The sequence below is a fragment of the Astyanax mexicanus genome, chromosome 5, assembly GCF_023375975.1.
Source record: "Astyanax mexicanus isolate ESR-SI-001 chromosome 5, AstMex3_surface, whole genome shotgun sequence".
NCBI classification, from domain to species: domain Eukaryota; kingdom Metazoa; phylum Chordata; class Actinopteri; order Characiformes; family Acestrorhamphidae; genus Astyanax; species Astyanax mexicanus.
The window spans coordinates 9937136-10224037 of NC_064412.1; the positions used below are offsets into that span (position 1 = coordinate 9937136).

Below are 286902 nucleotides of genomic sequence, written 5' to 3' on the forward strand. Positions count from 1 at the left end.
ATTCTTAGAGACTAATGGCGTAGCTGTCAGTGAGGTAGAGGTAGTTAGTTAGCTAGCTGCTGGTGGCATGGTGATATTATTGACTCGTTAGCAAACGAACTCCTGCATAAGCTCTCTTTATACACTGTTTTTTTAAACAGCACGATAGGAAACATCAGCATCTAACGCTGTCTGTTAGCCTGTAGTGTGTGCACCCTGCTCCAGTCCAGCATGCTCCAAACAGGACGAGCTACAGCTAACCAGGTTTATCTGCATAGAACTTGCTACAGATTCCATTGACCTGCCATGTCTGACACCAGGGCAGGGAGGTTAATCGAATTAGTACGATTAATCGAATTAACTACTGTTTTAATGCGATTTTTAAAATTAGGTTATTTTAGAGATTGTACATCTTTACATATAGAAACTAGTTACCAGAGGGAATCTCAGTAGATAGATATTTGCTTCTGTCAGAAAACTGCAAATAACTTTTCTTATGTGGCAGTGGTTTTCATATTTTACACTTTTTCTTTGCTGAAATACAAGGAGGTTATGTTTGGACTGTGCTTAACTCTCTATGGCATAGTGTTTCCCTCAACAACCCACATTTTTGATTGCACATTTCAATGCCATACCCTTTTTTATGTGTGTTTGATTGATTGATTTATTTATAATATATCGTATTTTCCAGACTATAAAGCACACTTTAAATCCCTTAATTTTCCCAAAAATCAACAGTGTGTCAACAGTGTGTTTTATGATCTGATGTGCCTTATGTATGATTCTACTGGTTATGTATTTAAGGAGCAGTAAAGCTACTCCGCTGAAGTACAGCGTTATACGGGTGAGTTTTCAGTGAAGTTTCTCCAGCACTAAGGCTGGGTGCAGCAGCATTAGCATTAACCGCTAACCGCAGCGCTAGCTCTTTTACCTTTCACAGGCGAGTATATTTTAGACTGTAGGCTGCGTGTTTACCGTTTAAAAACAAAAAAAACATAGGATAAACCGCTATCTGATATCGCCCTGGGTTACTGGAACACTTTGGGTTTCTCAATCTAGCGCTACCGGACAGCTTTTACTAGCGCTAACTGCGGCTGCTAACCGTTGGTGGTTAGCACTGCTAACTATTGGTGGTTAGTGCAGCTAACCCCGGCTGGCTAGCATTGCTCTCCGCGGCTGATTAGTGGTGCTAACCGTGGCTGGCTAGCGCTGCTAACCGTGGCTGGCTAGCGCTGCTAACCGTGGCTGGCTAGTGCTGCTAACCGTGGCTGGCTAGCGCTGCTCTCCATGGCTGGCTAGTGCTGCCAACCATTGCTGGGTAACGCTGCTAATCGTGGCTGGGTAAGCGCTCACTCCTGGGCAAGATACTGAATTTAAGTTTACTATAACCACAGGGATTCCTAAAAATATAATTAATGACATAGAAGGTTAATATTAAAGCTGCATGTGAAGTTAAAGGAGCTGCTTGCTATTTGAAAAAAATAAAAAAAGTTATGTAAAAACAAAAAATTACAGTTGTAATCGAGAATAGTTAATCTATACTCTATCACTTACAGGCTCTGTTCGGCCTTGTTGCAGCCTTAAGCTATCGTTTAGTCATGGCCTTCCCCTTTCTACAACCGGCCTCGTCATGTTCTGTTGATTTGGCTATCCTTTAAATCTGATGTGTCGACCTATTTGTTACACTCTCTTGCGAAAAATTAAGTCTTAACTGTTAAGCCTTTCATGAGCTGGTGTTCAGGCTATGTTTCAGTGTATTATTCATTTATCATGCTCTACTTTCCTTAGGAGCTGTGCAGCTTCTGCTCACCTTCAGCAGATACAGTGAAAGAGATTTACAAATGCTCAGCATTTTTGGACTATTTGTGTTTTGCAACAAGTGTGGTGCCTGATACCAGGTTGCACCTCTAGTGAACAAAGGGTAAAAGAGTGCCTGCAGCGTTTGTAAGGTCTGGATGAATGAAAGTAATGTTTTTGCGTACTTTGTGTTAATTGAGTCCACTGAGTCTGTTGTGTGTGTATATCTGCAAGTATATATATGCAAGTATATCCATATATGGATATTTGCGTACTTGGATTTCATTGAGACTCTGGTGGTTTTTGTATACTTCTTTTCACTTTGGTATAGGATACAGTACCAGTCAAAAGTTTGAATACACCTTTTCTCATTCCGGATTTCTTTCTTTTTACTTTTTTTTTATATTGTAAATGTAATATTAAAGACATTAAAACTATACACGTGCAGTCATCATTAGATAGAGTCACCTGGAATAGTTTTCTCAGCATCTTGAAGGAGTTCCTGGAGGTGCTGAACAATAGTTGGGTGCTAAAAAGAATTTAGGCCTTGACTTCTCATTTTTACAGATGTAGTTTGTTAGCCACATTTGCTGTACTTACTTTAAAAAATGGTAAATAATGCACTGCATGCATAATCGCAAATGCTCTAACTTGCAGTAAATCACGCCTCCTGCCACTGACACTGTTTGTTAAGGTAAATGTACCTATGTTTGAAACGATCTCCTCCTTCCCAGAAACAGGATGATCATTTCCAGTGAGGTACTGTTGCTGGGAAGTAGAGATAAAAAGATATACTCATTGTTGGTTCTGCATATATTTGACTGTCGATTGTGGTATTGATGCAACTGTTAAGGTTTTAATATTGTGACTTAATATACAGTTCTGGGAAAAAATGAGAAACCACTTACAAATTATGAGTTTCTTTGATTTTACCAAATTAAAAACATCTGGAATATAATCAAGAGTAAGATTGTTGATCACAAGCCATCAAACCAAGCTGACCTGTCTTGGATTTTTGCACCAGGAGTGGCATAAAGTTATCCAAAAGCAGTGTGCAAGACTGGTGGAGGAGAACATGCCACGATGCATGAAAACTTTGATTAAAACCAGGGTTATTCCACCAAATATTGATTTCTGGACTCTTAAAACTTTATGAATATGTTCTTTTCTTTGGAATTTGGGAGAAATGTTGTCCGTAGTTTATAAATTAAAACAACAATGTTGTTTTTGCTCAAACATATACCTATAAATAGAAAAATCTGAGAAACTCTATTCAGAAACTGAAGTGGTCTCTTAATTTTTTCCAGAGCTGTACTGAACATCCAAAGATTAGTCAAACCAATTTTGTCTACTCAATTGCAAGAATTGCATGTTTCTGTGAACAACACATTTTTACTTAACTGTATCAAAATTAAATTAAAATCAGATTTATATGTAGAGCATCACTGCTGTGGAATTTATTTATTTTTAGTGGGGTTGTATAGGATGTGAGAATAGGCTATATAACAGTTGTTTAAAGATAATTTTGACCTTATTTAAACTTTGCTGTTATGGAACTGCTTCCAGTAACTGTATATATTACATTATTTTACCGTAACTGACAGTTTCTCTTATGTTTCACTTGTTTACTTAAACATGTTTGTTCTGGCTTACCCTCACAGGGGAATGTTTATCATTAACCTGGTGTTGCTCTTCATCTTTGGCCTACAAGAAACTGATAATAAAATCCTGATTACCTATTTGGATGACTATATAAAGTGAACCATTAGGATAGAGTTCAATGGGTGACCAAATCGTCTCACTGAGATGCTTAAGCTACTATGAAATTAAATTAAATGAAACTAAATTAAATGAAAAACAGAATTTAGTATATTGTTGCTCATTTCTTTTTGTCTGTTTATATAACCCATGGATTTCAAACACAGTGGAAAGAACTGCCAAATGCAAAGAAAAGTAAAAAGAAAAAGAAAACATAAAGAAGTGTGGGATTAAAAGTTAATGGTTGATAATTGTTTGCCTTACAGGTTCTTCTCTTGTAAAGCTGCCATTATTTGACCAAAATTTAAGCTGCCCTTTTGATCACATAACAATAGTTTTTAAATACATTTTATTTAGTCCTCTTAAATATGCAGTTAAATTTTGGTCTTTTTGCACAGACAGTCCTGTGTGCCTGCCTGTGTTTTAAACAATGCTAAGGGCTAGTTAGATTGAAAGGATTAGCCCAATAGTGCAGCATTTGTTTGTGTAAGGTGTTAGTCATTAATGAGTTGTCAGCTTAAACAGATCCTACTTTCACCCAGTAAGCTAACAATGCTCACTGTGTTCATGATCTGTGGTTCTATTGTGTTCAATCAGTCTATTATATGCTCTCATTCATTTCATTTAATAAGGGAAATTACTATAGTATAAGATGGACTAGTATTCATAATAAGATTATTTTAATTTTAGCTTTTTAATATTGATTTATCTGCACGGAAACTTTCTCAAAAGAATTGTACTGTCAGCTCCGGTTGAGTTGACAACTATTTGTGTTGACCTCAAGTTTCCTGTTTCCTGTATCAGATGTGATAAACAGTTCATTACTAAAATAAGTCAGAATGTATCTTTACTCTTAAAGATATAGGTGCTTTAAAATGCTTATTTGAGCAATGCCATTAAATGACCAATCTTGGTTCCTTAAAGGCATGTTTATGTCAGTGTGAGAACGGTAACTTTTTATGTAAAGGGTCTTTACCAATTGAATTTTTTTAATGGTCTGTTCTATTGCATCATACACAACACTCTTGTTGGAATCTCATAATTATAGCTATATTCTGTCTTTAAAGCGTTCTGTTTTATATTTGTTTTTCTGTTTTCTGTAAATCTTAAATGTTACTTTATTTTAATATTGTTTGCAGTTTATATACATGCACTAAATATTCTGCACTTCACTATTGCGGTTGTACGAAGCCCCTGAAGGAAATAGTATCTGCTGCACACCACTTAATATGTGGTGCTTGCCACTTAGTATGTAGTACTCACCAATATGTAAGAAAAAAATACACCATGTCCTTTCGGGAGGTCCGTACGTAGTTTTTTGTTACAGTGGCTCATTTTAATATTACAATATTTATTTTGTTACATTATTATTTAGGACTGTATCACCCAGCTCCAGGTTTCTTACATGCGAACACCTTAAATACTAGAATGCTTTATTATGTAACCAGAAGTGCTTATTTCATGGCACCACCAAGTATTAATATATGTATATATATATATATATATATACTACCAAATAAAAATATTTTGTAGAATCCCATTTTAAGCGTATATTTGTGTCACATGGTGTTTTATATTTTGTAAGGCATGCTCAATTCTGTCACATTGGCTTTATGTAAATGTATATGCATGGCTTCTGCTGTTATGCATACTTCTAAACATAATAAATACACACAATACTCGGATGTACCTCAAAAAGTATAATTTTAGGTAAAATCTTCTCATTTTAATGAAAGATGGGTCTAGTAACTGTAATAATGGTAATAAATGTAAAAAAAAAAATGACCTGACTTCAACTTTTAATTTACTCTTTTAAAGACTCTAATGATTCTACCCCTTTTCTTTTTCTCAACACACAGGCTAGCAGTTTGCTTTCAGAATGTGGAGGGTAACATGGTTGCTGTTACTGGCCACCACTGTTTGGCAGAGAGGCCACACCACAGAGGACGAGAATGCCCAAAGCCCTAGGCACGTGTCAGTGGTTATTGTGGGCAGCACAGGGGATCTGGCCAGAAAGTACCTTTGGCAAGGATTTTTCCGTCTTTATTCCAGTCAGGTTGGTAAGGGCTACACCTTCTCTTTCTACGGAGGAGGACTTTCTCCATCAGAAAAGGGAACCCCTCTGCTTTTTGAAATCCTGAAGGAACTTAAGTGCCCACCTGAGCTCGCCGCTGAGCGCTGTGCTCTGGTTAAAGAGCAGTTCTTACGACTTTCTCAGTACATCCAGCTCAAGACTGTGGAGGATTATGAGAAGCTCAGTCAGCAGATCGAGCAGCAGCTGAAGCAGGAGGATATGGTGGAGGCTGGTCGGCTCTTTTACCTGTCTGTCCCTGCCTTCGCCTATGCTGACGTCTCATCAAAGATCAACAGCACCTGCCGGCCCCCAGCTGAGGCTTGGTTCAGGGTTGTGCTAGAAAAGCCATTTGGTCATGATTTTGAAAGCGCCCAGCTTCTCGCAGCACAGCTGGCTGGATTTCTTAAGGAGGAGGAGATGTACAGGATTGACCACTACTTGGGGAAAGAGGTAAAGTTTTATTATTTTTTTTTTTTTCAATTTGAAAATCCCTCCTTCCCTGTCCGTCAGCATGCAAGCACAACTGTCTAACCTTTAAGATAACCATATAAACATACAGACCTTGAGTCTGGTACACCAAGACTTGACTGTCCTCGGTTCTCCAAGGATGTCTCTTACATGCAGTTGAGCAAAATGGCTGAATAGTGAGACACAGGCAGTGCAGATGAGGACTTTATTTTACCTAAGCACACATTAATATCATATAAACCCATTACGCAGGTAAAATACTAAAGAGTGATCTGTATATTCTTAATCTAAACTAAACTAAAGACGTATTACATGTCATATCAAACAGCAGAACTTACACAGTGCCATTAACCAGTTATTAGCTATATTCATGTAATCTTTGAAAATCTCAGAAAAACACCAGTCCTTTGGTAAGTAAGAGTCCTCAGCCCAAATAATATTAATGAAAAAAAATATCTACTAGCATATAATAAAAGTGATCATTTTTTTTGTCATTTTATTTTATATATAGATTTTTTTAATATTTGCATATTTGAGTAGCCTTAGACCTTTAATAAGAACATCTGGTAAGTGTGACTGTACTGGATTCAAGCTGTGCAGAAACAGCAGGATGCATCAGTCCATGATGACAAACACAGGCAGTGGCTTTTATACTGTTTTATCAATATCAGAATTATATTGTATGGACTTTAATAAAACATACATTGTGATATAAATTTGGGCATGTTGTCCAGCACTACCTGTAGGAAAATATATAGGAGAAACAACAGTCAATATAAGTTTTTATAATGATAAGTGTTTGTTTGTTTTAAAGGTTGTCGCCCAGATTTTGTCCTTTAGAAAGAAGAATAGTAATTTTCTAGAGCCAATTTGGAACAGACATCACATTGAGAGAATAGAGATTGTGCTGAAGGAAACACTGGTCTGCAAAGGTAAAGTCATGAGTCATGAACACATACTAAATTAGTTTAATAACCTATAGATTTTGTATTAATATTTGTTATTAAAATAGAGCTACAATGATTTCCAACCATGGACAGAGTGGATAATGTGCATGTTTGCTCTGGTTTTCACAGGACGGATTCAGTTCTACGACCAGTATGGAGTTATTAGAGATGTTCTTCAGAACCACCTTACAGAAGTCCTGACCCTTTTAATGATGAAAATACCTGCTAACCTTTCCAACAGTGAAGAGGTCCTAAAGAACAAGTTAAATGTATTTAGTTTTCTTGCACCTCTTGGGAGGAACAGCGTGGTTGTAGGTCAGTACCAGAAATATACTGAAGAGGTTCAGGAGGAACTTAATAAAACCAAGGATTATTTCAGCAGAACTCCAACTTTTGCTGGTGAGTTTGTGGCTTTTCTTTACTGCATTCAGGTTTTCTCTTAATTAAATAATTGTATAAATAGTGCTTTTGTTTTTTTATGATTGGTACTTTCTAAAGATGACTGCTACACTCTTGTGTTTACAGGTGTAGGCATTTTTACTGACAGTCCTCAGTATGATGGCATTCCTATATTTATGACCTCGGGTAAGATGCTTGATGAACGGGTTGGGTATGCTCGGATTCTTTTTAAAAATGACATATTTTGCGTTCAGGACTACAGTCATGTCAGCTGCAAACCCAAACAGATTGTGTTCCACCTGGGTCATGGAGCGCTGGACTATCCAGCAATTCTTGTCAGCAAAAATTTGTTCAAGCCTTCTCTGGTGAGCAGTGTTTGGAGAGAAGTTACAGAGCATAAAGATATCAGTGTGTTGGGATTACCACTCTCAGACTATTACATCCAGACCCCGGTTGCACCTAAAGAAGCTTATTATGTGCTGATTAATAAAGTCTTACATGGACGCAAAGACAGTTTTATCAGTGCTGACAACCTCTTGGCCTCCTGGGCTTTCTGGACGCCGCTATTGGACAGTCTGGTTCAGGCCTTCCCTAGGCCATACCCGGGGGGTGCCGCCAATGGAGACCTATTGAACTTCCAGCTGCGGGGTCGGGAGCTTGCTTACGTCAACGAGGCGGTGGTGAATGTGATCCAACAAGGCCAAGACGAGAACTTCCAGGTCATGCAAGGGAAGTTCCGCGGTGCTGAAATGGTGTCAGCCTGGGCAAAGGAACTGGTGGAGCGCTTGGCCTCCGACCTGCAAAGCATAGCAGAAGAGGTCATACAGGATGAGGGTCAGTTCCATCTGGTGTTGTCTGGTGGCTCCAGTCCTATTGCACTGTTTCTTCAGCTGGCTCTGCACCACTATACCTTTCCATGGCACCAGACTCACGTGTGGCTGGCTGATGAGCGCTGTGTACCGACAAGTGATGCGGGATCCAACTTCCGCACTATTTATGAGCAGCTGCTTCAGCACGTACGCATTCCATACTTCAACATCCATCCAATGCCAGTGCAGCTCAATCAGCGCTTGTGTGTTGAGGAAGATGGAGGAGCTCTCCTCTATGAGAAGGAAATCAACCAGCACGTCAATGCCTCCAGCTTCCACTACGTACTGCTAGGTGTAGGGCAGGACGGCCACACCGCCTCACTGTTCCAGGACAGCAAGCTGGATGAGACTGGGGAAAGACTGGTAACCCTCACCGAAAGTCCAGTCAAACCCCACCAGCGCATGAGCCTCACTTTCACTGCCATCAACAAAGCCCGCAGGGTGGGGGTTCTAGTGATGGGGAAGAGAAAGCACGAGCTCGTCACTCAGCTGAGCCGAATTAAAGGTGAATCAGCCAAGTATCCAATCACAAAGGTACGGCCAACAGATGGCAGTCTAATGTGGTATATAGACTATGATGCACTTTTAGGGTAAGAGTTACCGTATTTAAAAAAAGAAAATTGTTCAAGGATCTTGAGTTTTACTCAAAACACATGCTGTATAAATCTAACTACGGGATTGTTTGATTATTTGCTGGAATCAGTTGGATACTTAAATCAGAAATTGATTGCTGAATTGTGACTATGTTTGTATGGGAAAGAGTTTGCTTCTGCAAATCAGTTGATTGGATAATTGCATATCGTCGCTTTCCAATGGAAAACAAGTATCTCCATTTTTTTACATAACTTGAACACACCAACTGTGTCTTAAACTGTGCTTCTTGATACATGGACCAACAGATATTTTCCAAAATGACCTAAACTTTTTTACATTGACTTCCATTAAAAGTTTGGGTAGTTTTCTCTCTTTTCTGTAAAGTTGCTTTTTTTGGAGACACATGTTTATCATTGGACAGCGACAGTATGGTCTTACTGCATTTGAAGAATTGTACAGTATTTAATGTATTGGGATAATATGGGACGGATCGTATGACTTATGAAAGAAAACCTACTGAGCCACACAGTTTGTAAACTCAAACTAAACTATGTGACATGAAGAAAATTAGATAGTTTATATTATTTTCAGGGATGATGTGAAGTATCATAATTAGCTGTGCTAATTGTATAGATAAAAATATGATGTATATGAAAAATATCTGGGCACAGATCTTGGTGCTCACTTTTAAAAGTACCTGGCCAATCAAAAACACAATTACTGTACATGATTAGGTTAAATTATGGTGATATTAATATGGATAGAACAATACCACATTAGACGTTTAATTGAGTTTCAGGTTAATTCAGAGTTTTTTTATATTAATGCCAGTGAGAGAGGTCAGATGTGATTTTTAGTTTACAGTTGTTTTAGGTTTCAGATGCAGGGAAACATTGATTTAACACTGTGAATATAATTTTGCTAAATTAATACTGTAATGTACTAAAAAAATACAGTATTTTGATCATGTAAAAGCTCTTAATACTTTATGGAGGGAAGGAAATATTTTTTTTAAAATACACAGGTATTATCAACAGAAGTAAAAAATGTCTTAAATAATATTAATCAATCATCTGATCTACTGGAATCCAGATGATTTATTCTTTAATGTGTGCCTGTAATCATTTTTAGGTTGGGTGGTCTGAATATGTACATAAAGGTACATTCTGCTCATATAATGTTACAGTATATACAGGTTCATCTCTGGATTTAAGAGAGGCGATATATAAAAGCATTGTGCCACTGCCACAGTTGTTAATCCAGTATCATAATCAGCATTATAATTATGTGGTACTTATGTGCTAGTTATACCTGTCACAAAGTAAACATACAGGTATGGTTCTTGGTAAAGTAATTTTGTACCGTTTCTGCTGGTGCATTTGTCATTAAAAATTCACATACACAGTAAATGCAAGAGAAAAAAGTCAAAAACATAAAAAAAATCACGCTTTTCTTCTGATAATGATAATTTAAACATGCTTAGTTCTGTGTAAAATGTTCTAAAAAGGAATTTAAGTAATATTGACTAAATTGATTTGTTTATAAATTTGTTCACCTGTGCATAATGTGTTTTAAAGGTCACCTTCCGTCGTTTTTTCTTTCATTTTAAAATGTCTAGTTGTGGTCTCTAGTATGAATGAATGACATGTGAGCCGTTTTTGTAAAAAAAAAGTGCTCAGGTGTCTCTGTATAGCTCTTTTTTAATGGACTGTTTTAGGGGTGTGTCCAAAATGACCGGATTCCAGCTTTGCTCATGAATATTCATACATGCAAACAGCATGCAAATATCTCTCCTCTGATTGGCTAGGAGCACTGCGACGCCCCTCCACCGCTCTGCCGCTCACTGCCTCCCACCTCCTAACTGATGAGCGGTGATGTTGCGTCGCTTCAGCTCCGCCTCTGGGAGTTTCTCGAGCCAAGGTGGGCTGGTCTGTCAGTTTCTGCCTACGTAGGCAGAAAGATAATTCAAAATTCACCCGTTTTTCAGAGGGGGGAGGGGGGATTTCTTTGCTTAGCTCCTGCAGACAATGGGGGCTGCAAAACAGTTTAATGTGCAGGTGTACACATTCAACTCGGAGAGACCTACTGTATTCCACAAAAAACAAGAAAAATCGGATTTTCGCGGAAGGTGACCTTTAACAGCACTTACATTACGGTAAAGTAAATATTAATAAACTACTGGTAATTAACCATTTAAAAAGCTGTCATTAGGGAAGCCCAGTATTTCCAGTTGTCATCAGACACTAGAAGTTATTCTAGTCAATCTAGTAAGTCAGGTTGTTTGCTGGTGGAACTGAAGAAATCTGTACAAAACAATCAGGAACAAAACCAAAATATAAAGAATGAGAAACACTTATTTTACACTGTATATGTAACATTTAATTAGCAAAAACACAGGTAGGTTTACAAATTGATTTGCTTAAATACACACACACTTACACAAAGGGGTGTATACATGGTATTCAAAATAAGGTTATCTGTAGCTAAAAAATCAACTAAAAAACTTAATTTACTTAAATTATTAGCACCATGCCCAATACCAGGTGAATGCTAGACGGGTAAAAAAAACCAGCATTGAGCTGTAGAGAAATGTAACTGTGGGATGATGGTGCTCCATCTACTGAGGATGAGGTGGGTGATGATCATCCCGTATTTAAACCTCACTGCCACTCTTTACAGTAAATGCAATCCTCTCCTTACAGACATTTAATCAATGTAATCCAACAAGAGCAGCATACAGTCATTTTAATTTCCATAATTTCATCCAGACATTCCAAAACTGAGCCAGTGTAAACAACTCATACCTCAAAAAAAGTGTCTTACTGTTATCTGTGACTGAATCATGGACTGAATAACAGCACATATACCTTGCAATACTATGCATTCATATAAATTACATCAGTTCATTCCATAGTACAAATTTATGCAAATGTGCATACTGTAGTGGCTATAAAATAAATACATTTGTGGCTATACCTAAAAGTTTTTTGGTTTGTTTGTTTCAAATCTACAACAAAATGTTTTTGGTTCATAAGACATTTTGCTTAAAGTGTACTTATTATAATTATTATCCATTATGACAGAATGACTGTTGCACAGTCCAGTCAGAATATAATAAACACCTAGTTGTTTCTATACTCGGTGTCCATGTCTTCAGCTTTACTAAGCATATAGGATCATTTTGCAGTTATTTTATTACAGACTGTAGACATGTATATGTTTCTCAGCATACATTATTATCTCTCTTTTATCCTGTACTTCAATGCTCAGGATCCCACAGGAGAGAAAAACACCACAGAGCAGCTATTATTTTTTGGTTGTTGGGTCATTATTCTCAGCACTGCAGTGACACTGACTTGATAGTGGTGTGTTAGTGTGATACAAGTGAATCTGATTTTTTAAACACCTCAGTAACACTGCTGGACTGAGAATAGCTCCCCAACTAGAAATATCCAGCCAACAGTGTAAACTCTGCAGCAACAGATTCAGAGCTTCTGTCTCTGATTTTAATTTATCTACAAGGTGGAGCAGCTGTAGGTAGAAGTGTCTAATAGAGTGTAGGACAGTGAGTGATTAAACACAGTGTTTAAAAACTCCAGCAGCACTGCTGCAACTGATATGAGATGTTAAATAAAGACAGTAAGTGCCAAAACAAGGAAGTGGTCATAATATTCTGACTGGATTGTGTATATAATTTTACTTATACTGTTCCATGCAATAAGATATGTTCAAATTTTTGTCAGTTATCTGTCTTTCTGTTCTGTACAATATGGTTACGTTCACATAACATGCCAAAAATAAAATCGGATTTTTTGACGGTTCACATTCACAAATGTAAGTGACCTGTATCTGTGTGAAATGCGAACGAATCTGTCCCTGAAACGCCTCACATGCGCACATTGATATGTGTATAGACATCTTCACCAACAACAAAAAAAACGTCATATCTGAGAGATGACTTGACGCTTTATAAAGGGAAATGGATGAGTTAGCAGCTCATATGCGGAGCATCTTTTTCTAAAATGGGGTCTAAAGTTCATGCTCAGGTTGAGGAGAAAAAAGGCCAGGGAGTTTGCTTTTAATGTTTTTGCAGCTTTAGCTGCACAGCTGCACCAAGAGATGTGTGGATATAAGCTATAGAAGCACGTAGCGCATGCATAAAAGCAAAAAGACACATGAATTCCAATTTGACCGTTCACATTAATGTCGCATGTCCATGGATTGGATACGTATTCAATTTAGGACTACATGTAAAAATGACTCAAATTGAAAAAAATCTAATTTGGAACATTCACACAGCCTTAAAAAATCAGATTTGAGTCACTTCAGCCTGGTAATGTGAACGTAGCCTATGTAAACTGGTAGTATGCAGAGATCAGTAAAATCTTAAAACAAGTCTTAAATAGAGTTTGACAACCTGCATATTTGGCTTGTATGATTTTTGAATGGCTGTCTGATTTCATGCAGTCACTTTGTTTTTATTTCATCTAAATGTCCAATACATTCCTTTATTGTATGTGAGCATCACGGTTCAGATATTTCACAGATTTATCATGGAAATAAAATGTTCATAAGAGTGAGTGATGCCTTGTTTCACTGTAATTTAATACCTTTACCTTACACACAGGAGCATTGTGTGTTCACCCTCGCTGTGCTATTTTAGTATATGAAACTTTAAAGCTGCTTTTGTGTCTGCACCTATACAGCACAGGCCTCAGGCTCATGTCTCTGCTTTCCATATGGTATTGTGAAGTGCAGTCCTCTGGTCAGTCCAGTTGTTCCAGGATTGAATGGATTAACTGGGGCTGCGTGTCTGTGAATGGCATTTCACTCTCACTTCTATTTGTAAAGCCTGGACTGTAAGGAAATACCCACAGTAATAGGATCTCACTGGGCTCAACTGACAGGAAGTCAGGGGCTCGGGCATCGGCACAGGGAGGGTCTGAATAATAGATGGGCTTTCACACAGCAGAGAACTAAAGAGTGGCTCACGCAGCAGCCGAGAGGTGTGCATCTCTAAACCAGCTCGGAAACGTCTTGTGGATCATCCAAAGACATCCTCTTATCACAAAGAACACTGGGTAAAAGACAAAAATTAAAAAAATGTTAATCACAGTGGCTAAATATAAATGAGAAAAAACATATGCTAATTAATCTAAAAACATTAGTATATAATTGAAAAGTTACCTCATTAACGTAATTAATTTCAAAATGTGAAATTCATATATAAATGTATTACACAGAGTGATCTATTTTAAGCATTTATTTATTTTATTGTTGTTGAAAACACAAAAATCAGTGTCTCAGAAAATTTGAATATTATACAGAATAAGACCAATTGGTGCTTTTGGCAGTGTGGGCAGTGTGCCAAATCCTGCTGGAAAATGAAATCCACATCTCCATAAAAGTTGTCAGCAGAGGGAAGCATGAAGTGCTGTAAGATTTTGTGGGAAAACAAAACTGCACTGACTTTAGACTTGATATAAATAATACAGTGGACCAACACCAGCAGATGACATGTCTTTCACTGATTGTGAGACTCAAACAGAAATAGATTTATATACCACAACAGTTAACAGGGATTTAATGAAAGCTGATTTAATTGATTTAAAAAAAAAGATGTTTACCTGTAGAGAGGATACAAGCCCATGAAAATACCAGAGAAAAGAGATACAGCTCTGGTGTGGTGTTTGCCTGTAAATAAATTACAATAATGTCATTAATTACACTAAAAAGTAATGCTAAGTTACCTGCCTCTAATGAAAAAAGAAAATCAAAACTCCAATTCTATTATGTCTAGAATTAGATGAGTTGCTGTAGAAGTCAGAGATTTATTTATTTAAATCTTTTAATTTTCAGTTCCAGTTAAATTTCCAAATGGCCAATAAGTTCAAAACACATATTTGACCAAACATTTAGTTGAATTAGCCTGAAATTGGACACTTTGCTTTGGGCCTGCTTTGAGTTAAAAGATCATAAGAAAAAGAAAAGTGTAATAAAAGTGCCTCAAAATGAAATGTAACAGTTTTATATTTGTAATAATACTTCCAAATAATGTTTTAAAGTTTGTCGTTTGTTGAACTTTAAGACAACTGTGCTGCAGATTCAAAAGAAATACTCACACACTGGGGAGCGCTGTAGGTCAGAATGATGGTACAAAGTCCCTGTGTGAATGAAAGCACACCGAATGTGTGGTAAGCTGCTTTAATACTCTTGGGCACTGGGTCAGTGAGAGTAAGCGTCACCACTAAGCCTTCAGTAGATTGAGAAAGAGAGCTATTTAGTGTTATTACATAAGACAAGACATGGGTTATGAATATGTCTTCTATTGTGTATACTTCACCACCTGTAGCCATGAAGGAGAAGACAATGACGGCTATGAGATTATCCAGAAGTGGCTTTTCACAGTATCGGGTGGATTTGGGCCTGGGAATATAAAATCAGTTATAAAATTCAGCTATAAAATAATCTGCAAGAGTGATGGGTGTGAAATCACTGCTGCTGTGATATTGTAAAATATAAAATAAAATTTTAGAGTGATTCTCAATTACAGTTTAGATTTTTTGTTCTTACATAACTATAAAAAGGTAGTTTTATCAATTTCCTCCTATCTACTGAAATTCCCTTTGGCAGCTTCTATGTGTAAAGATGGACAATTTCCATTATACCATGAAAATCGATTGCAATGGACAACACGTGTTTTTATTATTTATTACGTATACCTACACTTAACACAGATTGATACCTATATTTAATCAGAATAGACATTTATCAGCCAATCAAACAGCAGCTACACACTGAAGTTAATCTGCACATTGAAGTAAAGCATGGCAGCATTCCAGCTAATGAGGCAGAGTAAACCCCCTTTTTACTGCTTATAAATGATTTTATAAGATATATGTTTAAGTAAAATAAACATTGTAGTTTTATTCTATAAACTACTGACAACATTTCAATAAATTGAAATGAGAAATGGCTGAAATTACAAAAAAGATGCAGAGCTTTCAGACCTCAAATAAGTTCATATTCATAAAGTTTTAAGAGTTCAGAAATCAATATATATTTTGGTGGAATAACCCTGGTTGTTAATCACAGTTTTTCATGCATTGTGGCATGTTCTTCTCCACCAGTCTTACACACTGCTTTTGGATAACTTTATGCTTCTTTACTCCAGGTGCAAATATTCAAGCAGTTCAGCTTGGTCTGATGGCTTGTGATCATCCATCTTCCTCTTGATTATATTCCAGAGGTTTTAAATTTGGTAAAATCAAAGATATTTGTCATTTTTAAGTGGTCACTTATATTGCATGCACTTGGAATGCAATATATATATATATATATATATATATATATATATATATATATATATATATATATATATATATATATATATATATATATTGCATTCCAAGTGCATTTTAGAAACAAAAGAGCATTCTTATATTTTATATATATATAAATATATATTGCTGGAACATAATTTAGATCTTAACTTATTTACTGTCCCAGATAATAACTGAGGTCTTTAATCATATATAGTTCAAAATGATAGATGCTTTCACACTTGCCTTGTCAGAATGTAGAACTGTGGTGTGAGGCAAAGCACCACGAAGATGAACAGAACAATCTGACTGTAAGACAAGACAAAGAAGATCAAAGGGGTTTCATAATGTCTGTAAGACTACATGAAAAAAACTGTCATCTTCTGAATACATTACAGTTGGAAAGCAAAAGCTTGCTCCTCCTGCTCGGCCTAGGTCAGGAACTTACAACTTCATCCTCTGGTCTCTGGGAAGCCATCTGCTGGACTGAAAACCAGCATGAACCAAGAAGTGATGAAACATTGTCTTCTCTAGGTCACTGGAGCAGAAGGCTGTGGAGAGACAGAGCATGCAGTATGTTTCAGTTTTTTACTTTTTTAACAAAATAAATGAGTTATTTGAAATTAAATATGTGTTCAGTTGCAGTACTATGCTTATATTTGTTGCATGTGTATTACTAAGAAAGCTGAACGATAAAAGAACAGTAATTAAACTCACCAGAAGCTGCTGGTCTGCTGTTGAGCTGGGCTTCAGGTACAATAAGAGGGGCTAAGGAGCCTAAATAAGAGCCTTTTCTAAAGTAATGCAGATTGTGCCCCCATGTGGATGGATTGAGCACCTCTGGGATTTTAGGAAGAAACGCTAATACAAAATGTCCAATGAAAGCAGCTTTACAACTTTACAGCAGAGATAAACCTTCTTAACTTTCAATGGAAGCCAATGTAAAATAGTTGGAGAATTTCTATTGGCCCATTAAAAAAAAAATGACAGTGTTTGTAAGGGACAGTGTTTGTGTGTTCACACTATGTAGTAAACTAAAAGTGGCCAAAAATAGAGATACTAGGTTTTTTTTTATTGGACAGCAACGATATCCTCAATATGATTTGTAATTTATTATTTTTATTATTATTTAACTTTATTTAAGGGTGATTTTCAGACTTCTATAGTTATAGGAAATCACACACATTTTTTTTTACTAATTGTTATTTCATCTTTATAATATATATATATATATATATATATATATATATATATATATATATATATATATATATATATATATATATATATATATATATATACTATAGTCATGCATGTAAAAAATAAGATACCACTAAATGATGTTTCTTTGATTTTACCAAATTACAAAAACTCTGGAATGTAATGAAGAGGAAGATGGATGATCACAAGCCATCAAATTAAGCTGAACTGCTTGAGTTTTTGCACCAGGAGTGGCATACATTAATCCAAAAGCAGTGTATAAGACTGTTGGAGGAGTACATGCCAAGATGCATGAAACTGTGAAAAAAATCAGGGTTATTACAACAAATATTGATTTCTGAACTCTTAAAACTTTATGAATATGAACTTGTTTTCTTTGCATTATTTGAGGTCTGAAAGCTCTGTATCGTTTTTGTTATTTCAGCCATTTCTCATTTTCTGTAAATAAATGCTCTAAATGAAAATATTTTTATTTGGAATTTGGGAGAAATGTTGTCTGTAGTTTATAGAATAAAACAACAATGTTAATTTTACTCAAACATAAACCTATAAATAGCAAAATCAGAGAAACTGATTCAGAAAATGAAGTGGTCTCCTAATTTTTCCCAGAGCTTTATCTAAAAATAATAGTCCACTTAATCACACAGTTTTTTTTCTGGCATTTGATGCAAACAGTAAAAAAAGGTTAATATAGAGTTGCAAGTATGTTGGATTGTTTATGGTGATGGTTCTCGTTGTTTTACAGATATTTGAATTTTTGATTTCCTAAACTGATTATAATACCGTAATATTTTACTGCGACAGGGTGGACAGCTTATGAGAGAAATATTAGGGGAAATAAATAATAATCATTTAATAATTCAACATGCAGCAGCAAGTGTTTTTAGTCCCCTGAAAATAAAATAGTGTGAAGGTTGTAATGTCCCTGATATCAAATGTTGTTTTCTTAAAAGGGCAGGGTTATCCCAGGATGACAGGTTAAACAGGGAGTTCCTGAACCTGTTGAAATTGCTTTATATTTTAAAAACAAATGACTGAATTATGTGTAAATTATCAGACAAAGATTTCTGAACTCTTAAAACTTTATGAATATGAACTTGTTTTCTTTGCATTATTTGAGGTCTTAAAGCTCTGCATCTTTTTTGTTATTTCAGCCATTTCTCATTTTCTGCAAATAAATGCTCTAAATGACAATATTTTTATTTGGAATTTGGGAGAAATGTTGTCTGTAGTTTATAGAATAAAACAGCAATGTTCATTTTACTCAAACATAAACCTATAAATAGCAAAATTAGAGAAACTGATTCAGAAACTGAAGTGGTCTCCTAATTTTTCCCAGAGCTTTATCTAAATATCTTTGTCCACACTATCGCACTGTTTGCTTTTTTTTGGCATTTGTTTACTAAATTAATTATTGAAATGTCTGAATTATCAGACAAATCTTCATCTTCAGCAAAGTGAAAAAATATGTTGGTTTGAAATATTTTAAAAAGCAAATTTCTTAAAAATGAAGCACAAAAATACACAAAAATTGCTCAATGCTTAGTTGCAGCACCTTTTAACAGCAATTACAACCTTTTATGAGTCTTTATGAATATGATGCTACAAGCTTCGCACACCTAATTTTGGGCAGTTTTTCTTTCTGCTTTGCTGGATTGTTTAGGGCTCTACAGAGATTAAAGGGTTCAGTCGGGTCAAAGTCTGGGCTCTGACTGAGTAACGTAAGGACATTCACTGTGTTTTCTTTACTCACTCCTTTATTATCTTGGCTTTGTGCTTAGAGTCTTTTTCCTGTTGGAAGATGAACCTTCATCCCCAATCTGAGGTCCAGAGCTGTCAGGAGCAGGTTACTAACAACGTTGTGTCAAGTAGAGTACCTTAACTGGGCAGTTGAAACATTTACTCATACAAAAGTTGCAGAACCTCTTTTTTAACACCCTTGATTTTGGAAGAAACAATGCATGAACAGGTGTTCCAATACTTCTGTCTGACCATATATCTTATATGTGATTCAGCATTTTAGAAATTAAAGAGAAAGAGACACATGTCACTGGATTAAGTACACTTTATTAAAACACCTTTTAAAGCTGGACTAATCTGAAGTGTCTGCTGGTAATGCTTCTAATGCACTGTGATTTAAGTCTTTGTTTAGAGATACACCCTGGACCTGGAAAGCATTGTGTCCAATAGAGGGTGGTGTTTTGGCCTGTTACCGGGATTAAACAGTACATGAATATACCTGTATAGGTTTATAATATATTTTTAACACACCTTTTCTAAAATAACAAAAAAAATAAGTTTTTGTTTTACCTTTATTTTACCAGGTAAAATGTTTACAAGTTAAAATTACATAAAAAATATTTTTAAAACCATGAAAAATGTAAAAAAGTTTGCAAAGTCAAACACATTTTCATCAAATGTCAGTTGCTGGAAATTGGCATGCAAGCAAAAATATGAAAATATGATTTCTGTGTAGTCTGAATTATTAAAAATATGATGAAATAAAAAAATCTAATGAAGTCATATATAGCCCTATCTGGACAGGATTAGATTCTCAGGGGAACCTGGGGTCATTTTCCTTATTTGGGGGGGGGGGGGTTCTCTATGATTTTATTCCTGTCCGGAACGACCATGTATGTGTTTTTCTCAGATGTCCCGTTCGGATCCTGAGTTTTGTCACCTCGCTTTTACAAAAATAGTTATTTGTCCACTGCCATGCACCGTAATTACACTGTGGGCGTCTGTTTTCACAGAGATCCACGTAAAAACACACCAGCAAGAGGAAATAGAGGAGCTACTGAACACGATGTTATGTGACAGAGAAAGCCAAAAAACTCACTGATCCTCCTGTTTTTTCAACTGCAGTCTGCATGCAAGAGTTCACCGAGTAAAAGTGTGAAATATTTTTCACAGACGTCCCCTTGAGAAACAAATCCTGTCTGGATAGAGATGTTTTAAGGGCCAAAAGGCACAGTACTTTGACAATGCCAGCTAAATTCTTGTAACAGTACTGTACTGCTATTGTAAACTATAATTAAGATTTGCCCTAGATAATAAACCTTGAACCTTGAATCAGGAATATAAAAAAAACACAGCATACCTGAACCAGCTACAACCTGCCCACAGCATAAACTCTCTATCCTCGACCCATGGCCCAAACATGTGCTTAATGAGACACATTGTTCTCATGCAGCTCCCCCGAGACATATCCTTCCCAAGTATGCAAAACGTTAGAATCAGACCCAGAGAACTGCCCTTCCGAGCCGGCCTTTAAAATAGCCATTGTGTCAGAGGGATCACCCCTGCCCCATATTACTACACACAGGACACTCAGCGAACTGAAATCCGACACATCACATCTGTGACTCTTTTACACGCCTTAATGCGCTTAAATTCCAACTGCCCAGGCCAAGACAGTCCAGAAGTTGCAGAAGGTGTCTGACTCTCCTCAGAGTGAATCTCAAACATGCCAGCCAACTACAGCGGGACGTGGGACATCGTGGAAAATGAAAACTTTGAGGCGTACATGGTTGCCCTTGGTGAGTAGAAGCTTTTAATCTGTATGATACAGGTTTTGGAACTCATTCATTTTAACTGAAGAATTGAGCTCTTCCAATTAATAAAGATATGTTCATAATTTCACCCTTTTGGGTTGCTGTCCAATAAGATACATGTATCTATATTTTTCTTAAATTTCTTTTTAGTTTACTACATATTTTGAAAACACAAACTATCCTTTACACTGTCTCAAACTGTCCTGATGAATGGACCAATAGAAATGATTTGAAATGAACTCTTTTTGCATTGACTTTCATTAAAAGTTGAAGGTTTTATCTATTTCCTGTTCTGTTACTGTTTTGGATATTCTTACATTTTTACATATGATTAATAATTGGAAGTTCTCCCTTCCAATTTGCTCTACTATTGCAATTTATAAATATCATAATTTACTTCATAAATAAAGTATAGAACTATAGAACTAAAAAGCTAAATTTTTATGTAATTTTTTTTGTCTTTTAAAGACATGCATGACTGATTTCTCCCCCTTCACATCATGATAATCAGTTCATGGTCATTCAGCAGAAGGGCTCAATTGGGACTACTGTAAACTATTATACACTTAATAAGCTGAAATAAGCTGGATTGTAGAAGAAAAACATAACATTTTTATTCAACTTTTATTTTTAATTAAGCCTGATAAAATAGAAGTTGAGAAAATATTAAAGTTATGTCAATGCTTCCTTAATATCTTGTGGTATCATTTTACACACTTTCAGAGGACACTAATATACTACTAATATAATACTACTATATTTAATAAGCACTTTCTTGTTTTTAGTGGTTAACTGTCTGCTTTTGGTGAGCTTGTTCTCCAGCTGTACAAGGTGTCTAACTGAGTTACTGTAGCCTTTCCGTCAGCTCCAATAATGTTTTTCAACTTTTTTACTTTACTTTAGTAAAATACATGATCCCCATTGCTCCATTTCCATGTGTTCTACAGAATTAAATACAAAATGGTCCACCGTGATGCCAAATTTGTAATTAGAGCCTGGGCAGTGCAGATATTTTTTTAGGGCCATGCTTTAGTTTACTATACTCTGTTTGGCCAAATCATGTACTTTTTGAACAGTAAATGTGCAATTAATTCATTTAAGTTAAACTAAATTAGATGCTCCAGATAATAAACTTAATGATTTAGGTCTTGTAAAGTGATCTGTTATAGCCAAGGCCATCAATCACTTCATTATTAAGTGTAACCCCACCTTCTTACAAATGACCGAAATGTTTTATGTAAATCATTTTTGCACGAAAAAAAAAATGTGGCACAGTTTAGAGGAGAATAATGAGATGGAAAATTTGCTGTCTTGTCATTAAAACATATGGGAGCGAGAGGAGCTATACAACATACTGCAACCAACCTGCAGAGCTGCTGGTTGCTTGTGGTTGCTTCACTTTTAAGGGACATTGCACTGAAAATGCTTTTATACAAGCATTGATTGCACCAATCTGAGAAAACTCCTGTAAGCCCCAGGGGATCTGCATCTGTATAAATACTCAATACTTAAACCAGCCCATCTTGCACCAACAATCATGACACACTCAAAATCACTGAAATCATCTTATAGATTATGTGTACATAATTTCTATGTACTGTCCTACAGCTGCATAATATATTGCTTTGAATTGTTGCCATATGATTGGCCAGTTAGATATTTGTAAGAATGAGTAGCTGTGTTTATCGGTAATTTGATTTAATGTTAGATAACAGTTATAAGAAGTGTTTGAAGAATCATTAAAGACACTTCTCTCATTACAGGAATTGATTTTGCGACGCGGAAGATAGCGGGCATGCTGAAGCCTCAGAAAGTGATTGAGCAAGATGGAGATTCTTTCGACATCAAAACTCTGACCTCCTTCAGAAACTACTCATGCACTTTCAAAGTCGGCGAGGAGTTTGAGGAGGTGACCAAAGGCCTGGACAACAGAAAATGCAAGGTAAACATATTATAATTTAACTTAATGCTAACCAACACATCTCACAAGCTGAGTGTTGGATGTTTTTAGAAACGTTTACTGAATGTTTCATTATAAAGTAAGCAGTGCTGTAATTTTGTATTAAGTAATTAATTGTTGTGCAGTTCAACCAAGTACATTACCAGTCAAAGGTTTGGACACAGCTTTAATAAGCACATATGAAATTACATAGGAAACAGTAAAAACAAAAAGGTGTTTGTCCCCCACTATAATCCCCTGATCTAAACATGATGAAATGAGATGATGATTTGAGGTGATTTAATTGGGATGAGCTGGAGCTTCACAGTATGAAGGAAAAGCAGCAACTATTGTTCAGCACCTCCAGGAACTTCTTCAAGATGCTAAAAAACTATTCCAGGTGAATCTGTGCAGATCTGTCCTCAAAGATAAATGCGCTACTTAGAAGTACTTAGAAGAATCTAAAGCATAAAACATATTCTGGTTTGTTTAACACTTTTTGTTCGCAAAATAATTCCTGTACAGCTTTAAAGTATTCAATATTAAATTTACAATGTAGAAAATCATAAAGAAAGAAAACACATTCAAGGAGAAGAGGTGTGTCCAAGCTTTTGCCTGCTACTGTATGTGACATTCTGTTGACAAACCATTTACTTTTCTTATTGTCTGTATAAAAAACATTCATATGTATGCAACTGCCTGTTCACAGACGCTGGTCAACTGGGATGGTGACAAGCTGGTGTGTGTGCAGAAAGGAGAGATCAAAGACAGAGGATGGACTCACTGGATAGAGGGAGATGTTCTCTATCTTGTATGTGCACATTTATTATTAGTTAAAAAAAAAAAAAGTAATTATACTGCTGCAGTGAAACTCATTTGGGTGAATTACAATCTCATTTCTGTTTCTTTCTCTCTCTTTTTTCCAGGAACTCAGATGTGGAGACAAAACCTGCAAACAAACCTATAAGAAAACTGCTTGATTTCAAGTTAACTGGAATAAATGTCTTTTTTAGATACTTTAGAAGTGAACTGTTTTACTACTACAATCTGTTGGTTTTATTCTTTTGGTTGAAACAAATAAACATCTATTCAAATAACTACATGATGTCTGTATGAAGTGAAATAAACCACATTTTAATAACTAGTGTAAGACTGTGCAATTTCTTTCCCAATAACTGAATGAAATATGCTGTATTATCATGTTTAACGTGTTTAACATTAAAAGTAAAATCAACCGAAAACCTATAGGAAAAATGCTTGATTTGAAATTAACTAGTATAAATGTCTTTTTTTAGATACTTTAGAAGTGAACTGTTTTCCTACTACAATTTTTTGTTTTGATTTGTTTGGTGGAACCAATTAAACATCTATGCAAATAAGTACATGATGTCTGTATGAAGTGAATTAAACCACATTTAAATACTAGTGTAAGACTGTGCAATTTCTTTTCCAATAAATGAATGAAATATGCTATATTATCATATTTACTGTATTTAACATTAAAAGTAAATTCAACCGAAAACCTATAGGAAAAATGCTTGATTTGAAGTTGTATAACTGGTATAAATGTCTTTTTTAGATACTTTAGAAGTGAACTGTTTTCCTACTACAATTTTTTGTTTTTTTATTTTTTTGTTTGAACCAATTAAACATCTATGCAAATAAGTACATGATGTCTGTATGAAATAAGTGAAATAAACCACATTTTAAATACTAGTGTAAGACTTTGCAACTTCTAACCCAAGACATTAATGAAATATGCTGTATTATTGTGTTTAATGTATTTAAAATTAAAAGTAAAATCAACCCAAAAAATTGCAGGAGAACTACATCTAAAAATACTTTATTACAAGTCAATCTGGAGCATTTCAATTCATCTATTATTAATGAAACTAAAAAATACAGAGGGATATTTTGTGTGTGTGACAGTTACAATATGTTAATGTGACAAGGTAATTGATTTTTTTATTTTAAGCAGTAGTTCAGCATCTCATTACCACAGTTCATATAAAAAAACGTAGATCTGTCCAAGAAGGGGAGTGGTCACCAAACTTCCTGTTGGAGAGCTACTGTATCTTCCTGCAGTTTTCACCTTTGATTCACATCTAAAGTTCATCAAGCCAAAGGTCTGTGCTGACTGTATGCAGGATTAAGTCATGTGAGCAGATCAGTGTTATAAGCTCTGGGTTATTGATCGCATGGCTGAAGGTTTGGGGGCTGCTAAGCTGTCACAGTGGTGCTCACTGCTCCAGAGGTAGTGCAGCATGGCTGACCCTTTGCTCTGACCCTGTTTTTTAAAGCTGGTATATGACAGGATAAGAATTTGATTGTACTGTACAAGTGAATAAATATATGGACTCTGGCTGCATGGACGGCAGGGGTGAAATAATTAAAAGCTCACCTACAGTGCTAACAGTTACAGTAGCAGTCAACATTTGGTACAATTTTAAAATAAGACTACATTTATAAAGGGGTTATGAATGGTTTATAAAGGATATTATTAATGGTTATTAATTAGGCCGCAAATGCTTTCAAACTCATTAATAAGCAGTTAATTAATAAATTACGACATAGACAGAAATGACAACAGTGAGTAAAAAACAAATGGCGAAGTAGTGATTCCACACTCATTTCTACTGTCAAACCTCAGATCTCTCCAGATACTGATCTTACTGTGTGTTTTCCATCAATCAGCATTAAACTTGTCTATGTTTGTAAGTATGTTTAACTATTTACTATAAATTAAATGACTAAGCAAACAACGGATCACTATTGTCTTTTTAATGAATGTGTTGTAACTGCTTATCAATGGTTTTAAGGCATTTACAACCTAATCAACAATACTTAATAAACTCATTTATAAACCATTTATAAACCCTTTATAAAGTGATACATGTACACACCTTAAATTCAGTGAAGACTTTTCTCCACCAAAGGGGCTTCCAATAGAGGAGCACCTGCCTAGTTATGTCATCTAACCTTTGTATAATTGCATTTTAACTAGGGCTGTCGATGTTAAAGCATTAAAGCCTGTGATTAACAAATTAATTACGCCACTAAGTTTGACCTGTCATGCATTATTTATTCCATTGGCCCACGTTGGCTTTATCTCCCCTCAAACATACAAGTATATACTAGTGTTTTAATTGACACCACTAATATAAAAATAACTGCATTTTACATTTAAATATCCACTATAAAAACTTGCGTCTTAAGAAGAACAAGTAATCGCTGTAATATTATACAGAGCCCTTAAAGGTGACATCCTGTAAAAAAAAAAAAATAATAATAATGCTAACCACGATTTATTAAGGGAATGAGAACCTAATGTGTGGGATAATTAAGGTGTGGCCACAACTTATTAAGGCGTGGGAACAAGTTAATTACATCATAGCCAATAAGATCCTTTTGTGGCCACAAGGTCCAGCTAATTAATCAAGCAGCTCTCAAGGGGTTGTGCACAATATGACTGTTTAAGGAAGGCAAACGGGTCTGCATACTGTCTGTGTCTGAGCCTATCAGCTTTTAGTATAAAAATTAAGTGTCTTTTACTTATCATTCTGCCATGTCTCACTGCAAGAGACTCCAAAATATCACCATAATTCACTCAGAGATGAAAAATAAAAAGAAACGAATTCACTCTCCATTTTCCTATTAAATATTTTCCTTGGATTAAAGGAGCTATGGTGTAATATTCAGTTTCTTCATGAGCATTCATTTACAGAAAAGCAAGCTTTATTATTCTCTGTACAAGACTTAAATATCTCATTCACATGCTTTAATTATCTCGTTCCCACTCATGAAGATCTCAATACCATGTGGCAATAATTCATGGCAACGCCTTAGGAGCTCATTCCCAAGCCTTTATAATAAGTCGTGGCCAGGCTTTATTTTTTTTTTACATGATGTCATGTATATATTGTAGATTAAAAAAGTCATTTCCATACAGTGATTTACATCTCAGGATTGATTCATTATTCCATAACTTTTATTTGAGAGGGGAGAAATTGTGTACAACGCAAAGCTTACATGCTAAGAGAGCCTGCTCATGAAACTTTGAAAGTTTTACAGGAATTTTGGTAGGAGAGAAATTGCAAGAAAGAAGGAAATCTCTATCTATCTATCTATCTATCTATCTATCTATCTATCTATCTATCTATCTATCTATCTATCTATCTATCTATCTATCTATCTATCTATCTATCTATCTATCTATCTATCTATCTATCTATCTATCTATCTATCTATCTATCTATCTATCTATCTATCTATCTATCTATCTATCTATCTATCTTTCTATTGTTATTGCCACTCCAAACCAATAGAGGGCGCCACTAACCTGCACTTTGTGAGGAAGCGTGTGTTGTTTAGTTACAAAGCGGGGAGTTAGTTTGGCGCAATTTTTAACATGTTAATGTCTTTAAACTCGTTTCTTTATAGAGTGGAGACTGTTTAATATTACAGACAGCTTTCTAACCATTAAATAAAGCTACAGCAGCTGTTAAAGACCCGCTGAGAGGACATGGATGAGAGTGAGGCGCACTCGCAGGTTGTAACTCCTATATTATTTACTTTATATTATAGTTATACATCACTTTGTGTAACCTAAATAACGCTAACTGGCTGAAAAATCAATGTCTGGAAGCTTGTTTGGGAACTTTTAAAGCCAGTTAGCTTAGTTCCAAACGTCGCATGGACGTTTGTTATGATGTTGATACCAGTAGTGTGCAATACCACCACTAGTTTACTGTTTATTTGCTTTTATATTTATTTACTGTCAGCCTGTGTGCAATAATAACATTGGTCACTACTTTCATGTAAAAACACTGGGGAACCATACTTCCTTTAATATATATATATATATATATATAAATACTCTATATATATATACCCTGGAAAAAAATAAGAGACCACTTAAAAATGATGAGTTTCTTTGATTTTACCTAATTAAACAACCTCTGGAATATAATCAAGAGGAAGATGAACGATCACAAGCCATCAAACCAAACTAAACTGATTGGATTTTTGCTCCAGGAGTAAAGGCATAAAGATATCCAAAAGCAGTGTGTAAGAGAACATGCCAAGATGCATGTATTACACCACATATTGATTTCTGAACTCTTAAAACTTTATGAATATGAGCTTGTTTTCTTTGCATTATTTGAGGTCTGAAAATAAATGCAATATACTTTTCTGCAAATTTGGGAGAAACGTTGTCTGTATTTTATATAACAAAACATATGTTAATTTTACTCAAACATATACCTATAAATAGCAAAATCAGAGGAACTGATTCAGAAGCTGAAGTGGTCTCCCACTTTTTCTACAGAGATGTATACATACTAGTGCATCTAAAAAAAAGTTACTTAATTTCAGTAATTCATTTTAAAATGTGAAACTCACATATTATATAGATGTATTACACACAGAGTGATCTATTTTAAGCATTCATTTCTTTTACCGTTGATGATCATGGCTTACAGCCAATGAAAACCCAAAAATCAGTGTCTCAGAAAATTTGAATAATATATAAGACTAATTGGTACTATTGGCAGTGTGCCAAGTCCTGCTGGAAAATGAAATCCACATCTCTATAAAAGTTGTCAGCATGAAGACTTTGGACTTGATATAACTCAGTGGTCCAACACCAGCAGATGACATGTCTCTCCAAACCATCACTGACCATCAGTAAATTTAGCATTTCATTGGTAAATCAAGGGACCAGAGTCTGGAGGAAGAGTGGAGAGACACACAGTCCAAACTTAATGGGGGCATACCATCTGCTGGTGTTGGTCCACTGTGTTTATATCAAGTCCGAAGTCCAAATGATAATCTAATTGTTTAAGATGCACTAGTATAGATTTTTATTTTTATCTTATATTGTTGTATATTTCCTGTGACTTCTGTCCTGTCCTTGGCACTGCTGTAACATTGCAAATTTCCCTGCTGTGGGATTATTCCAAAGGCTTATATAGAGATGTAAGTACTGTACTTAAGTACTAGAATGTTGTATCTGGATCGACTGGAGTATTCTTTTTTTTTTCTCCTCCTTCTACTTTTACTTCACTACATATTTTGGATGAGATTAGTATATGTATTAGTATAGTACTCGTTACAATTATTAAAATGTTAGGAATCATTCTAAACCCACATTATCACTAAAGCCAGAGCAGTAGTTGTTCTGCACTGTCTCACTGGGTTTGATGAAGCTCCTCATCATTGAGTGAATCAAGAGATCAAGCTGATCTTATAAGAAGACCTCGCTGCTCCTGTTCTATCTTTAGCACTGCTAACTTTCCAATGCTTACTGTAATAACTATACTAATAACAAAGTACTGTACTTTTACTTTTAGTACTTCAGTACTACATTTTACAATAAACTATTGGCAATACATAAGTACAGAAAAATGTTAAATACTTCAAGTATGAAGCTTAAAGAACACTTCAACTTCTACTCTTCTAAGTCATGTTTTTGATAGAGCTCATGTACTTTTACTCAAGTTTGGGTCTTTAATATTCATGTTCTGTCTGGGCTTATCTTATCCCATAATTCTGCCTTTTTCAGAGACTGAAAGCAGCTGTTCACTACACAGTTGGAAAAATTTGCAAGAACCTAACCTCGGAGTATGAGCGAGAATTCAGCCGACAGGCAGTTGCAGCTATGGCTGAAATCACATTCAGGCAGTGTGGTAAGTTTAAAGATCACACAGATGGCAAAAAGACATTGAATCAACCTTTATTCATCCAATTTTTATTTCATATTCAATGCATCACTAAGCATTAAAACAACCTTGATCTCCCACATCAGAATCATTTTATTTGCGCCCATTGACTTTACATAAACTCAATGTTATGGTTTTATATGCAGTACCAGTCAAACCAGTGTGTTTGGACACACCTCTTTTCATTTAATGTTCTTTATCTTTTCTATAATTATATTATTTTTTTTACATTGTAGATTAATATTTAAGATGTCAAAACTATAAAGATAGCATAGGCATTTAACAAAGTAAACAAAAAAAGTTTTAAACCATAAAATCTCAGACTTATTTCTGAAGATAGATGCCAAATTCAAAACTGAATCAGAATAATTCAGTGAGCAGCTCAATTATATTTTTAATATTTTTAAGGTTAAAATCCTGATGTAACAGCCACTTTTATTTATCATATTGTTCTAGAAGTCGTGAGTTAGAACTAATTATATGGAATGTAAAACATTTAATTAAATTGTTTGAAATGTTGTATGGCTAGAACAGACCTGTAGAAATAAAAAATACACTTTTAAAAATAGATTTATCTTAAAGACTAACCCAGTACAGCTACATTCATGTAAACATACATATAAATAAGGTTGAATGAACACTCGCACATTTCCACACTGTACTATAGTGATGCTCTCAGTATGTTTATTATGTCTCATAGGGGCTTTACTAGTCAAAGTGAAGGATGGAGGGCTGTAAGGAATCTTTTCCAGTTTTTAAAGGTTTTTTGATAAATCTGTTACTAGGGGGTTCTTGTGTTTTTTTGTTGCCCACATTTAGTATTCTCTCAGTTGGCTTCATTATGGTAGAACCTGAAAAGATTCTCCAACTGTCTTAAATGAGTTGTAGGTGCTGAGCACTTGTTTACCTCTTTTTCTTCACTCTGTGCTTTAACTCGTCTCAATCCACCTGGGCTAGACTTAACCCTTTTTTATATACTACCTTATTAAGTTCATGTTAATTCCTAGTTTTATGTATTTAATATTAATCTACAATGTAGTTAATAATAAACATAAAGAATAAGTAATTGAGAATTTGTGCAAACTTTGGACTGGTACTGTACAGTTTGTACTTAACTCTACTTATATTAAATATGTATATCTTGTTTGTATGTTATTAATTTGTAAGTACTTTGTCAGTACTAATATTTGTGGGAAGCTACTTTCACCTTAAAGCACTGAATGTAGATTTAAAGCCCCAACCATTCAGACCCGTTAAAAGAACATCGATTCAGTGTCAGAATTCCAACACTAACCAATGATGCCTATGAGGCTATTTAAAACAATAGCCTAGTTGTTTTCCATAATCAGTCTTTAAAAAAAGATGTAATACAAAAAAAGTAAAGTTTATTCAATGTTCTTTCCTAGCATGGAGTGTTTTGTATGATAAAAAGACTTCCTTTATTATAAATTGCTTATCACACACCACTCACTGTTTGTTTTGTATTGTAGATACATTTGCCAAGGACCTGGAAGCCTTTGCCAGGTAATTTCAGTTTTACTGGATACACTGGAAAGTAAAGTGTGAAAATAATTAAATTTAAGAATAAGTTTAAGAATAACTGGTCTTTCTGAATGTTTTCTTTCCAGGCATGCAAAACGACAGAACATTAACATGGACGATGTAAAACTTCTCGCAAGACGAAGCACAGCACTGGTATGAATAATCATAATAATTAAAATAACAGAACTAATCTGTTAACTAAACACCTTAACCAAGTATAAGAAACATCATTTGAAAATACAGCATTAGACAGAAACCTACAGAATTAGAATAACTGCTTGCAGCGATTATTTAAAACATATTGAAGCTTTTTGGCACATAATATTTTTAAGAGGCTAGAATATATAGCTGCATAGCTTAATCCATTTATGGCAGAGTGATGCATCAAGGTACATTAAAGACAGGGGGTGGAAAATCAGGATGTTTGTACTCTTAAGTTAATGTAAGATTATGTACTGCTCCCTTGAATTGAGGTGATTCCAGTAATGTAAAGAAACACTTATACGTAATTTTTGTTTTTGAATGTGTTTTTAGTATAACTACATCCAACAGAAGAGCGAAGAAGTTGCACAAACAAATCAAGAACTGAAGGAGAAGCGAAAGAAGAATGCTGCCAGGAGGAAGACCAAAAGTGTAGAAGATAATGAGGCAAATGAGGATGCAATGGACACTGAAGTGACAACCTAATTGCATGGCCAGTGGAAGATAATTGAGTATAACTAGGAAGATATGTATAATAAAATGTGCATACATTTGTTAATTTTTCCCCTTGAAGAACATTTATTCTAATGGGAGAAATGAGGAACTTTGAATAATTCACTCACAAACATGCATCCAGGTTGTTATTTTATTGTAATACAGAGTGTGCAAAACAGTTTTCCACTGCCTGTGAATGTAAGAAATTGTAACCGTATAAAACACTGTTCAATTTTGATATAAAACTGTTGAATGCCAAGACATTTGGTAAATAGATTTGTGACCTACATCCTTTCACATCCACAGATGCCACATTTTCTAGACTGCTTTGACCAAAAAATGAAAATGGAGACACTAAAATCACAAAAGCACCAATTATTGCATTTCAGTGTACAAAATCAGTCCCTGGTCATATTTTGCATCTAAATGATTAGATTACTGTTTTGGGTCCAGATTAAGCCTATTTTAAATCGTGCATTTAAAGCATCTAACAAATGTGTCATTCAAACAAACCACAGCCAAGCTTAATCTGGCTCCAAAAAAGCCCAATGCAAGGTGCCTGTAGATCAGCTAAATTATACGGTGTCCATTTCTGTTACCAGAGACGCTAATGGTGTAATGGGCAACCAGACACTCCTCCATCTTCTGCTGTCCCCAAACAGACTTTCCACTTGGGGTTCAGGCACAACCCGCAGCCAGCCATATCCCAGGCCCCTAAATGTGTGAATTGAGTTAGTTTTCTGTTTTTTTCCATATATCATTTAAGGTCAATCCAGTATGAGATCTAGTCAAATATTTTTTTTTATTGAAGCACTCCCTTCATTTGACAAGCCATATAAAATGCCTTTGAAAACATTTAGCAAATGTTATCTATAAGGAATTCAATCCACAGACATTCACAGCACTCAACATACAGGTCACACTTACACCATCACTCGTTCTCACCCCCCTCAGCGTCCACTGACGAGGTCATCCACATCAAAGTTCACACTTACAGGTCAAGTTACAAGGAAATAAAGCACACACACCATACAGCATTCATATCAGATTATATAAGCAAGACAAAAAAAATATTTCATCACAACATTCCACTAGCTACTTAAACACATTGTCAGTCTACTGTAGGAGAAAAGGAAAATGGGAGGCCTAAAGGGGAGGGGGGGAATATCCTTTAGGGTACAGGTAAACTAATTGTCCATGTATTGGGGGTTGTATATAGGTAAAGCTGGGAATTGTCAAGCTCTCAATCACACGCTCACAAAAGCCACCCACTGCAGTCACATTTGAGCTCTTTCATTGCACTCGCATCAGTCTTTTTCGCTCGCTCGCTTCCACGCTTTCCTCTCTCCGTTCGCTCACTCGCAGCCTTCTCACTCTTCTCCACCACCAATCGCACTCAAGAGTTGTTAAAATTGTTCATTTTCAGCGTAGTTCTTGTCAATCAGAAAAAAGGAAGTTGATTAAAACAAAGGAGACACCCACCGTGTCAGCGAGCCGTGCGATGAGAGCTTTTAGACATGGGGAAGAAGGTGGGATTATGATCTCAGCCACACAGTGCTGCCACAGAGGGCCTTCTTCCCAGGCAAAACCCGCAGCTGGTAACTGCAGAAGAGATTTCGATGGAGGCTTTTAAATGTATTTTTACCAAACAGTTTTGCAAACAATGCTGAACTCAAAAGATTGCAGGTTTCAACCAGATTCTTTCCAATGCAAGCTTTTAAAAAAGATCAGTGGATATTTTGGTCTTTTCGCATGCATGTTCAATGACCACTGTTTAAATCGCATGCATTCTAAGAATCCAGTTGAACTGTAATTTCTCCCTACTCCCATGCAATCAATACAACAATGTAAAGAAAATAAAAAAAAAGTTACACCAAAGATGATGCATTTCTGTGTAACACTCTGATTAACATAGCTCACTTTAAACACTAAATTTAATCTCTTGTTTAAATGTACAAAACAATCTGCTTTCCCTCCCCCACCCCCAAGTTTTCCCCCATCTCTCCTGCTCCCCCTCTCAAACACACACCTGACAAGAGTTAAGTCTCTCAAAAAAAATACTTACCAAACACACACACTAGAAATACCAACACTTCAAAAACAAACACCATCCGCTTCCACAACTTACATACCCCACCCTGAAGACTTTGACTCCATACTGGAGCCGAAGCTTGTGTTAAACCCAGTGCCACCTGCACTGGTATTTGACCCGGCACCCCACCCAAGAGCAGCTGAACTGCTGTTGTAGTTACTGCTGCCTGAGCCATATGGCGTCTGGTCTCGAGAGGAGCCTGTGCTTGTGCTCGAGCCAGATGTGGTGGACTGACCCTGTTGAGCCAACATGCCCATCATTCCCCAGCTGCTCTGCAGAGCAGCCTGGGCAGCAGCCATCATGGCTGGGTTGAGGTTGAAGTTACCAAAGTTGCTCAGGCTACTAGAGCTGCTGCGACTGCTGCCAAAGCCCTGACCCCCAAACCCGTTCCCAAAGCGGCCTGCCCGATCCATCATGTGCCTACTGTTGTTATGTTTAGGCTCTGCATTAGAAATGTGCACGCTCACTCCTTTGACGATCAGGTCTTCTCCACAAAGGGAGGAGGCAACCTGTTGGAGAAGAGAGGGAAAAAAAAAGAACATTTTGCATGTTTTAGTAAAACATCAATACTACTAGTGTATGCACTTAGATATGATCAATTATTAAATTACAATACTGCTGTCTGACAATCATTTGATTGATCTGATACATACCTGATCATCAGCAAAAGTAACAAAAGCAAAAGCTCGGAAAGGCTTTGGGATGAAGACGTCTGTGACCTCGCCGTACTGCATGAAGAACTGCCGCAGGTCATCGGCGGTCATGTCCTCTGTGCAGCGCCCCACAAATACCTTTCTGCTCCTCATTGGCTCATCAGGACCTTGCTGTTACAGAAGAGAGACAATTTGTTGGTTCTGCCTAAAAGCAGTTTTGCTGTTGAGGGGCTTTCCTACCACGTCATTTGACTTCCCAAATGTAACATTACTGGCATTTGGCACATGCTCTGATCCAGAGCAGCTAACGATTTTAAATCATGTTATAGAAGTAGGCGAATGTAGCTTTAAGTTTCTCACCCAATGACTCTTATTGGTATAGCAAGGTGTTGTCCAGTTGGAGTACGGAACCTCAGTCTGCCATAGGGGTTGACAACATGATAATTTATTGTTATCGTGGCTTTTTTTTTTTCCGTGATACATTGTATGTAATGAAGTCTGCTTTTTTCTGTCCACACTGAATATAGCCAGTTCTTACAGGATATTGACCAACTGCACTATTCGTTAAAAGGAGAGCATAATTAAACCTAGATCTTGATTTAATGCAGTGCAGAGCATGACATTTTGAAAAACAAGTTGATTTAATGAATTTAACCTTGTAAAAACTTACTGATATTTATATTAAGCAGCAAGTAAACAACTTGACTATAGTAATAATACACCACATTTCATATTGCTCACCATTTGTAGTGTACTGTGGCAGTGAAAAACTTCTTACCTTAGAGTTCGGCAATTTGCAGTCGCACCATCTCCCGTCGATCATATGCCGCTGAGCAATGACTTTACTTTGCGTTTCCCATTCACCAAATCTCACAAATCCGAACCCCTTTGAATTTCCAGTCTTAACATCACGCTTTACCTGGGAGAGGCAGGGAGAGATCAGAACACAGTGAGCTAAACTTTCACATCAATACAAATATTGCAGTTGCCTACACATTGTGCAATTTGAATAGTGGACATTGGTTGTTTACCTGCACCATAATGACTTCACCAAAGGTACTGAAGTAGTCTTTTAAATCTTGTTCTGAAGTTTTCCAAGGCAAACCCAACACAATCAGATCTGAAGTTTTATGGTCTCCTCTTTTCATCTTTGCAGATGAAGCCTCGATCTCGTCCATCTTCCTTTTGTTGTCTGGGAGGGCCGGTTCTAAAATTAAAAACATCACAATTATTAGCAACCAATTGATTTAAATGTACTTTGTATAGCCATTTAACTATATTTGCAGTTTGTATGTATAGTATTGTGGTACATTAAAAGAGAAATCCAGAGCGAAATGGACTTGGGGATTAGAAAATACCAAGGACAAACTTTTGTTGAATAGTCCACCTTCATTCGTCCCTAGCATTCCGAAATACAGCATTTTTAACCTATGCTTGCAACAGGCTTACAATTTTACACCATTAATAAGACTCAAAGTGGCCTTGAGTAACTCTAAAAAAAGTCGACTGATGAGCATGAATGAATACGTAGGATAGGTGATCAGTTTACAAAATTAATTCATGCGTTTCCACAAAATTAATATTGCCGTCTGTTCCTCTACCTCAAGGTACTGTGTGTATAAACACAGTTTTTTTATAAACTACATGTGCACTTTCAAAGCTCTCAGGGCCATATGTTTAAATGTCTATAAAATAATGCAGCGTGAAGCAACTGAGCATTGTAAGCCGGCTAATAGTGCAAACAGATTTTGTTTTTGTTCCTGTGGAATGTTTATAAAGCTTTAATATTAATTTTTTATATATTTATTTATTTAACAAATTGATATCGGAAACATTACCCGATATATCGTGATATTTAGGGTTTTATCGCCTACCATTATCCCATTATAGTCCAAGGATCATTATTTCTAGTACTTCTGTAACATGCTTGTTAGTTAACCTAGCTAGTGAGCCCCCAAGCTCAGCCCAAATGCTTCCTATTGCTAACATCACATTAATTCTATTTAGTTACGTTAGTTAAGGTCATTATTTACAGTACTTCTGTCGTTAACTAGTTTTTAAGCCCCTGAGAGAAAATTAATTCTATATATATATTTTAGCTATGGTTCTTTTCTAGGTGCATAGAAAGATAACGGCTTAACTAGTTACTAACCTTTAGGGTAATTCACGACGTTTTTGTTGTAGAAGTGTATTCTTGGAATGGATCAATAATTTATGGGGTTTTCTTTTCTCGAATCGATATTAGAAACACTGCCTGAAATATCGTGATATTTAGAGCCAAATTGCTCCCCTTTATCTACAGTCAAAGGGTAATTGTTTTCAGTACTTCGGTAGCTATGTAGTGGGCCCCAGAAAATAAGTTAATTTTGTTTACACTATCTAGCTATTGTTATTTTCTACGTGTGTAGAAAGATAAATCTATTTAATTAACTAGTTAACGTTACTAACCTTTAGGGTAATTCACGACGTAGACGAGGTTTCCCCAGCCGTTTTCAGGAGCATGCAGGACCCCCTCCACCAGGCGCACCCCCCGCATGCACTGCGATATGGGGCTCCGGTAGCGCAGGCCGCAGGCGCCCGGGAACTGCGCCGACACCGTGGAGAGCAGCACGGTTCCGTCGTCTTCTGACGGAATCTCCATTGGCTCCTCGTTCTCCTCCTCGGCCACGCGAATGTACATTTCAGCCATCTCGGCTCAGACAGCGGGCAGAGCTTATTTTTTAGCTAGAAAGCAGCTGGAAAAACGACGCTACAATAGCTAGCCTAGCTTAGCTTACGCTAACTATTAGCCTAGGAGCTAACAGCGGTCTCCCAACACTGGAAAAAAAAAGAAAGAAAACTGAACAAAAATAAGCCTCTTTCTTAGCTATAAACGTATGTAATTTAACAAAAATAATAGTATTAGTACACCACAATGTTTATGTTGTGCTCCCAACCTCAAATAATAGCTAAATCTCTCACAAAGCCAAACAACACGCCCGCTGCCCGGACACCTCCTCCGTTTCCTTTGTTAGCTAGGTAGGTAGTTAGCTTAGCGGTTAGCTAAACTAGCGTTAGCAAAACTAGCAAGCTAGCTAAGCGACCTCACTCCTGAATGAATGAGCGAAGCTAACGCTGCGTCTCTACAGCCTAAACCTTCTCAAACTAGCTATATAAAACACTCACACCGCCTATAAACTCCTCACAGTCTCACTACAGCCGCTCACACACCGAGAAACACCGCTATAACGCTGTAATCCTCACACTGCTACCTCGCTCCTGCTGCTGCTGAACTCGTGCTCCGCTTGTGTTTCTGGCCGAATGGCATCACCTAAGTCATGGAGGAAACACGTCACCGCCAGAGCAGCGCGTTGTTCTGGTGGGAGGAGATTTGGAGGTTTTTTGAATGGCCACAGATTATAGTAAACATATAAATTGCAATACATACGTTTAAAATAAAGATATATAAAAGATTCCTTACAATGTCTACTCTGTAGACATGAATACGTAGTCATGTGGTGACACATATATATGGTATATTCCGCCAAATCGCCCTGATGAAAAAAATATATACTTAAATTATTCTTAAACATATTAAGAAATGTGTAAGTATGCTGTAAATATACAAACAGATTATGTACTTACTTAAAACATATGAAAAGTACATTAATATTATGCTTTCATTAAATGTTTGAAAGTAAACGTAAAAAGTACAATAGAGTGTACTACGAAGTACACTTTTAATTTAATGTAATTCAATATACTTTTAAAATACTTTTTTCCAAATATATTTTTGTACATTTTTAGCAAAGTGTGTTAAAACAGCTGTTACCGAAAATCACTTAAAGTGCAATGTATCATGTAACTTTTTAGAAAGTCATTAAATTACTACATTTATATAATGTAAAGTAAATTTGTAACACGCTAAATACTATAGTACAGTATATTAAAATATATTTTTATACCCAACGAAGCATACTAGAAGTGTGCTACTTACAAAAGAAAGGGAAAAAAACATATTTGTACTCTACTGTAAATATATTTAGTATTAATTCTTAGTACATTTCTAATATGCCCGGTGTTTAATAGTGATACAGTTGTAATACAAATTAAATGTATTATAATTTTACTGTAAGCATACTCAAAATATGGGGTTTCATACATGAAGTAGTATGTTTAAATGTTACTTAAGTATATTTTAAATAGTTTAATTTTAGTACAATTAAGTACACTTAGCACAATTTAAGTAAGACTCCTATACAATTTTTAAGTTGTTCCATTTTAGCACTCTTTAAATATACTGAATAACAATGTGGCTACAAGTACACTTTAGTACACTATAGCATAATAATGCTTAGTATACTTTAATCTACTTTTTTTTTTTTACCCAGGGACACAACTAAAATGTAAAAAGTTAAACCATAAATGGGATTTGGAGTCACACAACAATGCAGAAAATTATAATTAATAATTATATTTCATGGTAAAGTTTATAGTTAGAGAGTGGGGACAGGTAACAAATGTTTTTTTTTTTTTTTTTTTTTTTTTTTACAGTATTTTCAGTAGTTTTTATTAATGTTTTTAATGACATATCTTACTTTTGCAATTAGGTCAATGTACAAGACACTATGCTTAATAATAATAAAATGTATTTTAAAGTTACTTTGTACATGGCACAGATTCGGCTGTACAATTTTTACAGTTTTAAATGTAGGATATTTTTTGTCATTATAGTGTTTATGCACTAAAATTTAAACATGTTTCAGACCTAGCGCACAGCTTATGCCTCGTCGTCTGAGAAATACAAACCCTACTCAAAATATTTTTTTTATATAAGTAAGCATAATACCGCAGTAGCTCTATGGAACTGAATGACACGTGGAAGAAGCACCATCTAGCGATCATTACCAGTAACACCCTCCCTGTATGAAGAGGCAGCGGTGTTCAGACCGGAGTCAGGAGGAGTCAGGGAGTTCGGGGAGTTTTGCGTACGAAAGTACAAAAGTCTTACTTAGATTGTCCTTATATTTTAAATATACTTGAGTAACATTTAAACATGCTACTTCATGTATGTAAACCCATATTTTAAATATGCTAACAGTAATATTGTATTACAACTATATTACTATTATACACCAGGTATATTAGAAATGTACTAAGAATTAAAGTGCTACCTTAAGTGGCCACAAGTTCAGTCGTGTTGTCCTGCTGCGGGATATACTGTTAAACCAGTAGTATCATTTTTAATATCAATTTTAATATTCAATCATCGTAATTATTTATATATTAAAAATTTTATTTAATATAAAATATATAAACCGACTTATTAAAAAAATAAGTCTTGTAACATGTAAGATATATATATCTGTACATGATAAAGTTGGTTTGAAATAAATACTTCTAACGATGATTGAGTTTAATGCATTTATTTGATAATTAATTTAATATAAAATAAATAAACAGACTAATTAAAAAAATAAGCCTCGTAACATGTAAGGAATATATATCTGTACATGATAAAGTTGGTTTGAAATGATTACTTCTTACGATGATTGAATTTTAATATTCACTCATCGTAATTATTTATATATTTAAAAATTAATTTAATATAAAATATATAAACCGACTTATTAAAAAATAAGCTTTGTAACATGTAAGGAATATATATCTGTACATGATAAAGTTGGTTTGAAATAAATACTTCTAACGATGATTGAGTTTAATGCATTTATTTGATAATTAATTTAATATAAGATAAATAAACCGACTAATTAAAAAAATAAGCCTTGTAACATGTAAGGAATATATATCTGTACATGATAAAGTTGGTTTGAAATGATTACTTCTTACGATGATTGAATTTTAATATTCACTCATCGTAATTATTTATATATTTAAAAATTAATTTAATATAAAATATATAAACCGACTTATTAAAAAATAAGCTTTGTAACATGTAAGGAATATATATCTGTACATGATAAAGTTGGTTTGAAATAAATACTTCTAACGATGATTGAGTTTAATGCATTTATTTGATAATTAATTTAATATAAGATAAATAAACCGACTAATTAAAAAAATAAGCCTTGTAACATGTAAGGAATATATATCTGTACATGATAAAGTTGGTTTGAAATGATTACTTCTTACGATGATTGAATTTTAATATTCACTCATCGTAATTATTTATATATTTAAAAATTAATTTAATATAAAATATATAAACCGACTTATTAAAAAATAAGCTTTGTAACATGTAAGGAATATATATCTGTACATGATAAAGTTGGTTTGAAATAAATACTTCTAACGATGATTGAGTTTAATGCATTTATTTGATAATTAATTTAATATAAGATAAATAAACCGACTAATTAAAAAAATAAGCCTTGTAACATGTAAGGAATATATATCTGTACATGATAAAGTTGGTTTGAAATAAATACTTCTAACGGTGTTTGAGTTTAATGCATTTATTTGATAATTAATTTAATATAAAATATATTAACCGACTAATTAAAAAAATAAGCTTTGTAACATGTAAGGAATATATATCTGTGCATGATAAAGTTGGTTTGAAATAAATACTTCTAACGGTGTTTGAGGGTAATGCATTAATTTGATCATTAATTTAATATAAAATATATAAACCGACTAATTAAAAAAAAAAAGTCTTGTAACATGTAAGGAATATATAGGTGTACATGATAAAGTTGAATTTAAATTATTACTTCTTACGATGATTGAGTTTAATGCATTTATTAGATAATTAATTTAATATAAAATATATAAACTGACTAATTAAAAAAATAAGCTTTGTAACATGTAAGAAATATATATCTGTACAACTGTCACGGAATGACCCAGGCAGGGAGACGAGGAGGCGGACACAAGTGCAGGTAAGAGCGATATAAATAATTTATTAAATAAATAACAAATAAACAATGAAACAAGAAACAAGTAAACACTTAACAAAGATAAACGAATAACCAAAAACCAAAACAACCCAGTGAAACTAGAGAACATAAACTAAGCCAACAAGAGATAATAATAATAACAAAAATAAACAAGGAATATATATACAAGAAAATTAACGAGGAACAGAATAAGTACTAAACTAAATAAGGCAGGGATATATTAACACAGCAAAAACAACAAGAAGCAAAACACTAAGCAGGGAACTAGGGAGCGACGAATGAAACAATGGATAAAAAAAACAGGAAACTAGAAATAAACAGAAAAACACAGAATAGGGAGCAAGGGAAACAAACTATGAATAAACACTGAACTAGGGCTATAGCAACACAGAAACGGAGAGACAGACAACAGAGGAAGGTGCAAAGACCGATGGAGGACAAGGTGGCAGAGGAGGGCTATAGTAACATAAAACACACTAGAATTGGAAACACCTGGGGAAGGGGCGGAGCCCTGTCTCATGTATATATAAACCGACTAATTAAAAAAATAAGCCTTGTAACATGTAAGGAATATATAGGTGTACATGATTAAGTTGGTTTGAAATAAATACTTCTACCGATGATTGAGTTTAATGCATTTATTTGATAATTAATTTAATATAAAGAATATAAACCGACTAATTATAAAAATAAGCCTGTAACATGTAAGGAATATATATCTGTACATGATAAAGTTGGTTTCAAATAAATACTTCTAACGATGATTGAGTTTAATGCATTTATTTGATAATTAATTTAAAATAAAATAAATAAACCGACTAATTAAAAAAATAAGCCTTGTAACATGTAAGGAATATATATCTGTACATGATAAAGTTGATTTGAAATGATTACTTCTAACGATGATTGAGTTTAATGCATTTATTTGATAATTAATTTAAAATAAAATAAATAAACCGACTAATTAAAAAAATAAGCCTTGTAACATGTAAGGAATATATATCTGTACATGATAAAGTTGGTTTCAAATAAATACTTCTAACGATGATTGAGTTTAATGCATTTATTTGATAATTAATTTAATATAAAATAAATGAACTAAGTAATTTAAAAAATACGCTTTGTAACATGAAAGGAATATATACGTGTACATGATAAAGTTGAATTGAAATTATTACTTCTAACGATGATTGAGTTTAATGCATTTATTCGATAATTAATTAAATATAAAATAAATAAACCAATTAGTTAAAAAAATAAGCCTTGTAACATGTAAGGAATATATATCTGTACATGATAAAGTTGATTTGAAATTATTACTTCTAACGATGATTGAGTTTAATGCATTTATTTGATAATTAATTTAATATAAAATATATACACAGACTAATTTAAAAAATAAGCTTTGTAACATGTAAGGAATATATAGGTGTACATGATACAGTGGATTTGAAATGATTACTTCTGACGATGATTGAGTTTAATGCATTTATTTGATCATTCATTTAACGTAAAATAAGTGAATTGACTAAATGAAAAAGTAAGCCTTAACATGTAACATGTAAGGAAATTCTATTTTAAAATAAATTAACAGACTCATTAAAAATAAGCTTTGTAATATAAGGATGATGTATATGTACATGACAAAGTTGATTTGAGACTATTACATTCATTGATAACTGAGTTTAATGCATTTATTTGACTAATAAAGTTGTAAAAAGTAATAAATTAACTATTTATATTTAAGGCTTGTAATATGTAGGCAATATATGTTTGTATAACTTACTGTTAGTTTTGCCATCAAGGAATCACATTTAAGAGAGTTTAATAGTGTTTTTCGTTTTTTGCTGTGGTCCGTAATTGTGCCACGGTCCCTAAGAGAGCGCTATCGTTGCGGCAGTATTTTTGTTAAATTTGATGTAAAATATACAATCTTCAGTAAAAACTGTGGTTGTAGTTTGTTGTGTTCCCTCATTATAGCAAGAAACAATTACACAATTACAGTGATGAATGTCCGTTTTGATTAAGGGGGAGGAAGTCCGAAATTCCGAATCTCTCACGAATGTCAAACATAAAACTAACTTTACCGCAGCCGAGTAAAGTTAGTTTGATATTCGATATTCAGCGGAGATTCGCCTTTCCCGTTCTCTTGCTCACAGGCAATGTCCTAAACTCTCCCAAATTACATTTTCCAAACCACAGAAGAACAGAGAACAAACTACAAACGTCAGATTTTCTGAAAACACCCAACCTTTCTGTTTCTCCGAGAATATTTACTGAAAATGGCAGGAATCGCTGCAGCGGGCGCAGAAGCTCTTAAGGGACCGTCTGCAAAGTACGGACCCTGATTAAAAACGTAAACATTCACAGCGCCGTTTAATGCATTTCTACTGTAACACGCCCATATGAAATATAGATAAAAAAAATCATACGTAGTCTTTAGAGACACACCTGAAAAATAACTACAACTTTTACTTTTGAAAACTATGATTTGGTTGATTTTATATTAATTTTTTAATAATAAAAATTGCTACTGTACTGCACTAATATGAAATATAGAAATAAAATCACTTGTACTCTTTAGAGACACACCTGATAAACATACTACAACTTTTAGTTTTTAAAAATATGTCTCGGTTGATTTTATATTATTTTTTTAATTATAAGAATTGCTACTGTACTGTACTAATATGAAATATTGATAAAAAAAATCACTTGTAGTCTTTAGAGACACACCTGATAAACATACTACAACCTTTAGTTTTGAAAAATATGATTCGATTGATTTTTTATTAATTTTTTATACAAAAAATTGCTACTGTACTGTACTAATATGAAATATAGAAATAAAATCACTTGTAGTCATCAAAGACACACCTGATAAACATACTACAACCTTTAGTTTTGAAAAATATTATTTGGTTGATTTTTTATAAATATTTTAATAATAAAAATTGCTACTGTACTGTACTAATATGAAATATAGAAATAAAACCACTTGTAGTCTTTAGAGACACACCTGATAAACATACTACAACTTTTAGTTTTGAAAAATATGATTCGGTTGATTTTTTATTATTTTTTTAATACTAAAAATTGCAACTGTACTGTACTAATATGAAATATTGATAAAAAATCACTTGTAGTCTTTAGAGACACACCTGATAAACATACTACAACTTTTAATTTTAAAAAATATGATTCGATTGATTTTTTATTAATTTTTTAATAATAAAAATTGCTACTGTACTGTACTAATATGAAATATTTATAAAAAATCACTTGTAGTCTTTAGAGACACACCTGATAAACATACTACAACTTTTAGTTTTGAAAAATATGACTCGGTTGATTTTATATTAATTTTTTAATAATAAAAATTGCTACTGTACTGTACTAATATGAAATATTGATAAAAAATCGAAATAACATCACTTGTAGTCTTTAGAGACACACCTGATAAACATACTACAACTTTTAGTTTTGAAAAATATGACTCGGCTGATTTTATATTAATTTTTAATACTAAAAATTGCTACTTTACTGTACTAATATGAAATATAGAAATAAAACCACTTGTAGTCTTTAGAGACACACCTGGTAAACGTACTACAACTTTTATTTTTGAAAAATATGACTCGGTTGATTTTATATTAACTTTTTAATAATAAAAATTGCTACTGTACTGTACTAATATGAAATATAGAAATAAAATTACTTGTAGTCTTTAGAGACACACCTGATAAACATACTACAAATTTTGGTTTTGAAAAATATGATTCGGTTAATTTTATGTTAATTTTTTAATAATGAAAATTGCTACTGTACTGTACTAATATGAAATATAAAAATAAAATCACTTGTAGTCTTTAGAGGCGTGTCTCTAAAGACTACAAGTGATTTTATTTTTTTATAGAAATGCATTAAACGGCGCTGTGAATGTTTACGTTTTTAATCAGGGTCCGTACTTTGCAGACGGTCCCTTAACAGCTTCAGCTCCCGCTGCAGCGATTCCTGCCATTTTCAGTAAATATTCTCGGAGAAACAGAAAGGTTGGGTGTTTTCAGAAAATCTGACGTTTGTAGTTTGTTCTCTGTTCTTCTGTGGTTTGGAAAATGTAATTTGGGAGAGTTTAGGACATTGCCTGTGAGCAAGAGAACGGCCGAAAGGCGAATCTCCGCTGAATATCGAATATGGTGGCTTGGTACATGCCAAGACATGCCGAGGTTTGCTTGCTAGGTCTAAGCTATGATTCAGTGTTGTAAATTCGTTTGTAGAGCGCGTGTGAGCTTTTAATTTTATGAGTTTAGGTGTAGAGGTGGGTAATGTAGGTTCAAAAAGTAAAAATCCATCCCAGGATTTCGCTCCCGTTGCCTGGCTGGCTCTGGAGCTAACTTAATTCAACCTAATCCATGGCATGGATTTTTAATTTCTGGACCTGGATTGCCCACCTTTAGCTGCGTGTGAGTTTGGCTCATTCTTTAACAACCATTCTAGATTTCAAACTGGCTAAAAGAGCGTTGAGAGTAGGCAACACTGGCATAAAAGCAAAATCTTCTACTTTATCGTCTTAACGCGCCCTGGCCCACCCGCGGGCCAGAAAAATGTCATAATAACATAATAACTGGCTGTGTTTATGAATAATTATAGGCTCAACACACAATATATTCAAGCTTAGGATCTCTGCTTTTCCGTTATCTAGCCCATTTAGGTGTATTTCCTTTTAGAAAATAAACATTTAGGGCGAAATATGCCTATTTATTAAATTATTACTTATAATTTGCATATTTGCTTTTTAAGTACATCCATATTTGATTCAATGTGGACATGTTACACATCATTCGAACCGCCTGACTCTCAGGATTATGGAACAGCCAATCATTTCTCACTGTACAGTTCCTGAATTAGAGCCTAAAGAGTGCCTTAGACTGTTTTATACAGTTTTACAGCAGCTTGTGTAATTAATCCCCCTGGGTAACTAGAGGTCACTCAGTCACACACACACAGCCCCCACCAGCGCTTACCGCTCCTGCTGCTTCAAAAATCGCTCCAAATAAGTAAATCCATCAATCCGCTCGCCAGTAATCCTCATTCTTGTCAAAGCAGTGCTTATAATATAGATTTTAACGCCTTAGGTTTGGCTGGGTTTTTAGTTTACTAATGCGCACATGCGCAGAATCAACAAAGTCTTCTCTGCAGAAAGACGTGAATCAGCTCTGTCGGCCAATCAGGTGCCCCGTTAGGCAGAGACAGAGCTGGGGCGGGGTTTGTAACCCGACACTGTCACTGAGCAGATATATAGAATACAGAAACACATTCTTTACTGCAAAATAAGTTATAAAATTAGTAGTTTTTGTTCTTATAAAGTTTCCAGTCCATTGGAGAAAGAAAGGAATATCCCAGGAGCAGATCACTATAATATCTAACCAGTGAAAGACAGCAGTTTATAATTTTACATGGTGAATGTAAACACCTTGTAGCTAAATAAAGAACTGAAAAAACACTTATATAAACACACGTATAAATATTTCATTTTAAAATTAGCAAATCTGTAAAGCACCTGTATTTTTTTCTTGTTTTTACCATATTTTGAATATTACATGTTCAATTGTATATTTTAGGTGTTTTCAATAAATTTTGTAATATTAATTGATACAATTAAAATTCTCTGAATAACGTAATATTAGTGTAAAAAGCTTTAAAATCTCTTTTAGACATTAAACAACACTGAACTAAACTGGAGACTTATCAAACTGCCTAGGTTAGCTAACAAGTTAGCTGAGCTGCGCTACATTACGTGCTTAACCTGCGTCTGTTCGCTGTGTTTATTTTCCGCTGCTTTTATCACACATAGTTTGCTCTGAGTTTTGTTCTCCATGGCAGCGCAGCTAAACTTTTCCCAGCAGTGTTTATTACGGTTAGCGGGAGAGGCGATGTGTAAATCAGCTGTGTAGCCTGGGGTCTGTGTGTTCGGGGGGGACCAGTGTTCTGTCAAGTTATGCTACCCATCGATATGTGCTTCTTTTCGGCACTGCGCATGCGCCGACCAACATTCTTTTTTGTATGATTGCATGTTTTTAATTATAATTCCTTAAGTTTTTATTGGGAACATTAAACAATCTGCTTGAATGTTAATAAAAAAACATGTAAATAGCAGATAAAGCATAGCAATGGCAAGTTAAAAAAAATTGTGAACTGTAAAACTATAAAAATACAGTTTATAGTCACCTATATGAATTAAAAGTAACTATGTAACTTTTACTCAAAGTACATTTTAAATTGAGTACTTTTTTACTTTTACTCGAGTAGATTTTTGGATGGGTACTTTTACTTTTACTTGAGTAGAATTTTAGCAAAGTAAAGGTACTTTTACTCAATTACAATTTTTCAGTCCTTTTTCCACCTCTGCATACAACCAGGGCACATTTAAAAGGCTTATAACTGGAGTTTTAAGCTTTAACATGAAACACACTGAAACATTTAATGTTATTATGTGTGGAGAAATTTACCTTTAGTATAAAAATTCTATATCAATAACTAACTAATCGAGGACTTTTACATACAGTCATTGCGCCATATGAACTCATTCATTTCGACATAGGAGCGCCTCTAGTGTCTAACAAGCCTGGAACATATTTACAAGTGGTTATTCTCCTCTCCAGACGTTCTTTGATAGTTGCTTCCTGATGCCTACAAATACCTTTTTTTTTTTTTTTTTTTTTCATTTTCATGAGACAAAATGGAAACCTATTTAGTGGTCAGATATATCAGAATATCTAATATGTTTAAGATGAGTTGTGGACTTGATGATGAACAGGCTGTCCTCACAGGAATGTTCCAAAACCTATCCTGGGAAACAGAGAGGGTTACTGCAACAAAAGCAAGATTTTTCTTTACACCCTTGATTTCAAAAGAAACAAGGAATGAGAAGTGTCCCAATACTTTTATCTATATATTGGGTGTGTATGCTTGGAGTCAATGGATAATGTTAAAAAGAAACTTAAATATACAGCTTTCTTGTAGAATCATAAATATACAAGTCAAACTTGTAAACTTAGTAACTTTTTTTTTATTTAAATTAACAAACTTTTCATGCTACTTTTATGATATTAACTGTTTTTGCTCGACTAAACTAAGTTTGGGGCTTTAAAGTGCCTTTCTTGTGTGTGTGTGTGTGTGTGTGTAAATATTACACCTTTCCAATTGGCTCTATTTGCATAATGTTTTCCCACCCTTACTTTACCACCAATGTGTAGTTTTTCCCCCCGGCTACCTTCACCTATCTGGTTACAGTGAATTAACATTAAACTGTGCTTGCCTGGCCTCAATGTTGCAGGCTGTAAAAACAAGTTGTAGCTTTCTCTGTTGCCGTATGTGACTGACATTATTTGTGCAGACAGTAATTGTCAAAATGTAAAATGTAAGTAGATTTTTCTCACAAGCAGCTGGGGGAAAAACAACAGCCTTACTGAGTAACTGGGGCAAGATCGAACCCACACTACAGCAGAGGCCATCCCTAGATATTTATTTTTAATTAATATTCAATTTAAACAACTGTGTAAACAAGTTTACCAGTCAGGGATGCTCCAACAAAGATGTTTTATATTTGTTTTCCTTTAGAAGCCTAAATAGTCAAGACAACACATAATCTCAGTGTTCCCAGTCCCATCTACAGTTAGGTTCCTGAAAAGGTAAGCATTATCCCTAAAAAACAAGAACATAGAATGGTTCAGGGTTCACAAGTTCTGTATTCTGTTCTGTCCTGGTTATCTAACTAGTCACAGTTAGAACGACAAAAAAGACAAACACATTGTTATGATCAATATATTCATATATTTTACAAAACAATAGAAATGCTACCAATAACAATATATGTTCACAGTTGCTGTTATGATACCACATTGAAATCATGTATATAAGTTAGACTTAAAATGATATATCTCAATAACATATAAACAAAAATAACATTAATCCAACATTCCCTGTCACAAAGGTTGCGTCATGACGGGCATTAAGTTGTACATGAGGAGCTTTACTGAGTACAGCTTGCGTGTGTATGAGGCAGATATCTATGTGCTAATGGTATTAATGTGCTGTTGACTGGCTGTTGATTTCTGTAGAGGAGCATTGCTGAATATCCTCCCAATAAAGCAAAGAGCCGGTGGACTGGAGCTCGATGGTCGGAGAGGGTGGGACTCAGCTAGGCATCAGGCAGTAACACTGACAGTATAGTGCAAAGTAGTCAGCTGCATTTTGTCATGTGTGTGTTTTTGAAGAGTAAGGTGTGACACTCAGCAGGATAACAAAAAGCAGCAAAAATAAATATCAAAAAGAATTTTTTTATCAGTATACAAAAAGTCTTTAGTTTTTTTTTTTTTTTTACCAATGAGTCTGGCAAAAATAAAGGCCTCAAGGAAAGTCTGCCAAATGAACTTGGGTGTCCTCCTCTTGTTTTGACCAACAATTCACACCAGAGACTCCATGCTCTCAGCCGGGTGGGATTCACCTGTGCTCACTATCCTCCCATTTCTGTCCATGTATGGATAGTGAAGGCCAATGTCCTTACTGTTCACCAGGCTGAGAGCTGCTTTGTAGAGATACTGATAATGCTCCTGAAAAAACAGAGACAGGGGAAGATTGAAAAATTATATATAAATTACATATTCCCATGCTATTACTGAACTAGCATATAGTCACAGTCACTGTATAAAATGCCAATTTTACAGGACAAGGAAAAATATTTATGTTTTTATCAAAAGACAATGTAAAAAGATTTCGGTGACACTTTAACATACGAGTACATTATTTGACAGTACTTACAACAGAATGTCTCAACTAATTATTAATTGCCATTAGTTAATAATAGACTTTAAAATTCATTACAAAATGAATCACTAAAATATCAATTCATTAATAGTTAAGAGTATTCTCAATCAGAATGCATCATTTAGCAATGTCCTAAATAATGTGAAGTAATAATTAGTTAAGACATTACTTAACCATTTAACAATGTTTATTACTGGCATAAGTACTGGTGTTCATTGATGTACACTTATAGTAAATTGTTTCCAAGATTTAGCATTTTATTTTGAAGTCATTTTATAGCATTTTTATTTGTCCATTCGTCATTAATAAAATACACAAATAAAATATAAAACAGTGTTTGGATTTATACAGTTATATATATATAAAAAAAACTAAACAGTCAACATAGAGATAAGTGCTCTTAACGCATGCTTCTTGCATTTGAATTTTGTTCTCCAAGGTAAACATTTGATAATGACAGTCAAATATCTCTCTTTGTGCCTTAGAATTAAACAGGCTGTTTTTGTTTCTTTGCCTTTATTAATGTAAATTGCTGTAAATTAATGTAAATCTGTTAACTGTAAACTGTATTGTGTCTTATTAAAATATCAGTCCAGGCTGGAATATTTCTTATGACTTCATAAGGAATGGCATCAATGTATGTTGCTAAACAGGTGTAGGCTGTGTAGGTGGATATACTTTTAGCAAAAACATCCAGTTTATAATTTTTGTGTTTATGATTTAAAAAATAAGTACATTCTTACAGTAGTTTTCATGCATTAACTTTTACTCTGTTTTACATACGGCCCCAAACTTCTATTTAGTGAGGAACATTGCATGCCATTCCGTAATGTGTTTCTTTTAACCTATATATTGTACAATCATACAGTATTTTATTGTTGCTCCAAGCAGCCTTTAAAATCTTACAATGTCTGTGAAGACGCCTGGCCGCATGAGGTTGATCATCTTGGCCACCTGGTACACATCCACAGCGCTCTCGTTCTCCAGCTGCTGGGACAGTGTGGTCAGAGCACACAGCATACCTGCAGACACACCTCCGAACCTGGGAAAAAGAAAAGCAGATCAGTCATATAATGTCTTATAACACAGTCAGCATGTATTGCACAATAGTCATTAGTAGTAGTAACACTTAGTAACACTTTTTCTGGGAACATTTAGAAGATGCTAATCGCTTTCTAAAATGTAGAAATTATATGCCTCCCTTTTCTATGCATCATTATGTATCATTATATGCCTCCCTTTTTTACACTCTGGGTTCATTTAATCAGATCCACTGACCATATGTTCTAAAATAACCACAAAGACTGTATTCCTGTATCTGTTTCTCTGCATTCTTTATTATCCTACTTTCACCCTGTTCTTCAATGGTCAGGACCCCTACAGGACAGACCACCACAGGGTGAAAGGAGGATAACAAAAGCCTTATCTGGACAGGATTAATTTCTCAGGGGGGTGTCTGTGAAAAATATCATTTACACTTCTAATCAGTGATAAAACTCTTGCATCCAGATTGCAATTGAAAAAACAGGAGGACCAGTGAGTTTTTAGGCTTTCTCCATCACATGGCATTGCAGTCAGTAGCTCCTCCATTTCCACTTACTGTTGTGTTTACGTGGATCTCCGTGGAAAGATGTGCCTAAAGTGTAATTACGGTGCGTAGCAGTGGACAAATATCTATTTTATTAAATGCGAGGAGATGAAACTCAGAGATGTGGATCCGGACGGGACTAAAATTACCAGAGGACCACGGAGTTCAGCGAAAAACAGTAGGTAATTCAGCCTGTAATTTTCTCAGAGGATGTCTGAGAAAAATAAAACACATACATGGTCGTTCCGGATGGGAATAAAATCACAGAGGACCCCCCATAATAGAAGCAACTAATCCTGTCTGGATAGAGATAAGGCTAAAGTTTGCAGAGAATTACTAAATGACAGTATTCTGTAATTATAGAAGATAATAAAAGATAGACAGGGAGTGTAGAAACAGGAAGGTGGTAATATTGTGACGTGTGTTACTGTGCGTTTGCATGTCACTCACTCATCATGTACGATTGTGGGCCCGTCTCTGGTCATTGCCTCCTCTTTGATGATGTTGATTAACTCAAATGTGCTGCTGATGGGAGCATTGAGTTCAGGCCAATTTGGACACTGGAAATGTCGAACCTCCAACACATAATCATCCTGAAATAAACACACACACATAAAGTGAAACACAGCTTTGGAATTGGATAAATGAACAGAGGACATTCACATGGTACATTCATATGTTCTAGCTCAAACTGGGAGAGTTAGTGTTAAAGAGTTAATAAATATTCAGATTTTTTTTTCTTATGACCATGTCAGTCTAGACAAGTGGTACATATTAAACTGTTGTATTTGTAGGTGGTACACCAGATAACCTCAGAAAATCAACCCATTAGAGTATTTGTGTAAGCTCACACTTTCATACTACGGTACTATAATTATTAACATTAGTTTTACAGGCATTACACTGGAACCCTGTGGAACACCACAAAGTAAACCAAACAATTACAAAAAATTCAGATTTGCCTTCCCATTAGAGTTTAGATTCTCTGGTCAGACCAGATTTTCTGGGCCCTAATCATCATATATTGTAACAATGGCTGTGGATATGCTAAAATCTGTCTGGTATCGTATCTGAGTATAAGTATTAGCTTGTATTAGTACTGTATTAGTAGCATATTAATTACCCTTATTAAAGATTAAGTGTTATATGTTGCCAACCAGGGATTTATCTTGGAACCCAGAAACCCATATTGATTATTGGTTCTTACAAAGATTTTTCTCTTGCTTAAAGACAGATTTCCTGTGCCAACATCTTCCTCATTAGTTCATTGTTTCCAGATGTGTATAAGGCTGCTTTGTGAGAGTGCTTTTTTTTAGAGTAGATCAGGTTCTATGTGTGTATTGGTGAGAGTGTGTAGTGATGAGTACCTGTGTGGCCTCCAGGATAAAGTCATGAATGATGAGTTGTTCCTCATTAGACAGACAAAGCTTGTCTGTGTTGATGAGTGTGACTGTAAAAGCCACGCAGTTCATAGCTTCTTCTCTGCTGGGCCAGTATACAAACTCATCTTCTGTCTGTGAGGGTACAGAGCATAAATTATGTTAATCAAAACATTGCACATCAAAGAAATAAATATAATACCCAATATAATACCCCCCCCCCCCCAAAAAAAAAAAAAAAAAAAATTAATATATATATATATACGTTCCCATTTTATTATATGTCCTTAAATGCTGAAACGTCTATGTACAATTTAGGCTACTATAATATTTGCTTTACCAAGAACAGCATAGGAATAATATAGGTTAAACTTGGACAGGGTGCCCCTTATATATTTATTATTAATATTTCTGTTTAAGATGTCTTTAACCCCCTTTTAATATGTTCTCTCCAGAACAGCATATTGTTTGCAGATCTACACCGCACTAATGCTTACATTATAAACAAATTTGTGGCTTTTTGATGTTAAATGAATTGAAAACGAGCTTGTCTGGACTAACATGCAGTTTATCTAGACTAGATTATATTTTATCTAGATGTTTATACTGGTCAACAAATGTATATATAACTAAATATCTGAAGCGTACAGATCAAGGAATGGTCTGTCTTTTGAAAACTCCTAAACATCTAACAATAATTACTATTATACTGAACGTCAGTGTTTCTGATGTTAAAGTTTATGTTTATGTAATTACACAAATATACTTACTATCCCTAGATTGTCAGGCAGCATGACAATCACTTGAGCATTGTGATCCCAGATCATCCTCCAGAAGTCTGTGGTTGTGTGGGGCATGGGATGCTGTGTAACGATAAACTCGTTGCTCCTGTAGTAGCCCTGTTGTGAAAAAAACACACACAGTTCAGTTATTATCACCCAATGATTAAAAGAGAGTTATGATGTTAGTGAAATGTAGTGATAAACAACCAAAATGGCTAGATCATTGCCAGGGATCAAAATCAAACATTCAAGTAATTAATTATGGGTAAATGTTTGAGCAACTGTACAATTAGAAGGTTTTCCAGGATTTAATGTAATTTGTGACTTTCACTATTAAAAAAAAAATATTTTTGGAGAGATGCCATTGTAGAACCACTACTGATTCCATAAAGACACCATGCTGGTAATTGACATGTGCGGTGATGAAGAACCTTTTAACAGTCTAAAGATCTTTTACCTGAACTAACTTGACTGAAAGGTTATTTCACAGTACAGTGGTGTTTCACAGTTACTCTAAAGCATTAACAGAATAATACCAATGTAACAATTCTGTAATAATAAGGATTAAAAACTGGAGTGGGTGTTTACAGCCTTCAATCAAACATAATAATATCAATTGTTAATGTATTCTGTTACAAGTAAAGCTTCACCATTGAAAATGTAAGTGAATAAATTATTAAAGGTATAATTACTGAATAAGTACTGAGTTTATGTTTTATTCATAATATAGAACTTAGTTATTATTATTAATGTGGTAGCAGGATTTTCATGTTATGGGTGAGTTGTTGTGGAGTATCTTGTAACCTATTTTGTGTTCAATTTCATTATGGATTTAAACTGCTGATTATTAACACAAATTAAAGATACATTTAGATTTTTTTTTTTAATTGAGGAGCTGTTTTATTGAATGAATACTGAATGCTTTCCATTTTTTTAACTTGCAGTAAAATTGATGTGAACAAGGCAAATTACTGGAAAAAGGAAAACGTAAATTGTATTTGTATTGGATTACAATGTACTACATAAAATACATTTTAAAAAAGAGTGTAAAAAAATGGAAAAAATAATAAATACTAATAATTCAGCTACAAATGCGTCTTAAGTCCAACACGCTTCAGCACGGACTTCTCATTCACTGTCCCCTTAACACAAATGAAAGTTTCTAAAAATAGAAATCCATTTAGGACTGAGAACAATGATCAGTGTAGTAAAGTGTATGATGGTACCATAATGTAAGAAGCGTTGATGTAGTCGGTGCCCTTCATTCCAGGGAGAGGAGCGAGTGTGACCCGAGCTCGCTCCGCTGTGAAAAAAAAAAAAATCATATATTACACCACTGGTATTAAATATATATTATATATAAACACCACAAACTAGTAAAGGCCACATGAAGACAAATGAACCCCCCTGTTGAAAGATACATTTCTGCTGTTAACTTTATATCAGCAAGACGAAGATGAAATTTTGTACCGTCATAAACAAAGTTCACAAAATGATTAGAAGATTTATAAAGCATGGCATGGTTTATTAAATGTAGTTTATAATGATAAAGATATTGAAGGTTGACACTTACATGGCACCACTGAGGAGTTGCGGTTCTTCTCTTTGTTGCAGTCTTTCTGGGCACTGAAGCATTCCATGTAATGAGCATTGCACTGCATCACCAGCTGGGGACACATACCACAACTAGTCACAAGGTGGAGCAGGTTAGCAGCAGAAACAGCTGCACAGAGGAGTCACCATCATACAGCTCTAAGAAATTAATACTGAGTTTATAAAACAGATCTCCTCTCTGGACCAATTTGTTTTTTAAGTTGTCAGTATTCTAACAAACAAAGTACATTTATCAGCTAACTGAATAAATGATGAGATGAATCAAAGCTCAGGGCAATATACAGATCTAGAAAATAAATAAATAAATAAGAGATCACTTAAAATGATGAGTTTCTTTCATTTGACCAAATTAAAAACCTCTCAAATATAATCAGGAGGAAGATGTATGATCAAATGCCATCAAATCAAGCTGAACTGCTTGATTTTTTGCACCAGGAGTAAAGGCATAAAGTTATCCAAAAGCAGTGTGTAAGACTGGTGGAGGAGAACATGCCAAGATGCACGAAAACTGTGATTAAAAACCAGGGTTATTCCACCAAATATTGATTTCTGAACTCTTAAAACTTAATGAATATGAACTTGTTTTCTTTGCATTATTTGAGGTCTGAAAGCTCTGCATCTTTTTTGTTACTTCAGCCATTTCTCATTTTCTACAAAAAAATGCTCTAAATGACAATATTTTTATTTGTAATTTGGGAGAAACTACTGTTTCTGTAGTTTATGGAATAAACAATGTTAATTTTACTCAAATATATACCTAAAAATAGCAGAATCAGAGAAACTGATTCAGAAACTGAAGTTGTCTCTTATTTTTTTCCAGAGCTGTATAACAAATATATATTCTTAGTATTAATTACAAGGAATTTTGACTTTTTTTTACAGTGCCAGTTAATGTTTAAGAAACAATGGCTTCACAAAACCATGTGTAGAAAAACATGTATCATGAATTAAAAAATTATAACAAGAACTAAAGCCAACAACAAGGATCTTAGGTAGGACTTAAAGTAGGCCATGTTTTCTAAAGTTTTAGTTAATAAATTATAAGTAGCAATTATAGTTAAGTAAACTGAAAATATATTCATGTGAAGTCCTTAAATACTCATTTTTTTATCTCTAAAATGTCTATTTTACAAGCAAAGGAAGAAAAATGTCTTAACTTTTAGTGAATGCCAATCTAAAAAAATTATAATAATAATTCCTTGTCATATTTGGAACATTTCTGTTAACTCATCATTCATAATTAACTTTTGACACACAATTTAAAAAACAACTGCCAAACAGACATTATGTCAAAAAAGGATACTTATCAAATCACCCAAAATAGAGTCCCAGAGTATTTAAGAAATTACTTTCTATGATTAGAGATGCTTATGCTCCCTATACACAAATAAGCTCACCAACTTCTACAGAATGTTTTTTCAGGCTTCCTATGGAGATTAAATGCATCAAATGGGTTTTAAAGAGGTGGTTATCTAGCAATAGGTAAAGAAAGTGGAGCATGGAGTGATGATTGCTTTCCTGCAATCCACCAGATATCCACCAGTTTATGTCTGAGCAGTCAGTATGTGGTGTTTCTGTTTAACAGCCTGCAGCAGTGTGGCTTCGTTTATAAGGTTTTTCATGTTGCGTAGCAGCTTTAGGAACACTGAAAATCTTCTAGTCTGCTGCAGAGTTTGTAATCCTCGGTTTATCTTCTTAGTACGATCATATCATAAAATCAGTCATTACAGAGGTGACCAGTTTTGGCCGTGGGGCGACTCAGTGCAGCACAGTTTGGTGACTTTCCTGCTCATATACATCCTGTGCACATCCAGAACTCTTAAACTACATTTAGTAGGATTGGGCTCCACATTGCATTTCTTTCTGATGTGATATAGTAGTGCATTTCCTGTTATTTCCTCTCATATTGTCTGCCACAGTGCCTTGCCATTAACAGTTCCATTAGCAAACAATTTCTTCTTTTTCAGAAGCAATAAAAGCCATATTCCCTCTGTGCTTCCTGCTGTGTACTGCAATTTGTCAGATTGCTGGTGCTTCTGTGTAGTGTATTGTAATAAGGGTAATAAGCTCTGTTGAATTTCTGCTGCAGTCCTGTGCAACAATTCTACATACACTGACATGCAAAAATGGGAAAACACACTTGTGTAAGTTGCAAGGTGTTATCTTGTGAGTAAGGTAGAACATTGGCCAGTGTGTTCATAGAAAGACGAAGCAAATAACTGAATTTAATTAGGCCTGACAGTGAGTAGTAGATGGATGGGACATTCAATTCTATAGTATCTGGTGCTCACTGCATAGTATCTCTTCCTTACCACATAGTATATAGTGCTGACCAAACAGTATCTGGTTCTCACCATATAGTATCTAGTGCTCAGCACATAGCATCTGGTCCTCACCACACAGTATCTGGTCCTCACCACACAGTATCTGGTACTCCCCACATGGTATGTAGTGCTTACTACATAGTTTTTGGTTCACTCCACACAGTATCTAGTGCTCACCATATAGTATCTGGACCTCACCACACAGTATCTGGTCCTCCCCACACAGTATCTGGTGCTTACCACAGTTTTTGGTATCTGATTCTCACTACAGTGTTTGGCGCTCACTACATAGTATCTGGTTCTCACTACATAGTATCTGGTTCTCACTACATAGTATCTGGTGCTCACCATAAAATATATGGTCCTCAGCACACAGTATCTGTTCTTTACCACCTAGTATTTGATTTTTACTACATAATGTTTGGCACCACCCCATATAGTATCTGGTTCCCATCAAACAGTATTTGGTCTTCACCACATAGTATCTGGTGCTTACTAAATAGTTTTTGGTTTGCACCACATATTATCTGGTTCTCAGCAGATGTTTTTTAGGTTTCAATTTTATATATATATATATATATATATATATATATATATATATATATATATATATATATATATATATATATATATATATATATATATATATATATTGTGACAAAATTACCAGAGTTAGATAATAGACAAATTAAGTATTTAGACATTATATTTTAGACATTATATTTAACACCTACCCCATAGAGATGCTTCACTCTGTTTCTGTCTAAATCAAACTGTTTTTCACTGCTAATTCTAATTATCCAGTTACATGGGATGGCCTCCAGTGTGGCCAGTCAGAGCTTAGAGGCAGCTAATGACAACAGAGCCTGGCTTTGCCTTTGTGCAGTAGAAATGTTAAAGCAGTGTATCTTTCCTGGGATAGTCACTAATAGTCACTTATGTTCTACACAATACAGGAAAATAGTCACCTTAAACTGTTTCTCCATGCGAGTGGTGCCAGTCTGGCTGGGGGTGAGGATGCTGTTGACGTAGCTGTGCAGCTGCCAGGCAGGAACCTCTGAGTCTTTACCAAGCACTTGCTCCATTAGAGCATCATGAATAAACACATACTGCTCCTGTAGGATACACACACACACACACACACACATACGTACACACTGTTTCAGATTACACAGGCAGCTGTATTGACTGACTTTTATTGACTTTCTAATAGGATACCACTCAAGCGATGTAATGCATTAAAGCAGTTCCTTCTGATTTCAAATTGTGGAACTGCTTTAACACTTTATTCTCAATTACATTTCAATGGCGTACCATTAAACACGTTTATCTGCAAACACATATACTCACACACACACACACTCCATCACTACGTACTAACCTCCGTCTGGACCAGGTAATTGCGCTGGGTGCGGATGTGTTTGAGAAAGCCCAGGACGTTCACCGTGCCTTTGTCCTTTATCTGCTGCAGCATGCTGTCAATCACGATATACGTGCCCGTCCTCCCCACACCAGCACTATTCAAAAAGAGAGAGAGAGAGCGTGTGAAACTAATGAATCCAGACTCACAGAAGTAAACTTACCTCCAGCTGGACTAGTTTTATCTGCTTTTAAAAATATATAAAATTATACTGTAAAGGGTTGAAATGATGACACATACAGTAAGAACTGCTTTGGGTTGCATCCAGATTGCTACACATACAAAAGTCAACAACAGGCTTTGCTACAGTGTTTTTTTTTTTTTTTTTTTCGTATTAGTATCTAATTCTCACCTGATAGCATTTGATGCTCACCACATAGAGTATCTGGTGAATGCCACTTTGTACCTGGTGTTTACTGCTTTGTATCTGATGTTTACCAAATACTGGCTGGTGTTCACTGTTCAGCAGCTAATGCTTACCAAATAGTGGCTGGTGCTCACCACCTAGTGGCTAGTGCACACCACATAGTGTCTGGTGCTCACCATTTAGTATCTAGTGCTCACCACTAAGTAACTGGTACTCAGTAATTAGTAGCTAGTGTTTACCACATAGTGTCTGGTGCTCACTGTTCAGTAGCTAGTTCTCAGCACTTAATATCTAGTGCTCACTATAAATTGTCTGGTGCTCATCTTTTAGTAGCTAGTGCTCACAACATAGCATCTGGTGCTCACCACTTTTTAGCTAGTACTCACTACTTTGCATCTGGTGCTCACTACTTTTTAGCTAGTGGTCACCACATAATGTCTGGTTCTCACCACGTAGTAGCTAGTGCTCACCACATAGTGTCTGGTGCTCACAACAAAGTGTCTGTTGCTCATCTTTTAGTAGCTAGTGTTCACCACTTAGTATCTAGTGCTCACTGCTTTGCTCAGTACTTAGTAGGTAATGCTCACCACATAGTGTGTGGTGCTCACCACTTAGCATCTGGTGCTCACCACATAGTGCCTAGTGCCCATCACATAGTAGCTGGTGCTCACCACTTAGCATTTGGTGCTCAACACTTTTTAGCTAGTGCTTACCAATTAATAGCTAGTGTCTGGTGCTTACCACTTAGTAGCTTGTGCTCACCATGTAGTGTCTGGTGCCTATCACTTAAGAGCTAGTGCTCACCACATAGTGTCTGGTGCTCACCACTTAGAAGCTAGTGCTCACCACTAAGTATCTGATGCTCAGTACTTAGTAGTTAGTGCTTACCACTTAGTAGCTAGTGCTCAATACATAGCATTTGGTGCTCACCACATAGTAGCTAGTTCTCAGCACTTAGTGTCTCGTGCTCACCACTTAGTATCTAGTGCTCACCACTTAGTATCTAGTGCTCAACACTTAGTAGCTAATGCTCACCACATAGTGTCTGGTGCTCACCACTTTGTATCTGGTGCTTACCACTTAGTAGATAGTGCTCACCACATAGTGTCTGGTGCTCACCACGTAGTAGCTATTGCTCACAACTTAGTATCTGGTGTTAACCACTTAGTTGCTAATGCTCACCACTTAGTAGATAGTGCTCACCACATAGTATCTGATGCTGTCTGGTGCTCACCACTTAGTAGCTATTGCTCACCACATAGTGTCTGGTCCTCACCACTTAGTATCTGGTACGCAGTACTTAGTAGCTAGTGCTCACCACATAGTAACTGAAGCTCACTACTTAGTAGCTAGTGCTCACTACTTAGTAACTGAAGCTCACCACTCTTTTTACCTAATAATGTCCCTTTTACCTGAAAAATTCACCATGTCTCTTCAGGGCGTTTTCTATAAGCGTATATAAGCTATGTGTTCACTATGCACTCTACCTGCAGTGCACTACGATGGGGCCAGAATTAGGCGTGCGAGCTGAGGAGGATCTGGAGATGAAGGTGAGAACTGGAAGTGTGTACTCAGGTACACCCATATCCGGCCACTGAGTGTAATGATACTGGACCACTATTCTGCTGTTGTGTCTTCCTTTCTGACCCTATAACAGACCAAAGCAGAGAGAGAGAGAGAGAGAGAGAGAGAGAGAGAAATACAATAATACATTTTACATTCCACTATAAAATACAGCATTTCAGTAAATAAAAAAAAAACAAACAAACAAAACAAATTCCATGTACTGCCGTGGGGCTGACTGACCTTTTTGACTCTGGTGTTGCGTATGAGGAAGTGCCGCAGTGTGTACCAAGCGTGCACTTTCGTGCTCTTCAGTGTCACTAGTATACTCCCATACTCCTCGCTGTTCTCTGAGGGCCAATACTGATCACATTTCCTCTGCACATAAAAAAAACACAGGCCTATGTTTTTATGGGTGTATTTTGATAAGACAGAATGTGAAAATGTGAACTTTTCATCTGTACCACTTTTACATGTGTAAGGTATTAGATATAAACACATGTTATTATACTTTGAATGTAATTAAGTAACTGATTGTGTGTCTTGTATTTGTTTTTTTATTGTATTAGGTATAAAATAGTTTTAGCTTAATTTTAACAGTTTTTTTTTCTTTTTTGTATTAATCTTATCTTCTTTGGATCTTAATTTCTTATTAATTAAACAATTAAAAGTTTTTATTATTATTATTATAATTATATATATATTTTTTTATCAAATTTTATCTTTTATTTACTGATATTTTAAAATGATTAAATTTAGCTATTACTTTCTTTGTCATGTCAATCCCTGTTTTTGTAAATGCTCGGCTACACTCAAAATAACAGTTGCCCTCAATGTACTTCTTGAGTCAAAATAAAGGTTGATTGATTGATTGATTTGTCATTCCCTGAAAGGAATTAATGGAAAAACTCTTCCTACAAAAATAACCTTACATATGAATTATATAGTGGTGTCAGTCGATTAAAAAATTTAATCAGATTGATCAAACAGCATTCTGTGATTACCTGCGATTAATCACACTTGATCTTCTTAAGACACAGGTTTTTATAGTGGATATTTAAATGTAAATAAAATAATGGATGTAAGTGTAGGACCCTTTTTTATCAGTTTCCTTTTGTTGTTGTTCCTGTTAATTGTAATAGAACTCAATTTCCCAGAATCCTTTTTCTGTTTTTGCGCCATTTATCTGTTTTTTTTTTTTAGCCTTTCTCCACTCTAAAGCTAAGTTTGGAGATATAATATATTTTATATTGGCACAAACAGCAGTATTTCCCTCTGTTTTTTTAGAGACTAAAACTACAGCAGTGGCTGAGATGCCACTTAAACTGTTCAGTGTATAGAGTGACAGCAGGAGACTGTCTGAATGAGCTCCTGTCTGAACTTCGTACACTGTGTAAACTGCTCTGTTCCCCTGATGGCAGCGCCAAGACTGTTTCAGACAGATGCGTTAAATGCATTACTGATTCCAAATTAATCGCATGCGTTAATGCTTTAACGTTGACAGCCCTAATATATAACAACTTATATATAAGTACAATTTTTTGGCAGCTTAAAAGTTCACATTTCCAGGCTGTTGGTTGATGCTATGTGAACAATATGCTGCACCTGTTTTTGCTTTTGGAGCTGCAAATTGTTGATGGGTGTTGCGATGGAGTTTCTAGGAGGTTGCTTTTTTTTATCTTAAATGCCTGTTTAATGGTTTGTTAAGTAAGTAAGAGTTCTACAGTATTCCTAAGATTTTGCTAGACAATATATATTTTTTTTCATTTCAGGTTTAATAAGATAGATCAGAAAATAAATAACCAGCAGTGCCAACTTTGAAAAATAACTAATATAATGGTTATAATTTACCATTGAAAATTGCACTCATCGTGCTGATATAAATGTAATCAGCACTTTAATTAACCAAGACTAATTATGGTCTTTTTGTAATTATATAAGTAGTTCATCATGTACTGAGAAAATCAACCACCTGCTTAGAATAATAATAATGAAACAATACACATAATCTTATGTATAGCTAACAGAAAATAATACCTATAGGCTTCTAAGCATTAAAATCAGAAAAACTGCAAGATGACTTACTCTGCCTTTCTCCACCAGATTTGTGATCATGACAATGACACTGGTGTTCTGTTCCCAGATCATTCTCCAAAAATCTTCAAAGGTGGACTTCAGAGGGCCCTGAGCAGCAATGTACGCCCTGGGTCTGTTATAACCCTGAGAAAGAGGAGAACTAGTTAAACACATAAAACGACACACTTTATTGATATAAACTCATGTGTATGCATAATCATATTAATTGTGGTATATATACTAAATAGCATCTTCAAAGCAGCAGGAAAAATCCTTCTTGACTAGGCCTTTCCTAATAATTACATTATCGACTTAAATATATGGACTTAAAGCTCTGGAACAAATTAAGAGACCACTTCAGTTTCTGAATCAGTTTATCTGATTTTGCTATTTATAGGTTTATGTTTGAGTAAAATAAACATTGTTGTTTTATTCTATAAACTACAAACAAAATTTCTCCCAAATTCCAAATAAAAATATTGTCATTTAGGGCATTTATTTTCAGACCTCAAATAATGCAAAGAAAACAAGTTCATATTCCTAAAGTTTTTAAGTTCAGAAATCAATATTTGGTGGAATAACCCTGGTTTTTAATCACAGTTTACATGCATCTTGGCATGTTCTCCTCCACCAGTCTTACACACTGATTTTGGATAACTTTATGCCACTCCTGGTGCAAAAATTCAAGCAGTTCAGCTTGGTTTGATGGCTTTTGATCATCCAGCTTCCTCTTGATTATATTCCAGATGTCTTCAATTTTGTAAAATCAAAGAAACTCATCATTTTTAAGTGGTCTCTTATTTTTTCCAGAGGTATATATAAACATTATCTCAATAATTTTTCTGACCTTAATATCTCCTGTTGTAAAGAGAACCTATGACTTTTTACAAATAATGCTTTTATTTAATTTAAGTTTTAATCATTGAGTTTAGGATATTTTAGCATTTTTACAATGTCTGAATATTCTAAATAATATTTTAAAAGTGGACTGCTCTTTAAAAGACTGAAAATGTTATTAAATGCTATTATATTATTATCATACCATTCATGTAAAATCCTTTTAATGGAAGACGTTTTTCTTCAAAAGCTAATTTTAACGATTTTTCTTGTTCCATTTACCATTACATTTCGATTCCAACTATATCTTAAAGTAAAAAAAATCAGTGAAAATAAAAATACAATGTTTTTGCATGAAGGCAGTGATTATATATATATATACTTACATCGACATAGTTAGCGTTGATGTAGTCTGTGTGTTTGGAATCTTTTCCAGGCAATGGCAGCAATTTGACTCTGCTGTGATCATCTGAAGTGGAGTACGACACGTAAAACGCAACATTTGAAATCGCAGTGAAACCAACACAGCGGAACTTGTTAAGCAAAATTTTCCAAAATGTCAATCAAAACGTTCATGTATTGTGTGAAATAAGACCGTCTCTGCTGGACACTCACAGGCCACGATGTTGATGTATCTGTTCTTGTGTTTGTTCTCTGGGTGATTTGTGTGCTCCGCTGTAATCTTCACATCAGCCGCGCTGCGCTGAACCTCCTGCAGGAAAAGTAAAACAACAACATAGAATCACTGCTGACTGCTGTAAACCATTTATTCTAGTTCTTACTGCTGCCCAGAACTCAGAATCCTACTCAACTACCTAGGAGTGTTTCCTGAAACATCACTTGTCCGGCTTTAATTAAGATTATTAAAAAGAGTTTATCCCATTTTTGTTGGAGTAACTGTCTCTACTGTCCATAGAATAATTTTATACTAGAGTTTTTTACTCACTGCCAGAGTTCCAACAAATTCACATAGTGTACATAATAAATTACATTCTGGAATCACATAACATTATTTTATTATTATATTACATACTCTAATATTAATATTAATTAATTAAGTTCTAGTGATCAGTTATCTATTAATAATAATAATAATAATAACAATATAAATTATTTACTGTTATTATTCTCTGCTTACTGCATAGCATATACTTATTCTTCATTCCATTGCATATTTATATAATATATACAAATGTATAAATATGTATAAATATAACAATTATGTATAAATATAATATATTTCTATATATTTCTAAAAATATTTTTATTTATGCATAGCTTTACCATCAGGCAAAACTCTTGTACTGTATATACAACTGTGTCATTTTTTTTAATTTTTGACATAAATTTGAAAGTTGTTCTTAACATTGTTTCCATTCCATTCCAAATGGACCAAAATAAATGCTTAAACATGACGTGGAATAAACTCTTTTTTTTTACATTGATTTTCATAAGAAATAAGAAGTTTATTACTTTTTCATGTATTATATTATCAAAAGTAGCTCACTTAAAGATATAAGGTTTTTTATGCTTTTAACTTATATATATTCTATTTCCTATGTGACCAATAAATATGATTTGATTTGAACTAATTCTGTAAACAAAATTCATTTTTACTGACCAAACTGATATATAAAAAAAACTAGTCTGTTCAAAATTAATTCTGTAATTATTCCGCTAATTAGGCACACTCCTCATTGTAATTTCCATAAATTACTCCCATTTGTCCAAATCATTTAATTCTTATCACATCACTACTATTGTGACTGCACTTTATTCACCGTTGCTGTAATTAGCACCCTGGTGTGCAGTGACAGTGTTGACATTCATCCACCCAACTATCTAATAGTGTTTTATCTTAACTGGCATGTTACAGCAGATTCCTGTTATACAAACAGATCCGTCCTGCACAAGCATGTTTTGGAAATTTGGCAAGTGATGGACGCTGCTTGTTTGTGTGTGTATTTATGTGTGTGTGTGTGTATTTGTGTGTGTCTGTGAGAGAGAGGGACTGAGTGCTTATCTTTGGACGTGGCCACAGAAGGTTGTGTTGAGTAAATGTTTGCTATAGGCAGGAAGCAGACTACAGTGCTGCATGCGTTCCTGCAGCTAGAGCACATCTTTAATGAGCCTCTTGTCTTTAATTAGCCCTTTCCCATAGCCATCTGTGCTACCCGTAACACACACACACACACACACACACACACACAAAAAGAGCTCATACTCACATCAAATTCTTGAGAAAAGCCATGATTGTTGTTGGAGTAGAGTTCCATTACATGTTTGATGAACTGTCTGACTGTGACTGATTCCAGATCATCTGAAAATGAGACACACACAGACAGTCTGTATTATTTTGTTTCTAAACCACAAACAGAAGCATTTCTGAGTGAAGAATAAAATAAAATATTGTGTTTAATGGTACCATTGTGCTAAAAAGACCTTCCCTGCTAAGCCTAATATATTAATTCTAAAAACTGGGCTAATAGGTCGCTTTTTGCAGGAGTTATTTTGGCCATGACACGCTTCTTTACATACTTACATCACACGTACAGTCTCTAAAAGAGGATCCGGCTCAGGTTTACTGAACGTGAGCGGCTGGTGGAGCAATGGAGACTTCAGAAGGAGTAACTCAGACCTCAGTAGCACATTCATTTACACTGACAAAACCGAAAGCCATATATAGACCGCATCACATCCGCCCAGTTTAAAATGATTCTTCCGCATGCTCACTGCAATTACCCATTCTCACCAGAGAGGGCCCTAAATCCCTCAAATCCCAAAACTTATGGACATCAGCTTTAAGGAAAAGTGTAAAATATGCAAATCACTGCCAGATAAAATAGTGTAGTTCTTTACAGGTTTCTGACAGAAGCTTAAACCTATCTACTAAGATTTTCTCTGACAGCCTCTATATGTAAAGGTGTACAATGTCAATTATTCTATTTAAAAAACTGCATTAAAATAGTAATGCAATTAATCAAATAAACATAATCAACCTCCTAACACTAACCCTGAAAAAATATCATGGACATATAGGGGTGGGAATATGGTTAAGACAAATGCCATGTGTAAAAGAAATACCATACTGTTAAATGCGTTTTCATTTATATACAAAAAATAGAATACCATTTCACTCAGAACACTTTTAAAACAGACACCGTGTAGCAACTCCTGAAAACTGTCAGTAAACTCCAATAATTTGATAAGGAGCAGCAAATTAACACATAATATAACAAAAGTATATATAATTCTGTCATTTTAAATAGTACCAAGTATTGTAAGGCTCATTGCTGGTATAGAGTGGGTAAATGAATGGCTTGTCTAAGTAGCCATGTGAGAAGAAAATCCACATAAGTGCAGGGCTCGTCTCTTTGCTTTGAGAAGACTGCTGTGTAAAATGAGGGACGTTTTAAATCAGCAGCATCTCTAGTCTAAAAATATAGGCCTTTAAAAAGCCATTTTTGCTATCACAGCGGTATATAAACACTGCTTTTTTACATCAACATCAAACAGTATCTACTATCCTGTGTCATAAATTAAACCAGAAAAACTGGGTGCTTTCTACTAATTTCTATGTTTGCTTTTACACAACCTGGCATTAAAAAAGAAATTAATAGAACATAACTATGTGCTCCCAAATGCCTGGATGCAGATATCAAAATGATTATAATTTATGTTAACAAATTATTGTTAATATTTGAAAATATCTCCCTCCTTTCTGGTCTTGGTTTTGACTTCAACTGAGGTATTTGTAATTCAGCCTGCAAATCTGCCTCATTAATTATTTAATTATTTCTTAAATGTCTGTGGAACTGTCTGACAAGAACTATATTTTTTCCCAGTAATGCAGAAAAGTGATAATAAAAGTAATAGAAGTGAGCGCCATCAATTATTGTTTTGCTTCAGTATTAGACATGTGCATAAAATAAACATAAAACAAGAACAGCTTTGGAGAGACATTCTCTCTTAAATCATTTTATATCATATTATATGTATTATTTTAAAATGCCTCATCCTATGAGCTGTAACAGATTGATTATTGTTTTAAATTTTCACTTTAGTCACTTTTCAATTTACAATTTACTCACAAATTCAACAACTGCCCATCAGTCACCATTATATAAAAGAGGTTTAATTAATCAAACTTTTGAGTACCATAGGTGTGACAAAATCCTCGACGGTATGAGGCGGATGCAGCGTATACAGTACAGTTTAAAATGACGCAAAATTCCTGGAAAGCAACTGTGCATGTATTTATAAACTGCGCTTCACTCATTAGCCCGAGGCTGTGAATTCGCAGCAGCGCGGCATTGTTTGGATGTGTGTTTCGCATTCATTGGGAAGGTGCGGCGGAAAGAATGCTATGATTCCTGCGGAGAACACTTCACTATGAAATCATTTGCATGTGCAAATGCCTGGGAAACAAACAACAGCTCTAAATAAAGGCGTAATTGCACAATAGAGTGGGGTGTTTGCACAACCTTTCCAGGTTCAACAAAAGGGGATAAATGGGTTGATTATTGCAGTTTGAAGAAGGTGGTTAATACATTGCATTCAAGGTTCAATTTTTTTTTTTTCTTTTTTTTTTTATTATCAGGGGCTGAATATCAGTTATACACCGGCTGGTATTTAGTTAATTTATTATTATTTTTTTTTTATAGCTTTCTCCCTGCTGAATAGCAGGACTCCTGAGTGATGGTGATGTTTAGATGGTAGCATCTGTGTGTGGTGAACCTCATCAGTTACTCCTGAAAGGGGGGGTCGGTGGGCTGGTACAATGGCCTTTGTTTGTATATAATCACCCATATAAAGACATGGCTCATTGCTGGCTGGGGAGCTGCACAGCTGAGGCCTTTATTTGATCAGAATGAACAAAGACTGAGAGGTTTGAAGGCATTTGACTTTTTGCCTGGGCCGTGGATATTTATTAAACCTCTGGTGTCTGCAGTAGCCCCTGGAAGGACCTGCCTTGATGGAATCAGAAGCATGCAGGCCCCATCTCCTAGTTTAATAGGGCTGCTTGATGGATTCTCTATAACGGAGACGTTAAACTATCACCTAAAAACGGTGTACTCGTAAACATTAATGCTTGATTTCACTCCCTGAGCGCACAGCTATATAGACATGTCAGACAAGATAGCGGAGAAAAAAGAGGGAGGTGGGAGTGGGGGGATTGGTGGGGGGCAGGTTGTTGAAAGCTGGATAGATGGCAGGTCCATACCAGCAGCAGCTGTGCAATTTAACAAAACTATCAAATGCTTGAACGGCGCTATTAAAAGCCCCCCGCGCTCTCAGGAACGAGGAAAGAGGCTAATATAGAAACGCACTCAAGAAAAAAACACGTAGAACATTATAATCAGCGCATGAATGCACATGAAGTTCACCCATGTTTCTAGCGGTTCTACCAGTGTATGTTGCCTGCAAAGGAGCATGTGCGTGGACGTAATTGACTCACCAGGTATGCAGAGGGCAGGTAAGCTCTCATTGCGGATGACTCTGGGGGAGTTCCTGTCCTCTATGTAGATATGAGCAGCCTGGAAAAACCTCCTAAGAATACAGAGAGATCCAGGTTAGTGGAACACCTTGCAAATAAAACCAATTCCCAGCGTCTGGGTCTGCGAGAACTAATATAGCTGTATGGCACTTCAGTGTCAGCACCTCTTTTGATGCAGGACTTTTAAACCAGCGCTTTTAAACCTGACTGTGGGTAAACATGGTGTATAAAGAGGAGTTGAGGGCAACATTACTAAAAAACTCTGGTTCTTGAGTTACAAAGCCTGACATATTTCTACACAGCGTTTTTTCACATTTTTACAACATGTTTTGACATGTTAACCCCTAGGAGTATTGTGTAGAAGTTTTAGGCAGCCAAGCACAATATTTAAAACCATGTATCGTGCAATAAAAAAAAAACTTTTGCAATCACATAACAACAGAAGCAGGTACACATAAACACATAAATACTTAAATACATAAGTTTGACAGATCTTGTGGGCTTTAAAAAGGGTTATTGTATGTTCACAGCTCAGATAAGGGGCTATTTTAATTCTGCATGTAAATCTACTGTATATCCTGTTTGCTGTTTAACTCATGATGAACTGGGCAACATAAATGTTCCAAAAAAAAAAAAGAAAAATATTTTTTACATACATTTACTTAAAGTTAAACAAGGGATATACAGTACCAGTCAAAAGTTTGGACACCTCTTCTCATCCCAAATCACCCACCTCAGTTGGGTTTATGTCAGGCGATTGTGGAGGACAAACACTTTTGTTCATATAATGTTTTCGTGGCTTTTTAATGTTAATCTACAATGTAGAAAATAAATTAAATTAAGAAGTTAAGACAAACATTGAGAAAGAGAAGGTGTGTCCAAACTTTTGACTGGAAACAGGAGCACAGAAACACTGTTCTCATTTTCTAGTGTACCAAAGGCAGATTATATATGTCCAATATCATTTATGACATTGAGCACATTTTTAATATGACATGTCAGATCAACATAGACTTTAATCAAAAATTACTGTATTTTTTATATTGCAATATATATTACAGAACAAAAATACAACATCTGTTTATTTTACAAGTAATATGACTGCAATTTATTATATAAGTCACAGTAACAATCAGACTCTTAAGGGTTAAAAGCTTTCACAAGTTCAGTAAGCAGTCTGTTCTCTTACATTCATGCAACTTATCATCTTTTCAGCTCATTTTTGTACAGTTATGACTATTGGAAATGATAAATGCCATCTTTTCTATTCTCTTTCTGTCCCACACATCTCTAATATCATGTAAATATCACAGCGTAAGAGCACCCTACCTGTACTTAATGCAGAGCAAAGAGCAGATGCTATTCATCCTTCAGAGCGAGCCGAAAAGAGAATAGAGAAGAAGAGATGGGATGAAAGAAAATGAGGGATGGGGAGTGTACGTGTGTGTTGGGGGGGTGTGTGTAGAGAAATGGAATGACCCTGGGGACTACCCCTCTACACCTCATCTGTCCTAATGACCCTCCCTCTGGAAGGCTGTACTCTTTTGTCTCTGTGAGCTCAGCACCTCTAGAGCCACACTGCTAAAAAAAAGATGCTGCAGATCTCTGGGAGCAGCTTGAGGGTTTCAGGACAGAGTGTGGATGTGGTAAAAATAATACAGGGCAGCAGGGTAGATGGAAGTGGATGTAAAGTTTTTTTTTAAGACTTTTTAATCTTCCGGACCACCAAATGTCTCTAATTGTAAGTGAGAATCTAGCACACGGGCGAGTGGTGCATCTCTCTGCTCTGTTCTGGGCATCTGTGAGTTTTAGTAGAACTCAGAAAAGCCTTTGAGCCATCCAGATGGATCGCAGCCTACATAAGAACCTCATTAGCCTATTACCTTGGCAACATCAGAACTTCATTTTGGCCAATAATAGCATGCTTTCTGGTAGGCATTCCCTATGTGTGCATTTTTATTTTCTGAAAAGGAAGCTGAAAAGTACACAACATAGTCTAAATATTACTGGTTATGGTTATGCATATTGTTTAGCACTATATAAGACCTAGAAAAGTTGTATTTTTATTTTTAATTCTTATTTCTATTTCTTATAGAATCAATGTGTGAGAGAAACCAGTTTAAGTTTGCGTTATATGATTTGGTCAAATAAAACTCTAGTTTTCAAGCCATTTTTCATTTTTGACGTTTTCTTTAAAATTTTATTTTTAAATCTCGTCTTCTAGTTCTGGTGAACCCAGTAACGTGTCTCGTCTTGTCTCGTTCTGGTGAACCCAGTAACGTGTCTCGTCTTGTCTCGTTCTGGTGAACCCAGTATCGTGTCTCGTCTTGTCTCGTGATATTAGTGTCTCGTCACACCCCTAATATATATATATACCACTTAAAAATTATGAGTTTCTTTGATTTTACCAAATTGAAGAACAGTCAAGAGGAAGATGGATGATCACAAGCCAAAAGCAGTGTGTAAGACTGGTGGAGGAGAACATGCCAAGATGCATGAAAACTGTGATTAAAAACCAGGGTTATTACAACAAATATTAATTTCTGAACTTCTAAAACTTTTCTGCAAATAAATGCTCTAAATGACAATACTTTTATTTTATATTTGGGAGAAATGTTGTCCGTAGAATAAAACAACAATGTTCATTTGAATCAAACATGTACCTATAAATAGCAAAATCAGAGAAACTGATTCAGAAACTGAAGTGGTCTCTTATTTTTTCCAGAGCTGTATATCTAAATATATAACTTTTCATTTTTAAACTTTTCTGCAAGAGCTGCAAGATAGATCCTGCAGGAGATTTCAGAGGAACAAATAAATCCCAAACAACAATGAACAATACAACTAATGAGAATAGGCATTTTTCGCAAGTTCGCTGTAGGCCTGCTGATCTCACACAAAACACTTCAGTACAGTACGCTCGTGACATCTTAATGACAAACCAAACGGATTCCACACTCTCTGGGGAGCTGTCAAATCTCCATCTGCTTCTCTTCCGCTCACTCATCAGATAATCGTTCATTAAATGTCTGACAAGCCTATTCAACTCAATCACCATTTCATTCACTTCGTCATTAACTCCCTTCCTTCCTCTGAAGCCTGGCTGCCTATTACAGAGATGAGGTGCACCAAAATAATGATAAAATTAGCACTTTTTGTCTCATCTCCTATTGTTCACAGCCAGGTTTTGAGTGACAGCATTAGGAAAAAAGGGGTGGAATGGGCTTTGGCTGATTATCGTGGCACAAACGATCTTAAGCACCCGTCTAAACGGTTTTCCAGCCAGTTTGACTCTTGTCTTGTCTTGTCTTGATCACACCATCTAAGGGAGGTTATTGATTAATCAGTGTAAGCTTTTATGAAATAACTATAACAATTAAACCTCACAAATGAAGATGCATCCAGTGGATATCAACAAAAAAGTGATATAATAATGAAGTAATTATAGAGTAAGTTAACACCACTTTTTAATCATCTAAAAACATTAGTGTATGAGCTGCAGCTTACATAGTTTTACCTTTTTATTTATTTATTTATTTATTTTACCTTTTAGCCCTTTTATTTTATTTATTTTATTCATTCCATCCTTTTATGTATTTATTTTATTACATTTTTATTTCATTTACTTTGTCCTTTTATTTTTTATACATTTTAACTTATTATTATTATTATTATTATTATTATTATTATTATTATTATTATTTATTTTAGTTCATTTAATACATTTTAGTCATCTATTTATTTAATTGTGTTCAGATTTTAATATTCCAATTATTTATCTCTTGGTTTTATTGCTACATTTTAGCCTGTCTGCATATCCTTTTATTCAGAATTATTTTATTTCTTCTTAGTTAGACGTTTATTGTTTGCTTGTTTTTATCATTTAAAACTTATTTTTCATTTTGTAAATGCATTGGAAATTAGGGTTACCCTCAATGTATTACTGAGTGGAAATAAAGGTTTATTGATTGATTAATTTGCAAAATATATTCATGTATTTAGTCTGCTCCTGCTAGAAACTTGTTCACTGTGTTTTTTTTCATCTGGCTTTTTTTTATGTGGCTTTGAGTAGAGTTGAAACTAGCATGCAGTTAGACAGTTGCCCCACCCTAGATCTGTAAAACAAATTAGTGTATGTACAGATCTGTGTTCACATGTAGTGTAATTTCACAGTTCTGGGGTCGCATAACAGTCTAACTGCGGCTCATACAGTGTGGGGAGATCATTAGTTCAAATCCCAGATGGGAATAAAAAAAATATAAAACAAACTCAAAGGGATACTAATATGACTAAATATGAATAATGTGAGTTAGGGAAGCTTTGAGTTTAAGCTGAGTTCACTTAAATTACATATTTTTATTGTAAAGATTTTTGTCTTTGTCATTCCTTAAACGTTCAGTACATTGCACATTTCTGTACACTTTAATTCCATGCCTTATAACAGCCGGTGAGCCTCACAGATTGGAGAACAGCTGGGTTCCTCCTCCTAAGGCATGTGAGTCCTTGGAGCTCTGTGTTCTTGTGTGCATGGAGGAGCACAGTCTGGAAAGGTGCTGCTTCATGATATCAGATAAGGTTGGGGAAAGGTCATGAAGATGGAGCATGGAGTGAGAGTTACCTCGACTCCAGAGAGAATAAATTAAATGGAATTGGGTAAAAAAAAAGCAGACAAGATAAGAAAGGCTAAAGAACATGTACAGTACAGGCCAAAAGTTTGGACACACCCTCTCATTCAATGCGTTTTCTTTATTTTCATGACTATTTACATTGTAGATTCTCACTGAAGCATCAAAACTATGAATGAACACATGTGGAGTTTTATGTACTTAACAAAAAATGAGCTGGCCTCCACAGTCACCGGACCTGAACCCAATCCAGATGGTTTGGGGTGAGCTGGAGCACAGAGTGAAGAAGGCAAAGGAGCAACAAGTGCTAAACACCTCTGGGAACTCCTTCCTTCAAGACTGTTGAAAAACCATTTCAGGTGACCACCTCTTTAAGCTGATTGAGAGAATGATGCCAAGAGTGTGCAAAGCAGTAATCAGAGCAAAGGGTGGCTATTTTAAAGAAACTAGAATATACATTGTTTTTAGTTATTTCACCTTTTTTTTATTAAGTACATAAAACTCCACATGTGTTCATTCATAGTTTTGATGCCTTCAGTGAGAATCTACAATGTAAATAGTCATGAAAAAGAGGTGTGTCCCAACTTTTGGCCTGTACTGTATCTGTTCATCAATATCTAGATCATCAATGAAGCTAAATATAAAATCTGAATGCTCTATCAGTCTTCAGTTGATAAAATCATGGGAGGATCTCTCTAGGTCATCTTTCCAAAGCAGACCCTTAAAAATGCCAAAAACAGGCAATAACTTGTTCAAGGTCTAAAGCTAAGCCAGTAAAGATCTTACCTCCAGTAGACCAGAACAGCCAGCAGCATGATGAGGCAGAGCAGAGTGAGAGCTGACACCACCATCAAAGGGATGATCCACTCCATTCCGCTTCCTGAGGATGGTCGATCTTTGGGTACAGTTGATATGCTGTTCCGCTCTGAGTGGTAGACATTCACAGAAGATAGAGTACAATGATATGGCATGCTCTAAAACTGTATATCCATTTATGATCTGATAGAAAAGGAAATACACAGTACCAGTCAAACATTCAATGTGTTTTTAAAGCTCAAAAAAAATCTCAGTTTTGCAAGTTGAGAGAACACAATGAATATAAATTATTAGAGGCTATAAAGCTATGAATATGTTCTGTAATTGTGTTCAAGGTTCAAATAGCTTAGGTTTAGTTAAATGTCATTTAATCTTGAATCAGTACCAATTAATGTCTGGTAACAGTTTTTTAAAATAGAAAATTAGAGAACAAATGTTGAAAATTATTTTTTTAATTTCATAACACCATGTTGAAAACCTCTGGAATATAATCAAGAGGAAGATGGATGATCAGAAGCCGCAAACCAAGCTGAACTGCTTGAACCATTGCACCAGGAGTAAAGGCATGAAGTTGACCAAAAGCAGTGTGTAAGACTGGTGGAGGAGAACATGATGTCAAGATGCATAAAAACTGTGAATAAAAACCAGGGTTATTTCACCAAATATTGATTTTTGAACTCTGAATTAGAAAACTTTATGAATATGAACTTGTTTTCTTTGCATTATTTGAGGTCTGAAAGCTCTGAATCTTTTTAGTTGTTTCAGCCATTTCTCATGTTCTGCAAATAAATGCTCTAAATGACAATATTTTTATTTGGAATTTGGGAGAAATGTTGTCCGTAGTTTATAGAATAAAAATACAATGTTCATTTTACTCAAACATAAACCTAAATATAAATAATAAATATCAGAGCAAAATCAGAGAAACTGATTCAGAAACTGAAGTAGTCTCTTATTTATTTTCCAGAACTGTACAACAATAATGTGGGAAGAGGCTATGAATTTGCTTTGTAATTATGTAACCACAACCACAGTTCAAAACTACAGCTATAAACTACATTACCACAACCTTTCGTAACTCTCTCTCTATCTGAGTTCAGCATCATGAACGTCTGTGTGAGATAATTTAGGCACACTGTATAAATCTTGTTTACTGTAGGGTTCACCTACCGGTGTGAATGTAAAAAGGCCACTGGTTCCTCTCCTCATCCTCCAGCTCTGTGGTTTGCGTGGGGATGTTGGGAAGCTGCATGTCTGTTGTATCACTTTCTTCTTGCAATGTTGGCTGCGTTACATCTCCCACTGAAGGTATCTGAGTAACAGTAGTGATCTGCTCCTCCGTAGCTCTAGGGGGCGCTGTGGAATTCTCTGCATCCCCTCCTTCTCGGCCTCTCTCTCTAGGTGTAGAGGTTGGTACGGGGACAGTATGTTTCTGATAAGTGTCCTGTTCTGTCTTTTTCTCCGTCGCAGTCTTTCCTTTTTTCTTTCTTTCCTCTTCCTCCTGTTTCTCTTGATCTTCCTCGTCCTCCTCATCCTTCTCCTCACCCTCTCGTTCTCTCTCTTCCTCCTCTGGTTCTTTAGATGCCACCCCTTCCTCGGAGGGGAGGTGCTTGGTTTCTGAAGGGGCCGTCTCTGGAGTGGGAGGAGCTTGTTGATATGTGTGGGTGGGGCCTGAGCTAGGCACTTGGGTGGGCCAGAGGGATCCAGGAAGAGAGGAAATGACGCCGCCGCTGAAGCCCAGGCCAGCCAGAAGGGTGCTGGTCACCACAGAGGCTACCGTGGCCTGCCCACCACTGGAAGGAGGACCCATGCCCGTTGCAATGGAGACAAAGGAGAACGGGAGCCCAGAGGAGGTCCAGGTAGAGGAACCTGAGCTGATGGGGGCCATGTCTGCAGAGGAGGGTGGAGATACTGTGGGCTGGAAATTGAGAAGAGGTTAATTACAGTATTAGATCATGTGTTTGTTCATCATACTGCCCATCACAATCACTTTCACCTAATTATCAGGGTCATTATCAGGATAATGTGCAATTTGGCATATGATAATTTCAAAATACTTTTAGATTTTAAACTCTTTGTTTGACTATATATCATATTTAGAAGACTTTAATCTACACAGAAGTCATATTTTCATAATTGGCTCTTGACAACAACATGGTTGACCTACACTTGGAAACCTTTCTTGAAATGTTCATGGTGATATTTTACAATAACAGAGTGGAGTATAGAGACAATAAAAATATTAATTAGATGTGTAATTATTTGGCTTTACACATAATTATTACAAAACTATGAGCCTTGTTTTAGCAGTCTTTAGGCAAATTGCAGATTGCTGTGCAGCTTCATTTAGTATGTGTTAGTGTGTCTTTGCTATCGTAACGACAGGAAAAGTACACCTTGCATAGCTCGAAATTAGCAAAAGACATGTATTAATTTTCTTAATTAATTATTGGTGTGTTTTGGGCATAACATGCAATGAAACATTCAGTGTGTCACTTACTCATCATTTATCAATCATTCCCTTTAAGAGCCAGGTGCGCTCTGGTTTTAGGGGATTGCTATATCAATATTGGAGCTACCTGGACGTGTTGAAGGCTTCTGTAAAATGCGGGTGCCAGGATAGCAATGAATGTCTAACTGTTGATGTCTGTCTAGGTTGTTTTCAGTCAGTGTCACGTGTGTTTTCTGTTGCCAAGATAGCAATGAGCCTCATTTCGAGACCACCACACTCATCGGCTTAAGTATATTCACAAACACTACTACATGAAAATGTCATGCAAAAAAGGGGAAACCCTTCCTAGTTTTCATTGGATGTGAATGCAAAAAAAATGTGTGATTTCTATTGGTCAATTCATCATGCAATTCATTTGCAATGTAAAAAACAACTGCCACAATTTTTTGCCTCACAGCTGTTACATAAATGATTGCACCCATCATTTTTTCCAAATAACCTATAAATTATAATGGAATATAAATCTGAATCAAATTGTTTTCAATGTTTAATCAAGCTTACCCGAATTATATTGAGAGTTATAACATAAAACCATCCATGCACTCAATCTTTCAAGACTGATTCAAATACTGTAACTTTCCACCACCCTCTAAATACTCACCATTCCAGTTTTCACTAGTCTCGTTCCTTCAAATATCCGGGTGGTGTTTGCTGAAAAAGCACAAAGTGAAATTAGATTATCTAAATGGCAGTGTAGTAACACGGGCCACATGTGGATTATTAATGTGGATTATTAATCACCTGTGAATATAAATGTCTGGCTGAAGTCGCTGCGCTGGTCTCTCTGACACACAGCCTGCACTCTGAAGAGGTACGGAACATCTGGAGACATGCGAGTGATCACTGCCCTCTGCAGGACAGACACACAGACACTTCAGTCAGTTAGGTATATAAGGGATGAGACTGAGACTTGTGCGAGAACATCAGTGTGTGGGGTCTAAGAGGGTCAACTTCCTAAAAAAAGATAATCAAGTTAATAAAGTAACTAGAAGAGGAGCACACACCCACACTGAAATGATCTTTTCGGGATTCTGTTGGTGCTCTAAATTGAATCAGTTTGTCTCAAACTTCCCAAAACTCCAACCGCCCTTTCTAAATTCACTTTTATTACCGGTGAGTAATATGACACAGGCTGACAAGACGGAAAGGACAGAATCTAATTTTCCTGGACGAAATGTAAATGTAAATTCAGATTTATCTCAACATTATGCAGACCGGAATTACATTTATTCCTTGAAATTTCCCGGTCATTCAAATATAATCCTGGCTCCAAAAACTGGAGGGCTTTATGTGACAGTTTCATATGACAAAAATTGGTCTTGACTCCCTTATGCAACCTATGCCCGGGCTCCAAATTGAAATAAAAATGTAAATGTGGCGCTGAAACGATTAGGGAGGCGGAATATGTTGGAGAGAAGAAGAGTAATTGGGCTTTGGCCGTGGCGGGTGGATTTCTACAATTGAATCTAAATCTAATTCGGCCCGAGCCAGAAAAAGATTGGCAGGTTTCATCTGAGAAGTTTCCTCATTTTGCTGGGCCCTCCCCTGTTGTCATGGATACTACATGTAGACGGCTGATCTGGCAAGGTGAATGACGGTGGGGTGGGGTGGTGGGATGCTGTGTGTGTGTGTTGGGGGGACTGACTCACTTATTTAACAGACACCCAGAGGAGACAGACAGCATGCTGTCTAAATCTATCAATCCCACTATCAAGTCCATCAGGGTTACAAGGAGTCCAGGGGTCCAAACAATGGTCTCGAGGGGCCACTTTCTGGTTACTAGTGTCCTTCTACTATCTTGGTCTTCAGGTCTACTTCTTGGAACTTCAGGGGCATGACGGCTATGTAGTGACTGACTGCAAAGGCAGAGTCTTTAATAGGTGTTTACTCTACTCTACCCCTTAATAACAGGATGCCTATTTTGATATACACCGGACCAACCACATCCAACAGGACTAACTGTGGATGCAAGAGGAAGCTGTCGAATCACGGCAGAATTCACCTCAACTCTCCTGTTTCCACCAGAACTGTTCGTCGGGACAATAAATTATTGTGGTCTAAAACCAGGTGTTTTAGTTTTAATTGTCCAACCCCTGTATATCGGTAGCTCTATAATTACAGACCGTAGTTATTGAGTATCTGATTCTCTGCATATATTATTATTATTATTATTCTACTTTCACCCTATTCTTTAATGCTCAGGACCCCACAGGATGATCACAGTGCAGCTAATACAGTATTTAGGTGGTGGGGCAATGACACTGTTGTGGGATGGTAGTGGTGTGTTAGTGTGTGTTCACTCTTCATGATCTCAGGGTATCTGGAATACTCACAGTGTGCTGCTCGCTCGCCTGAGTGAAGGTTTTCTCAAAAGCTACTTCCTCTTTAATCCAGCTGTAGGACACTAAGAAGCCCAAGATGGGCGGGTGGTAGACGATGGAGGGCCGTTCCCAGGTCAGCTCCAGCGCTGTGCGGTTTAGGGGCTGGGCCTTCATGTTTCTGGGGATGCTGCTGCAGACTGGAGAGAGAAATACACAGAGAGAGAAAGAGAACAGTGAGTAAGTGAGAAAGAAAAAGATAGAAAGAGAGATTGGCAGAGCAAGAATGTGAGAGAGATGAACAACAGAAAAATGTGTTGTTGAGTGTTACAGAGAATGGAAGATGGTGAATGAGAGCAAGCTGAAGGAACAGAGAAAGAGAGAATATAGGGAAAAAAGGAGGGAGAGGGTAAGCAGCAGGAGATAATGTGGGAAAGAGAGAAAGAAATTAAAGCAGGGTGGGCAAACAAGAGTAAAAGACTCTTGTTTGGGAAACAGATTCAGAGAAAGAAGAGGTTAGAGGTGAGGTGAAGAGAAAGTGATACGGGGTAAGAGAGGGAGAGCCACAGAAGTAACAGAAGACACATTAAAGGGTGGTCAAAAAAGAAAAATGAAAGAATGAAAGAGAAAACAGAGAGAAACAGAGACACAGAGAGAGAACAGGAGACAGGGAAAATGTAAGAGAGATTACGTCAGGGTGAGCAAAAAAGAGAGAAAGGCAATTGTAAAAAAGAAAGAAAAGAGATACAAAGGTTGAGAGAAAGAGAGAGAGAGAGAAATTAAGTCAAACAAAAGCGAAAGACCAAGTAAGAAACAGATTAAGAGAAAGAAATGAAGAGAAATTGATACGGGGTGAGAGAGGGAGAACCAGAGAAATAGCAGACAACACAATAAAGGGTGATAAAAAAATAAAAAAATAAGAAAGAAAGAGAAAACAGAGAGAAACTGAGACACAGAGAGTGAAAAGGAGATTGGGAAAGCGTAAAAAAGATTAAGTCAGGGTGAGCAAAAAAAGAGAGAAAGGCAATTAAAAAAGAAAAGAGATACAGAGGTTGAGAGAGTGAGAGACTGAGAAAAAAGAGAGAGAATGAGTGATAGAGAAAAAGAGAGAGGGAGATAGATAGAGTGAGAGAGAGAGAAAGTAAGAGCCACAGAAATAACACAAGACAAAATAAAAGGTGGTCAAAAAAGAAAAGAAAGAAAGAAAGATTAAACAGAGAGAAACACAAACATAGAGAGCGAAGAGGAGACAGAGAAGAGACAGCGTAATAGAGATTAGGTCAGGGTGAGACAAAAAGAGAGAGGCAATTGAAAAAAAAGAAAGAAAAGAGAGGTTGAGAGAAAGTGAGACACTGAGAGACAGAGAAAGAGGGAGAATAAGTGATAGAGAGAGAAAGAGAGATAAAGAGAGAGAGAAGAGATATGAGGTGAGAACTTAAGAGCCACAGACAAAATAAATGGTGGTCAAAAAAGAAAAGAAAGAAAAATGAAAGAAAGAAAGAGAAAAACGAGAGAAACAGAGACAGAGTAAAAAAGGGCAAAATCAGAAAGAGAAACAGATTCAGAAAAGGAAAGAATGTGAGATGGGGTGAGAGAGAGAAAGAGACAGAGAAATAACAAGACAATTTAAAGGGTGGTCAAAAAAGAAAAATGAAAGAAAAGATTAAACAGAGAGAAACAGACACAGAAAAAGAAAGCGTAAAAGAGATTAAGTCAGGGTGAGCAAAAAAGAGAGAAAGGCAATTGACAATAAGAAAGTAAAGATATATAGAGGTTGCGAGAGTGAGAGATTTAAATACAAAGAAAAAGAGAGAATGCATGATAGAAAGAGAAAGAGAGAAAGAGATAGTAAGATAGAAAAAGAGAGAGAGAGAAAAAAGAGGAATTAGACCATAGCAAGGGAAAGCAGGAGAGTGAGACAGAGAGAGAGAGAGAGAAAGTAAGTGAGAGAGGAAAAAAAACAATCAGCTTGGATCCTGCTCTCTCAGTACGAGGAAAAAGAGAGGAGTGGAGAGTTCTTCTCATTTGATTAGAGATGGTGTGATTGGAGACAAATGAGGTAAATTATAGTGGGCGCGCAGCCAGGATCTCAGACTCACAGGCCCCTGACTGCAGCCTGGAGGTGAAGCTAAATCTTTTATTGCTGTCTGACTCGCCAAAGTGTTCCCACCAGAAACTGCTTCAAAAAAGGCAAATAATACATGAGTTCATCTCAATCTGCCTCCAGGCTTTAAAGCAGCCTCTGCATGAGTGTGTGTGTGTGTATGCGTGTCTGTGTTCACCACTGCTACAGATGTGGGATTAGTGAATGATTCTTGGCAGGCTGTTAGAGATACAAAGCCATGTAAAACCAGTCCTTTAAACAAGGCAAGGTCACCCCCATGGGACAGAGAAAAAAAAGCAGCCAAGAGGAAATGTCGCAGCAGAATCATGCTTCATGTGATACAGCAGAGTGCGGTTTCAGACACCAGCAGTGTGAGTTTAACAAGAAAAGACTAAGAAATGTTCCAGAAGGTGTAAAGATCACAAACAAACCTACAGTAAAACAAACCTACAGTGCAAATGCAGAGCACCAAAATCCAATGATTCATCTACCAACCAAACGTTAGTTAAGTACACGCTTATCTTCTTAAAAAATGTATTTCAAATTTGTATCACATTTTCTTCAATTTACAAGGCCAATTACCCAACCACTCATTAGTACTCCCCCATCACTAGTGATGCCCCAACACCAGGAGGGTAAAGACTAGCACATGCCTCCTCTGATGCAGCATTGCCGAGTAGCATCACAGCGCACTCGGAGGAAAGCGCAGCGACTCGTTTCTGATACATCAGCTCACAGATGCCTTGTGCTGAGCGACATCACCCTTTGGAGTAATGAGAGGAAAGAGCACCATCTACCCGCCCAGAGAGAGCAAGGTCAGTTGTGTTCTTTCAGAGCTCCGGCAGCTGATGGCAAGCTACATAAACAGGATTCAAACCAGCGATCTCCCGATCACAGTGGTAGCTCCTTAGTCCGCTGACCCCTCGGACCCCCAGGCTTATCATTTTTATGAGATAGTTCTACTCCATTTCTTATACATTTAAGATTGTCTACTTGCGTAACAAAAAATAGAAAGTAAAATAAAGAACTTCCAAAACTGGATCTGATTCAGTGATTTAAAAAAGTGTATTTCTCACCTGGTTGTTCACCAAAACTGCCTCATTATATAAACAACACTTAAAAAAAAATCAAGGCCCATTGTCATTCAGATCTAAAAACATCCACAGGTGTTTATATCTTTCCTTCCAGTATGTGGAGCCATCTGAGATGTCCTTACTGAAAAAAACTAAACAATACTATGACAATGAAGAAGAACATCTGATTTAATCAAACAAACAAAGAAGCTGCTAATGTTCTCAGAACAAAATGTTCTCACATAGAAACAACTATATAAATTGGCCTATTTGGTTGTCTTTTTTCTGTCCACTGGTAGCCCTGTTGAATGTCATTTACTTAAAGAAGAATTCATAAAACAGTACTGGGAGATAATAAAAATGCTGCTAATAAAAAAATCTAAATAAATAAATAAATAAATAAATAAATGAATGAACCAAATTGAATAGAGAAATAAAAAAAGTATTTTTAATTTCAGTATTTTAGGTTTAGGTTAAGCTGTAGGTAAGGTTAGGAATACATGTAGATTATAGTGTAGATTAGGGCATTCAATTTGCATTCTGATTTTTTTAGTTTTTGCCTGGATACAATTAAGTCCTCTTAAATACTTTTAAGACAAGTCATTTCTAGTAATTTATTTGGCTCTAGAGTTTGCAATTCCTTTGAACATAACAGTGAGTCGTTCTACCTGACGGTTTTCAGTTCCTTAAGGAAACTATGTGAAAAAAGAGACGCAATAGTTCTCCTATTGCATCTCTCAAATAACCCAATGTAGCATCTTTATTTTTAAGAGTGTCACTAAATACTGAAAAAAGAGAAAACAAGGTCAGCTTCCTAATATCATATAGCTAGTAAAACATACTTCATGTAAAATAGATAGAGAAACCTTTGAACCAGCCTGGAACTGAAACCATACCAGAGAAACCGATATTCCCATTGTAATGACGACGAGACATAATCTTTCAAATCTTATTATTGGATTCAGTGTCCTTCAGCCAGTAGTAATAAACAACATACTGAGCAGTCAGATATCACCCACAGAAAATAAGCTGACTAAGCTGGTAACAACGGCCTTTCCTAACCTTAAGGCAGAGGCCATCGATTCTGGTTCACAAAGACTGATGATTAGCACAGTCTACTGTTTACTGTTTAGCACAGTTTCCTGATTTCCCAGATTCAGTTCATCACTTAAATGCTAGGTGTATCTGATGAGTTAGAGTAGGAAAATTACCAAACTGTGCTGAACCTCTAGACTAGAAATATACAGTTTACATTGCTCGGGTGGATCACAGGTTGATTTATGTTCTCAAATATACAGCTCTGGAAAAATATTAAGAGACCACTTCAGTTTCTAAATCAGTTTCTCTGATTTTGCTATTTATAGGTTTATGTTTGAGTAAAAATAAACATTGTTGTTTTATTCTATAAACTACAGACAACATTTCTCCCAAATTCCACACAAAAATATTGTCATTTAGAGCATTTATTTGCAGAAAATGAGAAATGACTTACATATCTAAAAAGATGCAGAGCTTTCAGACCTCAAATAATGCAAAGAAAACAAGTTTATGTTCATAAAGTTTTAAAAGTTCAGAAACCAATATAATAACTCTGGTTTTTAATCACAGTTTTCATGCATCTTTGCATGTTCTCCACCACCAGTCTTACACACTGCTTTTAGATAAATTTATGCCACTCCTGAAGCAAAAATTCAAGCAGGTCAGCTTGGTTTGATGGCTTGTGATCATCCATCTTCCTCTTGATTATATTCCAGAGGTTTTGGTAAAATCCAAAAAATTCATAATTTTTAAGTGGTCTCATTTTTTTTTCCAGACCTGTATATCAAATAAGCACATAAAATGTTCACTCGGCTGGATATGAGTCAAAACATCAGTGTTAGAAAGGCCTGATCCAGTTCTTACATCACTCCCTGTGTGAAACCCTTTTACCCGTCCTTATAAAACATTTAAAAGTTTCTTGAAAAAACAAACAGATTTGCTCTTTAAACAAAACTGCAAAGTGAGAATAAAAAACAAAAAAAATGGTACAGTGACGACCATGCCTCAAGATGTATATAAACCTTATGACAGCAAAAATAATAATGAATAATGAACATGACCAGTTAGCACATACACCTACGTTTTTCAGTTGCAGATGTGCTTTCTAAAAGGATAAAGTTATAAAAATATTCCCATAGGATCAACTTTCTTTGTCTTGGGGGAAATAAAACATATCTTAGTATTACATTAATGAATAGATCACAGATTTTGAAACTCCTCCTCCTAAATCTTCCTTAGGGGCAGCTTAACATGAGCCTTACAATGTGAGAAGTTCTGGAGATAAATAAGAAAGGCCTAAGGTCTCTTTCTACACTGATAGACTGCTGAAAGATTGTAGAGATGTAAAAGAAAGTTACGTAATATACGCTGATCACCCATAAAATTAAAACTATCTGCCTATTGATGGTTAAGTCCTTTTTGCCAACAAAACAGCTCTAAACCAGTGGAGGCGTGAAGTTCTCTAAAGGTGTTTTGTAGTATCTGGTTCCAATATGTTCAGAGGAGATGAGGTTTTAATTGGGGCATCAATTAGACTTGAAGCATTTTTAACACGTTTAGTTAGTTAATTCTGGTCTGATTGAGTGTTTCCCCCTTGGTTTGGTTCGTTTTCACTCAGGGAAAATCCACCAAAGTGCATCAAGTGCAACATAACGTGTCGCAATAAGAAACACGTAAGCACTTTCTCTTTACTTGTTGGTCAGGGCTGTCTGTGGCTTGAGCAAGAATATAAATACAGGAAAAATGTATTTGGTTCCAGACTAGCACGTATTTCAGTGCAATTTAATAAAAGAAATGACATTTGTTCATAGGTTTAGTAATTATGACCATGTTCTCACCACAAACTAATCGCTCCTGAATTTCTAATCAAACCAGAACAAGACCACTTCTTTTGAGGGGTCTCTGTGCTGTTGTTTTGGTCCAGAAACAAGTGTGATTGCTGCATTCACACCTGCCCCAATGATTCACTCCAAAGGGAGAAAACAAAACAGAGTCTGTTTAAACTAGACAAAGGAAGTGCAGGTGTGAACACACCCCCTTAGGTGTTAATGGCCATTCAGTGGATTCACTGGTTGTCCTTTATTGGACCACTTGTTGGTACACTCTAGGAGTGTGTATTGGCAAGAATGTAGCATAATGACGCATATAAGGAGAAAGGGGTTAAAATTCAATACACATCAATAAACAAGTTGATATTACTGTAATTACATTATGTTTTTTTTTGTAAAATCTAATTTTAAGAAACAAATATTTATTTTTACTGAAAAACTACAACACTGATATCTAGTGGGCAGGGTTTTAACACAACACTAAATGAACAACTGTCTGCCAGCAACCATTACATGTAAAATAATAATTAAAAAGCAACACGTTGTGTATGTATATTTTTTTAATGGATACAGTATTGCAAAAAAAATAAAAATAAAGATACATCCATACATTTATGTATTTTTTACAACCCTAATAACCCCATTTTGGAGATGTTGTGACCTTGGTCATAGATGCTCAGGATTTTAAGCTTGCTCATTGTTCCTGCTACCATCACATTTTCACAGTTTCAACAACTGTTTAATCGCTGCCCAATATACAGTGTACTACTCTCTGAAAGGTGGATTTGGAACAAGATAATCGATGCTATTCATTTAACTTGTCGGTGGTTTTAATGTTATGGCTGCCACAAACTAGTTCCTTCTTCTAGGCTCATTGCTACTCCTGAACCTGCCATGAATCCTAAGTGAGCTGAGAGATTTAAGCAATCCCAAACAACCTGGGGAAGAAAATCCCCAGTGTAGAAAAACCCAACAGATCATGACAGAGCCTGAGCAGCAGAAACCTAGAACTGGTGCAGCTCATCCAGCACAACAAGTGTACTCAAATGCACTTTCCGTTACACTTGCAATGACTTACAGACTTAGTCATGGAAATATATGACTAACACTCAAGATGACGTCAGACCCACCAGCCAATTCCAGCTGTCTAAGTGAACCTGAAAAGTGTGAGATGTTGAGAAAATTCATTCTTCAAATCACTTGAGGTCATAGGGTGCACTAAGACACTGTATTTCGATGAAGGGTAATAGACAGTAACTAAGGGCATTTTCACATCAGCATGATTTGGTTGGGTTTTAACAGACTCTGGTTTGTTTGTACCCTTAATGTGGTTTGATTGAGCAGGTGTGAAAACAGTAATCAGCACCCGGGTGCGGAGTCGTTCGCTAGTGGTAAGAATGCAATCTGGCCTCGATCAGACCCAGCTATCAAATATACCCCATTTATTTGAGCTAAACTGATAAGGCACAGTTTGATCTGATATATTAGCCAGATAATGCTAATTGCTAATGGCGTAATTGCTAGTTATAAAGGATTAAATAATTTAGAAACTGAAAAAACTAAAAAATCTTATGAGCTCTAATCTAACAGAAAATATAAAAGACACTGCCTGGTTAATAGCAAATGAAAGACTACCTGTTAAAAGACTACTAAAATGGAACTACAATGTAGACAGCCCGACCTGTCCTATACCAGATTGCCATGCAGAAGAAACAATAGACCATTTAATTCTTGAATGCTATAGATCAAAACTAATCTGGGATTTCTCAGAAAAGATTTTGAATTTTAAAATAACTTACTCGACTTAAAAACCATAAAGTACAGAATTTGTAAAGAAAACCTCTCGAGATCCCAAATAGATTTCGTATGGTTATGGGTATGTATTGTTAAAAATAAAATGTGGAAAACTCGCTGTAAAATTGCTATGGATAACTGTGTAATTCTAGGTCTCTGTGTTTCAAAACAAGCTCTGGTTGATATTAAAAAAAGAAGAAAAGATTCTGAAAAATATTTGAATGATGTTAGAAATATATCTGTTTTATTTTAAAATGTTTTGAATTTTGTAAAAGAAAAGAGTATGAAAATGTAATATGTTTATTTTACTTTCACTTTTATTATTGAATGTAACAAAGACGTGATGATGAAACATGACTGAAATATTTTGTGTGCTGTTTTTTGTAAAATGACTTGTAAAAAAGTTGTCTCTGTCTCTGCTCTATGCTGTTTACACACATGGTATGTGCAGCGTTCACTACTTGCAGCCACACAACTTCGTTTACTACCTGTACATCTGTGCTCCACATCCCACGGAAAACACTGTGTTTAAAAGCATAGAGGCAAATTTTCTTCTGTGTTAAAGACAGTGTTAAAGCAACTTCACACTGCACAGATTTATGCGCTGGAACACAGAATCTTCTCACTATATTTACTTTCTTGCTTATGCACCAGACAGATCAGAGGAGACAATGTGCTCGTGTGGTTTATTGGTGCACATTTTGGTGCATTAATGTTTATGCCTGTGTGAAACCAAACCAAACAGAGGAAGAAAACGCTTAAAGTAAACGAACTCATCAACTCATCAAACTACAGGTGTGAAAATGTTTTGCCAGTTTGGTGCAGTCATGAATGTAAGGATGTATCCATTCTCCAAAGGAATACAAACCTGTGCTTCACTAAAGGAAAACAAAGAGGATGTATTCTCCTTGTCTCTAACTGGTCCACAATTCATAGACTTCTATTCACGCTAAACTAAATGAAATCATACCATATACTAGTCAACAGCAAGGTCAATTTGCTAACCCACCTTAACCAGTGTATATTATTATGTATTTGTTATCACATGAATGAAAATTAATGTGTAATATTAAAAAAGACTGGTTTAAAATTACTTTTAAGCTATCTTAAGCTTAAATTTGCCTGTCTGGGTATCACAAACGTACCTGCATGGGCTTCCATAGTTACTAGGTTGGCATCAGTAAGTAACTTTTGTTTTTCTTTTTTCATGCGCTTCCAACATGCTGAATTTAATAAGGTCATTGTTTGTCATGTCATGAGTGATTCAAAAGATACCCAATTTGAGCATCCAGAACATCCATACACGAATGTGGATATTTTTAAAATGGAGGTTTTGCCCATTTTGTCCACCCGAAAACAGCGTTTTCAGTCACCAAAAATGAAGCTTTCCAAAAACGCCTTTCAAGGTGGCGATTTTTTAAAAAATGAATGGGGAAAGCGGAGCTTTCTGAAAATGCTGACGTCACACAGCAAGTCTGTGCATGTCTGCTTTTTGTTTACATTAGCTTAATAACATTAATAACATACTTACAGCTTAATTTCAACCCAGATCCAAATCAGATTTACAGAAATTGGATAAAATGCAGTTTTTACTGTTCAGACTATCAATAATAATTCTGGATAAATCTAAGCATGCCAAAAATCAGACTGGGCTGGCAGTCTGAACAAAGCCTTAGTGAACTTTCCCATGAAGAAACAATCTGCTCTCTCTCTTTCTCTCTCTCTCTCTCTCTCTTTCTCTCTCTCTCTCTCTCTCTCTCTCTCTCTCTCTCTCTCTCTCTCTCTCTCTCTCTATCTCTGAAGTTTATGAATAAGACACTCTGGAGTTGATCAGTAACGTCTTCAGAGATTCCAAAGGAGATGCTCTTGTCACTTTGCCCTGTTCTGATTTTACACTTCTGCTGAGAAAGAGCATAGTGTCAAGAGGCTTTATTTATATTTTCCCACTTGCAGGTTGAAAGCTATGCTGAGCATTTGGAATGGCCTTATTAACACCTTGAACATATGCATCTGCAGGGTTTAAACAGTTGATTGAACATAAGTTGTACTAGCATGAAAACAGCATGATGCATCTGCTTAATGTTTGTCTGTAGCATTTGTTTTTCTGAAAAATTGTTCATGGAATATTGCTGTTCTATTACTGAACTGAGTAAAACAGTAGAAAATGTGGTGTGGTGTAGTAGATAACAATGCTGCTTTTCATTGTGGCAGACTGGGGTTCAATTCCCTGCTTGGGCAAGCACACCACACTATACCAATAAGAATCCCTGGGCTGAACACCTAACTCTACATACAAAACATTTTTTAGGACAGGTTGTTGTTTAGCACAACAAAAATGTGACCCAATTTCATACAAAATTGAAGAGGTTTAAAGGTTTTTAACTAAAATTAATAATGTCTTTCTATTTTATTACCCACTGATATCTGATAACCATATCTCATAATCAGATATTTCTATACTTTTTGCATTATGCTGATTATTGTATTGATTTATTGTACGTGTGAAAATTTAGAAAACATGATAAAATGTTCAGCTTGATAGGTTTAATATAAAAGTAAAAATGCTTTAATTTCAAATGGGACTGAGGGACACCAGAATAGTCTGCTATATTTATAAATATAAACATTATGCTAGATAAAAGTCTATCAGTTTATCTGCCAACCATATATATATATATATATATATATATATATTTTTTTTTTTTGCTACCATGCTAAAGCAAAGTATTACTTAATGCATGTCAGATGGATTTTTTAATGTCATTTTAATTATATTAGCTATGTCTAAGGGACTTAAAGGGCACTAAATTCCAAGAATCACCCAGATAAGAGTGTCAGCTTTGTCAAAAATACATGCAAAAGTATCATAAATGTACATAAGAGCAGTGAATATATAATATAAATTCCTCTTGGATTTAATTTAGTGTTTAAAGTTGAATTATATCTCTGAATGATCCAATCCTTTAAAAGAAAAGCACTAGCACTATTAAAAACTGAAAATGAACTAAAATGAAATTGCATTTATAACATAATATCTAGTACTCTCTTGCAGAAAATCAGGAGGGATGATTGCACCAATGATATTAGGTTGTCACTGCAAACTAAAACAAATGGTGGCCATGTGCGCCGCATTGCACAGTACTTCAGGCCAAAAAGAGCTTCTGTGAGTGTGTAGCAGCATGTTATTAGTGTAGCAGTAACTGCTTTTATATTCTGTTAGAACAGCAAAAAGAAAAGAAGCATGTCCTGTACCTTCATTTTCTCTGTGTATATTTCTATATTCCTTTAATTTGTTTTAATGACATATAAAGTAATATTTATAGCAGCATATAAATCATATTTTTTATTTGTGAAACGAGAGAAAGAAAAACACATTTGCTGCCAAAATAAGAAATCAAGCTGAATCTCTGCACTGTATCTGTTACTAGGGAATACATCATTATTCCTGTTTGAAATACTGACAGTATATAAATACACTACTGTCATGACAATAAGAATATTTTAACGATAGGTATATTTGATTCACACAGTTTGGTGTATATAACACTACTGCTTTATTCATGCTATTTAGTGGGTATACATGTGAATATATACAAGTGTTGTGCATGTGTGTGTGTGTTTGTGTGTGTGTGTTAATAGAGCAAAGTGTTGTGGCCCCTGGCCTCTAGATGGTGGTACAGACTTAACACTGAAGTCTATTCAAATTCTCCAGCATCAGTCATCTCCAGTCATCAGAGCTAATATAATGATATGATAATAGAATAGTCGTACCCAGCAAGACTGATCTAAGAAATATACAAATAAAAGTCTTTTTTTCCAAAGTGCTTTTTGTGCTACAATTGTTTTTTTTGCCGTTCAGTAAGGATGGGTGATACAGCCCTAAAATAATATTTAATACAATATTTCAAGGCATTTTTCCAATAACGATATACTTCGCAATATGAAAAAACAAACAAACAAATATTTAAATTAATTTTAAGAATATATGACATGCAAAAAATAAATATTTACAACATATTTAGCTGACGCTCTTATCCGGACTGACTTACACGGTTATACCTATTACAAGAGGAAGTCCCAACATAGTGTAAGGAGTCTTTCCCAATGACTCTTATTGGAGCAGCACAGCATAGTGACCCAGACCAGGAACTGAACCCAAGCCTCCCACGTGAGGGGATAGCTCACTAGCAGGTAGTGGTGTTATCCACTGCGCCACACCAACCAAATAACACTTTAAACCTGGCAGAAAAACACTAAGTTACTGTTTGTAAACCAAGACTCGGCTTTTGTATAAAACAATAACAAACCAACAAAAGAAATAGCAGAAAAATCTACCAACACGTGGAACATTTGGTGCATGCATATAGATTGCAAACAATTATACACTGTAAGCCCGGATAAGTTGCCTTACAAAAGGGTAAGTAATGTGGAATGAAAACTTTAGTTAACAATAATTAAAACATCAAATTATTACAACTAAATGGGAAGTTGATTTATTTCTAAGGTAGCCCAGGGGGAATCACTACACACTGATGGTGAGTGTTAGTCAGAAACTGTTGGACACACCCAGTATGCAAATAGATTGTGACAGAAGCCAATGGAATAGAAGCTGTTAATGACAACAGACTAAACTCAGTTATTATAAGTTGGTTCAACTCAAGGATCTAGGTTAGAATGTTTATATGTGCTCACAAATGTTCAACTAACTCAAAATAGTTGAGTATTGTTTAGAAATATTCAATTTTATATAAAAAAACTAATTTGAGTTCAAACAACAAAAAATACTCCTATCACTACTATCACAATATAAGATTTTTTGTCACTGTATATTGACCATATATGAACTTATATGGTCTTATAACTACTTATATATGGTCTTATAACCTATATATATAGTAAAGTAATTGTAAATTTAGGAGATATCTAACATGTATTTTAACAGCGATAATCTAGTTTCTTCACTAATATATATATAAAAAACATTTTTTGCTTTCAAAATCAAAAAAGAAAAGCAAGGCTAAAAATTATGATGGTTATAATGATAGTTCCAAAAACACTGGTGGAAAGTAATTTCGCCATTAACGTCTCTATCACGCAATCGATTTCTAAAGATGTTTTCGGCACACGGTGCTTTCATTAGGCAGGGTGGACCACATACGTGATGCTTGATAAGGTCATTATGGCAAGAGCCCCTTGATGGGTGTATCAGCACCAGCAACCTTTCAACAAGCCCATGATAAACAAGTCTGCGGGTGGACGGAGAGGGGAAAGCAGACAGAGAGACGAGAAGAAAGAGTGAATGGAGGACAGGGGGTGATTAGGGAAAGGGCATCAACTGTGGAAGTCGGCCTCAATAGCCCCATCAGCCTGAGTGACTCAGCAAGAGGCCATTATCTTCATCAGTTCAATCATCAGCATGCTAATCATTGCTGCCATCACTGTCCCAGCGTAATAAGCCTGGCACGGCCGATGTGAACACACTCTCCGCATGTCTACTCCCATGACAAAGCTTTACCTTCTGGAATAAACAAGGCAGGATGCCAGGACATCGGGGCAAAGCCGCAACTGTGTGACAGTTTAGCAGATTAGCTTAGAGTAAGTAAAAAACACACAGAGAAAACATGAGTAAGAGAAAGCTATAGACTGAGACTGGGTCAGACAGAGACAGACAGGACTCCACACAGGATTTACGCAGCCTTTTCTGCTAATTTCCAGCCTTTTTTTGCTACACACTATTCGTTTGCACAAGTTTATTTTTAGAATGAATATTAATGATGATTACTCTGCCTCTCGGCTGTGTTACATTGCTTACTTCATCACAGCCAAGAGCAATCAATTCCCTCTGCCAGAGATGGAAACAACAATCATCATTTATAGACAGAGCATACCCACCCCTGCCCATTCGCTCTGCTCGGCCTGGAAAGGGACTGGCATTGGCACTGGCAGTCACTTAGTAATCCACGGCACCATATATTATACAGCGTCTTTCTGTAAGCAGCTGATGTCATAAATGAACCAAAATTAACCTTGTAATGCGCCAACATTTGAGAAAAAAAAACCCACTATGAATAAGAATGAATAAGAAGTTATTTCAGTTTTTACCATTACTGTAAATCTGCCTCCAATCTGGTGTCTAGAGGTTCTCCCGACACTTTTGCATTACCTTAACATTAAGCCAGACATGTATAAAGTAATTTGCTCTATCAAAAAAGTGTCTTGAGTAGAAGTTGAAGTGTTCTTTAAGTAGAAGTACTAAAGTATTCAACACTTTTTGTGCTTAAGTATTGCAAGTTGTTTATTCTAAAATACTCAATATACTCAAGTACTGAAAGTACAAGTACAGTACTGTGTTATGAGTGAAAGCACAGTGTTCTTATTAGACAGCTTAATCTCTTGATTCATTCAATGATGAGAAGCTTCATCAAACCCGAAGACAGTGCAGAGCATCTACCGCTCTGATATAATGTGGGTTTGAAATGATTCCTAACATTTTTATAATTGTGAGATCCTACATATTTTAGGTACTGAAATAGTTTTACCTACTTTAGCTATATATAGCTACTTGAATAATGTTTGTATTCAGCAATCTTATGTAGACAGATACATTACAGCAACATCATTATATTGCAGTATGTTGAGTCTAGCTGCATGTCTTTTGCTCCCAAAATGATGGCGCATACAACAGTGACAGTACGAATTTCAACAAAATTTGAGGATTTTGCAGGAGTGTGTGTATAACTAATTTAAACTGACAACTTTTTTCATTTTAATATGCTTATTTCAAATGGAATTCATGGAAAATGATAGGAAAATAATTCTGTAAAATACCTGGTTGAAAGAGGAAAAACCCTGAAACAGGGGGGCCAGATATTTCCCAAGCCATTACGTGGCGGGCCACAAAAAATAAAAACTGTTTTGGAAAATAAAGTGTGGGGTGAATGGGATTTAGTGCTACAGACTAGTAGCTCTCCAGCCCAGAGGGTTGTTAAACCCAATTGCAAAACAGGTAAATTCAAAGCAGGTTATCCCAAGAAAAAAGGAAAAAAATGAATAAATAAACACACCACTCCTCACGCAGGATTGAACCCAAGTCGTCAGGGCCGCGGCCCAATACACTACAGTTGCCCCGGCTAGTGAATTGGGACACGGCCCAATAGGGAGTCCAAGAATGGGCGGAAAAATGAGAGAAACTGGAAACTAAAGTCATGCCAAGCGCGACAGAGACACAAGGGAGGAATGAATATAAGCTCGTCAGAGAAGCATTTTATTTTTTTATTTTTCATTATCGTTCATTATCGCCGCCATCATTAACATCTTCTTTTACAACTACTTACACTAGATTAATACTACTTATTAAACATTACACCAAAAAATAAATAGTGTTTAAATAGATTAACCATGTTTACTTCAGTATATATATTTGTTGAGGCCATATGTAAAAAGAAATGCATCATGTTCTTTGCTTGAGGCTTGTGTAGACTTTGTGTAGCTTTGATGATTAATGCAATAATGGAAGCTTTCTGATTTGGTCGTTGACGCTTGCTTGCATCATTTGCTGCTAAGACAAGGTGTAATTGTCCAGTAGATATGTTGCACACCCTCCAAACACACACACACACACACGCACACATTGTGGAACTGCTCTGCAGGAGATGTGCAGACTGGGTATAGCTATAAGGCAAAATGAGAAACTTCCCTTTTAAGTGGATCAATAACAGACAATGGTTTAGCCACTCACCTTTAGAGGCCTCTGTATCTGCAGGGCTGGCCTGTCCTTCAGAGGGATCAGGAAACCAGGCATCCTTCACAGCTGACTTGTACAGCAAGCGGTTATCCAGATTTTGAGTGGGCCGATGATTGTTCCTGAGGTACTCCACTGACTTCACGTGGTCCTGCTGCTCGGTGGTGAAGATCGAGTAGAACGCGTCCAGCTGAAGAGAATACGGGATAAAAGGAGGGTCAAAACACTGATAGTTTAGTAATCTACCCAACCATACTGTTAGCATATACCTCAGAATATTCCTTTATATAACATCTCAAGCTTGTTCACACTTGACAAACTGCGCACATACAATCCTCTACTTAAATTGCCACGCTGTGAGGGCAGCTTGTGAGGGCAGCTTGTGTGTTGACATGTGTGTTAGCATCTGACAGCTGAGAGTGTTCCAGCTATTAAGATAGCAGCACTTGTCAAGGAAAATATCACAGGTTGTCTGTGTGAGCGTTTTAATCTGACAGCTTTGTATAAAGTGATACCTAATGTGAAAGACAACTCCAGCGGTCTATTGAAGAGTGCGACTGGCTTACAATGCTGCATGCTATAGCGAAGTAAAAATTATGAGGGCATATGAGAGCTGCTAAATAATGGATGAAAGCCTAGGGGTTCACATACTTTTTTACACCCTTACTGTCAATGTTTACATGTTGTGTTAAATAAACCCATGCAAACACGTAATTTTTTTGTGTGGTATTAATTTAAGCAGACTGTGTTTGTCTATTGTTGTGACCTAGATGAAGATTAGAACACATTTAATGACCAATTTATGCAGAAAGTAATTCGGTAACACTTTCTATGAATGTCCTCTCTATTAGACTCTATAAACATATTCATAACACATTATAATGCATTCATAAGGCATTATAAACATGGCTATACATATTTATAAAACTCTATAATTCATCATAGCCATGTTTATTATGCATCATGAACCGTGATTATAATGCATTAATAGCTGTGTTTATAACGTTATACATCAATACCAAGAAACTCAGTCCCAGCTTGTAGACTTGTATCATGACTAAAACAGCTTCCAACTTATGAACACACCCTCAATAATCCTATAAATATAATTGTAACCACTGAATTGTACTTGTCTTGAATATAGTATTAGTTATAGTCAATTATAATGTATTATAACAGGTCTTTGTGCGCTCTAAGTAAAGTGACAGACTTTCATTGTGGGACTAGATTTTTTACGATATATATATATATTATTTTTACTTTTATATCATAAGAATAGCTTATAATGTATTATTATCACAAGTCATATTGCTTAATAAACATGGCTATAGTGGGTTATGCATTTTTATAAACATTTATAGCCATGTTTGTAATGCCATATGAATGCATTATAATATGTTATGAATGTAGTTATAGAGACTAATAAAGATGACATTCATAGAAAGTGTTACCAGTAATTCTTGCAACTGTGTAGCCAGGAGTCCAAAACAGCACAATAGCCTCTGCTTTCTAGATGAGAAAGTCTACTTAGCTCATAGTTTTATTGATTTATAGCAGTCAGACACTTTGACACAATGAAATGTAGTCAGTGTACAGGTTTTTAACAGTGTAAATTTGCTGTGCTCTCAAAATAACTCATTTTAAGTCTAATCCTGTACCCTATAGTGCCAATACCCCATTTAAACCAGTACCCCAGAGGGCTAGAGCCCTCCTTAAACAGTACCCCATAGAGCCATACCCCCTTGACACTGGCCTCATAGCCCTTAAGCAGGGCGAATGGGTAATGTCTGGGTGGCACAGTGGAAGGGCTAAGGCTAACGCTAAGGCAAAGGCCACAGCCAGCCCAATGGAACACCTGCTCTGGTGAAGCAACCGCTGAGGAGCCTGTTAAAAGGACTCCGGTAAAAAGATCTACTCCTTTAGGGGCACCAGCGGCAATAATTACTTGTTTACCGGGAGCCAGAGCACCGGACATTAGTAGCAACCTTAGGCTGTTAGGGAATAGGAGATATATTTAAGGGTAGTCATACATGTAGGGGTCAATGATATTCATCTGTGGCAGTTTGAAATTGCTTAGGCTAATATTAAAGATGTGATTAAACAAGCCCAGATTCTGTCCGAGAAGGTAATCTGCTCTGGACCCATTCTAATGAGGTGTGGTGATGAAGCTTACAGCAGACTTTCTTCGCTGAACCGCTGGAAGTTTAGAGTATGAATGAGTGTACAGAACTGATATGTTTTTGAGAATTAAAAGAGACATTTTCTACATTTTGCTTACATTTTATTTTATTCACTTTGAGCTTTCATGATGATGTCCCAAAAACTGTTAATTAACCATTTCAAACCATTTCCATGGCCATTTCTACACATTTTCAGTTCGAAAAAAAAAATAGTTAATGCAATGTTCCTCCAAAAATCACATTAATAACACATTCAAAATTGCCAACATTCATCATAGTTCACATATCTGGAACTTTTAGCAGTATTTCAATTCAAATTTTAGGAAATTAAGGTGCTTTACAGGATTAATTGAGAAATGCCAGGTTTGGTGTTCTAAAGAATCATGTGTGCAACACAGTTGTGAAAGTGTTAAGAACCTTTAGAATGGTAGACAGCATTTTTATTGAGTAATGTTTCTGTAAACCTAGAAACCTTTTATAAATGTTTAATTGAGAGATGCCATAGAAGATCATTTGTTTTGTTCTCTTACCTTTTTGCAATAGAGATATACTGTAAGAGTGGACATTTTCATCAAAGAATCCCACATAACATTCCTACATCTCTATTGCAAAAATAATTGGTTTCTCTATGTACGGGTTTCTTTTATGGAGTTTGTTCAAAGAAGCTTCGAAAGACCTTTATTTTTGAGAGTGTACATCAAACTCTTTTATTTATAAAATTCATATATATTTTTTCATTAAAATGTTCCCCTATTGGATATGGAATGATCCTGCTGCCTATAGTGGCTCGCTGGATACAGGGTATATTTACTACATTCTACATCATGTCATCTGTGAGATTAATCTATCACATATGCAGCCTGAGGCAGATGAATATGTAAACCTGCTTAGAAGATGTTGTCTGCAGTAAACAGGAAAGTTTCGGCTAGAGTAATGGAGCTGGGGAGCTCGGGCCCAGTGGGAGAACGGGGATTTTCAGCATGGAAAAATCCTCCTGTGCATGCTGAGGCCCTGGCCGGCACTCAGGGACGTTTATAATACAAACAACACCAGCGCTGAAGACCACATACTGCATGTGCCTGCATCGCAGTGAATATCTGCAGGAAGGGAGTAGGGCTCACGTCGGTTTTAAGTAGGAGGTAATATTTATACACAATTGCGTGCGTCGCATTCGTCTCTCGCCCTCCACAGTCCTCTTCCTTTTACACCAGGACTGTTTATATCCCACATTGTAGCCCACCACGACCTTACTGCAGCAGCTTTCCATACAGGCGCCTAATCTGACTGGGAGATATTACACTCACGAAAAGCTGTCATAAGTAATGGAGAGCAAAATCCCAAGGTTTTTATAGTATCCTTAAAAAGTTTAGTTAGCAGATATGCACTGAAATTAAAATTTCTTCTAAAATCAAAACCGCACAAAATAAATGTGCCACTTTTAAAAAACATGTACAGCCTAAATTTATTTTTGTCAATTGCATTATATTATATCACAGTTAGCTCCGACCCTGCAATGCGATTGGCTGAGAGACTTTCTGTGAGTGCCATTATCAGCCGGTAATGTACTGTAACAAAGCTCTTCATGTATTACTCCGCCACATACAGGTAACCTAGCAACGATGCAGCGCTTACAAGCCAAACAGCACAGCTACAAACAGAGCAGCAATGGAACTATTTTAAACAGATCATAATTTCTCCTCCTTTTTAACTCAAAATCTTTTAATAAACAGTGATAATGGAACTGTGGTATCATCTCAATAATACACTCGAGGTTCATGCTGTAACGTGTAATATTGGCACTGCTTTGCTAATCTACGACCACAGCACTGCAATGACGATATCACACGTTATAGCACTCCCTCTCGTGTATTATTGCTTAATTATAGTATATAATATTATATAATAGTAATTATGTGGGATTTTCACTCATCCAGCCAAACACAAAAAGTGCCTTTTTGCCATTTTTCATTTTTGCATAGAGACATTTTTCTTGTTAATGATTTCTACATTTTACATTTATGACATCATTGGCATGCAGAGGTGTTATCTACTGCACCACACCAACCGTTTATATAAAATAAATATATATAAATTTATTTTTTTAGATTGTATACAGTATTAGTGTTCACTGTGAGCCCAGTATGCTTTATATGTATGTTTTATTTACTATACTAAGTGTCTTTTCTGAGAAAGATTACTCATCATGATTATTTCCTTATTCATAAATGTGTTTAATGTACAAATTTAATAATAAATATATCATTTAAATAATTATGGGTGTTTCAGTTGTTTTATTGTAATCTAATTTATTTATTGAATGATTCGAAGTTTTTGAACTGCTGCTAAAATTGTGCATCAATTGTGCCTGAATGGAGAATATGGTGTTTGTGGTGTATGATGATTGTGAGTGACTCTCTGAGTGATGTGTGCACAGTGCTTACCTGGAGGTAGGACAGATAAACAGGACGATTAAAGACGATCCACTCCACTACTTTACTGCACGGGGGTGTGGTGAGGGAGCCGGTGTAACGGTAGTAGCTTCCCAAAGAGGATGGCAACAGGTCCCTCAGGATAAAAGGCATGAGACTCGTCTCTTTCTCTGGTGAATAGAAGACACACAACAAATATACCACAAACCGACACACTGTTTTTCCACTCTCTGCAGCCTGCTGCTGCTGCTTCTGCTCTTAGTTTGTTAGTTGTGTGCGTTTGATGGATTCATATTAATCTGGCCTTTGAGTCTCTGCAGTCGTAATATCCAACACTGCGGCCTGAGGGAGGCTTAAAACTCACCGTGATGAACAACCCGTTTGAGACCCGTGATGATAGGCTCGGCTGCCACGTTGTACTTCTTCCCCACCTGCGAATATCCAATTAGAAAAGGCTGTTCAGAGAGCAGACCATACTGTTGTGTTTGTACTGTTTGTACGGAACACATCCTTCACCGCTTCCATAAATTATTCCACAAGAGAATAAGAAATGCTTTAATGTAAGAAAGTTTCGATATGCTGATGTAAGCACTTTTTATTTACGCTGCCGAAGAGTCTTATTCAGGTCATTAGATGGTGCGCATTCACTCTTATTCTCTAATGTACGGCGGCTTCGTTTGGTTGGAGAGGCAGAAAGGCAGAGCCCATGGGAACTTCCAGCACGGGAGCTCCACATTGATTAGCTATATAAAACTCCCAGCCTGGCCACATCCCGCTTTAAACGACACCATTCGTCTGGGCACTAATAGCGGTAAGCCATAACGCTGTCAGAACTGGCTGTGAGTGTTTAGGTCCCCGCACACGCGCAGTCTTTCACCGCCTGACAACGGACCTACATAGAACACACCTGTGCTCCACTTTCCGCCTGAGGAATAGACCTGTTGCCTGAGGGACAGCGTGTGCGAAAGGGGTCTTTGTTTTTGTGCCGATGAGCAAGTGAAAAATGAACATATGCTTTATGCCTCGGTACAAGAACAGCTAAATGATAAATAGACTGTACAGCACAGTGCCGGCTTCTGCACTCTGAACACCACTACTTTTCAGCCCACTAGCTGCAACTTCAGCATACAGTCAATTATCAGACACATTCATTTAATATAAGCATCTGCTACATATAAAAGAACAGATGCCTTGTTGAATCAAAACATATTTCCAATAGAAGCAGAAACTATAAATATAAGCTGGTATAAAGGGACTAGGAAAGCTAAGACCTCCTTTAATTTCAAAGAAAAAAGGCACCAACATCAGTGTCTATAATCTATAATCTGATTATGATGTGCTTACTCTGAGCCAAGAACAATGAACCAGCAAAAGGTCAGAAAAAAAAAAATAGTCTGTGATTTAGTTTTCAGAGCGCTGTGGTTTACAACGGTTGCAAAAGAATAAGTAATCCTTTGGAATGACCTGGATTCCTGCATTCATTACTAATAAAGTGTGCAATCACAAATAAAACATGAACCACAATTACAGACATAAACAATTAATTACAAACTAAACTAATAACACACATGCACATGCACTGTTCATTTCAATGTATAGAGCACATTAAGTAAATCTCTACAGTGCAGGCTAGAAAAAGTAAGTGCACTCTTTGCAATTTTAATAACATGTAGATTCCCTTTTAAAAGTAAACCAGCAAATATTTCTTGTAGTTGCAACCTTCACAACGTTACACTTGAAAGTTGATTTACATCTTCTCTTAAGTTTGAGGTCAAGGAGTGTTGCCTTGGCATTTTCCTGTAAAATGCTTTAATGCACTTTGAATTAATAATTTCCTCAAAAATTAATGATTGCAACGCACCCATTGATTTCATTTTCTGTCATTTTCTATTTATACTAGGACTAATCTCAGTATATTCTTTTTCTCAGCAGATGACTTTCTGTTCTTGGAAATCAACCATATGTTACAGATGTTGCAGATCGATATCAGTTCCTATCAAGTGTAAGAGATGTTAAACTGCTATGTGCTTGTACTAATTTGTACTATTTTAGTTAAATGAAGTACTAAAATAAAAATAAATAAATAATAATTAAAATAAATATATACAGGCACTGTATGGAAAAAGAAAACGCTTTCTACATTTAATCTACGATTTAAACTATATAAGTATAAGTATAATAACCTGTGACACATTAATGCCATATTGCTAATTCTAAGCCTGATAGAATTGCTTTATAAAGCCTTGGAGGTGCCGCAAAGTGTTATTATCTCAGCATTAAGAGGTAGACCTCCTGACATTGACCTTTAAACCTTTAACTGCCTTTTATTTGAATAAATAGCAAGAAAATTGGCAATAGTAGTAGTATTTGGACAATATTATACAGCCATAGTTACAGTACTGATTCTAAAATTATTCAGAGAACTGTCCATTTAACTCCAGTTGCTCTTACAGGAGATAAAACCAGGAATAGTGGTGACACATAGTGCTTGAGGGGCTGACAGCTAGAGCAAACTGCCTCATTTCTTCTCTACATGTCTTATCCACCAACAAACGATAGACTTGTGTACCTTCTCTCTCTCACTCTCTATCTTTCTCTCTGAAGAGGACAGCATTAGCTTGTACTGTACACTGTAACACCGGCAGTTTCTTATCACAGCCACGGTCGTTTTGGGTTTTGGTCGAGACTCTTTTCGAACCATTTTGAAGTGAACATTTTTTTTTTTTTTTTTGCATGAGCAATTTTTTTTAGTGTAGTGCTCGGTGCCTGGAGTAGGCCTGTGTCAAAAGCACAAGCCAATCATCTGCTCTCTCTCTCTGCTCTATCTATAAATGCCCGTTTATTTGCCTGTGGAGAGGTGCAGAGGTGGATCCTTACCTGAAAAAAGACAGCCATGGCAGCGATGATTCTCCTCTCCTTTATCGCCATGCTGAGGCTGTCAAAGTCGTCTGAATTATAGAAGTAAATCTGCATCTGTGGGCACAGACAGGCGAACGTGATGAAAAGGCTTTTCATCGACCCTTTCAAGCCACCAAACAGCTCGCACCTAGGCGCTGCTGTGAAATGACTGCTGGCGATGAATAAATAAATAAATAAATATTACGGTAAGTTGCCATGATCTGTGAAACGGTCTCTTTGATTGATTTACGGCTCTTCTTTTTTTTTGTGCAGAAAGAAAACCCTATTCTTATCCTCGCAGACAAACCTGAGCGAAACAAACTCTGTATCTCACTGGCATCCTCGTTCACGAGCCAATGCGCCTACGCATTCTGACATTTGTGACAATTAAGGATTATTCGTTCTCTCAGTGGAAAGGATTTAAGGGGGAAATGCAAAGCTCCGCATCAAATCTGCTCAATACAGCGCTATAAACATTGTGTCCATGTGGCCGTAAACATTGTCTCAGCGCAGTTGCGACAAATGAGTTTAAAATAAATGCTAAATCCACCGTTTGTGATTTGACAGAAGAGGTGGGGGGAGGCAAACAACAAGGGAAAAGAGAAAAAGAGGAAGAGAGGGAGAGAGAGAGATTGTTCAGATGATGGGAATGGGATTAAGGCTCTCTATGACGATCACGTCCCCACTGAACTAATTCTCTGCCAACCTCTCGTCTTTCAGCATCTCTCCCTCCGCATCTTTGTGTTCTCCCACCATGTCAAATTAAGAATATTTGTTTGCCGCTCTCTCTCTCACACTCCTGAATCGAAGCGCACTGCACACAGCCTGCCCGCTTTCAGGCACAATAGAACAGAAAAAAGGATACGAATTTCACAGAACTTCTTAAGACCCCTATTATACGGGCCGTAACACACAATGTTTACACAACCGTCTGCGAACCTCGCACTGACGTCCCTCTGTTGGCAATTCAGTTTAATCTGATAAGTGGGTGCGGAGCCAGTGGTCAGCTGAAGCCATCCATGAATAATTGGATGAGGCTTGCTCTTGCTTCTTTTCCGTGATTTTTTTTTTTTGCATTGTGTGTGCAGATGATGTTCACTGGTGTGTTAATAGTGATACATGTCAATAATGCCAGCTATGCTCCGCGAATGCTGTGAAGCTGATCCTTCTAATGAGCAAGGCTTGCCAAAAAGAGATGTACTCTATGGAAACCCCAAACCAGGAGTAGAAACCTTTGTGAAAACTCTGTCAGGCGGTTCAGGGGAAAATATTAAGCCTAGTCCTAGGCTCCAAGCAATTTTCCATGTAGAGTCCCCAGTGACGGAAATCTAGTTATGATAAGGCCTAATCCTATATCCAGAAAACTGGCTCTCTGCCATGCTATAAACGCAGTTTCCACTGCATTAATCAGTGCTGTGAATTATTGACTCTTAGGGAAAACAGTGTAGCATATTACGAAAAAGAAAAATGTCTGTTTGATGCAAGTTAGTGTTATACATTTATGAAAAAGCAAGATAAGCTTAAAAATAAATTGCTGATCAGACTTATTTAAAAACTTTCTGGGTCATAATATTCATAATATTATAGTATAAGAGTTAATATATGCCAGTTTGCTAAACCACTGAACTAAAGACAGCAGAGCATATATAGAGGAGCATATAGAGGGTGGAGAAATCTGTCTCTTTCTTCATGCAGGTGGTGTTTTGAAACCTGCTGTGTTTGTTCATCAAAAAAATTTTACAAATCTTTTTTATGTGGAGAAGATAAGATCAGGTAAGATTTGTGCTTCATCTGCTGGTATGTCTGGCTGATGACTGAACAGACAGAAGGATTAGCTAGCTTGCTATCTGTTGGTTATGGGTAATGGGGAGCTGAAATTATAGACTATTAGTGTAGACAAAAGAAGGTGGTCATAATATTCTGACTGGGCTGTGTAAACTATGATGGCTTTTCTATCTATTTCTCTCTTGTGCAGGTAACACTGCACAGTAGAGTAGTGCACCACCATTGTGAAGGCCTAATGGAGGTTTTCTGCAGTGAAACAGAGGGTTATATATGCATTTTTAGCAAAAACACTTTGCGATTTTCTCCTGCTTTGTAGGCAACAATTATTTTTAATTTCAGAATGCTAAGCAGCTGCTTAGAGGAGCGCAGGGCTGCTGATTGTTTGTTAGATTATGTGAGAGATTTAAAATGTGCATTACCTGGTCTTCCTTTAAGATGACTGTAAACAAGCCATAGCCCAAACTAGCTAATTAAAGGGGTAATGTAATGTATGGGTTTAGAGGCGGGACAGGAGGGAAAGCTGTAGGTATATTCATTTTTTAATGTTTTCCATGAACTAGCCAATAAAAAGTTTTCAAGCCATTGAAACAGTAGCTTAGCCCCACCTATTGCACTGGTAAAAACAGCAACTCAGACCTGAAGGCATGGCAGCACTAAAGCCAACATGGCAAAGTAAGGGCTACGTTTTACTTAGTTTATATGATTTAGAACAAAAATTAAATATTTAAGTTTATTGGATTTTGATTTTTTCAAAGATATTATATTAGAACATTAGAATCTGTTTTGAGTGCATTACAGACAGCAAACAGCATTTTTATATTTTTCAATCACTGGAACATACAGCTCTGGAAAAAAATAAGAGACCACTAAAAATGATAAGTTTCTTTGATTTTACCAAATTAAAAACCTCTGAATATAATCAAGAGAAGAAGCCATCAAACCAAGCTGCTTGTATTTTTGCACCAGGAGTGGCATAAAGTTATCCAAAAGCAGTGTGTAAGACTGGCGGAGGAGAACATCACAAGATGCCTTAAACCTAAAGTGAAAAAACAGGGTTATTCCACCACATATTGATTTCTGAACTTTATTTGAGGTCTGAAAGCTCTGCATCTTTTTTGTTATTTCAGTGTTACGACCCTATAGGTCATACTTGCTGATTATTGTTTTTTTTTCTTTCTGTTTGAGTGTGTCTTCCTACTGCAGGTTACTGCGTGATGCAATTTAACCAAACTGGTTGGTCACCACCAGGGGGAACCAACCATAAAAGGGAACAAGAACAGGAAGTGCGAGGGTGGTGCTTGGCTTCCAACATGGCTCCTGTGTGTTCCTGGTTCCCTGCCGCATGGTCTACCCAAAGTTTGTAGCCTGTTAAAGTGTTAGAACTAAGCTGATGGTAAAATCATGTTCTTTGGTGTGAACACTGTTGTTTCTGGTCTCTCAGTGGGGAGAATATAAGCTTATTCTTACAAGTTCTCTCAGTGGGAGAAAGAGTTTATTTTTTTTCTATGTTTTCTCTTGGTTTGTTTAATTAGGGAGTTAGGTTAGTGATTTGTATTTCATTTTCTTTTCTTTGTTAGTTGTTAGTTTTCTTAATCTTGAAGTTAGATTTGTTTTGTATTCCCTAACTGTTATCTCCCCTTTGATTTAAGCCTATCCTTTACAATTTGTTAAATAAACTAAACTTTTTGACTAACAGGAGTATGTGTGGTTGGGGAACCAGGAGGGCATGGGGGCCTCTTTTTTTTATGTTACGGGCTGACCTAGACCAGGTCGTAACATAATTTGGGGGCTCGTCCGGGATATGAACCCGGGACCTCTCGCATGGCAGGCGAGAATTCTACCACTGAACCACATTTACAGGCTTAGCTACAGCCTCAGCTACAGCAGCACCAAATCCAGCACTGTTTAGCTCAGCCTGTTTCTGCATCTCCTCCTTGAGATCATCAAAGTACGTAGCATCAGCATCATCATATTCTGCATCAAATCTCTCCTTCAGTCTCTTCTTCCTCTCCAGACGCTTGTTCTTTTTAGCTTCGTCATCATCAAATTTCACTACGACGGCCTCTTCTTCCTCCTTTTCTTCATCTTCATCATCGTCATCCTCCTCAGCTTCATCTCCCATCGCTTTGTGGACCTCTCCAGTTTCCAAGTCTTCAAAGTCTCCATAAAGCTCATCATCCTCTTTAAGTAGAGTAGCAGCATCTTTGTCTCCCTCCCATTTCCCGGTGACAAAGCAGTCCCTTATAGAGGCCAGCATCTCCTCGTCTTCCCAGTCATGCCCGGCGTCTGGCTGGAAGCGTGAGCAGTCTACAGCATCTGCTCTGACTTTCTTATTCTTCTCAGGTCGGGTAACTCGGAACAGACCACCCAGCTCCTCCTCCTCCTTGTTCTGTGCATCCTCTTCCTCCTCCACCACTGTGCCATACACCAGCTTGCGGAGGTTAGGGGCACTACGCTGACGCTTCAGAAAGGACCATTTCTCACTTTCTGCAAATAAATGCTGGAATGGAATTCGGGAGAAATATTGTCCGTAGTTTTTAGAATAAAACAATGTTCATTTTACTCAAACATAAACCTATAAATAGCAAAATCAGAGAAACTGATTCAGAAAATGAAGTGGTCTCTTAATAAATGTTTTCAGAGCTGTAATTCAGGTCTGAAAGGATACAAATGTTGAGGAGAGTGTTTCATGTATAACTTTGCACTTTTTGGAGATGATTCTATCTTCTCCTCACTTACTATAACTATTCACTGTAGCAGAGTTTATGTCCAGGTGTACTCAGGCCAATTTCCCTATAAACTGATTTGCCCACAAGAGCAGGAAGGACCTAATTAAAAACAAAACATGGATTCAAGTTCTCCAAGTTTAGAACTTGTGGGATTTTGTTGGGAAACATGTAGCAAAAAAAACCTAACCACTACAAGAGGCGTTTAACCGCCAGAGAAGCTGCAGGTTCTGAAGCAATGCTATGGACTCGTGGTTATTTTTTCGCTCTAAGTGCGTTTTGTCCTTGAACAAAAGTTGAGCTGAAATAATGGTCTGCCTCTGAAATCGAAAGAAGATGCCCCTGGCAACAGAACTCTACGCAAGACCCCCGGGGCATCCAGGCAAGAACAGCTGAGCACCAAGCTGAACTCCCAGTCCAGAGTAAGAGAGTAATTAGGAGCAGAGAGCAGAGGGAAGATTTGAGGAGGAATTAAAGCTCTAATACAGAAGAAAGAAGTACAGTCAAAGTCTCACTAATGAAAACCAGTCTCCCTCAGATTTCTTTCAAACCCCAGCCTTTAATGGTGTCCATTTGTTGCCGGTGTTAGCGTTCACAGACAGAAACGTATTAGCCAGCTTTTTCCCCAACAAGCTTTAAAGCACATTAGCCAATTCGCTCAGTCTCAGAAGCTTATATACTTCTGAAGACTGACCCAGGGTCTGCTGCGCAACTGCACCTACATATTCCCAGCGAAAATAAATCTGATTTCAGTCGGATAGCGAGTGAGGAAACACATAATAACTCATCACAGCATATGTTTAAGATCATAGTCAGCTTGGGTGTGAATGCTTGGGCACACGTGCAATGCTGTAACCGTGTGGGCTGCATGCTGCAATTATAATTATGCAGAAGTGGTAAGTGCAGTTGTACTTTTAGACTTGGGTTTTAGATAATTGGCCATGCAGTGTTGGACTGATTTGCTCTAGCGCTGCCGAGTCTCTTACGTATAAAATTAATTAAATGATTCCTTTGACCTTTCTTCTCACCAGACTTGCCTCCTACAGGCCTTTCATACAAAAATACAAAACATAAATACAAGGTCTTCTTCAAGGCAGAACTGAAAAAAATAAAAATAAAAAAATCATTTCAAGCCTAATGGCATATTTCATAACAGCCATTTCATAATGAATTCATATGTTCCAAAACAGGTACAAAATGATAACCAGGACCAGCAACAGTAATTTAACAACACAGAAAATTGCCGGATTTAAAAGCTAAAAGATGAACACAGAACACAGCACACAGATAACAGATGTTGAAATGACAGAGTGTTCTGAAAGGAAGGCTTGTATGAAATGGTAGTAATTAAGACATCATTCAAATGATGCACATAATTTATTTTGGTGTTAATTGCTTTTATCACTTTAATCACCTTTGTTTTATTTGCTCAAATTTGACAGTAACATTTTTTTTCTAAAAGCAGTGAATTTTGTCATAACAAAAAAACAGGAACAAGTACAAAATAATTCTCTCATAATGATCGGATGTTTGTATATTTTCTATACAGCTCTGGAAAAAATAAGAGAGCACTTAAAAATGATGAGTTTCTTTGGTTTTACCAAATTGAAAACCTCTGGAATATAATCAAGAGGAAGATGGATGATCACAAGCCATCAAACCAAACTGAACTGCTTGAAGTTTTGCACCAGGAGTAAAGGCATAAAGTTATCCAAAAGCAGTGTGTAAGACTGGTGGAGGAGAACATGATGCCAAGATGCATGAAAACTGTGATTAAAAAAACAGGGTTATTCCACCAAATATTGATTTCTGAACTCTTAAAACTTTAGGAATATAAACTTGTTTTCTTTGCATTATTTGAGGTCTGAAAGCTCTGCATCTTTTTGTCATTCCAACCATTTCTCATTTTCTGCAAATAAATGCTCTAAATGACAATATTTTTATTTGGAATTTGGGAGAAATGTTGTCTGTAGTTTATAGAGTTAAACAGCTATTTTCATTTTACTCAAACCTAAACCTATAAATAGCAAAATTAGAAAAACTGATTCAGAAACTGAAGTGGTCTCTTAATCTTTCCAGAGCTGTATATGTGTCTATATATGTGTGTATGTGTGTGTGTGTGTCCTCTCACTCTCAGCTTACAGTGTACACAATATGTACTGTTAATGTCACTGATATTAATGGTACTGCTGGTGTGCTTTTCTTATAGGTGTGAAACTACAGATCTTTCTACTGTTCTAAGGCTACTGTCAAGATCTGAGTTTTATAAGGTTGCCTAGTCCTTCATATATTGCATCAGAAAACACATGGAATCAAATGGGTTTTACATTGAAACAGTGATCTGAATGCTAAACAGTGAGTTTTGTGACCTGTGTCTGAATATAAATGGCTTTCTATAGGGTATAAAACACTCTGCTGTGGTGTAGAGTAAAGAACCGTTTGAGATTCAGCCGCAGATGCTCTCAGATCACAGCGTGTGAATAGCTGACGTTTAGCTGCGTGGAACTAAAGATGTACCAAAGAGTTAAACTGGGGAACTACAGTAACAGCATGAAAAATGGTGGCATCAATAATTCATGATGTTAACATCACTGCCAAGCAAAAACCTTGAGCTTCTTGCAGGAGATGTTTCAGGGTGTCTGCAGGTATGGGGAAATTCAATTTTAGTCTTTTTAATACCAGTTGGAAGAAATAGTCAGAGCACCAATATTGAATTTACAGATTTCTGTTAAATCAGTAAGCTACATTGTAAACCATTTTTTCAAAGCCAATACTGTTTGTACTGTTTTTGGGAGATGAATTTAGGTCATTTTAATGATGTTTAATTGTTTTTTTCCTGCTTTTGTAAAGTTACCCTTTAACATGTTTAACATTTATAATATATATTATAATATATACAGTACAGGCAAAAAGTTTGGACACACCTTCTCATTAAATGTATTTTCTTTATTTTTTCATGACTATTTATATTGTAGATTCTCACTGAAGGCATCAAAACTGTGAATGAACAGTTTTATGTACTTAATAAAAAATGAGCTGTCCTCCACAGCCACCGGACCTGAACCCAATCCAGATGGTTTGGGGTGAGCTGGACCACAGAGTGAAGAAGGTAAAGGGGCAACAAATGCTAATAAACACCTCTGGGAACTCCTTCCTTCAAGACTGTTGAAAAACCGTTTCAGGTGACCACCTCTTGAAGCTGATTGAGAGAATGATGCCAAGAGTGTGCAAAGCAGTAATCAGAGCAAAGGAGCTATTTTGAAGAAAGCTTGAATATAATATATATATATATATATATATATATATATTTAGTTATTTCACCTTTTTTTGTTAAGTACATAAAACTCCACATGTTTTGATGCCTTCAGTGACAGTGTAAACGCATTGACAAATATATATATTGACCTCTCTCAACGATGTGATTTGCCATCTGCAGAACTGCTGCTCTCCGTATGTTTTTATTTAATTGCATCATTCTAATACACTCTAAAAAATGCTGTGCTGAAAACATTAAAAGCCAACCTGTCTGTCACTGATTTCTGAACTTTTAAAACTTTATATATATATATGAATATGAACTTGTCATTAACAATCATGTCATTTAAAATCACTAAAATCACATATTTCTCACATTCATTTATTAGCAAGTAAAAAAACAATAAAGAAAAACTAAACTCAAAACAAGATACATGAATACACTGAATAAAATAGAAAGCAGAAAACAAAGAAACAGCAACCAGACAACCTAAGGCTGAAACACAGGGGCTTTAAATACACAAATGGGGAATAGAAAACACCTGGGATTGCTGATGAGGGGGCGGGGCTACAAATGAACACAGGTGGGAGCACTGAAGACATGGGTGGAGACAAAGAGAGACATGTGCTATGAGGGGGATGGAGGGGAAAAACATGGAGGCTGACGAGAGACAGGACCAGGATGTGACAACATAAAAATTTTATAAATGTATAAATATTTTTCTAGTTCTATTTCTATACTCTACAAATGTTGTTATGAAAGAAATAAAAAATCTAAATCGTAATAGAGGATCAATTATACATCAGAAATATATTGATTATTTTTTTTTTATACAAAATCACCCAGCCCTACTATACTGCTAAATAAAGAACTGCATACATAAATGAAGGAATGAGTGGGTGTACAGGTTTTCCAGTACAGATACATTTATATATATTTAAGCCTCTTCGATGTGAAATGAGGAATAGTAAATGGGACTCTTGACCCTTAGCGCAAAGGTTTTTCTATATTTTCTAATCAGCAATCTAACAGGATCCATCAGGATTTAATAGATCAATAAAAGACAACCTTGTTCTGAAGCTCTAAAGTCATCATTGTTTAATGACCTCCCTCACACATCAGATGAGCTATTTCTGAGCATAGCTGGCTGGTATGAACTCGGTGGGAGTTCATTTAAGACTGACGGAGTTAATTTAACACTGGTGGTTTTACTATGAGAGCACATGCTTGAGCACAGTGTCAGCTATTTTCTCTAATGAACAGAGCTGGGCTGGAGAGAAGGAAAGAGAGAATGGAATAAGGCTTTTTACAGGGGGGAGAAAGATTGACACCTCTTTGCTCATGAACAAAACACAGTCGGCATCATGACAGTCGATACATCACAGTGATCTGAATTTGATAGAGTTCAGATTGCTTTAGATTGCTGCTGCACTGTGTAAAACTCAGCAAAACAAAACAGATTGGCTTGAGCAGATTGGCTTGGCTTGGTTTCCATAAATGACTGGATTAAAATAAGCAACATTTTATGATTTACCTCCACTGGAAACTTCCTTCCATTAATGCTGTGCTCGGAGCCGGTTGATCCGTTGGTGTGACCCCAGTGAAACTCCACCTTCTCTGCCTTGAACCGCCCAGGGAGCGCCGCCCCTCTGACAAAATAGTCGTTCTTCAATAAGATGGAGACTAGAGAAGAAAAAAGAGAGACGGGTGAGGAAGAGGGAGGGGTGAAGAGGAAGGAAATAAGGGAAGGCATTCAAATCATTACTGCAGCTAAGTTAGGAATGGACTGCTTCCCTCGTTTGCGGAGATCTCCTCACAGATCTACAGAATGGGTGGAGATATGGCAACTAGAACAATGCCATCTTCTTCCTGCATTGTTTCCACCCTTTTACTCCGTTCACATCTGAGAAAAGTGCCTTACACAAAGTGCTACAGGCAAAAATAAGACAGCAGCAAACGAAGCTGAAAAAAAACCATTTGCACACAGCCAACAGAAACTCTGTCCACACACACCATCCTTTAATTGGTCACATTTAATTATTCTAGAAAACGAAGAGAATATCACAGAGAGGACCGAGTCCGGACCCTGTATTCAGAGGGCACAGACAAAAAGCAGCACATCACAGCCAGTCCCACTCTGTGTCCAGCGGCTTCATCAGCTCGGATGTTAAAGCCTGTCACATGCAGCTACATTAGGAATGGCCTTGCTCCTCATTAAGGCCTGAAAAGACATATTCATTTAGATGTGTCATTTTTTTTTCTTTCACATGCCCCGTACCAATCCTACTAGAGTGAGTTCAGTTAAAATAACAAGCCATTTAAACACTAACCCTAGCTTCCAGCGATGCCACACAGCCTGGGCCTGAGTCAAAATTTTAATTACTTGTTATATTTTACAGTAATTTATCATTTTAAAGTAATCTTCAGTTTGTTATGTGCTTCTGAAAACAATGAAATGTTAGTAAACATTAATAATGTTAATAATATACAATATAGTAAATAGTAATGTGTGATACAGTAATATTTATAATAATACTATTATAGAATTTCTAGCTATTTTGTTAATTTATATAGATTTAATTAATTAATTGAGTTATTAAGAAGTGGGTAATTCCACCAGTGTAGTGACAAATGGTGTCACATATATTTTGCAATTAATCTAAACTTAAATATAACCAAGCATTTTTTTATAACCAAATTATAACATTATATCATGTTTTTGTTTTGATGCTTGTTTATCAGTTTAAACTGTAAAAGTGTGTACAATTATTTTAATTATTTCTAAAAAAATATTTCTGGAAATTTTCAGAAAAAAAAAACAAAACAAACGAAATCTCTGAAAAACTGATTTATGTTTTACATAAATAAAATGTGTTTCACGGTGCTTTGCTGATAAAACCTGATTTTAAAATTAAAATATACTATCATCGAGGCAATACTAGTTGTGTTTTTTGTGTACTTGCAATGTGACTTCTTAACTAAACTAGTGGTGGACCACATCTTAGAAAGGCTCTAATTTTAGTAATGATTTCAGTTGTGCTACTGACATTTGTGTTACATCTACTAATATTATTTTATATAAACAATAATATAACTACATTTACCATTGTGTTGTAGAATGTGGCACTTCTTGTTGAATGGTAAATAATGTCTTTTAAATAAAGTATTTAAAAGGTTAATTGTATAAAATATTTAAATGTTAAATAGTATAAACCAAACTGCTTGGCCCAAAAAAAGGTCAAACACTCTAATATTTGGTTGGATCGCCTTTAGCTTTGATTGCAGCACACATTTACTGTGGTATTGTTTCAATCAGATCCTGCAATGTTACAAGATTTATTTCAATCTAGTGTTGCATTAATTTTCACCAAGATCTTGCAGCAGCATTGATGATGGTAGAGTCTGACCTCTGCACAAAGCAGCTCTTCTCCATCCAGCACATCCCAAAGATTCTCAATGAGGTTAAGGTCTGGACTCTGTGGTGAACTCTCTCAATCCATGTGTGAAAATGATGATCTCATGCTTTTTAAATCACTCTTTCACAATTCCAGCCTGATAAATCCAGGTCTTCTTGGAAAGGGAAGTCTATTGATGGAATAACCTGGTCTATATTCAGTATATTCAGGTAGTCAGCTGACCTCATTCTTTCAGCACATACTGTTGCTGAACCTAGACCTGCAGACCAACTGCAGCATCAACCCCTCATTATTTACTTACTTAAATCCAGGAGGAGACTTTATTTTTTGACCAGGCAGTGTATATTGAAGAGCACCACAATATTATAATGTAAATTCTTCCTGATATTGTGCAGCCCTGATTTACAGGGGTTGGACAATGAAACTGAAACACCTGTCATTTTAGTGTGGGAGGTTTCATGGCTAAATTGGAGCAGCCTGATGGCCAATCTTCATTAATTGCACATTGCACCAGTAAGAGCAGAGTGTGAAGGTTCAATTAGCAGGGTAAGAGCACAGTTTTGCTCAAAATATTGCAATGCACACAACATTATGGGTGACATACCAGAGTTTAAAAGAGGACAAATTGTTGGTGCACGTCTTGCTGGCGCATCTGTGACAAAGACAGCAAGTCTTTGTGATGTATTAAGTGCCATGGTATCCAGGGTAATGTCAGCATACCACCAAGAAGAACCAACCACATCCAACAGGATTAACTGTGGACGCTGTAAGAGGAAGTTGTCTGAAAGGGATGTTCGGGTGCTAACCCGTATTGTATCCAAAAAACATAAAACCACGGCTGATTAAATCACGGCAGAATTCAATGTGCACCTCAACTCTCCTGTTTCCACCAGAACTGTCCGTCAGGACAATAAATTATTGTGGTCTAAAAACAGGTGATTCAGTTTCATTGTCCACCCCCTGTATATTGATCATGATTCCAGTTATAAAATCATTAAATGGCAAAATAACCAAGGGGGTGATTACCTTTTTTATGCACTGTTTACAGTCATAAGCTAATACGTTACTGGAACACAGAACAACATAATTACTGCCAAAGTTGTTTTCTGTAGTGTTTCCATTAGTGTCATGTTACACCTAGTCAAGAGCTTTAAGTCCTACTAATGCATACTAAGCAATGATAGGCTTCATCCAGCATGGCTTTTAAACCTACTGTTACATCCCCCACTCTCTCTCCACACACATACACACACACACACACACACACACACACCTGATAACACATCTCCTTCAGCCTGCCAGGTTGTCTTTGCAGGCTTGGGCAACAGGCCTATAACGTTTCCTCAGCATGCAGCATCACAGAGATTAGGATGAATGGCGAGGAACCACTCGAGTGAGCCTGAGGGTACACAAGCTTTAGCGGCAGATCCAGCGTTTAATCCTGAGGCGAGCGAAAAGGCATGGAGCGCGCATAAACAAACAGGGAGTCGGGAGGGATGAAGAGAGTGGCGTTTGAAGTGAGACAGAGGGGAGAAAGCGAGGCGGGAATGAAACAAGGGCCTGTGGTGACTTTATATCCACACACAGGCACGGGCTGCGCACAGAAGGAGGATCAAGACGCCGTGTACACAGGAGAAGCCGCGGAAGCGACGGCTTTATGGCATCTAATACAGTGATCTGTAAACTGAAACAGAGACTCCTATTGCTTCCCTGAGTACTGCTGGCACATTGTGCTGATGGGTTTGCCACGAGGGTTCTTTAATACTCTGTGTGCTAAAAGTGAAGACAGTGTGATAGACACAGTGGGTGCACGCTGAAACGCTACTTCGTAATGTAACAACATAAATCCTCATTCAGTTACCCAGAACTAGGTTTTCACACAAAATATGATGCTACAGAAACAAGTCACGGAAGATAATCCTAGAGCCTTCACTACAAAACTGTGCGAGTAAAATCTTTATTTTTAAAAAAGTTTTTGTTTTATTTTTCAAAGTGTGAACACTTTTTAAAAATGTTACTATTTAAATAGAGTATGATTGTTGATTTCTAATTTAGGCATTTTGTGTTATATTTGGCATTTGACAGCAGTTGTAGTCTGTGCCAGTAATACAATTTAAAGCTCTGGAAAAAATAAGAAATGAGGAAATTATGAGTTTCTTTGATTTTACCAAATTGAAATCCTCTGGAATATAATCAAGAGGAAGATGGATGATCACAAGCCATCAAACCGAGTGCTTGATTTTTTGCACCAGGAGTGGCATAAAGTTATCCAAAAGCAGTGTGTAAGAGGAGAGCATTCCAAGATACATTAAAACTGTGATTAAAAAAACAGGGTTATTCCACCAAATACTGATTTCTGAACTTTTAAAACAGGAACTTGTATTTCTTGCATTATTTAAGGTCTGAAAGCTCTCAAATAATTATATTTTTTGTTATTTCAGCCATTTCTCATTTTCTGCAAATAAATGCTCTAAATGACAATATTTTTTTTTGGAATTCGGTTGAAATGTTGTCCATAGTTTATAGAATAAAACAAAAATGTTAATTTTACTCAAACATATACCTATAAACAGCAAAATCAGAGAAACTGATTCAGAAACTGAAGTGGTCTCTTATTTTTTTCCAGAGCTGTATATAGTAATTTCTCAAATCTGAGCTTCTAACTTCTATAGTCCACTGAAAGCACACACATCGTTTTTTAAGTTAAATAATATTGAGTCTAGTTAACAGAGAAATATTCATCATTTTTATCTAAAAATATTATGAGAATATCCATGATTCTATTGGTATTATAAGAATAATTATTTTACATGCTTATTTATTTTTCACTTCATTTGGGTAATTTGGGTACTGCATTAAGTATACTTCTTTGATGACATTAATGCAGAAATACCTTTAAAACAACATCTGTTCAGAGACGTCACTGCATTTTTCAACAAGCCAATGCAAAACCACACGCAGCACCGCATCACCAAGACATGGGTGCAGATGAAGAAGGTAAAGGTACTGGATTGGGCTGCCTGCAGTCCTCAGCTGTCACCAGTATTGACTGTTTGGAGGATTTTGAAGCACAAAATGTGATAATGACAAGCCCATGCTGTTACACACCTTAAGATGTGTAAAAGCTGCAGGAAAAATGGGACAAAATAACACCCGAAACACTTTTTTGCTTGGCGTCCTGGTTTCCAAATCATTTTTAAGTGTTGTGAGAAGGACAGGCAACAGTGTGTCTTGGAATTTTCTATAAATTGCTGTACAAAAATTCAGTTTTCTGTAACACTCTACAATAGGGGTTGGCAATTAAGTTTGGCTGCGGGTCAGATATTTTCCAAGCCATTACATGGAGGGTCACAAAAAAAAAATCTGTTTTGGAAAATGAAGTGTAATGGGATGTAGTGCTACAGACTAGCAGCTCCCCAGCCCAGAGGGTTGTTGAACCCAATTGCAGAACAGTTGATTTTAAAGCAGGTAAACCCAAGAAAAAAGGAAAAAAATGAATAAATCAACACACTGCTCCTCACGCGGGATCAAACCCGTGTCATCAGGGTCATGGTCCAATACACTACCGCTGCCCCGGCTAGTGAATTGGGACACGGTCGAGAAAGCTACCCTTATAAGGAGATAGGGAGCCCAAGGATGGGTGGAAAAATGAGAACAGGCGGAAATGAGAACGCCGAGCACAACAGAAAGACAGGGGAGCTTTTTATTTATTTATTTATTTTATAAACAACCTTACAGGCCAGATGTTTCATTTGTCTATTGCCGACCCCTGATCTACAATAATTGAAGTTATGAATATAACTTAATTTTGGGAGATATATCCACGCTATTTACTCCTTCCACTCAACCCTATAAAAACCCTCACTTCCTCTCTACCTGTGTGTTCAACAACTTCGCACCCATCTCCTCCCCATCTTCCTCCTTTTTTCCTGTATCTCTTGTCATGGGGGGGCTTCAGCTTCACGCTTCCCTGCGAAACTGCCCCGATCTCCAGCCCAAAACCTCTGAGTTAACCCCCCCTTTCCATTCCAGTTCAACAGCATGGGAAATACTAACAAAGAGAACCTTAAATATCTTCTTTTTTTTTTGCTAATTTGCTAATTAATGTCTGAGTTCATTATTATTTACAACATTACTAAGCAATAACATTTAGCCATGATTAATAATATCATAACTCTGTTAATAATTAAATCGCTATCTTTAAGAGACTCCTGAAGACAGAGCTCTTCAAAGAGCACTTACTCTCCTAACACCTCTAACACACTAACTACTTCTAACCTCACTTCCTTCTTCCCCTCCTTCACTTCTCTATCCCTTTATTTCCCTTTGACCTCCTTTAAGCCCTATCTAAAAATGGGTTATCTTAATTCCTATTACTTTTGTACTTCATTATTGTAAGTCGCTTTGGACAAAAGCGTCTGCCACATGTAATGTAATGTAATGTAATGTAATGTAATTAATAATCAGTTAAGACGTTACTTAACCATTTAAAAATGTTTATAACTGTTGGAAATACTGTTAATTGTGACCCTTATTGTAAAGTGTTACCAAGTTTTCTGATTTTGGATTGCACGTCAATGTTTTAAATGTCTGATCTTTCTCCTGCAGAGTCTTCCTTCCATGAGAATCCTAAGATATAAAGTTCTGTAACAGCAGCAACAACACAGAGACCCTGTTTTTTTGCCCACGCTTTGTCCGAGGCCACGCTGGAGCCCAGTTGTGGAGCTTTATCATAAATGCCGTCCAGATTTCCAGCAGCAGAACATTAAAACGGGATACAGAGAGATCTTCACTCCGTGTTTGCTATAAAAAGCCGATAGGCCAAGATCAATGGGGATGTGTCAGACTTTGCAAAAGGCGTGTTTGATATTTGTTTGGGCTCGTTCTTTAGTTGAGGCAGGGGGGAGTGGTGGTTAGCCAACTTACTTCAAACAAAGACCTGATGCAATCATGTGTCATGATGAAATATCGCAGTGGGAAAAAGTGTCCGGCGGAGCAATTATTTAGATTTTTTGGATAATTTAAGAAAACAGTTTTGAATGAAAGATCATAAAACTCTTTTAAGTATTATTCGTTTCCTCGCTGTCTTAATCAGCAGTGTGATCAGCGCAACTCAAAGACAACCAAGTCTGCTGGTTTGTGAAGTAAACACCAAAGGAACGTTCTTTTTTTTAACTGAGGACAGTAGTTTTATGTGACTGCTTCAAAACCAGGGATGACAGTTTTATATGACATGAAAGTCAGAAGCTAGCTTCTGCAATCGAACCTGTTTTTCCTGTGTTCTTCATGAAGGTCTTGTTAGATGATTTGACTTCAAATCCCTCCAGTGTCAGCTCCTGGCACTCCTGAGAGACTTGAGCATCTTCATCTGTAATGTCCACAGGCGACTGATTCCTCTCTCCACACTCGGGGTATATGGACGCCCACCTCCCTGGACCATGATTGCCTGGGAACAGATACAGAACCATAGGATATGTAATTGTTGCTGTGATTTTCTTACTTCTTAATATGTCTGTAAGACTAATGATATATTTACATGTTACCTGTTACTATATTAAAGAATTAAAGAAAGGTTTTCATCATTATCTTGAATTTTAAGGGCAAAAAAGTCACAAATATATTTTTTCTACCTTCTCATAACTATAAGTAACACATTGGTCTTCAGTACCCGTTAATTTATATATGTGTATATAAACAACACATTTAATTAAATAGAACAATATATTTTTACTCTCACAAAAAAAAACTTCAAATGTCCAAATTAGTAACTTTACAGAACAAGGGAAAAAAACTTTTATAAAAATGAATTTTATTTAATAAATGAAAATGTCAATTTATAACAGTAAATAAATGCCATTTTCAGGCACGCACAAGAAGGCTTAAAACAAATAGTGAGTCCAGGCTCATACAAGAAATCATAAATAATGGGATTTATTATATTGAAGCAGAGAGCAATGCTGATTTTCATTATAATGTATATCACCTAAAACTGAAAAAAAAAATATATATATATATATATAAAAGGAAGGGTGAAAATGTGTTAGATTTAGGTGCTTATTAGTAGTCTTTCCCCAATATTAAACATTAGATAAGTTAAAATATTGCTCCGCATTAGTAAACCTGGCCATGAAACTCACACCTACCCCCCAAAAAATGTAAAAAATGTAAACAAGTTCATATTCATATATTTTTAAGAGTTTAGAAATAACCCTGGTTTTTAATCACAGTTTTCATGCATCTTGTCATGTTCTCCTCCACCAGTCTTACATACTGCTTTTGGATCACTTTATGCCACTCCTGGTACAAAACTTTAAACAGTTCAGCTTGGTTTTATGGCTTGTGATCATCCATCTTCCTCTTGATCATATTCCAGAGATTTCTAATTTCTCACTGGAATCTGAAAAATGCCAAGTTTGTATAAGAATGTAACAAAAATCTGAAATATAAAAAAACACTAAAAATAACACCAGTCTTATTTACTATAAAAGCACTACAGAAAACCTACTTTAAACTAATCATTTTGAAAATATATTTGACCATTTTCTATAGAGCCTTCTTATAGTGAATCAGATCATCAGCTCTCTAAATGTGAATTAACAAAATGTAAAGTCAACAGAAGCTGAATCCTCCTCCCTGCGATGCGGTCGAGCTAACATTTGATATTCATCTGCATCCCAGGCTGCCTGAGACAGAGAAATATGAGCACAGCCGCTCAGCAAACACAAGGAGCCGAGCTGATTAATGGTTTCATTAACAGTGGCAGCAGACATATCACAGCCCGTGTTGAAATTAAATATGTACATGCTTGCGAATGCTTAAGGTGCTTAAACATCAGATTACATTCCTGAGATTCTGGAACGGAAACAATAGAGGGAGAAAGAGAACACTTGGGTAAAAGGTAGTGAAATGCATAAATTATGCAACTAAATAGGGAAGATGCAATGTATACTTATTTATTTGCTCTGCAGCTTGTCAGTAAATGAAGCTTTTAAGGGCATTCTGTCTGTTGGTACTATGGGTTTAATGTTATTAGCATAATGGCCCATATACTTTAGCTCATTGCACCCGTATAGACTATACGCCCAGAGGTTTGTAGAAACCATCTAGTGTTTCTTCTGAAACCAAGGGTAATAATAGAGAGGTTGTCCTCTCATTTGCAGCAGTAATAGCCTCGGCTCTTCTGGGAAAACCTTGCACTAGATGTTGGAACACTGCTATAAGGATTTGATTGCATTTAGCCAGAGGTTATGGTGTAAGATGAGTAGCTTTAGAACATAAACACCACTCTAACTCATTCAAGAGCTACTGGATGAAGCTCCATCACCTCAGAGCCATTGAGAACACAGTTCTCTGCTCCATAGTCCAGGACTGGGACTCCAGGCATTTCTCGGCACTGGGCAGGCTGCTCGGCAATCCATTGTATTAGCAAATTTTTCTTTTATATGTGTCAATTTCCCAGTTTAATGGCCACTGAACACCAGTCTAAACCATGGGCTCACCCTAATCTTCCTGTTATCTTTAAATTTACTATCACCCTTTATCCTTGGGCTCAGTTTGACCCCAGTAAATTAATTTAACTGTAAATCATTAGAATTAAACATGTAAGGAATGTTTATACATGGGGTATTTTTATTTTGCTTTGTTTCCTTGTTAAAATATCAGTGTTTCTCTTGTTTTATATGTAATTGTGTTTAAGTAAAGATGTTGTTAGATTAGGACCTAAAGCTGAGAGAAGTTTCTGAAGTGTTTGATGATTAGAAAATTTAATTTCAGGTTAAAAAATAATATTACTCAACACAAATGTCATTACACAGAAGAAAAATCATAAAAGTGAAGCACAGAAGTCAATATGGTTTTATATACAATACATTTTGTATATTGTGTGTCAACAATTAGACATACCAGAAAAACAAGTTACTATATGAGTTATTCAAACAAATAACCTTACATCATATTTTTCTGACTATAAGGCGCACTTAAAATCCTTAAATTTTTCTCCAAAATTCAACAGTGCGCCTTATAATCCGATGAGCCTTATATATAAATTCTACCAGTCAGGTATTAAGGAGCAGTAAAGTGAAAGTGTGGTTATCTCCAATCACACCGGTGTGATTGGAGATAACCACACTTTCAAAAGCCACTCCGCTGAAGTACAGCGTTATAAGTGTGGGTGAGTTTTCAGTGAAGTTTCTCCAGTATTAAGGCTGGGTGCAGCAGCATTAGCATTAGTCGCTAACCGCAGCCCTAGCTCTTTCGCCGTTCAGAGGCGAGTATATAAATACAAGAGCTTTACTCACCCAAATACACGGTTTTCAGGAGAGACATCTTGTGTAGATTAACCTCCAGTGCTTGTTTGACTTTGAAAGAAAATGCTTTTTTTTAACTACAGTTTTGTTTAATTAGCATTAGAAGGGAAACATGGCGAAACTTCAATATATGCATCCTTACTAGTGTCTCTTAATGTGCCTTATAATCCAGTGCGACTTATGTACGAAAATAGACCACAAAATAGACCAGAAAATAGACGTTCATGAATAGTGCGCCTTATAATCTGGTGCACCTTATTTCTGTCCTTACCTTTCGGGAGGAAACAATAAAAAAAAAAAAAAAGTAATTGGTTATGTAGTTGGTCAGTGTCATAGAAGTACTGACAATTTCCAAAATTACCTAAAATATCATTTTTGCAATATAATTCAGCACAATAACAACAATACATGGTGATTCAAAAATCGCAGAATACCATTTTATTTTAGAAATAAAAAGGGAAAATTACATAGCAAGCATGTAGCAATTCCCCAGCAAGTAATGGTTGAGGGGCCTATCTTTTAGACTATGTCCAGAACATGGCAAAGCTGCCATATTTTTTTTTTTCTAAAATACTAATAATGGTAATAATAATAATAATTGCAATAATTACATTATTGAGTACCACACAATGCAGCATATGAACATGATCTTAATTGTGTTTGCTTACCTCATTACTGACTATTAAGTACTTTAGCAAAGTGAGCATACTAGCATGGATGAGGGGCAGGTCACTATGTTTAAACCAGGTTAAATAGTTTTTTTTATGATATTTAGATTTTTTTCTAATTACAAAGTATGAATATGCTTAATTATCAAATGTTTATTGCATTCGTTACAGGGTATACATTTTTTCAATAAACAACCTTCATTTAGACTAATATTTCTTCATTTATGAAGGCAATAAAAAACAGATTAAAGAAAATATAGAGTCAATACAGGGTTATTATTTGGACGGGCTCATACATTAAAAATCAATACTGGACTCAGCTTTTAAGCACTAGTTGCAAACTTTTTGGGTAAGAAGTTATAGGGAAAACTGTCGAATCATTCTTATTATTAATATGACTTAAAAAATGCAGAGCTTTTCAGTCTTCAGGGCACAAGGCTAATGTGAATGCAGAGGTAATCTATGGAAAGCTATGCTGAGTAATGCGTTTGCTGTTTGCTTTTCTATTCCCCAACTCCACGCTGGCTGAGGTTAATGTATACGGCGCTGAACACTATTGTAAAGTTGCAAACGGCAGAAATGGGCAACTGAAGTTAATCACTCCTATTTTAGGACCTGCTTTCCCCTACTATCAGCTTAATGTGCAGGCTTTACCATAGCAACTGCACACTCTCAGCAAAACAAGCAGCAACCAAATCTAACTATCCACTCTAATTTCATCATTATTACCGCACACTATGAGCCGCTCTGCAGGGCCTGATAGCGGGAGAGAACACAGGAGTGGGGAATGGTCCCCCTGGATTAGCCCCAAATAAGCTCTGAGGGTTGCCATTACAACACTATCACAGGAACAGGGGATGCGCTATACGGTCACATCGATACTTGTATGTACAGCCAACTCCACTTAGACTGTCATAAATATTGCATGGGATAAATTCTATGCAATCAAGACTCACTTCTGTAATTGCAATTAGTGGGTTAATGTCGTTGCACCGCCGACTCTAATGATGTATATCACGTTTATGGCGTCTTGCGGGAACGTCCTGTACAGTAGGTCTTCAGACTGAAGCTAATACGCATTGATTCCACTGCTCAGTTAACTCTGCTGCCCCCCCTCACCCCCCCAACACCCCCCCCACCTTAAACACTAATGCCATTAAAACTCCTCACAGTGTTCAGTTTAGGGCTGAACGATTAATTGCATTTGCGATAATCTCGCGATATTTTAAAACGCGATTCTCTAACCGCACTGGCTGCGATTTGACTGGTCACGTGACTTGGGAGCGAGCCAAACCGAGGACGAGCGGAGCATACCCGAGCAGAAGGCAGGGAGGTGGAGAAGTGAAGCCAACACAGCGCACTTTAGGGCGTTTTCACACCAGCACTATTTGGTCCGGTTAAAATGAACTCTGGTCCGTTTGTAACTTTAGTGCGGTTCGATTGAGCAGGTGTAAAAACAGTAATCGCACTGGGGTGCGGATCAAAAGAACCGGACCGAGACCAGCTAGAGGAGGTGGTCTCGGTCCATTACCAAACGAACTCTGGAGCGGTTCGCTTGTGGTGAGAACGTGATCCGGTCTCGATCGGATCCAGCTATTAAATGTAAGCCATTTATTTGAGCTAAACTGCTAAAAAAGCAAGCATAGTTTAAACTAATATATTAGCTAGATAACGTTAATTACCACAGCTGTGAACAAACACTGTGTCCATGCACGCGCTGCATTCACTGCTCTGTTTATTATGTATAAATCTGCGCTGCATTCACTGCTCACAGCCGCGTAACTCTGTTTATTATGTATAAAACACTGTGTTTGAAAGTGCAGCGTTTCAGTGTTCAGTGTTAAAGCACAGATATTTGCGCTGGAACACAAAATCTTCTCGCTGTATTTACTTTTTTCGTATATTTATATTTAATGTACTCCCGTGTCAGACAGCTCTGACCAATCAGAGGACACAGGCTGCTCGCGTGGTTTATTGATGCGCATTCTGGAGCGTTTACATTTATGCCTGTGGGAAACCAGACCGAACAGAGCGAGAAAACGCTCCAAGTAAACGAACTCATTAGAAACGAACTACAGGTGTGAACACGCCCTTGTTGCACAATGGCTTCAGGCTCGAAGGAACACATCAGTTGTGTAGAATTACTTTGGCTTTAAAAAAGAAGATGCTGCTCAACGTCAGGTAGTGTGCTAAACGTGCCTTGCTACTGTTGCTACGAGGCGAGGTAACACTACAAACCTTTTTCAGCATTTAAAAAAACACCACAAAGCCTTGTGTGGTATTTGCAAGGCTAAAATGCCAACGACCAGTGCTGCATCTTCAAATACAGAAAATAACGAGTTGGTTAAAGCAGATTCTCTTTATGTTTTTTGCACTTTTTTCATGATGTTACTAGCTGGAGAGCAGTAAGTTAAATTTTGTATATCTATTGTTTTTCCTAATTTAAAAAAAATGGTGAAAAGGAAAAGCTATTTATCTATTTATTTTTCTATAAAAAAAACAAATGATGAAAAGGAAAAGCATAGATTTTTTTGCTTTATTGTTATCTGTGCTTTAAATAAATCTGACATTGTTTATTATTAAACAGATTGATTTATTGCTTCTGTTGTTGAAAAATACTTGAGAAGACAAAAAAAAAATCGCATTTTAAATCGCAATCGCAATTTATAGATAAAAAATTGCAATTAGATTATTTTCCAAAATCGTTCAGCCCTAGTTCAGTTCCACCTAATTAGCTTGATGATAATGTATGACATGCGGCCGATCTTTTAAGATGCCCTGACCGATTAAAATCCAATACCTACATCTCCAGGCCAGGAACATGATGCCCCTGGGAGAGCAAGGGAGCTCTCTTTTCCTTCTGACAGATTAAGGTCAGATCACTTTCCAATGGGAGAGAATAAAGTCATGCTTCTCTTTTGTAAAGGAAAGGTTACTCCTCTTACCCAATTAATGAGAGGACAAGTAGGTCGTTTCAAAGTTCTGAACCCACAGCCGCGCTGGGGAAGTCTCCTCAGAGCTGTACTAATTGACATCAACTTCCCACAGACCTGCAGGTGCTCTGCTAGTCTTATACACTACACCTCTGAAACAAATGTATATAACTGTATATAAAACCTACTTGAAGAAATATTAAAGAAAGACTTTAAAATAGGAAAATCATATTGCTTATCTACATGATGGGAAAAACTACAATGTAGTTCTTCTTTTTAAAATTAGTTAGTAGTTTTATTCAGAATGGTGGTAGAGGAGTGAGTGATCTGGCAAAAAATCAGTAACATGATACTACTAATACTAATTCTAAATTCACAATACATGTAAATCTGATCCAAATCTGATCCTGTATGCCATATTTGTCACATAGGTATGTAATTTGTGTGACAGTGTGAACAACAAAAATTTAGTGGTGGCAATCGATTAAAAATGTAATCTGATTAATGACTACAAAATTCTGTCATTAAATGCAATTTATCGCACTTGTTCTTCTTAAGACACCCTCGAAGGGTTTTAAGAGGGCTCGGTTGTGCTCGAGGCTGATCCCCACCACGGTGAGCAGCTGCGCACCACAGCTCACTCGTCTAGAGAAGTAGACGAGTTGGGGTCAAACTTGGTGGCATAATTTATTTGCCATTTAAAAAACTGATGAATCGCATGCGTTAACGCTTTAACATTGACAGCCCCACAAAAAACACATTAAATCTGACATTTTCAACTGCAATTTAGGACACTCCAATATGTAGTATTGAAATTCAATGTATAAATGCAAACATATCCGATTCATGTTACTTTTATATAAAGAAAAAGGGAAAAAAGGCTGTGAGGAGACAGGACAATGGACAGCAGCAGCGAGTTTCGGATTAACTAGGTAACAGAGATCTAAAACATATATAGATGTCTCTTTCTTCCTAAAATATTAGAAGGCTTGTGTTGCAGCACTGCAGCGTCTCTAATGAATTGTTTAAACACAGCCACAGATAGCGGATGCAGCTTTAAAGTGGCAGTCCATATTATTTTGTTCCTAAACTAAAAGCAGAAGCATTTCTGAGTGGAGAAGGGACAGAATATTGGGTTTAATGGTACCAGTGTGCTGCAAACACCATTCATGCTAATCCTAATATATTAATTCGAAAAACTGGGGTGTCGGGTCACTTTTCGCGGGAGTTTTTCTGTTCACGTCACACGTCTTTACGTACTTATGTCACACGTACAGCCTCTGAAAGAGGATCTGGCTCAGTTTTACTGAACGTGAGCGGCTGGTGGAGCAATGGAGACTTCAGAAGTGGAAACTAAGAGCTCAGTAGCGCATTCATTCATACTCTCTGTCTGACTGAACATAACCTGGAATCGGATTAATCCGCTCTGAAAGGAAACTGCACGCTCCCAGTTTAAAATGATTATTCCACATGCTCAGTGCAATTACTCATTCTCACCAAAGAGTGCCCTACTTCCCAAAACTTACAGACATCAGCTTTTAAGTAAAAAAAAATCCTGACCTTGTCTAATTAACGTGTGCTTTTTACAGTGAACTCAAACGAGTTCTCTGTGATAACCCCTGCTTCTGGCATCTTTATTGTGTACACAAACCAGTAGGTGATGTACAAGCCATAAAAAAAAGAAATGAATTATGCCATCCATCATGAATTTGCACTTTTTTGCATAAAACTTTCTGTTCAAGAACAAAAAAAATATACTGTACTGCAATGTTTGTGGATGCAATTTATGTTCACTTGTATTCAGGTTTAGTTTTTCTATGACATCTTAATTTCTCAGGGAGTTCATTCCACCCCTCAATCCCCAGCAGGCTCGGTCTCAAACTGACTGAGCTACCAGCTCAGGTAAACTCATTAGGGTAATTGCTGTTCATTGCCGTATAAAAACATCAGGAATGAAAAATTACCTTCACAGTGTTGAACATATGCCTCACCAGAGCAGAGGCTCTGCAGGGGGCTGTGTGTTCCTGCACTAAGTCCACTTGTTCAAACCACAGTCAGGCTCTCAGCCTTTTCTGCAGAGTCTCAGGGCCTTACCACTAATGGGAATCTTGGATGGATGTTGGATTACACTCAGCCGCCTCCCATCGATTTCTTCCCAGGCCACGCTCCTCCATTCTGATTTGTAAAGTGCTGGCAGAGTCTGCCCGAGCTGGCCGCCTGCTTCAGGTCCAGCCGGGGGTTTAGTTCTCCACACACAGACACTTGTCCTCATATCACTGGTTTCCTTCCAATTCAGTTCCCGGCCCAGTCCCCTGGGGGCACGCGGGGCTATTGCACTACAGCAGGAAACCTGAGTGAAATGGTGTCGAGCTCACAGTGTGAGACCGTCGCTCTGACTTCAGTCGCTGACGCTGTATAAGAAATTTACTCCTTATTTAGTAATGTGTTATTTTTGTCATGCCTGAGGGTGACAACATACACATGCATTATTCACCTACAAAGCCAAGCTCTTGACACTTTTCATGAAAAATAAATCCCACCTTACGCTGAGAGACAGATGAGTACCTCTTGTTGGCCTCTAGATATGAAGCAGAAGTTTGAGAAGATCTAAATAAAGGACCTCATCAGTATGAACCCGTGCCCAGTTTAACTGAAACTTTACTGAATCCTTTACTCAAGTGTCACCACACAGCTAATTCATCATCAGCTCTTCACTACTGGAACCACCAGAAAGGACAAAGTCATGAAGTGCTTTTAATTAACACATCAGGCTGTGGTGATGTCAAAGTGCTCTTCAAATACCGTTCGCCAGGAATGGATGATCAAGTGTCGCTCAACCTGCTGAGACGATTTCGCCGTTATCACAATGGTGTACAGCCACAGGTGACGCACTCAATCACCTTAATGGCATCGTTGGAAAACAGAAAGCTGTTCACTTGAAGGCATTTTCCTCATAGCAGGCAACTTTCACAACCACAACTGCGAGAACGTCCTTCAGCTCATCTCATCTCGTACAAGAACTGATAATGCAGTGTTCTTCAGCCGTCAGAAGTGCATCGTGAATATGTCCTACAGCGGAATGAGCATCATTTCCCATCATTCTTCATCTCTCTTTCTGCTACTTCGAATGCAATGGTAAAGAAACATGAATAAGAATATTAATGTTCTGTTTAAAAGTGTCTCCTTCTATTTACAAATGGCTAACACTACTGTTATATCTACACTGGATCTGGATGATATGACTTAAAATCTCTCTCTCTCTCAACAGGCACAGAGCACAATTGGGAACCTGTATCATGTTGGACTGTTGAACTGAATGAAACCTGTTTAGATAAAGTTTACTGCGTCATTTAATAGTATGCTGCAGGGCTGCACGATATTGGAAACAAATTACATTGCAAATGTTTTTTTTTTCCGGTGATATATATTGTGATTTTAAACAATGCAGGGCCCATGATATCACCAGCCCCGCCCCCACCAAGCTGTCTGGTGTCGGGACTGATCAAGAGCTGGGCCAGCACCGAGCTCTCAAAACCCGAGGAAAACAGCAAAACAACAGTAATCGGCCCTTTAATCAGGCATTTAAATGGCTTTTTAAAAGGTAAATAAGAGCGCTTTTCTGGGATTAAATGCTTGAATTTCAGTAACTTGAAATATCTGCACAAAACTGTGCTGGACTGAGGTGTAGCGTTTACAAGTCCTGCGATGTGGCTATAGTGCATGTGCACATCGCGATGACGATGCTTAAATGATATATTATGCAGTAGTATGCCGTTGCAGTTCTCATCAGTAAATCACTCCACATATGTTGATATGTTGTGTTTTTGGTGGATTTTTTTTATATATATATATAAAATATATATATATATAAATGTCACCATATTAGAGCTTGATGAATGGAATTATATGTAACTTGTCTACAATATACATTTTGTGTCTTGGTTTGTGTCTTTGCTATCACAAAGATGGGAAAAGTATACCTTGCACGGATTGACGCTGTGAAGGTGCGCAAGCAGGTGATTTACAGGAACAGCAATGTTATTATTTTATTGTGTATTCTGTTTATTTTTTATGTTAAAGTTGTGGGGGGTTGTGCACTGATGTTGTAATGGGTAAAAACACGTGTGGTGGAGGAGCTAGCAGAAAAAAAACACTTAATCCTGGCTTTCCTTGAGGCACGCACACAGGACACACTCCTTGCGGGGTAGAAGACGGGTTTAATAGTACATAAGCACCAATGCATCTCCCCAATGCTGTCCAGAAAGCTTAGGGTAGGTACATCAGACCAGAGGCCATGCTACAGCTAGCTCACCATCTTCCTAGAGAAGCACAACTCTGGCCCACATGCGCAGTAGTACAATACACGTAAAAAACACCGTTACAATGTGCACCGGCATTTTTAAGATAGCAATAAATGTCTGACATATGAGTGTTGTCTAGGTTTTTTTCAGTCACTGGAGCACCTGTGTTTTCTGTTGCCAAAATAGCAATACGGCAGAAATGTATCTGAACACACGTCATTTCCACAACATTGCGCAAATTAGCGTAGATGTATTTTTGAAGCTCTGTCGCTATTCGAACAACACAGGTGGAAGATGTAGATTGTTCGCAGGGTGTAAGATAGCAATGAGCATCATGAGGCACCTTGCTTAGGGTGTAAGATTTGTATTATTAATTATTGTTTATTATTATTGTTATTGTATTTTTGTGCTCATTTAAGATAAGCATCTGAAACTAGGCTATCATGCTCATGCTACTCAATCACTCAGCTCCACCACAGGAAGAAACACACAGCTAGCAAAGCAACATCACCTCACACAGTGAGAGAGAGTGTGTGCTGTATCAGGCTAGATTTCTTACAGAATTGGATCACATTCATTCTTTTTTTCCCTTTGAAATCTGATCTAGTATTTCCTACTGATATCAGCCCAATACCGATAAGCCATCTCCCCCTGAATGCTACTTAGCTGTCTTTCTATTGTGGCTATTCTTATTTTGTACTGCACAGCAGAGGCACCATAGCAGCAGATGGTATTGATTTTTAAAGTAATTGCAATTATCTGTAATCTAAATCTATTTATCTAAGAAAGCATATTTTTTTTAAATATAGACTACTGTCCCTAAGACTGATTATAGTGGCATATATATAATGGTGAAAAATCCAATGTATATGTTTTTTTCAGATGTTTTTGGTGTTATTGGAAAATTGAGGCAACATATGACATTTTTTATTCATTATTCAATACAATATGAATTTGTCGAGTTGCAATGTTAATGTCCATATAATTCATAGTAAGTAAAGATTCCAGCATTTTGTGACAAAAAAATAAAAAATAAAAAAGGAATTCAAACAACATTTAAAGAAACAAACAAAAAGTCGTAGTCCACAGAGAAAAAGCTCTCTATTTTCAGCACCACAATGACCAGACACACTTCTCCTCTCTTCTGCTGATAGAAAGACATAGCAGGCATTCCTCCCATTGTATCTGGCTGCCTCTCCACAAATCTTTATTGGTCTGTTTAATCTTCTTCTGTCTGGGACTAAGCGATTGGCTCTCCGCTGTGTCTCCGGCAGTGACAGTGGCACTGCATCCGTTCTGCCAGCCTGACAGATCCTCCTTCCCCTTTATATGACAGTGTGATTGGCTTCCCTCTTGCTCCGGCTGTGGTCTGCACTTTTTAAACGTCTGCACGCTCTCGAGCACTGTGGCGCTGTGTTATTTTGAGACAAGAAACGAACATGTCACAACATGTGGTCTGCTGCTGTCACAGCGGCTCCTATGCTCCAGTTCTGTGACAATTTGGAATTGCATACAGTAGCGTGGAGAATGAAAAAAGAGAAAAACATGGACCACAATGGACTTACATTGTCCATGATTGGATAAACCATCCAACAATTCTGAATATATTTTTTTTTTCTCATTTTACTCTGTTTTCTTGTTTTGAAAGGTCAATTATCTCCAATTCATATACTCAACACTTAATCAATCAATAGTAATGGTCCTAACGCTAGGAGGGGGAAAACTAGTCTCTCGGACTCCAGCTGCTGATAGAGAGCAGAATGTCCCAGGATTCAACGCAGTTATCTTTAGATCACAATGACAGCAACTTTGTCCTCTGGACCATTCGGAGCCCCATGAGTAGGCCTATTACGATAATTTTTTGTGGACGATATATGGTCCCAGAAAATATAGAAATAATTGATAATATTGTTATTTTAATTATATAATCATATAATTACAACAGAACACCATAACAAAGCAATTATACTATTTAAAACAACTAGTTTGTAATTAATCATAGTTTTGGAAATATATACCCTTTGCTTTACCTACTGCAGTCCACACTGTATATATGGAGTCACAGTCACTGATGCACTAATTTATAATTGCATGACTGGCTAAAATACCGTTCATTCTTACAATTCTACAAACATCTACATCTGATGCCCAAATTTGGAAACATATTTTAGTGTTGTTCTCTGACCAGAATTTGGAGAGCTTAAAGCTCAAGTGTGCCCAAACCCTAGAGGACTCATCTGGCCCCTGGCACGGCTGTTGTTATTACCGATGTGATTAAACATACAAATAAACACAAAGCACGATATCAAGATTGTCAATCACTATTAAGGTTATGTTTACTTATTGTCTAAACATGCCTACCTATGAGGGTTAAAAATGTAATTTCTAATACTGTGCATATCGTCGCTGTCCAATGAAAACACTTATCTCCAAAACAGCAACTTTAGAGGAGAGAGAAAAAAATCTAAAAAGAGTTTATTTCAGGTGATTTTAAAGAGTCTCTATTGGTCCAGTTATCAAGACATTTTGGCACAGTGTAAAGGACAGTTTGTCTATTTAACTCTTGTGTGGTGTTCGGGTCTGTGGGACCCGTTTTCATTTTTCATCAAATGATACAATTTTTTTTTTTCTAACTCAAACTCATTGCCATTGGCTCATTTTTTGAGAAAAACATATATCAAAACACATTTTTGATAAACACACACTGTGCACCCCCCCCCTACACACACACACACACATTTATATTACATACAGTATGTTTGGCCAAGGGCTAATAAACATTGCTTCATTTGTAAATTTGAAACTAAACAAATTTTCTACTCATATCTTGAGTTTAATTCATTTTCTTTTACATTTTATTAAAAAAACTAATAAAAAAAGAGTAGCACTTTTTAAAAGAAATGTAACATAAGAAAGGAAAAGGGCAAATATTAACCATGTAAGCTGGTTATATTGCTTGCAATTTAGGTAAAGCAAGCATATGTAAAGCATTTTAATGTAAAATTGCTTAATTTTGCTGAATTAAATACAAGTAACAAAGTAAACGAGTAACAAAAATATGAACACCACACAAGGGTTAAATTATGTAGTAAACTTAAAATCCACAAAAACTGAGATTAGTGTTTTTCATTGGACAGCGACGATATACACCTTTCTAAACTAAAACTGCGTGCATACATCACAAGACCAACTGTTACTTTTCTATGATAAATTTGTTTCCATACTTTCTGAAAATGGTAGATAAGCTTAATGTTATATGACTGATGACTAATATTGATTATATTGTTGCTGTACTGTGATGCAATGGTGGCTTTGTGACTAGAGCACTGCACCATTAACAACAAGGTTGGGTTTGCAATATCTGTGTTTGGTGAGCAATCATTGTTGGGCCCTTGATCAAGGTCCTTAAACCCTCACTGCTCTCCAGGGGTCTTAGCAGTGGCTGCCCACCGCTCTGGCCATGTGTCTTCTGAGTGTGCTCACTGGTGTGTATGTGTGTGTTCACTGCACAGATGAGTTAAAAGCAGAAGCTAAACTAAACTAACTAATTTTGTGTCTTCTTTAATCTCAGTTTCCTCATAACCTTCAAAGGCATCTGTCTTAAATAAGAAACGTCTCCACTTTCTCAGAATTATATACCAATGTCACATATAAAAGCTAATGGTGGGCGTTTCCCCTTAAAATAGAGGGAAATCCACCCAGACACACACAGACAGAGGGCCTTCCGTAACTGCAGCACTCGCAGGATAATCTGATCGTGAACTGCAATCTAATTTTCGAGACAGAACACACTTTCCGTGCCTGACAATCCTTTCACAGTTCTGCCTAAAACAAGATCTTTTCACCCCGGCTCTATAAATTATAGAACTGGAGGATAACACTTCTGTCACATTCAAGGTACTCTCAGCCTGAATGAATTCATTAAGGCCTGAACTGTTCTAACCCCAACTTTCCTCTTTCCCAGGCCCTTCCGGCTTCAGCTCCACTAGAAATTGTTTAAATGTATTAAGGCACATTACCTTGAATGTAATTGGGATATTAGATGCCTCAAAAGCCTTTAGGATCTTTCATTGACAACCTTCACGCTAGCCTGGATGGTCTAAGGCTACAGGCGTTTATTTTACGTACTCTTTCATGTGAAGAAGAAACAAAGCCCACCTCGACAAACCTTTTCTTCCACTGACAGTACCTCAGAGTGGCCTTGTAGATTCTGTTTAATCTTACGTATTAATATTATGCAAAGCAGCATTGAAGGGTTGTATACTGTATGAAAGACACTGGAGGTCAAAATAAACATGACAGTGATGTTCTGTATTCAGTTGCACCAGCTGAATATACGTAAGTTGCAACGTACTGTAGGTTAGGATGTAAAGTCTACACCAGGGGTCTCAAAGTAGCGGCCCGCGGGCCACATGCGGCCCGCGACGCGGTTTCATACGGCCCCTCACGGGTTAACAAAATAAACATACATCTGGCCCGCAATTCAATTTAATTATTTATGCTTTATTATGATGGTTTTCATATTTTATCTTAACTTGTATTTTGGTGTGTGTGTGTGGTTTTTTTTTTTTTTGCTTACGCTGCGTTGCCTGCTTTAGTAGTCTTCAGTAGCCTTCAACAGTCTAACCTTGCAGCCGTGGTGTGTCCACTAAACTCCGTAGTTATAAACATCCTGAGGTTAGCAGCGCGCTAACTGACCTGTTTATAATGTAATTCCAGCAGTGCCTCCGTGACGCTGCTCTAAACTGCTGCTGTTAGCTGCTTGGGCTGAAAGATGAACTGTAGAGAGCTGTATTATCCGGTTAGTGGGGTTATTTTATTTCATACACAGAAGAACTTACAAATTTTTAAAAACGCTCCAGACTGGCTCAGCTGAGTCCTGTAGCCCGTGGCTGGGCTGCAGCTCTGACTAAGCAAAGACTGCGGGCTTGTGGTGCTGCAGCTGCAGCTCCGACTAGTGGTTGGATGAGGAACTGCTAAATCTGAGGAAATGCTAAATCTGTCACAGCTCACAATTTTTGATTTTATATTTATTAAGCCTTATTTCAGTATCAAACGTTTTGATCAAAGTTAATATAACTTATAAATTAAAAGGATTTATGTTAATAGAGCAACAAGCAAACATTTTTCCATGCAACTGTAATATTTGATTGAATAAATAGTATATTGAGAGTTATTTAACATTAAGGAGTAATTACATTCATTTTGTATTACATCTGGTTACATTTTCTTATATTTATAAGTTACATCTGGCCCTCAGAGGACAGCCAATATGCCAATGTGGCCCTCGGCAAAAATGAGTTTGAGACCCCTGGTCTACACTAAACCATAAGCTGAATGTATTTAGTATAAAACTACATTGCCAAACATATTCGCTCACCCATCCAAATTAGTGAACTCAGGTTCCATTCACTTTCAAGGTCACAGATGTATAATAAAAGCAGAATTTAGTAAGGGTGTGACGAGATCTCGTGGCACGGCGAGATTAAAGCGGACGATATTTCTCGTCAGGCTTAAACCTGTCTCGTGGGGCAAAACATTTGTTTCATAGGCAGTTGTGCTAATCCCTTAGCTCTGTACTGTATTAAAAAAAAATTCTGTCTCTGTTTGCACACAAGCATAGTCTTAATATGACTGGTTATGGTTATGCATAATTAAATTACAAGAGATTTAGGATAAAAAAAAACACAAACCATAGTCTTAATATGACTGGTTGTGGTTTGCACTTATTGTTTGCACTATATAAGACCTAGAAAAGTTTTATTTTTATTTTTTATTTCTTATTTCTATTTCTTATAGAATCAATGTGTGAGAGAAATCAGTCTGTTAAGTGTGCGTTATATGATTTTGTCAAATAAAACTTTTTTAATAAAGTTTTTTAGCCATTTTTCATTTTTGACGTTTTCTTTAAAATTTCATTTTTAAATCTCGTCTCGTCTCGTTCTCATGAACCCAATATCGTGTCTCGTCTCGTGATATCAGTGTCTCGTCACACCCCTAGAATTTAGTCATGCTGGGACTGCTTCTTCAATCATTAGTGAAAGAATGGGTCTCAGGCTCTCAGGAGCTCAGTGAACTCCAGCACTGTGGTACCGTGATAGGATGCAGCACCTGTGCAACAACAAGTCCAGTCGTGAAATTTCACTACTCACTAGGGGTGGGCGATATGGCTCTAAAATAATATCACGATATTTCAGGGTATTTTTGCGATAACGATATACTTGCCGATATAGGAAAACTAAAATAATTAATTAATTTCAGGAATATAGTATAATAGTATAACAGTATAATCATAATGTGGCAAAATAAATAATATAGCATAAAATAATATAACTGTTAATGCAGCAAATAATATTGCAGAATATTTAGTGCATGCATACAAACTGCAAACTAAAACAATTATACAATAAATACACCTAAAGCTTCACAGTAAATAATAGACTACTTTTAAGACAGAACATCCCTATTATCACGATATGGATTTTTAATATCATGATATTTCTGTGTCACGATATATTGTATACGATATAATATTGCCCACCCCTACTACTCACTACTAAATATTCCACAGCCAACTGTCAGTGATATTATAACACAATGGAAGAGACTGGGAACGACAGCGACTCTGTGCTCTGTCAGTGTAAAATAACATAATTCAGGGTCACATGATCATGTTCTCATACTGTCTTCTATACAGGACTAACCAATACAGACAAGGTCTTCACAGAGATGAACTCAATCTTATCTCTTGTTAGCTATCACTCCTCTTCCTCCTCCCGCATCCGCCGTGCAGAAAAAATCACTTCCAATCAATTCCTCCAATGCTAACATCCTACCTACGTACAGCAGGATGTCAATAAAGCTATAGAACACAAGGTCCTCTGCACATGATTTAATCAAATGGGTGACTTGTGATACCCATAGCCATCTATCTATCTATCCCAAGAGTATTCTGATGTATTTGTAATACATATTGACATCTCGCATTTTGCCCAGCAAGCATTTCTTTCTTGAGCAGAAAATGAAACACACACGCCACATTGCATAGGAATTAGTCTTTCCTTCCATGCATATTTTTTTTTCCTCCACTCTCCTTTCACCAGGCCGCAAAACACTCATATTTGTCACGTCCTGCCAAGTCATATCATTCTCACTGCATTTTAATTAGTGTTCAGAACAATCTCACCAAACAATTTGAAAGCACTGAAAAAATATCACGCTCTTAGAATAGCAGGCTAATTAACAGAGACACTAATTGGATTAATTCTGCATGATCTGATTCCCAGACACGCGCAGGAGCAGCTAGACAATGATAATGAGAATGTGAAAAACTTTCAGAATAAGTGTCCTTGTTTTCTGCCACTCTCGTGATATTGACAGATACCATCAGCTGCTGAGGTTTTTGAAGAAATGGAAATTATACACTCGTTAACTTTACTTTCAAGAAGATTCAGTGGAGTCATGGTAGAGCAGAACCAGGTTTGATAGACTTACAGTGTATCACAAACGTGAGTACACCCCCTCACATTTCTGCAGATATTTAGGTATATTTTTTCATGGGATAACACTGACAAAATGACACTTTGACACAACGAGAAGTAGTCTGTGTGCAGCTTATATAACAGTGTAAATTTATTCTTCCCTCAGTAATAACTCAATATACAGCCATTAATGTCCAAACCACAGGCAACAACAGTGAGTACACCCTTAAGAGACTAACTACACCCCTGAATGTCCACATTGAGCACTGCTTGTCATTTCCCTCCAAAATGTCATGTGACTCTATAGTGTTACTAGGTCTCAGGTGTGCAGAGGGAGCAGGTGTGTTCAATTCAATTTTGTAGTACAGCTCTCACACTCTCTAATACTGGTCAATGAAAGTGACCAGTGGCACCTCATGGCAAAGAACTCTCTGAGGATCTTAAATACATGAAGATGGCTAGAAGAAGGCTACAAGAAGATGCCAACACCCTTTGATATGGCAAAAACCCTGAATAATAATAATATTAAAAAATACAAGAATTTGATCAGATTTGTAACAGAAGTCAATGATCCAGAATGTCATGATACTAATAAAGCACTCCAAATATATCCATATATCCAGGATTAAAGTAAAATAAATGATACTGGACAGATATTATCTCTAGTCTCTAGTAGATATACTGTATAATGGGAAATGAGAAAAGTTTGAATTTTTCTTTTGCTAAAAACACCAAAAAAGTAGTAATATGGCATGATATTTCAGGGTATATTACTGTTCACGATATAAAAAAATGTTGGCAATATTATTGCACATGTCTAATAGGCTCTGTTTAGATTAAGAGCCTTTTTTAGGAGTGTGTACGAAAAGTTTAACATTATTGACCAGAAATACAAAATGGTAACTTTACAGGAGAAAGAAAAAAAAATAATGTAACTTTCAATAAAAGTCAATATAATGTTTTTTCTTTTTTGCATTTGTTTTGATTAATTATTATCAATAAATTTTGACACAATGTAAAGAACAACTTCCAGATTCATATTCCATCACAAAGTGTAAAAGAAGAACTATAAATAAAAATGATATAACCTTTTCATTTCACAGCCGCTATGCTCACAAACCCCTAAATACAAGGCTTCAAAAGCATTGTATAAATGTATTATGCAAAATAACTGTTCAATAAACTGAAGGTAATAGCTTTGACCATGAGTAAACATGTGCACAATATCCTTCATGTACACATAGTCCTTCAAGTGTCCTCTGAATTCATTTAGCTTTGGCTCATTTATTCATCATAATTATAGTCAATCAAACAGTAAACAGTGTTTATATGTACAAACATGAAAGGGAACGTGGAAGTCCTTTACTATGCAGTGAGAGCATTTCTCAGTCATTTCTGAATCACTGCATCTAATTTAAATACAAACATGTTCTGGAGCTACGCTGATACATGTTAGCAAAAAAAAAAAAAACTAAAATAACAGTCAAATGTTTTGACACACTTTATTCCTTTATTTAATTTATTTTCTACATTGTGGATTAATATTAAATACATGAAAACAATTAAGGAATACATTAAGGAAATTAAAGTGTAAACTGTGAAAAAACTGTTAGTCCTCCACATTAATCCCCAGATCTAAACCTGATGAACTGAGGTGGTGATTTGAGGTGATTTAATTGGAATGAGCTGGAGCTTCACAGCATGAAGGAAAAGCAGCAGCTATTGTTCAGCACCTCCAGGAACTCCTTCCTTCAAGACGCTGAGAAAACTATTCCAGGTGACTCTCCCTCATGAAGACACTGAGATTAAAATACCAAGAGTGTGCAGATCTGTCCTCAAAAATAAATGTGCTACTTAAAGTATAAAACTATAATATTTTGGTTTGTTTAACACTTTGTGTTTACAGAATAATTCTATATCTGTGTTCCTGTATACCTTTAATATAAACTTAAATATTAAATGTACAATTTAAAAATCATAAGAAGAAATAAAACATATTAAATGAGAAGAGGTGTGTCCAAACTTTTGACTGATATTGTACATATCAAAGTTGTAAGCAACCTTAAAATGTCAACCTTGAAATAAACATGTCTTTTTAGCTTATAGAACTGCAGCAAAATGTATTACTGCATTAAGCAGCAAAGGAACTGAACTTTGCTCAGGTGTAGTATATTGTTTTTTGAAGCCTTTTTATCTGAATTAAAATATTAAAGCTCTAAAGTCAGCTGGGTCAAGCATTACATTAGGCATCACTAGCATAATATAACTTGAAATTAAACACAAAAAGAAACAAGTACTGTAAGTAAATGTTATATTGACACTTGAGCAAAAAAAGTAGAAATATCTTAATTTAAAAATCATCTTGAATCTTGGGTCATGCTGCTTGCATCAGCAGCCGGAGTCAGAGAGAGCACACTTGGCTGTTTTCGCATGTGTCATAGGAGGCACATGTGTGCCTAGGAGTCTTCAACCTCCTAGTGTTGGGAGGATAATTAGTAATAGGCTGAGTCACAATGCATGGGTTGGGTAATTGGCCTCCAAATTGGGAAGAAAATTGGATAAATTAAGAAAAATTCATCAAGAACTAAGTTAAGATAAACTAGTTATTACGCTTCTCTGAACACTGGCCATTATATCATCATCTACTTTTTTAATGCCTGTGTTTTTTGCTTTAGGCATTGTGGATTGTGGCCAATCCCGTCGTTTAGTTTGACAGGAAGCACTCTCTGTCACATTCCCTTAAGTCCAGCGGCCACATGTTTGTCTCAATCCACCACCTTTGTTACCGTGCTGCAATCCCATTAACCTTGGGGATAAATAAGCCAACCGCCGTTGCCAGGGGGAGGCTGACAGTGTGGAGATTGCCTTGTCATGTCCGTTTTGTCCCTTGAGGAAAGGGGACACATAGCACAGTCTTTGGCAGGCCTCACACATTTTGGCAGCACACCGTTCACCAGTCGTGTTCAATCTAACCCTCAGCGGCCCGCAGACTGGGCACGGACGACAGGAAACAAACATGCCACGCTGACGTGATTGATGGTGACAGTGGAGCGGATCAGGGCTTGGATTGGTTATTGCCACTTTTCCTGGGTCATTGATAGCCTTGAGGAGACCGAGACCAGACTCTATGCAGCTGAATGCAAGTGAGACTCATGTAAAGTGTACAGTATACTGTAGTTTTCACAATAGGGGTATACCATAATGCACCAAACACGAAATATCGTGACACAGTAAACCTGTGATTTTAAAAAATCATATGGTGATGACAGCAGTATCCTACAGCAGTATTGTCATGATTAAGTTGGTTCATTTGAATGACATTTTAATTTGAATTTTTTAAATGGAGTTATCACGATTTTACACACAGACATTTTACCTTTTTAATCTAAAATATCTGAAAGTGCTACTCATTTCAGAAGTGTTCCATCACTGTTCTAGCATTTTTAACACAAACACCCGGTGGGATAAAGCATATATTTAACTAAAAATAAATTCTACTGTTTCTAAAAACTGCTGCGTCATCGCTCTCCGATGAGGATCTGTGATTAATTGTGGAAAACAAAAATAATCTCTCCTTCAAAGTTTCTTTTGTGACTCGTTTCAGTCATAAACCCGTGTTCTGAAGTATAATCCAGCGTTCGTCAGTGTGAGTAACTCCCCAGCTGTGTGTACATGAGATCAGCGTGTGATATGAATGCATGGTCTTACAGGTAAACCTTGTTTTTAAGCATATCTTTGTCATCTGTTTGATTTTTAGTAGGGGAAAAAAACTTCCGAAAATCAGTTTGTTTTGTGAAAAATATTTTTTTTAATTGGAACTAGTCTGTTATTTACAGGTAAGTTTTATGGCTAGCTTTTAAATAGTTGCTTATATGTATTAGGGCTGCTTATATGTATTAGGACTAAATCAACAAAGTCAAATTATTGGCTCCAAATGTCAGTGTCGACTAATCGTTCATTTGGTACTTACTCTTGCTTGGTCAACAAAAATGCCCAAACACAACATACTTCATCTGTTTTTTTATTTTTATTTTGAAGGGATAAAAAACACTACAAACAAAAGCCGTACCCACAGGAAGAAGTAGGGCTGCAACTAACGATTATTTTGGTAGTCGACTAATCTGATCATTATTTTTTCAATTAGTTGATTAGTAAGCGATATGAAGAGATATAAAAGGCATTTAAATGTCTATACGTTGTTTAAATGTGGAAATTACTGATCTTTAGAGATTAAATATGTAATCTGTTGTGTTTGGGCACTTTTGGAGACACAGATTAAGTTGATTAAGTTAACTGTGTGAGTGAGCCATTTACCCATCACCCATTGCGCTTCTGTCTCCAACACTTTGTGTACTGCAGTACTGTTACAAATGAACGATTAGTCGACAGTGAAATTAGTAGTCGACAAATCGATTTGTTCATTATATCGATTAATCGTTGCAGCGCTAAAGCAGAGATCGAGGAAAAGGTAGAAATATTCATTCACTAATTAACTAATAACTATTAGTTGCAGCCTTAATATGTATTCACTAAATATTCTCCACTTTTTTTTCACAGTATTTATTTTGTTACATTCATTTTTTTAATGGTAAGTTACTGTTGCTTACAAAATGCTGAAAAAAATATTTTTATTTCCGGCTAAAAGTTTCAAGCTGTATTATTTCCATGAAATAAAATCTTGTTTTATTGCTAAGAACATTGCCATTGAAAAAATACCCTGAAATATTGTGATGTTATTACATCACCCACCCCTGTTTCACAATAAAGCAGTCAACAGCAGAAGCACAAATGTGTTTGAGAAAGTGCACAAAAACGATTTCACATTATAAAACACATTTACAGTCGTCAGCTTCTGTAGATTCTGGCAATCGAACAAAATTTAAGCTGGAAGACAACATTCCTGAGCGCTTCCAGGAAATCACGCCAGCTACAGCAGTGTAGTGTTTCATTACCCGCTCCCATTCAGCCAAGCCATTAGCTCCTAGTGGGCTTAATGATGTAGCAGTAAAACATCCCAGGGAAGCAGTCAAAACACAGAGCTGATCAAATGCTCTTTTATGGCGAATGAATAGATGAATGACAAGTTTAAGATTTACACCCCGCTGCACATTTCACAAAGCCTGCTGCTTATAAGGATATTCACGGCCACAAAGAGTTTTAAAGTGCCTTTGTCAGGAGATTATAGATTTACATATTTCTATTTTACCGCGAGAAAATTCCAACTTAAATATTCATGAACAAATATGCTAAAAGTGCTCCATTCAAGAAGACGGGAGATCAGGGAGTTAAATGTGATTAGACAGAAGCTTTATTAATAGAGTGCTTTCTGACTACCTGAATGAAGAGCTTATCACCAATTCAATACACCGGCAATAAGTGTACACTAAATCTGCATTCAGGCAGATTTATATGTACACCACAGGTGGGTATAGCTACAGTACTTACATTTACTCAGTTAGCTTCATTTACTCAAATAAACCTTTGTAGGATTTGTATTTTCAAGTAAAGATGAGTAATTAACTTTTCTTCTGCTCTACTATATTAGGAAAATAATCATTAAAAACATCACTAAAACTGACCTATTCCTGCAGTTGTGTTGAGGGTAGGCCTGTCACGATAAGAATTTTTTGTGTACGATATATTGTCCCAGAAATTATTGCGATACAAGATATTTTTGTAATTTTAAGACTATTAATTGCCACTGACATAATGATAACAGAAAAAAAAACAAGTAATTACACAAATTTTAAAGACAGCAAAAATCTTAATCTGAATTAATCATTTATTATAATTAGTTTGGGAATTATATACTTATTTCTTCACCTACGTTAGTGCACACTGTGTGTATGTAGTCACAGTTATTGAAACATGAACGGCTAAAATACTTTTCACTGTTATACAGAGACGTTACACAAGAGACGATATCACGATTATCAAAAATTATTGAGGTCATGTTCATTTATTGTACGATAAATCAATATTGCAGTTATTGTGACAGCCCTAGTTGAGGGTAATGTTATGTTATGTGTTTTATGTTGATGTGACAGCATGAGTTATGAGTTGTAGAATTATCAGTGCATGTATGATTTAATCATTTCAGAATTATATTTGGATAAATACAGTCTTTTTCATATCAACCCTCTCTGAGAAAGTTAATCTGAGATCTACAGTTAGAGTCTTGGTTGCTCCCAGGGGCTCATCCTCTCAGTGTGAGGGAGTTTTTCCTGCCATTGTTGGCAATGTCACTGTAGTGCTTACTCATCACAGGTTTGGGCCTGTACCTCTATAAAGCTGCTGTGTGACAACATTTATTAGCACTATATGAATACATTTGACTTGTTTGAATTAAATTGAAATAAGACCTGGGGTCTGATAATGTACAGCAAGATATTAACAAATATATATATATATATATATATATATATATTTTTTTTTTTTTTTTTTTTTTTTTTTTACACAGAAGTTCAGTTCATGGCTAGGTTTCTTTTATTATTTATTTTTCATCATGTTGTATTTCACTCTGAGAACTTTACACTGTTTTCTGTAATAACTAACTAACTATGTAACAGAATACTGTACTTTTACTTTCAGTACTTTAGTACTACATTTTACAATAAACTACTGCAATATTTAAATATAATAAAATGTTAAATACTTCAGTACTTTAGAACTTCTACTCAAGTCACTTTTTTGATAAAGTACTTATTAGATTTGTACTCCAGCACTTCACTGATTTTAAACTTTAAACAAATATTTTATTTAAAAAATATTATTTAAGCATTATTTATTTTGTATTGTGATTTTAAAACAAACACATTAAACACTCTCTCTGGCATTTAAAATGAAATTAATGCTAGACAGTTTTTTGGGAACTGAACTGTTCTCTGTGTTGATTCCCTTTACTATAGGCCTTTGGTTCAGTGGTGTGTTACTGGGAAATAACCAGTCACTGCAGACAAAAGGGATTATATTTGTAATGACTGTTATGGGAAAGAGCTCCCAGCAAGAGGCAAAACTGAACTTTCACACAGTCATGCAATATTTCCTGAGCACAACATCTGTTAGTCCCTTCAGTTGTTGCCTGCATGACTGTTCTTGCTGCAGAGGAGACTGAGAATTAGGGCTGGGGCGACGCATCGACATAATCGACGTCATCGATTACAAAAATACATCGATTTGCATAACGTGCGTCGGCGCGTCGTAAACATGGCGGCGCCTGTGGAGAGCATTAGAGGTTAGATCGGGCCCAAAAATTCCAACTGGCTGTTTTCGGGCTGTTTTAATGAGCGAAATATGATCAGAATTATGTTAATTAACACGGTAACATAGAAGCATAGAACTATTATTTAATTAAAATGATTTTTAAGAACAGCTAAACACAGTTCTGCAAGTCAAACGCAGAGGAGTTCACGTGCGAGAGAGAGAGAGAGAGAGAGAGAGAGAGACACACACACACAGAGAGAGAGAGAGAGAGAGAGAGAGAGAGAGAGAGAGAGAGAGAGAGATTTGCTTGTTCTACTCACAGGTGAAGGTTCTCTTTGATCTCCTCGTGCTCATATTCTAGTCCCATTCATAATTCTGCAGCTCCCTCAGTGTTTTCTGCCGTATTTTGCGGCTAGCGCGAGCGCTTACAACTGACACCGCGGACCGCGAGGTGCCGCCGCGTTTGTGCCGAATCCGACTCTCTGCTGAATCTGACTCCCGCTTCGCGGACAGAATCGGCACAACACCCCCGCTGTAGAACTGCGGTAGTGAAAACAGCGCTTATAAATAAATTAGTTTAGTTTCACTTTCAGTTTTCGTTATTTTTTTTAAAATAAAAATATAATTAAAAAACAGACGCCTACATCTCGGACTATTTTCTGGAGCCCGGGTCGGATTTACGGGCGGGCCTCGGGTCATGTCGGGTTCGGGCAGAGAATCTAAGCTCTAGAGAGCTTGGACTCCGGAGAGCAATCTCCAGCTACAAAAAAACGCCAGCGGGCATCTAAAGTTTGGGAGCATTTCACGCAAAAGGGCAACAATGTGGTCCTCTGCCATACGTGCAAAAGGAGCACTTGAAGCGCAAACATCCAGGAGCACTATGTCAACAGGGTCACACAGTAAGTTACCGTTTACATCAGGGTCTCCGCGGGTGTCCTTAAAAAGACTTAAGGCTGTCTACCAAAGGTTTTAAACCTGCCACAGGCAGAAATTATACATTTTTGGTTTATATTTGTGCATGGCATTTCGCAGTTTCCAGAAACAGTAGCATTATTCATAAGTTCAGGTGTTTAGCTAAGCTAGCTGCCTTAAGTTATTTTAGCTAGCGCCGTCGGCGCTGCGGTGTCACACCGTTTTCTGTCACCGTCGGAATTTTGTGACCAGTGCTCACGGTTATGAGCGTTCATTGGCAAAACGGAAGCTTTCTATACCTACACCTTACCCTCAGCCCTAAACTGAACCGTTTTGGCCAGTCGGGGTAAACATTAGAAACGAACACGTTTCGAATCGGCCAGTGCACCGGTCTGCTGAGAACTACTTGCCAGTGGTCACAAAATCTAGCGGTCACAGAAAACAGTGCAACACACGGTTGTGGTGTATGGGAGCTTATCCATTTTTAGCGTTATAGATCTAAACAACGTGCTGTACATGTAAGTGATTATAAGTGTGGGGTTTGGTTTAGTAGGCTTGTGTTGTTGTTGTTGTTGTTATTATATATAAATATAGTAATTTATCGTTTGCTTTAAAACGTAAAATAATTATTTAAATATGTTTCTCAATGAATAGATTAGTCGACTAATCGAAAAAAATAATCGTTAGATTAATCGTTTAAAAAATAATCGTTAGGGACAGCCCTACTGAGAATAGGAGGTAAAATGCTCTTTTGGTGGAAGGTGAACTTGTGATACTTGGTTCTGCATGATATTTATAGGCTAAATGTGCGATTTTCAGTATTGATAGCTGATTAACACTTAATTTCAAAAATAATTTCCAAACATTAATGTTAACAAGCAATAGACAAACATTTACACTGCTAAAAGTTGTCAAAACTTCTCATGACTACTGCTGTATAAAACGACAGCATCTGTGGGACACTATGGATGTATTGGACTTGAATTTCCAGCATTTGCCTTTGTTTCATTTTAGTTTTCATGTGTGATTCCAACAAAAACAAATATTGTAGTACTATTTTTTTCTGTTTTAAGCAAAAGAAAAATTCACACTGTTCTCATTTTACATTATATATCTATTAGAGACAGGTTATATCTGTCCAGTACCCTTTTTTTACTTTAATCCTAGATATATAGAGATATTTGAAGTGTATTATTAGTATCATGACATTTTGGATCATTGACTTCTGTTACAAATCTGATAAAATTCTTGTAGTTTTTAATATCTCAGTTAGGGGAGTGCCATATCATATTGTTTGCAAGAATTACAATTTAATTTTCATTTTATTGCAGTAGTGTATTCTTGAAATATATATATATATATATATATATATATATATATATATATATATATATATATATATATATATATATATATATATATATATTATTTTTTTTATATTGCCCACCGCTATATATAATAGTTCTACAGTACATATACATGTGTCTGAGTAATACATAAAGAGCTTCGGTCAGAGTGCCATTACTGGGCAATACTAGAACTCCTTGAAACATTTATAAGCCAATTACATTGTAAGGTTGTGATTAACTAACTGTATTAATTAAATATTAATGAATTATAGTGTAACAATACTATAACCATACAATACTGTTCATCAGTCTGGAAATCTGTGAAAAGCCTGTAGAAAAATTCCACAATAAACTGAAAGGTTGTTCTTGTTTGAAGTAACCTGCAGAAAAACACTCACTGAGCTCTAGTTTAAAATATAAACACTGCGTTTGCCTTCCTCTGTAAAAAATAACATGACCTTAAAGGTTCTGACATTCTCCATTCCACAGATCACTCTGTTATTAATCGATCTTAGACATGCTGTATGATCTCACATTTAGAAAGCCGTGCACTTTCAAAGGTATCCAATATGAGAATTACTTATTGGTTTGGCCGCATTAAAAAAAGAGCAGTTTAGGAGCACAGACAGCACTTCCGTGAGCTTCAAAGAGAGGAATCTGTGAGCAGGTCTGGGAGTTGACCACTGACTTCTCTTCAGCTTTTACAATGGATCCTTAGAATAACCATGACCTGAAGATTTACTATATCTACTATATCTGAAAGACCATATATATACACCATGCAGCTCTTTTCAGTAGCAATCATCTCAACTTACAAAACTATGCCCACTTTATACACCAATTAAACAATATTTTATGGCCTCTTCCTACACCCATTATCCATTTTTCATTTTTAAACACATTAGTGCTTCTGCTGGACTAAGAATAGTCCGCCAGTGTCCTGTAGACAGCATAGTGTGGGCAGTGTCACTACTGACAAAGAACTAGAGCTTCTGTTTCTGCCTTTACTTTATATCTACAAGGTGGAGCAGCTGTAGGTAGAAGTGTCTAATAGAGTGTAGGACAGTGAGTGATTAAAAACAGTGTTTAAAAACTCCAGCAGCACTGCTGCATCTGATCCATTTGAACCAGTACAACAAACACTAAAACTAGTGCTTAGCGATTTTACTTAATGATTAATTTAGTTAATTTGAATTAAATATGGAAAAATCATGATTTTACCTCTTAACATACAGACATTTCATCTTTTTAATCTAAAACATCCAAAAACGCTTCTCATTTCTGAAGTGTTTATCCATCTTACTTTGGTTACCGGTGCCTCCCACAGACTAACACGTGCATATTTTCTAAACATTCAGTCTGAGGACTACTGAGCTCATACAGAAAAAAGTTAGAGCACTGTTCCAATACTTTCAACAAAAACACCAGGTGGGATAAAGCATATATTTAGTAATTAATTAATTGGAAAACAATAATAATCTTTCTTTCAAGGTTTCTGTTTCTCATTTAGTGTGTTATTTCTTAAATTTCCTAAAGTATAATCTAGTGGGCGTCAGTGTATACGTTTCGCCACAGCTGTGTAGACGCGAGGTTAGCACGTGATATGGCATATATATATATATATATATATATATATATATATATATATATATATATATATATATATATATATATATATATATAAAACAATGCATTGGCTCAATTTTTTAAATGTTTTTTTTTACAGGTAAACCTAGTTTGAACCCCCACTCCTACACTGCCCCCCCCAATAATAGTTACTCTGTGGTGGTCTATCCTGTGGGGTCCTGAGCATTTAAGAACAGGCTGAAAGGAAGCTAATAATAAAGTATGCATAGAAACAGATATAGGACTTCTAGTCTGTTATCATAGAAGTACAAAAATACAATGTTATGGACTTGTCAGAATGTTATGCTTGGTCAGTGTAGCAACATCAGCGATCTTTAACCTTCATTAGATCCTAAGCGATTTTTAGGGACATTACATAATGTTATCAAAAGGTTACATAATGCTCAAAATTTGAGGTTGGCACCCCGCCGTATATATGAGCCGTATATAAGAGGTTCATTAATTGACTCTGACCTTTAAGATTGATTTTAAGCCCTTTCCCCTGCATCCACCCACTTCCTCTGGAATGTTCAGCTGAAATTCACCAGAAAGCTAATCAGCGCCAAATGGAAAAGAGAAAGAATACAGAACACACCCTACTACTTCACCTAAAGGTTACAAACCCTTTCTGAGAAATAAGAAACTTAACAGTATTAAATCTGCAGCAAATCTTCACCAACAGTTACACTGTTATAATATGGCTTGTTAATGTTTAACTCCACAGTTATCAGACCTGCCAATCAAAGAACCCAAACCCGCCACCTGTTCCGCCCACAACAGGCATGACAATGTTTTTTTAAGATAATAAACGATATTAGTCATTATTCAAATATGTGTTTGTAAATAGTTCACGTATGTGTAAACCATGTGACCTACCAGATTTTCTTATGATCTTAATAATCTGTATTTACTTTACTTTTATAACAGTGTGGTTAGTCCTGGCAGATCATTTTACTGTATTAAACATAATTTTAAATATAATATAAATATAAATATAATTTTACTGTATTAAATATTATCTCAGGTTAGTTTTGACCTTTAAACAAAACAAACAAAAAAAAAAACACTCAAAACATTAAATTTGGGACAACATGGCAAAATGTGAGATCAACCGATATTCATCAACCGGTACTAGGAGGTAAAAATGCTAGCCCTGTTACGCAAAATATGTGCATGTTAAGTTATTAGTGTGATGGGCAGTGCTGCACCACGGAGGAGGAGTGGTAGACAAAGGGGAGGAAATGGTAGAGTTTGATCCCAAAACTCCAACTCCCAGAATCCCTGGCAGTGATCATTGTCAACCAGCTGCACCTGTGCACTACCCTATATCTTAGTAAAACCAGACCTCACTGTTGCACCTTTGCAGAGCGGTGATCGGTAACAGAGGGTATAAGTAAAGAAAAAAAAAGAGATCACAAAAAAGGAACGAGATCTAAAAAGAAAGCATAAAGAGAAGACTAAGCTGTACTCATTGTTGAGTTTGGTTGTGTTATAGTTTGCTTTATTTGCAGTTGAAAGCTGTCTTTCGTTGGTACATGCCCTTATTGGTACATACCTTTGTTCTGTTTCCCGCCTTTTTTCCACACCTCTTGTGAGTTTTTTGTTCCCACCCATTCTCCAGCCTCCTTGGAGAAACAGTAGCTTAAGCACATTACCTATAACATTATTTCAAACCATTAACAGAACTGACTAATAAATAATAGAACTATATCCATATGATTATATATAGATATATTTATTATCTAATTCTCCCTATTTGCTCTGCATTTGGACCCAACACCTACCCAAACAATTTTTTTTACCTGAAAGAATGAATACCTGCTATTCGCTATGCCTGTTATGTAAAAAGAGCATAATTTTCTCTTACTTGATAATATCTACAACCAAAGCTGAAAAACAAACACCTGCCATGGTCATGGTTCTATTTACACTGTGTTTATCTACTTACTCAACGTTCCATTTACTCTGTTCCTCTGTGCACTCAAACACACCTAGTACGGAAACGATAAATCAAATGGCTATTTACGACTAATCAGCCGTCTCAAATCAACTCCAGACAAAACAAGTTTCTCCTCCTGGTCTATCTGCGTCCATCTCGTGCCACTCGGCTGTGCGGGACGTGGTTTCCTGTTCTGAGGACGGTGCTGAGAGTTCTAACAGCCCTGCTTATCTCCTTCCACTTCCTGTACGCAAACCTCACTCTGAGATAAAACCAGCAGAAATGAAAAGCTTTGAGAACCTGTAGGATTCACGATCAGTTACTGTGTAAAGATCACTCTGGAAAGTTGAAATATGAACTGACTGCAGTGAAACTGTGGACGCTTAATACAGAATCATCACTGCTGCCAGTATTCAAACTCCTCTCCGTTGATTTTAAGGCAGAATGTCCCTTGCAATCAAAAACGCAATCAAAAACAATTGCAATGTCTCAAGAGCTCAAGCCAATAACCATGATTCTGTTGTTCCACCTTTATTATTTTTACATTATTATGTAAGCAATGCTAATGCTATTCTTTATAAATAATGATCGGGTAAACAAAACCCTTAGAGCTATTGAGCTTCAAGAGAGGTTTCTACGAGTTACTGATTATCTGTTTTATCTTTTACCAGAAGCTGTGTTTTTAATTCTGAGCAGGAAAACAAACCTACAGCACATTTTAGAAAATTAACTGCTTTTTTTTTCATACACTCCCATTTAAATTTTTACCCCAAAAGAGCTTATAGTGACATATGTGTGAAAAGAAACTTTACAAATATGGAAAGTTCCTCGCAGCACTTTGTCCTTCACTCATGGTCACTCATGAAGGCCTTAACTCAGAGGAGGGCAATTAATTTAGCCAAGGTGCCACATGATACACTGGGACTATTTTGGATTAAATGTTAATTTTACATCTTTAAAAAAATCTCGTAATGTGTGGTTGAGATAAATTGTTACTGGTAGGACTAGATCTTACACTTACACGCTGGCATAGTAAAAAAATATCAATATTACATCACTATTTAATCAACATTGACATAAAAAATTGTGTCTTAAATGTCCATTGGGTTTACATATATATATACATATATATTTTATTTTTGAATCATTGACCTTAATTGACCTGAGATCTGCACATGAGATCTGCAGTTCTTTAAATGTTGTTCTGGGTTCTTTTGTGACCTCCTGGATGAGTTGTCCATGCCCTTTTAGAGTCATTTCAGTAGGCAGTGTTTTCTCTATTTGAGAATAATAGCTCTAACTGTGGTCTGCTCGAGTCTAAAAAGCTTTAGATATGACTTTGTAACCTTTTCCAGACTGAAAGATGACCAAGACCTTTAGTTTTATAATCTGTTTTTTGAGTTTCTTCAGATTGGGGCATAATGTGTTGCTTTTTGAGATCTTTTATCTGCTTCATGTTGTCAGACAGGTTCTATTTAAGTGATTTCTTGATCCTACAGGTCTGGCAGTAATCAGGCCTGGTTGTGGTTAGTAGTGAAATTGAACTCAGCTTTCCAAAAAGTGTGATTAATCACAGTTGATTTATAGGGGGACAAAAACTTTTTTACAAAGGGATGGTTTAGATTTTTCCTAATAAATAAATAAATTAAATCATCATATAAAAAGTGCTTTTTATATTTACTTAGGTTATGCTTTTCTGATATTAAAGTTGTTTGCTAATCTGAAAAATGTAAGTATGACAAACACAAAAAGCAACCTAATCTGTAAGGAAAATATAAAATACCCTTTTACATCACTATATATATATATTTCTAATTCATATTGATTAAAACAATAATAAGGTAGCAAAAATAATATTAAGAGGTCTAGATCTGACAGTGTCACTGCATAGCTCTGTCTGCTCAACTTTCACTACCTGAATGAGACTGACCCCTAATAGAGTCTTTCAGTCAGTAATTCCACCTTCTGCTGAAGTAAACAGAATTATGCTAAATCACCAGTGGGAGTATGATGGAATTATTTGCTTGTATCACAGTGCGTATGCAGAATGACAGCAGCATGCAAATGTGATGCACTGACTACAGATGAAGCTCTGACTTTAACTCCAAAAACACTTCACTGAAAAACTACAACTTTAAAAAATATATATTATTAAGATAAAAATATGTAACAAACGTTAATCTATATTACTAACATGACTTAACTGCTATTCTTAACTCAATGTGTAAAGACGTTAAGGCATGTCGTTAAGAGGTTTTCATATCAGACTGGTTCTGGATAAAGGTAAAATACAGAGCTGTGTTTCTCAGCCCAACCCACCATTAGCCTCACATCCGCTTCCTCCCAGACACAGAGATACCATCTCATACGCTGTGTTCAGACTGTGGAATGGGTGGGGCTGGAAAGTTCTAGCAAGCACACCCTCTCCTCACCAAAGACCATGTTTATGGTATAAAGCACGCAAGTGCTGCTCAGCGGCTTGTGTGAAACCTACACTATTAGGTTTCTTATTAAACCTTCAGAATGAAAAAAAAAAAAATGTTAATGTTAAGATAAAATTTACATGTCTTAAAGCTGCACCTGAATGACTTAAAAAGTATTACACAGGGGATTTTTTATATTATGGCTGACTGGTGTATAATGCCAATACACACATTAAAATAGAAGAGGGAGTATCTATTTTCTTGCCCTTTAAGAACAAAGTATTGCACACTGTCTTTACAAATTTAGTATTAAAGACACTCATCAGTTGGAATATACAAATCATTTTTTTTAATGTTCAGCACTACAGTATAGACCGATCAAGCAGCTTCTAGTTTCTATTCCCAAAGTCCATCTTAGCAGCTTCATTGATCATTTAAAGGCACTAAAAGAAAAAACTCAAAGTAATTCCAAATGTTTCCCATTAGTATTTTGTTTGCACTTGTTGTTTTCTTTAAACACAGTAAATTTGTTGGTGTTACGTCACTTCTACACTGTGAAAGTTAAATTATAACACATGCAGCACTAATAACTGGCCAATATACTGTCTAGACTTCTCTACTGATGCCTTACAGCTAGTATTTTTCAGACTGTAAGGCCGCAGGATTATAAGATGCACTATCAATGAACATATATTTTCTGGTCTATTTTCATACATAAGGTGCACCAGATTATAAGACACATTACGCAACACTAGTAAGGAACAAAAGTGTCGCCATGATTTCCTTCTAATGTGGAAGTTGGGGGAAGTGCTGGACTGTAAAACAAAACTGTAATTCCTAAAAGTCAAACGAGTGATGGATATTAATCTACACAGATTTCTCTTCGTTTATTTGGGTGAGTAAAGCAACTCCATTTATTTACAGTAAGCTAGGATTTCCAATATTTTTGTCTAAGGGTGAGTTTTCAGTGAAGTTTCTCCAGCACTAAGGCTGGGTGCAGCAGCTTTAGCATTATCCGCTAACCGCAGCATTTCGGTAAGCCAGGGCGCTGTCAGCTAGGGGTTCGTCCCACATGGCTTGTTTTAACACAGCAAACACGCAGACTACAGTCAAATATACTCAGTGTTGGGAAGTAACGGATTACATGTAACGGCGTTACGTAATCAGATTACAAATTATAAGTAACTGTAATCCGTTACAGTTACTGCTTCAGTAAATGGTAATCAGATTACAGTTACTCTGCTAAAATAAAAGGATTACATTGCGGTACTTTCCTATTTTTGCTCTTCCAACACTGACAAAACGCAAATAACATTTTGGTGTGAAATCGCTCTGATATGACAGGGAACTGTCTGCCCCTCCTCCCGTCTCGCTGCACACACACACACACACACACACACACACAGGGAGGAGGGACAGACAGCGGCTCCGCACACACAACGAGACGAAATTAACTGACATTTTGGTCAACGAATAAAAACGAGACGAAAATGTTTGGCAGGGACGAAATCCAATCAGAACTGATTTAGTTCTGTGAAAGGTAGGGACCAGTTAGGAAGAGATCCAATCACCGGTACTTTAGCGAAGGTGGAGTAGCGCCGCGCGCTCAGTTACAAACCCGGGAATTAACCTGTCGATACGGAGCTCGACTGGAAGTTAACTCGACAGTGTTCAGCAGGGAGAGAGAGAGAGAGATAGAGAGAGAGATAGAGAGGGGAGAGGGGAGAGGCGATATATTTCTCCTTTGACGTCGCGAAAAACAAGATAACGTGTAAACCGCGTGGAGCGACTCCATCTCCGGTAAAAACACCACTAATCTTTCAGCTTCTGCAGACCAGAGTCACACAGATCTCCATGCAGAGAGCAGCGTTTTAATGCTGATGTTATTTCATGAGCTGATGGTGTGTTTAACTCAGCAGTGCACTAAAACACAGAACTGATGCAGAACTCACTCATTAAGATCAGATCATCTGTTTAGTCTCACAGTGGGAAAGATATAGCTAAAAAGCAGGAACAGGTCAGAAAGAAACTCAATAATATAACGAAAATAAAATAAGTGAATTTCTGAACCCAAAAGTCTGTGTAAAGTTCCTTACAGCACTTTTTTCATTAGTTTCTCACTTTAACTCATGAAGTCTCTCAGTACATCCTGAGAGCATCTCTACAGGACAGTGTGTGAAGGTGTGTTTTTGATCTCATTTATAGACTGTAGCTCCAGTAGGTGTGCTGGGTTACTGCTGGAGATAAAACTAGATCATTTAAAAGCTGTTTTTTGCATCTACAGCTCTGTTCAAACTATAATTAACTATTCAGTTGTTTTATGACCTGATTTCTAGAGCAAAATTTTAAATGTAAAATATATATAGTCACACACCTATAATAATAATAATAATAATATACATTAAATCATATATAAATATATTTCACATTCAAACATTAACAATATTACTCAAGTGGTTATTAAACGTTTCATTTCGTATAAGTGTATAGTTAATAATTCAAGGGAACTGATGAAAAAGCATTTACATTTACACCCTTTACATTTTAGTCGACTAAATTTACTGTAATTTTAGTCGACTATATTCTTATGACATTAAGTCGACTAAAACTAAGTCGACTAAATTACTGAATTGTGACTAAAACTAAATGCTATTTTCGTCACAAAACTATGACTAAGACTAAATCAAAATTTGTTGTCAAAATTAACACTGGTGGCAAACCTGCAAATAGATAGCTTACAGTTGTTGTTACATTGTTTGGTTTTAAATTGTTTCATCATCAATTTATAGAAGTGTTTCATAAAATTGTTTGATGAAATGGTTTCATAAGTATTTTTATAGAGTGATTGAAAAGGCTGTTTTATTTGTTTATCTATTTGTTAACTGGAAAGAAAAATAAAAGGATAATATGCAATATGTGGTTGCTACATTCATTCAGGCTTAAAAAAAATGACAATATTGTAAGTAATCCAAAGTAATCAGATTACGTTACTCACTTGAAGTAATGTAACTGATTACGTTACAAATTACATTTTGAGTGATGTAATCAGTAATCTGTAAGGGATTACATTTTAAAAGTAACCTTCCCAACACTGAATATACTCACCTCTGAACAGCGAAAGTGCTAGTGTTGCGGTTAGCGGCTAATGCTAATGCTGCTGCACCCAGCCTTAGTGCTGGAGAAACTTCACTGAAAACTCACAGTTATAACACTGTATTTTACTGCTCCTTAATACCTGACTGGTAGAATTCATACATAAGGCACAGAATTCATACATAAGGTGCACTGCAGATATTTGGGAAAATTAAAGGATTTTAAGTGTGATTTATGGTCCGAAAAATACGTTAAAATAGATATTGATAGTAAAACTACAAACATGTCAAAATCAATACAATCAGCTTTGTGCTGGTAATAATGTGTCAACAGTATAAACGGTTATAGTATAGTATAAAAGGTTACAACAAATCTGCAAAAAACCTAAGCTGTTTTGGTAATGACTGTAATGTCTATGCAAAAGTACATTCTCTGTACTTTAAAATGATTATAAAAACTCACACTGTACAATTTTATTGAATTAATATTTTTATAATATTTTTGTTATTAAAAGAGAAGTTTGAAAGTCAGGATTGGGTTAAAGGCCAAGGTGGCAAACTATTAACGATTAAAACATTAAAACATGGTTTTGGTTTTGCAATGCGTGACAGATTTAATACTAAGCTATTTAAATTGTAATAATAGATTTCTAACATGCATTCACATAAACTGGGGACAAAGACATTCTCCTAACTGCAGCATCACCTCTACACTTCATTTTTTTATAAATGCTATTTCTTCAGAGCCGTACAGATACAGTACATCTATACATCAGCTTCATCACGGGCTAAAGGTTAGTAAATGTTGTGCTAAATATTTTACACAGCCGTGTTTATGCTGCTTATGTTGGATTGATATTCTGGCAGCTTTGATAGAGTGCTGCTAAGTTTGACACATGGAGTGGGTGGAGTAGAGAGGAAATAGAGGAGCGGGAATGCATTTTGGTTGTCCCTAATGAGGCTCTAAATAACATCACAAGCACACAAACATTAGCGCGGCTCAGATTTCAATATATGTTTTCTCATTCCGCCCACTGAAAATCCTCCCAAAACAGCTCGTAGCGGCTCGCAGTGCGGATCTGGAGCTGGAGACTAGATGTGCAGATCCTTCAGATTATACCAGTAAAAACAGCTTGTTCTATCCAACCATATATCATCTGATAACACATAAAGTCATATATCTGATAGATATGGTAGATCTAAACATATAAATAGATATGACCAGTCAAAAACAGGTAAAACCAAGCTTGGCAACATGGTAAAAATTGTGTATCAGAATATTTAAAGACATTTTTACATGTTTGAGAAGTACAGCACAGTGATTTATATTCAGTTCTATTTGCCCATCATCCAAATAAACTAGACTCTTTGCAATAAAATGTAGAGTAATGATAATATCCTCAAACTGATTTTAACCCTTGTGTGGTGTTCGGGTCTGTGGGACCCGTTTTAATTTTTCCTCAAATGACACTAAAAAAATATTTTTTCTAACTCAAACTCATTGGCATTGGCTCATTTTTTGTGAAAAACATATATCAAAACACATTTTCGATAAACACACACACATTTATATTACATACAGTATGTTTGGCCAAGGGCTAATAAACATTGCTTCATTTGTAAATTTGAAACTAAACAAATTTTCTACTCATATCTTGAGTTAAATTCATTTTCTTTTACATTTTATTACAAAACTAATAAAAAAAAGAGTAGCACGTTTTTGAAAGAAATGTAACATAAGAAAGGTAAAGGGCAAATATTAACCATGTAAGCTGTTTATATTGCTTGCAATTTAGGTGAAGCAAGCATGTGTAAAGCATTTTAATGTAAAATTTCTTAATTTTGCTGAATTAAATACAAGTTACAAAGTAAACGAGTAACAAAAATATGAACACCACACAAGGGTTAAAGACATTTTTGAGAAATGGCAGATACTTTCTCTTACACAGCACAGTGATTTATATTCAGTTCTTTTTGCCCATCATCCAAATTAACTAGACTCTTTGCGATGAAATGTAGAGTAATGATAATATCCTCAATCTGATTTTAAAGGCATATTGTCAGTACAATTAAAACAGATCACTATACTTATACTTTAAATATCTTCATATTGCCCACCTCTATTCAGTGCTAATATAGCCTTTATAGATCTTACTAAACTGCCTCTTTAATAAGATAACTGTCCTTTTGAAGGATACACATCCTTCTTAAAGCTATGAAACACTTCAATCTCCCAGCAACACCATTCCCCAATTCAATAACCTCAAAGCTCAATCCATAAGTGACTAATTCATTTGAATTCTTATTAAATCTGTGTTTCCAGGAAGGGTAGGCATTTTGTCACAAAGAGCACGGAGATGATGTAGGGTCCTGATTCCTCACACAAATTGGTTCCTGTCTGAGTCATTTATCATAGCAAATTATGAGGGGGATCTCCTTGCATAACCAACCTGGCTGGCCGTTTTGACCAATCGATCAAAAGGTTCCCAGGGACACTGAGAAATTGGCCAATTTGGAAGAACAATGCTGATCTGATCTAAATATATGACAAACAAGCTGTTCCAGCTCAGGAATACAGGCTTCAAATCAATGACAACTCTACAAAAAACACAAACCAGATGCACTGAGGAAAAGAGTAGAGTATATTTTATTAGAGATGCATAAATACAGATACTGAAAGAGGGTATCTGTTTAATACCATGCTCATTTACTTGTACTCATAATCATCAACAAATTCATCAGTCAAGTCCGAATTACAAATACAGCTCTGGAAAAAAGAATAAGAGACCACTTTAAAATGATGAGTTGATTTTACCAAATTGAAAACCTCTGGAATATAATCAAGAGGAAGATGGATGATCACAAACCACAAACTAAGCTGAATTGCTTAAATTTTTGCACCAGGAGTAAAGGCATAAACTTATTTAAAAGCAGTGTGTAAGACTGGTGGAGGAGAACATGCCAAGATGCATGAAAACTGTCATTAAAAACCAGGGTTATTCCACCAAATATTAATTCCTGAACTCTTAAAGCTTCATGAATATGAACTTGTTTTATTTGCATTATTTGAGGTCTGAAGGTTCTGCATCATTTTTACCGCATTTAAACCCAGCAGCTCAGCAAACTGTCCATATTGTGACAAAACTCACAAAGCACTCGTCTGCCCACTGTTAGTCTACAAAAGAGCTCATACGTCCAATGTGAAGTATTTACAGTACAAAGTTGAGGCTATAACATGGCTTATGTAGTCCTGATGTCAAATAATCATATGTGTTCTATATTTTTAATCTAAGCATGATTTTATAATTTTGATTCAAAATATGATTATTTGCTTTAAACTGTTGCACTGCACTTCTTCACTCTAACAACTACACTATATCATAATTCTCCTGATTGCTTAATTTTAAATAGGTATCAGTATTGGTGTCAGCAGGTACAAAAATACACATACTCAAATGTGTTAGAAAAAAATAGTATCTATGCATCCCTACACATTTTCAAGTCAAGTCAAGTCAAGTAGTTTTATTGTCAATACTGCATATCGTCGCTGTCCTATGAAAAACACTTATCTCCGTTTTTGTCGATTTTTAGTTTACTACATAATTTAAACAGACAAACTGTGCCTTACACTGTGCCAAAATCTCTCGATGAATGGACCAATAGAAACTCTCCAAAATGACCTGAAATAAACTCTTTTTACATTGACTTCCATTGAAAGTTTACACGGTTATTTCTCTCTCCTGTAAAGTTGCCGTTTTGGAGATAAGTGTTTTTCATTGGACAGCGACGATATGTACAGGACATACAGAGAATTGAAATTACGTTACTCTCCTTCCCAAATTTTACAGCAAGTACAGATAATAGATATAATAAAAGAGAGAATGGGAGACACTATGTGTACAATACAGCAGGGACACAAATAAACATACATGAGAAAAAAACAAGGTGCAGTAGTGTGGGGGAGAAATAGATATATAAATATAAGTATAAAAAAAAAAGAAATAGATAAATAATATAAAAGAGTGGGAGACACTATATGTACAAAACAACAAGACACAATAAACATATGTAAGACAATAGTGCAATATTGATGGTGATTGAGATGGAATGACAGTATAAATAGTATATATCAGTAGTGCAAATATGGTATATGGTATATAGCTTAAGGCTGGTAAAGTGAATGGGTTCGTAAAGTTCTTAAAGTTCACAGTTTTTGGGGAATTAAAGTGCGAATTGACAGTGCAAGTATATCAGTAGTGCAGATACTGGGTGTGTAGTGCAAGTCCGTTTGGAAGGGACCAGTACTTTGTGCATTGTAGTGCAGAGTTTCAGTACTGTATTAGTGGGGGGCTCAGGATGCTGAGTGAGTGTGTGCTGGGGGCAGGATTGGGATGGGGGGTAGAGCAGGAAGAGAGTTCAGCATCCTCACAGCCTGATGGATGGTGACCAATGGATCAAAATCTTGATTGATTGGTTAGTTAGATTGGTTATCTCGTCCAAACGATCAAAAAGATGCCAGGGACGCTGAAAAAATAGCGTATTTAAAAGAATAATGCTGATTTGATCTAAACGTGTGCCAATCAAGCTGTTTTATCTCAGGAATACAGATATCAAATCAATAAAGACACATAAAACTCCATCGAGATGAACTGAGGCAAAGAGTAAAATACATTTCAAGGTGGTTTTGATCTGCGATCCTGTGAAACATGTGAGCATGACCTGAGATTTACCTGGAGAAATGTTTGCTGTATATCTCTGCAAACAACAACGGAGTAGAGGCTCTGTAATAATGTTGTGCGGCAGCAACCGAGTGCTGTCAAACAGCAGTGCTCTCTTTTTAGCTCAAAGTGAATATTTGCCAAAGTACAGAGGGAAGAAGAGAGGCAGCGAGAGGGAGAGAGAGAGAGAGAGAGAGAGAGAGAGAGAGAGAGAGAGAGAGAGCAAAACTGGTGGAATATGAGAAAAAATATGTGTAATGATGCATAAATATACCCCCCGGGGAACACCCTGCAGTGTGCAATATTATCTGTCCCTTATGAGAAATACCTCTGTGTATGCATACACACACACACACATTAACAAACACACACACACACACACTACACACTTTAAATAAACCACAGTCAGATCTTGACTGGCTGGCTAACTCAATTGTCAGTTTATGACTAGGCTCAGTAGCAGTTTCAGGCCAAAGTCAAAATTACTTCTTCCATATCATTAAAATGTAGCACTGCTATGCCCCATACGCATCTTCTCATATATCTGCTCATCATATAAATACCCCGTAAACAATTGTTTACAGAAAACAACAGACAGCAGAGGCTCTTAGATGGATAGAGAGTGGATAGGCCTCCAGCGGAGCGGAGACCATCTCAATTTGCAGTTAAAATCAAGGCACAAATTAGAGGCACAGAATGAATGGAGCCACAAAATAAAGAACAGAGGATGTTGAGAACCATGGGGGGTGAGGATGCGTGTCAGAGTGTGTGTGTATGTGTGGGGGGGGGGGGGGGGGCTATGCAGAGCGGGAGCTGAGAAATAACAGGAATTTAGAGAATGACCCTCCCTCCTGGAGATGGTATCAATCTCAGCCATGGCCTAAATACTCAAAGACAAGCACCTCACAGCCGCTGGAGTGTATTCTTAAAGCCACCACAGCATCTCCATACACTGTACACTGAAACCTCCTGGTGCATTATGGTACTTTATTTCATACAATACCAGTCACATGTTTTAGAACAAGGCACATGTGATATATTGTATTGTACATAATAATATTGTTATAATTTAAGAAACAATGTGATAATTGTGATAATATTAATATTCCCTCTGGAAAGCAGCATATTTTGTATTTGTTTTGCTATTTACTTTGCTTTTTAACCATTTAACTGCTTTCACTACTCATGGTGCTACATGCATGGATATATTAGATCTGTGTGAATGCATAATGACATAATATTTACTTAAAAGCCATTTGAGCAGTGGTAGGATGATCCCCCTTATATGTGAATTTTGGTCCTCCCAAGGTTTCTTCCTCCTCCAGCTCTGAGGAAGTTTTTCCTTGCCTCTGTGCTCACTGGGGGTTAGGCCTGTCACAATAATTGCAATAACGATTTATCATACAATAATTGAACATGACTTCAATACTTTTTGATAATCGTAATATCGGCTAATGTGTTTATTTTTATGTTTGTTTACATATATAACAGTGAACAGTATTTTAGCCAGTCATGCCATGCTTCAATAACTGTGACTCCACACTGTATAAATTTCGAACTAATTATAATAAATGATAAATTCGAGACTTCTTGTCTTTAAAAAGTGTATAATTGTTTTGTTATGCTATTCTTTTATCATTATGTCAGTGGCATTTAACATTCTTAAAATTACAAAAATATTGCCTGCTGGGGGTTTGTTATTATATATTCAGTGTTTTTTTCTGATTCTTTGTTCTGTAAAGCTGCTTTGTGACAATATCAGTTATTAAAAGCGCTATATTAATGAATTGCAGACTGTGCTCACGTGACAGAGCTAGGCTGGATGTAGAGTGAGGTAAAGCGATGTAGAGATTCACAGTAAAACACTAAGCTGCTGTCCTCATACTTGAACTGTGCATTTTATTACATAATGTGATGTGGGTGACACTAGTCTACCTCCACACATCATACCTCAGCAATGAACTACTACGCGTCTGTTTTTAAAATCTGTTTTATCTTATGTAAAGCTATGGCGTGATAATCACAGTTTAGCAAAGTAACAAAACAAACCGTTTAAAATAAAAAATGCTTCTTCAGTGTTGCATTTAACATCATTCTGAACAGATTTCGCTCATTCAAACAGCCCAAAAAATAAAAAAGCTCAGTTTTAACGGTCTACTGACTTGACAAACAAATGTCAGGTTTAAATCATGCTCGGGCTCATAACGACAGTTCATTGGGCGGGGCAGGTCAGGCTCGGGCAGAAGGTGCATGAGTACGGGTTGGATCTGGCTGGAATTTTTGGGCCTGATCTACTGATCTAAGATCTACTGAACTGAATTATATTAAACACATTAAACTACCTTTTATCCTGGGAAAATGAATGCAGCCAAGCCAGCTCAGTGTTTAAAAAGAGTTTGAAGAGTTAAACTGATTTAGGATGTTTATTTATCATGTTTCACCACCACCACGTGTCAGTTTTTACTTCAAATGATAGCAAAAACCTCATTGCTAACACTACAAAACAAGTAAATGAAAGTACTGTATTTCTAAAAATTGATGCCTTTCACATGAGAACATTTTTTAAAAATACTTTAAAGTTTTTATTAGTAATTATCAGAGATAATTAAGATCTAACTGTTCGTTGGCGTAGATTTATATGAAATGTGCAATTCATGAGAAAGCTATGTGTCACAACTGTTCATAACACATAGAAGTCATTCTCTAGAGCCAGAATCATCAGTTGCAAGTGAACAATACCCCCTGGACAGTAAACCAGACCATTATAGAACACCACACATAACCATTCATTCACACCTAAACTGAGAGAGCACAGTGTCAGGTGGTGATCTCCTGAGATGAACTCAGAGGAACAGGAGCTCTAATGGCTTGGCTTTCTCATGTGTGAAATCTGCTTTCTCAGTGTATCATATAGAAAATTTCACAGTAAACATGCCAACACTCTCAGCCCACCTCCCACGGCCTGACTCCAAACACAGAACTAGTCTAAAGCCTGTGATTATGGAATTGTATAAGTGTAGTTTGTGGTTGGAGGAAGCCGTGGCCTAAAGGTTACAGCAGTGGGCTTGAGACAGGAAGAAGACCGGTTTGATCTTCTGGACTGACAGGAAGTGGGGGCAGTGGGGGCAGGGACAGGAAAGGAACAGTGCTATTTACTGCATCCAGTGAAGAGCGTGAGTGTGGACAGGATGTTGGATGATCACCACACCACCTCATCCCCAGCTCTCCAACTCATCCCAGAAGTTCTGGATGGAGCACCATTATTCCAGAGAACACTGAGTCAATGCTCACTGCCTAGCATTAAGAATGGTGACAACTGGTTTAAATGGGTTTATATATATGCCCAGAAAGTTATATTATATTTTAAATACCTTTCTACCAGGGTTAGTCAGGCCATGCATATTAATACATCTGTGTCAGCAAAGGGTGCAACTTAAAGTATTTCAATGCTTTTTATATTTGAATTAAAAATACTTAGACATATATTGTACATTAAACACACTCATGTGGACGCATCATCACTGTCACGCAACAGCATCAAATCTGTAAAATACTAAGTGTACAAAGAAAGAGAAAAAATGGCTTAACTTAAGTTTTTATTCCAGACCATTTAAAATGTACACTAAATTAAAAAATAACACTTGCCAGATTAATTAATTGTTCATTTATCCTCTAACTTTAACATGCATTAATGTAAATAGCTTTTTTTTTTTTTTTTACATAATTTGGGCTATTTCTATTGGTCCATTCAATTTTGAAAAATGTAAAGAAGACGTGCATCCAATATCTTTTCATTTACATTTTGTTCACATACAAACAGTTCATGATGGATGGGTTGATATAAATGGTCTTAAATTATTTATCTTAAAAGCATTGTTTTAGTGACATTAAAACACATTAAACATAGCTAGTCACTATGTGTCTTTTTTATAGTTAGAAAGGTAGCATTAAATTACCATTGAAGACTAGATTTTAAATATTTTTTACTGATAACAGTATCTACATTGAAAATTTAAAACAATTCAATATAAAATATGCATTGCTGTGTCTAAAGAACATATGAATTATATGGACAAAATCATTACAAAACTGCTCATTCATTGTATCTTCTGAAATCAAGGGAATTAAAATGAGTTTATCCTGCTTTCTTTTAAAGTAACTGTCTTTAACTTTCTACTAGACTGTGGAGTTGTGGTGTTGATGATTTAAAGCAATTTGGGTCACTTCCATAGATCTATTCAAATATTCATAAAATGTGTGTAGCTTGTAAAAATGTGAAGATGTGCATCTAATAGTAACTATGAACTGAACATGAAGGGTTCATAGAAATGTAAAGACTTTAAATGTATTTTGGATGTATTAATAAATATTAGGGGTGTCACGATTTCGATATTTTATTGAAATCGATCGAAATTATGTCATGGTCTCGAGCCTTGAAGTCAAAAAGAGGATCGTCGATCCCTCCCTCTAAGCTATGCAAGCATGTGCACGCTACGCAAATGGCGCAGCACACTGTAGCCGACATTGTCCTTTCTCCAGAGAATGTGGACGTTCTCATCTTCTTAAAGAAAAACTTCAAAATATAAAAATAACAGTTGTTTTGTCTAGCCTCAAATATGTTAATAGTTTTGATACCTTAAGGAGCATCTTTCTCTCAGATAAAGTTAATTATATATCTTTGTTAAAGAAAAAAACTTGTCAAAAAACTTGTTCTCAGGGACTGAAAAAGTCTTAAAGTCTTATTTGTCATGTTTAACTGTTATAGTAGGATAGAGTTCAGTTTGTTAAGGCTCTAATTGTTCTTTTATTTTGTACATGACTGATCCTGTATTTTTTTATTATTTATTTTGTTATGTTGCACATTGCTGTTTTAATAGTGCACACTGCTGCTACCCAAAAAAAGCCACTAGATGGCATTACATATATATCTTTTTATTTGACCATTAGTGTCTAATGTGGTGTATTACAGATCACTTGTATCACTTTGCATCACTTATATCAAGCCCACCTTTTAAAATAAGATATTATAAATTTGATGAACCAAACCAATGACTGACCATAGACTAATCTAAAACTGGCATAGGCCTCTCTGCTGTAAAAAAAAAAAAAAAGAATATTGAAAATCGAATCGAATCGTGACCCTAAAATCGGAACTAAAATCGAATCGAAGATTTAGAGAATCGTGACACCCCTAATAAATATTAAATGAAGCTTAAGTATTTTTTTCCCTTTTTTGTATAGATTTACTGTTTTATAGATAATGTAAAATGTACAGTAAAGTACAATTACCTTAATTTCAGGCTTCTGACTGATGTTGCATACCTCTTGATCATTGGTATTTGATGGCTTGAATGTGTGTGTGTGTGTGTGTTTTTTGCTCCAGTGGTTCAGTATTTGATAATTTCTCTCTTATGTTCTCTTTGCTGTAGCGAGGCCAGAGGAATGGGTTAGGAGCACAAAGCATGAAGAGAGAGGAGCCCACAGAATCCCTCTGGCATAGAAATGATTGCATGAGCACCAAAGGTACAAGCACCTTCTGGCTTCTTTTAGCACACGTACACACACACACACACACACACACACACACACACACACAAAAACACACAAATACAGACTTGCCAATTAAGATGCTCGAAATTCTCAATGGAATTGCGAGGTGCATTAAGGCCTTAACTAGGAGAGCTATTGAACAGCTTTATCAAATCTGTGTTGGGTAGAGTCTGTTCTGCTGCCTGCTGGTCTGAGCAGGGACATCTGTTACAGGGCAAATGTGCAGAATATGTGACCTAGAACATGAATTTTCACTTCTTTAACACCAGTCAGATCACAGGAAATCAAACCAATCTCCTAACTACAGTCCTCTCATTATGTTTCATTGAGCGACACTGCGCTGGAAAGGTGCTACAGCACACGACTGGTAACATATGGGAACATTTCATCATCGCTGTCATGCAAAATAGTAACATTACAGGAGGAAGAAACCACCTTCATAACTCCTTAACTAAAGTCAAAGTACAACCCCAGTGAAGATACATGCAAATAAAAGCACAGTGCACTGATTTCTGAATCTCCTAGATGTGTACTTTCACAGACTTTTACAGTGATTTCTGAAAGTGTTCCTGAGATCATGCAGTGATTTCCAGTGCAGAACCACTGCAGCCTGTTTTGTATTAATGCAGTGCTGCCTGAGGGCCCAAAGATCACCAGCATCCACTACTAACAGTCAGGCTAGTCTGTTACACTCAGGGATTACTCTAGACTCTCTGAATCTCTGAATATAATCATTTGATGTATTTTAGATGATGGGAAATCAAAGTTTCTGCAATTTTATATAACAAACATTTTTTCTGAAATCGTTCCACAATTTTTAGACTCAAGATATCAAGTTGTAAATGAGTTAATGTTTTTTGTTTAAGTGTAAAAACTGTAAAATGGTAAAAGGTCTAATTTTCAATATCTGATATGCAAATAAATACATAAAGGTATATAATTAAAAATGTCTATGAGGTATATGAGACCTGCCACTTTTTTTTTTTTTTTTTACATTTCTTTAAATTTTACATGTCTACAGTGTTGCAACATTTTTTTTAGTTGAAATTTGAGTTGTAAAAAGATTTTTATTTCAAGTCATTTTGGAATATATTATATCTATTGGTCCATTCATTATGAAACTCTGACGCAATGTAGAGAACAAATGGATTTTTTAACAGCACATACAAATAAACAAGTATTATTTTAATTTCTTCCTCATTTGAAATTATGCTTTATGCTTCTTTTAAAGATGATAAATTTAAACTCTTTTCCAGAAAAACAAATTATAAAATATGTTTTCTGATCAATACTACAGAACTTTCTATGTTTTGAGGCCAATTATCTTTAAACTCCACTTTTCTCAGACACAACCTTATAATCCCAGAGTCTCTCAGGACTGCTTGGAACTCATTACATAGGAGCGGCTTGGGGAAAAACACTTAACTTGGAAGAAGAAGAAAAAAACACAACATACAGTGACACAGATCATTGCATTGTTAGAAGTGACATTTCAAAAGAGGCTTATTGCCATTCTAAAGTTGGCAGACTCTGGGAGGAGGCCTCTCGGGACTTATAGAGCTATTCTACATGGTAAACACACTTATGAGACTGCCAAGGAACGCAAAGGCAAGGAAGTACAGCACTTAAAGATCGTTCACTGCTGGAAGCCTGCTGGGACTGCAGGCTAAAAAATGCTGGCTGTTTGCTGGAAGTCCCTCAGAGGGACAACTGCAGCCAGTAGCCCAGGAAAAGAGCGAACCCTGCACTGTCACGGGCAATAAGACCAGCCATCCAGCTGTACACTGACACAGCCAGAAGCCTGGAGAAAGATGAGAAGTAGCATGAAGGAATGAAGGAGTGAATTTGTCAAGGGAGTGAATATTAGTGGTTTGTAGAAAATACTGTATGTATAGCTCTGAAAAACCTATTTATAGGTGTATGTTTGAGTAAAATGAACATTGTTATTTTATTCTATAAACTACGGACAACATTGCTCCCAAATTCCAAATAAATATTCAAATATTGTCATTTAGAGCATTTATTTGCAGAAAATGAGAAAAAGATGCAGAGCTTTCAGACATAGAGTTAAGAAATCAATATTTGGTGGAATAACCCTGGTTTTTATCACAGTTTTTTTCATGCATCGTGGCATCATGTTCTCCTCCACCAGTCTTACACGCTGCTTTTGGATAACTTTATGAGAACCACTCCTGGTGCACAAACTCAAGCAGTTCAGCTTGGTTTGATGGCTTGTGATCATCCATCTTCTTCTTGATTATATTCCAGAGGATTTTAATTTGGTAAAATCAAAGGAACTCATCATTTTTAAGTGGTCTCTTATTTTTTCCAGATCTGTATATTTCTTCTCATTCTCATAATGCACTCAAGTGATTCTTTGATATAGCCCTTTAAATCTCTATGGTGAGAAATGGAGAAATCTCATATCTTACATCTTATTTACAGGCAGAGATGTTGTGTTATAGGGTTGTGGCCTTTCAAGTTGGTTTGTGGTCACTGTGGACGAGGCACATTGACCAGTAAATGAGTATACTATTTAGATATTCAAAAATGTGCATAAGAAAAGATTCAAAATATAAACTAAATATTGGGTTGATACATTTTTTCAAAATCTTTACTCATGTTTTGTTTTATGTTCCTGTGAGATTCACTTTAATTGTTGCATGATCCTTTTTTAACTTCTCTTCATTCCTTAGAAATTACACATTTAAATGACTTGTTTAAATTATCTTTTCTGATTTGCTACCCTATACCGAGCTTTATTTGGAAAGAAATCCAGGCTAAAAACTTCTTTCAACCTTTGCAACTTTAATGTCAGTTAATGGGGCAAACCAGCTGTAGATAAGATACTTTGGTAAATATGGAAAAGAAATGACCATGTAAAAATGTTTTGCTCATCCTGCAGTGTACAATTTGAATCTGGCAGTTGTTGTTTTTTTAATCAAATTTCATGATGAATGGATGAATTGAAATGTTTAAAATGAGTTGAAACCAAATCATTTTAGTTTTTTATTAATATTATTTTTCTTTCCTTTTTTACCCATAAAGTTTGCATTTTGGAGACACATGGTATTTGCATTATGGTGACAATATGCATATAAATCATGTGTACTCCAAAGAAGAGAGAGCACCACTCATAACGGTAAAGGAACAACACCATATATAATGACAATTATCTGCTGCAATCTTTTGCATGGGAAAAAAAAAAAAATAATTATTACATTAGAATATACACTTTAATGATATATATATATTTTTTTTTTAGATAACTGTAGGGCTATTTCTATGTACTCTGGTGCTTGAAGACCCTAAGAACCTTTTTTATATCTTTTTTTAACTGAAAGCTCTGGTTAAAAAGCACAGGAAAAGACCAGATAAACAATGTTTTGCTCATCTTGCAATTTACTGCATGCAACTGCATCTTAAATCCTACATCTAAATGACTCTCTACATCTTCACTCACTCTGCTTCACGTCTGCAGCTTTTTTACTTGACAGACAAATGTATCTGGAATGATAAATTGAAGGTACCTTGTTCAAATATAACTAAAAAGGAAACTGTGAAAACACTGTCTGGCAGAAATAAAACGTCTAATGACTAATCACTTCTAAAAGCAGGAAATTGCTTTTCCAGAGCGAAACAGAGGATAAAAAGCATAAGTGCACTTCATCAGACAAAGGCTGAGTATTAGGACACCAAAAAGAGAGGCAAGCAATCAGCACCTCACTGCCCTTCCACAACAGAAACCTTTTTATAAGAGATGGAAGGAGAAGACGACTCACCTGAATACGCCCAGTATGGCTCCCCAGCTGCCCTCCTCTCCCTCTGATGGTGCTTGACTCTGGTAGGGGCAGCTGCTACACAGAAAAACACACAGACAGAAGGTGGTGTTAGAGGATAGATTCCAATCTATTCCATGAAAAAGCTTCAACAAGCTCCAGTTCCTTGAAGGAATTGCCATGGCAGGGAGAGATTCAGATGTATTGATTTGTATTAAAAGAGGTGTACAGTCTTCTTTATAATGTTTGTGTATGGTTTATTACAGCAACATTCAGTGGTTAAACAGTTGCACACAGTAGTTGTGCTCGAGCCACAGCATTAGATAGATAGATAGATAGATAGATAGATAGATAGATAGATAGATAGATAGATAGATAGATAGATAGATAGATAGATAGATAGATAGATAGATAGATAGATAGATAGATAGATAGATAGATAGATAGATAGATAGATAGATAGATAGACATACAGATAGATAGATAGACAGACAGACATACAGACAGACAGACAGACAGACAGACAGACAGACAGACAGACAGACAGACAGACAGACAGATAGATAGATAGATAGATAGATAGATAGATAGATAGATAGATAGATGCACAGTAAAAAATATAAGGCTATAGAAAATTCTAAACTGATGTCTAAAATATTAACTATACCTTATAATATATAAATAAAATTCAATAAAAAATGCTGAAAGACAAATATATACATGAATATATAAATAAAAAAAACTATACAAAGTGTGGAATTAAGTATAAATTAAGTATCAGAGATAGCTGGTATCAGCAGATATGACAAATACTGATCATAAACCTGTGCAAGTATTGTATTTAAGTTAAGTGAGGAATATGAGTAAAAGTCATATGAAAAATTATTATTACAGTAAAGTATAGATAACCAATATTTCTATCATTCAAATAAAAAAGGAAAACAGCACCATGAAAGTTAAGAAAAGATTGTGAAAAATCAAGTTAATCAAGTTTTGAAAGAAATTGGAAAATATTAAATTGGAAAATGTACTTTTCTTCCCACTGGTTTAACTTAGATACAACTCAGCCAATTTCTATTAAATGCAATTACTGACTTATAATTTTTAAGGTTTAATAAGAATCACAGCGCATAAGGGGTTACAAATTAATCTGGAAGAGCACCATATTTAGTATAAGTATAAAATTGGAAGAGAAAAGCACAGACTGAGAAATCTAATTTCCTCTTTGGAGGACACAAATATACAATATAATTTAACTGGAAATGTTATTTAATTTTCAAAAGTAGTTTTATAGAAGATTCTCAATAATGTTGTATGCTGAGGAAAAAGATCCCAGCTATGGTAATATATGTTTAATATAGTATATAATTCAAGATTTGCAGATGTTTGTAAGCCTACAGACCTAAAGAAGAAATAGTGAGAGAATACTCAAGAATTCATTGTTTTTCAGTGTAGCTCCTTTCAGCAGACTCTTAGTGGTTTATGTTTACTGGTGTAAATCTGCAGACAGTGCAGGGCAGTGCAGTAAAATATATGAGTGTCTAGAATGAGCACTTTCTGTGTGCTACCATGTTTTACTGCTGTGTAAAAGACGAGTAAAGCTTCCTGCCGGAGGGTATTTGTGTTTTGCAGCGTGAAAGTACATGTTCATTCAGAGTGCAGAGAAACTGACACATTTAATCCTATTTAAAAACCATTAATTCAATTTAACACTGTTCTATAAGATTAATATATAACAGTATTCAAACATAATATATGTATGTCTGACAACAAGAGGATTTTAGATGCTTCTTCTAATCTGCAGCATCCTGTGTGATCATAAGATTCACTTCTCTGTTCCAAATACATTCGTTGCTAGTTTAATTTCCTCTTTGCAGGGAAAGAAGACGACAAACCCTGAAAAGCCTAGAATAGAAGTAAAGGGATATAAAGATGGTTGTAAGGGAGATTAAAGCCAGAGCACACTTATCATTCTATCCTCTATATGTGTCTTTTAAACTGTTTATGAGTTTTCTTGCTCTAAATGCTTGCAAAACTTAAAAATATAAAAAATAAAAAGGTTAATCCTAGTTAATAACATATCAAGTACATGCATCAATAAAATTTTAATAGAGAAGAGTGGCTTGAACTACAGAAACAGCAGTCAGGATTGTGAGGAAAGGTGCTAGAATATTACACTACCACACTGAAAATATAAGGATGTAATCAAAAGTACTACAGGAGAAAACAATGTAAAATATTCTGCAATACTAACAATTAACTGTGGATTGTTTTTACCAGCATTCATGTATCAGAAACTCCAGTTCCAACATTGGATTACTGTATTTACTGTATTTTAGCATCTGTTTGCTTTGTTGTCCATGTGATTACTGAAACTAGTCTTTAGAAATATTAATAAAATAGTTTAAGAAGCTAAAGCTGATTCAATGATAAACAGCTGCTACAAATGAACACAGAGAAGGATGTTAATGGCAGTACCAATACTATTTGGCTCTCTTGGTGGACCGCCATTCTGGAATTGATGAAGATGCGGTTTGTTGTAAGTGATTAAAGTGAGATACTTTGATATCTTTGATTGACTAGTTCATTCATCTACTGTTTACGTATCTTTTGCACTGCTAAATTTAAATTATTATATAACTGTGTATTTGCACTTTCTGTATGGCTGACATCAGTTATCCTCACTTTATGCACATCAACTGGTGTTCATTATCTATTGTGTTCAACTGCACAACCTCCATTCTCCATTACACACACACTAAAGACTGTACTTTTATACTTTCCATTTTTTTTATTTTATTGTATTTATATGTATCTTTATATTTTATCTTTTTGTAACTTTGTTTACTATAAATACCTGCTGCTGGATGTCTAGAATTTCCCCTCGGGGATCAATAAAGCATCCATCCATCCATCCATCCATCCATCCAACCATCCAACCATCCATCCAACCATCCAACCATCCAACCAACCAACCAACCAACCATCTGATTTGAGCTTCTGAACAGAGCTTTATTTGTACAAATCTGACTATAATCACATTTTAGAAATGTATCAAACATCGAATTAAATGTTTAATCACAGCATTGAATTTGGTTTAAAATGCTATCACAATTGTATATGTACTGATTTGACTCGTGTCAAACAATAACCTCAACTGCAAGATGAGCAGCAATGGTTAGTTACTGGCACGACTTCATTACCATAGCAACCCATGCAGACATATTTCTGATGTTCAGACTATGGGTTGGTGCGATATGGCCCTAAATTAATATCAAAATATTTAATGGTATTTTCACAATACACTATTGCAAAATACACTACTGCAACAGAGTGAAAATGTAATTTTATTATTGCAAATGATATAATATGGCACACCCATAACTGAGATATTAAAAAATACAAGAATTTTATCAGATTTGTAACAGAAGTCAATGATTCAGAATGTCATGATACTAATAATAATGCACTCCATATATCTCCATATATCCAGGATTACAGTAAAATAAATGATACTGAACAGATATAATCTGTCTCTAGTAGATATATAATAAGAAATGAGAGCAGTGAGAATTGTGTGATAATTAGGGGTGGATAATATGGCTCGATATTCCAGGGTATAATATCGTTCCCTTTATTCAAAAATGTAGGCGATATTATTGCGTACGATTCGATATGGAACACCCCTAGTTCAGACATGCAAATCCAATCTAATCACTTGCAAATAACAGTATGGGCAGTCATCTCAACAGATCTGATTTGAGAAACAAATCGTGTTTGCAGTCTAAACAGTCCAAACTGCAAAATCAGTCCAGCATTTTACAGTCAAATCTTTAAGATAAACCTTAACAGAGAGGAGAAGAGAGGAGAGAAAAGGAGAGAAGAAAGAACTAATCCAAACTAGTGAAGTGTGCCCACCTCTCTCCGGTGCATAAGAGCGTTCCATGCTGGGCACTGCAGGATCAGCGCTCTCCTCCAGTCATATTAATATTTAAACAGCGGCCCACTCTTCTCCAAAACTACACTTTATAACACACGAGGTGTAATCTGGCCTCCAACACCCCCCCTGCCCCCCAGCTGCATAATTGTTCTGTTTATCCTCCTCAGTGTGTTTCAAAGCCCCTTCGAACCTGAGGGTGACCCCCTGCATGTATGAAAGACATCTTCAGAATCTGGAGGAGACTTAACATGCCTGTGTGTGCTCTGCTTTGTAGTCACTTAAAGAGCTTCTGTTTTCCCTGCCGAGTGGCAGAGGCACTGCCGAGTGGCAGAACTGCAGCTGACATCTCACTACCTGCTAATCAAATATTAATCTACCTGCTGAAACTGCTGATTAAACTGCAGCTATAATTTTATATAATATTAAATAATATTAAAAATTGATCTGAACTCAATTGTACTCATGTATGTATACATGTTTATAGACAAAACAGGTCACTTTACATTATATCCAATGTCATATTAATCTGGCTCTATTGCTCTTTAGATTATTTATTGAATGACTGTATTCTCTCATGCAATGTTCTATCAAAGATTTTACACCATTTGCATATATATCTATTATTACTGTGTATTGTCTAAGTCAAGCTACTGGATGCCTACATTTCCTTTAATGTCAATAAAGTATCTGTCTGTCTGTCTGTCTGTCTATCTATCAGATCAAACGCTATTTAGATTAGACTGGATTAAATTCAGATTTATTGACAGTAAGAAAAGTACAAGCCAATAAAATGTAGTTATCATCCAACCAAAAGTAGCGAGTATATCAGAGTTTAGATTCTCTGCCTGAGCCCGAACCCAACCCGATGCCCGGCCAAGATTTTCCACCATTTTATTTGGGCCTAGTTGGGTCAGGGTCAAGAAGTCAAGTCTGTTTTTAACGCTATTTTTATTTTATTTAAAATATATTTTATTTAAAGCTGTGTTTGAAAAAAAAAGGTAAAAAGTTGTTATAAAAAATGTTATAAACACGGAGCTCTGGCTTGCGCAGTGCGTGTTTTCTCGCTTGAGCTATATGCTTAAAAAAATTGATTGTTCAAAAAGTATTTTATATTCTTAAACCATGTTAAACTATATAAGAGTAAAGGAAAGTCATTCAGACATCATTCTTGTAGCCTAATTTATTGATGTTTAGGGCTGTGGATTATTGTTTGCATTGTTTGTGTTTTAATCTTTCAGAGATCTGTTCTTAATAAACATTTTTATTCTATGTCTATGCTTCTTTAGTGTTGCAATGTTAAATCACATCACTCTGAACAGATTTCGCTCATTTAAACATCCCAAAAATGTTTTTAAAAAGCTCAGTTTTAACGCTCTACTGCCTAAAAAAATGCTGGGTTTAAATCAGGCTCAGGCCCATAATGACAGTGTATGGGGTGGGGCCGGGGTGGATTATTTGAGCCTGATCTAGGCTCTAGAGCATATAAATAATTGCAAACACAATTGCACAATGAACATGATACGTTCAAATTAGTGCTGCACAACATATTGTTTCAGCATCATCACTGCAATGTACACATGCACCCCACTCCTGAAACTTTACCCTCCTAAAGACTCAAGCTCTAACCTTTACCCACACCACCTAAACGAGTACTCATCACCCTTAGAAGACCCCTGGTTACACATGAGGTGTGCAGGTGAAAGACACAGGAAGGCTTATTTCCAGTAGAGCTGATGACAGCTGCAATAGGGGTTCTCACAAGAGTTCCTGTAATGGAAATGTCACTAGCTTTTACACTAAATTAAAATGTAAATGAAGATTCTTTTGTTAAATAATTGTTTACCATTCAGTTATTATCAAATGGAAAAGATAAGAGCTGTCTTATTAAAAATGCTTCCGGAGGTTGTTGGGTTTATATTACCTTCATGCAGAAAACAGAAATCTAATGTAGTGATGGTAATTATTTTCCCCCTTTTCATTCTCCCCATTGCAGTGAACCAATGTTATTTTTTTCTAGACCGTTGTTTTAACAAGCCTTTTCTGTGGGGCTGAGGACTGTGTTCCAGCTGGCTGATGGGACTGGCTGCACAGGCTGATGTTATTGCCTCAGGACACAGTGGAGTCCTGACAATATGACAAAATGTGTATTTGTGTGATTGAACCTAAATGTTGTATGAACAAAAATAACCAAACCAAACCAAATGCAAAATGCACATTCAATTTGCAAGTATTAGATTAAAAATTATAGTGTTAAATTAACTCTGTGTGTGTCTTAAAATGTAAAATATTGATATTGTTGATTTTAACACTAGCAAATGTATTGTGTGGTATAGCGTCCAGATTTCAATAAATGTTGTATGAACAAAAATAACCAAACCAAACGAAATGCAAAATGTACAGTCAATTCGCGATTGTTAGATTAATAATGATAGTATTAAATTTAAGTGTCTTAAAATGTAAAATATTAGCGCCGAGTGGTCCAGCGGTCTAAAGAACCCCCGCTCATGCAGCTTTGCCATCAAGCTGCCGGCGCTCAGAGGGAGCACAATTGGCCCTGCTCCCTCCGGGTGGGTAGATGGTGCTCCCTCCCCACATCACTCCTAGGATGATGTCCACAGCACAAGTCTCTGAGCTGATGTATCAGAACCGAGCTGCTGCGCTTTCCTCCGAGCACGCTGGCTGCTCTGCAATGCTGCATCAGCAGGAGCTTGAAAAGAGGCAGTTGCTGACTTCATGTATCGGAGGAAGCATGTGCTAGTCTTCACCTTCCTTGTGTGTTGGGGCATTACTAGTTATGGGGAGTCCTAATGAGTGGGTTAGGTTCTTGGCCGTGTAAATTGGGGAGAAAATGGGAAAAATTAAAAATAAAATTATATAAAAAAAAAGTAAAATATTGATACCTTTAATTTAACACTAGCAAATGTATTGAGTGGTATAGCATTCAGATTTCATGATTTATAGAATTGCTTCCTTAAAAAAAACATAAGAAATTATTGAATTAAATCATTAATAATGAGTTCAGAGAGGTTGAAGATGCATAAATGGACCAAGTACTAAATGGACTGACTTCCGAGCTAACATGAACGAACCGTAAACTGTGGAGAAGAAGCCAGTCCTGTAGGATCTTATAACCGCATATATAATTTCGGTGGTCGCACCGTCACAGTTCCTACATGACAGCTCCCTCCCCTTGGGATGAACTTGGATCTTCTTCTCCGAGCCAGAAGGGGATTCCTGTATTTATATCTCACTTCAAAGGGCCCTCCTCCACCTTACCAGTGACTCATTCTCTGGGGAAGATGCTCCGCTCGCACAAACACATTTCGCTACCCTCTGCTCTGTTCTTACCCCGGCTTGCATCATTACATTGGAGATTAATTAGAAGCTGAGCTAAGTCAATTCGCTCTCTCCCAGCAATTAAAGACGCCCTTATTGGTTAGCCGGCAATTAGGCACGTTCTTATTGGCTAGTGAGCCGGCCTGCTTAGTCCACTGTTTAATTCCCTCGGCGGACGGCGCGGGCAACTGGACTGGAACGGTAAACAATTACTCGTTCCTATTAATGCTTTCATAAACTATTCAAAAGGCTATGCATACTAAAAGGCGTGCACTTATTGTTTTCTCATGACTTATTATGGAGGGTAAACAGCCTGGTTTGACCTCAAACCGAATAGAAGCTATATAATGTTCTGCTGATGCGGCTGAGGCTGTTTGAAGTGCTCCTTGTCCCCCAGGCCTCACAGCAGCAGCAGCAGCAGCTACAAGTCAGCAGCGCTCCACGTGCATGTGTGTGTGTGTGTGTGTGTGTCTGTGTGTACAGTATAACCTTTATATAAAATTTGGACACTCCTTCTCATTTAATGCGTTTTCTTTATTTTCATGACTATTTACATAGTAGATTCTCACTGAAGGCATCAAAACTATGAATGAACACATGTTTCTTTCCACACGCCATCAGACTTTACAACACACCACGCTATCAGTAGACTTGTTTACTATTTTAGCACTTCATGCAAAACTTACATACTTACTCAGTACAGCTGTAACACGTACCATGTGCAATATTCATCTCACTACATGTACTGTGATCTCCTTATCAACATTTGTGCAATATGTTTAACGTGCAATATTTTTCTCACCTTTTTATCTACTATTTATTTGATATTTATTCACTGTTACTCTTTGTGCAATAATACTGGCCAGACTCTACCATAATCATATCTCCTCTGACCTTATCTTAACGGCACTAGATGTATATACTTTTTAAGTATCTTAATATATTTCCTGTAATTGTTTTGTATACATAGTTTTATTATTATTTGTTTATATATTTTCCTAATCTTTATATAGTTTGTCTGTTCTTTCATATGTACTGCTGTAACATTGAAAATTCCCCATTGTGGGATTAATAAATGATTGTCTTGTCTTGTCTTGTCTTGAGTTCTGTACTTAACAAAAAATGACCTGGCCTCCACAGTCACTGGACCTGAACCCAATCCAGATGGTTTGGGGTGAGCTGGAGCACAGAGTGAAGAAGGCAAAGAGCCAACAAGTGCTAATAAACACCTCTGGGAACTCCTTCCTTCAAGACTGTTGGAAAACCATTTTAGGTGACTCTACCTCTTGAAGCTCATTGAGAAAATGATGCCAAGAGTGTGCAAAGCAGTAATCAGAGCAAAGGAGCTATTTTGAAGAAACTAGATTATTATGTTATTTCACCATATATTTATATAAGTACATAACACTCCACATGTGTTCATTCATAGTTTTGATGCCTTCAGTGAGAATCTACAATGTAAATAGTCATGAAAATAAAGAAAACGCGTTGAAAAAGAGAAGGTGTGTCCAAACTTTTGGCCTGTACTGTATCTGTGTGTGTGTGTGTGTTTGTGTATGCGCACGGGTTGTAGGTCTGAGAGCGACAGGCGGGGTAGGAGGGCACAGCAGTAAGTGAGAAAGATGTACAACAGTGTACGCCAGGCTTCGGAATGAGTGACAGCAGCACGGTGCCGCTGTACTGTACAAACCCCACCCATGTCAGACTTACTCACCCAGCTGGACACAAGATTAAAGGAGTCCCGTTGTCACTGACATCACAGCCCTCACCGCGCAGGGTTTCGACCCAGGCACAAAGGCAGAATACCTGCACGCGTCTAGAACCACCTGTACAGTGCTCTGACACCTCACGTCTTACAGACACAAGAGGTCCTAAAGCAGTGGAACAGAACACCGCAGGGCATAACTGCCAGTTAGCCGAGTGAAGCGCCGGGTGATATGAATAATAATTTTAAAAAATCATATCATATCAATATGTTTCAGAGAAATGGTGATATAGGATATGAAACGATATGACCACATCCAATCTTAACTTAACAAAAAGTATAGCTTGTAATTTCATAGACAAAACGTATGTCCTACAGTTATACAGTGTAGGGCTATGCCATATTGTATCGTACGCAATAATATCGCCAACATTTTTGAATATTGTAAATGATATTCAAATGATATACTGTGCCATATCACCCACCCTTAATTATCACACCAGGCTAATTTCAGCAAAAGGAAGATTTACACTGTTCTCATTTCCCATTATACAGCTCCACTAAATCGGTTTCTAAATCAGTTTATTTAAGTTTGAGTAAAATTAATATGTTGTTTAATTATATAAACTACAAACAACCTTTTTTCCCAAATATAGCATTTATAGCAGACCTCAAATAATGCAAACAAAAAATAAGTTCATATTTATAAAGTTGTAGGAGTTCAGAAATCAATATTTGGTGGAATAATTTCATGCATCTTGGCATGTTCACCTCCACCAGTCTTACACACTGCTTTTGGATAACTTTATGCCTGCACTCCTGGTGTAAAAATTCAAGAAGTTCAGCTTTGTTTGATGGCTTGTGATCGTCCATCTTCCTCTTTGTTAAACCAATAAACTCACCATTTTTAAGCAGTCTCTAATTTTTTTCAGAGCTGTATGTCAACTAGAGACAGATTATATCTGTCCAGTATCATTAATTTTACTTTAATCCTGGATATATTGTGATATTTGGAGTGCATTAGTATCATGACATTCTAGATCATTCTGGTGAAAATTTGTATTTTTTTAAATATCTTAGTTAGGGGTGTTCCATATCATTTTGTATGCAATAATAGAAAAAAATATGTTGTTGCAGTAGTGTATTTTTTAAATATTTTTAATGTATTTGTTGAAGAGAATTTACATCATATTCAATGTTTTGTCATAAGTATTTTACTGGCTCAGTAAACTTCAATGCTAAAAATTGAGACATCACTTATTAACATAAGTAAATGCAGTAAGGCTGGCTGGCCTTGGAGCAGCATAAATCTGCATGTATACTTAATCAGTCTAAACAGCTGTTTTCTCGTTAGTATGGGCTGCAAACTGCAATTAAATAAGTTGTTTATAGTGGTTAAATTAAGTAATCATGCTGCTTATTTAACTGGGATATATTTCTATGACAATTTGCACATAAATGTACATTAGTGTACCCTGCACTCTTCAGAAACTAAACCATTTCCACACACACCACCAATAAAGTGCATGAGTGCATGTATGCATTTTTACATAAAATGCTTTAAAGGTCAGTTATGACCAGTTATGACTTAGATAATTAGCTAATTTTAATCATCTGTAACATGTTACATGTTTTTCATTATACCTCACTAAGTGAACATAATAATGACAGCAAGCTCAGTAACCCAGACCAAGGTTAGCTGCCCTTAGAGCAGCATAAATCTGCACATTAAAACCACTGCTCAGTTACCTAGTCTAAATATTCATTGTCTAGATGCAAACTGCAATGAAATAAGTGATTTGAGTCGTCATGCTACTCTCCCTTAGTTGCTTTTGCATAAGACTAAACCCTGTTAATTTTCCACAAACACCACCCATGTACAATATTTTGTAAATAAATTGCATTGAGATGTCAATCTTATGATATGGTGATTTTTTAGTTCTTGTATGTGATTTATATGAATATATATGAATATATCAATATTGCTCTGTGTATATACAGCCTAAAGCTGTCAAATGACACTCAGAGCGATGAGTTCAGACTATGCCTTAGATTGCTTAACCTGGGGGTGTTAATCTCTGTCCTTATATAATGATTTAACTTGATTTCTATTGTCTAGCAAATAATTTAATGTTCATCATTCAGTATAATATGTAACCATAATTCAGTAGTTTTCACCGTTCACTTACATTCACTCCCTTGTATCTGACCATCAGGCACAGTTCAGTCTGTGCAATTTTATACAGGTTTTAGTTGCTGAGTGCCATAAAAGAATGACTTCAGTGGGAAAAAGAAAACATGGTGTACAACTTTATACTGTATATCAGAACTGTTTCTCAGACCGCAACAAAACCAGATTAGAGAGCTGAGCTGAACTGGCTTCTTGGATTCCATTCTGTGTGCAGAGTAAAGAACATTATTCTTTATCCCAGTCTTCTGACTCAATCTCATTTTGGCAAAGGAAAGATTTTCACCAATTTGTTGCTGTGAACCAGATGGAAGATCTAGCTCTGCTTCTGAACCAGAGTAATCAATTCATACAGTAATAGAATAAATCTATACAAAAAAAACTTAAATTAGATTCAGCTGACTATTTACAAATGTCCTGCTTCCCTTAGTTCCTGTTGCTATCCATCAACATATAATATAACATAACATAATATAATATAATATAATATAATATAATATAATATAATATAATATAATATACAGAAATGGGTAGGGTTTAATTTTATACATTAATCTGGGTCCTTATAGGACAACATACATATACTACTAATAAAAGAACACAGGCCAAATGAAATATTCTATTATATTAAATGTATTATATATTAATCTTTATATAAACTTATGTTGGAGCTAGCCAGCTAGTCTTAACAACTGAAGAGATGTCAAGGAGTATTCACTGTGTTGTAGCTGACTTTCACAAAACAGAATAAAATAAAAACTGCTTCACAGTAAAATTAATTCTGGTTAGTACAATCGGGTTAGATTGAAATAATCACTAAGTAACTACTTTTATTCAACAATATTTGTGATCAGTCCCCAAGTCAGAGGTTTGGGGAGTTCTGAATGGAGGAAATGTCATAATATGTTTAAGTCCTAAAATAATCATGATGTTAAATGTTTATCCATCTCTCTTATATAAGGGCATTTATTTTGTATCTACACAAATCTTTACATGTTTGAGAGGTCAGTTAGGGCAAGATCACTTAGGGCAAGATAATTAGCCGATCTTAAAAATCTGTAAAATTGCTTTTCATTAGACCTCGCATGTACTTTGCTAAATAAGTGATAGCAAATATAGTAGCCTATATAAAGATTAGCTGCCCTTACAGCAGCATAAATGTGCTTGATAGCACCTCTAATTAGCTAATTGTATAGTAGGGCTGCACGATATTGAAAAAAAAAGTACATTGCGAATGTTCTTTTTTGATGATATATATCGCCATATTAAACCATGCAGGGTGCATGAAGTCACCAGCCCCGCCCCCACCCGTGCTCTGTCTTGCGTCCGAGCTCTCAAAACCCGAGCAAAACAGCAAAACAACAGTAATCAGCCTTTTAATCAGGCATTTAAATGGCTTTTTAAAAAGTAAATAAGAGCCTTTTTCTGGGATTAAAAGTGTGAATTCTGCTGTAACTGGAAATATCTGTGCAAAACTGTGCTGGACTGAGGTGCACAGCTTTCCACACGTGCTCACATTTACAAGCACGTGCCCAACCATGTGGACGGAGGCCATGCAGTTGCATTTGTTCAGGACTGCGATCAAAATCTTATCAGGATATAATCCATATACTAATCACATGAAGTAATCAGGTGTAAACAGCATCAATGTGTCAACAATTACACCAGTTTGTCGAAACACACGCATACACATTTAAAAAAAAATCCTCTCTGGTCTCAATATGAGCTCTAAAAATAGTTTACACTCTAACATGGGATTTCACAGGCTTAATTAGGCATAAACACTCTGATGGACAAATTAACATCTAACGTTTAACAGAGAGGCTTAAAAACAATAATGCTTGAGCCTTATAGCAAGGTTGCGTCAGATATTTTACAACTGAAAATACTCTACTCTACACTAAAGATCGCAAAAAAAGTGCTTTCTGTGTTTGACCAAATACACGAAGAGGCAGACTAATTAATACCAAACAATGACTTAACGACTTGTTTTAGGTCATATTTCAGTGTTTTGTCTTAACAGAGAAACAGAAGCTTTTTTAAGCGACAGACATACACTGGAAATCTAAGTTTACTGGAAATAATCAAAAGCACTTTACTCACTCAAATTAAGTTTTCTGGAGAGGAATCTGTATACATTAGCATCCAGCACTCGTTTGATTTTGAAAGATTTTTTTTTAGGAATCAGTTTGGTTTACATACACTTCCCCCAGCTTCCCCAATCAGAAGGGAAACATGGCGATACCATTGTTCCTTATTATTGTTTTTAAAGTATTTAAAGCTTAATTTATAACCATTACTAAACACTTTTATAAACTATATAAAAGTCCTTTTATATAGTTGTACCTGTTGTACCGGTAAGTGTTTATCTCTCTCACCCTCTCTCTCTCTCTCTCTCTCTCTCACACTCACTCTCTCTTTATCTCATGTGTCTCAAGTCAGCTTCTTAAAAAAATCCTCTTCTCTCTGTTTTTTCATGTTTATTTAAATCTCACAAGCAGCAGAACAAACACCCTGGAGAACGCCACGGCAGCAGACATTTACACTGCAATCCAGAGTGAGTTCTCAAAGGCCAGGAGCAGCACACACACAGACCCCCGAGAGGAAAAGGTCAGGAGGACCACGGCTACAGTACTCAAGGCTGTTCCTGCCCATCATCAACACCAGACAGGGATTTATTTGGGAGTCCTGCCGTGCACACGGGTCTCAACCTTGAGAATAAGCCACTGGGTCAGTGGCTCAGCCGAGGTGTTGACAATCCTTTAACAAACCATCTGACATCCCAACGACTTCTCTCCGCGTGTGTGTGTGTCAACAATGGAGAGTAATCTGCTTTAGTTACAGTGGCTTTACACAGCGGCGAAAGGGAGAGCGCAGCGGCGTGCTTATATTTAGCCGGCCTTCCGCTCCCCTCATCGACTGTTTAATCTCTTTTTGTGGTCAGTGTTTACATCTGTAAGATGACCTGGAGGGACACTTTCCCAAACAAAGGCAACGGGCTTCAGAACGGAGCTGATGAAGACGTGTTTGTGTAAAACCCTGCTTAAAATAGGATGTTTAAGAAGCGAGCCGTCTCAATTAGTGTCTGCTCAAACTGGGTAAACAGCCGAGGCTGCATTTTCCATTTTCACCGACTGTGTGGCTGTTTTTTTACTGTGCCCATATTTTTACCCAGTCTATAAGAGAATCTGCCTACAGAGAGGAGCATATGGTGTTCAAAATGGAAGCAATAAATAGAGGAGAGGCAAAGTAACACTGGCTGACAGAGCGCAAAAGAAGAACAAAAGTGGGAGACATGAGCTCATCTGCCCATTAGCATTTGATTGGCACCATTTGCATTGTGTGACTGTCTATACAGAAACTAACAAAAAAAAAAAACATATACAGATAACCTTCAAACTAGTTTGGAGAAATCAGAAAGCAGCAGCAGCAGCAGACAACTGTCGCAATCAATGCGTTAGTCATCAAAACTGTGTTTAGAATCATCATAAACCTCAAGTATGTTTCTTAACTTCAATATAGGAGATATGTCACACAGGCCAGACTCAGGACAGACACTCACCGATACAAACCACTGAGTTTCTTAGATAAATGGACAGGCTTACAAGAGTGGTGAGGGGCAGGCAGGGTCAGTAACAGAAAAGCAGCAAATATAAACAAGCTACTAGAGAGAGTAGTCAGCCAAAAGAAAAGGCAAAAAGGGAGTCCAAAAATACAAAAATAAGGTTGGCAACAAGGTAAGAAAAAAGCTAGACAACCTAGGTTCATTACTCAGTGAGGAGTAAGACAAATTGAGGGGTATAAATATACAGTGGAGAATAGGTGAGAACAATCAATAGCTCGGAGAGCAGGAACGCCTAAGCATCACGTAATCAGTGGGGTAAGGAAAGTCCAGTGTGGGTGTATGCTGGGAAATTAGTGAGTTATGAGTTACATGTTCACATTGACTGCATGTTAAAGAGCATGGAAATTCCTGCTTGTAAAATTAAGACAGAAATTCAAGGTTTCAGATGCTGATGATTTTGGATTTTACTGTCAGTTTCTGTTCTTTTGCTGAAATCTTCTGTATGTTTACTGTATGTAACACACCTGTCTGCCCTCCTCTACACCTATAACTACACTGCCACTTCTAAACAGAAGAGTCTAGTTTGAACAAGAACCAATATTTTAAGGTTTAATATCAGCACTGTAAAAGAATACTTGTATCTATAAAGGTGACCTTTTAGACAGTACAAGCAGTGCTTTTATCTTTTAATGTGAGTCAATAGAAAAAGATTCTATTTCAATGTATTTTGAACAATTCTGAACCCAGTCAACTCATCATAAAGTGGACTTTTTTTTCACAAAATGTAAAAGGAAGCGTTTATTTTTTTTTAATGGCATTAAAAAAGGAAACATAAAGACGTTTCAACCGAAACAATACTCTGATCTTGTTGGGTTTACTATTAATGATAATAGTATAGCATAGCAAAGCATTTATACCCTTTTAAATACAACATTTTTTTAAATAATCATAGTTTTCTTTACCTAGTGCAGTTCAACACTGTGTGTATGCAGTTTTTGAAGATTTTTTTTAAAGCATGACTGGCTAAAATACTGTTTTCTGTTTATATATGTCAACAAACATTCGAATAAACACAATAGACAATATCATGATTATCAAATATTATTGAGGTAGTGTTCATTTATTGTTCGATAAGTTGATAATCTAATTATTGTGACAGGCCTAATCTTATCAATAGCATTAAAGCCAAAGGCAGGGAACAAGGTGTATCCCTCACCTTACGAAAGTCGGCAGAATGGAGTCAAAGCAACGAGGCCCACATTGTGTGCATAAACCACCAACATCCTGGCTTTATCCTGTATTTATGGAACGAGTGATGGCCTATTGTCTCATTGTTTGGTAAGAAGTCTGGCCTATTTTAAACGACAATACAGTAGCACTTCCTGAGAGAGAAAGTCATTAACGAACGGGGCACTGCATAGGCTACTATATGAACACTTCCTGCACCGCACAGCAGGTTCAGCACTGCATTCTTTTTGTGTGATCATTTGTGGGGGGGGGGGTCCTATCCGATCCTAACACTATGGCCACCTGCTTGTTTTTACACACATTATCCATATTTCAGCTCCACTGAGCATATAGGAGCAGCACTGTGTGTAGTTCTATAGCTTATTAGTACAGACTGTAGTTCTGTATCTGTTTCTATGATACTTTATTATCCTCCTTTTTCACCCTGTTCTTTAATGGTCAGGACCCACAGGAGAGAAAACCACCACAGAGCAGCTATGATTTGAATGGTCTTTCTCAGTACTAGTTAGTGTTACTGTATGTTGTGCTGATACAGTTCGAGCGGATCAGATACAGCAGTGCTGCTGGAGTTTTTAAACAGCTGGTTTGAGAACAGCCCACTAACATCGTCCTGTGGGCAGCGAATCTGAGAATCTGATTCTCTGAGAATGGTCCACCATCCAAATAATAGCTGTATAATATCTGTGGTGGTCCTGTGGGGTCCCATTGAAAAACAGAGTGGATAATAAGGTTGCAACTAGTTCTTATTTTATTAATCAACTAATATGCCGATAATTTCTCTGATTAGTCCCTTTTAATGGTATTTTCTGCCATACTTTCCATCTCTGCTTGCTGTGGGTACAGCGCCTGTTTCTAGCTTTTTCTATCAGTTCAAAACGACTGAACATGAGATTTAATTGCTGTAGAAATGTCCAGAACATCGCACTTTAAATGTGAAAAGTGCTGTTACTTAGTGAGGAAACATGTATTCCGTTGAAATTCCGTTGATGGAAACAGGATCCCTTTCAAACAGCTTTCACTTGCGTCCACAGTTAATCCTGTTGGATGTGGTTGGTCCTTCTTGGTGGTATGCTGACATTACCCTGGATACCGTGGCTCTTGATACATCACAAAGACTTGCTGTCTTGGCCACAGATGCGCCAGCAAGAAGTGCACCAACAATTTGTCCTCTTTAGAACTCTGGTATGTCACCCATAATGTTGTGTGCATTGCAATATTTTGAGCAAAACTGTGCTCGTACCCTGCTAATTGAACCTTCACACTCTGCTCTTACTGATGAAATGTGCAATTAATGAAGATTGAACACCAGGCTGCTCCAATTTAGCCATGAAACCTCCCACACTAAAATAAGACAGGTGTTTCAGTTTCATTGTCCAACCCCTGTAAGTGTAAACTGTATGAGTAAGCCCATTCCCCTTCTCCCATTGTGTTTCTGTCCCAAGTCATTTGTGTAGTGCAACTAATTAATGATTAGTCACCAATGAACATTTGGAGTCGACAATTTTTTATAATCGACATTGTTGATTATATCGACTAATTGTTGCAGCCCTAGTGGATAATAAAGGAGGATAATAATAAAGTATGCTGAGAATCAGATACAGGAGTCTGTAATAATACATTTTATACGACAGTTAGTTCCGACCTCACAATCTGATTGGTTTAGAAGTGATCTAGCCGTGATGATATTCGTGATAACATCACGGCCTTCTCACACTAAACCGGTATCACTCCGCCGACGCGTTACCGAGTAACGGCTTATATACACAGGAGACCCGCAGCAGCGTTAGCTTAGCACAGGCTAGCGCTAAGCCGCGGCACGCTCGCCCGCAGCCCGCAGCGCTGGCTCGTGTTTCGTGGAAAAAAGGGAAAGAAAATCGCTCGGTTACTGCTGTCTGACAGCCAGAACGGTAACCAGCCAGGCTAGGCTCAACAAAGTTGATGCTGAGCTAAAGCAAGCTACGCTAACCTAACCACAGTCCAGCCGGCTAGCTAAAACCAACACGACCCAGCAAAACAGGCAGAAATGCTTAAAAAATGCGCAGCCTTCACCTGAAGACGACTCCACAGAGCAGGAGAGGAGAGTATCTGCGTCATTTCACGCTCCTAATGTTACCATCTTCTATTATTCCCAATTTTGATTTCAAGCGAACTTTTGTGGTGTTAGTCTGTATGAACCATACACCGTTTTGTAGTTAAGTTTCAGTTCTGTTACAGTGGTGGAACTACTTTTTGGCGGAAGGCACAGTCCATATTAAAGCATATTCAAACTGATTTTCTTAAAGTTCTTTGATTTATTTTCTCTATTCATTTTGTAAAAAGAAACTGTTGTATGAAAGCAATAGAACACTCGAGGTCGTGTGTTATCACGAATAACATCACGGCTGTGATGATCTACAGCACTCGCCTTCGGCTCGTGCCTACGACCGTATCACAGACGTGATGTTATTCGTGATAACACACTCCCTCTCGTGTTCTATTGCTTAAACAAACTATAAAGTGATCCTCTAATTTTATGTTTCGTCTGTATGTATCACATAACTGAGGAACTGCCACCTAGGCTGTTGAGAATAGCTTGCTTCTGTGCAGAGTGTAAATGATAACCTGGCCATTAGAGCCCCTATGGACTGAGGCTCTTGCATCCGAAGCCGCCAAGGCTAACATCCCAAACATTAAATAGCTAAACGGTTCACTGCTTGAGTCTATCAAGGGCTTAGGTAAATCCATTAGCAGGATTAATCATATGTTATAGGTCTGAGGAAAGGGCAAACACATTTTCCCATTTAATTACCAAGCATCTCTACAAGCATGCAACAACCTTTAAAAGAGCACACACATATAATCACGCTATCAAACGCTCTATAAAAAAGACTATCGACTTTTCCAAAGAGGATGCTAATCGAACAGTGCTGGTAGAACACTGATTTCGAGTATATGTTAATTTAAAGATGCAGCTAAGCACTCTTCACTCAAGAGTTTGGTGTTTATATGCTTATTTATGTATATCAGTGGTGTCCAAACTACGGCCCGCGGGCCATTTGAGGCCCGTTTCCTTTTTTGGAGCGGCCCACAAGGTATTTTAGGAATAGAATGAAAGTTGGCCCGCTGTTAAGCAGGTTTTTATACTGTGAGGTTCAAAGTTTGAACGCTAGGTGTCAGAAACGGGTCAAAGAGTTTAAAAGCGGAGAGGGTGCGCATTTCTAGCGCAAAAAAAACGGGCCAAAGAATCTAAAAGCGGAGAGAGTGCGCATTTCTAGCGCAGAAAAACAGGCCAACGAGTCTAAAAACGGAGAGAGTGTGCATTTCTAGCGCAGAAAAACGGGCCAAATAGTCTAAAAGCGGAGAGGGTGCGCATTTCTAATGCAGAAAACAGGTCTAAAAAAGAGTCTAAAATTTGCCGTAATTAAGGAGTTTAATATTAAGAGACATCATGAAATTAAACATCAATTTGAAAAATCTTAGTTTACACAACACTGTCAAAGATAAAGATAGCAATTCAAGTAAAATGGTGCGTAAATGAAATAATCAGGAAAAAAGTATTATTTAAAGTGGTATATTTCATTATTTGTTTTATTATAGAGTCTGGCCCCCAACAAAAATGTTTGGACACCCCTGATGTTTCCAAAGGTTCTAACTAAAGTTTGACCTTGTTCTTCTGGCCAGAGGAACAATTAGTAGCACTCTTTATTATGCAGCAGTGCATACTGGGCTGTGTTCAAGCTACAGCTGGGTCATTACCAAGACTGGCTGAGCATCAGTCATTGTACTATAATAAATTAATAAGTGTAACGATATAAACTGCACGTTCAACAGAACAGCATAACTACGCATGCCTTTGTTTAGTGTTTATGTTGCTGCTCCAGAAACAAACGAAGCAGTTATTTCTTATTTAAACCCCTGCAGTGATCAAATGCATTAACATTGATATTGTTTTAGATAAAACAGAATTCTTTCTCCACAGATCCATTTTAAACTGATTGAGTGCTGAGCAGGGACACCAGCGCTGAATGAAACAGTACAGGTCTGTTTGAAAGCTTTAATTATACAGCTCCATACTAAGCCCACCAAACAGTTATTTTGTGTGATTTCTGTGATTTCTGTGATTACAAAAGTCTGTACGGACTGCAACTTTACCTGATCCGAGAAGCAGAGTCTGAGATTAAAACAGTTCAGTCAACAAAAGATTTATACGTGTCTTACTGAAACAGTCAAGCCAATCTTCAGTAGAATACATGAATATGAAAATATCTTAGGGCCGCACCCTGCAGCTCACGGCCCTATTTAAAACAAAGAACGCAGACAAGAGAAAAAGAGAGAGAGAGAAAGAGAGAGAGAGCGACAGAAAAAGAGAAAAAAGAGAGATTGTACAGCATGATATAGTGGTTATAGACATGTGTGCATGTCCATTAGATGCTTTGTAGATATTCAGCCTGAATTAACATTCCAACTATACATTGTATGTAGGGTGAACTAGGGGTCAAATAGAGGACATTTTAGCTTTTATAATGTTAATTAAAGGAACAAAAAAGCTGGGAAACAACACAATGAAAATTAACATCTTCAGTATCATAGAGAATTGAATTATCTTCTTGCTATTTTGTTCCATTAATGGCAAGAAAGCTCAAAAACTCTTAATTCACACTATCAAAAGAGCAATAGAATGTCTATAGATAGAACTGCACTGTCCTTGACATAGCTGAATGAGGGTTCTGAAGTTAAATACGCCCACTAGCAAAAGCCTTAAGCAAAAGATGAGGAGATTATAACAAACTATGGCAGTGACTTTGCTTTGAGAGAATATGGTGTCGTTGATACTGGAGAGCAGCTCATCTCCTCCAGAATACATTGCTACAGATGCAAGGAAAGCAAACAGTGATCTGCAACATGCCAAAAAAACGCAAAAAAACACAAAACTTCTTTGGAGGTGGTCTGTGGATTGTCCTTGACTGTTCTCACCATTATTCTTCTCTGCCTTTCTGATATTTTTCTTGGCCTGCCACTTCTGGGCTTAACAAGAACTGTCCCTGTGGTCTTCAATTTCCTTACTATGTTCCTCACAGTGGAAACTGACAGGTTAAATCTCTGTGACAACTTTTTGTATCCTTCCCCTGAACAACTATGTTGAACAATCTTTGTTTTTAGATCATTTGAGAGTTGTTTTGATGAGCCCATGATGCCACTCTTCAGAGGAGATTCAAATAGGAGAACAATTCGCAATTGGCCACCTTAAATACCTTTTCTCATGATTGGATACACCTGGCTATGAAGTTCAAAGCTCAATGAGGTTACCAAACCAATTCTGTGCTTCAGTAAGTCAGTAAAAAGTAGTTAGGAGTATTCAAATCAATAAAATGATAAGGGTGCCCATACTTTTGCACCGGTCAAATTTTGGTTTAATGCATATTGCACATTTTCTGTTAGTACAATAACCCTCATTTAAATCCTGAAATATTACTGTGTCCATCAGGTATTAGATATATCAAACTGAAATGGCTGTTGCAAACATCTAAATATTTAGAACTAAAAATGATTAAGATTAATAGGGGTGCCCAAACTTTTTCATATGACTGTAGATCTATGTAAGGACTACTTTACCTGAACCAATCCTGAGCTGAACACAAATCAGGAAGGAAACACCAGCCTGATCTGATTGACTGATAGAAAGATCTTTAAATATTTACATCTTTAGATTGATAGTTACACTAGATACTTCATCGATTCCAAATTTAAGAAATGTAAGAACATGTAAATGTAAAAGCATAAAATAATAACATATTTAAAAAAGAAGGCAAGATAACAGGGTTGTAAATAGGCTTGTTAAATAGTCAAATAAATAGTTAAAATAAAGCATCAGAGGATGAAGAAGTCAGCAGATGACTCTGCAAATGACTCAAATAAACTGCGCCCAGCAAACTAAGCCTACACTAGCCTTAAACAGGCATGAACACTCTGTGATAAATGTACTACATACTGTAATCCCTGGTGGATGGTGTACAGTGTAGTGGAAAACAATGCTGCTGCTGCTGCTGCTGCCCTCCATGTAGCAGAATGATGTTTCATTTTCCACCCAGCAATCTCCCTATCACCCTACACCAATAAAAGTCCTTCAGTAAGACTTTTTAAGATACAGCAGTCTATCTCTGTAACAATATAATTAGCCTGTAAATTGCTCTGGATAAAAATGGCTGACAAATGCCATAAATATGAACAGGGGTTGGACAATGAAACTGAAACACCTGTCATTTTAGTGAGGGAGGTTTCATGGTTAAATTGGAGCAGCCTGGTGCACCAGTAAGAGCAGAGTGAGAAGGTTCAATTAGCAGGGTAAGAGCACAGTTTTACTCAAAATATTGCAATGCACACAACATTATGGGTGACATACCTTCTGTCTTTGTGATGTATCCAGGATAATGTCAGCATATCACCAAGAAGGACCAACCACATCCAACAGGATTAACTGTGGACACTGTAAGAGGAAGCTGTCTGAAAGGGATGTTCGGGTGCTAAGCCGGATTGTATCCAAAAAAACATAAAACCACGGCTGATCAAATCACGGCAGAATTCAATGTGCACCTCAACTCTCCTGTTTCCACCAGAACTGTCCGTCAGGACAATAAATTATTGTGCTCTAAACCAGGTGTTTCAGTTTCATTGTCCACCCCCTGTAGTTCAATAGTGCAATTTATTTAAAAAAAGTATGAATCATATTTGTGACATATTTATTTTTATAGATTGTTAATATTACCTTAAACTGTAATGTATCTGTATAATATTCTATTTATATCTATATTGTCAAGATAATTACATCACATTGTCACAGGCTTGACTGGTCAATTGGCTCATTTGCTGCTGTAATATATATACAGGTACTAAAAAAAAGGCCAATACTGCAATAATGGTTAAAAATGATGTATTGTGTAGACCTAATGATAGGTATGAGTCACCCAGATACAAGTTTATACTACCAGCTGGAAAATAGAAACCTCTAAAACCTCTCTAACACTATGTTTCAGTGAGCACACCACAGGTCTTTCACACCCTGGTAATAACTGTCCTAGTAATCCTAGTAATTCTGAAGCAACACGCTACAGTGGCTAATTACTAAAATCTTATCTTATCAAGCTAGCAATTAAGTTCCAAACCCATTTTTCGGATCTCACACCTTGGGACCTAGCCCAGTCTCTGATTCCTTTCTCGTGATTGTCCTCAGGTGAATGTTCAGTTTAATATCCTGTTTTATTTAATGACACAGAAGCACTCTAATTTTACACTGTACTAGAGATTCACTCACAAAGGTACATTTAACACAAGTGCTTTTTATTTGTACAAATAAAAATATTGTTTGATATTTAAAAGAACCTTGAGGAAACCTAACTCTCTTAAAATGTATTATCAACAATTTGAAGTACTATACTTTTTTTTTTTTTTACAATATGTTTAACTCAGAAAACAATTTGTCAGTGTCTGTAGATGATTTATTGACTTTATTTAATGTTTTAAAAAATGGTGGTGTCAATCAATCATTTTTTTTATCAGATTAATCACAACAATATTCTATGATTAACTGCAATTAATTACATTTGTTCTTTTTAAGACAAAGTTTTTATTATAGTGGATGTTTAAAGGTAATTAAAAGAATGAATGTTATAAAATAAAATAAAAATAAAATGCAATTATATTTATATTAGTGGTGTCATTTAAAATACTAGTATATACTTGTATGCTTGAGGTCAGACAAAGTCAACGTGGAGCGCTGAAATAAAGAATACATGATAAATTGGATAGAAGAAGCTTTTTTTATTGTAAACTTCTCAGCTTGGTTGTATGGATTTAACACAAAATGCTGAAAATTTGCAGTTGTTTTCAAATACAGTGTTTTCAATGGGAAGTGCAGCACAGTTTGAGCAGTGAACGCTGCACAGACTGTGCATGTAAACAGCATGAAGCAGCAGAAACAGCACTTGTTCCTAGCAGCATAAAATCGTAAGCAGTTTAGCTCAATTAAAATAAGTATATTCGATAGCTGGGTGGGAATGAGACCAGATCATGTTCTCACCACAAGCAAACAAGAGACAGCTCTAATAAAAAAACTGACAATATGTGTCCTTTGACCAGTGGTGCCCAAACCATTGCATACTAATGTACAAATGCAAATTATACAATTAGTTATATAGGCAAGCTAAGCATTAATTCAAATTTATTCTGTACCTAAGAATACTGAATGAAATCTGAGGGTAACTACTACGACTGTCTGGCATTTATAATATACTGATTTAGTGAAACACACTTGTGTTTTATCGTACATTTCCAACAGCTTTTGCTGCTAGCTGGTGTCATATGGAGTAAGTTTGTCTGTAAAAGTCAAGGTGAATAAAAACCTTGGTCATCTAATAAAAAAAAAATACTGAATGTTGGTAAATAGGGCTGTATGTTAACCTGAATCTGGCAACCAGTATTGAAATATACTATCACATGCATCAAATCCAGTATATATCCATAAAACAGTTCATACAATCAAAAACCTGCCATAAATGTGACCCTTTAATCTAGGGTTTGGGATTTAAACACAACACAAAATAATCTTTTTGAGAGCATATTTTGAGTGATGTTCTGATAGTCTGTCATACATTTATTTACCAACAAATAACAAAGTATTTATAAGTAAGAGTCACAGATGTGAAATGTCATTTTCAGAAAACCATACACTACTCAAATGCGCTAATTTAAGATGCAACTATTAATATAATAGATTAGATATTTGGATGGATTTTACATTTTATGTATACAATTGTTGGATCTGCTAACCCACTGAGTTTAAAAAGTGTCCATTTGAAATGAATACTGTGTTTTTGAGAATTGATACAATAAAGCAAAACATAACATTGAGTTAAAAATGTCATCAATCAAGAGTTTTACAGAATTTTTGGTCTAACAGCATATCAGATATCAGCTTCCTCATGTGAGACAACCAGTTTGGTCAAATTGGTCAACAAAGTTAAAAAATTATACTTAAAACTTTCTTGCAGGATTAAAGCTTTGGAATTCAATGTTGAGATGCTGAGCTTCAGATTTTTGTTAATGTATTTATAAAATCATAATTGAAGACCTTTATTAATTTATTAATAAGATATCACAAGATATCTAGCTGGTTATGGTTGGTCAATATATCGTTCAGCATCGCCATCACAATATGTGCATACACTATAGTCACGATGCAAAGTGCAATGTCACTTAAGGCAAAAAACACTATATACATCATGCTACAACTTGATTAATACAAAAGGAATATTAATACTGTAAAACTATGTTCCATGGCAGATTTTATATGCACAATGTCTCTTTTTCTTACCCCAATCTTCAATACATTAGCATTGTTTATATCATGACCAGACCATTGACTTCTGGATAAATCTAATAAAATTCCTGTATTTCTTTGATATTGCAAAATACATAATTCCATAAAACAGACACGTAGCTACATTCTGGAAATGAAAGGTGATGCAAGATGATGCAAGTGTAAGATGGTGCTAGTAACCCTTAGTAACCCTTAGAACCCCTTAGGGTTTATTGAATATTCTCAGGGTTTTGTGTACCTACACATGTACATACAGCATCTCACAAAACTGTGTACATCCCTGACATATTAAATATTTTAATTTATCTTTTAATGAGACAACATTGTGCGAGAATGGGTAATTGAGCATGCGGACAAATCACTTTAAACTGGGTGGGTGTGATGTGGTCTCCTTTCGGAGCTGATTAATCCGATTCCAGGTTATGTTCAGTCAGAGAGAGAGAGAGAGTGTGCTCGTTTAGAAACTTTACTTCAACTACACACTTTGGTTTTACTATGAGTGAATGAACTAATGAAGTCTGAGTTTCCCCTTCTGAAGTCTCCATTGCTCCACCAGCCTCTCGCATTAGGTAAAACTGAGCCGGATCCTCTTTCAGAGGCTGTACATGTGATTTAAGTACGTAAAGACGCATGACGTGGACAGAAGAACTCCCGCGAAAAGCGACCCAACACCCCAGCTTTTAGAATGAATATACTATATTAGGCTTAGCAGGGATGGTCATTTCAGCACACTGGTACCATTAAACACAATATTTTATCACTTGTCCACTCAGAAATGCTTCTGTTTTCAGTTTAGAAACAAGAAACAAAAAATACGGACTGCCACTTTAAATTAACACTGTTATACAAGCTGTACACTGACTACTTTATTAAATACATTGTGTCAATGTGTCATATCTTCAGTATTGTCTCATAAAAAGATACAATAAAATATGTACAAAAATGTGAGGGGTGTACTCACTTTTGTGAGAATATATATATATATGTTTATATATACTATAAATGTACACAACGCAGTTTAATACTATGACAGAGAGGTATCTTATTTAAATATTTCATTACTTTATTACACCACACACCAGTGAGTCAGAGTACTGTTCATCCTACTGTTCACTTATGTTCAGCTAAATGACAATAAACCAATACACACATTAAAAATGTGGTTCTACACAGGGACTTGTTCAGGTTTTACAGTGTTGATTCTGTCCATCTCTGACTGGATAAATTATTCATCTAAACTGTAATCAAACTGTAATTTGTTCGCTAGACAGAAAGGCCTGAGTCATTTAAGACTGGAATTAGTTAAATTAGCTGAGTAAAGCATCAGCCGACTAAACAAGCTCCACTTCTAACACTGAGGCGGCCAATACACTTCAACGCTCTATAAATTCTAACCCACTTAAAAAAAAATGTAGGAAGCCAGGCTAAAGTGAGCCAGTGACATGTGTAAAAGTCACACCCGTCTTGAGGATATGAAATATGGATCTGGATCACTGCATTCCATTACTTTTAATGCTTCCTTCGTATTGATTTTTCACTCTCTGCTTTCAATTAAACGATTTACAGGCTCTTTGTATGCGCGTCAGGCTACGGAAGACAGACAGATTAGAAAAGGAGAGAGGCAGAAAGGATTCCTTTCTGATTTCATTACATAGACGACCATTCAATCACACAGCAGAGGAGTCCTCATTAGGGCAGAGTGAGAGTGCGGCTGGGAGAGTGAAGGGCAAGGTAAAGCATTAAAAACCTCGCGGCTTCTGACAAGAGGCCCTTGATGGATTCTGGTGTCAGGCTGGAGCTTCCAGCAGAGCACCAGGCCTGTTTGACTGAGGGGCTGAGAGTGGAGCTCTACAGGGCACTGGGACGTCTGACTTGCCATTCACACGTTCGCACACACGCACTTATCACCCCCATTCACACACATATTCACACATAGAGACAAGAACAGACCAGACCCAGATTGTTACTGGCACACTGTTCACAAATATACACACACATGCACGCATGCAAGTAAGCTACACACGCACTTGAAAACAAGATATACACACAGCCACAGAAATACAGCTCTGGAAAAAAAATAAGAGACCACCTAAAATTATGAGTTTCTTTGATTTTACCAAGTTGAGGACGATGCATGATCACAAGCCATCAAACCAAGCTGAACTGCTTGAATTTTTGCACCAGGAGTAAAGGCAAAAAGTTATCCAAAAGCAGTGTGTAAGACTGGTGGAGGAGAAAATGCCAAAATGCATGAAAACTGGGATTAAAACCCAGGGTTATTCCACTTAATATTGATTTCTGAAATATTAATAAATGAACAGATAAACCCTTTTAAACAGATTTTTATTTTAACGCAGATACTAGATATACTATTTGCTCTTTATTTAACTGCATGGGTTTAAGCAAGTTGATTGGCAAAACTTAATGCTGGCTTAACCTAAACACGAAACACTGCCTTACTGAGCAATTTATATTAAAATTAATCTTTTTTTTATATATTAACTGACCCCAATACACAAAATAATCCCTAAAAATATGCATTTAATCACACATTTACTGACAGAAATAGGATTTAGGTCTAACATACGATTTAAAAACATCCCTCTCTGTCACTTCACAGCTGAGCTCTTCATTTATAAAGCCCACTGACTATACTGTGAACACAGCACATGTCAAAGGGAGGGGCATATTAAGCAGAAACTGATCCTCAGTCTGTTCTTGAAGATCTTGATATGTTGAAACCAGGAAAAATGTGTAAGAGTAAGAATCGAAGGCTATGTTCACTTTACAAGCCACATTGCTCATATCCGATTTTTTGCTCAGATCGGTTATCAGATTTGGCTATTTTTGACGATTCACATTTACAAATGTAAGTGATCTGTATCTGTGTGTAATGTGAACAAATCTGTTCCTAAAACGCCTCACACACGCACACTGATACATGTATTAACGTCTCTATCTTCACCAACAACAAAAAATGTCGTATTTAAGAAACGACTTGTAGCTTTATAAAGGAATGGGATGAGTTAGCAGCTCATATGTGGAGCATCTTTTGCTGGAGTGTAGAGAAAACAGCTGGTCTGAAGTTCATGCTCAGGTCCTGGAGGTGAAAAAAGGCCAGGTGGTTTGCTTTTGCTGTTTTTGCAGTTATAGCTGCACAGCTGCACCAATAGATGTGCAGGTAAAAGCAAAAAACACATGAATTCTGATTTGACCGTTTACATTCATGTTGCATGTCCATGATTCGGATACGTATCCGATTTAGGACCACATATGAAAGTGACTCAAATCTGATTTGAAAAAATCGGATTTGGCACGTTTATACCATCATGAAAAAAATCTAATCTGAGCCAGATCAGAGTGAATTCACCCTGGTAATGTGAACGTAGCCTAAAACAATGTGACAAGACCCAAAATTGTGATAGCTAGATAACTGGGCAAGAGCATCTTCAAACTGTCCGGTCTCTTGGGATGTTCCCAGTATGCAGTGATCAGTAGTACCAAACAAAAGTGGTCAAAGAAAGGACAATCAATGAACCCAAGGCTTACTGATGCAATTCATTAAAGCTCTACCTTACACTTTACAGAATTAAACGTATTTAACTTTTGCTGTCAGATACCACAGGACACCTTCAGAGGTCTTATGTAGTCAAAGCAGTAAGTGGTAACTTGTTCTTACAGCCTTCAACACTAACACACTTCAAACACAATGTAATGTAAATTAAACATAATCAGATGGGGGAAGATATCCTGGGGGAAAGATTATATACTAATGGTAAGCGAGGGGGGTAGAGACACACCTAGTGTGCACATACAGTAGATGGTGCCATAAGCCAATGGAAAAGGTGTGAGATTTTGCTCAATAACTTTTCACTGCCCAAACATAAGGCTTGTAAATTCATCACCAAGCCCTGGAAATGCACTCTTCTTAAGCCTCAAACTGCCAAGAGCTAATGACATGATAGTTGTGGGCCTGACCATACCAGAACATACATATGTGTTTGTAAGTTTGAATGCAAATGAATTAGATTTTGTCTACAAGAAATAATGTAGCAATGCTCAAAGCTCATTTTTTAAACTGAAAAAGCACTATGGTTTCATGTTTTATTACACATGGAAAACGTAACTGATCTGTGTCAAACTAGTTTTAGTTTTTATGCAAAATCAACAGCCACTCCATAGCCTGTGTCTTTCAGGATTGATTTAAAAATTCTTTTACTGGTTTATAAATCTCTTAATGGGTTAGCACCTACATACATCTCTGACTGTCTGACAAAATATATTCCAAATCGTGTGTTAAGATCATCAGGAGCTGCTCTACTGAACATTCCCAAAATAAATCACAAAAAGACTGGTGAAGCAGCTTTCTGTTTTTATGCCTCAAAATACGGAACTCTTTACCAATCAATATTTGTCAGGCATCGAGTGTTACCAGCTTTAAAAGGCAGCTAAAAAAACCTTCATGTTTAGCTTAGCTTTCTACTAGCTTCTGTTCTGTTTGTATTTCATTTTTTTATTTGTTTGATTTTGTTGTTTATATTTTTATTTCATCTTTTTTTAAATCTATTTTATTCTATATTTTATTTTAATATAAATGTCTTATTTACTACTATTTTATTAAATTGTTACTTTATAATTGTTTTATTTGTTTTATATTACTTTTACATTTTGCTGTTTTATTTAATTTTATTGTGAAGCACTTTGAGCTGCATTTTTATGTATATAAGGTTTATTATTTTTATTATTATTATAGCACACTTATATACACACAGAGACAAGTAAATCACACATAAACCTAAGAACAAACGTAACATACACACACACACACTTGTATCTCTAGGGTTTTCATTAAAGTCTACACACAACCGACTCTGAAGTGAACGGCACAAGCAACTAATTCCTTAGGTAATGTCTCCACTGGAAAAAACCCACATGTCTACAATGGTAAACAATGTATAACACAAACGGAATTCCAAAACAAACGGAATTATATAATAGGAAACCCCAGCCCTTCCTGAACCAAATAATTCAGCTCGCCTTCATTTTTGTGTTGCTTTGATGAAACAATGGTGAAAGGCTGAGGTCATGCCGTCCTCCATTGTACTTCAGCACACAGTAGCCACTCCTGGCCAAACAGTCTCCAGCCTACTCTGAACAGCCTGGACGTGTTTAAACCCCCCTGTAACCTCTAGTCCCCAGCCATTATTCTGCCCAGACAATTCATAACTAGCAGTTGGCCAGCAGAAATAGCACCTCAGCCTCTGCTCTTACGACACTATTACAGCCCAGACTCATTCACCGTGAAAACACTGCTATTTCCCAATCACTGCTAGTGTCATTGGAAAGGAAATGTGGTGTCAGTAAGAGCTGCGATATATATATGACTTATAGGTTCAGATAAATGGAAATGTTGATTCAAAGTGCAGGAAAACATTGTATAAATTCCACAAATAATAATGACCCATTCACAGGAGGCATTTTACAACCGCCTCGCCAAATTTTCTAATCCATAAACCTTAATGTTCCGTCGCATTTCCTCACACTCTCACTCAGATCCAGCCCTAAATTCGGAATATCTCTGAATATTACCTGATTTATTTCTGGGACGTATTTTTCTGTTGAAACTGGCAACATAAAGAGGGTTAATAAAGCAGGATCTATCACACTGTATAAGTATCGATGAGGTGTGCAGTCAGGATAACAAGTCTTGTGAGTCTCAGTTAGAATGAATCCACATGAGGTGAGAGATCCGAGAAGCTGTTTGTGTGAATCTGTGTGTTCTCTATAAAATAAATGTACCACAGAGGTTCTATGAGCTCTTTTTTTATTCTTTATATTTATGTCATTTAGAAATGTTTGTGTAAATGGGATTTGCCAGCTTAAAAAACTATGTTTCTATACAAACAACAGAAGCTATTAAAACTTAAAACTTCTCTTCTTTAAGACACAAAAAGGTGTTGTTCAGGAATTATTTTATGAAAAAAAATTATTCTAAACTTAATTTTAAATTCTTAAATTGTTCTTTGTCTGACATACTGATTCTTCTCTAAGGGTGTGCCATGTCACTGTATCGTACATAATAATATTGTCAACATTTTTTTAATATGGTAAACAATATTATACCCTGAAATATGGTGCCAAAATCCCCCACCCCTAATTATCACATCAGGGTGCTACTTTTTTGCTGTTTATAGCAAAAGAAAAAAATCACACTGTTCTCATTTCTCATTATATAATGTATCTACTAGAGACAGATTATATCTGTCCAGTATCATTTATTTTACTTTAATCCTGGATATATAGAGATATTTAGAGTGCATTATTATTAGTATCATGACATTCTGGATCATTGACTTCTGCTACAAATGTGACAAAATTTGTATTTTTTAATATCTCATTTTGGGGTGTGCCAGTAGTGTATTCTTGATATATATATATATATATATATATATATATATATATATATATATATATACTATATACACTATATATATATATATATATATATATATATATATATATATATATATATATATATATATATATATATATATTTTTTTTTTTTTTTTTTTTTAATTCAGTGTTTTGTCATATCGCCAAGAGTATCATTACGAAATATAATGAAATATCATGATATTACTTTGGGGCCATATCGCCCACACCTATTCTTCTCTATGATAAAAGACCATTTATATGAGGTACTGTAAGTATATATATCTATAGAACCATTATAACTTAAAGAATTATCTCGATGCTTTATTGGCCTGGTTGAAACAACACTATGTAGTATTTTAAACTTGAAATTATAGCTATACAGTGGTTGTGATGCTTCACTGACCTGTCATAGCTATGCCAGGCTCGGCACAATACTCACTGCACTATGTATCTTTGGTGGATACAACATTACAGGATGGATATTGCTTGTGAAAATTGTGTAATGCTCATAGTCGTGTACAATCTGATAGTATTACTCTACCACCTATATGATCACATATTTTGTTCACTCTCATTAATGCTTCTCTTTTTTTCAGCTTGTCCAGAAAAGCATGTATTACCCTTTCCAAGTCTAGTAGGAGACTAGGAACAAGATATGCCAATTTTTTATTGTGTTGCTTGAAATGGTTCTTAATTTTCAAGAAAACTCTTTTTGTGTACGATTCTTAAAGTATCTTTAAAAAAAAAGATTCATTCCATAGGTTCAATTGTTCCACTATGAACACCTTCGCATTATGGATGCATTATAGAGGGGGCTTGAGCAACTCAAGCAGCTTGTGGAATACAGCTGTGTACAACTGTTGCACAGTTGAGGTCATGTCATCCAGCACTGCTCCTGCTTATATGTCTTTAAAGAGCCAACCAGTGGCTTTATATAGTGCTAAAATATTTCAAGTCTTGTTATAAGTCAAAGAACCCTTCTTTTCTAGGAGTGCAATTGTTTGTTCAAGGTAAAAGCAGTCCAGATTCAGAAGAGCTATAGAGCTGTAGAGTTCTTAAAAATTGTAAAGGTTTTTAAATGCCTTCTTTTCTAGCTGTGTTCTAATATATTTGAATTCAAAGAAGCCACCATGCCTTGACCCTCTTCCTCCAATACAGATGCTTCCACTGTATTCTGAGAATCCTGATTGTACGTTTAGTAAGAAAATGTATCCATCTGATATCATACAGGACTGGATAGGTTATGGAAAGAAATTGTCTTTTCTATCATAGATAACCAAGGTCATCTATCATTGACCTCGACAAGTGGAAACTAATGTCTTCTTATATGACAGGACCTTTCGTCTACAGTATTTATCAGCCCTCTAATAAAGCCATCAAGACCTAATCCGGCAGTCAGGGTGGAGGACCATCAACTACAGCGCTCCTCCAGCCAGGCCTATTACTGTAAGGCAGCGCCTGTGGACTGATGCCATCTAAGGTGGATGTAATCCTCCAGCAACTCTGTGGGATAAAGCAAAGATGGAGGTAGATAGGTATTTGGGCAACAGCTTAATTCACAGCTCTGAAAGACTGAAAGGTATGTGTGTGTCTGTGTGTCTGTGTGTTTGTCTGTGTGTGTATGTGTGTGTCCAAGTGAAAAGGTGTCTTGGTTTCTTTAATGGACTCGTAAGCAGAGCATGGCAAATTGCACACCGGGGCAACCTGTGTGTGCATAAAAAGGAGATCACACTGCCGGCACTGAGCTCTCTCAGGAGGATTGCTCTTAAAAACAAAAATACTGAAAGAAAAAAGAACCAGCTTTGGTTACTTTCAAAGATTTGAAGTTTAAAGGTCCTTTAGTTCTACAGGAACTAAAAAGAAAAAAGTGCCATATTGGCAAGAACCTGATACATATCATACAGGGATTACAATTCGTACATTTTGTACGATATTTGTAGGGCTGAAAGAAAAATTAAAGAATTTTCATTAATAACACACAAAAAAAAGCAGCAACAACATTTAGTTGTTTACAGAACCGCAGAATGTGATCACATGACATAACTAGACTAGAGGCAGAGCAAGGCAGAGTGAGGTAAAAGTCCACAGTGAATGCGCACACTACACTACTTCTTATCTTGGGAAAAAAATAATAAATGCAAGCCTAGTGCTGAAAACACTGTTATTGCACATCATATGTTTTCTCCAAATCATTCCATCCTAATAGAATGCGTTTTCATTGTAAGTAAGATGAAATATTTTGATTTTTTAAAACTAATTTAAGGGAAACTGTCATAATATAGAACACATCATCATATACATAAACTCTCTCTCTCTCTCTCTCTCACTATATATATATATATATATATATATATATATATATATATATATATATATATATTTAATGCAAGCAAAACAGCTGCAACTGAATGAACAGAGTACAAAACCGATATCTAGTATCAAGCTTAAACAAAACAGTAAATTAACCACTGTCGGACACCAATTTTCACATTAAAGACTATTATTCCAGAACCCACAATGTGTTTTTTAAACAATGTTGCAAAACATAAGATTGTCATACTTCAATATATCAATATTTTCTAACACCCTTACTAAAGAACTTTCCAGAACCATCTCACCACTAATTTTAGGAAAACTGTCATAATATAGAACATCTTATCATATACAGTGCCCTCCATAATTATTGGCACCCCTGGTTAAGATGTGTTCTTTAGCTTCTCATAAATTGAGTTTTGTTCAAAATAATATAGGAACGATGGAAAAAAGAGTAAAATACAACCTTTAACTCAAGTGAATTTATTCAGTAGGAAAAAAATCCCACATTAAGATATAATTATTTAACATCAAATCATGTGTGCCACAATTATTAGCACCCCTGATGTTAATACTTTGTACAACCCCCTTTTGCCAACAAAACAGCACCTAATCTTCTCCTGTAATGTTTCACAAGATGGGAGAATACAGAAAGAGGGATCTTTGACCATTCCTCTTTGCACATTCTCTCTAAATCATCCAACGACCTGGGTCCTCTCCTCTGCACTCTCCTCTTCAGCTCACCCCACAGGTTTTCAATGGGGTTGAGGTCTGGGGACTGAGATGGCCATGGGAGGAGCTTGATTCTGTGTGCGGTGAACCATTTCTGTGTAGATTTGGCCACATGTTTAGGGTCATTATCTTGCTGAAAGACCCAGTGACAACCCATCTTCAGCTTTCGGGCAGAAGCCACCAGATTTTGTTTTAAAATGTCCTGGTATTTTAGAGCATTCATGATGCCATGCACCCTAACAAGGTTCCCAGGGCCTTTAGAAGAGAAACAGGCCCACAGCATCACTGATCCCCCGCCGTATTTCACAGTGGGCATGAGGTGCTTTTCTGCATACTCAGCTCTTGTGTTACGCCAGACCCACTTAGAGCATTTGTTGCCAAAAAGCTCTATCTTTGTTTCATCTGACCAAAGCACACGGTCCCAGTTGAAGTCATAGTACCGCTTAGCAAACTCCAAACGTTTGCGTTTATGATTGTGAGTGAGAAATGGTTTCTTCCGTGCATGCCTCCCAAACAGCTTGTTGGCATGTAGATAGCGCCTGATGGTTGTTTTGGAGACTTTGTGACCCCAAGAAGCTACCATTTGTTGCAATTCTGTAACAGTGAGCTTTGGAGAACTTTTTATTTCTCTTATCATCCTCCTCACTGTGCGTGGTGGCAAAATAAACTTGCGTCCTCGTCCAGGCTTGTTTACCACTGTTCCAGTTGTTTTAAACTTCTTAATAATTCCTCTGACAGTAGATATGGACAGGTGTAGGCGAGTAGCGATTTTCTTGTAGCCATTGCCTGACTTGTGAAGGTCAACACACATCTGCCTCACTTGAATGGTATGTTCCTTTGTCTTTCCCATGTTGAAGATAAATGGCCTCTGTGTCACGTCATATTTATACCCCAGGGAAACAGGAAGTTGTGAATTACTAATTAAATGTTCATACATAGAATTGTTAGGGGTGCCAATAATTGTGGAACAGGTGATTTTATGAAGAATAATTATTTCTTAGTCAGGGATTTTATTTCCCCCTTAAAATTTACTTGAGTTAAAGGTTGGACTTTACTTTTTTTTCCCATCGTGGTCCTATATTATTTTGAACAAAACTCAATTTATGAGAAGCTAAAGAACACATCTTAACCAGGGGTGCCAATAATTATGGAGGGCACTGTACATAAACTCTAAAAAGCAACTGTTCTTTTTTATGCAAGCAAAAACAAAACACTAAACAAACCACTGTCTGAAACCAATCTTTACATTAAAGACTGATAATTCAAAATCCACACTGTGTTTTTGAGACAGTTTTGCAAAACATAATAACGTGATGCTTCAATATATCGATATTTTCTAACACCCCTACTAAAGAACTTCCCAGAACCATCTCACCGAGTCACTGAGGAAGCTATACTGTTTTTGTACATTAACTGTATAGTGGGCTATCCAGGTCATTTTACCTCAAGGTCAACTAGAATATAGAATTGTTCTTTATGGCTATTTCAGCTAGAGGATGAAATAGGCATGAAACTGTGCACAATTCAAAAACCTTCACTCTTAAAAATGAAGACTCTTCAAAGGGCTCTTTGAGCAATGCCATAGAGGAAACATTTTCAGCGCCATAAAGAAGCACGGGCCTCAATCAGCAACTGATCTTAAAAAGAAATTTATTTTCTGAAAACCCACTTAGAAAGAGAAGAACTGCACCAGCTTAGATTCTAATTCTATGTGGGATTAGATCTGGCCTAAACTGACTGCTACCTTAAATAATCCTGCTAATCAATTAATTAACTCCATTAAATATATACACAGGGCTTACTCTGGATTATGCTCGAGCAAAATAACGTTCCCACACCCTGTTGTAATGTTTGCAATGACTATTTTGTCTATGCATTTCTACTAGGAGTGAGAATCATAGAGAATCATCTCATTAAACACTATTATTACGATACACTGCACATGATAATGATGATGATGTAATGATACTGTCATTCTGTGGTACTTGATATTATCACAAGACAATTCTCTTCAATACTTCACGACATCCGTGTTACTAAAGAGGAGAAATTAATAAACCAAAAAATATATACCAGGGAAAACAGATTTATTGGTGTCAGTTTAACATAGTTTAACCACCCAATTTATTAGATTAATTACCCTACTTATAAGATAAGCACTACAGCATGAAGTAATGAAGCAGTAACTTTAGTACATCAAACTGAGGTGCGAGTGTGAGAGAGTTTCAATAACAATATTGATAACTGATGCTAAATATTTATATGATATGATATGATACAATCAAGACAACATGATATATCACAATAATGATATATATATATATATATATATATATATATATATATATATATATATATACATATATACAGCTCTGGAAAAAAATAAGATACCACTTAATGATGATAATTTTCCTTGATTTTACCAAATTGAAAATTAAGAGCAAGATGGATGACCGCAAGCCATCAAACCAAGCTAAACTGCTTGAATTTTTGCACCAGGAGTGGCAAAAATGTATCCAAAAGCAGTGTGTAAGACTGGTGGAGGCAAAGAATGCCAAGATGCATGAAAACTGTGCTAAAAACCAGGGTTATTACACCAAATATTGATTTCTGAACTCTTAAAACTTTATGAATATAAACTTGTTTTCTTTGCATTATTTTTGCGTTTGAGTATATTTCATCCATATAATATAACTGATATGCTTGAAATTCCTATTAACACAAATCCATGTCTGTTTATTAAATGATTAAATGATCAATAGTTCTTTTAACTTGACATATTATATTACCTATATTACCTATAATATCACAATATTTAATTGACCCATAGTGAAAATGCATCTGTAGCAGCAGAATCTTACAAGACAATCATTTTTCCTAAAATTATTATTCTATAGATAATATTCCTCACCTCGTGAAGATGACTGCAATAATGAATTGAGTTAAATTGGCTTCAGTTTTGTGTGGGAGGCAATTAAATAAGCTTTTAGGGATTTAATATTCACCCATTATCACAAAAAACACTTAGAAATGAGGCTTTTTCACAAGGATTCTGATATTCATCAGTGTTAATGAGGATACTGGGATCCATCATTATATGAACATTCTATATATAACAGTTCTGTGCACCAAATGAACCTGAAAACTGTAGACAATTACAGCTCTTTTTTTTTAAAGAACAAATTTAGGAAAATAAGATCCTGGTGAATAAAAAAGGATAAGGTGTAAAAGCGTGTAAAAAGAACCTTCCAAAGGTGTAAAGAAGGTGATGTAAAGGTTCTTTTCCTATTGAAATGTTCTTTGCACTCATATTTCCTTTACAAAAATGGTTCTTCATGAATCTAAACATGAATCAGTACACTGGACATATTTCCAGACTGTACTTTTTTTAAGCTTAATGGAAACAGATGTAATTCCTCAAGGTAAACCGATCCATCACTAAGTGCTCTGGACAAAATGGTCTTGGGTATCAATAAATAATACAGTCATGTGTGTAATATGGGCATAGACCTTCTACCCATGCAGCGACTAAATAGAAATCTTCATATCATGCCACCCTATCCTGCATCAAATCAATGTCAAATTATGTTCTGACTTTGAGAGATAAATCAACATTGATATTGCGATGTTGTTTCTACACCTTTAAACTACAGATTATGTGTTGCTTTCATTCTTACACTGTACACTTTTAATATATTTGATCCTTTTTGTGTTTGTTAACGACAATGGTTCTATAGAGAATACAAGCATGAAATGTAAAAAAAAAAAAAATATATATACATATATATTCATTCACAATCTTTACTGTCTAGTTTGATTCTGGTGTTGTTTTCCATTTATATCACTAACATATATCACTAAATATATTAAGTGGTCTTATTTAAGTCAAGATATAATAACTAATGCTTATACAACCATTCAAGACAACAGCACAACAGCAATGCGTTTTCTTTCTAATTTACAGTTACTGATTTATGATTTAACCCCTTCTATTATGTTAATTTATTAGGACCAGGAATGGTGTTGCCGGGTCACTTTGACATGTTTAAGTATCCAAAAAATGTCTAAAACCAAATCAATGTTGATGTTACGGTTGAATCCACATTGGATTTGGTGTTGATTTTAAAAAATGTGAATCAACATTGATATGGCAACATCATATGTTCAACCTTTAATAAACCATAGCTCACTAAAATTAGAAAATCCTATGGTTAACAAAGTGTTAACAATAAACTTACATCCCTGTAATAAAGCTGAGTATAAAGAAAGTTACCCACCACTACCAATCTGATTACTGAACATCTGATCTCAAAAACACTAAAACAGTAAAACTAAAAGAACATGGTGTTAAATTAAAAAGCAGTTACTGCAAATAGAAGTAAAACACTGTTTCATTCCTCCATCCAACCATTTGTAGATAAAAATGTTAAATGCTGATTCAAAAAGCAGAAGGTTGAGGACATTATATTGATTGAACATTGAAACAATGTTGAATCAACATTTAATGTTAAATGGTTGTGCAAACTTTGAAATTTTAAGTTGAATCAGAATAATGTCCTAAATAATGTCCTTCTGCCTTTTAACTCAGCATTTAACATTTCATCAGCAATTTCTAAAAGCGGTTGGATGGAGGAATGAAAAAGTGTTTTACTTCTATTTGCAGTAACTGCTTTTTAAGTTAATACCATGTTCATGTTCTAATAGTTTTACTGTTTCACTGTTTTTGAGATCAGATGTTCAGTAATCAGATTGGTAGTGGTGGGTCACTTTTTTATACTCAGTTTTACTACAGTCATGTAAGTATATTGTTAACACTCTGTTAACCATAGGATTTTCTCATTTTAGTAAGCCATGGTTTAGCAAAGGTTGAATTTATGACGTTGAAACAACGTTGCTATATCACTTTTCAAAATCAACACCAAATCAAACGTTGATTTAACCACAACATTAACGTTGTTCAACGTTGATTCAGCCTTGAAATGCCAGCTGGGTAATGTTGATTCAACTTTGTTTGAATGTTGAAAAAACAACAGACATTACTTTAGTCATATTTCAACCTCATTTCAACGTTGAAGGTCGGTTGTGTGCCAGCTGGGTTGATTGTTTGGCTAGATGTTGCCAGGTTTGGGTGGTTGAGCTTTTAAGGACAATTTAGGAACTTTTGCTCAAATTCTGCCCACAATACTTACGCACTGAGTGCTCGGTGTACTGGAGTGTGTTCAGGCCCACTTACCGGGATAGCAGCTGAAAGACTGGAGGAGGAGAGCTGCCAAAGTCAAGCCCAAGACCGAGAGACGGCGCGGTTCCCGTAGACTCCACATGTCTGAATGCGCATTGATGGCGAAGCGCGCCCGCACGGATTGAAAGGACGCGTGTATTATTAATACTAATGACTATAATAATCAACATAAAAGAAAACGATGAAGATGAAACCACTGATTTCAGCAGTTCATCTCAGCGCGCACGAGCAGTTCAGGGCTGCGTGCTCGCGCTCCGCGGGACATCACACCGGGCAGCCCACGTTAGGCAAACGCAAACACGCACACACGTTAATTCTCGGTGACGTCCTCATGCAGCGCGAGCCCCCTTCACGCTTCCATCATCGTCCGTATAAGTCCAATAATTAAAATTCCGCGCGGTCCCGGAGCTCAGCGGTCCTGCTCGTCTTTGCTATGCCGAGGAAAAGCCGGGGACTGTCGCGGATCGCTCGCGCTGCTCCATGCAGGAACTTGTGAAGGAAGAGGCGCGAGGGGCTCTGACTGAGGGATTAGTTCTACAGCAGCAGCAGCGCGAGCGGGCAGGAAGCAGGAGCACGCATGCACACACACACACATACACAGACACACACGCGCGCGCACAGAGAGACCACCCCTCCGGATCCTAGCGCCGAAGGCTGGACGCGCCTTCCTTCAGCGGTTGTTGAGTCAGACCGGCTAAAGATTGGCTACTGGACGACTCTGCATTTGCATAACGTCCATTTACAGCAGGCAAACGACTCCACCAGCTTTTGCATGCTGGCACTGATTTGCTTCAATGCTCTTACTCTGACCCACGTGCCCAAGCCATTTTTTACAGTAAGTAAGTTTAAAAGGACCTCTACATGACCTTAAACCATTTGGTCCAATCTCAGTCATTCAGGAAAGTCAATTAGAAACATTTATTAAAATGTTGATTGTCTGAACAGCAGAATCACTTGATATGTGAACATCAGCTGAAGACCAACCTCTTCCATAAGCACATAGTGCACTAATACTTATTAAAGATTATGTTGCATTACTATATCTTGTTCTTGTTGTTCTTTGGATGATCTTGCATAGTTGTGTACTGTAATTTCTACACTCTGAAGAATTGTATCACTAGCAATTGAACTTGTGTGGCTCATGCATGGGAGCATCTGATCTCAGAGTAACTAGAATCCAGGGTCTCTCGACACTTTCCTTGAATGTTCTACGTGAATGACTAAGCACTCTGCAAGTTGCTCTGGATAAGAGTGTCTGCCAAATGCTGTAAATGTAATAGAAGATTTCTGGAAAATTCAGCACAAAGCAGCATTTGCTGTTAACTGGTTTTAGGTGGTCTAAGCCTTCGTTTGTCACGGTGGTTAAGAAGCTGGTCATTCAGACCCAGCATGCCCTATACTGGTAAACCAGTTTGTCACCAACATAGTGTATGCTTCATTAGATTTTATTCATGCTTAGCCATGCTGAGCATCCAGCTAGGTCTTGCTGGTAATCTAGCTCGGTGATGGTGGGAATGCTGGTCAACCATCTGCCTTTACAACCCTCTTTCTTAAGGTCTCAGAGAGAGCTCTTTGGATCTGGCTATATTGATCCACTCAACTATAACAATCACATCAAACTAATGTATTAGGATAAAATAAGTCAGGCTCCTCCCACATCCTCTCCAAACACAATTGAATCATTTGCAGCTGATAAGCTGCGTCAAATTCTAATTTTTGACATTTTAAGTAGTACTAAATGTGATAGTAAAAGAAACATTTTCCTGACAAGAATAAAAATACAATTTACAAATATTATATATCAATATATATATCAATGTGTGTGTGCAAATGTTTTAGGCACCTGTGGGAAGTTCTGTAAAGAATAAGGGTCTTTCTGTGAAGTAAGTGTGTATTAGCTCAGTAAAACATTAGCATTACTAGTATTACTTTACATTATTCTAGTTCTCATCATATCAACAACTGGTTTGGTAAATTGGTAAATCAGGTGAGCTGCTGACAGAACTGAACATATACACATGCACAAATTGAGAATTCCTTGTTACTTTTTACTGTATTTATATGTTTTTTTAGGTAAAACACTCATATTGCTGAGATAAATGGATTAGTGTAATTTGCTTTGATGCCTAAAACTTTTGCACAGTCCTTATATACGCATTTGTTTAGTTATGTAAGCTCCATCTCTCAATACTATTAATACTGTTAAAGTTAAAGTGATGGTCTGTTGTAAGTTTTTGGTGAGAATGAGTAATCGCACCAAACATGCTACAAAATAATTTTTAAATTACTGCATTATGGTGCGGTATCTATTGGGAGTAAATGAATCTGGTGATTTTAGTGAGGATTTTGTTGCGTGCCGTTTTATCTTGCAAGCTGTCTTCAGTTCTATTTCTGTGTTTCTTTGGCTTATGATTAGTGAAGAAAGAGATTAAGAGTTTGACATTCTGATCTCTCAATCTCCATCTTCACATTAGCCCTTGTATCAGTGCCAATAGCAGCACCATGGTTGTTCAGGTAAAAGCGACACAAAGCCACAAAAAGGTAATGGGACCTACTGGACACTTCCAGGGACTGACTTTGGACTTGATATAATATTTTTTTCTCTGGAAAACAGTAAGGAAGTAACAGTAAGTAATAACAGTAATAACTTAATAAACTTTTCATCCTTCCCTCTGCTGACAAGTTTTATGGAGGTGCGGATTTCATTTTCCAGCAGGACTTGGCACACTGCCCACACTGCCAAAAGTACAAATGAGTCTTATATAATATTAAAATACATAATAATACATTTTGAACTGAATTTCTGAAATAAAGTATTTTTTTTTTATTATATTCAAATATTTTGAGAGGCACTGGTATATGCAGCTTTGCAAGAATAGTAGCAGAAGCACATTAATGCAATTATATATATATATACATATATATATATATATATATATATATATATATATATATATATATATATTTACTACTATGTTCAATTTAAAAGAAGCAATCTAAAGAACTGCTGCTTTCATCTAAAATGTAAAATTAGTTTAAATAAGTATTAATAGGGTGTTTTATTTTTTTCCCAAATTACTGAATATGCATATATGCGTTTGGCTGTGTGTGTATATATATATATATATATATATATATATATATATATATATATATATATGCATACAATTTGTATGTATTTTAAAGGTACAAGCCTTATAATCAACTGTTTAGAGCACTAAATGGCCCTATATAGAGGTTCTTCACAGTTTGAAAGGGTTTTTATCACTTACACATTTTAAATGTCTTCAGGCCCACAGGTTCTTTTGGGAACCAAATGTTACTCACACCAAAAACTTTTTCTGGCACCTTTATTTTTAAAGTGTTAAAGAACACACACAGAGAAGGACACACATTTAAGCTTGATTAACTTGTTTAACCTTTCTGTTGCCGTGTTTTGGCACTTTAATCTGACCCTTTAAAGCTGCAAACATGGTGTGTTTAGCAATGCTGTAATCTATATAAAATGTTCTAGTAAACCCGTTAATGGCCTTGACTTTCAGCCAATCAGCTTAACATCCATTACCAACAGAGTGGACGTGTTAAAGGCTATAGATGTGTGGATAAAATGTATAGCCTATATAAACAGCCGTATATTTGCCTCCTATATATCTGTGGAGTTTCTTTATCGCTACTCATAACTGTTTAATAACGGAGCGAATGAATAATGAATGACATTTTCCTTTGTGTTGTTATTACTCAGGCTGAGAAGGAGATGTGTGTTGTCTCTCTCTCTCTCTCTCTCTCTCTCTTTTTCTGTCTTTTCTCCACTGAATGGGGTGCCTGCTCTTTAAGCCACAGAGACCGGCGCTGTCCACGGTTCTGAAAGTTTGCCAGGCCTTTGGCATTGGCCGTGCTTCTGAAGGCCTGCCCCTCCCCCCAGAGTGCCACAGCCTATATTGTTCTATTTTTCAGCATGAAGATGGCTAATGTTGGCACCACAGAGCTACAGGCTGTTCACTAAATCCTTGATGGCACACCCAGTTTGTGGGTATCTCACTGGAGATAACACACAGGGAATAACAGCAGTTCTACATCTGGCAATTCACCAGCAATTAACGTTGTGATTCATTTGGCCTTGCACTGATAAAAGCACGTCTCATTTACAGCTGTAATTGTTTGTATGCCCTCTAACCTGTGGCAAGAAACTATCAGTGCATTTCACATTCTCGCTTGATTTAAAGGCTACCTGGATTGGGATTTACAGTATAACACATGCATATACATCAGATTACATATTTAGTTATAAATGTATTAAAATTTATCTTGTCAAGCAGAACCAGTGGAAGATTATTGATTATTGTGTATTTATCAATAGGTGAAATCAGCCCAGTTTTGTCCAAAGAGTTGCATTATGTTTTAAGCAGTAAAAAATCGGCTCTTTTTATACTGCAAGGAATAGAAAACAGATAAATGGTTGAAACATTTCTCCTATTCTGTTATATTTTAACGACACAAGTGCAAGGCTTAAAAATAGGCTGTTGACAGTGTATAAGATAGCAAAGTGCATCACAATGTCCCTTGTGCAGAGTGTATGATAGGGAACAAGAGGTTGCTATACTAAACATCCTGAGAGCATCACAGCAGAGTGCGTTCATCTCACCTTATTTAAAGAGTGTAGAAGTGCTGGCTCCTTTTAAAGTGTATTATTTGCTTCTACAGCTCTGTTTCAACTATTTAACCATTCAAAAGCTTACGTAAATTAATGTTTTACGTTCCTTAGAACTAATTCTGACATGATTTCTAGAACCAAATGTTAATAATAGTTATGAAATTGTTGTTCTGTCATTTATGTTACATCATGATTAACAGTCATGTGTCTGCAATAAGAAACAAACATGAATGAGCTGCTAAGTGAATTTATCTGATTCAATTTTAAAGTGGCAGTCTGTATTATTTTGTTTCTAAACTGAAAGCAGAAGCATTTATGAGTGGAGAAGAGATAAAATATTGTGTTTAATGGTACCAGTGTGCTGAAACCAATATCCCTGCTTAGCCTAATATATTCATTATAAAAACTGGGGTGTTGGGTTGCTTTTCGTGGGAGTTCCTCTGGCCACGTACTTACGCCACACGTACAGCCTCTAAAAGAAGATCCGGCTCAGTTTTACTGAACACGAGCAGCTGGTGGAGCAATGGAGACTTCAGAAGGGGAAACTCAGAGCTCAGTAGCTCATTCACTCATAGTAAAAACAAAGGAAGGAGTGAAGAACAAAAACAGTCGAAGGAGTGAAGTTTCTGACTGAGCGCTTTCTCTCTCTCTGACTGAACATAACCTGGAATTTGATTCATCCGCTCTGAAAGGAGACCACATCACACCCGCCCAATTTAAAATGATTCTTCTGCATGCTCTGTGGAATTACTCATTCTCACCAGAGAGGGCACTAAATCCCAAAACTTACGGACACCAGCTTTAAAATTGGTATCAATATTGAGATATTTAGGCCTGGGCTCTTATTAATGCATTACTTCCAAAGTAGGGTTGGTTTATGAAGCCCATGAAACCAAAAGCAGTTCTTCTTTGGCAGGGCTCAAAGATCAACTTGTAGCACCTTTACTTTTAAAAGAGAATAAGAAGAGGATGAGTTAACTGAACAAAAGTTCATGTAAGTTCCATCAGGCACCTCAGACCTCAGACTGCATGAAACCTGACTGATTTCCTCCTTTGCTGAGGCCAGCTCTGTGAAAGCTTTAAGTGTCCATTGGCTCTCCTTAACTCTGTCAAAAGTGTGAGTTGAATACTTTATCACTAATTATCACCTCCAGGCTCTCTCTGCAGCAGGTAGGTCGGTGTGGGCTTGGTAAGCGGGCTTCAGTGAGCTCCTCAGACAGCTGATATAAAGGAGAGGCAGTGGGATGATGAACAGCAGGAGAATTTGGGAGAGAAGCCCAGCTGGACTTTAATTTGAAGAATCTGATTAAATTCGGTATTTAATTACCCTTCTCTCAGAGGGGCTGTTGGGGACCGTCACAGTGTTCTGAGCATGTAGAGTGTGGGCCATCTGCCTGTTCTTCTGGAACTCTCTCTGGTGACCCCTGGAAGATACACACACATACCCACACACAAACACAGGCACACACAGACACATACACACACTATGACCGAAGACAGACGTCGTGTCCCCAATTGCATGCTAAATAATTGTTTGTTTTTTTGGAGTGCATAGTATACAATGTACTCTCCCTGTCCAAAAGTATATGGACAACTCATTTAATTAGTAAATTTAAATGCATTATGGTGGATCCATTGCTGACACAGGTGTTCAACAGTACACACACACACACACACACAGTACAAGGGTTGGACAATGAAACTGAAACACCTGTTTTTAGACTACAATCATTTATGTCCCGACAGACAGTTCTGGTGGAAACAGGAAAGTTGAGGTGCACATTGAATTCTGTCGTGATTTGATCAGCCGTGGTTTTAATTTTTTTGGATACAATCCGGGTTAGTACCCGAACATTCCTTTCAGACAGCTTCCTCTTACAGCATCCACAGTTAATCCTGTTGGATGTGGTTGGTCCTTCTTGGTGGTATGCTGATGTTACCCTGGATACCGTGGCTCTTGATACATCACAAGACTTGCTGTCTCGGTCACAGATGCGCCAGCAAGATGTGCACCTACAATTTGTCCTCTTTTGAACTCTGGTATGTCACCCATAATGCTGTGTGCATTGCAATATTTTGAGCAAAACTGTGCTCTTACCCTGCTAATTGAACCTTCACACTCTGCTCTTACTGGTGCAATGTGCAATTAATGAAGATTGGCCACCAGGCTGCTCCAATTAGCCATGAAACCTCCCACACTAAAATAAGACAGGTGTTTCAGTTTCATTGTCCAACCCCTGTATAATCTCTATAGATTATAGGTTTTATCCATATGAGCCTAATTATCACTATGCCCAATGCCAAGCATCATCTAGAAGTGTATAAGGCCCTAGAGCACTTTACTGTTGCGAAGCAATGGAACTGCATTATAGGAGATGATGGAGTTCCATCTAATATGTTAGATAGAATGAGCTGCAGTGATGCAGTTTTAACATCAAGCATCAGCACCTAACTAATCACCAATGCTAATGTGGCTAAATGCAATGTAATGCAATGTAACTGAATGCCTTCTCAAATAATAAGAAGCTGTTACAGCAGCAAAAGGACAATTGTGTAAAGGATCTCTAAACTAGTAAAGGACCTTTACCAGAAAAGAATGCAATAATGTATTTTTGTAATACTCACAACCATGCTTCTTCATAGAACCAAACATAGATGTTCTTTAAAATCATTCAAAGAACTGCTTGAAACATCAATATTTTATAGACTGTATTAGATTAAGTGCACACTATATTACTGTAGCATTGATAATACATTATACTGCAACCGTGAGAGTTTTATGGGTCTTGCTGACGTTATTGAGATAGTTGCACTTCACTTGGACGGCGTCAACCTTGGAGATAAATACTTGTGGCAACCTCTGCTTGTACAGATCAATGGGTTGGATTAGCCCCGTAAATCCAAAGAAAGGGTTTTCTCACGGGAGTCCCATTTCAATCAACATTAATCAAACCCAACACCTCTTGCCTATGCATTTCTGCTGCAAGCATGACTCCAACAATCCTCCCAAATGTCCTCCGGCCTTCAACACCCACACACACACACACACAAAAAGCATGCACTTAATCACCAAACATATTGCTGCAGCCAGAAGGAAGTGTCAGATTTTGGTGGTTAAAAGGTACTAGGAACAATAAATTATTAAAAATATACACTGATATGGGCAATACTGGTTGAAGAATATGCCGTCACATCAATGTCAAAAGTCGGGGACGCAAAAATACCAGGTGAAAAAAAGCATCAGCATGTTTTAACATTTTGGGTGTGTAAATTAACTTCTCGTGAGCACAAATGTAAAACACTATTGGCTGATATCTTCAGGGTTCGTGACGGACCACTTACCTCCATGAGTCGGAGGAAGGTGGGGAAGGAAGGATGGCAGAAGAGTTAGCTAGCTGGCTATGCTAACATCCAAACAGCCTGGCGAGAGACGGTCGCTACAGGCGAGAGGCCAGGCAGACGGAGCGGGTCGCTCCGGGCAGTAAACCCAGGCTAACAGCGCAGGAGAGAGGGCTGTTTGGATGTTAGCATAGCCAGCTAGCTAACTCTCCTGCCGTCCTTGTTTCTCTGCCCTCCTCGGGCTCATGGAGGTAGGTGGTTCGTTACAAACCTGAAGATATCAGCCAATAGCGTTTGCTGAGGGAGGTGACCCTGGCCCCGCCCCCAAACTGTCAAAACAACCCTTTTTAAAACTTGAGTGCTAAAAACTCAGTCGAGCACAAACTGCTGCTGAAGGTAATTCACACAGCGTGCAAGGAAAAAAAAGCACCCGAGAGGAGAAAATTTAAGCTTGAGAGCAACATTTTATGTTAACCATGCTGGTTCATTTTTTTTTACCTGGTATTTTTGCGCCCCTGACTTGAATTTTTGCGCCCTCGACTTTTGACATTAATATGACGCCATAGAAACACACATACAGAGTTAGTGTGAAATGCATGCATTACACACTCTGTCTGTCAGGCTGGCCAAACACATGACAGACACTTGCAGAAACCAATCACACAAGGTCAGTAACAATACAGCATCAAGTATTAACATCATACCAGAGTGTAGTCTTGAAAAAACTGTCATACACTGTAAATCTAGCAGAGAGAGGGCTAAGGCAAAAAAGGTATTCAAAAAAAAAAAAAAAAAAGGCCAAAATAGTTGGGACAGAAAAGGCAATAATCAAAGGAAATGCGTTGCAGAAGAGCTAGACAACTAGATTCAATAGTCTGCCAGGAACAGAGCAAACTGAGGGGTATTTATACTAGACAGGCCAGGTGGAACCAATTAGAACCTGGGGGAGTGGGAACAACGTAGCATCACGTGATTCACAGAGTCAGGTGTCCGGTGTGAGTGCATGCTGGGAAGAGGAGTCTTTGTTGAGTAGTTCAGAGTCCAAAGCAGGCAGACTGACAGCATCAGGCATCTCAACATGGAATTGTAGAGATTTTAATGATGCTCTGCAATAAGCCACCCCAAAACAGCTTGAATATTCCTACAGATTTTGCAGGAGGGGTGGAGTGTTGATAGCTTGCTACATGAAATAGCACATTGTCAATCGTTGATAGGTCTGGTTGCATGACCTTATTAATGCACTGTTGGACCTCGCCATGGCACCTTCTAGATGTATGACAGGTGACAACATACTGATCATCTTCACTGCAAAAAACTACGTTAAATTTTCTAAATTTAAGGCAATAAATCTTATTTTCTTCTCTGATAAGACTTTTTGTCTTGCTAAGCATTGTGTAAGTGTTAGATTGTTTTGCTTATTTTAGGGATAATTATCTTAATCATTCTTACTTAGAATTTGTATCTTATTTTAAGTCATTTGAACTCACGATAAGCACAATCAAGCAGCAATCAAGTTATTCTGATTCTTGAGTCTTGTGATTTAGGTGTTACTTCACTCATTTTGAGACTTTGCCATTGCTTTTTTTAAAGAAATCTTATTAAGAAAAGTTTGCTTAACCCATTGGCAGATTTTTTTGCTTAATATACATATATTTGTCTTAATTTGCATATATTTTGTCTAGTTTTGCCAATGGATTTTTTGCAGTGTTGGTGCAGATCACAGTGCCTCCACCAAGATAAAACAGTATGGGAGCAGGTCATCTTTAGTGATGAGTCCCCCTTTTGTGTTCCACATTATCTCTCAATGTGTAGTTCAGTAAATATTACTATAATCATTTATTGTTCCTGGTAACCTTTATTTTCCTGCTGAATAACATTGCAATCTATGTCTTAGCCACTGTTTTTATTGTTGATTATTAATTTACATCATGTTGTGATGCAGTTTGAGCTGTGTTTTAAATGAAGTTATTATTAGTATTATTACAGGGGTTGGACAATAAAAACTGAAACACTTGTCGTTTTAGTGTGGGAGGTTTCATGGCTAAATTGGAGCAGCCTGGTGGCCAATCTTCATTAATTGCACATTGTACCAGTAAGAGCAGAGTGTGAAGGTTCAATTAGCAGGGTAAGAGCACAGTTTTGCTCAAAATATTGCAATGCACACAACATCATGGGTGACATACCTGTGATCAAAAGAGGACAAATTGTTGGTGCACGTCTTGCTGGCGCATCTGTGACCAAGACAGCAAGTCTTTGTGATGCATCAAGAGCCACGGTATCCAGGGTAATGTCAGCATACCACCAAGAAGGACCAACCACATCCAACAGGATTAACTGTGGATGCTGTAAGAGGAAGCTGTCTGAAAGGGATGTTCGGATGCTAACCCGGATTTATCCAAAAAACATAAAACCACGGTTGTCCAAATCACGGCAGAATTCAATGTGCACCTCAACTCTTCTGTTTCCACCAGAACTGTCCGTCACCACAATAAATTACTGTGGTCTAAAACCAGGTGTTTCAGTTTCATTGTGCAACCCCTGTATTTCCAGATAAAAGGGTTGGATTTGCTCCATAAATCCAAAACAAAAATGTTTTTTCTTAAGTAAATCCCATTTAAACCATTAATGTAATTAATCCCAACACCTCTTCCTATGCATTTCTGTTACAAGCATGATTCCATCCATTTAAACACCCCCTGCTACAAACACACACACACACACACACACACACAAAATAGACACACTACCACACACTTCTATATATAGCAGCACTTCATTATTTTTTCAGTTGATTTCACATGTTGACAGTTTGTGCATAATAGATGGTCGGGCGCATCAATTATGTATCATTTATTCAGGCAACAACTATACAGTCTATGAGATTCATTTGATCCATGCATTGTAAAACAGGCATGGGGTCATGATTCACCTTTTCATGTGTCTAATACATGCTCCCAAAGGGAAGATACACAGCACATATTAAAGAGCTTGACATAATTTATATCTCACAGCTTAGAGGGTTTGATGCTGCGGGGAAAGTGCTGTGAACCACAGCCAGAATAGAAGACTTCTCACACAAGTTGTATTACAATCAGGCATTTTTTAAAGTGATTTAGAATACTCGAGGTCATTATCAGAACGAGCTCAGCTGAAGGCATGCTAATAGAGTGCCACATTAGAGAATTCCTATTGATATTCTGATGAGTATGAAGCCGTGCGGGGTGGGCTTCTGATTTTTCTTTCTCTCCTTTTCAATGAATGTTATCTTGCCTTTTCCCTTGTGCTGATGTTAATCATATGCAGATCTGAAAACCGTATTAAATGTCTACTTTATCTGTGTGCATCTTGCTGCATTCGCTGCATGCTTTGGCTCAATATAGCATCACTAATGTAAATCGAGCTTTCCTCGCTAATGGTTTAAGACCATGAGTGGATCATGGAAAACTTGATCAAGAGAATGACGGAGGCTAAAATTAGCTATTGGGTTGCGGTAGACTGGGCCTAAATAGGTTTGGTAAAGTACCCCTGTTGTGTAAAACGTTAATCTCACAGACTTTTTTGGCCTTGAAAACACTTTTTGTAGCAGCTAAACTACTCATTTAGTAATTGGATTTATTTTCTACTTTCCAACTTCAGAAATGTTCTTTGGTTTTCTTGCTGCATAGTTTGTTTAAGGTTTATTCCTGTCAAATATGAGAGACAGATGAGATACTTGCAGATGTAAAAGTGATTAACAGGTTTTATTGAAATTGAAACCAGCACAGGATTACAATCAGAAGCAGACATCACAATGAGTAATGAAGCTAGAGTGACCAAAACAGACATAGGCCCCTATCGTACATCCTGTTCAAGGCACGTTGCGATGCTCATTCCTATCTTACACCTCGTTCATCAACGGTCTATTTTCTGGTCTGGAAGTGAGGTGTGTTCAGGTAAATTTCTGGTGTGTTGCTACAGTATTTTGGTGGTGGAAAACACTTTGGTGGTGCGCCACTGACTTATTAAAAGCCTGACAACAGTCAGTCGTCAGAGTCCATTCCTATAGGTGCACCCAGGGGTCGCACACCCCCACTCATTAAACACACACACACACAAACACACACATGGACGCTCTGCAGAATGCAAACCTGACTTTTAACAATAGACAGAATAAAGCATAAAATAACATTGCTGTTCCCATAAATGAGCTGCTGGCATTCTTTCATAGCATGAACGCTCAGGTCAGTATCTTCTGCTAAGACGCTCAAAAGCACCACGCTGTTAAGATACGAATGCAGAAGTCAGAGCTCACCTGGCTCTTAAAGGGAATGACAAGTGTATTTATTTTACATTAGGCCCAAAACACATTCATAATTAATTAAGATAATTAGTTCATGCCTTTTGCACATTTGCAACGCGAGGCATATTTATGGTGTCCTCTCAAGACACAATAACACGCCTTTAGTCAAGCTGCGTGATGTGAAATTGACCGAGGTGCTACAGATCGCTAAATTAGGGCCCATAGGTAGAGTAAGGTTGTAAACCATAAACCCAAGCAGCATCAAAAGCAAATAAAACACTCAAGCCAAAAAACACAAGATAGCACTGGATATACAACAGAAATGCTGGCAATACTTCGCAAAAGGTATGTGCAAACAGATAAGTGAGTGTAATCCAATAGTCAGGTGATTGGGAACATGGGAACTATCTCCAATTTGCTGAAGGTGAAAACATAACAGAAGGTTTAGAAGAAGGTGGATTGTGCCAAATGCAGTTTGAATAGTTTGTGAAGGTGGGTGGGCAGCCTAAGAGCTTGACAATGCACACATTTTCTATGATGTTTAGGTCAGGGGGCTGTGAGTGCCATTCCAAAAGCTTCAGTTTGTGTCTCTTTAGGTTACCTGTGGTAAAATTGTTTGTACATTCTGAAAGCTATCCTATATATTCAGCTTTTCACAGATATTTTGATATTTGCTAATCTATTCTTACCCTCACCCATGCAGTAATGGAAATGTCATGAACGAGAACACAACTCCTTAACGTATAGATCCACCCCCATGCTTCACAGATGGAAATATGCTGAAGATGTTTGATGAAATTCATTTCTTTTTATCTCCAAATGCACCTTTGTTGCTATTTTGACTCCAGCAGACCCCGGCACTTGTTATAAAAGCTCATTTGGCTTCTTCAGATACAAACATTAAACTTCGTGATGAAGCCACAGTTCATATTTCTTATTTCTTATGCCTGTTTCATGAAGAAAATGTTTATATACAGGAAGCAACAAGGTCCATTGAAACTGTGTACTGTCCTGTTGAGGTCATTTCAAAATAACATTCCACAACACTGTAGGAACTGCAAGCTGGAAACACATTGCTGTCTTCCTATAGCCTTCCCCTGCTTTGTGAGCTTCAAATACAAATACTTCCATTTGTAAATTCTTGCTTAGAGGAGCCCCTGTTCAAAGAGTGTTAGTGCGAGGTTTAAAAAGTCAAAGAATTTATTAATCTTGGAAATCTGATTCAGCTGACAGTTCCTAACTATAATTGGTGACATGCCTCAGGTCTGAGTTGTTAAATAAGGTCTGAAGTTGTGTGAAAATCTATCTAAACCTTTGCGAGAAGCAACATTTTTAAGTATTGAAAGGAAAAGAAAATAATTGCACAGTGAATTCAGCCTTTTGGAATTAAACTCCTTGTAAGTTCAGATGAACTCATTTTGAGTGTATGTGAACACCGAATAGCATCTTTTGAAGAGTTACACTCTTCTGGGAGTACTTCTATAAACTCTTTGCAAGTTTAAAGATGTATCCCATCTAGAGTAAATTTGAACTTTCAATTTGAATTAGCTTTAACACAAGTTATCATAGAGTTATCTATAAAAATGCTTTTTTACTGTACATTACTTATTGAGGACAATTTATTCAGTTACTTTAGTGTAGTTCTCAGCCAGAATGTAGTCACACTTTGCAGTAAAGGCTCAAATCAAATGTATTTGTATAGCGCTTTTTACAACTAATGTTGTCACGAAGCAGCTTTACAGAAATGTGATCACAGGACAGAGAATCAGGCAAACCATTAAACATGAAAAATACAGAATACAAGAATTCAGAACCCTCAGTGAGCGCAGAGGCAAGGAAAACACACTCAGAGCTGCAGGAGGAGAAAGAAACCTTGAGAAGACTATTGTACCACTGGTCAAACAGCTTTGAAATGAATTGTATACATAAAAAAAGTCTTTATACATCCACCTAGGTCTTATATATTCAGTTGTATAGCAGAACCAGCAATGGAAGCAGTTAGAAGACAATTGTAACTTGCTCTTATGGCCTAAAACAATACAGTCAACCATTACTGAAAATATAGCTGTATACCTAGGGGAAGATACACACTGATGGTGAGTGAGAGTTGCAGGGGGACACGCCCTTTATGCAAATAATAATTGATGACAGCAGCCAATAGGAAAGATGTACAGGGGTTGGACCATGAAACTGAAACACCTAGTTTTAGACCACAATAATTAATTGTCCCGACAGACAGTTCTGGTGGAAACAGGAGAGTTGAGGTGATTTGGGCAGCCGTGGTTTTATGTTTTTTGGATACAATCCGGGTTAGCACCCGAACATCCCTTTCAGACAGCTTCCTCTTACAGCATCCACAGTTAATCCTGTTGGATGTGGTCATCCTTCTTGGTGGTATGCTGACATTACCCTGGATACCGTGGCTCTTGATACATCACAAAGACTTACTGTCTTGATCACAGATGCGCCAGCAAGACGTGCAACAACAATTTGTCCTCTTTTGAACTCTGGCATGTCACCCATAATGTTGTGTGCATTGCAATATTTTGAGCAAAACTGTGCTCTTACCCTGCTAATTGAACCTTCACACTCTGCTCTTACTGGTGCAATAATGTGCAATTAATGAAGATTGGCAACCAGGCTGCTCCAATTTAGCCATGAAACCTCCCACACTAAAATGAATAAACAGAATGTAAAAAATGTGTAATTGGCAAATTTTACCCAAAGTTTTGGATAAGACTATACAGCAAAAAGGTCGTTACAGGCCCAGGTCATTACTACACACTGATGTTGAGTAAGGGATGGAAGGACATGCCTATCTAAGCAATAATACACTTGAGGTTTGTGCTATATAGTGTAATATTGGCACTGCATTATTACACATAATATTACATGTTATAGCACAAACCTTGAGTGTACTATTGTGATTATAACACAAGTTCCATTATTGCTGTTTATTAAATTATTTTTTTTACTTAAAAAGGATGAGAAAATACGATGTTTGGTTATAAACACTCCGCGAGTTAAAATAGTTCAATTGCTGCTCTGTTTGTAGCTGCACTGTTTGGCTTGTAAGTGCTGCATCGTTGCTAGGTTACCTGCATGTGGTGGAGTAATACATGGAGAGCTTCGTTTACAGTGCATTACTGGCTGATAATGTCACTCATAGAACGCTTCTCAGCCAATCATATTGCAGGGTTGGAACTAACTGTGGTATAATGTGCAAATAAAGGATGTCAGCATCCAATAGGAAAGTTTTTCTTCATGTGTAATATACTAAGATGTTAGGTAAATTTTACCTTTACTAATTAATGAGTCATAACAATGGTCTCATATATACACTCAAAATATACACCAGGAGTTTATTCCAAAAGGCAGAATGTGCAGTGTAGCCTAGGCTGATCATAACAGAGGTTTTCAAAATAAAGTTAACTTACAGATTAAGTTTAATTAAAAGGGGAAAAACGTGTTTCATAGCAGTTCATAGATACAGTATGCCAAAAACATGTTGAAATCATTTTTACATGGCCATTTTATAACCTGTCTTTATCCATTTGAATTAAAGAGGGTTCTTATCTAACAGTGCCTTTAAGGCTGATATGTGTAAATTGTGTTGTGTCTCATTAAATGCAATTCAGGCTAAAACACAGTCTTTATCACTTCAGCTTCAGTGGGTGGACTAACCTGCTCTAGGCTGAATTGATGGAAATATGTAAATGCACTGGTTAGCTTATATAGAGCATGAAGCCTGAGGGGCACATTTGCACATATTAAAACTTTTTTTTTTTTTCATTTTACATAACTTTTGTTAGTTTAAGTGTATATATTTTTATATTATTATATATTTTTTTTCCCATTTTCTCCCCAATTTACACAGCCAATTACCCACTTATTAGGACTTCCCCTATCACTAGTGATGCCCCAACACACCAGGAGGGTGAAGACTAGCACATGCCTCCTCCGATACATGTGAAGTCAGACTCCGCCTCTTTTCCAAGTGATGTAGCATTTCCGAGTAGCATCACAGTGCTCTCGGAGGAAAGCGCAGCAACTCGGTTCTGATACATCAGCTCACAGACACTTGTGCTGATCAACATCACCCTTTGGAATGATGTGGGAAGAAAGAGAGCGCCATCTTCCCACCCAGAGAGAGCAAGGCCAACTGTGCTCTCTCAGGGCACTGGTAGCTGATGGCAAGCTACATGAACAGGATTCAAACGGGCAATCTCCTGACACCTGACAGTCTCCATAGTGGCAGCGCTTATGATCAGGTCCGCTGGACCACTTGAAACCCTGACATTACTATATTTAAAATAATCTTAGGTTTTTAATATCATTGGTATTTTATAGAAAATTGGTTACTCTGAATTGCCCTAGTGTCTATGTGTATGTGTGAAGGTATGTAAGCTGTATGCCCAGATATGAACTGAAACTCTGTCCTGGGTCAATGCCTTAGAGCCTAATGCAGTTCTCCAGATTTACAGGGATTTCCAGTTAAGAGTACACTGTATGAGATTGGCCGCTGCTTCACGCTGTGTGTGTGTTATTAGAGAGTAAATGATGCCTAGTGTGTCTAGAAAGGTAGAAAGGTGCTACATAAGCACAACTTCATTATCATTCATCGTTTTAAATGAGTACTTGCACAGGTGATGAGGTTCAGAAGCTTGAAATGAGTAGAATAGCTTGATCTGTGTGCATCTTAGTTGTAACTTCCATAGAAGATCCTGAAGTGCTTCTTAAGCTACACTTAAAGCTTTTTAAGAGAAAAATAAATATATTTTCAAAGTAATACAGATGCACAGTACGTTACATTACACTTTACATCTCTCAGAGTGGATATTTAAACAGTGAACAAATGGTATTGGAACACTATAATACTCTTTCAAACTACAGTGGTATAAAAAAGTTTGGGCACCCCTGATCATTTTCATGATTTTCCTTTATAAATCATTGGTTGTTAAGATCAGCAATTTACATTTAATAAATCATATAGCAGATGAACACAGTGATATTTATTTGAAAAGTGAAATGATGAAGTTTATACGATTTACAGAAAGTGTGCAATAATTCTTTAAACATAATTAGGCAGGTGCATACTTTTTTTAATACCACTGTGTCTTCTATATATTTTATACACATATAATCTACTTACTTTTAACATCCTCACAGCTTTATACTGAAAGATGTTCACAGATCAGTAGTAAATGAGGCACTATGATCTTTTATCTCTGTGAAAATACAGTCGTTTTGTGTAGTTTGGCTCTAAAAAAAGGATTTTTTGCTGTTATTTCTCTTTCCAGCTAGTCAACAGCTGCCCACTGCGGTGACTATATAGTGGATGTCCTGTTGGACTAGTGAACTAGTCAATTAGTCTAAGCAACCCCTAATCTGATAAAAAAAAGACCTTTTGGCAGACACTCATTTAAGGTAAGTCATTCCAATATGGAGGAGAAAGACAGCAGCGCCCACTCAGGCACTTTCATATGTTTGCAGCCCGTAATTAGGCCATTTTGGGATTAGGCAGCTTGGATTGTGAATTTCAGCAGAAATCTGCGGTGAAACGGCTGTTCCTGGACTGTTTTACATTTCTGCTGCTGCCTTCGTGCCGCCACAGGCGCTGCGAGTTAAGCATTTAAAAAGGTACTGACTCACTCGCTTAGTATTAGAGAAAGAGAGATGGGGAATCAGCCGCAGACACTGACCTGAAAGGCGGGTGGAGAAGAGCGCCGACTTCTTCAATTTGTCTAAACTCTGAATTGATTAGAAAATGCTGAGACATGTGGACTGTGTCCAAACTATTAAGGTTTTTTTTTTTGCTTGCAGAGATTTGTGTGCACCCCCTTCCCTCATTCTCTGATTTTAAGCCTGAAGGCAGAAAGTAGTGGGATTGCTTTTTGAATTAAATGCATAATGTAATAAGCCTAAATAGTTTTTTTTGCAAAAAAAAACGCAGGTGCAGCTCAAACCTGTCGCACGTCAAGAACACACACTTGTATTTGTGTTGGTGCAGCATTTCGGCGCTTGTGAGAATAGGGAGATTTGGGTGTTGTCTCTGGTGAAATGCCTGTGTATTGTTTGGCAAAGCTGTATTCACAGCCTGAGCATCCAGCCTGAGTTCATAAGAACTGGTTTGATGCTCCCTGGCCAGATTGGCAGTCTTCTGGGCAACAAGGAACTCTGGGACTGTTTCCCAAAGCTGTTAGAATGACAGCTGTGGTCAAATACCGAAAGACGGTCCAGGAGTGTCACATGAAGCCAGTGTGGAGTCTGAAGATAAGCTGTACAAAGTGTCTGAGGAGAAGATTTTATGCACAGAAGTGAAAAAGAGCCACAATCCCAAATTTAAAGGGCAGATATGATGGAAATGTAATTTCTCTGGCTTTTATAGAATAAAAGAGTTTGAGTAACTGTGTAAACTCTGTTAAAATGTATGCAGCCTATAAAACTCAGCTACAAAAATGCACATTTTGAATTTGATGTCGCAAAAAAAAAAAAACAACACACCAGTTTTGCTCACTCTTTCACATTAAAGTTTCAATGTACACTGCTTTTTAAAACAGTTTTAAAATACAGCAGCCAATCAAAACAGAATCAGCTGTGTACTACCACCAATAGCTGTTGTTATCTGGATGAATGTACTCTTGGTTGTGATGTGGAATGACCAGAATTCACTGTCAGGAAAACTAATCTAATCTAATGCTGAAAAAGTAAATCTACAGTGAGCTTTCAACAACTTGTACTGGTTATTAAATGTGATGTAAATGTCAAATTAGCATAAAATACTATAGTTTCGCTGTGGGGTATGGTTACCAAAAGCTTAGCTCGGCTAAACTTTATGGGGCAGTTTTTCAGATAAGAATAAATTGCAAATAGAGAAATATGCTTTACTTTACTTTCAAATAATTATTTAAATAAATCTGTATATGTAAAATAACTTATAAAGACCAAAGTAAAACAAGTACTTTTTGGCAAGCTTTTTTACTTATTAACCATCTTTGCAACATGACTAGGCTAGTTATTTCCAGTCATGCAAAGAGCAGCCTACTGTCTATTTAAATGAAAAAAAAAAAATGAAATATTGGAAACTGTAAATCAGATTAAAGTTTCAGAAACATATTTTACACTGATAAAATATTAACTAATGAACAATTTATAGCATTTTACTCCATAATGCACAAAAATATGATTTTACTGCTTGTTATTTCGGTACCACTTTAAAATAAGACTACCTTTATAAAGGGTTTATACATGGTTTACAATTAGTATTAGTATTAATGGTTACTAATTAGGTTGTAAATGCCTTAAAAATCATTAATAATCAGTTATAACACATACGTAGAAAGGGCAACAATGACCTGTTGTTTGCCAAATAGTGAACCCATAGCCATCTATATTGTTGCCCTTTCTACATATGTGTTATAACTGATTATTAATGATTTTTAAGGCATTTACAACCTAATTATTAACCATTAATAAACTAATTTTAAACCATTTATAGACCCTTTATAAAGGTAGTCTTATTTTAAAGTGGTACCTTTATTTCTACTGCACTTGCGCAGATCGCCATATCAGTGGGGGGCTTCCCCACAAGCAAGCTGACTGATAAATATACACTGCTCTTGGCACATAGAGTAAGCTGATTGGCTCTTTTGATTGAAGGGTGGAATTTTATCCATATACAGAAGCCATGATTAGCGTTACCAGAAATCCTATTTATATTTCAGTCAGTGCCTGGTCTCCTCATTTATATCGTCTCTCCATTATTTTGCCTCAAAATTACATAATGACAACCCAGAATCAGCAACAGTGTCAGAATCAAGGCCCACACTGAGGTATTCTGCATCAGAACAGGCTATTTTTGTGCTGCCAAACACCAGAGGGGATCCATTGAATCTATACATACTGTCAGTGACTGTCCCTCCTGAACACTCTTCTCTCTCACTCACCCTACACCCCCCCACACCCATCAGCCAGGCGCTCAGTTTGTCAATATCTGTAGCCATCAGTTCTCCCAAGGACATGTGAATGGGAGGGTCAAACGCAGCCGCTCAACCTAATTATGCTGATGGCAGTAGGCAGCTAAAAGCCGTAAGGTTGTTAGCTTCCAGAAAAAAAGTCCCTTTTGCCGTCCTCCAAACGAACGGACACTGTGCGTCGGGATTGCAGCTCATGCATTTTCATCATATGAGCCTCTCATAATGGGCCCACTGGGGCTGAGGCTAAAAGTGAGTGTTTGTGACAATGACACACGCATTGGCTGCCTTGCACGTCCTAAAGACAAAATGCTTTAACAGGCCGTCTGAAGACGGGAAGCTGTGTCTCTGCCTGATTGAAAAGGCTATATTTGCTTCACGTGTAAGCCTTCACAAACCACCTGTGTGTAGTTAAATGGAAATACTATTGATTTTTATAAAACTCTGCATAAATCAATCAATAAAGTGGAAATAAATCCATTGAGTGGTTTGATGTGAAACTGAGCATTGAAGAGAAATGTCAAATCAGATTTCTTTACATTGGTGGTGACTTGACCCATAGGTCACGGTCTTTAAAATGCAAATACAATCCATTTCTTTATCTTCATCCATTTTCCAATACTACAGAGATACTTAACATAGCTTCAGATTTTTTTATATGCGACATGAATGAAGGTAAAACCATATGGCTAAACCATGACATTTAGACCTAGGCATCAATGCAATACCTCAAACATTAAAACCTATGTAAAACTATTTACCTATGTAAAAACCTATGTAACATTATTTAAAAAAAAAAACTTGTATAATAATGCTAATGGTCCCTATCTTATACCCACCAACAGTCTATTCCCATGCCTTTCATACCTTGTGTTGTTCAAATATATAAAAACAGTGCTTGTAAATATATTTACAAATTTGGCTGTGGTTGGATTGAAATGAATTGTGTTATGTATCCATTTACACTCAAACTTCAGGAAGTGGGCCGGTCTGCCTTTAAGCCACATGTTAGCGCAATGATGGATGGATGGATGGATGGATGGATGGATACTTTATTTATCCCAAAGAAAATTTATTTTGTATGACTGAAACATCAGGGTTATTGGCTGTGCAATGAGCAAGTTTGCATGTTCTGTGTTACACAGAATCATATTTCAGTCTGAGTAACCAAAGACTCATTTGTATACCAGGTGTAAATGCATGTGGTTAAAATCCTTTCAGGATGCAATCCAGACACTAGTCACACGAGGTGAGCAGGTGTAGCAGGGGCTATGATGGGGTTAGTGAATGGGAATGCAAAAGTTTATTTGGTGTTAAATTTAAACGAATAACATACTTTCTTCAAGCTAGCATAAAGCATAAGGTGCTTATGTGTAGCGAAGGGATTTTGTAACCACAATTAACCAAATTATTTTTTTGAAGCTCAGAATTCACAGTAGTAAACATTAAAAGTAGATAGCATTTGGATGTTATGCAAGCTGTTGCTGTTCTTGTATAATTGAGGCATGACCCACTTAAGAACCCCAAAGAATAAGCTGCAACTTGGCTATTTATCTGTGACTTAATGACCAGGCCTATGATACATGACTTTGGGAACTGGTCAAAAAGCACCAGTATCTGCTTCTTCCCATGTGTTTGTAATGAGGTCAAACTAGCTGGAAATGACTCTGTCCTCATCATGTACAGTGTTACATTGTGGAAGACCATATGCTTAAGCCAACATTCTGTTTATACCCACAATGATTGGTCTTCAGGACTCAACTGCAATGAATCTGTAAAAAAAAGATATGTTTTATATATACATACATGCACCCAGAAGGAAGGGCTCAGACTGCAAAAGCATTTGGAACAATAAATGATTTTGTGATACCAAGTAACCAAGACACCATCACCATCCTGTTTTATTCACCTTAGGTGAACACAACTTCACCAACACAACTTCACCATAACCATCAACTCACTTTCCAACCCCCTAAATCAAAGATTGCTATGAACCTTGGTGTTATGGTTGATGACCAACTATCCTTTGCAAACCATGTTTCTGCAGTTGCTTGGTCCTTTTGCTTTATGCTTTACAACATCAAAAAAAAATGACCATTTATAACACAACAGGTCATCCAACTCCTGGTACAAGCAGTGGTTAACTCACTCCTCGACTACTGCAATGCCATACTAATGGGACTACTGGCACTTCAGATGACCCAGAATGCAGCAGCACGTCTGGTCTTCAACCAGCCAAAACGGGCACGTCACCCCGCTGCTCATTGAGTTCCATTGGCTACCAGTTGCTGCTCGTATCAAATACAAAGCTCTTACAATCGCCTACAAGGTGATGACAGAACAGGCTCCTTCCTACCTGCACTGATCACCCCTGAAGGCTTACGCTACCTCCCGGCCGCTGCGCTCCTCCAATGAACGTCGCCTCGCTTTACCAAACAAACATTCACACAAAGCAATCCAGACTGTTCTCATACAGAGTTCCCCGATGGTAGGACAAACCTCCCTAAGGCTACGTTCACATTACCAGGCTGAAGTGACTCAGATCAGATTTTTTCATGGCTGTGTGAAGGTGCCAAATGATATTCATATGTGGTCCTAAATCACATATCCGATCCATGGACATGCGACATGAATGTGAACGGTCAAATTGGAATTAATGCGTCTTTTTGCCTTCACGCATTAACATTTGCATTAGCGCTACATGCTTCTCTCTCATATCCACACATCTCTTGGTGCAGCTGTGCAGCTATAGCTGTAAAAACAGCAAAAGCAAACCACCTGGCCTTTTTTCACCTCCTCGACCTGAGCATGTACTGCAGACCAGCTGTTTTCTCTCCACTCCAGCAAAAGATGCTCTACATATGAGTTTTAATGTAGCTAATGTATCTATTTCCCTTTATTAAGATATGAGTCGCCTCTTAAATATTCCTTTTTTTTTTTTTTGGTGAAGAAGGCGATGTGAAGTTTTTCAGGGACAAATTAGTTTACATTACTCACAGATACAGGTCCATTACATTTGTAAATGTGAACCATGAAGACAAAATCTGATCTGAGCAAAAAACTGATTTTGGCAATGTGAAGACAGAGCTCTTCAAATAGCACCTACTCTCCTAACACATCTAAAAATCTAACTACTTCTGATCTCGTTTCCTTCTTCCCCTCCGTTTCCCCTCTATCCCACTATTTCACCTTTGGCCTCCTTTAGATCTTGCCTATTTTTTTATTTTTTTGCCTTGAACTTCTATGTCCTCTATTGCTAAAAGTACATCATTATGAGTAAGTTGCTTTGGATAAAAGCATCCTCTAAATGTAATGTAATGTAATGTAATATAATGTACTGTAGGTCTTGGGGTAGAGGATTTAGTAGGCTTTATAGTACAAGGAGTTAAATCATTCTTATCTGAGGTTCCTTGAGTAATTGGTCATGGAAACCAGCAGGATCCACCAGCATAGAGGAAGGGGCTTCAGTCCAGGTAGGAACATGTAGAAATAGAAAGAGAACAGAAAAATGATAGTCAAGCACCTACTGACTATCGTAGGGGGTAATTAGTATTATAAGGGAGGGTAATTAGTTCTACCCTGTGAGTGTCAGATGGTTCATCCAGGGGCAGGGCTTTATTTACAAGAACCATTGCGGATCCCAGGTGGGTTTGATTCTCTTCCCTAGATACCAATCTCACCTGTGTTTGCCACCAGCAGTTTGAGATGGGGAGGAAGTGCGTTAAGCTACTGGCTTGAGCTACGAGGCCTGACCCAAACGTGGGCCGAGATTTCCCAACACTTTCGGGCTCTGTTTTTTTAATGCTATTTTTATTTTATATAAACCTATGGCATGATAATCACAATATACCAAAGTAACAAATTAAACTGTGTTTTAAATAAAATGGTGCACAAGTTAGAATGATATAATTATGCAGCTCTGGAACTGCGCAGTGAGCACTGCACTGCATACTTGTGAGCTCCTCCGCTTGTCAACACATAGCCTTATTGCTGTTTTATGTGTTTTGCATTAAGGCTATATGCTTAAAATAAAAAAAGAAATGTTTGTTCAGAAAGTGTTTTATATTCTTAGACATTGTTAATTATATTAGAGTAGCAAAAGTCATTGTAAATTATGTTATTGTTCTTGGTCCATTTCGGTTTAATGAGTGTGCAATGCAAAGCTTTATTGTTTTATGTGTTTTGCACTATAGCTCTATGTTTAAATAAAAAAAAAATGTTTGTTCTAAAAGTGTTTTATATTCTTTGATATTGTTAATCATGTTAGAGTAGATGGGTAGATTGGTTCTTAATAAACCTTTTTTTAATAATAGGTCTTCTAGGTCTTCTAATATGCTTCTTCAGTGTTGCAATGTTTTTTAACATCATTCTGAACAGATTTGCTCATTTGAACAGTCTGAAAAGTCTAAAAAGCTTAGTTTTATTATCTTGTTTAATTTGGGCTCAGGCTCACAAAAACAGTTTTCAGGGTGGGTCGGCTTGGGCTAGGGCAGAACATGCACAGGCTCTGGCTGGGTCAGGCTTTTTTTTTTTTTTGGGCCCAATCTAAGCTCTACTACTGGCATTGCAGACATGCCTTTGTGTTGGGGACCATAAGCTTGTACTGTAGACCTATATAAAACTTATACATCATTTTGTTTCTGTTTTGTACAGTTGTAGTTTGTGTTTGGGGTTGGTTGTAAAATAAAACACTTGTGAGCACTGTGCTACATTTTCTCCTGTCTATATCTGTTGTCACATACTCCAAAGACTGTAAACTTTTGATTTTAGGTAAATCTGATTTTAAGTCCTTCTAGAATACTCGGGTGTGCTATTCCAATAGGAGTATGCCCATCCACATACTGCTGCTGCTGAAGCTTGCCTTAAAAACACAGATGCTTTGCCATGGTCAGCTTCTACCACAAAATCTGCAGGAATTGTCTGTCTGTCTGTTTGTCTGTCTGTCTGACTCAAATATGTCACAATATGCTCAGAAATGCATTTAGCTTTTTCCACACATACACATATATGCACATTCAGTCTGTGTTTACAGCAGTTTTGCTCAGGGCATGCAGTCAAAAAATGTGTCTTATTTGTGGCTGAGGCTGACTCAGGAGGCATTTTATTACAGCTAAATTGGGACTACTCTGTCCTGGCCCTGTGTGAGGCTATGTCAGTGTTTGTTTATTTGTTTATAATATGACAGAATTATGAAATGCAACCAAATGAGCAGAGAGCGAGTTGGTTTGCATCAGTGCTGTTTAATCGGATCCACAGCTAACGTACGCGGAATTGGCCGCTTTGCAGAGGGAATGAATAATGGATGTTACACTTGTCACCGAGTGGAAAAAGGGAGCATTAACAACAAATAACATCTCACACAGAGATAAGAGTAAGTTAGCCTGGGGGACAATTGCAGCGCACAATGGATGTTTGGCTTCTTTTAACCAGGCAAATTAACATGCACGGTCTCATGTGAAATTACAGAGACAGAGAAGAACAGTTAACTTTCTGTAACAACTAGAAACAGTATAGAATATGGGAACAATTCTTTTTTTTAGAGAGAAATCAGTTTATATAATCTGTTTACTGGATTATTGAAGACATATGATAAAGTACTGTGATAATGTTGTGCACAGTCTTGGTATAACGATTACATAATAAAAAGATTATCTTGTCAGGCTAATCTGTTAAACAACACAAAAAACACTTCATTGATATTTGGCTTGATCATGTGACATCTGACTACTGACTGACTGATTATTTAGTATAACAGTGCAGTGCAACAGATCCAGCAGATCATGCATTTAAAATTGAACCAAAGGTTGATTGAAATAATCCACTGTTTATTATACACTCTTTAATCTTTTCAATGGATCACCAGCAAATGGACTATTAAGAGGTCAGTTACTAAAAGTCTGATCTAGCTGTGTTTTGTTTCCTCATTAGATGCACAATTAACCTGATTCTATGAGTAACATGATTTTAGGAGTGGTTCTGGAATCTGCAGTCTGCTACTGTTGTTGGCTTGTGTTTCACCAGGTGAAGCAGAACATCATGCGGCTCAAAAAAATCAGAATAAATCAATTAGAGACATAGCTGATACACCAAGTGTATTAAAATAAACCATTCGGTACTGCTGCAAAGCATGAATGCTCTACTGAGTTTAGGAATATACAAAGAACCTGGCAGACTACAGCAGACTAGAGAATAGACTGAAGAATGCTTTCAGTGAAGGAAAATGTGAAACAGATAGACAACACTGAATTGTAGATTTTGGCTGTGTCCAACATGCAAATAAAGGAATATGCAAGGAAGAAATACATCAATATGATGTATTCAGAGGTTTTTGGAGGGTTCAGAGGCATCAGAGTGGTCAGCATAGCAAAAATACTTCTACTAAGAAACTTCTTAGGGCGTTTTTACACTAGCCTTTTTTTCTGTACATTGGAAAAGCTGGTTTTGTAAATTTGGTACATTTGGTCAAGCGGTGTTCTCAAGTCTCACACTTTGAGCACCTCAGCGAGTTCACAAGCTCACACGCCACACATAGTATTTCTCACGCTTGCCAATCCATCGGCTGTATATTATAATGTACTCTCATTGAGCCAATCAGAATATAGATCCCTCTGTTGTTAGGCATACCTAGTCAAAGAGGGTGGAGTTTCAGCCAGAGTTCTGCGCGCACATCCCCCCATCCCCCCCCCCCCCCAATCTCACTCCCACCAAACTTCAAAACTTGCGAGCCCTGGGTCAAGTGTCAAAGATGTTTTTAAGCACAGGAAAATGTTCAGAGAGATCTGAGATCTGAGAGAGATCTAGTGCAATCTGCTGCAGATATAGAAGCTATCCGCTCCCAGTGCTGCGTGTGGGGTTGCGTGATTTGTTCATGTTGCAATGTGACTGCTTTAACTCACTGCATCACTCATCTTCCTTCAGTATAGAGCTTATAAAACTACACACTGAACGTGCTAGAGCACTGTAATAAGCTCAGATTTGTGGAGTGCAAAATGCTCAAATCTCATGTTGACCTGTGTGGATAAAAATCTTATCGTACAAAAATGGCTCTGTGTTTGGAGGAGATCCTTCATGGTATGACTGTCAGTAAAACTGCCTCACTTGTCTTTGCTGATGATGTGGCTGCAAACAGCAGGAGGCAGGAGGATCAATTCTGCAGTAGAAAGCATCTTCACTGTTTAAAACAACCAAATGCATCAAAAATCACTAGGCAGCACTTCACCTTGCAGCTGGCATGGACCTTAAGGTACACAAAACATGCATTTCACTCCCAGTGTGTGAATCCTCAGTTGAGCTTTGGAGAAAATGCATTTAGAGAGCTGCACACGGAGGATGAGGACTGTTGTTAAGTTATATGCATCTGAAATGGCTACAGCATAGCCAACATCTTCGTGAGTGAAGGTGGTTGCTTGGATTTAGCAATATCTTATGCAGAGGTGGAAAAAGAACTGAAGAATTGTAATTAAGTAAAAGTACCTTTACTTTGCTAAAATTCCACTCAAGTAAAAGTAAAAGTACCCATCTAAAAGTCTTCGCGAGTAAAAGTAAAAAGTACTTAATTTAAAATGTACTTTGAGTAAAAGTTACATAGTTACTTTTAATTATTTGATGTAAAAAAGTACAACAAATCATAAATTAAATAGTTTTTAATGAACTATTATTTCACATAATAATTTGGACCTTTCAGGCAGTATTTGTTCAGACCACCCCATAAAACATTTTCAAGAACAAGTGGTATAGGTTTCTATGATCCATTTTTTTTCTTTGCTGTTAAAAAGTTATGGTAAAATAGGTGATTTTAAACGGTAATTTTATAGTTTTACAGGTCATTATTATATTTGAACTTCCAATTGCTATGCTTTAACTGATATTTACATGTTTTTTTTAACATTCAAGCAGATTGTTTAATGATAAAAATACTTACACCACATGCTTTCACAGGTTTGATGTGGAAGTTTTGAAAGCTGACAGCTCTGTGCGGCGGGGCACATTTCGCATTGAATGAAGACGTTATTGCCTCATTATTCCACGCACGAGCATCCGTGCGCCGGCGCATCCGCGACAATTATTATTTTTTTTTATTCAGACAATTGTTTTTTTTTCCCCCCAGCAATTTATTTTTTATTCAGTAACAGGGAATTTTTTACAATGTAGCAAAGTAAATTACTTGTGTCAAAATGTACTTGAGTAAAAGTAAAATGACCTATTTTAAAAACTACTTTAAAAATTACAAATCTACTTAATTACAGTAACTTGAGTAAATGTAATTCATTACTTTCCACCTCTGCTCTTATGAGTCTCTTGTGAAAAACTGCTTTGTCTAGCCATAAGCTTTGGCCTAAAACCATGGCTGTCACACCTTGCTTACAGGTGAGGGCAGTTGTGCCTTAAAAAGGTAGTGGCTTGTAGAAATATGATGGCAAACTGCAGTAGCACATCCAGTGCAAGTGTTTTTATTAGGTGACAGGTGCAAAAATTAGTCAAAATATCAAAATAAAAAGGAGACAAAAATAAACACCATTTTTTTTTTCATCAAGGAATCACATTTTCCTGAACTTCTTAACATTGTTCCAACCAACATGGTTCCTCCTTCTAGCTCTATTGCCATTGGTAGATAATGCAATAATTGAATGCACTCATCATTTGCAAATATTGTTATGAATATTGTTAGAATTCTGAATTGTGACTTTTGCATCTTGAATGAAATCTAAGTTCTTTATTGTTTTATTCCATCTGTATTCACAAACAAAATATTATTATTTTTTTTAAATCAGCCATTGAAGGATGAGAGATTTGGTTCATAAATGGCAAACTGTAAAGAACCCTTTGTGGTGACTTAATTGTAAGGATTTTTTTTTTCTCATTTTAACCAGTTACAGATTAAAAGCTGCAGCACTGTATGTTTTTTGTGGCCTTAGTGTGATGTACACAATTAGCCATTAGCCATTAGAATAGAAGAGTCCAGTTTTATCTACAATCAGATTCTCAAGCTTTTAATTTGTTGCTACAGTAGAACCCAGCTCTGACTGATTAGTTGAGGTGTAGATTTAAATCTAAAGAGATTGATTTTGTCCTTCTTGTAAAAGGTGTAAGAGTTTCAGGGGGCTTAGAGGTTCTGTGCTCTGGGGAACATTAGTCTGAACTAAATCAATACAGTTATGTTTTGGAGATGTGGGTAATGGATTTTTGAAATCTGTGTTGTGGACAATATTTTGTGCAACATTTCTTGCTAAGTAAAGAAAGTCAGGGAGTGTTTGAATTATATTTTTTAGACTTTGGATTTGAGCTGTCGGTTCTGCAGCTCAGCAAAGGAAGATGGTAATAAATAAGCTGCAAATCCTACATATTATTTCCCTCTTGGTACGAGTTGACAGCAGGGCTATTCCCCGCTCCTTTCATCTTTCCTTAGACTGATGAGAGACACTATTCTGCTGCTCTGTCATGATTTAAAAGTAATGAAGTCATCAACACAGCGCATCCTCGCTGTTTGTGTTGACCGCCGTAGATGCCTGTGATTTCTGGATGCCGTTTAGGATTGTAAGTTGTTTTTGGAATTATAAATAGTAGGAGTGTAACTTTGGTTCAGGCAAAAGAGGCTAAAATGCAGTTTTACAAGCCTGTTTACCATCCTGTTATTTTGCCTGACAATAAAATGCTGATTTTTCTTTTATGGAGGGCTTGTGAGGGAAAAAAAAAAAACAAAATTTGGCTGATTTATGGCGCTGGTGAAAGCTCACAATACCTGCATCATTATTGCACAAAAAAACTCAAACTCAAAACTTCTCCTTTTCCAGTTGTTATGCTGTTAAGCTAAAGGGTGGGGACAAGGCTAAAAGCTAACAAAGCTACAATCTCTTCCCTGCTAACAAAATCCAGCTTAAGGCTAGTTGGTTAACCAGGAAAGACAAAATAACAAACATATCCTATGCCAGGGGCCGGCAATTCAGTTTGACCCCGAGCCAGATATTTACCAAGCCATTACGTGGCGGGCCACAAAAAAAAAGGTTTGTTTTAGAAAATGAAGTGTAATAGGATGGAGTGCTACAGACTAGTAGCTCTCCAGCCCAGAGGGTTGTTGAACCCAATTGCAGAACAGTTGATATCAAAGCAGGTAAACCCAGGAAGAAAGGAAAAAAATAAAAATTATAACGCCGCTCCTTGCACTATCACTGCCCCAGCTACAACAACCTCACCGGCCAAATGTTTAATGCTTGCGGGGCACATCTGGCCCACGGGCAGCCTATTGCCGACCCCTGGCCTATGCTGTTTAAGAGCTAGCTAATGAGCTAGCCTACCAGCATACAATATATATATATTTTTTGGATGACCAGCTAGTCTTTTTGTTAGCAGGAAAGAGATTGTAGACAAGTTCGCTTTTAGCCTTGCCCCCACTCAGTTTCCATGGTTTTAGTCAGAACATCAAAATAGTAAACTGATGCTTTCCCTCCTGATGTGTGCTTGGCTCCAGTTTGGTTTAGCTAAGGGAATCCAGATTGTTTTCAATGGATACAAAATATAAAGGCTAGCCTTTTTAGCTAGCTTTTAGCCCATTATAAATCTTTCTTTGCCTTTGTAGCTTTTGTTTTCGCCCTTTTGTGGACGTTGGACAAGGTCTAGCTTGTGTAGAAACCAGTAAACCCATTTCTATCAAAGTCTAGAGGGGATGCTCAGTTATCTGGTGTTTAAAAAAAAAAAAATATATATATATAAAAAATTATATATTATTATGTTTTTCCATTGCTTTTTTTGCTGCTGTGGCACACATCTGCCTTTTTATTAGTCCATGGCTCTAATTCTGAGATTTCTGGTTCATTTTGTCAGCTAGACAGGTAGTCATTAATATTAATATGCATTAGCTTATTACCGCAGACTGATTGGTTGTTAGTGAATCACATTTTATGATACTACTTGAGTATTGCCACCATATGTGAAATAGCACTAAAATGCAGTGTTTTACATTTAGTGTGGAGTTTGAAGACCCTGGTTCTTTATGTCTTAATGATTCTTGTTTCTAGATAACTGATCAACTAACAGTTTTAACATTGTATTTCGTCCAATCTCCAAAACAGCAACTTTACAGGAGAGACAAAAAACCTTGTAAACTTTCAATGGAAGTCAATGTAAAAAGAGTTTATTTCAGGTAATTTTGAGAGTTTCTATTGGTCCGTTCATCAAGAAATTTTAGCACAGTGTAAGGGACAGTTTGTCTGTTCAAATTATGTAGTAAACTAAAAGTTTACAAAAATAGAGATAACTGTTTTTCATTGGACAGTGACGATTTGCTTTTTGCTTCAGTGATGCTTCAGTTCTCTACTGGAAAGGCTGTTGTTAGAACCTTGCTGCGAGGAATTGATTGCAATCAGCCACAAGAACTAATCACGCATTGGCAGATTAGTTCTGAATCACAATTGCTTCACTCCATCACTTCAGAGATTACAGTTACATTTACATATTGTTATATTCTACCTCTCCAGCCAATCCCTACCCTTGAGCATGGTGACCTTAGAAGCTTATGTTCTGGCGCTCTACAGCAACCCTGTTCTATTAGCTCTTCTATTAGCTTTCCTATGGAGATTATAAAAGCTGTGTTCGCACAATTAAACACAAGCGTCAGCAATAGTTACACTTGAAAGTAAATAAAGAGATGTTTCGATACTGTTTTCCCGTCTCTTTTGTAAGAGGGTGAATATTTGTCTGGATCTTTTGCGAGTGATAGTTGGCATCAGTGCGATCAGCGAGTAAGCCCACAAAGATTTCTGGGAAAGATTGTGGAGTGGGCTGCCGGATATTGCTCAATATTGTATCTAATCTTCCCAAAGCTCTTTGAGATGTCCTTTGTCCTCCTTCACAAGCTAACCTTAATCTAATTTCACACACCTAATGCCTGCCGGGGATGCCAGTGCTATGCTGACACTGCATGCAAGTTGTGATTGATGAACAGGTTTTAATTAGGAGTTTTGCTTACAGTTGACAAATGAGGACATCTGCGAAGATGAGTTCATTTTAATAATCAAAACATGGTCTCAGTTGCTTAAACTGTCGAAGTACTTGTATTGGGAGGTACTGGAAAAAAACATACTTTACTTAGCAGTCTAATTTTCACAATAAGCAGAATGCATTTAGCAAGCAATTTTAGCAATCAAAAAGCTCAACAGGTCAGTATATATTTACAGTATATTCTTTCTAAATATGTCTGTGGCTTCTGCTACAGTCTTGATTCAGATTATGTAAAGAATACTAAAAGTGCATTTTCAATATAATACACATTAAATATACGTTCATTGTTCTTCCATAAAATGTATTTTTAAGCAATATGCTTTAAATTATATGTTGTGTTAATAGAAAAATATATATAGTAGCACTAAATACTGCTTGAAATGCATTTTAATATTTTTTATCCCAGTATCATTAAGGTGTACACAATACATGCATCAATAAGCACAGTAGTACATACACATTAAATATACTTTCTTACTATTTCCATAAAATGTATTTTTATGTCATGCTTTGAAGTATATAAGTGTTGATAGAAAATATATATAGTAGCAATAAATACTGCTTAAAGTGCACTTTATTGTATTTTTTTCTTGTAGCAATATAGGTGTAAACAATATGTGCATCAATACACAGAGTAGTACATTTACAATAACCTTTAAGTGTATTAAAAATTATGTTTAAATAATACATACTTAAATATATCTAAAAAGTTTGCAGAAGTACACAAAAGCACAATTTAATACTTTTATATTGTGTTTAAATATAGCTATATATAATTACAATTGAAATATACTTGAGTACCTATAAGTTTTTCCGGGAATAGTACATTTAGTATGTATTTAAGTATATAATGTATTTGGTTTTTTAATACATTTAAAAAAATGTTTAGTATACTTTTAAAAATATATATTTAATACACTTTTCTTTTACAAGGGGCTTATTTAGTTTTGATATTTACCTCCCATTAAATTGTACTCAAGCACCCTCTTTTGCTCAGATCATCAATTAAAACAACTTAAAGATGTGGAGGTTTAGAAAGAGTCATCCATAGACACAACCTTTTTCTTAGAAACAAAAACTTCTCCAAAGTCCATCTGTTTTTTTCATCATGGTGCAATGCATGCCGGCTCCTCCCCACTTCTGATAGTGATTGATAGCATTCAGAGTTATTCACCAGTAAAATTGGTTTCCAAGATTACATCATCATTCTTAATTACACAGCCATTCAAGTGAGGTGGCAACAGTTAATTGAAAACTAATTCCCTTAAGTAGACAAGACGGATTGCTGCAGAGAATGGAAGCAATAAGAAGTTCTAAAACTGAACCTCTGAGAATGGGAAGATAACTCACATCCTCTTTAGAATTTGGGTAAACAGAGCAGCTCTGCTGGATTAATAGACTGAGTGTAATACCTTGGAGACAAAAGTTGATCTAGGAGAACCTTTGTGTTTTGGTGCTAAAGGTAGAATCAGCGCATCAAGACATGCTTAAAGCTACACTAGAACATCAAACTGAATTACACTTGGCATAATTGAATACTGTGAGTTACACTGAAGAGACATATTGTAAACTTCAACCATAGTTTTTAAATGTATAGTAATATAATACCAGACATCCCAAGTTGCAAAAGTTGATTTCAGGGAGGGAACGAAACTTTACTTTTATTTTAATTAATTTTACTTTTTTTTTTTTTTTTAATTTAGAGTACTCAGAGGTGAAATTAGTTTTATATTTTTCTTTTTGGAAGGCCCTGCCTCTGCTTTCCCTGCCTCCGCTATGATCTGCTTTCTCTCACTCACTGAACAATTCCCGTCCGGGAGGGGGGAAAACACTGCCCGCCCACACTAAAAACTGATTGGCTGTCTCACAGACTCTTTGCAGAGAACAGGCCAATCAGAACCCTCTCTGTTTTGTCTCTCTCCTTCCCACACGCAATTAGAGAAAAAAAGTCTGTCACCTGTGTGCACTCTTGGGGCACTCGTTCTGAATTCCGGGAGATTATATGTGACTCGCGGGCATCAGGGAGCCACTACCCAAATTCGGGAGACTCCCGCAGCTTCAGGGAGACTTGGTTTGTCTGTAATACAGGAAGCTTATAAATCCTGCACCTAACAACTGGTGTTATGCATAGGGCTCACCCTTAATCTATTATTTAACCAATTATAAAACAACAGCCACAACCACAACAATCTAATACTGGCTCGACAAGGATCCAGAAGCACAGCTTAAAACTATGTTAAGAAACGCCATGTCTCTAAAAGGTGGCACCGGCAAAGACACGGTCCCACAAATAAACCCAGTGATTTGAAAATCAAATCATCAAATCAAATCAAAATATATTTGTATAGCGCTTTTTACAACTAGTGTTGTCACAAAGCAGCTTTACAGAAACATAATCTCAGGACAAAGAATCAGGCAAAACATTAAACTGAAAATACAGAATACAGAACCCCCAGAGAGCGCGTTATTAATAATGCAAAATCAGAGGTGGAAAGTAATGAATTACATTTACTCAAGTTACTGTAATTAAGTAGAATTTATGAGTAATTTGTAATTTTTAAAGTAGTTTTTAAAATAGGTAATTTTACTTTTACTCACGTACATTTTGACACAAGTAATTTACTTCACTACATTGGAAAACTCCCAGTTAATGAGTAAAAAATAAAATGCTGGGAAAAAAACAATTGATTAAATAAAAAAAATAAATAATTGTATGCGCCGGTGCTCGGATGCTTGCCCGTGGAATAACAAGGCAATAACGTCTTCATGCAAGGCAAAATGTGTCCCGTCGGACAGAGCTGTCAGCTTTCAAAACACATCAAACCTGTGAAAGCATGTGGTGGTAACTATTTTTATCATTAAACAATTTGCTTGAGTGTTAAAAAAAACATGTAAATAGCATTTTATTTTATAACAATGACCTGTAAAACTGTAAAAAAAAATGGTTTATAGTCACCATCACTTTTTAACAGTAAAGAAAAAAAATGGATTATAGAAACCCATGCCACTTGTTCTTGAAAATGTTTTATGGGGTGGTCTGAACAAATACTGCCTGAAAGGTCCAAATTATTATGTGGAATAATAGTTCATAAAAACAATTTAATTTATATTTTTTTGTACTTTTTACATCAAATAATTAAAAGTAACTATGTAACTTTTACTCAAAGTACATTTTTAATTTAGTCCTTTTTTTTTACTTTTACTCGAGTAGATTTTTAGATGGGTACTTTTACTTTTACTTGAGTAGAATTTTAGCAAAGTAAAGGTACTTTTACTTACTTACAAATTTTCAGTACTTTTTCCACCTCTGTGCAAAATACGCATTATTACACACATTACCAGGTTCCAACATTACCAACTTCTTAAAAACAAATAATTTTCTTTCAGTCAAACTCTAATCTACATAAATATTTCTCCTGAAAACCGTTTATGTGGGTGAGTAAAGCTCTTACGTTTATTTACAGTAAGTTTAGATTTCCACAATTTTGGCTGAAATGACTGCAAATAGCCACCAAGCTAACCTAGCAACAATGCAGCGCTTACAACAGCGCAGCTACAAGCAGAGCAGCAATGGAACTATTTTACCTCGCAGAGTGTTTATAACTAAACAGATCGTATGTTCTCGTCCTGTTTAACTCAAAATAATCTTTTAATAAACAGCTATAGTTAATGGAACTGTGGTATAAATCGCAATAATACACTTGAGGTTTGTGCTATAATGTGTAATATTGCCACTGCATTACAACTGCAGCACAGCAGTGCCAATATTACATGTTATAACACTCCCTCTCATGTATTATTGCTTAAGTAGTGTGTAAGTGATTTTGGTTTAAAAAGGATTGGAGAGGGAGGGGAGTAGAGGAAAAGGCAAGGAGGGAAAAAAAGAGAAAGGGAGAGAGAGAGAAAGAAAGAGAGCACTTATAATGAATTGGAGAGAGGTCTCATCCCATTGGCCAGGGAGGGAGTGATCTATAGCTCTGCCTGTTTGAATTTATGAGCGCTAAGTATGGGGCCGACGTACTTGTAATTTCAAATTCCTCAAGATATATGCAGACCACTATAATCCTATTCAAAGTGATGGATGTTAATGGCAATTCCAGGATTAGAAAGAACCCATTTATTTTTGCCAATGTGAAAAGCATAAATGTTCATCCGCCGAGCAGGACTGAAGCGTAACTGCTATCCTGCTTTCATGGCTAAGCTTGTGAATTAGCCATGGGGACAGAACGTGTGCTAAAGAGTAATGAACGCTGCCAGAGCATAGAAATATTTCAGCTTGTTTCCGATGCCACATTTTGCATATAACTGACACTTGAACTGAGACTTGCTTTTATATTGGGATGTAAGAGCTGTATGGATTATATTAATGAGAGGACAAATGTCTTAATCAATGACAAATGAGGATATTTAAATGAGGGATCTCTAGGTTTCTACACAGACTAAAAAAAAAAAACCTACAAACATGTAATGAGCCGTTGAATGGCTAATAATTACATGAATTAAACGAGAAGCAAATTCACAGTTACTGTGTGTAAATTAGGGGGAAAAACAAGATTTTCGAAGCACGTAATTGGGGGCTGTGGAATGCAACAACAAGGTAGCACATCATCTTTTATTCTCCTACATCTCTGTCCTTTTATGCCAGTGAGGCAGCTAATTTCAGACTATTTGTTCAGTTGTCCACTTCAGCTTTCACACGATATCGTGAGCGCTGTGTGATGAAGTGCTTACCCTGCTATGACTGAGCCTGGAGACGGGAAGAATGGCAGAGAGATGAGCCAAGGCCACTTAAACAGGAAATCTGCTGCTTGGAAACGGAAATTATGTGAAGAAGACGTAATGGTAGACTCACGCGGCACTGTGTAACTAAATTAGCATGTTATCATTTTGTCTTTTGAAGCTTTGAGACGTCCCTCATTCATGTCCTTCCTACAAGAGGCAGTGAGAAATGATATGGCAAGTAAAATGACTGTAATTGAATATTAGGCTACGCTCTCAGAAAGAAAATGGTAGAAAACTGTCAGGCGTGGTAACCCTCTTGTCACGAGGGCGGAACACTCAAGGCTATGTCTTCGATACCGTTAATTAAGGGACATAATTGTGCTGTATTGATTTACAATTGCAGTGATTGCTTATAAGTGTTTAAATAATGTATGAAAAAAAAATACAGAAATAAAGTATAGTGTTGGCGGTATGGCACAAAAATGATAGCACAATAAAATTTGTGACAATTAGAGAAAACACAGAACATATTTTATTTCAAAAATAAACTACTACAACAAAATAAATATTAGGGTTTTATTTTGTATAAATACAAAAGTTTTAAATAGGAGAAACATCTGTTAAAAACAACCGTAATTTCCCAAGATTTTATATAAAATAATTAAAGCTGACAAATTAACACATTAATTTCAATTATTTATTCACAGAAAAAATATCACGTTAAATAAAATTAACTCTGATTAATCACCTTCCTTGGTGCTCTTTGACTGTAACGTGATGAAGGCGAATGAAATGGCTCTGCTTGGCCCCCCATTGGCTCCTAAAGATGTTCATACCTTAGAGCTTACAAAACACGATATAAAAGATAAATTAATATTTACCACAATACTAAAGTGCAGCATATTTAGTCCATTCATATAAAATGCAAACAAAAACAATTATACAAAAAATTCCCATAAAGCTTTACAGTAAATAACAACACAAATACAAAATAGACTGCTTTCAATCCAGAATATCAGTATTGTTTTAAAGATTATGATGATGGATTATTGTGTACTACTATTATTATTGTGTATTATAGTTTACAAAAAAATGGCAATACTTTTCTTTTTCCATTTTTATCAGCCATTGCTTTTTCAAAGCATTCTGTCCTAAATGTGGATTCATGTATTTGAATTGCTTAAAAGCTAAAAGTAGTTTTTCTTTTTTAAACAAAACTCTCAATGCATGTCAAACTAATAGATCAACAATGGAAGTATCATTGCTGTCATGTAAAAACCTCTGAAATCTCTGAAAGTGTCAGGTCTTTTGTCTGTCTGGTTCCCATGTCTGTGTTATTCTCAGGTCTGTGTTTCTTTCCCAGTGTTTTTCCACTCACCTGTGTTCATTTGTAGCTCCGCCCCTTCGTCCCAGGTGTTTCCTGTTTCCTGTGTGTGTGCACCTCTATTTAAGGTCCGTGTTCCATTTCCCAGGTGTCGATCCTTGTACGTTTATCGTCTGTCAGTGCTCCATGTTTTCCCAAGTTTCCTCAGTCCTGTTTTTCAATAAATCCCTTTTTGTTTGCATATGCGTCCGCCTCCGCGTCCTCCGCGTCCAGGTTTGGGGTCCTCCCTGCACCCCAAACCTGACAGAAAGCAACACCTTTCAGGAGAAGGAAAAAACATTTGAAATTTTTGGTAGAAGCACAATTAAAGTAAAGATATTTTGGGGCATTTCTGTTGGTGGATTCTTCATTAATATTTATCTTCAATAATTTGCATTATTCCAAAAGGTGAACTTTTTTTTGCATAAGAGTGATAATATAGTCAATAAATAATACTTAATGCCAGGCTAATAAACCCTGATGAATGCACTGATCTGTCAGCTTATGTACTCAAAATATCACCACGTTATGATGCAGAGGTTTATAAATGGTAATAATATAATAATATACGGCTGCTGTTGACTGCCGGACTGCAATAAAAAAAAGTAAAGGCAGCTTTGATTAACTCATCCCAGCGGTCATGTTAACAGGCAGGGGTAAATTATTTTAATGAGCGCTGCAAATAACAGACATTTTTGAAACGGGCCAAAGAGCAAAGTCTTTGAAGTACAAAGGAAAATGCTCTCATTAAAACAGGTGCGTGGATTTATTACACGGCATCTATGCTTATATGATGCATAATCTTCTCAAATTGGTTATTAATAATAAAGCTAATTTTATTTAGTTATTTTTAAGTACATAAAATGGAAATCAAAAGGCGATCAGTTCAGAAGTTCAGGTTAAGGTCTTGTTTTATAATGAGAGGTTGTACATAAAAATACCCAGAGTTGCATAATTTGGCACATAGAGTATTTTAGCTCATCCATTAATGAATACTTCATCACAAGCCTTTCATAATGAATTCCTCCACCCTGTTAAAATACCTGCGAGAGTGCAGAATACCTTTAGTGATGCTGTTACTGATATCCTGATCTGGTAAATACGATAATAATGTTTCATTAGGCACTGTGTAGAATCAGCACCGCTACCACATAGATAGAATCCAGAGGTCTCTGTGATTCATAAATGAATAAAAGCATTAAAAATGAGTGCTCCATAACTGCTGAAGTATGCTGCCCAGCAGGGCATGGTATATTAATCCTGTGGAGCTTATGACAAATTTTACCATTGTGTGGTCTTCTCGCTACAAGCACTGTAGTTAATTTTTAGTCGGCCAATTTCACACAGGCAGAAGGGGGCAAGGACGGATCTAGACTCCTCAGGAATTAGCATTGCTAATATTTCACAGGCGGACACATCACCTCTAGTCGATGAGAGCATATGGAGTTGAATTGTTGCTGTCACCGTGGTTCATCTGTAATTCTCTACAGAACAGTTACACTAATTTTAACACTTCATCCAGTTCAGGTATTGAACCAGAATCCTTGGCTTTTTATCCTTGATTTAAACTCACTATTTATTATCCAAGCAAACCATTTAGACAGACATTTCAACTATGTTCACTAAATTAGCTAAAATTTGTCCAACCTTGTTTTTTCACCAAATCTTTCACCAATTTTTATGGTGGCCACTAGTTGTGTGCCAAATTGTAGCATAATATCATTATCATTTCTTTTGAAATGAAAGTCATATTGTGATAGTGGCAGTATTCTGTTTTGAAAGTATGCAAGCATCTATTTTGTATTTGTTTTGCTATTTACAATCAAGCTTTAAGAGTATTTTTGTGAAAGTAATAAGAACATTTGTTTTCAGTTTATGTGCATAATTAAATATTGTGCATTTTAGTTCATGATAGACTTTCTGTTTGTTTAATTATTTTTATTTGTTTCTTTGTTTCTAGGTTACAGCTGTTTTAAAATAGACAGAAAAAGGTGTCTATTTACTGCTTTGTATGAAAGGTGCTATACAAATAAACATTCACTGCCTTGCTTTAAATGCTTTGAGAGTCGCCTGTGGAGGCTATTCGAGTACAGGGAACTCATTGTCGTGTTCAAGGAACCTGTCTGAGATAATTAACGCTTTATGATATGGCGCATTATCCTGCTGGAAGTATCCATCAGAAGATGGTACACTGTGGTCATAAAGGGATGAAGGACATGGTCAGCAACAATACTCAGGTAGACTGTGGTGTTTGAGACACAATGCTCAATTGGTACTAATGGGCCCAAAGTGTGCCAGGAAAATATCCCTCACACCATTTCAGCACCCACCACCACCAGCCTGAACCAGCTGTTGATACAAGGCAGGATGGATCCACACTTTCATGTTGTTGACGCCAAATTCTGACCCTACCGTCCGAATGTCGCAGCAGAAATCCTCAGAGACTCATCAGGCCAGATGACGTTTTTCCAATCTTCTATTGTCCAATTTTGATGAGTCTATGCAAATTGTAGCCTCAGTTTTCTGTTCTTAGCTGCAGGAGGCACCTGATTGTAGCTCTTTTGCTGCTGTAGCCCAACCGCCTCATGGTTCAGAGATGCTCTTCTGCAGACCTCTGTTGTAACGAGTGGTTATTTGAGTTACTGTTGTTGTTCTATCAGTTGGAACCAGTCTGGCTGACCTCTGACATCAAGAAGACATGTTCCATCACAGAACTGAATCCGCTCACTGGATATTTTCTCTTTTTTGGATCGTTCTCTGTAAACCCTAGAGATGATTGTGCGTTAAAATACCAGTAGATCAGCAGTTTTTGAAATAATCAGACCAGCCCATCTGGCACCAACAACTATGCCATGTTTAAAGTCACTTAAATCACCTTTCTTCCCCATTCTGATGCTCGGTTTGAACTGCAGCAGATCACATTTCCATGTCTACATACCTAAATGCATTGAGTTACCGCCATGTGATTGGCTGATTCGACATTTGTGTTAATGAGCAGTTGAACAGGTGTACCTAATAACGTGGCTGATAAATGTGTATCTGGCATGGTGCTCAAGGGCAGATTACCGCATGAAAGTGAAGTTTGCATCCTGTCATAATGATATTAGCTGGTGCAAAGAATGAATAGACCAAACAGCCAGTGATCAAATTCCAATAGCTTTGATATCCTAGCCTACATTACATATCAAATGGCACATGTACTTCTGTGGTTCCAACATCTAAAGACTGGAACTGGCTGAAGCAGTCATATGGAAATCTTTCATTTACATAGATTCAACACCTTGAGCTCATGTATTCATACTCAATTGATATGCAAAAGATCATAATTAATAAATACATGCATGATTTGAAAACTACTATGGAACAAATGTGGGAGTAGTTATGAGAGCACAGAATTGAATTATGGGCCTACATACTGTACATACAGGTCTTTTAAATGCATGAAATTATATGAGGCCTTTGAAAAGACAGCCTTTTTTATAGCATAGATGTAATGAGTACATTATTATATAAGCATCTAATTTTGCACACGAAAAGTCCTTCATTTTTTTAAATCCTTCTTTGATGTAGCAGCCGAGAAATTCAGCCCTTCTAGACTGTAATGCAGCTAAATTCTGCTACAACACAACACATGTGGAAGATGGAGCTTTTGTTACTGTGTTAAACGTATAGTAAACTATGCAGATTAAGCAGCCAAAAAAGCAGAACCTTTCTTTCTCTGCAAGCCCTCCATAAAATGTAAATCAGGTGTAGGTTAAGTTTATTTTTATAGTGTATAAGTTATAGTGTAAGTTCATGTTTAGGTTGAGTTTTTTTTCCCAATTTTCTCTTTAATTTCAAAGGCCAATAACTAGTAATGCCCCAGACACTATGAGAATGAAAAGTAACACATGCCTCTGATACATGTTAAGTCAGACTCCGCCTCTTTTCCAACTGCAGCTGATGCAAACTTAAAAAAAAAAAAAAAAAGACAACAACCCAACTACCCAACTACTTTTATCAACATCACAATAGGAGTGATGAGGGGAGAGAGCACCATCTACCCACCCAGAGAGATCATGGGCAATAATTCTCTCTCGGACTCCGGCTGCTGATGGCAAGCAGCATAATCAAGAATGCAAACTAGCAATCCTTGGAAGGAAGTGCCATTGCCTTAGTCAGAGCTAAATAAATTCTGTTCTTAGTGGTATAGTCCCTTTATTGACAGTTTTCTAAATAGATGTAAATGCATTTATTTATGCTAACTTTTTAGAATGTCACCACATCAGAAAATAGGTCTTTACAGTTACATAAAATCCTAAGTGTTCATCATGTACTGGACACAAGCCCGAATTCTAACCTAAGGCAATACATGCCTGTGCTCTCTAAAACATACTTTTATCATGTGCTTCCTCGTGGGGTTGGTAAAACATAGATCTGATTAGAGAATTATGGCCTGCTGTCTATAATTAAAAAAAAGCTTTAATCAAACTCGATTTCAAGTCACTCTGTTTTTTGCATTTACAACTGGATTTATCTTACTGTGCTGGAAATGAATCATAATGAACCTTTTCCAGCTCTGGCAAAGAGGGTTAATCACAACTCGCACAGCAAGTGGAACTGCTCAAATAATCAAATAATCAAATATTCTTGGTGGAAAATAATTGCTCCATTAATTACAGGCAATCTACAAAGAAATATTAGAATATTTTGTTAACCAGAGGACAAAAGACTACTGACTGGCCTTCTGATAGGACAATCAGCAAACCCAACAAGTCATAATATAAGTGAAGAGGGTCATGGATAACTGCAGCCTTGAAACAGCAGTTTAGAGGGATATGACCTGCCGATAAATCAGGTACTTACTGGCCGACCATAAATGCATTGACCTATATACCACATATTGTAAAGCTATAAGGCAGAGGCAGCAATTATGGACCATGAACATCACATTCCCTAGAGTCCTGCGAGATTGAATTTCCAGTTCAAAATCTCGGTCCATAAACTCAGCTGCGGATTCACCGTACAGCTCTTGATGCGGCCTCTACTTACCGCAATACACAGCTTTCAATACGGTGGCCAAAATATGCCAATACATACTAAGAAATCACTGGTGATTGCTGCAGAAATCATTAAGGAACAAGTTCTCCCTAATGGAGCCTCAGGAGGGGGCGTCAAACAGGCTGAAATGTTGCAGGAGCAGCAGCATCGAGCGAGGCAGCTGGCTGAAACAGTTGGATGTGGGCTGGGGGGAATTTGGTCTGGCGCTGTGGAGACCAGAACCCATAAGTGAGGTCAAAAACACCTCCAGGACATCCACCAGGCCAGACCTCCTCTGGGTACACAGAAAATAGCTGGAGAGAATCTTAGCATTGGCACTGAGAGGCAAAAAAAAACCCCTCTTGGATTTAGAAGAAGCATGGGGAGCGCAAACCTCAAAAGGCAGCCAACTGATCAGCAGGCAAGTTGGGGTGCAAAGTCTCATGCTTAATTAGAACAGCCCCCTTACTGTGTGGCTAGAATGTATTAATGGGTGCTGACAGATGTAATTGGCCCATTTGAATGCCACTCCCGAGACTTTGCTATGAGATTAGAAATAGTGGGCTGTTTTGCAGCCTGGAGTAATGGCTGGTTACACCCGATTAAGGTTATGTAGAAGGGCGGACGATCGGGAACAGATCCTTTTCTGCCGATAAATATGTACTTTTCCTTAACAAATGTCCGTGGGTGATGTGAGAAAATGTTCTCAGCTGATTAGAAGTGATGATAATGGCCCGAGTTAAGACGCGAGTCCCATAAATCCGTTCGAGAAGAGGCCTAGAGAAAATCAGATGATAATGAGAATCTAGCACAACTCCAGCATCTGCTCCATGCGTCCGCTCACATATGGCCCTGTTGCCTTACTGCCTGATATTGTGGACATGTCACAACCATGCAATCAACATAATCAAATGGAGTGCAGCAGGCCACGCTCCCCATAGCAACACTGTCACTCTGGAAACTACAAGCAGAGTGCTGATTGGACCTTAGCGGCTGGCTTTCCCAAGGTAACTGTGTACAGTCTTTTGCAGATTTGCAGATGCGGGTCCGCCCCGATGGGACTTAACCACATACCTTCCCCTGGCACCATCCTCATTATTACCACAACACTGCTGTATTCCCTGGCGTCAACTTCTGTGCATTCTATCTTCTGTTTTTCTTTTCGTTTTGTTTCTCTTTCTTTTTTCTCTTTTTCTCTTTTCGCTCCCTGAGAGTGCTTCTTTACAGCCTGGCCCGAAGGGGTTTCGGTTGCCAAGCTATTATTAAACTTGTTTGTGCCATTCTTGTTTTTTTTCCCCCCTTAATCCTTTCCCAGCAATGCTGACGTTCAATTCCCAGTAGTCTCAGCTTTCCGTGGACCAGAGTAATCAATGATGTATCTAAATGCAGATGGTGATTGCAGGCCGTGTAGGGCATTTCGCAGAGCGAGTGTAATGGAGGAGCGGGCTGCTGTCCTCAGGCAGTAAAGGGATGCTCATTGACTTTCATCCTCAGTGTTTGTTATGCAGAAAGCAGGGTGATCATGGCACAGAGAAACCTGGTGAGACAGAAGTGCTCGCAATCTGGCCCGCCGCTCGCTGTAAGCGCGTCGCGGATATTTCTTCTTTGATTAGTCTGCCGTTGTTTGGGAAGTGAACACCTTTTTAGACTGCTGTAAACGTGTTGTAAAATGACGAGGCTGATTGCTAAAAACCTCACGGCTTCGCTTTAAGCTCGCGCCGCTGAACTTCGGGAAGATAGAGAAGTGTACATCAGCATATATCGCAATCACTGTTACTTAGCCATTGGCCTTGCTCATTTGAATAGTCTGACTTCATTTGAATAGATTTGAATAATTCCTGCCATGTATGCATCTGATTTACAATTGTTAGGGGGGGTGTGGAAAAAAATTAATGAACAAAGTTGGGGATCAACTCAAAATCAACTCTTTTAGGTTTATTACAGTCTGTCACTCATCCCACTGTGCATTGCTGATTGGTGATGTCTATAATGCTGCCTTCTAGCGAACACGTATATGAGCTTATTCTTAGCGAACTGGTTATGAGTTCTTAGTTCAGTAAACTAATATTAGTTATTTTTACATATAAAATAAAGCTTTAGCTGGAGACAGATGAGAATAAAGGAAAAATGTGTGCAAAGTAGTGAAAGAAATCAGATTTGGACACACTTTAAGCATGCAAGTCTTATAATATAAAAATAGCAAAAAAGAAAGATCACACAATGGCACACAATATATTTTAATAATGACCCTTCTCTCATAGGAAAGCATTTTAAATGACTTCTAACTTTGTTATAAGTATGAACTTGTATACAAAGTGCTATAGATATAAGCATGCCTTGCCTCGCCTTGCTTTGCCTAATCAAATATGAATGCCACTCACTTCACTGTGTTTCATACTGTCATCCATCATGCACAGAAAGTTAATTTAGCTGGAAACATATGGAAACTATATACCCTTCCTACACCTTCTTATCTCTGGCTTCCATGCACACATTATAGACAAATGAATGGAAATTACCTGTATGCATGCTGTTGCAGCACTTCTACTAAACCTTCCCATAACAATCCACAAGACTCTCTATAAGCACAGAGAAGTCCTTCTGCTGAGTGGCTCATATTATCCCATGTTTGGATTCAGTTTTCTTATTGATAGTATGATTCTTTTTGATATATTAGAGGATGTGGATTAGAGGATATATTAGGGAAGCAAAAAGAGCTGAAGATAGTGGTGATGATTAGAAGCTGGAAAAATTAAACGTATTAAAAAGAGTTTCGAATGAGACTTAATTAAATGAAGTGTTTTAGTTTTGAGAGGCTGTGCATTACTGAGATTTTTATCACTTTTTAAAAGGTGTTCATTGGCATTATGCAATGCATATAAAATTCCCTCACTGGGTTTCACATAAAATGTGATAAAATATACAACTCTTTAATGCATTATGTAAGGTATTAATTATAAGCTATTCTTTTGCAAAGTAATGTAGTTTCTTTCAAGTGAGCCATTGTTGCCAGGCAACCACGGGCTGCTGAAGATGAATTCTATACTGAAATAATTTCTTGTGCTTTTTAGTCAGATAATAATGAAAATATAACATACATGCATAATAGAGAAAGCTTAACCTTATAGGTACATTTTTCTTTCGAAATACAGCAAATGACTTCATGCCAAAGCCTAACTCTACTCCGCTGACCATTTTTCTCAGCTTATGTGCACTCAGAGCTTATGACTGAGTGCCTGCACTTTCTAGACCAGAGGTGGACCTGAGGTGGGCAATTTCGGCCCTGGAGGGCTGGATTCCTGCACAATTCAGTGCTTTTTCTGCTGAAGCACACCTAATTCAACCCACCTGTTAAATGCCAGGTTTAACAGGTCTGTTTGAAAGGGGAACTCAGCAAATGTGTTGGATGTGTTTTGACCCCCGACGCCTACCTTTGTTCTATACTATTCGTTAGAATCAGGATTTCCTTCTCTACTCAAGACTTTTGAGCCTCCTGCCCTCCCTGCACTAAAAAACAGAGGTACTAGATAAGTACTTTCTTCTACTCAAAAGGTACACTTTTCAGAATTATACCCTTAAAGATGTAATATTGGTCTTTACAGGTTCAGATATGTTTCCTCTGAAGTACAAAGTCTTTCCGAACAGCAGTAAGTACAGGTTTATACCATTTAATCAGCCAAAAGGTGCATCCAATATTCTGTATCACTGTACTAATAAACATTTCATATTTTAACCATACATTTTTTTATTTAAAAGCCAGACAATTTTGGATCACAAAGTTCTTGACACATATTCAGTTTATATGTTGTTATAATCTTTCTAATCTTTATTGGTACAAAAAAACATGGGTACAAAAAAAACTTTCACTGAAAAGTACTCTATTGTACCTCAATATAAGGTACAGCACCAGCGACAAGCTTTCTGTACTTATTTTTCTGTCAGTTTTCCTGATTCCCCAGCCTTAACAAGGAATCCTGATTCCCCAGCCTTAACCATGTTAAGGCGGAAGGACTTCTGATTTCCCAGGATTAACCAGGACTCCTGGTTCACCCAGGCGTTCCCAGGACTCCTGATTCCCCAGCCTTACCCACGACTCCTGATTCCCCAGCCTTACCCACGACTCCTGATTCCCCAGACTTAACCATGGTAAGGCGGAAGGATTCCTGATTACCCAGGATTAACCAGGACTCCTGATTCCCCAGTTTGCCTAGGATTGTATGTGTCACCAGACTTGCCCTGGACTTTCCGTGTCCTCAGACTTGCCTAGAATTTTCTGTGTCACCAGACTTGCCTAGGACTTTCCGTGTCCCTAGACTTGCCTAGGATTTTCCGTGTCACCAGACTTGCCTTGGACTTTCCGTGTCCCTAGACTTGCCTTGGACTTTCCGTGTCACCAGACTTGCCTGGGTTTTTCCGTGTCCACAGAGTTGCCTAGGACCTTCTGTGTCCCCAGCCTTGCTCAAGACTTCCAAGTCTCCAAACTTGCTCAGAACTCTCGCACCCCCTGTACTGTCTATGGCCTTCAAGTCTTTAGCCCTGGTCAGTGGTGGAGCAGCTATGGATCTTTCTTTAGTTTGGTACTTCTGGGGCCACATCTTAAGAGGGGCTCTGTTACATATCCACTGTCTATACGGTGCAGAGCAAGATGCATTGGACACTAGATGTGAGAACTGATGCTTGTTTCTGGCACTAGATTAGCACAAATTTATTTTTTAGACTCCTGCCTATGTGCATTTTCTCTAGATGAGAGCATCTGGTAAATGCTGTAAAAGTAAAAGCATTATACATGTAGTTAAATTACTCATTTTACATATTGTTTCTGTTTTATCCACCCTGTTGTTTCACACTCAAGACAGCTGGTGTTTTCAATTTGTCAGACAAGAAATGGTTTTAAAAAGGAAGTGAGGATATTAACTGTATAACACTTCTTACAATAGACATAACACAATGAAACTTTACAGACATCTATGTTCACACCCTTAATGAGAGCATGAAGGCCAATGGTGGCATGAATAAATATAAGAAGGAATATAAGAAGGAACAAAAAGGAGGGATACTGTGTAAAATGTAAATAAAAACAGAATATTTTACTTACAATGGCACATGGAAAATATATTAGATGTTCATCAGATTTGACTATTTTATGAAATATAATTACTCACTTAGAACTGGATGGAAATAACACATCTCAAAAAAGTTGGGATGGGGTAATAAAAAATTGGAGAGTAAGCGGTATAAAAAAAAATAATAATAATAAAAAAATGCATTAAAAATAGGTTGTACTAATTCTGTACTGGAAATCTGATTGCTATTCTGTGATCAGATTAATCAAAATTGAAGAATGTGAGATTTGGCCTTTAGAAGATGGCTGTGTTTTTGGATCTTCGGTTTTAGCATCTGATATGAATAAAATATTGGTCTTTGAAATCTGCAAATCATTGTATTCTGATTAAATTTTTTTCTCATTTTTATCCCATTTTCTCCCTATTTTACAAGGCCAATTACCCAACTCACTCATTAAGACCCCCACCCTATTACTAGTGATACCCCAACACCAGGAGGGTGAAGACTAGCACATGCCTCCTCTGATACATGTGAAGTCAGCCATTGCCTCTTTTTGAACTACTGCTGATGCAGCATTGCTGAGTAGCATCACAGCGTAGTGTTTGAAGGAAAGTGCAGCGACTCGGTTCCAATACATCAGCTCACAGATGCCTTGTGCTGATCAACATCACCCTTTGGAGCGCCATCTACCCACCCAGAGAGAGCAAGGCCAATTGTGCTCTTTCAGGGCTCTGGCACGTGATGGCAAGCTGCATGAATGGGATTCAAACCACCGATCTCTCAGTCATAGAGGCAGCACTTAGCCCACTGTACCACCCGGTGCCCCCACATTGATTAACAATTTACATAACATACACAACATTTTGGAATTGGGGTTGTATAATCAGAGATAGTTAAAAAGTTCAATCAAGATTGAGAATCTTAATCTATGAATTCAAACTTCCTTTCACTACGAGATCAGGAGCATCCCTCGCTATCTTTAAGAAACTCCTGAAGACAGAGCTCTTCAAAGAGCACTTACTCTCCTAACACCTCTAACAAACTAACTACTTCTAACCTCATTTCCTTTTCCCCCTCCTTTACTTCTCTACCACATTATTTCCCTTTGACCTCCTTTAGGCCCTATCTAAAAATGTTATTTATTTATTATTATTATTTTTTTTACCTTAAACTTACATTACTCTATGTACATCATTATTGTAAGTCGCTTTGGACAAAAGCGTCTGCCAAATGTAATGTAATGTAATGCAATGTAAAGATTAAGAGACAGATCCATTAAAAATAAGCCAATAACCAGAAGAAAATGTCTGTGAAACATCTTGCAGACTACTCTGTTCTGTATCTAATCTCCAGGACGTTAGATATGAGAACATGCTAGCTACAAATAGCGTATGAACACACAGGAGGTTTAACATGCAATTACAATTACATAGTACAGAGATCCGTTTCCCACTCACTGCACAGCGATTACTACTGTCTCCAATCGCTTGACATAGCAGGTAATTTGTGGGCGACTCAATGCAAATGATGCTGGGGCATGAATAACTCTGGAAGTGGTGCCGCCTGAGCCAGTGAGGATTCCCGAGGGACGTTGCACCTCTTAGAGGCTGTTAAATAAAAACCAAAGGCTCTTTATCAGTCTGCACTTAATTAGGCACCTTCACATGAAATCTGCTCCGACAGATTGTGATTGATAATAATGTGAGCGGTATAGCAAATACAAATATGACAGGACTGTAAAGAAACAGTGGGAGTATCTTCACACTAAGAGAAAAACATATTTTTTTAATGTAGTGTATTATTACTAACACTGTATATAATATATATACCCAACATAATAATAGAATATGTATAATAAAAAGACAAAAGACCCTCATCACTTCATAATGCATTGTGACTTTCTTCACAAATATAAATACAGTAGCTAACTACTTGTTGCTTTATGAGTGTTACAGTAATAACCATAACAACGAATTCATGTTATAGTTGCATGTGTGTGTGAGCACATTATAGAGCACAGTATATATAAGAGAAGAACAATTTAACAGTGTATTCTTCCTCCCGTGGCACAAAAACTGGAGCAAGAACGTCCCTTTGAGTCATATCTGGATGTGTGTTTGTGTGTGTGTGTGTGTGTATGTTTCAGTCCCAGTTGTTTATTAAATGTCACACCAAATTATTCTAGCAGCCAAAGTGGTCTAAAGGAGACGTGTTTATCTTTGTCTTGATAAAATGTATATGCAGAGCCCTACAATGAGGTATTGGATAAGCTCTAGTCTTAAATACATTATTTATAAGTACATTCAGCTGATGCTTTATTGATGTAGATGCACAATATTTGCTAACTATGTTAAAGCAGAATTACAGCTGAAATTAAAATGATTTCAAATATGTTCAATAGCAAAATGTATAAACCTTAAAACAAGAAAAAATATATACAATATAACATACATACAACTAATATAAAAAATGGATTCTCCAAATTCAACACAAAATTCCATTTTTGTTGACTACTTAAGTCTCAGAATTAGTACAAACCCTTCATGATGAGCATTTTTACTACTTAGTAGAGCAGCTTTTTGCTGCCATGACCTGCTGCAAATGTGATGTACAGTTATTAGCTCATTCCTCATAAGCAATTACGTACCTTAGGTTAAATAATAGTTTGGGGTTTGTGTGCTACAAATGCCTTCTTCAAATGTACCAAAGCTTGTCTATGGGGTTCAATCAGACATCAGTTATAACCCATCCAGAATCATCCAGGACTTTTTCTGAAACCAAGCCGCTGTTGAATGTTAGAATGACTGGGCATGACTGGGATCATTGTTCTGTTGACATGATGTCTCTCCTTTTAAAATTTTCTGATACTGTAGGTAGTGTTTATTAAGGCTTTATCACCATAATTAATAGTCTTAATTTAACCTCTGGCTTTTTCACTCTTAAAAACAACATTGTGACTATTAGTTTATGTTTGTTTGTACTGATGGACATGAAGTTTAAATGTTTTTAATTTTTAATTGACCATTTCTCTTTTTGAGGAACATGTTGAAAGAAATGGTGGGCCAATAAAGAGTTAACCCAGGACTCCATAATACAGCTGTGAAAACAGGCATACACTGTTATGCAGAATGATCCAAACTATTGCCCACAGTATCACAATAACATGCTAATGCATAAATAAGAAAAATAAAACGCACAAAAAATGTTTTATCTTCATTTTCTAGCTTAAGGCTCAAGTTTCCTTCACATGCGACATGTATCAAAAATAAGAGGTCTTGAATCCCAAACTTTTCTTGGTTGTTTTATCTTTACTATGAACTTATCAAAATTTAACTAAATAAAGTTACATTTCTGTTACAGTTACATTATGGTTAAAAGACTTTGATGCTCCTGGCTCAAAGCTTCTAGTGTCTTCTATGCATCATTACGCTTTTATAGTGGAGTTAGTATCCAATCAGATTGCAGCATCACATTAACACAATTACAAAATCTACCAATATTCACATGTTAGAAATAGAACTAAAATTTATGTTAAATAATAAGTATTAAATCCACATCTACAAAATACAACATTAACCAAAACAAAGAAATGGCTCCAACACTTACATTTAAACTTCATTTTCCCTTTTTATGTGAAGTTTTTGTTTTTTTTTCTTTTCTTTTTTTCATTTACTTCTTTATTATTTGACAGTGTTGATGTACTGAATTGATTTTTGACTTTTGATTGATAAGACATTGATGGTTTCTTGCCCTGTGACAGGTGCCTTGCCAAAAATAATTTTATAGAAGTATTATGCTGGAAAAAAAGTTAATTAAACTGACATGATAAAATATATAAAAACTTATTTCTATGTAGACAGATTACTGTATCTTTCATCGACACAGTTATTACCAAAAGTGAAAAGACGGAATTGTATTGATAAATGTGCAATATGTTGAGCTCATATGATTACAATGCACAACTTTAAATTGACTGAATTCAGTTTTTTTTTTGGTGCACCTGTTATCAGTCTGAGAGACGATGCAAGATGATGGACAGCCTCAGTGTGTGAAGAGGATTATAAAGACTCTTCATAGTAGTTATTCAAAAGATTTAGAATCGATTTAGAATATTTTGACTGAGGCAGAAAGGGGAGGCCTAAAGTAAAGCCTGCTTCCACAGATCACCAAACCATTTTAAAAATTGGTGTTTTCTTCACATATAGGCTTTTCCCAGGCAGACTTTGTCCAGAGCCCATTGGCTTCTGGAGATAAATAACAGAGCATATATCTATAGCAAAGTTTTAGGGTCACGCTGAAGTCTCTCTGTGATTTTCACCTTTGCTCTCCATCAGGGGTTTGCTGGTGCAACACAAGCGGAACTCATTAAACTGAGAGCCGAAGGTCATGTTGCAGCAGGCTGACGGGCAGCGCTCATCTGCTGTGTACAGTAATGTAAATGCGTACAGTAATCCAGGAGAGCGGCGAAAAGGTCAGCCTGCAATCGGGAGCCACCGTCTCTCCTCTGTAAAGCCTGCAGCTCCAGACAGAGGGATTAGTCATCTCCTGGGCAAGAGTGTATGTGTATGTGTGAGTGTGTGTGTTAGAGAGAAAGTGAGGGTGCTCTAGGGCTAAAAGGAAAGAGAAGAGGAGAAAGCAGAAAAAAAAAAAAATTATCGAGCCTCCGGCACAAAATTCACATCTTGCACAGTTGGTTGAGCATAGCCTGCTGCATTATGTGGACCATTTGCTTTCACTGATTGCTGTGTTGAGGGACGAAATACAGTAAGCAGTAAATACGCTGCCCTGAAGCTTCCAGCATGAGCGTGTGTGGTAAGCATGTCACATCCGACAGAACCTCGCTCGGAGCAGCGCTGATATCCTAACGGATGCACTGTAGGAGTGAGAGCAATGCTTCAGTGGCAAGATTGGAAGTTCACTTATATAATCTTCATTAAAACGAGTTCTTCGAGTCAGTCAGCACCCACAGAAGTGCTTACAGTTCTACACTGCACATAAGCACACTGTGTATCTGTACATTTTTTCTGCAAAAAAAAAAAAAAAAAAAAAAAGATCTCTTGGATCTTTTTGACACAATGCAGTTCCTCTTTACTTTGTACATTTCATGACTGACTGCAAGAAATGCTCCAAAATTATTTGGAAATAAAATTTCTGTACACTGACTTTCATTGAAAGTGTCACGCTTCCTCCTGCCTCCACAAACTCTACGGACTGGTCTCATTTTCCACACTTCACCTTCCTCTGTATGTGTATGTGTGCATGTATGTCATGTGTCTGTCTCCAGCTAATCGGACATATTCCCCACGTCACAGTCACTCGACTACTACATCACACTCACCTGTCTGCTTGACATTGTCTGAATGTGAATAAATGTGAATTTTACACTTTGCGAAGTATTGCCAACCATACCAGCTGAATACCAAGTGTTTTAACTAGTGTTTAATCTGTCCGTTGTCAGTCTTTGCTTGACTATATATAGTTAGTCACAGGTTTTGTTATTGTAATTGACACAAATTGCTTGGAATTGATTACAAAAGCAATCTCAATCCAAAACTGGATCACAAAGGATATGAGAACATGAACAGACAGATGAACGAGACAAATAGGTTATCCAAAACAAGTCAGGGCCAAAAACAAGAATACACTATACACTAATCAATAAAAGAGAAGGGCAGTGCAAAAGGCGAAACAAAAAAATAATTTGATACCAATGATGAGAACAAACACTTGAATTTTTCTAATACTGTAATTGTCCTTATAATGTTTGTTATTTCAACATAAACATAGTTTTTGTAAAGGTAAAGGTATTAAAGCATGTAGTCACTTGGAGATACTTTATAAGAACTGCATATTACACTGTTAATAGTTCATTCTTAGAGCAACAAACCATAACAAATTTAAGTTTGTCATAGGGATGAGTAAATAACAGGTGTAAAGAAGGAGCAACAGATACTCCATTTGATGTGATGAAGGTATTTACACTCTGTTTAACACATTCATAATACAGACACGTTTTATTAAACCTGAAGGAGTTCTTTTGTGGCATGTTTTTGAAGAAAGAAAAAAAACAAGCACCAGTGAAGCACCTTTATTGTTAAGAGTGTTTGTCTCTGGCATTGACCAAGATTGAAATCTGTTACAAGTAGATTGGCTTGGGTTCCATGAGTGTCATCACTTTTATGCACTAATTTAAGAGCAACGATTCCATTAAAGTGTGTTATAATTATAGTTGTACCAAATTCATAATTTGACACAGTATGCTGATTTAAACCTGCATTGTATTTTTAAGCAAGAATACACTAGATGTTTAAGCTTTAATGTGTAATACTGGCACTGCTGTGCTGCGGTCTTAGAAACGAGCACAGCAGTGCCAGTGCCAATATTACACGTTATAGCACGAACCTTGAGTGTAATATTGAGAACATACCGCAGTTCCATTATCGCAGTTTATTGAAAGATTTCAAGTTAAAGAGAATGAGAAAATACGATCTGTTTGGTTATAAACCCGTCGCAAGTTAAAATAGTTTCATTGCTGCTCTGTTTGTAGCTGCATTGTTTGGCTTGTAAGCGCTGCGTCGTTGCTAGGTTACCTGTATGTGGCGGAGTAATACATGGAGCGCTTCGGTTACAGTGCATTACCGGCTGATAAGGTCACTCATAGAACACCTCTCAGCCATGTACATGTACAACTTTGATTTTATATTTATCCACAATTAGTCTGATTGTATCCAGTGCTACTATCATTGCATGTACAACATCAGTGGGTAAGTGATTGAGTGTGTGTGTATTTACAACAAGAAAGTTGAATAACGAACTGAAGAACATTGTATTCAATAGAGCAGACAGAATTCTTTCTACTGACATTGGGAGACAAACTTTTTTCTGTATAGCTGCAGCTTTGTTCTTTGTTATCACATAACAAACATTCTATGAAATGTGAGGATTTTGTATCGCCTGAGTTGAACTAGTGCAAAGGCTGTGGCTCGAAATGAAACTATGAATCAGAAAATCTCTCACATCAATCAAAAAACTGCTCTGTCGCCAAAGCTGAGATATTTAGGCTTTATTTTTCCACATGTGGGTTTTGTTTAAAAGCTCCCTCAGATGCTATAATTTCTACACCAGGCAGAGTTAAGCTGAAGCTTGCTGAGAGGTAGATCTCTTCATCTTTATAATCATAATCCCAGAGTCATTTGGTCCATAGCATTTTATGTATGTATGGTGCTGTCTTACACCCTGCACAAGACGTGCCACAATGCTCATTGCTATCTTACACCCGCCAACAGTATCTTTTCAGCATTTCAGCATTATCACAATCTGGCATGTCTCCAGAACTGAAAGAACTGAAAGCTGGAGATGTTGAGGTTTCTTCATTATCAGCAGCTTCAAGCTTGTCCACACTCAATGTCCATGTTACAGGGGGCTTCTGGAGGACCCTGACTGGAGGGTTTTGGCTGCAGGAATAAAGATGCTACTCCTCTTTTTTACCCCCACAGTCCCGCATAGCCAGAAACCTATGAACATCTTCATTATCAACATGTCTCTCGCTGTCTGATGTGCACAATGCTTTCGCAATACCCAGCAACAGTATCTCAGGCACAGCATCTCAAGAAAGTGGCATGGAACTGTTACAAACACTGCAGGTGTCTGGGCACTCAGCATCATCCACACTGTTTTATTGCTACATGCTGTAGAGGAAAGTGTCACTGCATACAAAAGTAAGAGGATGTGGCGCATTGTTAATGAACAGCAAACACTCCTGTGAAGTGCTGATAAAACAGTACAGGACAGGATAATTCACAGTATTTACAGAGAAGATAACAACCACAGAGGGAGAATCAGTTTAAATGGAATATACAGCTCTGGAAAAAAATAAGAGCATCAGTTTCTCTGATTTTGTTATTTCTAGGTATATGTTTGAGTAAAATGAACCTTGTTGTTTTATTCTATAAACTAGGGACAACATTTCTCCCAATTCAAAATATTAAATATTTTCATTTAGAGCATTTATTTTCAGAAAATGAGAAATGGCTGAAATAACAAAAAAGATGCAGAGCTTTCAGACCTCAAATATTGCAAAGAAAACAAGTTCATGGTTATAACTTTTTAAGAGCTCACAAATTATTTTTTGGAGGAATAATCCTGGTTTTTAATCACAGTTTTCATGCTTCTCAGAATGTTTTCCTCCACCAGTCTTACACACTGCTTTTGGATAACTTATGATAACCACTCCTGGTGCAAAAAATTCAAGCAGTTTAGATTGGTTTGAGGGCTTGTGATCATCCATCTTCCTCTTGACTATATTCCAGAGGTTTATACTATTGGTTGTATTTGTAAACATGTAACTACCATTTACAGTGCTGAAATATTAATTAAATCTCATAACTAACACTCACTACTCCCCCCCTCTCTCTCTCTCTCTCTCTCTCTCTCTCTCTCTCTCTCTCTCTCTCACACACACACACACACACATACATACAGTTGTTTCCCACATGTAACTTTAATTGAGTACATCAAACTATTCTAATTAAAAAAAAGCATCAAAACTAACATTAAATATTATAATAATGTTAAAAAATGCTCCAGTCTGTTCGTCACACATTGCAGACTACACAATTAGTTCTGCAGTCCAAAAATATACAAGGGAATTAATTATGTTTTTTAAATCATTATTTTAATTATGATTCATCGCAGAATAATATTTGGATTAATACAATTATGTTTTTAGGTGGATGACAACACTAATATAATTATAATTTATTAGCCAATTTTACATTCATTCTTGTATTACTCTTAAAAAGAGCAAGTGTTATTAGTCACAATTATCAGAATATTGTTATAATTAATCTGATAAATAATTTATCTTATTGATTGACAGCACTGCTTTTAAAAATTAGCAATGCAAAACATTCAGCAGAGCTGGAAGTTACCTGAGTAATTGCGCCTACCTGTATAATACCTACCTATAATACTATACCTATAATACCTAAATGTTGCATTTTACCATAGGAAAGTAATATTATAATATGATAAAATACTTTTTCTTAATTGCATTCTTCTTCCTTTTCTTCTTGCTTTTTATTCACATCACTGTGACAATGTGACTTCTAACTATGCTAATTCATCTTTGTACAAGAACCAGGACCACCTATTAGTTGCTGCGTGACACACAGAGCATGCTAAAAAGGATTCTGGTGAGGCAGATTTGACAGTCTGGGTTGTGATAGAGGGTGATCAGCCTGTTTCCTGTCTTAAACTTACTTTATTATCCCAACTCTTAATTTGCTATGTTGGGATTTTGATGTTTCCTTTTGTATACTTGAGTGTGTTTAAATAAAAACAGCGTTTGACGTGGTTCCTACACATTTACAGTTTAGATGTAAGATATATGCAAGTAAACCCTTTTACATACCAGTATTATTTTGATTCCAGAAGGACAGTGTAGAACCTTGAGAAACTTGCTTTTGATATTTGTGATGTTTTATGTTGTTTTTTTGTCACAGGCGTAGAGTAACAAGACTGAGCCATAGTCCAGTTTGGCTTTGACTTAAAGGAGAAAGAAGACTTTTGTTATAGTAAAACATGATAAAAAAGTACGTACCTTTGATGAATAGCACACCTCTGTTCTCCCACAGGGTTCTGAGATACAGAAATTTTAACAGTTTGTCTCGACACCCTTTAGACTGGGTGACACGGGTCATAATTTGCACTGATAAATCGCTTTTTTTCCCACCGTTATCCAGACTCAAAGTAGCTCCACATCTCCTTACTAGAATCCAAAGAGCCCTGACATTTAAAACGAGGCATTAATAACTTAAAAAGTGCACAAGAAGCTTATTAAAACCCACTGTTTACATCCTATAACGCTAGCTTCAGCTCCAAGCGCCGCCATCTATGTAGACTCAGCATAGCGTAGCAGCCGGCACCAGGAGTAACGGCGGCGCTCGGAGTTGAAGCTCACCCAGTCTGAAAGGTGTTGAGACAAACTGTTAAAAAGTACTTACCTTTGATGAAGAGCACACCTCCGTTCTCCCACAGCGTTCCGAAATCCAGAAATTTTATCATGTTTTACCACACCAAAAGTCCATTTTACACCAGAGTTCTCCTTTAATTAGCGCCAGAAGAAAGACAGAAATAGCCATTAGTCAAGTCAAGTCAAGTCAAGTAGTTTTATTGTCAATACTGCATATGTACAGGACATACAGAGAATTGAAATTACGTTACTCTCCTTCCCAATTTTACAGCAAGTACAGATAATAGATATAATAAAAGAGAATGGGAGACACTATGTGTACAATACAGCAGGGACACAAATAGACATACATGAGAAAAAAACAAGGTGCAGTGGTGTGGGGGAGGAATAGATATATAAATTAGTAAATAAGTAAAAATAGATATATAATTATAATATAAAAGAGTGGGAGACACTATATGTTCAATACAGCAAGACACAATAAACATACGTAAGACAATAGTGCAATATTGATGGTGATTGAGATGGAATGATAGTAAAAATAGTAAATAACAGTAGTGCAAATATGGTATATGGTATATAGCTTAAGGCTGGTTAAGTGAATGGGTGCGTAAGTCCTTAAAGTTCACAGTTTAATTAAGTGGAATTAAAGTGCGTATTGACAGTGCAAGTATATCAGTAGTGCAGGTGTTTTGTAGTGCAAGTCCGTTTGGAAGGGACCAGTACTTTGTGCATTGTAGTGCAGAGTTTCAGTACTTTATTAGTGGGGGGGTCAGGATGCTGAGTGAGTGTGTGCTGGGGGCAGGATTGGGATGGGGGGTAGAGCAGGAAGAGAGTTCAGCATCCTCACAGCCTGATGGATGGGGCTGTCTCGCAGTCTGCTGGTCCTCGCCCCGAGACTCCGCAGTCTCCTCCCTGATGGCAGCAGGCTGAAGAAGCTGTGTAGTGGGTGAGAGGGATCTCCTGCCAGACGGAGGGCTTTCCGTGTGAGGCGGGAGCTGTACAAGTCCTGAAGGGAGGGGAGAGAGGTGCCAACAATCTTCTCAGCTGCTCTCACGATGCGCTGGAGGGTCCTGCGGCAGGATGCTGTGCAGGCCCCGTACCACACGGTGAAACAGCTGGTCAGTATGCTCTCGATGGCCCCTCTGTAGAAGGTGGTCATGATGGGGGTGGGGGCTCCAGCTCTTCTCAGCTTGCGGAGAAAGTAGAGACGCTGGTTTGCCTTCCTGGCCAGTGACACTGAGTTGGTGCTCCAGGAGAGGTCCTCTGTGACGTGCACACCCAGGAACTTGGTGCTGCTCACCCTCTCCACAGCAGTTCCGTTGATGAACAGAGGGGTGTGCAGTGTGTGAGTTCTCCTGAAGTCCACAACAATCTCCTTGGTCTTCTCTGTGTTCAGAGAGAGATTGTTGTGTTTGCACCAGGAGGCCAGGCGGCTCACCTCGCTCCTGTAGTGGGACTCATCGTTGTTGCTGATGAGACCCACCACCGTCGTGTCATCCGCAAACTTGACGAAGAGGTTGGAGGTGTGTGCTGGTGTGCAACTGTGGGTCAGCAGAGTGAACAGAAGGGGGCTCAGCACACATCCTTGGGGAGCCCCTGTGTTCAGTGTGGTGATGCTGGATGTGCTGCTGCCAACCCGCACTGCCTGTGGTCTTCCAGTCAGGAAGTCTAACAGCCAGTTGCACAGTGAAGTACTCAGCCCCAGACTGTCCAGTTTGTGTATGAGCTGTTGGGGGACGATTGTGTTGAATGCTGAGCTGAAGTCAACAAACAGCATTCTGACGTAGGTGTTCTTCTTGTCTAGGTGTGTGAGGGCTGAGTGGAGAACAGTGGAGATGGCATCATCGGTCGAGCAATTTGACCAATAAGCAAACTGGTAGGGGTCCAGGGAGGGGGGAGCAAAGACTTGATGTGATGCATGACTAGTCGCTCGAAGCACTTCATGAGGATGGGGGTGAGTGCAACTGGACGATAGTCATTGAAACAGCATGGCGATGCCTTCTTTGGGACAGGGATGATGGTGGTGGCTTTGAAGCATGTGGGAACCACCGCCTGACTCAGAGAGGTGTTATAAATGTCAGTATAAACCTCTGCGAGTTCCCAGGCACAGTCTCTCAGCACACGGCCAGGAATGTTGTCAGGCCCAGGAGCTTTCCGAGCATTGATCCTGCTGAATGCTCTCCTCACACTGTCTGGGGACAGCGTCAGCACCTGGTCACCAGGAGGAAGGATGGATTTCTGGGCGGGTGTGTTGTTGAGTGGCTCGAACCTTGCGAAGAACCCATTCAGGTCGTTCAGCAGAGATGTGTCGCTGTCGCAGGTCTGTGGATGTGGTTTGTAGCCTGTGATAGACTGGATACCCTGCCACAGGTTGGGAAATCTTCTTTGAGTACAGCCTCTTAGCTTTCCTGATCCCGCGGGACAGGTTGGCCCTGGCTGACCTCAGGCCTGCCTGGTCACCTGTTCTGAAGGCTGCATTTCTAGCCTTCAGGAGCTTGTTGACCTCTCCTGTCAGCCATGGTTTCTGATTCGCTCGAACAGTGACGGTCTTGAGGTCGGTTACATCATCAGTGCACTTGGTGATGTAGGCAGAGACAGTTTCTGTGTACTCCTGAATGTCTGTGGAGTTGTTGTGGGTGGCAGCCTCTCTGAACATATTCCAGTCTGTTGTGCTGAAACAGTCCTGAAGTGCCTCTGAGGAACCCTCTGGCCATACTCGTATCTGCTTAAGAACTGGTTTGGTGACTTTAACCAGTGGTCTGTAAGCTGGCATTAGCATAATGGTGAGGTGATCAGAGGCTCCCAGGTGGGGGAGGGGGGAGGCTCGGTAGGCTCCTCTGTGTGTAGTAAAGACCTGGTCCAATATGTTGTTTGCCCTGGTTGGAAAGTCTATGTGTTTAAAAAGTCCAGAAAACACACTCTTTGGGTCTGCATGGTTGAAATCTCCAGCCAGAATGAGAAAAGCATCTGGGTGCGCTGTCTGCTGTTCACTGATGTACTGGTACAGTTCATTCAGTGCTTCACTCCTCACGCTGTTGTTGGAGGTTGGAGGGATGTAAACAGCAGCGATCAGCACGGCGGAGAAATCTCTCGGTAGATAGAACGGACGGCATTTGATAATCATCAGTTCCACTACCGGTGAGCAGTGTTTACAGACCACAACAACGTTCCGACACCAAGCATCGCTGATGTAAACACAGAACCCGCCACCGCAGCTCTTACCTCCGTCAGCTAGCGCGCGGTCCGCCCGATAGCATGTTAGCCGCTCCAGCTGAACGGCGTGGTCCGGGACGCTGTTGTTGAGCCAGGTTTCGGTGAAAACATAAACACAACAGTCTCTCACGGTCTTCTGAGTTGACTGAAGTAAGCGGATGTAATCCAGTTTATTGTCCAGAGAGCGTACATTGGCCAAAAGTACGGTGGGGATAGCTGGCTTGTGTGGGCTAGCCGCTAGCCTCGCTCGGATACCCCCGCGCTTACCCCGTTTCTGCCTCCTCGCCTGCCGCCTGTGGCGCTTCCATTGTGGGCGAGCTGCAGCGGTGGGGGTCGGTGGGGGTGCGGGTGTCCGGAGCACGCCGCAGACTCGCAGTTCTTCTCGGAGTCCGCGGTTTAACTCCAAAAGTGAGTTTCTGCCGACTCCAAGCAGAAACTCACAGCTGTAGGTGCGTTTCAGGACGTGAACGCACGACAGAGACGTACAAAAACACTGCGACTTACGAGACAAAAAACACGAAAATGCTGTTTCCTCGGGGGGGGGGGGGGGGGTGGGGGGGAGAGAAGCCGCAGCGTGTGCACACGCCGCCATCTTGGATCATTAGTAAGCGGTTGTTCCCTCTTTAAATGGCAGCTCCACTGATGAAGCCCTGATTCACCCGCCACACTAACACCAGGAAGATAATGCTGATGATGCTGCACCAGCTCCACCAGTGGAACTGCAACCACAACTAAACTAAATAAACACAAATAAACACAATCCCCTAAAAACTTTGCTTCTCTCCAACACAGACCTCTCTCCCCCACACCTCTATAATACCAAAAATAATGAATAATGGTTTAGAAATAGTTCTCCACTTGAAACAAACTGTTCAAACTGGATCAAATGTGGTAAAATAGTATCAATCCTTTATATGATACTGGATTACAGTCTGCTATTGTTGTATAAAGTCATCTGGGTTTTTGAAAAAATAATACCTTGCCAACTGTGAAGCATAAGGGTGAATTTATCATGTGTTGGGGTTGTAAGGACACCAGTGGTATTGGACATATTGTATGGGTGGAGGGATTTCATCCCAAAAAAAACCCCAGCAAATCCTAGATTCAAATTACAGACCAAAAAAAGCTAAAGCTGGAAAAAGGATGGCTTTTACAACAATAAATAATAACAGACATCTCCCATTTCCTGTCATCTGCAGGATTTTCACCGATAGTGACAGTGGCCCCCTGACCCATGCCAATTATGTATAACACCCCGTAAATCAGGACATTGCATATATCGGGCCGCTAGCACAACATTTTGGAGCAAAACAGAGCAAGTGAGTGATAGATATAATCGGTGTGACAGAGAGAATATCCTGACTGGTCTTGTCTTGTGCTGAGTAAACCTATAAATTGTGGGCAATCACAGAGTAAAACTGTGTACTTTATTCAAACAAACTGTATTTCAGATTCTTTTTTTTTTTTATGGAAGAAATGGACATTGCGTACTCAGGACCAAAGAGGAAAAGGACCATCCAGACTGTTATCAGCAAAAGTTCAACAAAAGCCATGGTCTTTCACGGTATGGGGATGTGTTTGTATGCTTCTGTTTTACATCATTAAATATACCTCTGTTGCCTTCAAAACCACATATTTTTTATAGGGACACCCATACAGTTTTTAACAAGACAAAGCAAAGACATTATGATGGCATGGCTGCGGAAGAAGAGGGTACAGGAACTGGACTGTCCTGTCTGCAGTCCTGACCTATCCCACTGTAAAGAATTTATGATAAAAAATGCGATAACAAATCTGTTCTGCTGCACACTTGAAGAGTTTTTTGCAGAAAGAATTGTTGTATAGTGGCTTAGCACATTCACCTCCTAGCACTGGGGTCCTGGGTTCAAGTCCCTATCTGGGTGGAGTCCCTATCTGGGTGTTTTCTCCTCTAGGACTCCAGTTTCCTCCCACTTTCCAAAAAACATGGAGATCAGGTAAATTGGATACTCTGAATTGCCTAGGAAATTGGACGCCTTAAAAATTGTTCTGGTTTGTGAATGTGTGTGTAACTCAAAGCTGGGTAAACTCCTTAGTGTCTGATGCAGTCCTCCAGGTGGAGGGTCATTCCGGTTGAGACTGCCACTTCTTACTGCGTGTTGAGTGTGTGGAATGTAATTGTAAGCATCCTTGAGTGCCTTGAGTGGCAGAAAGGTGCTACGTAAGTTTAATTGTAATTAAGAGTGGGTCAAAAAAAGGCTTAAGACCAGAGGTGGAAAAAGTACTGAAAAATTGTAATTAAGTACCTTTACTTTGCTAAAATTCTACTAAAAGTAAAAGTACCCATTTAAAAATCTACTTGAGTAAAAGTAAAAAGTACTCAGTTTAAAATTTACTTTGAGTAAAAGTTACATAGTTACTTTTAATTATTTGATGAAACAAGGTAAAAACAAATCATAAATTTAAATTGTTTTTAATGAACTATTATTCCACATAATAATTTGGACCTTTCAGACAGTATTTGTTCAGACCACCCCATAAAACAAGTGTCATATTATCCATTTTTTTCTTTACTATTACAAATTATGGTAATATAGGTGATTATAAACTGTAATTTTATAGTTTTACAGTTCATTATTAATTTTTAACTTGCCATTGCTATGATTTAACTGCTATTTACATGGTTTTTTTTTTTACATTTAAGCAGATTGTTTAATGATAAAAGTACTTACACCACATGCTTTCACAGGTTTGATGTGGAAGTTTTGAAAGCTGACAGCTCTGTATGGTAGGGCACATTTTGCGTTGCGTTGCCTCGCCTCGTTATTCCACGCGCGAGCATCCGTGGCAATTTTTTATTGATTTTTTTAATTCAGAAAATAGTTTTTTCCCCCAGCATTTTTTTTTACTCAGTAATTGGGAGTTTTCCAATGTAGCAAAGTGAATTACTTGTGTCAAAATGTAGTTGAGTAAAAGTAAAATTACCTATTTTAAAAACTACTTTAAAAATTACAAATTACAAGTACAGTAACTTGAGTAAATGTAATTCATTACTTTCCACCTCTGCTTAAGACTGATATTCTTAAATTCTTTAAGTGGTGTAAGAATGGCAACATTACAAAGTGGTAAATGTTTTAGGAAAGTGTAGCAGGGATGCCTGAACAGATGCACATAAATAAATAAATGAAATAAAGCTGATCAGATAAAAATAAATATATTTCACACTGTCTGCAATCAAATTAAATGAAATATAGGAAACATTGTGCATTTTAATTTGATTTGGGGCTATACTTTAAATGTGATGTACTGTACATCAAAGCCACCACAAAAAAAAAAAAGACACAAACTGAAGCTTTTGGAATGATACTTTGGCTCCACTTGTACCCTCACCTGAACCTCATAGAAAACCCAAACCTGTTGGGCCTGGTTAGAGTTGAGTGGTTCTTGTATTGAAAAGATAAAGATTTAGCACTGCTTTTAAGATACGACCCTTTTTCTTCAAAATGAGGTCTTTGCTTCTAAAGCCAAGGGCATGCTGTCTCTCTCTGAAGTACCTGGAGTTTCTAAAAGCATGTTTGTGTATAGCTCACTTACCCTGCTTTCCTCCAACAGCGCTTTTTGACTCAATGAACCCTTTTTGGCACCATTATTTTAACAAAACACTTGATAGAGGTTAAACTTTGTATGAGACGTATTAGGATGTCCAAAATATATAGTTTCAGTAGTAATGAAATTCAGCAGTGTGAAATGAGTCCATGGGTACGGTTTCAAAGGCACACACCTACAATAATAACATTTGACTTTCCTTGGGCAAATATCTGAAGCTGTGGATGTAGGCATAATTCATGTAACTGTACAGACACAGTGGGGATTTCCAGGTGGCAGAGCTCCGACAGTGCGTTCCAGCCAAAAGGTCACTTTAATTCTCCTAGAGAAAACTCTGATTAATGTTTCCATCCCTGTATTAGTTTTCTCCTGACCTTTACATTTTCCAGAATAGGAAACACACAAAATGAAATGATCCTGTATGTACGCTTTTATTAATGCACGGCAATATCTCCTGCATGTGTCACTGAAGCTGTTTACTAAATATTTTTTTGGAGTTCTTAGTAAAGGTTTGTCATGCCATGACATATACAATTTATATTATATTTGCATTGCAAAGGAGGTAACTTCCTCCATAACAGCAAAAAGCATTATAAATATAGGTCTAAGATGGATAACAATTTATTCACTTTCTTGAGGTCTTGATTTATTCACTTTCTTCATTCACTTTCTTGAGTACTGCTGGAATGCCTAATGTTGGATTTAGAAATGAGCATTTGCCTGCTCATTCCAGTTGAGGTATATGTGCTTTAGTACATGAGAGTACATCTTAAGAAGCGTGACCTTCTCAAGTATATGTGCCCTCGCCTTTTTTTTCAACTATACATATATTTTAATAGGAAAGTACATCAGGTGTTAAGAGGTATGTGGCAACACGCTAAGGTTTTTATCCATCAGAATCAAACCTCAGTCATTCACTGATGGAAATCCTTTCATTGATTGAATGTATAGCTCGACACATCACCTTTACAGCAACATGTTTTCCCACTGAGCTTTGAAATAAGACATACACCGTACAGGCCCACATGCCTATTGTGGACAATGTTACATTCATTTAAAGAAATATGGTGTTTTTCTATGTTTTTGTTTGTTTGTTTCAGGGACACCCATACACAAAACTGCAGAGAGAGTGATTTTGACTTTTATATCTGGAAAAATAAAGCTTGACAGAGGCGGTTCATGCTCTAGGCCAAGAGAAATCAAGATCAAATGGGGAAAAATATATGAGCATGTTGCTCTTGGAGGCAAATACACTTTAGCCTTTAGCTCTGTGATAGATGTGTGCCTTGGAGTTTGCTTAAATGCATGCAAACTATTTGCATGAGAAGATATGTGCTTTGAAATAAAGCAGTAATCATGCTTTCATTGATGTATCGTCAGCCAATGCGCTCATACAGGGTCAAATTACTGATCAGCTGATCAGACACAAAGAATAGAGCATCAGGCTAAAACAGAGCTTGGGAATTAAATCATTTACAATGTATTGCAAACCTACAGTGCATGATCAAAGAATGCTGGCTTTAAAAAAAAAAACAATATACATAATTATAAAAATCTAATTTTGGGTTACTATATACTTTTGCATTGGTTGGGAATGGGTCATATGCAGTATTGTAAATATAGTATTTCTGTCTTTTTATATGTATTTTAGTATGCTATTTTAGTATTTGTTGCATACTTACAAGCCTGATGAAAATAAGCTTATTAGCCAACACAGGGATACCCTCCCCGTGGCATTGATAACATTTCCTTCAGCTAAACTAACGCTACTAAACAATATTTACCTTAGACTTGGTGATTCAGTGTTTCATCACGTCAAAGCCCCAGAGTCTGCGCTATATCATAAAATCCGACCTGAATGACTCCCACTTTGACCGGTGTTCTGTCGAGTTGTGCTACCTTGTCAAACCGTGCCTCTCTAGTGTATACATAAGGTCTTGGTAAAATGTGGAATCAACCGGAGATCCAATTTAAACCTGTAGTTACTTACAGAAGATAGCTAACGTTAACTAGCTGTTGTAAAAACAGAGCTGTTAGCTCTTTAGCTGACGAGACACTGTCTGATCTGCTGCAGCCCGGCTTTAGCTCTGCCCTTGGGCGGTCCCGAGCCGAGGTGGGCGAGGCCATGAATACTATTTCACAGGTTGACATGGACAAGGGTGCTTTTCCTGATCAACTGATTTTTTTCGAATACTTTCTTTTTTTAGCTACTGCAGACAACGGAGGTTTAGAAAGAGCTTCTGTGCAGCATCATATACAACTGAGAAAGACCTACTGTATTTCACAAAGAACAAGAAAAAGTTCATTTTAGCTGAAGGGGACCATTTACATGTCAAGATCAACAAGTCTGTGTTAAATCACAGGAAGGTCTATGAACAGACAAATGATAGAAATTGGTTGTGTTTTGAATTGTCACGAGTCTACACAGAACCGCCGCCTTTACTACAGACATTTTGAGGGACGAGTCCCAGCATATTGGTAGCTGCAGCAGTCAGAAGCCATTTTAAGAGTGAAATATTTGCCCACACATAACCCTGTTAATTTACGACAGCGTGATAATGTCTCTTCTCTCTGCTCTATTGTCATGCTTGGCAGTGCAGCTCTTTATCTCTGCTCTCATCTGAATGATCAAGCAAAGTGAAATCAATGTATTAAAGAATCACATGAAACGATGAAGTGGAGTATATTGTTGTTCTTTTATCTGTAATGCCTTCAGACAGATCTGGGTCATTTATGGTGAAAGAGGGACGATGTATGCCTCTCTATGCTCGAGGAGACAGACACGACTTGATGTGGAGGAGCATCTCATTAATACCAGTTATCAGTGTTTGAGACTTAAGCACTGACTTGCTTTTATCACAGCTTCAGACTGAACTACTGTCAAATCTCCCACAGCGCTGACCTACACTGTCGAGTTTGGAGCTATTTTTAAAAATCGTTTGGCTCGATACATAGTAATGGGCAGACCTTCCAAATAAAAGAGGGGAAAAAATAACAGCAGAGCTACTTATAGATGCAGAGCGGTTATGGATGTAATGCTTTTAACTGTAACTTCAATGTCCTATGGGAATACACATTATTAATAAAACATCCCCTGCAGCCTGCTATGTGCTGTTCGTGTGGTTTTATGCTACGTATGCACAGTGGAGTTCTCTTTTAAACTATACAAAACATATGATATGTCTCCTGCCTCGGACTGCATTACATATTGAGATAAAAAAAAAAAAAATCACCTAAAGTTTTAGGTGTGTGTGTGCGTATGTATGTATGTATGTATGTATGTATATATATATATATATATATATATATATATATATATATATATATATATATATATATGCGTTTTTCGCTAGAGAGTTTTCAAGAATCAGTGCACACTGGGAAGTAATGTACACATACTTTAATCTGGATTATGCAATCTGATTACAAAAAATCAAGTGCCTGTGATCCCAGTAGGATGTTTTTAAAATATGTTTAATCTGATTACAGTTGGTATTTCTCTACGATTGCATAAGATTTTTATTAGCATTTTTAATAGCCCCTGTCAATAATTCAGTCTGTGAATTTTTAAATAAACCAGTATGCTCATAAACAGCAGATTTTAATGCTGTATCTTCTGATACTTTATAAAAGCCATGATTTAATATTTAACCTTAAACCTATTAAACCTAACTGTAAAAAAAAAAACATATCCTAATTCATTTGTTTAACACATATACTGCCATCAACAGTACAGATTTGGACCAGGGGTGTCAAAGCTGCAAAGGATGAAGCTCTATACCAATGCAACTGACTTCACAAGGCAATATAATAAAAGCTCCTGTAGGTGTAATGTGTATTTGAACAGTGCACCACCACTCCACAGCCTGTTCAGTTTCCTGAAGGTCATTGGTTTGGTTTTATTAATGATATATTATTTATTTTTTTATTAACAATACTGTGAGAAATACCAGAACTAGACCTCTATTGTAAACTGAAGGTATACAATTATATAATATAATTTTATATAATTTTAAAGCTGCCTTCTACATTGTAGGCATAAATTATTTAAATTGTACAGGTCAAGAAGAGCATAGAGCAAATAGAGTATTTATAAAGCTTATTTATGACTGTAAACATTAAGCCATAGCTTAAACAGTCTGAGGTCATCGGTAATGCTGACATACTGAAACTTTTGTCTGCTAACAAGTTAGCAAGTTTTGGTTAATAGAAAGTTTTCTGAATGTTACAATAGACAATGTTCTTAGAATATTAAATCTTTTTCAGTTTTCTGGATATTCTGGATGCAACATCACTGCAACATAATTTGTCTCAATGATACTTTTTTTAGTTTTTGGTAATGTTACTTTTCATTTTTAATGTTACTTTTAACTGAGAACATTATGTGGGAATATAATAAATGCTCCTGTAGGTATAATATGTATTTGAACAGTGCACCACCACTCTACTACTGAGTCTATTAACAATACCGAGCGAAATACTTTTAGAAAGTAATTTTGGCCTTCCAGAAATTGACCTCTATTTTCAACTAAAGAAACAACTAACTGGAACTAACTAAAATATTTTAATATAATTTTAGAGCTGCCTTCTATATTGTAGGCATAAATTATTTAAATTGCTCCAGTCAAGAGGAGTATAGAGCAAGTAGAGTATTTATAAAGCTTGTATATGACTGTAAACATTAAGCCATAGCCTAAACAGTCTGAGTTCACTAGCAATGTTGACTTACTCAAACATTTCTCTCTTTGGTTAGTAAAACATTTTCTAAATGTTACAATAGACAAAGTTCTTAGAACAGTCAGTTGTTTGGATGTAACATCACTGAAACTTGTGTCAATGTTTCAATTTTTAGTTTTGTGAATTTTACTTTTAACTTTGTGATGCAAACCATTATTATGTCACACGTCTTCAGAAAGTTCCTTGGACATTATTTCTGTAGCATTACAGACTAACCTTCCTGAAAGCTTTCTGGAAAACGTTGCTAAACATTCTTATAACAATCTATTTAACAGGGAATCTTCCTTGACATTTTGTAAACTATGTGCCATCTTTAAATACATGCATTTTGGAGATCAGTTTTGCAGATTTTTCTAATCGAAAATGTATTCCCAGTAACAACTTTTGACCAGGAATGTCCAAACATGGCATGTATTTTACAAGTGTTTAGTTAAATAATGTTTAAAATAATATAAGCACACATAATATGGAACATACCTTTACATATATTTTCTTTTGTGGGAAAATGATAATCATGAACTAATGTCTGTAACAAGCTTTAAAAGATTTCACAGAGGGTGATGAAGCCAATTCACACTCCTTTCAGGCTGGGAAATTATTAATTTCTCTAAGGGACACATCTCCCTTCTGGACCACTTGACTGTTTGTTAAAAAGAGAAAAAAAAATGTCTGCTTTTCTATCAGTGAATAATTTGCACTTTATTAGCAGTTGGTGCATATGCAGCGTGGTGCTGAGAAAAACAGCTTTCTCTCAGTCTGGCATCACCAGGGAACAAACATGCTGGAATAATTTTGTGATATTGGCAGCATGTTTATTTACTAAAGCTTTCGTTTAAAAAGTGTAAATATAATGTATGTACGGTAGAATGGAATGTGAATAAGGTGAATTCTTCCTTATTGCCTTATGAAGGAAGCCCTGAGGCCTGTACACTGGGATTCCATTGCTTCATTACAAAACAATTCTTGCTACTCAAATCTGTAGCTTCTCCCACCCAGTTCTCTTCCAGAGCAGTTAAGTTAGATAACAGATATGTATAAAGTCATGACTAACTCCCCTGCAGGGAGTAGATGTCAGGTTACCCCCAGAAAGATGCTGAACTCTGACATCAGACAGACAATGAACTTTAGTTAAAAAGAAAAATCAGGTTGACGTTAAAACGCAGAGTTGTACAGATACTAAATTCTGGTTGGAAATCTTTTAAAAAGTCATAGATTTGTCAGAAACCAACAGTGGGTTGACATCAATTTGATTTGGATTTTGTTCACTGATATTTTCACAGAATTTAAACTAGGTAACAATGTCTATTGACATTATGCTGATTAGGCAGTGATACAGAAAGTTACCATAGGACTAAATAATCTATTATATTCTAATCATTACCATAAAATTTAGCTTATTTGATGATTTAACAATTATCAGCTACAATATTCATGCATTTTATTACAGATATTTATTGGCTAACAACAGAAATACAAACATACAACTGAGTATTCCGATTACTACATTTACTTAACAACTACTGAATTAATATTAACAAAAATCACACTTGTTCAAATTCAAAGTATATATGACTAAAATAAGTCTCAACAAAAGGGTTTCTGTTGATTTAACATGGTAAATAGCAATAAATGTTACTTTAATATTATGTTTTTTTTTATGTACAATAGCTTGCACTTGATACTTCTGTAGCCTATAGACTTGTATACACCATATACATACATAGGAGTGTCTTTTCATAACAAAATAAAGAAATGGTTTAAAACTGCTGGCAGTAGATGTCCTTTTATGTAAAATTATAAAGACTTAAGATATCCCACCATCAACAGTACATAGCATCAGTATAAGATTCAGAGAATGTGGAGAAATCCCTGTGCACAAAAACAGAGCTGAAGGTCAGTATTGTATGCTAGTGATCTTTGGGCCCTCAGGCCGCACTGCATTAAAAAAAAGAAGAAGCCACGTCATCCACAATTGCATACGTCTTTATGTGATTGCAAAGTCACTACTTTTTGAAATTAAGGTTGCTTCATACCCTGAAGAGTAATTTGAGTTTGTGCAGTGATATACTGTATTATAGTGCTTTAGGAGACTCCCCGTTTTCACACTGTACCGCTTTTAATGTGACAAATCTTAATAGGAGTGAACCTGAAGGAATAAGTTCCTCGTCTGCCTACAGATTCGAAAAGATTTGTGATATAAAGCAGCGAAGGTGGAAAATCATCCTAATACATTAGGGGGTCCTCCAGTATTCCAGTAATTGGGTGAAATTCAAAGAGTTTTTGAGGAAATGTGTTTATGTGTTTGGCTAATTGGAATGCTTTAACGATGTGTCGGCTGCTTAACAAAGCAGACATTAAAAGGCTGTCTTTCATCTTCGCCTTATAAAATCCCACGGTGTAAAATGACAAATTATGAAAAATACTCTTCATTTTCTTCATCTTCAGAAAGCATTTGGTATGTAGAGACTAATAGAAGCGAACACATCAAAGCAATAAAATCAACTTCTCTCCAATCAGAGAAAACGATCCAACTTTTGCTCAGTTAAACACTTTTCCCAGTGCTTAGATCTTAGAAAGGAGCATTATGGCTCAAAACTAGCATCTAAAATGTTATTTGTTGTTTGCTGTATTCTTAAGAAGGAAGGCTTCCCAAGGCTTTAGTGGTTCAACAGTTTTAATGATTGTGTACATCAATGCTAGTCTTTTCAGGCTACACACAGTGCAAAAAATAATAATTGGCAAAAACTAGGCAAAATATATTATGTATATTGAGTTGTTTATCTTTATATTAATAAAAAAAATCAGCCTGTGGGATGAGCAAACTAAATTTACTTGGTAAGATTTCTATTTACACGGCGGGGGCGCAAGGAGTGAAGGTGAGGACTGTTGATGGAGTGTAAGATAGAAAAGAGCATCTCGATGCGTCTTTAGCAGTGTGTGATAGGGCGATTTAAATAATCTCCAGAACCTTTATCCCCTTCACCTGTCATAAAAAATGATACTGGACACACCTGGGCATAAAACTGATTATCCAATATTTATGCAGTAACTTTTAAGCCTATGAAAACTGTTATACTCCCTAAATGGTTATAATAACGTAACATTATTAAATTTGTTTAAAATCTACATTCAAACACATCTTCACTGCTTTAATTCAAACACACTATAGAGAATACATAAATACATAATGTACAGAGGCAATATTACATAAAAGGTATCACTTTCCAACTACTTATGGATATAACTGTATTTAATCGTGGAAGAAGTTTTTATTTTGAAGGGAACATTTTTAGATCTTCTGTTCTAGGTGTTGTTTTTGTTAGTTAGTTTATTGGCTATTTTTATAATCAGCTGCCATCTGTCATCTGAAAACAGTCTAAAGCAATAAATATTGAAGGTGATTTATTCAAACATTACATCCCAACAAGACATAAAAACCACACAAACAAGCTTACATAAACAGGCAACACACACATACATAATAAATCATATGCCGTCAGTAATGGTAGGCAAATTTCTCCCCCAAATAAGTGTGTAAAATCAAGCACAATGCCATTTTCCATTGAAGAAGATGAAGTGGGAGTCTGTTCAAACTAAGCTTGCATATCAGATTGCATATTTGACCTTCAGTGGCAGCTTAATTTACATTGCTTAGTAATAGACTTATTAAAAAGCATCCAAAATCCAATTTGGTAAATAGTTTGCAGTTGCGGCATCATTAGTATTGAGATGCATAAAAAGACCCACCATCTGCTCAAAGTACCTACTAAACCTTTGTCTCATGCAAATGCAGGACACGCTTTGCTCTTCAAATTATCACAGATACAAACTGATAATATTTCATTTTTGGCACACTGCTCATTGAATGCTAATTGGCACAGGCCTCTTAATGGCTGCAGAGCTCCAAAAATGAGTAGTCTAATTTCTACATTATTTAAAATAGACTCTTTTTCACTTTTCTTGATCTCAGGCTACTGCTAAAAGAGGTCCATTGGAAAACTGCATTAAACCAATGATCATGTTATGTGCAGATGCTTTTTCAGACCAATTTTAGTTATAATCTCTAACAAACAGACAAAAAGAAAAGGCTACTTTTGAAAAGGCAGATTGAGGAAGGAAGATGCATTAAGCTTATTTCTTTAGTAATGATCATTTAACCATTACACAGAATGGCTCAAGGAAAACCAATATGTCAGAATGAGTAAGAAATTGTTTCTTGGTCTGGAAATTAACATTACTTCCCAAATTAAACCCGTTAAATGTTTACAGAATGAATGAAAGTGTAGGTTTTTATTTTTCTTCCAGTAGTGTTTTTCTGAAAATCTCTCCATCCACACAAGAACATAAAAACAACTCTCAAACTCCTCACACCTTAAAGTTGAGGTCAAACGCATGAAAGTAAAAGTAGTGCAAAGCCTAAAATAGGCCTTAATGCTGTGCAAAGCTAAAGCACAACAGTTTAGCACAGAAAACTCTGGGTGATTGCTTTTTTATGCATCACGAACAGTGGTGGATCCAATCAAGCCATACTTGAAGCTTGAAAAGCCATTTACCAGTGGGTTCAGCAGTACTTTAGCTGACAGCTGGTGAAGCAGTCAAGATAACAATAGATGCACCTCAGCACATCACTCCATCAAAATTCTTTCATCATCTTTTCCCACTGAGCAAAATATTCTGAACTACTGTAAGAGGAATGTGTCAAAAGTGCTTTCCTTGGTGAAAGCTTTAAAAGGACAATTTTGAGAATTGTAGTCAGTAGAGGAAACATCACAATTTAACAAGTGATAGAAGACTGTTTGAGCTGATAAAACACATCAAAAATACTTACATTTCATCTTGGAATGTGACCCGAAATGAAAAAAAACTAAAAACTCTGCATGGGTATGGAGATGCAGCGTGTGGCATGAGAACAGAACAGTACTGTAAAGATTAATTCTATTTAAACATAAAAAAACAAGAAAAAGAAAAATGATTACAAATAAAGTAAGCAGGAAACAGCCCCAAAACAATGTACTTACCAACACCAGCAGATGACACGTCTCTCCAAACCATCACTGACCATCAGTTAATTTTTACATTTCATTTGTAAATCAAGGGATCAGAGTCTGGAGGAAGAGTGGAGAGACACACAGTCCAAACTGCTTGAGGTCTAGTGTGAAGTTTCCACCAATCAGTGATGGTTTGGAGAGACATGTCATCTGCTGGTGTTGATCCACTGTGTTTTATTATCAAGTCTAAAATCAGTGCAGTTTTGTTTTTCCACAAAATCTTACATAACTTCATGCTTCCCTCTGCTGACAACTTTCATGGAGATGCGAATTTCATTTTCCAGCAGGACTTAGCACACGGCCAAAAGTACTAATTGGTCTTATATAATATTCTACGTTTCTGAAACACTGATTTTTGTGTTTTCATTGGCTGTAAGCCATAATCATCACTTATCACTCATATAATATGAGTTTTAAGTTTTTAACTAAATTACTGAAATGAAGTAACTTTTCAATGATGTTATACTTTTCTGAGATGCAGTTATAGTGTAGCTATTCAGCAATATATAAAAGTAAAAGTTTTGGAATTCTCTATGCACAAGTGAACCATGTACACGTCATAAGTCAGTTTCCTGGACTAGGATTAAACCTAGTCTTAAACTATGCAGAATACTGAATGAAGATTTCCCATTGAAAGGAAAAGATAATCTACGACTAGGTTTAACCCCTTACTGACCCAGTATATCTGCTGTAACACAGCAAGTACGTATTAACCTTAATATTGACAAACTGAATAAAGTTTGTTAAGACAGTGAAACACTACAATGAACAAACACATCATGTACATGAGGAGACTGGAACAGGAGACTGTCTGAATTGTGCAATAACCCAATGTAACATCCATTTATTATATTCATGACAACATTACACACCAGGCTGTAAGAGTTTAAAAAGAACAGGCAACCCTGCCCAGAAAGAGACACTGCAGGGTTCCTCGTGGCATTGCCTGCTGTCAGTGTGCTTTAAGAATCAATGAACTTACTTTGAACAGTTCTGCATCTCAGCAAAATTTCACAACAAGCCCAAACAAAAGAAAGCACAACAATCAGGTACAGCAAGCACCTTGTTTTGACCGGTTTGGACATAGCTGGGTCAATATCAATATAACATTCTTCTTGTGTCTGCAGTGTAGCTGTTTAAAATTAATACAAACCCTGTGAAACAATACATTGATCAAGATTTACTCTGACTAGGTAAATTATTAAACATATAGAGGAATGTTATCCTTCACCTAACATAGATGTTATACATTTTAAACAGTTTTATTT

General features: G+C 36.8%; 6 protein-coding genes across 9 annotated transcripts in view; 3 read left to right on the plus strand and 3 right to left on the minus strand.

Annotated features, from left to right (window-relative positions):
• The window catches only part of h6pd (hexose-6-phosphate dehydrogenase (glucose 1-dehydrogenase)), a 10796-nt gene extending 209 nt beyond the window's left edge, over positions 1-10587 (plus strand). The window contains exons 2-5 of the mRNA XM_007253389.4: positions 5394-6058; positions 6891-7008; positions 7153-7422; positions 7549-10587. Of these exons, the coding sequence (XP_007253451.3) occupies positions 5414-6058; positions 6891-7008; positions 7153-7422; positions 7549-8885 (2370 nt within the window). The 5' untranslated portion in view covers positions 5394-5413 and the 3' untranslated portion in view covers positions 8886-10587. The remainder of the gene's footprint in view (positions 1-5393; positions 6059-6890; positions 7009-7152; positions 7423-7548) is intronic.
• A 2403-nt stretch (positions 10588-12990) lies between these two features.
• On the minus strand, positions 12991-17310 carry LOC111193760 (uncharacterized). Its single transcript, XM_049479538.1, has 6 exons — positions 16656-17310; positions 16454-16516; positions 15232-15311; positions 15008-15138; positions 14513-14579; positions 12991-13962 (listed from the first exon to the last, which is right to left on the minus strand). The coding sequence occupies exons 1-6, from the start codon at positions 16775-16777 to the stop codon at positions 13874-13876; spliced, it is 552 nt and encodes a 183-aa protein (XP_049335495.1). The 5' UTR covers positions 16778-17310; the 3' UTR covers positions 12991-13873.
• Positions 17311-20671: 3361 nt separating this feature from the next.
• Positions 20672-24062, plus strand: rbp7b (retinol binding protein 7b, cellular). Its single transcript, XM_007253387.3, has 4 exons — positions 20672-20967; positions 22746-22924; positions 23631-23732; positions 23848-24062. Exons 1-4 carry the CDS (start codon positions 20895-20897, stop codon positions 23899-23901), a joined length of 408 nt encoding a protein of 135 aa, XP_007253449.1. The 5' UTR covers positions 20672-20894; the 3' UTR covers positions 23902-24062.
• Positions 24063-27251: 3189 nt separating this feature from the next.
• On the plus strand, positions 27252-33858 carry cenps (centromere protein S). Its single transcript, XM_007253384.4, has 5 exons — positions 27252-27470; positions 29487-29610; positions 31134-31167; positions 31272-31338; positions 31720-33858. The coding sequence occupies exons 1-5, from the start codon at positions 27444-27446 to the stop codon at positions 31870-31872; spliced, it is 405 nt and encodes a 134-aa protein (XP_007253446.3). The 5' UTR covers positions 27252-27443; the 3' UTR covers positions 31873-33858.
• On the minus strand, positions 32019-37947 carry tardbpb (TAR DNA binding protein b). Of its 4 annotated transcripts, XR_001518740.3 has the most exons (7): positions 37075-37946; positions 35658-35833; positions 35405-35545; positions 34987-35043; positions 34627-34797; positions 33364-34482; positions 32019-32595 (listed from the first exon to the last, which is right to left on the minus strand). XR_001518740.3 is itself a non-coding variant. In XM_007253385.4 (6 exons), the coding sequence occupies exons 1-6, from the start codon at positions 37313-37315 to the stop codon at positions 34006-34008; spliced, it is 1263 nt and encodes a 420-aa protein (XP_007253447.2). In that variant the 5' UTR covers positions 37316-37947; the 3' UTR covers positions 32019-34005. The 4 variants fall into 4 exon arrangements, 3 of the variants coding, with proteins under 3 accessions (XP_007253447.2, XP_049335016.1, XP_007253448.2); XM_007253385.4 differs by having other exon boundaries at positions 32019-34482; positions 37075-37947; XM_049479059.1 differs by lacking the exon at positions 37075-37946 and adding an exon at positions 36779-36844 and having other exon boundaries at positions 32019-34482.
• An 11403-nt stretch (positions 37948-49350) lies between these two features.
• On the minus strand, positions 49351-211281 carry ca16b (carbonic anhydrase XVI b). The gene is made up of 29 exons (XM_007253383.4): positions 210666-211281; positions 170622-170696; positions 119605-119784; positions 112457-112605; positions 103135-103230; positions 100622-100688; positions 100270-100427; positions 95646-95838; positions 80085-80269; positions 78493-78601; positions 78353-78402; positions 76410-77157; positions 75210-75348; positions 69760-69851; positions 66530-66621; positions 64917-65013; positions 64688-64770; positions 63474-63608; positions 61632-61766; positions 61313-61473; positions 59420-59555; positions 59007-59153; positions 55674-55767; positions 55327-55403; positions 54089-54217; positions 53307-53453; positions 52390-52532; positions 51258-51393; positions 49351-50137 (listed from the first exon to the last, which is right to left on the minus strand). The coding sequence occupies exons 1-29, from the start codon at positions 210751-210753 to the stop codon at positions 49991-49993; spliced, it is 4188 nt and encodes a 1395-aa protein (XP_007253445.3). The 5' UTR covers positions 210754-211281; the 3' UTR covers positions 49351-49990.
• Between the last annotated feature and the right edge of the window lie 75621 nt (positions 211282-286902).

Bases quoted from the DNA above. Each gene is read 5' to 3' on its own strand.
- LOC111193760 (XM_049479538.1), bottom strand. From the start codon at position 16,777: ATGCTCTGTCTCTCCACAGCCTTCTGCTCCAGTGACCTAGAGAAGACA. The intron at 15,312-16,453 runs GCAAGTGTGAAA...TTATATTCCCAG, and splicing joins CAGTTCTACATTCTGACAAG to GCCCAAATCCACCCGATACT. The intron at 14,580-15,007 runs GTGAGTATTTCT...ATTTATTTACAG, and splicing joins CCTACAGCGCTCCCCAGTGT to GCAAACACCACACCAGAGCT.
- rbp7b (XM_007253387.3), top strand. From the start codon at position 20,895: ATGCCAGCCAACTACAGCGGGACGTGGGACATCGTGGAAAATGAAAAC. The intron at 20,968-22,745 runs GTGAGTAGAAGC...CTCTCATTACAG, and splicing joins GGCGTACATGGTTGCCCTTG to GAATTGATTTTGCGACGCGG. The intron at 22,925-23,630 runs GTAAACATATTA...GCCTGTTCACAG, and splicing joins TGGACAACAGAAAATGCAAG to ACGCTGGTCAACTGGGATGG.
- cenps (XM_007253384.4), top strand. From the start codon at position 27,444: ATGGATGAGAGTGAGGCGCACTCGCAG. The intron at 29,611-31,133 runs GTAAGTTTAAAG...TTTGTATTGTAG, and splicing joins AATCACATTCAGGCAGTGTG to ATACATTTGCCAAGGACCTG. The intron at 31,168-31,271 runs GTAATTTCAGTT...TTTTCTTTCCAG, and splicing joins GACCTGGAAGCCTTTGCCAG to GCATGCAAAACGACAGAACA.
- tardbpb (XM_007253385.4), bottom strand. From the start codon at position 37,315: ATGGCTGAAATGTACATTCGCGTGGCCGAGGAGGAGAACGAGGAGCCA. The intron at 35,834-37,074 runs GTTAGTAACGTT...TTTTAATTTTAG, and splicing joins CGTCGTGAATTACCCTAAAG to AACCGGCCCTCCCAGACAAC. The intron at 34,798-34,986 runs GTGAGAAACTTA...CTTCTGTAACAG, and splicing joins ATACCAATAAGAGTCATTGG to CAAGGTCCTGATGAGCCAAT.
- ca16b (XM_007253383.4), bottom strand. From the start codon at position 210,753: ATGTGGAGTCTACGGGAACCGCGCCGTCTCTCGGTCTTGGGCTTGACT. The intron at 65,014-66,529 runs GTGAGTATGAGC...CTTTTCCTGCAG, and splicing joins GCTTTTCTCAAGAATTTGAT to GAGGTTCAGCGCAGCGCGGC. The intron at 53,454-54,088 runs GTAAGTATATTT...GTACCCTCACAG, and splicing joins TGCCTGACAATCTAGGGATA to ACAGAAGATGAGTTTGTATA.